We start from the raw sequence: 288,358 nt of genomic DNA on the forward strand, positions 1-288,358 counted from the left end.
ACAGCATTACTCAGTGAAAGCCCATGGCATCTTTCACAAAGACAGTGGAGAATAAACATCTTGACAGAACCCCATATAAATGTTACAGTACAGAGACACAGATTTCTGGTGATCTGACTTAATCCAGAAATAAATATAAAGATCTAGAAGAACATGTATAAAGATACAGAGCATCACTTCCAAGAAAAGTTCCTTAGAGACTACTTTTCTCAGCTGAGTTTTTATTTAGAATTGAGTGTCAATTGCTACCAAATGAGAAACCAGCCTCTGGTCAGGCATTGTTTAGTTGGTATTATTTAGGATCCTCAGACATTGTTTAGGATCCTCAGATCAACCCCTCTCATGGGTATTATTATTCATATTATGTTAATGAGGGAGCTGAGGCTCTGAGAAATTAAATAACTGCTCCAAAGCCTGGCATGCTCCATTGCAGAGTCAGACATGACTGAGCGACTGAACACCACCACAAAGCTACCACAGCTAAAGAGGAAGGTAATAGGAATTTGAAACACGAGGCTTGGTTCCTAATTTATACTTGCTTTTTCTTAAATTATAAAAATCCTCAAACATTCAGAAAGACATAGAGATTAATATAGCAAATAGCCATATACTCACCTGTGATTAGACAGATATTAACGTTCTCCCCTCTGGTCTATACCTCAAATTGCCTCCTCTTAGTGCCTCTTTCAGAGAAGGCAATGGCACCCCACTCCAATACTCTTGCCTGGAAAATCCCATGGATGGAGGAGCCTGGCAGGCTGCAGTCCATGTGTTCGCTAAGAGTCGGACACGACTGAGCGACTTCACTCTCACTTTTCACTTTCATGCATTGGAGAAGGAAATGGCAACCCACTCCAGTGTTCTTGCCTGGAGAATCCCAGGGATGGCGGAGCCTGGTGGGCTGCCGTCTATGGGGTCACACAGAGTCGGACACGACTGAAATGACTTAGCAGCAGCAGCAGCAGCAGTGCCTCTTTGGTATCTAAGAGATGGAAACAGAGTAACCAAATGGACTATAGCTTTTTTCCAATTGCACCAGTAGAGAAATTTTCTTTCTGCCTTCTCTTGTAAATCTCTAGTTGCTCCAAATGGCTTGGGCTGCATTATTTAAAATATATTGTGCCTTTTTTCCTTTGGCTTTCATGAAGACACAGTTGGAAACTAAAACCTTAATACTGCCCTAGAGAAGAAAAAGCTCAGCTGTTGGTTCATCTGCCAACTTCTGATGAGGGTTAGTGCCCATTGCCCCTCCTCCACCCCCAAAGAATCCCTTGCAACTCAAAACAGTGTGTCATTGGCCATTTTTTTCTTCAACTTGGCCAAATGTAAACAAGACATGATGAGAGAACGTTTATTTCAAGGGTGCCATTTTCTGAGGAAGTGAGTCTTTTTATCTAAATCTAATAGTGACAATTTTAATTTAATAAGTTACAGTGAATTCAAGATCTCACAATCATGAGTAAAGTGCTGGTCTGAAACGCATTTCTCATCTTTTTCCACATTTTATTTAGTGTAGACATTCTAGGCAGCCAGAAAAAAAGTAAAATAATTTTTTATACCAAAAATAAATTGAATTTCAAAAGTACAATGAAAAATACTTCACTTGGCCAACCCCTTAACTCAGTTGTTAAAATCATGCTGAGAGGCTAAAGACTGTTCTAGGAAGAGCAGTACCAAACACTGACAGAAATATTCATATGTATAGATCCTCTTCAAATAATTGGTATGAAACTCGACAAAGTGACTTATTTGTTACTTCATTTAAAGTTCTTAAATGGTATCACCATAAAATTTAAAGCTTGTGAACACAATTAAATTTGAGTTGTAGTCCTGAGTTCCAAATTTCCTACTTTTGGCAACCAAAGACTGACAAGAAATATCAACAACAATCTCTCAAAAAAAGTCAGTTTACTCAGCAAGTTATGTGTACCAACTTATCTCAGCAAGTACTTGAAATCTTTTTTTTTTCCTTCTGCCAAATTGTAAAAACTGGCATTTAGCTCAAATTTTTAAAAGATTTTTTCAAAGCTCTCTTAAAGTTTGCTTGTGTGACCTCAAATAATTTTCTTTCAGATCCTTTTTCCTTTCCAGGAAGACAGTAAGTGCTTAGACTTAGCACCTAGGAATGATATACAGTGAGAGCCAGACATAGCATGCCTGAGTGTACTGAACCAGGGACATAAAACAGTTCTGGATCATTTGGACCAAAAAAAGGAAAAAGTCCACAATTTTTGTGTGATCATGTGTTTCCTGAAAGTTTCAATTTGTAGTCATAAATATTGCAATTAGGAAGTCCTGAGTGATCTTAATGATTAATTTTCCTTCATTTTTTGTAGAAATGCACACTGAGGCCAGAAAGTTGAAGTGGTTTGTCTCCAATCACATGATATGGCCATGGCAGTCAGCACTTAAAACAAGCCCCTTGACTGCACATCCCTCCACAAACCCTGCATTGGGTGTCTGAATTTCACAGACAATACTTCTGTTTTGATAGATGGGGAAACAGTGTCATTATTAGAAATAATGTCAGACTTTGTCTTTTTGGGCTCCAAAATCACTGCAGATGGTGATTGCAGCCATGAAATTAAAAGACACTTACTCCTTGGAAGAAAAGTTATGACCAACCTAGATGGCATATTTAAAAGCAGAGACATTACTTTGCCAACAAAGGTCCGTCTAGTCAAGGCTATGGTTTTTCCAGTGGTCATGTATGGATGCGAGAGTTGGACTGTGAAGAAAGCTGAGTGCTGAAGAATTGATGCTTTTGAACTGTGGTGTTGGAGAAGACTCTTGACAGTCCCTTGGACTGCAAGGAGATCCAACCAATCCATTCTAAAGGAGATCAGCCCTGGGTGTTCTTTGGAAGGAATGATGCTAAAGCTGAAACTCCAGTACTTTGGCCACCTGATGTGAAGAGTTGACTCATTGGAAAAGACACTGAAGCTGGGAGGGATTGAGAGCAGGAGGAAAAGGGGATGACAGAGGATGAGATGGCTGGATGGCATCACTGACTCGATGGACGTGAGTTTGAGTGAACTCCGGGAGATGGTGATGGACAGGAAGGCCTGGCGTGCTGCGATTCATGGGGTCGCAAAGACTCGAACACGACTGAGCGACTGAACTGACTCACTGACTGAATGGACTTCTGTTTTCCCCTTCTCCTCCTCTTTTCCTCTTTCTCCTCTTTTTTCTTCTTCTTCTTCTTAAGCTGTGTACTTTACCCTATGTGTGGAGACAGAGATTCAGCTCTGGTTTAACTCACATTGAAAAGACTTTTTTGTAGCTGTTCAGAAAGAATAAATCTATTTGTTTTAAAAGGCAGGTTTATTCCTCCAGTTGTTGCAGAAGCAACCATTGCCCTTCTATCTTTCTTTGACCCAATAAAAAGATGGTATAACCAGGTCAAATATTTTTAATATCTTCCCTCCCCAAAAGTACACACACACACACACATACACAAAACACCCACACTGGAGCAACAAAACTGATCACTGGAAGGCAATACAACAAGAGAGACAGAGAGAGTCTTCTAACAAGGGTAGTAAAAGTTTTATTTCATCAACAAGTTCACACCCTTGAACTTTGGTTGATCCTGCTCTAAAATCCTCCTGTTACCGTTTCTTAGTACCCCAGCTCCAACTGGACATTGGATATGGAGCAGGAATCTGTCCATTAAGGACACTGTGCCTGTAATCAAATACTAAGACAATATTATCTCAGAGAGTACACTGGTATCACTTTCTTGCTCTTCTTAAGTATTCACAGCTAAATGATTTATGGGCACACAAATGGATGTAATGTCCTATAATATATAAGAGGACTAATATTTAATGTGTTTCTTTTTTACTTTGTTTGAATAAAATCTCCCAAAATACTTTTAGCAAATGATCATTAATTATGTGCATTGTCAAATGCTCCTGGGTTCTAATAAGCAGGCCTCAGAATTTACAGTCCCCAGCTCTCTGCTAGAGCCCATAAATCCAATGTGGGTGACAGTACTCAATAAAGCGGTCCCATCACCGGAATAGACGCATCAAATCGTTCACGTTTGGATACACCACAGATTTTTTTTTTTCAGTGCCTATAACCTAAGCAGAAAATACCCTTTCCAGGATGTTATTTCAAGGTAACTCCCGGATTATCTGAGTTATTTTTTTAATAGGACTCTATGACCCACAAGGGCTAAATTTGGCTGTAAGCCTGTGTATTTTATCAACTGCATTTTTGGGATCAATGGACTACCAGGGACAGAAATGAAAACCACAGTGGTTTCTTGGGGAATATTTATCAGCAAATATATTTTCCAAAAAAAATAAAGATTTTAGAGGGAAATGTTTAAATAGAGTTGTGACTTCATAGTTAATTTACTTAGTCTTCAATGTCTTCGTGAATCCATTATGCACTTGGGATGTCAGAGGGGTCTACAAATTACTAAGTTGTTTGAAGTTTGCTGCTTTCTGAAGTGGCTTTGGTCATTTATTTTCGTAGAAATGTTATTTCTTCAACTTGCAAGGTATGTAATAGCAAGGCCTTTTGAGACAGCTGTCTGAAAAGAAAATGATTATCCATGTTTCTAAAGAAAGATGACTTGTTCTTTATGTGAAGTCCTCTATGGAACATTTAGCATTTTAAAAATATGAAAATACCAAACTTCTGTTTTCAAAGTCTGTAAGAGATGTCCAGGCAAAACGAGAGAAGTGCAGAAAAAATAATCAGAAGAATGAATTGTTTTGATCTGAGGTAAGGAAGAAAAAAATGCAATGTACTTATTCTGAAATTCTTTTTTATCTGAAAACCTCCAACTACCTTAGATTTATAAAGAGCAAGGGAAGAAGGTGTTCTTGTCTCACTATTTGAATATCAGGCTGAGTATTAAAGAAATATTTGGACCTTCAGTTTAAGCTTGAATTAATGATTGACTATAGCAAGATAGATATTAGTATTAGAATAAGTGATGAATCATATCAAAGGGTTTTTTTTTTCACTCTGAAAAATCTGTCCTGTAGAGGTTTAAAGTATCCAACTAAGAACAGGAAAAGTCCTACACTTCTCAGCCTTTTAAATGTTGGAAACTGCAGAACAGAACATAAAAGCTGATCCTGGGCACTAGAGATTTCATCTGAAAGATACACGTCTAGTCAACCTCCGACCTGAGCTAACACACAATGCAAAACCACCACAAAAGAGGGAAATGCATGCAATGCTACAAAAGAGAAAGAAAAAATTGGAAATACCACCTGTCCGAAAAGTTCAAAGAAAATGGAATGGAATAGAGTAAGAGAAACAAACGTGAGACATCTAGATCCAAACATAACAATTTGCAGTTGGGGAAATAGCACCCTTGGGGTATGGAACACAGGTTTCTTGATTCTCTGGCCCTTAGACAAGGCTAAATCTTTGTAAAGCTACATTGTACGGCAAACCACAAATTATTTTGGCCCTTAAGTCCTTAAGTCAATTGCTAACCTTTGGCTAGAACCCAGCCTTCCAGTTTCTCTTTACTGAATAACAGGCCTTTCCTGGTTTAATTCGGGTATCATTTTCTATGCTGATATCACCTCCATCCTAAAAGGAGAGACTCCTACCCCTGAAACCAAAGGAGCTCATCTAACAAGCAAGATACTGTTAACACATTTCTGCTTCAAAGACATGAAGAAATCTCCCCAGTGTGACAAAGACAAGCCACTCCTCCCACCCCAGGAAAGCAGTCTGCTCTGGTTCCCGGGATAGACAAACCTCTTTCTTGCAGCAGGCAAGAATGTATTACCATTGCCTCATCTTCATGTCATTTGTCATTATCTGTTTCTCCCATTCTTTTGTTTCTTATTATTCTAGGTAGAGGTCAAAATAAGGAATTCCCTGGTTTCTTGAAATTTCATCTATTGTTTAGCCTTCTCTGGGTCCATTCAGGGATCTTTTAAGGAAGCTGCTTTTAAAGTCTGTGCTAATCTGCCTGCATCACTGTCTTAACAACTTGCTTGGTTTTAGAGGGATTGTGTTAAAGTTATTTGGTACAGTAAGTAAGTCTCAAGGCATAGTCACCATTGTTTTTCAAAAAGTATTTTGTTTCTGTGCTCTTTGATGGTTGAAGTTATTTATTTGGGTTTGAGGGTGTACTTTTAGAATGGGAAGAGGGGTTATAGGGGTCAGATATCCTCATTAAGGAAGGAATTAAACATTAAAAAAGAGCAACAGGGTAGAATTTCTTATTTTCTGAGTGATTCACCCTTCAGGAAGGAAATATTTGCCTCTCTCTAGCAGAGAGAAATTGTTTCACAATGTTCACAATTGAAACTAAGGTAGAAAACAAGATTAAAACTAGACATATCTGAATTTAGACATCTCCGGCAAATTTTTTTCTTTTGATTCATACATTAATGATCAAGAGGTAGGTTTGGAACATGTGATGGGACAGGAAGGCATAAATAACTTCTGTAGAATGGAAAAAAACAAATTGTGAATGTTCAAAAGATACTTTAAAACCAGAGTTTTCTCTACCTTACCTAGGAAGCAGAGAACCCCTTTTGGTATAAATTGTTCAAATAGTGCAATCTGCCTGCAAAACTTGCAAATGTCAATGTGTTTAGAAGGATAAGATCAGAATGATGATTCTACCTCTATCATGTGCTCCCTTAAAGTGGAGACTCACTAACAAAAGCATCTCAATATTTTGGCAAGTTGTCACATCTGGCAATTTCATTAACCGATGAGTGTGTCATTTGGAAATGGATCCAGATGTTTCAGGAGAATTTGTATTGGATCTGAAAGAATCTGAATCCTTTTGGCAAAGTGCTATTTTGTAGACTGATATCAGACCCTCAAGTTCCATCCACATGAAAGGGCTCAGATTTTGCTTCTGTGTGATTTAGATCCATTGGAAAGGTAAAAATTCTTTTGCAATATGTGTGCTCCATCCTGATGGATCTGAAGACTTGTTCTTCTGGCTCCTACAGACCACCCATAAAAAGAAAAAAAGGAACCATCCCTAGACTTTAATGCTAAGTGTAAACTTTTACTACTTTATTAGATACTATGTCCTCACAAAAATTGGCTATTCCCTGCTGAACTTAAACCAAAAGAAGCTTTTATTAATCTGAAAGTCCTAAGAAAGTGCTCTAGCACATCCCCCTACTCATCTTCTGAGCAGATTGTATTACAACAATTCTAACTAATAAAATGTCTAGCACTTTAAAAACTCCCTCCAAAAGCAGATTATGTAATCATTACTATTAATCCAATCTAGTTCTTATAAGCTCTTAATGAAAAGGAAATTGTGTTTATTTGGACTTACTGAGTATTAACAAACTACCCTCCCTATGTTATGGTTTCTGGCTATTCCAAGAAGCAAGGGAAGAATTTACATTACTCACACTCTATGTTTCCTAACCATCAGGCCCATGTGATCCCATGGCCCAAGACATGTGAGTGATTAGTCGCACAGTCGTGTCCGACTCTTTGCGACCCCATGGACTGTAGCCTATCAGGCTCCTCTGTCCATGGGATTTTCCAGGCAATAGTACTGGAGTGGATTGCCATTTCCTTCTCCAGGGGGTCTTCCCGACCCAGGGATCAAACCCAGGTCTCCCGCATTGTAGACAGACGCTTTACCATCTGAGCCACAAGGGAAGTCCAAGACATACCGGTAGAGAAGCTGGTACTGGGTTAATCTAATGCCATTGCCAGCCTAACTGCCCTGCTACTTTTGATAGATCCAGATCGGATTCCCATTTACAAGCTATAAGCATGCACGTGCATGTGTGCTAAGTCGCTTCAGTCATGTCCAACTCTTTGTAGCTCTATGGACTGTAACCCACCAGACTCCTCTGTCCTTGGAATTCTCCAGGTAAGAATACTGGAGTGGGTTGCCCTGCCCTCCTCCAGGGTATCTCCCTGACCCAGGGATCAAACCCACATCCCTTACGTCTCCTGCATTGGCAGGCGGGTTCTTTACCACTAGTGACACCTGGGAAGCCCACATACTGTATGGCTTAGGGCAAACATCATTCATTCAGTTTTTCATCTGGAAGTAGCAATTATAATAGTACATACTCAATGGGATTTTTTTGAAGCAAATGGGATTATTTCTATCAAGTTCTTACCATGGTAAGTGTTCCAAAATTGCCACCTATAATAACATGTGTACTTAAAATTACATCACTTGTTCTTCCTTCATGCTTCACTTTACCTTTATCCACGCTTCATCTATAGCTCATATCTTTCACTCAGACCTTTAAACTCTTGACCACAACACAGAGATTCCTTATATACTCATTTCAGAGCAAATGAAGCAGTCCCAGAATTAAGCCATGGGAAACTTGACATGTCCCTGTACCCAACTACCTGAGGTTAACTTTTTATATTCTGTAGATCTTCCTTAGTTCTTGAAACAAATCTATAAGATGAATAGATATACTCACAGACCTGCAGACAGCTTTACTTTAGATTGCAGATTTCTCAAAAGACTTTCCGGCCTACAGATCACTTTGAGAAACTCAAAAGAAAGTTCATGAGAATCAACTCTACAAAGATGGGCATGATGGTCATGGCCACATCCAGACATGTTTGAAACATTAAAGGTTTTAGATGTGAACTGAATTAATTTTCTCTCCAATTCTTTGATGCTGTAAAGGCACAAAGTCTGTTACTATCTTCCGCACTATATTATCAGAGCCATATATCTTAGAAATAATAAAATAAAATTCACCATTACCGATAGTAATAATTTAGGACCCATCCACTGTTCCCTATAGATAATGCAGCTGGTTTTAAAATCACCTTAAGAAATAGCTGGTGACTGCTTCAACCCTGTCAGATGACTCTAATTTTCTTTTATGACAGTGTCAGACTTGCTATATTGCAGGAAAGTGAGCTACATAATATAGATTCTTGATGCCGCACATATTACCTGATCAGCAAATTTAGCGTGAAAAAAAAAGCAATATCTCGAGTGGGTGCAGAAATAGCAGAAGGGAAGTAGAGTGTAGCTACTACCAAGAGAAACTATGAGAGAAAATTTACAATGTCCTAGGACTGGAGCTGCTTCTGTCTCAGTGGGGAATGGGAGTACATACATCAACATGTACTGGAGTGTTCATTAAATATTCAAATATCTGTGCCCCAGTCCTCGAACCATTGAATCAAATCCCCGTAAGTGATTCTTACACATACTTAAATTGGGAATTACTACTATGGGGCCAGCTACAGTCCATAGGATCGCAAAGAGTCGGACACAACTCAAGCGACTAAGCACAGCACAGCACTATGGGTTTTTTTTCCCTAACGAGGACATTTTAAGAAATGGGAACCTTTCAGCATGTGCTGAGGTTAACATAGAATGTACTTTACTTTTTGATAAAAGGGAGGAAGACATGGGAGACGCCAAGGCTCACTAACCTCTGCCTCATCTCTGCCCCTCTGCCACCTCCTCCTCTGTGGTTTGCCAGTCTCCAAGTTAGTGTGAGGATCAGGATTTTCAGATAAGATTTCAAGACAGTGTAAAGTGATGGGGGAAGCTTTGGGCTCAGAGACGTGGAGTTAGGGTAGAAGTTCTCATTCTTCTCTGTGGCCTTGGATAACTGATGGCCTTCTTATGACCTTCAGTTTTCTCATTTGATGATCTAGAACTAATTACAACGGTTCTTTTTTAAAAAATGAATTTTACTTAAGTATAGTTCATTTACAATGTGTTAATTTCTACTAATCACAGCAAAGTGATTCAGTTATATACATTGTATATATATACATACCTATATATACATTTTCATATTCTTTTCCATTTTGGTTTATCATAGGATATTGAATATAGTTCCCAGTGCTCTACAGTAGGACCTTGTTGTTTACCTGAAAGTGAAAGTGTTAGTGGCTCAGTCATGTCTGACTCCTTGCAGCCCCAAGCACTGTAGCCTGCCAGGCTCCTCTGTTCATGGGATTCTCTAGGCAAGAATACTTGAGTAGGTAGCCATTCCCTTCTCCAGGGGATCTTCCTGACCCAGGGATCGAACCCAGGTCTTTGCATTGATGGTGGATTCTTTACCGTCTGAGCCACCAGGGATCGATCTTGTACGTAGTAGTTAGTATCTTCTAATCTCAAACTTCCAATCCATCTCTCCACGCTGCCCCTTGGCATATATTTATGTTGGTTTATATTCAGCTCACATCCAAAACCCTTAGTGTTCCAAATGTGTCTGTTGCAGCTTTGACATCATGCTTACCTTTCTAGACTTGATTTTCATGAGCTTTCCTTTGAGTTTCTCAAAGTGACCTAGAGGCTCAGAAGTCTTTTGGGCAAACTGCAGTATGATCTAAAGTACAACTCCCTGCAAATCTGTGTGGATTCCTAACTTGGGTGTGTATATTTGTATGTGTGTGTGTTCATAGAAAGCAATAAACAAACAAATAGACAAAAGTTAAAGTGTAATCACAAAAATATCTGGGAAAGTTTTATGAGATTGTTTGCTATGAGAAGTATAGATGGAATACCAACATAACACATAATCACATATATGTGTGTGAGAGATAGAGATACAGATACAGATACAGATTCTAGATCCCAGGTCCATCTAGAAGTAAAGAACCTGCCTGACAATGTAGGAGATATAAGAGACCCGGGTTCAATGCCTGGGTCAAGAAGATCTCCTGGAGGAGGGCATGGCAACCCACTCCAATATTCTTGCCTAGAGAATCCCATGGACAGAGGAGCCTGGTGGGCTACAGTCCATGGGGTCACAAAGAGTTGGACACGTCCAAAGTGACTTAGCACGCATGCATGTAGACATACATATAGATATGCAGGTAAGTGTTCAACTACCTGCATAGTTAGGGAAAAGCACTAGTTCACAATGTTTGCCAACTTCCATGGTGTAAATATTCCCATAAAGGCTGATTTAAAGGTAGCAATGCAACTGAACACACAAAATCTGCTTTCCTGAGCTGGCAGGCTCTAACACACACCTGCTGTATCTACTTCTCTCAATTTTTCTTTGTCAAAGAGAAAGATTTAACTAGCTGACCTCAAAGGTGTTTCAACATTTAACATTATGCTTTCTCTATTTACACACACACTCTATAATTAATTGATATAGCTTGAGTAGGAAAGTAGGTGGTCCACTGTGCCTTTAATCCTACTGAAAGTAAAAAGTTTATCAAAACAGAGATGTAAAAGCCACCACACAAATTTAAGGCTTTGAAATTCATGGCTTCTCCCGAGATTTCTAACCCCTTTTGCTTGCTGAAATGGATCTTCAATTTGCCAATTTATCATTGGAATCACCCCTTCCCGTAGGATCTGCATATTTTTATGAGTTTTTCCATCAAAATGATTTTCTTTGTTTCAGATGTTAAAGTAAGACATTTTATTCCATACCCCACCAAAAAGAAAAGGGGGACAAAAGTTAATTGTATCTGAACCAAAGTATAACTATGGCCCTATTAAAGAGGTGTCGTTATAGGCTATTGATCGCAGCACACAGGAAAAGCTTGTCATGTAAAGTCAAGAGGTTAATGTAATTACAAGAATGGGCAGCAGGATCAGCTGTAGCCAGAAGTGGCGAATAACTAAAAGCTGCTTTAGAGACACATAATATTGTCAAAGCATAAATAATTCATCCTAGCATTCGAGAAGAAATTACTCCTCTGTTCCAGCATATTATTCAGCCATTAAAATCTTGCCTTCTAAAGACTTTTGATGGAGTCATATATCCAGTTCTAAGTCATTCTGAGGCATGCCATCTTCATTAAGGCTCATATTGTGTAGTTTTCAAAGTACTGATATTGAAGAGGATGTGGAATAGACCCACAACTTGTTTAATAACCACAGTGCAGTTAGATACGAGGGAAGAAGCTGGGAGGTTTTAGGCTGCACCTAGGAGCTAAGCAGGGATGAAGATGAAGCACTGTGGAGTGGAATTCTTAATTCTTTAGCTGGGCCAACTTCCATTCATTCTAGGTCCTGGCTGGCTCCAAATTCTTGCTGATTCAATGCCTAAAGCATTTCCCGAACATCAAAGAAATAGAAGAGGCATGAGAAATAGTGATGGGTGATGGGCCCCACACCCTCCTTGTCATATTTATACGTCAGCTTCTCACTGACTCAGATGAAATTACTCTGACAATGTGGTTTGAAGTTGAATATGCTTTTTTGCATGTTTTCTTTCAGTCTGTGCATTTAGAAACGAAGTTTTGCATATCCATGACCACTGGCTACCTGCTGGTCTCTCAAAATCAATAGCCAACTGCTGTCTATCTCAACAGTGATTACACCTGTTATTACTATGTGTGTGCTCAGCATGTGAAAGGGGGCAAATAAAACTGACAGAAGAATGAATATATATCTGAATTCATAGACCCAAAAGTGACCTTGGAGGAACAAACATTAATTTCATCCCCAAATCCATTTTCTACTCTTCTCTGTCTTGCCCTGGGCCCCAGGAGGATAAGGCCTGGATCCTTGAGCCTCTGGCTCCTATTTGAGGATCAGCCAATGAAAGACCCTGTGGATCAAAGAACAGGAAAAGGAAGATTGGAATATTTCTTCCTTGTTTGCTCCCTCCCTACTAGGGTTCACTGTGGAGGTGGCTGTGACCTCTATAGCTTCTTTGTAGGGAACTTTTTTCACATTTCGGGTTCCTTTCAGGTTTGGAAGCCCTTTTGTCATACCTTGCTCCCGCAGACAGTCAAGAGTTTAATACCACTGCAAGTCTTGGGGCATTTCAGCATCATAGGTTGGGTATTTATCAATAGTCCTTGTATTGTGAGTGTTAGTTGCTCAGCTGGGTCCTACTCTTTGCAACCCTGTGGTAGCCCACTAAGGTCCTCTGTCCATGGGACTCTCCAGGCAAGAATACTGGAATGGGTTGCCATTCCCTCCTCCAGGGGACCTTCCCGACCCAGGGATCAAACCCAAGTCTCCTGCATTGCAGGTGGATTCCTTACCATCTGAGTCACCAGTGAAGCCCAGTCCTTTTATTACAAGTCTTGAAAAATTCCAGTGCAATGTGCTGTATATTTTTGTCACAGATCCTGACTGATATATGCAGCTAGGCTAGAGGACACCTCCTTCTTAGTATATTTTCTGGAAGAAATGCCTCATCTACACTTCTTAAAGCGTCATAACAGTGGCTAAAGTCATCATAAAAAAACTTGGAGAAAGTCATGGCAAAACAAGATTTTGAAACACTCAGAGTGAAATTCTAAGAAAATTGTGGTATCTTTTTCAATATTCTAGGTCATACTTTCAAACACTTGATTATCATCTAACCATTCCTGCCATCAGATCAGCTTCCTCTCCAGCCATGTGAGAAATGGACCTCGCTTCTGCTTAAATGCCAAGAAGCCTAAGGTCCCCACCAAGGGAAACAACTGCATATCCCATCACTGGGTGAGCCCCACCAGTGAGACACAACTCATTGTATATTTCAGCTCCTTGTATATGACTCATTGTGTACACTTAGTACTCTTTAATTCTATCATTTGGAGGGTTTTTTATGCTTTTTATGATTGTTCCTGACAAATTTGCAATGAAATAACATAATTTTTATTATAAAGAAAGAATAGAAAGTATTTATTTAAAATGTCCGAGACATTCTCATCCATGAAGCTTGTCAACGGGAGTGCCCTGGGCGATGAATGATGTAACAGTTATATTGAGGGTCACCTCAAATTCTATTCAGCTACTCTCCACAGCACTCACCAATATTTCTACTTAGTATCAAAATAAAGATGTCAGCCTCAATTTCACTTTTTCTCACCTCCATGCCAGATCCATGAGCCTATTGAATCATTTTCATTTGAAACATATATCATAAATTTCTCTATATTTGTATCATCCTTAATATCTGGTGAAACCTACCATCCTCCTTCACTGGGATTAATATTAATGTAATAACCTCACTGCTTCCATTCTTGCCTCCCAACAATCCCCTCTGTACACAAAGTAGCTAATGTGACCTTTCCAAAATGTAGATCAGATGACATCATCTCTATCCATTAAATCCTCCAATGGCTTCCTTGATCTACATGGCATCTATGTAAACTTGCAGTTTCCTTTCCTTGTTCCCCTGACTCGTGACATGCTAGCCTTGTCAGCCTTCTTTCTAAGCTCAAACACAGTTCCTTCCTCCCTTGTAGTCTTTTTGTCCTTCTTCCAAAAACAATCAGACCCAAATCTTTACTGAGCTGCCTAGGTCTTACTATGCAAATCTCAATTTAGATGCCATCACCTTAGGGAGACCTTTGTGAGCACACTGCAGTGCCCCACACTTGAGCTGTGTGTTCCATCACATCAGACTATGTGACTTTCTGCCAGTATTTACCACTATCTGAAATATACCATTTATTTGTACTGTCTTCACACTTAAAGAATGTGAGCTCTGTGAGATCAGTAATTTTGTCTATATTGTTTACTCCTTAGGCCGAACTTCCTAGAATGCCACCAACCTATAGGAAGAACTCAAAAAGTTTTGTTGAAGTTGATTCTCTTGTCTACTGCAGTGGAGTAGAGAGGCAAAATGGTGTTGCTTCACAGTTATTATTTTTTTCCATATATTATCAATTAGTTCTTCACCTTATGCTCACATTATTTTGCCTCCCTACTAGAAAACATCAGCTAATCCTTAACCTGCTCCGTTCAGGGGTAGAAAATGCTAGAACTTGTGCAACAGAAGATTGTTTTCATTTTTAATGAATGTCTCACAAGGGATTTTTAAAATGTTGATTCTTACGTATAATACTAACCTACTTGTCTAGTAAAGAACATGGAATTTAAAAGTACAGAAAAAGGAGCAAAATGAAGGAGATGTGATGAGAACCAAAAACAACACCTGAGATACCAGTACTTCCCAGGATGAACAGATCCACCAGACCAGGGGAGAGGAGGAAGAAGAGTGCTGCCTCTGTCTGAAAACTTCAAAATCAAAGGTTATCATGAAAGGTTGGACATCTTCTGATCTCACTGTCTACTCAGACATGCTTTACTTCAGTGTCCAGTGGGGGAAGTTATCTCTGAATCAGAGATCTATTTATTAGCCCTTGAGCAAGTTATGTCACCTGGCTGAGGCTCATTGTCCTCATCTGAAAATAAAAAGGGTGATAATATTTGCTTCCCTGTACAGGACTGAGGTGAGTCAGATGATCCGGTGTATGCGTATATGCTTTGTGGCAAATCAATCGATGCACAAATGCACACCATTGCAATCACTGCCGCTACAAGAGAGAAAGACGGCTTACAGACACAAGTGGTAGAAACCGACACCAAACATTACAAGGCGCACAAAGGGCGTTCCCTAATGCTGAACATTTATAGAGAAAACAAAGAGGACATACCTTTGCAAAGGAGTGCTTCCCAGGTGGCTCAGTGGTAAAGAATCCACCTACCTGCCAAAGCAGGAGACATAGGAGACACAGGTTCGATCCCTGCATTGGGAAGATGCCCTGGAGAAGGAAATGGCAAGCCACTCCAGTATTCTGGCCTGGAAGATCCCATGGACAGCGGAGCCTGGCAGGCTACAGTCCATGGGGTCGCAGAGAGTCAGACATGACTGAGTGACTGAGCACGCACACGCACATACAGGAGCTAGGAAAGCATGGTCTAGAGGATTTTCAGAGAACGTGGACTTGAAAAACGACCTGAAAAAGGAATGAGTCCTCCTGTGGTATATAGAAAGAGAAAATGATGATTTGAGGGAAGCAACGACTGCCAGAGGTCAGCAAGATTTTAAAAAGTGAAGCAGGAGCAAGTGTTGGTCACATGATTGATTAAGTCAGAGGTATATGTGAACGTCCACTTACCTGAAAGCCAGGCAGATTTGTCTGATAGAAGGACAAAAGCCAACGGTGTAACAAAAGATGACATGAATGAAACTAGAGAGAAACTAAATAGTGGAAGGGCTTAGAGATGCTAAGTAGGTCTGGAGGCAGGCAAGGGCATGATCAAAAGGATCTGGGACCACTGAGAGTGCTGACACCCTTCTGCAGCAAGAGAAGAAGTGGGGCCGGATTAAGGGGGGAGAGCCGTACTGCACTTTGTCAAGTCAGGTCACATCTGGAGAGCTGGGTTTTGTCTCAAGTGCCACATTTTTCAAAGGACATTGACTTGAAAATACCCAGATGGGGCTGGCTGGACTGGAGAGGTGAAGAAAAGTATTCCCTGCAAGAAAGAGTGGAAAGTTCTGGTTATACATAACCCAGAAAAGTCAAGAAATGAGAAGCAACCTTCTTTTCTGTTTGAGTTGATCTCAGCTGATTTCACAAGATCAAGGAAAATTCAAGTCTTAGGAGATGCCACCTGATTGAGAAATCTAAGTTGTGAAGTTCACTTACCTGGCAGCCAGAAGACTTGTATTTAGTTCTAACTTTACCCCAACTTGTGGGTGCATCACTCACTTTTGAATTTCTTAGTTAATTCATGTACTTTTTACAAATCTAAATAGACTAGAAAATCTCTAAAATATTCACCTAGCTGGCTAAAGCAGAGGCAGAAGAATTTGTCTAATCATGCTAAGTCTAGTAGTTCATTCCCAGAAATACTGATTAATCTCCCGATCATCCTCATTTAGACTTACCTAAAAAAATGCAAAACTGAACATCAGAAATGAGAGGAGTTTGTTCTAGTGCAAATTGGGCAAAATAATCAACTCTGCATGGTATGTTGAAGCCCAATTACCCAAGAGATAATCACAGGTGAGAACATCTCTTTGAAAGTGTGGCTTAGAGATAGGGTAGGTGGGAAGCCAGAAAGAAAGATGCTACTTCTGTTTAAACTGTGTTCAACAGAAGCTCTGTGTTCTGGACTAAAAGTTTGCTGCCCCCTCCTTCCCCTTAGTTCATATGCTGAAACTTTACCCCCTAATGATGGTATTTGAAGGTGGGGCCTTTGGGAGACAATTAGATCTAAATGAAGTCATGAGAGTGAAATTAGTGGCCTTAAAAAGAGAGGAAGAGAGACCAGAGCTCTCCTCTCTCTCTTCCAGGTGAGGACATAGTGAGAAGTCAGCCACTTACAAGCCAATAAGAAGGCTCTTTATGTGAACCCAACCATGCTGGAAGCTTGATCTCAGACGTCCAGCCTCCTGAACTGTGAGAAATAATTTTCTGTTGTTTAAAGCCAGCTAGTTTATAGTATTTTGTTAGAGCACCTTGAGCTAAGACATCTAGTGTTTCTGAATGCACCATGTCATTACTTCTCAGAAAAAAAATGAGTAAAAAGAGTTCCATGGTCAAATTAATTTGGGAAGTGATAGATTCCACAAAATAATAGAGATTTCTTTACTGCAGTATTTCTCAGCACCTTTCATTTGTTCAAGGGTCTTGTGACTCAATAAGGACATTGTACAAAGCAGTTTCTTTCTTTTTTCTTTTAAACCACAGAGGGGACCTTCCTTCCCATAATACCCACCACTTCCCCCTTGCAAGCATTTTAGGGGAAGGAGTCTTTATCAAACACCACTTTGCAAAAACCCTGGGGAACTCTGCCCCTGGTTTGGAGTATAAGAGCATTCAACTCTGTGGAAATAGAACAAGAATTCTTAAATCAAACACTGATTAAGCACCTACTGTTTGTCAGTTGCTGTATTGGACATAGACACTAAAACCTACTGTCACTATTCCCAGAGGTTTTCAAGATACTGAGAAAATAAAACTGGCACACATCAAAAGATAAAAACCTGTATAAGACTGTCATTTGCTAAGTGTCAAAAACAGCAGACTGCCATGGACTCTGAGTCCTGCAGGAGTCCAGAAAGCTTTCCATAACTTGGGCAGTCAGTGAGGGGGCTTCTCCAAGAGGGAAGTTTGGTGCCCTTCCTGGAAAGACAAGAACCAGATTGGCTTATAAGAGTCAAACCTTTAGTAGAGAGAGTAGTATGATCAAAGGACCAGGCAAACACCAGGGGTACAGGGGGATATTAAAGAGATGAGTCTGAAGCTGAAAGCTCGGAAACAGAGAGATAATGCAGCGTGATGGGGGGCTGATTAAAAAGAGACTCAAATACTAACTGTAGGATATCCAGCCCCCAACCTACAAGCAATGGCAAGCTGCTGATGTTCTAGAGCAAGCGTGTCACAAGATCAGAACACTCATTCATCTTCAACTTCTCAGAGACAGAAGGTGCCAACTCTTCAGGAGCCCTCATTTTAAGGCAAAGAACTTTCATTTCTGGAGTTAAACATTTGCTTGCTTTCAGAAGGAATTCAGGGAAAGGGTGATGAGTGGGATTCTGTTTTCTCTCTTCTGGCAAATAAACAGTCCTTCTGGCGGAGGGAACCGCTCCGTGTACTATTTTTAGCCTCCTGCCAGTGGCCCCCTGGTGTTAGAAGACATAGCTGTGTTCTAAGAAAAGATTCTGAGATCCTGCACCGCCAGCTCTGCACACTTTTTAAGTAAACATTCTAAAAATAATACAATAAACTTATAGAACCAGAAGAAACAAGCTGTGAATTGCAAGGTGATTTAAAGGGTTTTCTCATTCATTTTGGAGATTTCTTAGAATTTCAGCCAAGAAAAAGCCACCATTGTGTCTAAAGGAAGGAGCTTCAAAAGAAGTTTGGAGAGATCTGCTTCTGAGGTATTTTTATGGGAACTGGATTGCATTTTATGGGAACACTCAGGACCTTTTCCTTGCCCATTGGGAGCTTCCCCTTAGTGAAGAGCAGGGCAGCGTGTCCAGGAGTGGTGTTTCATGGACCCTCCTTGTGCCCATGCTCTGCCTGATCCCTAGAGGGATCTCAGTGACTTGAAGCTGATGATGGGGATGGAAATGGAGCAGAGAGAGAAATGACTGGGAGAATGGCCAGTAGAATGACTGGTCCTGTATTGTCCACTCTCCAGCCTCATCCTGCCCCATCCCCATCGGCCTCACCTGCCACCTGTTCAGTGATACTGTAGGACCATCAAGCAAGTAAGCAAGTAAGCTCTCTCTCCCACAAAAGTTTTCTTAGGTGAGGGAGTCAAGGCATGAGGTCATCTAGGTTGTGATGTAATAGGAAAGATGTTCTGGTCTCTGATCTGAGCCTCTGATTCTAATGTTGTAGCCACGCGTTCTAGAAAACAAACTCACTCAGGACAATGCAGGTAGTGAAGTGCAGTTTATTACACCAGCGGGCCCAAGGCAGCGTCTCCTCTTAGCCAAGGACCCCGACCAGTTTTTGTGAAAACGTTATATACCCTAAGTGTACATGCTCAAATCCACTTCCCCAAATTCTCTGAAACTAGTCTGAACAAAGGAAAAGAAAGGTACAATCAAACTTAACCCGTGATTCGTATGCCTTAGGCCTAAGTAGTTAACAGTGGACAATTATCAACAGGCTTGTGGTCATACCCCAATAAGCATAATAGAATTTATGATTTTATTTGGTTACACAAATAATTAGGGTATTCTTTTAGGTGATGGAGAGTCTAGGTTCGAGCCCTGGGGCCCTTCCATGGGGAGTTTGGTTTTCCAGTTGGCATGTAGTTTCCATAGATACTGGGCATATAGCTCAAAGTCCACAGTCCGGCCCAAGATGGAGTCCTGCTTTGAAGATGGAGTCTGTTCTGTCTGTTTCCTCCTTCACTAACACAGGGTCCCCTTATAATTTCTGGGGTGATTGGAGTGTCTTTTGTCCTAATGACTTGACGCTTAATAGGATCCTAAAGAAGGGCTGGTGATTTGAAAGAAACCATAATTAGAAGCTTGGGATTTTCAGCCCTGATCCTCATTCCTCTGAGAAGGGAAAAGGGTTGAAAATGGTCCATCATACCTACTTGATGAAGCCTCCATAAAATTCTCAATACTATGGGGTTTAGGAGCTTCCTGGTTGGTGAAAACATCCACGTACTGGGAGGGTGATGAACTCCAACTTCATGGGGACAGAAGCTCTTGTGCCCAGAACTCTCCCAGGTGGTTCATCTGGCTGTTTATCTGTATCCTTAATCATGTGTGTGGATGTGTGCACACTAAGTCACTTTAGTCATGTCTGACTCTTTGCAACCCCATGGACTATAACCCACCAGGCTCCTCTGTCTGTGGGATTCTCCAGGCAAGAATACTGGAGTGAGTTGCCATTTCCTACTCCAGGGGATTTTCCTGACCCAGGATTGAACCTGTGTCTCATATCTCCTGCACTGGCAGGTGAGTTCTTTACCACTACGGCCATCTGGGAATCATATCCTTTAATAAATGGGCAAACATAAATAAGTTTCCCTGAGACCTAGGAGCCTCTCTAGTAAATTAATCAAACCTGAGCAGAGGGCATTGGGGAATAGATTTGTAGCCAGTGGACAACAGTTGTGGGTAAACTGGAGGCCTACTGTTCATGATTGGTATCTGAAGTTGGGGGCAGTTTTATAAGACTGCACCCTTAACCTGTGGGATCCAATCCAGATAGATGGTGTCAGAACTGAACTAAGTTGCAGGACACGGTCTTGTTGGCAGGGGAAAGCCTGCACACATCCAGTGACCACAAGTGGTAGAAGTAAAGGGTTCTTTATAAGCAGGAAAGAAAAACACAGGAAGAAAGAACTGGGTTTTTCCCTACATAGTAGGGAAGAACTGGATTTTTCCTGATACAGATGTCAAAGCCTTACTCTTGGGGTGAGACTCTTTGGTTACTAGTTGAAATATATTTACAAGAGTCACTTTAGACATCAGGGTTTTTTGTTTGTTTGTTTTGTTTGTTTTTCCTATGAATATCTCTAAATATTGCTTCCAGATAAAATACCATGTGTCCATATTGTGAAGACTTCTTTTCAATTTATATATATTTTTTATTATGAGATTCTGCAGGCCCTATATACTTTAGTTAACCTAACATTTAGAAGATCTTTCTTCTAGTATGTTTTATCATAAAGAAAAAGAAAAGGGCTGATTTTGCTAGGCAAGTAAAATATCAGACATTCTGAAATTGTTTTCCAGACTCCTCTGCTGATCCCCCAGGAAATCTCCAGTTCCACTGAGTGCTAGTTAAAAACCACTGCTGCCTTCGCTTCTTACTCCTCCTTCTTGCAAATGTCACCAGCCTCCCACCCAGAGAGGAGAGCCATCCTGGCAAGAGCATGTGCTCAGCATCATGAATGAATGAAATCGCATGGAAAATAAGAATGAAATCCATCTAGAACAGAGAACAGACCATTGCCTGGATATTCAGTTGTCACGCCCCTCCTTTTTAAATGAAATGCCATCAACTCTCCCCCTTTGAAGGAAAAGTCTGAAAGTCAAGCGCTTTGGTTTTTTGGGTTATGCTTGCGCTAAATAATGCAATCAATCCAGCCTTGCCCTGGAAGAGAGCATGGGGTGACAATATCCAATCCCATCACCAATCCAGCCAGCTCTATCAAGACAGAGCCTGACGTTCCCCTGAAAGCTCATTTATGGAAAAATACAATCAAGACAGCCTCTGAGGAGCTGCCTCCTGGGGAACTTTTGTGTCATTTACCTTGAGAAGAAAGAAATTCACCTTGAGCTGCAATAAACTGACATTCTCGCCGTGGTGTTATGTGCCTGATTGAATGCAGCAAAAAATAAATCCAAGCTGCCCGCCATCTATCCGCTGATGGCTATGTGGGAGCAAGGAGGCAGGAAAGATGCTGTTATGTTGTTGGGACACGTGGCATTCATCTTCCTAAGATGATGAATCAGGAGACACACTATTCATCCTGTGAGAAACAAGAATCTATGAACCAGGGAAGAAAACCAGTGGCTCATTATCATTTCAAAACCACACACAGAGCAGGGGATTGGACTAGAAAATACAAGAAACTGAGATGCAGCGCAAGAACTCCTGCCCTCTCTGTGAGAGCTTGACAGAGTGCATAAATCTTCCCCATTGAAGACACCAAGCAGTCCCCATGGACAAGGGAGTTGGGGAGTGCATTTGTACTCCCTGAAGTTCCAGAAGCATCTTTAAGGCTATTCATCTGTAGGAAAACCCAGATGAAAGATGGTCTGGTCTGGAGTGGCTTCTGGAAACTGTGTTGAGCCCTCTTCTCCGTGAGTGCACAGGCAGTGTCAGCTGCATGTTGAGTAGGCAGGACAGCAGGTACTGAGCCGCAGGTCCCAACTCTTCACAGTTCTCTCTGAAAGGGGCTGGCCTCTGACCTCACTCAAGAGTGGATTTTCAGGCAGATCATTTGGGAACCTGCCCATCATCTGGGAAAGCTGATGCATTAGAGCACAGAAAGCAAGTCACTGAAATTAAATAAGAAGCAAAGTGGGGAGTGGAGGCTAGAAGACCAGCTACTAGTCACCCAGGACAGTTGGGGAACAGAGTCACCAAGTGATGCAGAGTCCACTCAGGGATAGTCACTATGAATGATGATACAACCGGAGAGAACGGAGACGGCTGAGACTATCAGGAGAGAACATGAGAGTAACTTCATTTTAGCTCTTTTCTCCATGAGGAATGTCTGTGCCTATTTCCTCATTCAACTCTGGAGTCTGGAAAAAGAGAAGTTCTCACTCCAATTGGGCAGAATCTCAGGTCAAGATTAGCCATATAGGAGTGGAAGCTCCTTTGTAAATGGCATGATGCCAAAGGCTCTCCTAACTAAAGACAGAAAGACAATTATTGGATAAGATGGACCTGCATTTGGGTCCAGACTCTGGTACTTATTTAACCTCTTTAAGCTCTACCCTGGACTCTCAGGTGGTGCTAGTGGTAAAGAATGCACCTACCAAAGCAGGAGATGCAAGAGATGTGGGTTCCATCCCTGGGTTGAGATGATCCCCTACAGGGGGGCATGCAGCCCACTCCAGTATTCTTGCCTGGGAAATCCCATGGACAGAGGAGCCTGGTGGGCTACAGTCTATGGGGTCGCAAAGAGTCGGACACAATTGAAGCAACTTAGCACTGACAAGACCCGCCCAGTTTTCTCACATCTGAAATAAGAAGTAGACTTCTATATGAGGTGACTAGGAAGATTCAAGGAGAGAATATAAGCTTATACATATCATTGCAACTCACAGGGAATCAGGAAGTGTTGTGCCATGTATGATTTACCTGTATTTATGTAATTATTTCTTTCAAAGTAAGAGCGCCCAGCACAGAAAATGATTTTCCAAATGTGCTAATTTATTAACTTCTATGATTTTCTTCCCTTTTTCTTTCTTGGCTTACAATTTGCACTATTATAGGAAGCATGAAAAATACAACTGGATCAAGAATATGAAATATCTTCAATATCACTAATTATGAGAGAAAGGCAAATAAAAACTACAATGGACTATCACCTCACACTGGTCAGAATGGCCATCATCAAGCATTCTATAAACAATAAGTGCTAGAGAGAGTGCAGAGAAAAGGGAACCCTCCTACACTGTAGGTGGAATGTGAACCAGTACATCCACTATGGAGAACTGTACAAAAATTCCTTCACAACCTAAAAACAGAGCTACTATATGATCCAACAATCTCATTCCTGAGCATATATTTGGAACAGATAAAAATTCTAAGTTGAAAAGATAAATGTACCCCAATGTTCCTAGCAGCATTATAAATAATAGCCAAGCCATGTAAGCATGGATGCAGAAAGTTATGGTATTTCATTCCTTTTTATGGCTGAGTAGTATTCCATTGTATACACATACATATATACACACATGAAATATTACTCAGCCATAAAAAAGAATGAAATAATGTCATTTGCAGCAACATGGATGGACTTAGAAATTATCACACTAAGTGAAGTCAGTCAGACAGAGAAAGACGAATATCACATGGTATCACTTGTATGTGGAATCTAAAAGAAAATGATACGAATGAACTCATTTATAAAGCAGAAATAGACTCACAGACACAGAAAAGAAACTTCTGGTTACCAAAGAAAAAGGTATTGGGAGGAAGGGATGAATTAGAGTTTTGGATTAGCAGATACTACTATATAGGGAGGAGCCTGGTAGGCTACAGTCCATGGGGTCGCAAAGAGTCAGACACGACTGAGCAACTTTAAATCACTCACTCACTCACTATATACAAAATAGATAAACAGCAAGTTCCTACTATATAGCGCAGGGAACTATATTCATTATCCTGTGGTAAACCATAATGAAAAAGGATCCAAAAAAGAATATATGAATACATGCATATATATATCCTGGACTTCCCAGGTGGCTCAGTGGTAAAGAATCCGCCTGCCAATTCAGGAGATGCAGGAGACACTGGTTCAATCCCTGGACTGGGAAGATTCCCTGGAGTAGGAAATGGAAACCCACTTCGGTATATTTGCCTGGAAAATTCCTAACAGCTTGTCTGGTAGGGATTCAGTAGTTTTTTGACTTCTTTGTGCAGTAGAAAGAAATCCCTTTGGCACTGATTTCTTTTGTAAAAATTGTTCTTAAATTTTAAAGAAAGACTATTTGATATTCTTTTCAGTCTATCTTCCTACCTCTTTATTAAAATTGAATTTATAATTAAATTACAGTAAAATTGTCTTTTTCAGATTCACAGTTCTGTGAATTTTAATACATGTGTAGATTTATGTAAATGTGACAACAATCAGGATACAAAACAGCTCTTGCACACCCAAAAATTCCCACATGCTGTTTCTTTAAAATCAACTCTTCCTCCACCTCTACTCCCTGGCAACCTCTGATCTGTTCTCTGTCACTACACTTTTAACCTTTTGAGACTTTCATATGAAAAGAATCATGCAGTATATAGTCTTTTGAAACTGCTGTCTTATTTCACTCAGTATAGTGACTTTGAGATTCAGCCAAGGTGTTCTATGTGTCAGTAGTCCATTCCTTTTTATTGCTGAGTAGTTTCCCAATATATTGATACATCATAGATTGTTTACTCATGCATTGCAAGATAGTTGGAATTTGTCCATCATTTGGTGATGATGCATAGAACTGCTGTATACACTCATGTTCAGCTCAGTCCAGTTCAGTCACTCAGTCGTGTCCGACTCTTTGCGACCCCATGAACCGCAGCACGCCAGGCCTCCCTGTCCATCACCAACTCCCAGAGTCCACCCAAACCCATGTCCATTGAGTCGGTGATGCCAACCAACCATCTCATCCTCTGTCGTCCCCTTCTCCTCCTGCCTTCAATCTTTCCCAGCATGTACAGGATTCTATATGAATATTAAGTTTTCATTTCACTTGGGTAAATTCCTAAGAATGGGATGGATCCTGAGTTATATGAGAAGTGTATGTTCAACTGAAAAACTGTTTTCGAAATGGTCGTACTATTTCACATCCCCAATGGGCATCCGTGTGTGAGCATTCCAGTTGCTCTACAGCCTCACTGCATCTGCTATTTAGGTATTTATTTTTAGTCATTTGAATTGGTATGTAGTGGTGGCTCATTATCTTTCTTTCAAAAAATTTAATTTTCTTTCTAAGGTTCCATTTTATGCTACTGAAAACCACATCTTCTAACCCCCTAAATTCCTGGACAGAGGAACCTGGCAAACTACAGTGCATAGGGTCACAAAAAGTTGGACACAACTTAGAGACTGAGCACGCACACACGCACATATATAACTGAATCACGTCACTGTACACATGGAACTGAAACAACAATGTGCTGTCCTACAACAACTTAATCTCAACTTTAACAAAAAAAGAATATAATTGGAACCAAATAGAGCTAATATCACTGCCCTAGAGACCTCATGATGAAACTATCTCATAATTAGGCAATAAATACAGGCGAAGTTTTGTGGAGCATGAGATAGGATCAGATCACAGAGTGAATGTGCCTTAGGCAAGACGTTTAGAGAAGGCCTTGCAGAGGAGGTAACACCTCTCCTGACCCAGGCAAGAACTTGGCACATTTCGGGACCCTGAGGGGAAGTGGAAGAGGAGGGAAGAAGAGGAAAGGGACAGAGGGCAAAAGACTACCTCAAGTAAGGCTCCAGCAGTGGATAATAGCCACTGAGGGCCTTGGGTTCCATTCATTCAAATAAACATTTCTGTGTGCCTACTATGTGCTCTTCCAGATTCCAAATGTCTGAATTTAATGGAAGAGTAATGAAAAGCCACTGAAGAGTTTCATGTGGAAGAAACACGATCTAATTACACTTGAAAATATCATTTTGATTGCCCAGTGGAAAATCAGTAGGCAAGCAGAAAAGGAATGTAAGGGAGCAGTTAAGAAGCTCCTGCTGTAATTCAGGAAAGAGTGAAAGGTGGCCTGGACTGGGGCCGTCTTGATAGAACTGCAAAGAAGTGGCTGATTGGTAACATATTTGGAGATGAGCAGTCTATGGTGTCACACAGAGTTGGACACGACTGAAGCGACTTAGCAGCAGCAGCAGCAGCAGCAGCAGCAGCAGATATGACTTGGTGATACTGAATGTGGAGAGAAAGAAAAGTATAAAAAATAATTCTACTCTGAGCCTAGGACCCCTGGATGAATAAAGACTGGGAGAGGGCCAGGTTTGGGAAGAAAATTAAAAGTGCTGTTTGGATATATAAATTTTCAGATATTTGTCAGATAATGAAGGAGATAGCTGAAGTAGGCATATCTGTGTATGGCTGTGAAGCCCAGCAACTTGATGGACATAATTAGGAGTAGTTTGAATACATATGATATGTAAGGACAAGAATAAATGTAACTATATGGAAAACACATAGAAAGAGAAAAGGGCAAAATGTAAAAATATTTATTTCTCCATTCCCTCATTGACCCTAAGAACCATTTTAAAAATAATGTTTGATCTTTGGCAAAAAGAAGACATCTCATTATTAGCATCTTGATTTTTTTAATTACCTGCCTGTGTAAGGTCTTCTCCCATATTTCTTTTTTGATTCATGAATATGCTTTTTATATTGAGGATATATACTTGTATTACTTATGTTGCAAATCTGTTTGTCATTTGTCTTTTAAAATCCTTTTAAAACTGAGTTTGTTTCTACTGTTTTTTCAATAGTATTTTTTTTAATAGAGAAATTTAGGCTTTTTCTTCTGCCTTTGGTACAATGTTTAGCTCATTATGAAGGTTTTAGAATAAAAATATAAAAACATAGAAGTTTAGTTCAACATTGTTTATAATATTTAAAAAAACTAGAATACCTAAGAGTACATAAAAAATTGATTTTCTAAATATGTCACTTTACATAATAAAATGCTTTTCCGATTTTAAAAATAATGTCTGCCTCTATTTACCATTTACCCTACTAAATACTTTGTGGGAAAAAAAGAATATAAAACATCATTGTAGGATGATTCCCTTTTTGGAAAATTTTTTTTGTATTAACCATTTTTATCTATAGCTATTTCTATACTTCTCTGGTGGCTGAAACGGCAAAGCATCTGTCTACAATGCGGGAGACCTGGGTTTAAGCCCTGGGTTGGGAAGAACCCCTGGAGAAGGAAACGGCAATCCACTCCAGTACTATTGCCTGGAAAATCCCATGGACAGAGAAGCCTGGTAGGCTACAGTCTATGGGGTCGCAAAGAGTCGGACACTGAGCAACTTCATTTTTCAAAGAATCTGCTTACAATGTAGGAGACACAGGAGACCTGGGTTCCATCCTTGGGTCAGGAAGATCCCCTAGAGAAGGAAAAGGCAATGCACTCCAGTATTCTAGCCTGGAAAATTCCATGGACAGAGGAGCCTGGTGGGTTAGAGTCCATGGGGTAGGTAGCAAAGAGTCAGAGATGACTGAGCAAACTCACATTTCTTTAAAAATAAAGTAATTATTTTATTTATGTGTATATTTTATTTCCCAATTAGTTCTTGAGCTTATATGTTCTCCTTATGTGTTATGTATTAAAATATTAACTCAAATTTTAAACACATTAATAAGAGATCATTTATGATTTTAAAAACTTTACTACTAATGATGACTAGCCTTTCTTTAGCACATAATACATGCCAGAATTTGGCACACACGTACATCAGTTTAGAAGGATAGAGAACTAGCAACAAATATATCAGTGAACATGGAATGACGTTATCACTGCCTTTCACCTAATTGGCAAGTCAGACATTTTGCTGTTGACTGTCTTTCACAAAACTCTTCCAGCTCTTTTCCTGGAGGCCATCAGGCTGGGAGCTTTTCCTCTCTTTCATGGCCAGGGGCAAACATTTCAAATAATCCTGTATTGACCTTGACAGCCTCCTACCCACCTTTTTTCTCTGCTCCAGACATCTCTAGGTACCCAGAACCAGCAAACTATCCCCAGCCTCAGATTTTATTACCTACAGAGACCTCTTCTACCCTCCCTCCAGACAGAGTTCTCTCTGACAAATTCCCTCCCTACGCTACAGGGGTCTTAGTTCTTTAGCACAACTGCCTTTATCTAGGAATCATACAGAAGGCAATGTGATTCAATTAATTTATTCTGAAGTATTAATAGCTGACAGGCTTTTGATCTTCCAGGAGCTATTTGCATTGAAAATAAAATTAAGATGTAAAAGAGGAGGGAACCCTATAACAAAAATGGCTCTTACTGGTGGAATGCCAATTAAAGTGAAGAAATCCAGGCAGATGCCTGTGGACTGTTCTGTTTTGGCTAAGGGTCTAGCTGGAGGAGAGGACAAGAAAGTGAGTATGTTGGGGGTGGGAGGGGCGGGGTGGGGTGAGGACAATTTCAGGGAGAGGAAGGGAGGGCCACTTTCTTTATGATGCTGTTGATTTTTGCGATGTCTTCCTTGTCAACCTATATATCTTCAAATCTCCACATTTGGTCTTATCATATTTTGGCTTTTTTTGTAGACCTTTTTTCCCACTTCAATGGCAGCGAGATCTCTGGCAACAGAAAGAGACCCAAGAAGGGAAGTGGGATCCTTGTGCCTTTCTACACTCGCCACAGGGAAGGTCAAGGAGACACACAGTGCAAGGAAGCCCCAAACCATTTCATGAATTTGTGCTCTGCTACATCCAACCTCACATTTCCTGTCTCCAAAGAGTCTCACCATATCCTAAGCTGGCCAGGCCTTGAGAAAACTGAGAAACCACACTGTCTTGGTCCAAAGAAATGGAGACATAAGGTTGACATTTTTTTCTTCCATTAACATTCAAGTATTTTAATGAACACCAGATTTTACTATTTGCTCCTAGGGGAGGATACTTGAGTTTTCTGTGGCTTGCTTTATTTTTAATATTTAAAAATCTTTTCCCTCAATGAGGCATAACCATAATTGCATTTGTAAGAAGTAGGTTGTATTTGGTTAGTGGAACTGTTTTATAAATGTGGTGACAAAAATTAACTTCATGTTCCTTTTGTAAAATACTTTTCTCTTTTTTTCCTTTAATTTGTCAAGACCTGAACGTTTTTAAGACAACGCAGATGTGGTAATGTGTGATTACCAATGCATAATAACTTATAAGAACCCATCTAAGCAGGTATATATAAAGGAAAACTCATGTGCAACAGAAAGGGTATTCAAATTGCTCCATCTAACCACAAAGAAAAGGAAATCATTCCCAAAATATAAAGTGGTTTAAAGACAGGGAATTGAAAACTAAATTTGAAGCTGACATCTTGACAGTCTCATGACCTAGTTTCAGGCACAAATCTATACAAGAGTGACAAATGAGGGAAAAGGAGAGGCAGATGGAAGGAGCCAGAAAAAAAAAGAAGAAGAAGAGAAAAGGTGATGCTATAGAGGGAGAAGGAAAAGCATTTTAAAAAAAGAATAAAATACAATATTTTAGATCAACTATACTTCAGCTGGGCTTTGCTGGTGGCACAGACAGTAAAGAATCTGCCTGCAGTTCAGGAGACCCTGGGTTCCATTCCTGGGTCAGGAGGGTCCCTTGGAGAAGAGAATGACTGCCCACTCCAGTATTCTTATCTGGAGAATTTCATGGACAGAGAAGCCTGGCAGGCTACAGTCCATGGGGTCACAGAAAGTCAGATATAACTGATCTTCTAAGCATAGACAATCAGATACAACTGAGCTACTAAGCATCATACTTCAATTTAAAAAAAATGAGATACTATAACACAATATAGCAGACAGATTGCCTTAAAGCAGTTCTTTGGTAAGTGATCAAAACATGAAATTAATGTTACACGTTTCAGTTTAGTTCAGTTCAGTTCAGTTGCTCAATCGTGTCCGACTCTTTGCGACTCTATGAATTGCAGCACACCAGGCCTCCCTGTCCATCACCAACTCCTGGAGTTCACTCAGACTCACATCCATCGAATCAGTGATGCCATCCAGCCATCTCATCCTCTGTCGTCCCCTTCTCCTCCTGCCCTCAAACCCTCCCAGCATCAGAGTCTTTTCCAATGAGTCAACTTTTCGCATGAGGTGGCCAAAGTACTGGAGTTTCAGCTTTAGCATCATTCCTTCCAAAGAAATCCCAGGGCTGATCTCCTTCAGAATGGTCTGGTTGGATCTCCTTGCAGTCCAGGGGACTCTCAAGAGTCTTCTCCAACACCACAGTTCAAAAGCATCAATTCTTCGGCACTCAGCCTTCTTCACAGTCCAACTCTCACATCCATACACGTTTAAATATTTATTACTTTTATTGTTATATTTATGAATATAAATTTACATTTTTCAGTACACTGGTGTCCAATTCTCTGCCTACCAAAACAACAATCCAGTGAAAACTGCAGGAGGTGAGATAAGTTTTAGGCTATTTCTTCCAACTTCTTAACACCAAGTACTGCAAATATATGGAGAGATTTTAATGATATATGATATGTGATATCACAACAAAGGAGATGAACTTCCCAAGACCCTGATTCAGAGTTTATGGTTGCTGCATCTTAAATCTGTGCTTTGCTTTTGACAAGTAGATTGCTTCCAACGTTCTTTTTTATTTTGTTCACTCTCAATTCCTTTGGGTTAGAATACAACATCAGACCACAAAACAATCAGAGAGAAGAAAAAGACTATAGCATTGCTTGGGGTTTGTAGCCGTCTGTATCTCAGCTTTCAGACCAACCCCACATGCCCACTACTTTTAAGTACATAAAGGTTTATTGGAAAATTACTACTCTTAGTCCCGTTTTCTGTGCATCTATGAACCTCCTACTCAGTATCTCTATCCTGAACTGAAGTGAAAGTCGTTCAGTTGTCTCCAGCTGTTTGCATCCCCATGGATTGTAGCCTGCCAGGCTCATCTGTCCATGAAATTTTCCAGGCAAGCATACTAGAGTGGGTAGCTGTTCACTTCTCCAGGGGATCTTTGGCATAAACCAATTGGATAATTGAAACCTGAAGAATGTTCTTTCAGGTGGGTGTTTTTAAAACATTTAGATGTTTGTTGATAGAAGAATCTTAAGAGCTGCTTGGACTGCAGGCAGATCCAACTAGTCAATCCTAAAGGAAATCAGTCCTGAATATTCATCAGAAGGAGTAATGCTGAAGCTGAAACTCCAATACTTTGGCCACCTGATGTGAAGAACTGACTCACTGGAAAAGACCCTGATGCTGGGAAAGATTGAAGGCAAGAGAAGAAGGGGGCAACAAAGGATGAGATGGTTAGGTGGCATCACCAATGTGTTGGACATGAGTTAGAGTAGGCTCTGGGAGTTGGTGATGGACAGGGAAGCCTGTCGCAAAGAGGCAGACACGACTGAGCAACTAAACTGAACTAAACTGATATATACCTGTATCAAGTTTCAATTTAAGATACTCCTTTTGATGGGAATATTGCTAAAAGCAATGTTCCAAGATGTTCAAATTTAGCTATGAACTGATTCCCTGTGGACATAGATTTATAGTAAATTAAAGGATTGATTGAAAAAAATCAGGTATATGTTATAGAATTAATTATATGCAGTTTTCTAGCAAACATGCATGTGTATAAGGAGTTGCTAATAATACATAGATACATCTGCAGTGTACTCTTGCTGTTTACTGCTATAATTTCTCACTAACAAGTTCTTAGGTCCCACCCTGGATTGTTAGGGAACATGATAGTAAGCAGTATTTTTAGAATGCTCAGATGATTCTAGTACAGATGGTTCTGAGAACAAATTTAATTCTAGATTTTCATAATTGTAAAGTAAAAAAGGGACTTATGTAATTTTTTGCCTCTACTACTTAGAGTTCAACAGCATTTTTATTTCACTAATGCTTGAATGGAGAATCTATGGGGCTCAAACATGCTTCCCTGGTGGCTCAGTAGTAAAGAATCTGACTGCAATGCAGAGGACCATCTGCAATGCAAGAGATTTGGGTTTGATCCCTGTGTCAGGAAGATCCCCTGTAGTAGGAAATGGCAACCCACTCCAGTATTCTGGCCTGCAAAATCCCATGGACAGAAGAGGTGGGCAAGCTATAGTCCATAGGGTTGCAAGAGCTGGACATGATTTAGCCACTAAACCACCACCACTGCCTAGAGTGCAACAGTATTTTTACTTCACTCATGCTTGAATGGAGAAGCTATGGTGTTCATACCTGGTGGTCAAAGAACTCAATAACAGCTCCTACCTTAAAGAATCCACTGGAGCTTAAGACTTGCATTTTGATGAGAGTAGAATTGGTTGGATCCCTCCCCCAAGAATCTGCTTGCCTCTAATTAACAAAGATGCAAAGGTCTCAGAGAGTCGGACAAGACTGGGCAACTGAACAACAGCAAAGGCATTCCCCTGGGGGGAACCAAGACTGCATTCTGTTCTTAATAGAGAGTCAAACATGAATTCCTGATTCTTAGAATAAGCCTAACTGAGGCTAGATTACAAGAAAGACAATAAAACTACTGTAGGTGACCTCACCACAAGTTCACACAGCAGCCAGATAATATTAGGCCTAAGGGTCACAGAAGAGAGAAAAAGGATGTCCCTAGTAGGGTGTGCAGGTAGTCCTGGAGCCAGCGTGGAAAGTTACCCAGTAGTGCATGCATCATAGTTATGGAGGAGGATGTATAGGCAGCTATCCTCTTGTAAACAGTAGAGGTGGGTCTCCCAGACATCAGTCATGATACCACAGCAGCAACAAGATGACAGAAGGAAAGTCTTGCCTGAATGAGGCAAGTTCACAACATCATCCAAAGTTTGGGCTGCAGGCAATTGGCACTGGGTATTACAGCTTGTGAGCAGCAATGCCCCGGATTGATGTGTGGACTTTATAAGCAAATCTGGGAAACCAAAGATATTTTAGGGGGATGGAAGACTTAGACTGTATCTCCTGACATCAATCAGATAAGGTTTTGGAACTAATGAAAACTGGGGCTTAATCCACTCTTTACCCTAAATAGACAAGGATGGGTAAACTGGTTCCATCCATATTGTTTTTTGTTTTTTCCTGTTGGCAGAGATCCACTCAACAAAGGAAACCCTAAAGACTTTTAATTCCTGAGTGACAGCTTTAAATGCCCAAAATTCCTTTCATTAATAGTCTCCAATTTATCCTTCTTAGATGGAAGGGTTGTTATTTTAAAAAGATATGCTATGATTTAGGGTGAAAAAAATATGTATGTCTTCCAGGTTAAGTGTTACGTAGCACACTGTTATTACTCAAATGCCCATTATTCTGTTATGCTTTTTCTACTTTTTTTTTAGCGGGGCTAGGGGTAGCAGGGACCTTTGATGTTTCAGGTTTGTGAACACAGCATGTGGATTTCAGCTCTAACACTAACACATTCAGGCTTTGATAAGTAGCATCTCAATGTATCAGTCCAATGCTTAATTTCAAATTCCATTTAATGTCCTCTCAAGGTGTTTCAAAATGAGTGAACTGAGATTTCATTTATATGTAATTTGAACATTTTAAATCATTAAGATAAAATCTGTCATAACAAAAATGAACAACTGGTTAAGATAAATGCCTTGTCTGGGACTCAGTACACTTTTTCTGAAAAGAGCCAGTAAGCAAATATTTGAGGCTTTGTGTGTTATATAGTCTCTCTCACAACTACCCAGATCTACCATTGGAACATGAAATAAACAATGGTAATATACAAATAAATGGGTGTGACTGTGTTCCAATAAAACTTTATTTACAAAAATAGGCAGTCAGCCTACAAGTCAGTTTGCTGACTCCTGTTCTAGCCCTCATATTCTGCCACAGATACTTTTGTTTTGCTTTGCTGTGTTGTGTTTTATAACAACTTTAGACTTGCGTAAAGACAATAGATTTCAGAAGACAGAAGTATAGCCATTATTAGAACTGTGAAATGCCAAGTTCTGTTCAAAAGCATCTGATTGTTAAATGAACAGAAAATTAAGTTAGTTTAGTAATCAAACACTCCCCCATGTTAAGGAAAAAAATCACAAAGGAGAAACATACACCATGGTAAACTCTTGGTATGGAGAACTTACAATAAGGCTCTGATAAACTTATAGCCTAATAATAAAATCACAGCCATGCACACAGTGAAAAGGATGATGCTGTACAAAAATCATAAAGGAACTACCTTGTTATGTGACTTAATGAATATTTGAAATGTGTGTGTGTTAGTTGCTCAGTGGTGTCCAAATCTTTGCGACCCCGTGGACTGTAGCCCACCAGGCTTCTCTGTGCATGGAATTCTCCAGGCATGAATACTGGAGTGGATTGCCATTCCCTTCTCCAGAGAAACTTCCCAACCCAGGAATCGAACCCTGGTCTCCTGCACTGGCAGGCAGACTCTTTACCATTTGAGCTACAGGGAAGTCTACTTAAAGTCACAACAAGCCCAGTAAGCAACAAAGCTGTGTCTCTTGACTGCTGATTAAGCCCATAAATTCTTGGGAATAATAGGTATAAATAGCAAAAGCCAAAGAGTGAAGCCAAAAAAAAAAAAGGAACCCTCTTACTTTGCTCTGGTCTCTTTCCATGGTAAGCACTCTCAAATCCAGGAAAAGGTCGGAAGAGAAACTTGTCTGTTAAAGAAGCCAATGGTTTTTCATTAGCAAATGTCATTTCCAAAGATAATATGTTGATTTAAACTTTCAACTTTCTTCAGGTTATATTTTTTTTACAGGTCTACTTTTGAGTCAAGGCTCTCCTTCAAGCAGTGAATACGCAAATGGGGAGGGAGATGTGGCTGTTCTGTGGTTTCTATAAACATAAATTCCTCTTGTAATTCTGCACTTTGTAGATCAGAAAAGTAGTTTTATTCCAAGTTGAAAAATAAAATGGTGAATTCCTAGCAGCTTCTGCTAGGAATTCAGTAGTTTCTTTGACTTCTTTGTGCAATAGAAAGAAATCCCCTTGGCACCACATTCTTTTGTAAAAATTGTTCTTAAATTTTAAAGAAAGAATGCTTGATATTCTCTTCTGTCCATCTTATCTCTTTATTAAAATTGAGTTTATAATTAATATACAGTAAAATTGTCTCTTTCAGATGCACAGTTTTATGAATTTTAACACATGCATAGATTCCTTTAAAAACATGACATTTAAACACTCCATTTAAAACATGACAATAATCAGGATACAGAACAGCTCTTGCACATTCAAAAATTCCCAAATGCTGTTTCTTTAAAATCAACCCTTCCTCCACCTCTACTCCCTGGCAACCTCTGATCTGTTCTCTGTCACTACACTTTTAACCTTTTGAGATTTTCATGTAAAAAGAATCATGCAATATATAGTCTCCTGAAACTGCTGTCTTATTTCACCCCGTATAGTGACTTTGAGATCCAGCCAAGCTGTTCTATGTGTCAGTAGTCCATTCCTTTTTATTTCTGAGTAGTTTCGCATTATATTGATGAATCATAGATTGTTTACTCATGCACTGCAAGATAGTTGGAATTTGTCCATCATTTGGTGATGATGCATAGAACTGTTGTAAACTTTCATGTACAGGATTCTATATGAATATCAAGTTTTCATTTCACTTGGGTAAATTCCTAAGAATGGTATTCTGAGTTATATGAGAAGTGTATGTTCAACTGAAAAACTGTTTCTAAAATGGTCATACTATTTCACATCCCCAACAGCCATGTATGAGCATTCCAATTGCTCCACAGCCTCACCAGCATTTGCTACTGTAAGCAATTGTTTTCAGTCATTTGAATTGGAATGTAGTAGGTTTCCCATGGATGGAGGAGCCTGGTGGGCTGCAGTCCATGGGGTCGCGAAGAGTCGGACACGACTGAGTGACTTCACTTACACTTTTCACTTTCATGCACTGGAGAAGGAAATGGCAACCCACTCCAGTGTTCTTGTCTGGAGAATCTCAGCGACGGTGGAGCCTGGTGGGCTGCCGTCTATGGCATCGCACAGAGTCAGACACGACTGAAGCGATTTAGCAGCAGCAGCAGCACCAGCAGCAGCAGAGGCAGCAGTGGCTCATTATCTTTCTTTCAAAAAATTTGATTTTCTCTTTCTAGGCTTCTATTTTATACCCTCACTAAAAACCGCATCTGCTAACTTCCTATTTTGTTCCGAGTTCTACAGAATCTATGCCCTAAGGAAGATCGCACTCAATCCTTCAACATTTTTCCTATTCTTGGTTGCTCCACTCTGATTGTAGAAGTGATTCCTATTTTACAAGGAACAAACTCATTTGATTAGGTCGTGCTAGTAAGTTAACAGAGGGTGAATCACCCACTTTGGAGCAACACCCCTATTTGCCAGGAATCAGCCATGTTGATTCAGGTGTGTGTGTGGAGTATTTTAAGAGCAGAACAGCATTGTTCCAGAAAGGTAAGGTACCTACAAATTAAATCAAGGCTTGACATCTAACGCAGATTTCTAACAAATACAATGCATCTCCCTGTATGTTGACAATCCGTATAATAATAGGGTTATGCAAGTAGCTAAACACCAGAAGGATAAACTTGTCTCTGCATATCTAATATTTAGGTAAAGAGTATGTGGAGTAATTAACAATGGTAATAATGAGAGGGTGTAATTTGAGACTTAAGCGCAAGGATTCATCCTGAAAACTGCCAAGACAGAGTTGGTGGAGGGAAGAGTGAAGAGAGATATGATGCTGAGTGACCAGGAAATGACAAAAATCTGGGTTTGGATCCACTTCCTTCAATATTCATTCTTTTGAGGGAGCCTAAAAATGGACATAGAGTAATGGGAAAGAGAAGAGCTTTGCAGAAGTATGAAGGTGAGGTTGGGAAAATCAATGTTATGAGAATACCTATGGGGTGTTGTAAGAAAAGTGTTTGTATTTTACTCATTGGAAGTTTTCAAGATTGTAAGTAATATATAACTTAAAGAAAATAGTTTTAAAGAGGGATAACTTGAAAGCTTAGGATAACTTGGAGAAGGCAAGAGGAAAGAGGGGAAACTTATTGAGAGACTTGAAATAATCTAGACCTAAAATTGTGATTCAGATTCTGCTTTGTCTCTTGTCTGGCCAATCACAAGTGTGCCAAGTCTCTTCAGTCACGTCTGACTCTTTGCAACCCTGTGGATGGTACCCACCAGGTTCCTCTGTCCATGGGATTTTCCAGGCAAAAATACTGGAGTAGGTTGCCATTTCCTACTCCAGGAAATCTTCCTGCCCCAGGGATTGAACCTGAGTCTTTTACGTTTCCTAGGTTGGTAGGCAGGTTCTTTAGCCTTAAAGCCTTCTGGGAAGTCAGTCTCTGCTGCTGCTGCTGCTGCTGCTAAGTCACTTCAGTCGTGTCTGACTCTGTGTGACCCAATAGACGGCAGCCCACCAGGCTTCCCCATGCCTGGGATTCTCCAGGCAAGAACACTGGAGTGGGTTGCCATTTCCTTCTCCAATGCATAAAAGTGAAAGTGAAGTAGCTCGGTCGTGTCCTAACCCCTCTCTATTTTGTCTTTACATTCATATGAGCCCTACTTCAATCAGTACCTTGTTTCTTCACTCTTCAATTACTAATGGTTCCATGTGAGACAGTGAGCTTGCATGCTCAGTTGTGTCTGACTCTTTACAACCCCATGGACTGTAGCCCACCAGGCTTCTCTGTCCATGGAATTTTCCAGGCAAGAATACTGAAGTGGGTTGCTATTTTTGTCTCTTGGAATCTTTCTGACCAAAGGATTGGACCCAAGTCTCTTGTATCTTCTGCATTGGCAGGCAGATTCTTTACCACTGAGCCACCTGGGCAGCCCCTGGTTCCATGATTACTAAACTTTCTCTCCTGCACAATGTATGGAACAAGTATCTCATGAGGACAACATACATATGGATAATATTTAGATGGTGAAGAGCAGAGGCTTAACAGATTTTTATCAAGAATAATTTCAGTGTAAATTTTTTATTTTGCACTTAATTTTCCATTATATGAGAAATTCAAGTTCAATGTGACATGTGTCAGCAGAGCTCCTAAACCACTCTTCACTAAATATATTACAACAGCACCACCCCCGCCCAAAAAAAAAAAACAACCTTAAAATAGACTAAGGACCCTTCTTAAGACTACTTATTCTTGACATAGTGGAAAAGAGGGTGCTGCTAGAATCTGAACATTCCCAGGGTCAGGAGCTAAGAACAACATAAAACTCTATAAAAATGGCCAGACTGAAAATTCAAGGATTTAGCACAGGCCTTGTAAGTCGTAGTTACTTAGAGTGTACTTCCCAAATTGAATTGGATCTTACCATTTTATTTGAGGCTTCCCTCGTGGCTCAGACAGTAAAGCATCTGTCTGCAGTGCGGGAGAACCGGGTTTGATCTCTGAGTTGGGATGATCCCCTAGAGAAGGAAATGGCAATCCACTCCAGTTCTTGCATAGGAACCTGGAATGTTAGGTCCATGAATCAAAGCAAATTGGAAGTAGTCAAACAGAAGATGGCAAGAGTGAACATTGACATTATAGGAATCAGCGAACTAAAATCGACTGGAATGGGTGAATTTAACTTAGATGACCATTATATGTACTACTGTGGGCAGGAATCCCTTAGAAGAAATGGAGTAGCCATCATGGTCAACAAAAAAGTCCATAATGCAGTACTTGGATGCAATCTCAAAAACGACAGAATGAGATTCGTTTCCAAAGCAAACCATTCAATATTACAGTAATCCAAGACTATGATCCAACCAGTAACGCTAAAGAAACTGAAGTTGAACGGTTCTGTGAAGATCTCCAAGACCTTTTACAACTAGCACCGAAAAAAGATGTCCTTTTCATTATAGGGGACTGGAATGCAAAAGTAGGAAGTCAAGAAACACCTGGGGTAACAGGCAAATTTGGCCTTGGAATACAGAATTAAGCAAGGCAAAGGCTAATAGAGTTTTGTCAAGAGAACACATAGGTCATAGCAAAAACTCTCTTCGAATAACATAAGACAAGACTCTACACATGGACATCACCAGATGGTCAAAACTGAAATGAGATTGATTACATTCTTTGCAGCCAAAGATGGAGAAGCTCTATACAATCAGCAAAAACAAGACAGGGAGCTGACTATGGCTCAGATCATGAACTCCTTATTGCCAATTTCAGGCTTAAATTGAAGAAAGTAGGGAAAACCACTAGACCATTCAGGTATAACCTAAATCAAATCCCTTATGATTATACAGAGGAACTGATAAATAGATTTAAGGGACTAGATCTGATAGAGGGAGTGCCTGATGAACTATGGACAAAGGTTCATGACATTGTACAGGAGACAGGGATCAAGATCATCCCCAAGAAAAAGAAATGCAAAAAACAAAATGGCTGTCTGGGGAGGCCTTACAAATAGCTGTGAAAAGAAGAGAAGTGAAAAGCAGAGGAGAAAAAGAAAGATGTAAGCATCTGAATGCAGAGTTCCAAAGAATAGCAAGAAGAGATCAGAAAGCCTTCCTTGGTGATCAATGCAAAGAAATAGAGGAAAACAACAGAATGGGAAATAGTAGAGATCTCTTCAAGAAAATTAGAGATACCAAGGGAATATTTCATGCAAAGATGGTCCCTATAAAGGACAGAAATGGTATGGACCTAACAGAAACAGAAGATATTAAGAAGAGGTGGCAAGAATATACAGAAGAACTATACAAAAAAGATCTTCACAACCAAGATAATCACGATGGTGTGATCACTCACCTAGAGCCATGCATCCTGGAATGTGAAGTCAAGTGGGCCTTTGAAAGCATCACTACGAACAAAGATAGTGGAGGTGCTGGAATTCCAGTTGAGCTATTTCAAATCCTGAAAGATGATGCTGTGAAAGTGCTGCACTCAATATGCCAGCAAATTTGGAAAACTCAGCAGTGGCCACAGACTGGAAAAGGTCAGTTTTCATTCCAATCCCAAAGAAAGGCAAAGCCAAAGAATGCTCAAACTACCGCACAATTGCACTCGTCTCACACTCTAGTAAGGTAATGCTCAAAATTCTCTAAGCCAGGCTTCAGCAATACGTGAACCAAGAACTTCCAGATGTTCAAGCTGCTTTTAGAAAAGGCAGAGGAATCAGAGATCAAGTTGCAAACATCCGCTGGATCATGGAAAAAGCAAGAGAGTTCCAGAAAAACATCTATTTCTGTTTTATTGACTATGCCAAAGCCTTTGACAGTGTGGATCATAATAAACTGTGGAAAATTCTGAAAGAGATGGGAATACCAGACCACCTGACCTGCCTCTTGAGAAATCTGTATGCAGGTCAGGAAGCAACAGTTAGAACTGGACAGGGAACAACAGACTTGTTCCAAATAGGAAAAGGAGAATGTCAAGGCTGTATATTGTCACCCTGCTTATTTAACTTCTATGCAGAGTACATCATGAGAAACGCTGGGCTGGAAGAAGCACAAGCTGGAATCAAGACTGCCGGGAGAAATATTAATAACTTCAGATATGCAGATGACACCACCCTTATGGCAGAAAGTGAAGAGGAACTAAAAAGCCTCTTGATGAAAGTGAAAGAGGAGAGTGAAAAAGTTGGCTTAAAGCTCAACATTCAGAAAACGAAGATCACTGCATCTGGTCCCATCACTTCATGGGAAATAGATGGGGAAACAGTGGAAACAGTGTCAGACTTTATTTTTTGGGGGCTCCAAAATTACTGCAGATGGTGATTGCAGCCATGAAATTAAAAGACACTTACTCCTTGGAAGGAAAGTTATGACCAACCTAGATGGCATATTCAAAAGCAGAGACATTACTTTGCCAACAAAGGTCCATCTGGTCAAGACTATGGTTTTTCCAGTAGTCATGTATGGATGTGAGAGTTGGACTGTGATGAAAGCTGAGCACTGAAGAATTGATGTGTTTGAACTGTGGTGTTGGAGAAGACTCTTGAGAGTCCCTTGGACTGCAAGGAGATCCAACCAGTCTGTTCTAAAGGAGATCAGTCCTCAGTGTTTTTTGGAAGGTCTGATGCTAAAGCTGAAACTCCAATACTTTGAGAACTCCTCATGTGAGGAGTTGACTCATTGGAAAAGACTCTGATGCTGGAAAGGATTGGGGGCAGGAGGAGAAGGGGACAACAGAGGATGAGATGGGTGGATGGAATCACAAACTGCATGGATAACAGTTTGGGTGAACTCTGGGAGTTGTTGATGGACAGGGAGGCCTGGCATGCTGCAATTCATGGGGTCACAAAGAGTCGGACACGACTGAGCAACTGAACTGAACTGAACTGATTTTATTTGATGTAACTTTTTTTTTTTTTTCTGCTCCATTTTCTTCCTCACTTGAACAAGTAAAGATGAGCAGTTAGAGAGAACATGTTTTTGAAGAAGAAAAACACTAACCAAATAGCTGTTGAAATCTTAAATGGCTATAAAACTCTTGGCTTGTGGAGACCCAATTTTCATGGTGTCTTAAGATGAAGCACTGCATTGTATGTGCATAAAACTCTCTGGATGATGAGTTTGATGATACACAATCAACCTTGCCTTTATTTAGAGTTCAGAGGGAAATTTCATCAGAAATTCTTCTGATTGGCTCCCATTATCAGTTTTTTATTCACTCTTATTTTCTACCTCTATCTAAGTAGCTAAAGGCAATACAGAAGGGGATAAAATCCTTGAATCACCTTATCTTCTCTAGACTCTGTTTAATTGTATGCTTTTGACTAACATTTACTAAATAACTAGCAGGAAGTCAGATAAGGTTAATACCACTTTCTAAGCACTTCTTGGCAGTACCACTTTACCCATTTAGTCATTTCATCAATCTGTAACTCAATCATTCTACATTTTCTGAATGAATCTGCCCATATAACTGATTAGAAACAAAGAGACCCAAATTAATGCATCTGATAAGAAGTGTGTTGGCATGATCTTAAAAAAAAAAATCTGAATGAAAACTAATCTCATCAGTTTGGAGGTAAGGATGGCAGAATTAGCTACTTTATATATACATATATATATATATATATATATATATATATATATACATATGCATGTATATAATAGTCTAAGATGAGTGAGTGAGGTACTATGGTAAGGAATACATTATATCCATCTGCAGTTTGTCTCTCCATCTGAAAAGGATATCATGTGCAGGGCTTCCATACGAGATAGCCTAACCAGTACCAGATTGACCTGACCAACCCCCACTGGTAATGATATCTAGTTTTCCTACTTAGTAGGGAGTATGTTTTTAATTGACTACACTTTTAAAAGCTTCTACAGGATCAGTTATATCATTTTCAGTGTTATGGCTATGAAAAAAATTTTTTTAAAAAAGCTCCTTTTTGAAAAATCTTAGCATTTCTTTTTCTGCTTCTATTGTCAGAATCTGAGTTTGACATTTCAGAAGAGTTACAAAAAACTATACCCACCCTGTGCATTTTTCCCTTTTCCTTTTCCCATTTATCTGTATAATCACACATCTGCATATAATCCATCAAAAAGATTATCAAATGTAACCCTGGGAAAAGCCAGAGTAAGCATAATTTCACAAATATTTACAGGCTTTGTCTGAGGCTTTGCATATGGACATTTACCATTTTCATTTGTGCCAAGGTTTAGTTATATCTGGATGATCAGATTCTAAAAGAAGAATGAGAGAAATACAGGTTCTAACAGAGTCTGCTACTCATCTAAGACATGATCTTATACAGAGGACATCTTGAATCCCAGTGGCTACTTCTATAAATGTTGAAGTGAGACAACTATGCCAGGTAATCCTCCAAGCTCCTTTCCTCAGCAGTAGCCTAAGACTCCAAAGATAAATTTATTTTTGCTGTCACCAATCACCATGCAATTATATGCATGTTTAACAAACAAGTCAAGACAGAAGTACAGTTTCATGGCGCCATGTTTTCCCTTGTGCTCCTGGTGTCCCTGTGTAATTTCCAAGTGCAGTTTGTCAACCAGAGAGGGATCCCTAAATGACATCTCACACTTTGCTTTTTGAGGTTCTTGAGTTCATCCTTTTACTTCCCCTCTGCCTCCATTTCATAATCTCTACAATAGCCAGGTGGCCTAGTCTAAATCACGTAGGGTTAATTAGTCACTGTTTATTTGTAAGCCTCAGTCATCTCTGCTTCTAACATCTGCTTCTTGTATTCAGTGTTTAGCATCAATCACTGTTCACTGTTGCCTCTGATGAGGTAGATTGGTCATCAGAGCAAGGTTCAGGCAAATTTTAAGGCAGTTTTCTTCATGTTGGCACACTAAACAAATATTTGACTGAATTTGGTTAGAGAGAATTTAGAGACTCATGTTAAGTCCATGGTTTCTATTAAATTTTGTATTAAATTTTATTTGTTAAAGTTATTTACAATCATTGCATGGATGTAATAGTGGTAAAGAAAGACAGTACCATGTTTTATAGAGTTCTTTTAGTATTAGCTGCAACGAATGATTGCCTAATAGCTGGACCCTAATTTTTGTGTATTAATTTTGTAACCTGCAACTCTACCAGACTCAGTGATAAGCTCTAGCAGTTTTCTGGTAGCATCATTAAAATCTTCTACGTATAGTATCATGTGATCTACAAACAGGAACAGTTTAACTTCTTCTTTTCCAATTTGGATGCCCTTTACCTCTTTTTCTTCTCTGATTGCTATGGCTAGGACTTCCAAAACTACGTTGAATAAAAGTGGTGAGAGTGGACATGCTTGCCTTGTTCCTGATCTTAGAGTAAATGCTTTCAGTTTTGTACCATTGAGAACGGTGTTAGCTGTAGGTTTGTCATGTATGGCCTTTATTATGTGAGGCATGTTCCCTCTATGAGTTGGGCCCTCATTTCTACCTTGGCATCCTATTAGGAAAGAAAACTGTAAGGCTGATCCTGAAGAGATTCTTATCTTGGAAAACAAACAGATCTTACCCCTCTCCAAAGAGCTTTTGGGGGCCTATGAGGCAGCTTGGCTGCACATTGTACAGAGGAGGGTCTTGACCAATTTCCCAAGTGTAGTTTAGTTAAGGTGTCTTCCAAGAGGAGCATGTAAAGATGATCCTCAAGAAGTTTTAGTCCTGTCTATCATAAATATGACTCAGGATGGCAATCCAAAAAGATTTGTGTCTACTCCCAACAATAATGGGGTTGGAGTCCTTCTAAAAGGAGAAATCAGGAGAGAGAATAAATACTAAATGTATTTCTAACACTATGAAGATGGTTTAAATTGATAACAATATCTGCCATTTCAATTGCAGACAATAGCTGAAAATATTTTCAGCTACTCCACCCATTGCTCTTAAGTAAAAGCCATTTTATCAAACACTGATGGACTTATTATTTGTTCTATGTCTTGAGATATTAGAAAGAAGCTTGAATTCCAAAGAATCAGGTCTGAATTAGCAGCTGATAGTGATTCCATGCTGCTTTCCAGAGAGGTTCAGCCACGGCTCAGGAATTCAAACACAAGTGGAAGTAGGAACTCGGCTTGTCTCAACATCAATAAACTTGTCTTTATAATGAAAGACAAGACTTGTTTGCCAGACCTGGAAGAAAAACATATCTGTTTTGTGTATTGCAGAAAACTGGTCCATGGACAGTGTCATGAAATGAAGGCAAAGGCCTTTCATGCCAGAAAGAAAGGTCTAATGAGACCCGAGGTTGCTGGCTGTGTGAGGGTCGCCTGATCTTAGCAAATGCTCTCAGATGCTGCCTTCAAAAGATTAACTGTTTTTTATCCACCACCAATTGTCCCTTTTTAGCTAGTCCTGAAATCTATTTAAATTTTGCCAGTCACATTTCTGGGGTTTGATACCAAATCAAGACAGGCTGATTGATGCTGATTTGGAACTTATACAAAGCAGGAAGAGTGCATACCTTTTCCATGTGATTTTTTTACAGGAAAAAAAAAATCTTAACCTGGCTTTGTTCATTTATAAGTGAAATCTTGAGGTTTATTTATTTATGTTTGTCAGTTCCTTTAAGAGAAAGGAAGAGCAAGGGGAGAGATAGAAGCTGATTGCCTTTGCAGTGTGAGTTTCATTAAACTATTCTAAAATGGAGCAAAATGATTTGTTTCAAAAAACCAAAATGATAATGTCCATAAACTCTCTTGGTAAGCTTGGTTGGCTGGGTATAAGAGAAAATAATTTAATTAGGAAAAGGAACCAGGAAATTGCATTAATTTAGTGATTTAAGTATGAAAATGAAGGTAAAAAAAAAAAACAAAAGTCCATCAGCCAGATGCATTTTTCTATTCATGAAAAACACCATTTTCTTGTTTCTCCTTTTGGCATTCTGAAGCGCTCACATGAGCTGAGTAGGGAGATCTGATCTCATTAGAAGCAAGAACTTGAGCCAGGTAACCACGGTGAGCGTATTCTTTTTCCCCTCTTGTTCAAGACAGTCTCTACTGTAAAATTCAACTACTCTGTGTTTTACCTCTTTCATTAGAAGCATGAAAAACAGACATCAGATCCCCGAACTCAAGAGAGCAATCGCTTGTATGTCCCAGTGAGTGGCGTAAGTTATTTCAGTCGGCTAGGACCACACAGTGTAATGGTTAGAGCACAGGCTTGGGGAGCATAACAAATCCCAAATTAAATTCTGACTCAGTCACTACCCTCTGGTTGAACTTGAGGAAAATGTGTGCAGTCACCTAATGGAAGTAATAAGTCTCATCTCAGAAGGCCATTGGGAGGATTAAATCAAGACCGATTTGGTCACTTGTGAGCTGTTACATGGTACCTGGCACATATGCTAGGCTCCAAGTTTGGTGATGCTAGTGGGATGTGTATTGTTTTATGTCATTTTAGACAGGAGAAAGTCAGAGATGCTATTCTAATCCTTGTTTCCATCTTACCAGCATATAAATTGAATGCTTCTCTTCCAGTCATTGTTTAGAGCAAACAGAGAAGTTTTGCTTCCTTAGTCAAGAAAAAAGAAAAAAAAAAATAGAACTGTTATTAGAGGTGCCCAGGAGAAGTAACAAGAATATAGTAAATGTACTAATGATTGAAATAAGAAGAATCAAAATAGGAATAATCAATTTTTTCCTTTGTCCTAATTTAATGAAAAATAAACACCAGAGGCAGATTTCTCTTGAAGACAAAGATAGCCAAGTTTCTCACTTCCTAAACACTTTCTAAGCAATGTTTACTTTCGGGCTGAATTTTGTTTTTCCTCAGAATCATCAGCTTCGAGTTGCATAAGACCCGGATCCACTCTTGTGAAAGTTGTTTCTAGTTACATTTCCTCATATTCCTTTTGCTCCTCTTCCATTCTAAACTGTTGATTTAAATTTTGAATGTGAAATTTGGAATCTGATGTGCAAAACAAACAAAAGAAAGTGATCATCTGATTAACTGGCAAAACTCTCACACTCCCAAAGCGCTGACATATGTTCACTCAGCAATAGAACAATACATCACATTTGGGCTATTGCTTGCTTAGTTATAAAGTATCATTTTAAAACATTTTAATTGAAAAATAGCATATACATAAAAATGTAGGCAAACCATAAATAAATAGCTCGGTGGATTATTAGGAACTGAAGGCATTCTTGCAACAACCACCCAGGTCTAATTAAATAAACAGCATTACCAACTTCCCAGAAAGCCCTCTTACATTTTGTCATATGCTTATTTCCTCCATTATTTTTTAACCTGGAAAATTCCACCTTCAAAGAAATAAAATAATACAATCAACACAGAACACATTTCACCTAGATTCATCAACCATTAACATGTAGCCATATTCCCTTGTTCCTACAACCTCCTTCCCACCGTCCATCTTGTTTAACCATTTAAGAAGCATTCTTAACCCTAAAAATTTCATTTTTTCCTAAAAGAACATTTTCCTACATAACCACACTACCGTTATCACAATAAGTTAAATATTGATTCAGGGACATCTAATATCTAGTCCCATTCAAATTTCCCAATGTCCCCCAAATTTCCTTTTAAATTTTTTCTCCATCCATGATGGAGTCAGTGTTCCTATATTACTATTCTTCATGTTTATTTGGTCTTTCCCACTCTATAACAATCTCAACACTGTTCCACTCTGGAATATTGAAAACTCAGAATACCTGAGAGAGTGTCTTATAGTGCATTTTCAAAGTGGATCTTCTGACTCTGGGCTTCTCTGATAGCTTACCTGGTAAAGAAAACACCTGCAATGGAGGAGACCCTGGTTCCATTCTTGGGTTGGGAATATCCCCTAGAGAAGCGATAGGCGGCCCACTCCAGTATTGTTGGGCTTCCCTTGCGGCTCAGCTGGTAAAGAATCTGCCTGCAATGAGGGAGACCTGGGTTCGATCCCTGGGTTGGGAAGACCCCCTGGAGAAGGGAAAGGCTAGCTACTCCAGTATTCTGACCTGGAGAACTCCATGGACTGTATAGTCCATGGGGTCACAAAGAGTCGGACAAAATTGAGCAACTTTCACTTTCACTTCACTTCTGACTTTATTGTCATTCGTATGTATTATGTTTACTCCTAAGGGTGGTGACCTCAGATGTCCCAGGTAAGAACAGCTACTTAGTTATGGAAACTGTAAAATCAAAATTCAGGACTTCTTGTTCAAAAAGCAGGGGGAAATGCTGTTTAAGAAAATAAAATATAGACTTCTATCTTTAAAAATATTTTGTTACTATGAATTGTAATAGGGATAGCAGTAATACATAAGAAATAACATAAACTTGTAAATTGTACAAAAAAAAAAAAAAAATGGGGGGACTTCCCTGGTGGTACCCTGGCTGATGCAGAGGATTTGGGTTTGATTTGCTGGTCTGGGAAGATTCCACATGCTGCAGAACATCTAAGCCTGTACAACAACTACGGAGCCCACACTCTAAAACCCACGAGATGCAACTCTGGAGTCCACGTGCTGCAACTACTGAGCTTGTGTGCCACAACTGCTGAAAGCTGCACATCCTAGAGAACACACACTGAAACTCCTGAGCCTACACGTTTGCCGCCTAAGCTCCACGAAAGGAAAAGCTACCGCAGTGTGAAGCCCGTGCACCGCAACAAAAACCCCTGTTCGCTGCAACTAGAGAAAGCCCGCACAAAGCAACAAAGACCCAGCGCAGCCAAAAATAAATAGCATCTAAATAAATACATAAAATGTTTAAAATAAATAAATTTTGGTGTCATATTTTTATATAATAAATAGTAATACTAATAAAGCCAATACTTTGTGGTATCTTGATGGATCATGAAATTTTTCTGGCCTTTTTTTGTCTATTTATTTATTAGATCAAATTTATACTTTTAGCAACATTATTCTCAATCAATAAAATTGAAAGCAACCATTTTTGACAAATAAAATATAGGAGATTTTAAAAATAATTTTTGACTTTGAAAAGGACTTTATGCTGATACAACTATTATTACAGCTGTTAAGAGTACTTTATATGCTTCACAATATTGGGATAAATTTTTGACAAGGTATTTTGAAAGACAAAATTTTAAAATATCTAGATTGATGATTCTTGAGAAACAATTTTTCAAAAAAGATTTAACTCTTCATACACACCCATCCTGTGGATTTGCCTGAATCCTCTTGCCATTTGCCTGAATTTAATTTTAAGTGTAAATTTATACAATGGCATATTAATGTTTGTTCTGACATTTTATGTAACTTGCAGAGCTCATATGCATGCAGGCATTCTCAGTTCCTTCAGTTGTGTCCGACTCTTTGTGACCCTATAGACTGTAGCCCGCAAGACTCCTCTGTCCATGGGATTCTTCAGGCAAGAATACTGGAGTGGGTCGCCAAGCCCTCCTCCAGGGGATCTTCCCGACCCAGGGATCAAACTCACGGCTGTCTGCTTCTCCTGCATTGCAGGTAGATGCTTTACTCACTGAGCCACCTGGGAAGCCCCAAAGGTCATATAAGAAACTAAAAATGGCTTCATGGTGTGTATATAATTCAAAAGTCTATTTTATGCATTATTCTACTGTATTGTTACTTACAGCAAAACATTCATCATAAAATTGTTTTCTTGTTAACAGATGATTCATTTAAAGCTTCATATGAAAATAGCACTCTTTTCTATCCAATGTGATAATTTTTAAATTTAATTTCTAAGTTTCTGAATTTTTGTTTTGCAATGGTGCAGAAGTTTTCAACCACAGAGATTCTAACATTTTTGAAGAATTCTAATAACTCATAATATGTTTTGTTGCAATGTCCATGGATACACTGCTGCTCTGTAGTAATTTACAGACAAAATTTACAGCTTGAGCACCATGAGTTCCTGCCCCAATTGTATGTAGCCAAAAGGATGTTAGTCTCATCACTCCTTTGAGGATCCACAGTACCCTAGACTGCTCTGGGCATGCACGTGGGCACTGGGCACCAAGGTCAATTGCGCAGCATGTAAGCTGCCCATCACCCCTCTGTGTCCAACCACCTGAGCCCATACATACTGCCAACTAGAGTATCTTCTCTGCCCACAAGCATGTTCCGTTGTCCCATCACACTTCATATAAAAAACACAGAATCAAAGATAGAAGGATTAAGAATGTCAAGACAGAACAGCAGAGCACAGAAGGAAACTCAAGACTCTGAGAGTAGGGCCCTGTGACTGCACAGATCACACACCCATGAAGCTGACTGACCCCAGGGACCGGGGAAACTGTTCCTAAGAAGGTCAGACAGGCACACTCATCAGTTCTACAACAGGGTCCACAGCCAGCTGGAACAGCAAAGACCAGCAAGAAAATATCTGCTTCCAAGGAACTCCGTGGACTGCTGCTGTGGGGCAGAGGGTCTCACACTTGGTCTGCACCAGTGTAACCTGGAGGGTGAGTAAGAGACAGGTTGCTGGGCCGAACCCCAGAGCTCCTCACCTAGTAGGTCTGCGAGGGCTGTGAATTTGCACTTCTGGGTTAAGCTGATGTAGCCACTGTGCTTTGAGAACCACTGCACTTTGAGAACCACTGCCATAGGGTATAATGGCTCTGATTTGCTTAATATTCTATTTTTGTTAAGAGAGAGAGAAATCCAGATTTTATGCAAAATATTTCCATTTTTTCACATGCTTTGAATGAAATCTTCCAATTGAAAAAAAAAATTTACTCAAAAGTTTTCAAACACCGAATGAAACATATGTGTAGGTGGAATTTGACCTGAGTCCTCTCAGTTTATCACTCACCTGCCAGAAATTATGTTAAATTAAATGGAAATAACACTCAACATCTTAATGTTGAAAAGTCTATGAGCAAATTGGGTCAGGGATACAATTTCTGAAAAGCCATCGCCAGTGAAAGTAGAATGCATTATTTATTCTTTTAGATAAAACTGCTATTATTATTCCCCTGGACTCTAGCAAAAACACAAAAATTATGAGTAAAGGCATAGATATTTTCAGACTGGTTATTTAAGTAAAAGGAAAACACATTATACAAATTAGGTGATGGATTCCCCACCGCGGGTAGAAGTCACAAGGTGAAATAGAGATGTACTGCCTTTGCCTCATTTTTGTCTGAAATGTTAAGGGCTGTTTCACATGAAGCCATCTGTCTCCAACACTTTCAACTCCCTTTGCTTCCAAGCCCCAAACTTTCCTTTATCACAAATATAGTAAGTCCTCTACATATAAACGAGTTCTGTTCAAGAGTGCCTTTGTAAGTCCAATTTGTTCATAAGTCCAACAAATTTAGCTCAGGTACCCAATTAATACAATCAGCTATATAGTATTGTACTGTATGTAGTCGGTCTATAGTACTTTTCACACAAACAATACATAAAAAAACAAAAAATAAAGAAAAATTTTAATTTTACTGTACAGTACCTTGAAAAGTATCAGCAACATCACTGCTGCTTTTACACCTGCTTCTGAATATCCTGGGTTTGAAATAAAGATACTGTATTACTGAACTCTATACAGAACTGTACTGTATACAGAAGCACAGCCACCTGTGGAAGCACACACATGACAAGGGAAACCAGACATATGACCTAACTTATGTAATTGGATATGAGAACACAAATTTGCATTTTGGAAGTTCGCAACTTGAAGGTTGGTATGTAGGCGACTTACTGTAGCATACAGTTGGCTGCACAAATCCAATATTTAACCACTCTATTTAGGACTGGGGAAAAAGGAATGAAGGCACATTTTTCATGAAGTGAAAAAACTACAGCTGAATTCATTTTACTTAGTAGCAATTAAAACACATTTGTGAATTTATAAATATTTTGTAGCATGGTTCAGCAAGTGTTTCTAATTTGAGCAATGACAGGTGTTTGTTGTTTCAAATAAAAAGTGATCCTGGGGTCTTTTACTTAGGATTCAAAATATGTCACGGTGGAAGTATGAAATTGAATGCAAGCTTCATTTTCTCCAGAAACCAGTTGTGATATGCCCTGTTGAATTAATTCTGCCGTATGTTAGAGTAACATGGGAAAAGTACCTACTATGTGTCAAGATCTAGTTCTCCTACTTGCAGTTAATTTTCGGAGCAATTCTGAGACCTAGATCTTAGTAGTCTCATGTTATGGATGAGGAAGCTGAGGTCAGAAAGGGTAAAATGACTTAGCCAAGGTCATATGGTCAAGAGGAAACAGATGGAATTTGAACACAAAGCCTGGATCTTACGCATCAAATGGTCACATTCATCAACCCTAGCTCAGCTGAAAACTTGCAGGGGCTGTCCCACTAGATCAATGTCAGTCTCATACACAGTGTATGGGGACTGGGGAGCCAAGGGCTTCAAGTGAACAGTGATCCAGGTTCCTTCCTGTGTTTGTTTTTGGGAGTTGATTGCAAAATTAAATCCTGGACTGTGAAGTCAGATTGTATTCAAATCCAGTCTTTGTCACTCAGTAGTTTACAACCTTTGGAAAACTGCCTAGCTGCACAAAGCCTCAGTTTCCCCCCTTGGTAAAATGAGGATGATAACGGCACATATCCCAGGGAATGTACTGAGAATAAAAGGAGATGATGAGTATAAATCACTGGGCAATCTACTTAGCACATTGTGAAAGCTCAATAAATCTCGGTTATTATGATATTCTTTCATTTTAAAGGATCTTTGGGAGCCCCCACATCTCCAAATATCTTATCAACACAAGACCTACATCTGAAGCTGCAACAGCACAAGTTCAGCAGGTCACTGACTCCCACTCTTAAGAGTCAGTTCAGGTGTCATTTCTCCCAGGAAACTTTCTCAAACCTTCCATACACATTTGCCTAGCATTCTACTTATCATACACTATATTAAATTCCTCTCTATTATGATGTTTACTAATGTGACATTTGCTTTACTTAGGCTATGTGTTCTCTGAGAACAGACCTTTTTTCTGTCTTACCCATTTTTGGGTAGATCCAGAAGTACTGGGTCTTGCCCTAACTGGTTGGTCCAAGGCCCTACCTCTGCAAAGCCACCCCTCTACCAGAAAAGCATTTCTGGGAAACCAGCAGTGTTGCTCTGCCTGGCAGGCACAGGGCCCTGCTGAGTTCTGTGAACTCAGCTGCCTCTTCCACTGGATGTCACTTCCCCTTGTCCACCCCGGTCATCACCCACCAGGTTCTTTGGGAACACTCTCAGTAACAAAACTGAGTCTATAAACAAGAGGAAAGAATCTTTGCTGTCTGGATTTTACTTGATTATAGGATTTCCCATGACCACAGTGGAGTAGAACAGCAGAAAAATGGGATTGATTCAGATCTGGCAAAGGCGATACAAGGGGGCATTGCCTGCAGACATTAAAAATAATAAAACCAATTAGAAATCAATCTGCTTTTTAAATTTTTTTTCTTTTTAGACACACTGCACAGCTTGCGGGATCTCAGTTCCCTGACCAAGGATTGAACCCGTGGTTGAACCCAGGCCACTGGCCGTGAAAGCCCTGACTCCTACCACTAAACCACCAGGGAACTACTCAATCTGCTGTATACTATCACTGCTGCTGCTGCTGCTAAGTCACTTCAGTCGTGTCTGACTCTGTGCCACCCCATAGATGGCAGCCCACCAGGCTCCGGCGTCCCTGGGATTCTCCAGGCAAGAACACTGGAGTGGGTTGCCATTTCCTTCTCCAACGCATGAAAGTGAAAAGGGAAAGTGAAGTCTCTCAGTCGTGTCCGACTCTTCGCGACCCCATGGACTGCAGCCTACCAGGCTCCTCCGTCCATGGAATTTTCCAGGCAAGAGCACTGGAGTGGGGTGCCATTGCCTTCTCTGATACTATCACTATGCACTGGCAATTTCAACAGTGCTAAACTACTGCTTCCTGAAAAGCATCTGCAGTTGAGCTAAGTTCTACACAACTGCTGCAGTCATTGTAGAGTTTTAACAATAATAATAAAACAATAACATTAGCAATAATAATAATATAAACTCCAAACTAGCAAGTTCTGTTACTTATCCTTTAATAAACATGGCAGCTACACAAAAGTTAATTCAGAGAACTCCTAGTTTTACAGTCAATCTCCAAACACACAGATTCAACATGTAATTTCATTTGAAGAGTTTGGAAGTGTTTGGAATAGGTCCAGCTCACTAAGACTGTAGCTTGTGTCTTCAATTCCCTGATTGCTACATATTCCTGCATTAAATGATAGGTCCAAAATAATAACAACAAGGTGATTGAACAGACAGAATTTTAATTACTTCAATTTTATCATTATAGGTGACCACTGGAACTTTTTGTGTTTGAAATTTAAAAATAGGATAAAGCACAAATTGTGGATTTTGCCTGGTAGATGCAAATTTTAGTTTATGTACCAAAATCTTTCTGAATTTTAATTTTAGTAATATCATTGCATTGAATATTTTTAACTGTTTTTCTAATGAATGAAGGCAGATCAAGAATGATTATGGTATGAAATTCTAAATTAAAATCTGAAAGTCATAAATTATTATTGAAAACAATTTTATTGAGTTAGGAAGTATTAGTGATCTACTACAGGTGTCAAATATATTAGGAATGCTGTGAAAAGTAGTATTCCCTGGACCCTGATATCTTACAAAGAATGATCTTTCAGATATTACTGAAAACCAGAAATCTATATTATAGACTGTACATACAGAAATCATGTTATTGACTATATGTATATTGCTGAAGTATGTTGTACAAAATATATGATGTTACTAAAATCCAGACCAGAAGCAACAAAGTCTAAGCTGGAGACAGAGATCAAACCCTTATTTTCTGGTCAAGCGTGTCCTGCTCCTCACCCTCTCCATTCCTGTTCCCAGGGTTTCTGGGCTTTGGTGCAAAAATTCCTGAGGAGCCTGCCTCACCGGTTCTCCCACAAGCCACTCACACAGCTTCAGTTCATTCTGGGACCCCTCTGCCTTTGTAACCATTTCAAGTGTAGAGCCCAACAGCGAGTAATATAGCCCCTGTTAAATGGGTAAATGAAAGAAAAAGATAACGTGAAATTAAACCACTCCAACATGATTGTATGTAATCATTTCTATTTTCCTCTAGGGTGGACAGTGAGGAAATTGATGTGAGTGGAAAACAAATAAATTACTTATGGTCACAGGCGCAAATAAAGTCTTGATGAGTGGGTACCAAGTGGTAGCTCAAAGACTCAATATCCTTCCATCTGATGGGTTTAGCATCTTCAGTATATGGATTCCACAACTGGCATTTGTGTCTGCATCAAACCCTGAAAAGGAAAAGAAGGTGGAGAATCAGAATGAGAGTTTTTTTATGGGTCGGTGTTAGGAGTGACATATTATCATTTCTGTTCACATTCCATTGGCTAGAACTCAGCCGTGCGTGCTGTGTCTGACTCGCTGTGTCCGACTCGCTGTGTCCGACTCATTATGTCCCTAGGGACTGTAGCCCGCCAGGTTCCTCTATCCATGGGACTCTCCAGGCAATACTGGAGTGGGTTGCCATGCCCTTCTCCAGGGGAATCTTCCCTACCTAGGGGTCAAACAGGCATCTCTTACATATCCTGCATTGGCAAGGAATTTCTTTACCATAGCACCACTTGGGAAGCCCAGAACTCGGTCAAATGGCCACAGCTACCCTCAAGGAACTTGTAAAATGTAATATAACTGTATATTCAAGAAGAAGAGGAAATAGGCTTGGTAAGAAATTAGCCATCTGCTGCCCACAATCCCCATGCTCATTCTTGTAGTCACCATGATGTGACAATGTCCATATGTGTGTTTTAGTAGGAGAACAATGGCAGACAGGTGAGCAGATAGAACTATGAATAAATAGAAGTTTTTTATCTTTTAAGGTTAAATGGCAAAACCACATGGTATACCTTCAAATTGCTTCCTTGTTTTTTTTTTAAATTGTTTCCTAAAAACACCACTGGACATATCCATTTCATTATCTAAAAACAAGTTGTATACGCCATCCTATACATAAATGTGGTCATGGGCAAAATATGTCCTCTTATCTTCACAATTTGGGTGTAAGACTCATTGGGGCTTTATTTTGTAATTATCTAGTAAGTGGAGTGAATCTCCCAATACATTTATGAAACAATGATCTTCAAAGGAAATAAATACAAATTAATCTGTATAGTTCCCCTGCTTGTTCGGAAGTTGAGCCCCCTTGAAAGTCGCTCTCCCAGGTATTTCTTAGATTCTCCAGGGGTAGTAGCCTCTGGTGTGAACTCAGCAACAAACACACTCCTTGCTTCACTGCTTTAATGTCTTAGCAAGGCACCTGGCCATTGACTATAGTCAAGAGTCCCCTGGAGAAATACTATTCCACCATGTTCATCAATTCTCCACTGGTGGCAGCTCTAAACCCTGGATGCCAAAGCTGTGCAATGGATCATGGCACTGTTTGGATCAACACTCATGACTACTTCATGAACACATATCCTTACTTTCTGGCTTTACCACTTGTGGTACATTATAATATTGTTCAGGAAACATTTATTCACTTACCCCACTCCCTCATGACAGGAGAACATGTCCACATCCATTGACATGGTTTTAAACATGTGGTTTGCTTTGACCTCATGGTGGGTGAATGGACTGTCATACACTTTGCTCTTGAATTCAACCATGTAACTTATTTCTACCATTGAGATATTAGTTTATAAAGCACACATAGAAGTCTGAAATGTGCTTGGCATTTTAAGATAACTTATAAGCAGATTATGAGTTAAGGGCCAGCTTTCATCATCTGCTATGATCTCAAAATCAGTCCTTGAGGCTGAGCCGGAGAGATAGACACCAATCCATCCATTCCATTTTTTCACCTCTTCCTCTGTTTCATTCAGACACCCCAGGACCAAACCAATCAAAATGAAACAAGGACCTGAATCCAGTTTGGGACTTAGCTTTGATCTCTTTGTACATTTAATTAACAGTGACCTGTCCACGTTCTTCACAAGTCAGCTTGTAGAATTTCTTAAAAATGGCATTTTAAAAATAAAACTTTTGAATGACTTTTCACTATCACCTTAAAAATTCAGGCTTAACATTTCCTTTGAAAGAAACATTTACTGGAGTTTTCTCTGATTAAGCTTTCATGAATCATAGGTCTTCCACATAAGCAAACTCTCCCTACAGGGTTAGTCGGGTCTTTGCTGGCAAATATTTTACAAAGAAGGTATTTGTTTCAGAAATAAACATTTAATTTGGATGAATCTTAATAGTCACAGTGCTTGATTCTGATGAAAATGTTTGCTAGCAACATTTCTGCTTTGGAACCATTTGTTTCTATTATTTTGACAGAAATAAAATTTGGTTGGTTGTTGTTTGAGATGTGAAATGGTTTTGTAAGCATTTCAGCCTGATGCCCAGGCAGGCAGTCACAATAATTCTTCTCCAAATAAATGGGAGCCACCATTTTTCTATTCATTATTTCAGTAAGAAAAGTTTAACCAGTGAAAGGATTTGCAAAACATTGCATTGTAAAAACCTTAATGAAAACTGCAACAAAAGTTAGAGCACTGTAAATATTTTTGCAAAGGTTTGGGCAATCTTTTCTTTCCATAAATACTTGTCTGCACAGTAAGAGAAGTTAAAAGCCAAATGAGAAAGATGTGTTGTCTCATGTGTAGTTTTGAACAGCAAATATTGAATTTAGCAGAGGATCTTCCTGTGCCTTTTGTGTCACATGTAAGGTGGAAAAGTAGAGTAAATTTCATGCCAACATATTAGCAACATAAAGGTGACTTCTGTAATTAAATCATTTTTTTAATCATCAAAATTGAAAATAAGAGAAAACAACTTCTGAAGAAGTCCAGGGTCAATCAGCTAAATAAACTAAAGTCATTCAGTCAACTAGCATTGATTGGATTTTAGCAAGATGAAATTGACTTTGCTCCAACTCCACCCACTTCACAAACTAATTAAAAAAGCACATCAGCAACATCTTCAATCAGCTAAGGAAGATAAGTAGGCTTCAAAGCAATCAACTACAAAACTCTGTCAAGAACAGCAATAGATCCTCAAAGAACTTCGGAGAGCTTTCTGAAAGTTACACACATCAATCAAATAAAAAAAAAACAAAACTCAGAGCCATGCACTTGTATTTTGGGGGGACTTTCTTGAACAATGTATTGGCCGACTTATAACTAAAAGAAAACCACACATCAGCAGGGCATATATTAGCATCCAAGATCTCACTCAACTTCAGTCCACCTAAATTCCCATCAGGCAAGAGTAATAACAATGCTTGGATCAGAAGGGCATGAAGGGTCATTGAGCAAATCATTTAAAATGTCTAGAAATGTGCAGCTCCTATAGTCCTTAAATAGAATAGAGGATTATTAGATTACCTTTTGCAAGGAACAGTGACTACAGGTCAGTAAAAGACCTTGCATTGTGAGTGTCTCATTCTTTTTACCATCCAAAACACCACAGACCATTCTGTTCATTTTTTGAATAAAGAAATGAATAAAAGAAGCACTTGAGGTTATTTAATAGCACAAGAAATGTTTTCATCTATGTGTTTTCAGTCTCAAAGTATTGAAAGTCTAATTTTTTTAAATGAAAGGTATCTTCCTATTCAAAACTCTGTGCTGTTGACAAGTCTAGCAAAAAGATTCAGAAAAAGTCTGAAAATATTAAATTCTTTCACTTTTGGATGATGTAAACGGAAGAAAGAAAAAGGAGTTTGGAAAAAAAGAAAGAAGAGACAAAATTACACAGAAGACTATGCATGTCTAATATGGTGTTAAGTTTTCATGTCATTCTTATCGGCATTTAGTGAGAGCCATTGCTTTTCTCTATCTTAAGTGTCTTTTTTAAATGTATGTCCACATACTCTATTCAGAGTTACTGTTACTTTATGCATGCAAAAGTATTTCTAAACCTTTCAAAAAATAAACTTCCATGAAATACCTTGACTCAGTGATTGTGGGACTGCATAAGGGGATAATATGTACAGCTGGGGTAATGTGAGCCACTCAGGGTGCCTCAGAACAGAAGCCATGTGCCAACTAGCATGAAAAGTACTTAAATATACAACTGCTACAGTAATACCAGTGTGTATCTGCTAAATATCAATGCTGCCTTTCTTTTCTGTCGATGTATAAACATTCTGGAATTCAGAAATGCATCCGTAGGAACCCAGAAAGTTAAATTATACATTGAATTTTAGAGCAGAAAGGGATTCAGAAGCACAAATCCTGGTTTTAGAATAAGGAGTCATGAGTGACATACTTGCACTCATAAAGCTCTTTGTGGCAGAATTGGGGCTAGATCAAGTATTGAAACTGTACAATATTCTTTTTCAACAGCTCAAGGAGAGAGTACCTATTACACTAAGTAGATTTTCTATCATACTGGTCAACAGCTGGTGGAAAATCAATTTCAGGCCATCAACCAGAGAATTCAAAGTCTTGAAGAAGTGAAACATTACTGGTTCTTATGAAAATACAAACTTCTCTACATCCCACTCCTCCATCAAACATTCATAGATAATAACGAGAGATAATTCATACCAAAAGAATGGCTGAAACAAATGGAAACAATACTCTTGTGGGTTTGCTTTGTGGAAATGCCACAGGAAATTAACCAGTGAATCACATTTCACTTCTATTTCACTCCTTCAAGAGGCATGATGATCTCATAGAGAGAGCATCATTTTCAGTGGCAGATGGATACAGTGAAAATCTCAGTGTGGCCACTTCATAAATAGCTAAAATTTGAATTTAATTATCAGTATTATAGTTATCTAGCTATAAGATATTGAGAGAAATAATGACACTTGTAACCTGATTGTTGTAGAAATTAAATGAAAAATTTATGTATGACTCATAAGACATCAGCCTTACCTGCCTGTGGCTACAAAATGATGTTGCATTTTCTTTTCATGTCCAGACTGTTAGGATCTGAACTAACTCCTGGCAGATGACCCCCTCAAAGTTTTCTGGGTGTTTCTCAGGATCGTGTCTCCCACGTGCTCCAGAGTAAATCTGTTAGCTTCCTCACCTACATCTGCTCCTGTGCTCTGACAGTCCCCACAATAGCAGTCCTCTTCTGGGCAGCTTTTTTTTTTGTTGTTGTTCACACCACTTGGCATGCTGGATCTTAGTTCTCTGACCAGGATCGAACCCGTGTCCTCTGCAGTGGAAGCGTGGAATCTTAACCACTGGACTTCAAAGGAATTTCCTGGGCAACTATTTTTGACTATAGATCCCCACTGCCATCCCCTTGGTTTTATCATGAGCTTACTGCTCAACCCAACTTCCCGCATTACAATTGGGAAATGATTAGGGATGATGTGATTTACTCCCAGTTTAATTGAGGTTTATGTTTATAGGAAATAACACAACTGCTAGCATCTCACATGCCCCAAATCTTCCTTAGCTCTGCTTCTTAGGTCAACACCCATTCTCTCCCTCAACTTGCCTTCTTGTACAAGGGCTCACTAATTCTCCCCACTGGAAATGCCCCAAATATTCCCATGCCTAGAGTCTGGGACCACCTTCACTTTCCCACCTGGGGACCCATAAAAGAAAAATGTCTTCCTCACCAGTCCAAGGCCAGTTCATATCCAGACCTAGAACTTCCTCCTTACAGGATATCTGACAGCAATTAACCCTTTCTTCAGGGCAAAATGACCACCTAACACGTAAGGTCTGGCCTGATGTCTTAGTTGTGACATACCCTGGAGTCAAGGGGATATTTTCCAAAGCCTTGTATATTCATTCTTAAATAACAACACATGTAGGACAACAGTTACTAAGACATGCCTAGCATTTTTAAAAACACTGTCAAAGTGTTTTTTCCAAAATGAAATACAAAAACACAACAAAGTATGCCTCACTCATGTCATGGTCTGGTCTCACATTCTAATCTCTTGTGAACAAGGCGCAGTCACACACAGGATCTAATGAAAAGAAAAAAAAAAGAAGAAGAAATGGATTTAGAGATAAATCATAGCCTTACCCTAAAATAAGAAACTTCTTACAAACCTATAAATAATAGACTTTCAGCTTTAAAAGACTCTAGTGCCCCTTGGGATATAGTAATATTTGTGGCTATTGTTATTTATGATTATAATTAGTATTCATAGGAAAAGTGGAAACAGTGACAGATTTTATTTTCTTGGGCTCCAAAATTACTGTGGATGGTGACTGCAGCCATGAAATTCAAAGACGCTTGTTCCTTGGAAGGAAAGTAATAACAAGACCAAGCATATTAAAAAATAGACATTATTTTGCCAACAAAGATCCTTGTAGTCAAAGCTATGGTTTTTCCAGGTCATATATGGATGTAAGAGTTGGACCATAAAGAAGGTTGAATGCTGAAGAATTGATGCTTTTGAAATGTGATGCTGGAGAAGACTCTTTAGAGTCCCTTGTACAGCAATGAAATCAAACCAGTCAAACTTAAAGGAAATCAACCTGGAATATTCATCAAAAGGATTAATGCTGAAGCTCCAGTATTTTGACCATCTGATGAGAATAGCCAGCTCATTGGAAAAGACTCTGATGCTGGGAAAGATCAAGGGCAGGAGCAGAAGGTGGCAGCAGAGGATGAGACGGTTAGAGAGCGTCACCACTCAAAGGACATGAGTTTGAATAAACTCTTGGGAGATAGTGAAGGACAGGGAATCCTGGTGTGCTGCAGTCCATGTATTGCAAATAGTCAGACACTACTTAGTGAGTGAACATCAAAGAAATAGGACGCAGTAGTTAGTTTGCAATATCCAAACTAAGTAAACAGAGCTCAGACACCAAATCTTAGGTGATAGTCTCGGGGGCAGGGAGGAAATATATGCATTACGTTACTAAAGTCATGGGCAATAAGATAGAGTTGCTATTTCTTAAGTGTCTATTACCATGCATCTGGCCATTTAACAACTATTTACTTTCATACAGGAACCTTAAATGTTGGACATCAGTCCCGTTTTACATATGAGGAAAGCATACAAGTTGCCTAAGATGACCCAGGTAGTAAATGATGGGGCTAGAATTGATGCCCAGTCTATTTGATACAAAAGCCAATTATCTTTCTAATCTTCTCAACACATGCTTCTACCTGCCTAATACCTAGACAGACAATGCCTGATGATGAGACATGGTGATACTGAACATGAGGAAAATGAAAAAGACCAAGAGTTTTGATAGCTTTCTCGTGATTCTCATATTTAGCATAAGAGTATGTATTCAGGGTAGTGACAGATTTCTTCTTTCCTTGAATTTCAGTGCAGCAAAACACATGACATGGATTCATTGTTTCATTCCCTCGAGTCACTCAGCCAGCATTAGTTAACCAGGTACCTTGTGAGAGCTATGTAGGCATGCAGATATAGACAGTAAAATGAAAAGATTTCTAAGATTCTGTTCATCTTAGAGTCTAGTAGGGGAACCAAGAGGGAAATCAATTAAGTACTTGGCATTGTTAAAAACATTGCCAGCAAGATAGGCTCAAGGTGATGTAGGGTGTCATGTAGCTCAGACTAAGAGGATAAAGAAGACCTCTGTGAGGCACTGACTCAGAAACTTGAAGGATGATAGGCATTAACCAGGTGGACATGGTCTATTAAGAGAATAAACAGCATAGGGGAGGCACTAAGGTGTGAAAACGCTTGGTGCATTTGGAAAACTCTAAGTAGGTCTCTTTGAAACTTCGACAAGTGGTGCTTATAACTTAAGGCTTAGTTTCTTCACATTTGAATCAGAAGTAATAAAAGTACCATTTTATTTTGTAGGAATGGATGTTTAATTTGAGCTAAATTTGGGCTTAGCACACTTCTTGGTCCTTAGCACAGTCTTCATAAATGTTAGCTCTTGTGATCATGGAGAACTTTGCAGGTCAGGTGGATATGACTTTGGTGAGCAGTAACCAAAAACCATCTGGGTCAAACTGACTTACCAATAAAGAGAGACTCTAGACTTCTGATCTGAAAAGCACCGAAGTAAGCCAAGCTTTCAGGCATGATTCAGTTGGAGATACAGCCTAAGGAAAGCTAGTAAGTGCTTAACCACTGGATCTGGAAGTGAGGAGGAGGAGGAAGAAGAGGGAAGAGGAGAAAAAAGGGAAGGAGAAAAAGAATCAGTGGCCTTGATTTTTAGTGTTTGCAAAGTTCCATGGTGTGAATACTTCCACTGTGGCCAGTTTATGTTTTAAGCTACAAACATAATGTTAACCAACTCACAAGATCCCTGAAAATGTAGCAGTTGGCTCTCATGAGCTAGCTGGTATGAACCAGCTCCAGGAAAGCTGGATCCAGCTTGGTTTCTTTGAGATTTGTTTCACCTATGTGTGTCACCATACTGAAGATGACTTTTCTCATGATCTCAGAGTGCCAGAGAACATGGTACTTTTTCTTCATGCGGGGGTGGGGGTGGGTAGGGTTCCAGAAAGATGGCTTCTCTTGCTATGGAAAAGGAGTCTCAAGTTTCACTTTGTTTGGACCTCCCCTGAACCAATCCTTGTGTTAAGCGTTTATTCTGATTCAGATCTTCTGGGGATAGGTCATGGGTCCATCCTTAGCTTCTCAGTCGTGTCCTACTCTTTGTGACCACATGGACTGTAGACAGGAAGACTCCTCTGTCAATGGGATTTCCCAGGCAAGAATGCTGGAGCGGGTTGCCATTTTCTCCTTCAGGGGATCTTCCCAATTTAGGGATTGAACTAGTGTCTCAAATGTCTCCTGCATTGGCAGGCATGTTCTTTACCATTGAACCACCTGGGAAACCCAAGGATGAGTCAATCCCACTCAGATGACATAAAGAGAGGTCATAGACCTCGTGTTAGGTGCTATTAGGAAGAGAACCAAGGGAGAATGAATTCTGGTTGAACTACCAGCAAAAGCCCAGGGAACAGCCGAGGGAGTTTACACTGTATAGCAAGGGTGATGCAAAGATCCTGGGAAGACATATCATTGGAAATGTAGTCTTCCAACATCAGATGCCAATCTTTATTTTAAAAACATATTTAAAAACTATTGTTTCTAGCATCATGGCTGATTACACCAGCTGCTAAGTCGCGTCAGTCGTGTCCAACTCTGTGCGACCCCATAGACGGCAGCCCACCAGGCTCCTCCGTCCCTGGGATTCTCCAGGCAAGAACACTGGAGTGGGTTGCCATTTCCTTCTCTAATGATTACACCAGGGAAAGTGTTTATTATGTTAGCTCAGGTTTTAACTTCAGATATTTTATAAATAGCCAAGACCTAAGTTATAAAAGAGGCAATTTACAAGGATCTTCTCATTTTACAAATGAGAATTTGCTTTGATTCTCCAGGTTTCTGGCCATTTTGAGGTGGAGAAAGATGAACTCAATTAAACTTTAACTGAATAGTAAATGAGGGGGTGATTCTATTATGGCATCCACAAGATAATGCATAATCAAGAAGAACCTATAGGGCAATTAGCCTCCTGAGAGACTCTAATATTTCAATAAGTCACAGAAATAAATTCTGGGGAATTTAAAGAATAAGACTCTATTAATTGCAATGTTCTCTTATCCAAAGCAAAACATGTGCATGTATGTCTTCTTGCCGTTTTTCTATCCAGTTGTTCTTGAACTTCTTTGCAACTTTCCAGCCCCTCACTTTTGCCTCTGGCTGATTTTAAATTATGCTAATTGGAAGAGGGAAAAATGCTAGTAATGGAATAAAATAGAATGCTATTTCTTATAGCATCTGGTGCAATCTGAGCCATTTAAAAGTGCATCTTATGGAATAGAGATCTGAATAAGCAATGCCAGTCTGATTACAAACAACATGGGTCTCATTAGAATATGTCAATCTGATTGCTAGGTAGTGATACACTGCAGATTACTAAGCCATAATTGCCTCTTACACATTATGGGTATAATATATAGTTTCTCTGGGTGCATGTTAAAGTTGCTTTCTCTCATGGCTATCTTTTCCAGCTCTACACAAAGCAATGTCTATGTTTTACTAAGTTAATTTTAACTGGGTCCTTAAGTCCTAATTCTATTTTCTTCTAAGCATTCATGAAGTTTTCTACAGCAGCATTGTAAACAAAGAATTATATCCAAGGAGTTTGCCAGAAACAAGATATGTCAGGGGTCTATTACCCATTCAACTGGGAGCAGTCAATGGCTCAAGGCACTTCCTCCAGAGGGGAAGGGTAAAATCACTGAGGCTAAAGCCCACAACATAGCTACGAGTCTTAATTAGGTTGTTGATTCAAGTGTGTGGGGTATTTTTTCATTGTTAAAATTCATTTGGTTCTTTATTATGACTAGAAGAATTCAGAGATTTAGCCCAGATCATGACTGGCTCACAACGGTCATTTCCTGACTTAAAACCTCCTACATAGGTTCCCAAATCAAGACTCAACTTTCACACTTTCCAATAACACAATCTCTCCAACTTATGCTTCCCCCTCACACAAGAACTGGCTCTACCCCAGCCAGAACTATAGCCCCTAGACCACCAATGAGCAAAAGGCAAACCTCTGTGCAGCTGAAAATCCAGGTAAGTCCCTGGACTCTGTGTTAGGGGGTATGGAGGTAGATGCACCATGAGCTGGGAGTCAAGCTACAAGAATTCAAAGTCGTGCAATGTGGGATGCATCTGTGGTCCTCTCCTTCAGTTTTCTCATCTGAATCCACAGTGAATAGATGTCTAAATTGCGTTTCCAATAATTTTCATTCTATGGAGATACTGTTGTTGTTGTTTAACTGCTAAGTCATGTCAGACTCCTTGGAACCCCATGGACTACAGCACGCCAGCCCTCCCTGTCCCTCACCATTTCCCAGAGTTCATCCAAATTCATGTCCAGGTGGGCCATTGAATCAGTGATGCTATCCAACCATCTTATCAACAAGAAGATATTAAGAGGGTTTTATTTTCAAATGTGTTTGGAAAAAGCTTAAACAGGCAAAATTGGTTTCTTTCCCATGGGATTTCTTAGAGTCTTTAATGTATTAAGTTAAAATGCTTTATGAATCTCCAAAAGGGATTAGTGAAATACATTACTGTTTTCCAATCTTATTTGATCATAGAATTCTTCTGGCACCAAGCTACCATTTATTTAATAATACTCATCAACATTTTATCAACCTAATGATTTATCTAAATACTTATGTACTCTCTATGGTGTCACATTTGGACAACATGTCTCGTTCACATGGTCTGATTGTCTCATGTAAACATCCACAAGAATTTTCTTTAGAACTGATTACACTGAATTCTCACAAGACCCTGACAAAGAAGGGATCACCCTGACAAAGAAGGCTCTCATATTAAAGATGAGTAAACTGAGTTTCAAGGGGGTTAAGGGATTTGTCCAAGGTTACACAGATAGGGTCCACATAAAGTCTGTGCACTTTTTTATTCCATCATGCTCAGTCTCTCCTTTGGTTAATTTTTCTCTCATCTTTGGACTCATCTCTTTTTTTCCTGTTTAGTTAATTACTAGCCTCTTTGTCAGAGGCCATCATCAAAATGAAGAATGGCATTTGCGAAATGTTGTCCATAGCTTTTATAATTAAAGAAAATCACCACTTCCTCCCCCACTATATATCACAGGTGGTATCTTAGCAATAGTAGATTACACTCTGCTTTTAGTGAAAAGGAAACAATGGAAATTAATTATCATGAAACACAATGGCAAACACTGTACTTTAGCGCTTCCCTGGTGGCTCAAATGATAAAGAATCTGCCTGGGATGTGGACCATGTGGGTTCAATCCCTGGGTTGGGAAGATCCCCTGAAGTAGGAAATGACAATCCATTTTAGTACTCTTGCCTGGAGAATTCCATGGACAGAAGACCCTGGTGTATTATAGTCCATGGGGTCTCAGAGTCGGACATGACCAAATGACTAACATTTTCACTTCAGACTTTGGAAATTAATTCTCATGAAACACAGTGTGGAAGGTGAACACTGTTCTTAAGGTATAGTTTGATTCACTAGAGTTTATCAAAAATAATTAACATGACAAATCAGACAAAAGTAAGCCATCTGGCACCAGAATAGGCAAGTGGTGTTTAGGGAAGAATGTACCGACTAACATATCTACTCCCAATGGTGTGTAGCATCATCAAATGGAACACATACACTGGACAAATTGACTAATTAGATAGGAGGGGGCAACCCGGCTTTATCAAAAGGTATGGTGGTGGAATAGAGGCGGCAAGCAATCTCTGGAGTTCAACTACCTGTCTAAATTCCAACCTTTATTAGTGGGGTGGCCTCAGACTAGTGGTCCAATCAACTTATGCCTTAGTGTTTTAATCCATAAAATGGGCCTGAGTGCTTCTGTCTGTCATAAGCTATTATATATAAATAAACAGAGTTCAGTACATGGCTAGCACATGGTTCAAGTGTTTACAATGTTTAAAGGACTGAAACCCTCTAAGACTGCACTTTAGCTCTAATTCTTCAGAAGTCTCAGAACAAGCCTTCAGGGTCTTGTCCTTCTGGGAGACATTAAGGGGTTAAGGGGGTTTTGTGCAATAGTTGTATCTTTATTTGGAGGAAAAAATAACACCTCAAAATTGTTGCTTGGATTAGAGTTTATTCTATGTCCCCCCTTTCTTCCTAGGGAAACTGAGTGGCTAAGGCAATTTAAACTCTAAAAGGCAGGCACTTTTGTGTACAAACAGGAGGTTGTAGGTAGCCAACGTTGTCTAAGTAGAGATCTGTGATGCAGAAAGGAAAATACAATCCTTGAAGCATCTAGGTTGACAAGGGTGAGAATGCAAATGTTGTAACAAGTCTGAACATTGCTTGTGCTTGTCTGCATCTCTGGGAAATGGCTACAGGCACATTTATGGGAGATCAAACAACGCCTTTAGATGCACTTGACTTCTACAGGAAGCTTTCCCTGACCCCCACTAGGTGCATGGGGCTCCTGTACTCGTGATAGAACCTGGCTACCTGCTCAATTGTTTTAGTTCCTCTTCCTATGCATGCTGCCCAGCCTCCAAAGAGATTAGGTCCATGCGATTGGGTTCCGGTCAGTGAAGCAGGAATACAAGCCCTTTCCATATCTGACCATACAGTCTGCAGCACTAGCTTCCACATTCTCTTCCCCTTATGTGGTGGCCTTGGACATCATGTGTGGCAGCCTCACAGGAGAGGAACAGTTTGGATTCCTGAGTCACTGCTTGGAAAGTTGCCAGGAAAGTCCTCTGAATCTTCTCTAGGCTGTGATGTGAGCTGGAAATCAAACTTAAGTGTGTCCAGCACGAAAAATAGGGGTCAGAAGTTAGCATGCATTACCATCAAATAATGTAAGATCCCACATCACACTTACACTGAAATTAATCTTGAAATTATTATGATTGCATGTGGCACTCTACTAGCTCGTTCTAGAAAATGTAAGGGAAAATATTGATGATGTGATGGTTAAGTTTATGTGTCAGACTGACATGCCACAGGGTGCCCAGATTAAACATCATTTCTGGGTGTGTCTGCGAGGTGTCTTCAGTTGAGATTAACATTTGAATCAGTGGACTCAGTATGTCCTCCCCAGTATGGGTGGGTATCATCTAATATGTCAGGATATGGATGGAGGAATCCCCACCTTCCTCTTTTCCCAGCCTCACCCTTTCAGCAGAGACATTTCATCTCATTTTCTCCTGCCCTTGGACATAAATTTACACCATTGGCTCAAATGGTTCTCAGGCCTTTGAGTTTGGGCTGAATTATACCCCTGGCCTTTCTGGATATCCAATTTGCAGACTGTGGAACTTTTCAGTCTCCATAACTTCATGAACCATTTTCTCATAAAATGTCTATTTACCTATATTGTTCTATCTCCATATGCGTATGCAGTCACTCTGTCATGTCCAACTCTTTGCGACCCTTGGTCCATGGATTTTCCAGGCAAGAATACTGGATTGGGTTGCCATTTTCCTCCCCTAGGAAATCTTCTCGACCCAGAGATTGAACCTCATTTCCTGTGTCTCCTGTATTGCTGGCAGATTATTTACCCACTGAGCCGTCAGGGAAGCCCTTGTCTCCATATAGAGAAGACATATCTTCTATTACCAGTTGCTTTTCTATCTTGTTAAATAAGTTGTGGAGGAAATGTCAACCTAGTCTCTTTACAATCACAAATACATTCCCAATTGCTCTACATTTCAATAAAGCTGATTCTAGATCGGTGTTTCAGTAAGAAATAAACACAAAGTAGCCAGACATAGCCCAGATTCTTTTCATTTCAAAGCCCATGTTTTAAAATGTCACTGTTAACACTAAAAGGCACATACACCCCTGCTCTCTGAAGCCAGCTTCACTCAGGATTTTAATTTATTATAAGCCTTTGAGTCTGATTTTCAGTTAACAGAGGCTTAGTCAATGGTAGCTTGCTGAATGAAATAATATCATGAGGAGAACATTCATTCTTAAAACTGTGGCCTTTCATATTCGTATGTTCCACACCAATTTGATGAAATTTATGAACTTTCTCCCCATCATAACACACACATAATCATTAAGCCTGCACCATGTTTTAGGAAAACTTTTGGAAACTTGGAGCTCCAGTGGTGTAACCTCAAGGGTCTATGTGAATGTTGCTCAGTTGTGTCTGACTCTTTGCAACCTCATGGACTATATAGTCCATGGAATTCTCTATGCCAGAACACTAGAGTGGGTAGACATAGACTTTGCCTTCTCCAGAGGATCTTCTCAACCCAGGGATCAAACCCAGGGCTCCTGCATTGCAGGCGGATTCTTTACCAGCTGAGCCACAAGCAAAGTCCAAGAATACTGGAGTGGTAGCCTATCCCTTCTCCAGAGGATCTTCGCAATCCAGGAATTGAACTGGGGTCTACTGCACTGTAGGTGGATTCTTTACCAACCGAGCTATCAGGGAAGCCCCAAGGGTCTGTGGATTCTGGATTAAAGCCCTGTGGTAAGGACACATAGCTGGTCACTTGGATCAGTAGCAATGGTATCAGAGAAGGTGCAGAACTGGGAATTTTAAAGACAATTTCTATCACTAGCACCTCCTCATCACAGTTACTGTTTGTTGAGTTCTAGCTAGATGCTAGACACTGTGCTAACATTTTAATATATTTAGTCTTTATAAAAGCTCTTGGCATTGCAATTGCCATTCCACAAAAAAAAAATAATAATAAAGGCACAGGGAAATTAGGACACATGCCCTAGTATGATGAGTAAAAGGTGCAGCCTGAATTCCTAGCAAAGTTTGGTCTTAATTAAATAGGATATAGGATCTTACGGAATCTAAGTTAGATTTCTAATAAGTTGTTCTCAAGCGCAAGGGCCATTTAGATGTCAAAATGCTTTTTATTTTCTAAATAAGTATGCTTAGAATTGAAGATATTGTGTTCTAACCAAATGACAACCAGGAAGTAAGTAATTTAGAAACATCATGCATGCAGTAAAAATTGTTGAAAAGAGACAACTAGATTCCACGTTTGTATACGGCAACTACTTTATTATTTTCAAATGCAAACTCTTTGCATTTAGTTTGCTATTTTACAATTTACAAACTAGGTATAAAAGACCATAAATAAATGACATAAGTTATGTGTACCTAAAGTTCATGAAGGGAAGAAAAATACCTTGACAAATTAAAACAAAATAGAAAATCTCTATGTCTAACTCAAGAGATTGTTCAAATTTTGGAAAATGTATGAACCAAGCATTGTTCTGTAATTTCTTCTTCAGTATGAACTAAATTATAATATGCCTTATACATTCTAATTTTAACCACAGTCCTTGCATATTCCAACATACTTGGAGTGATACAAAAAAATAAATGCACTCTTCAGTGTGTATCAATGCTTGATGTTGTTTGGAGAATGTTTAAGAAGTGAAAATATTGCTTCTAGAACTTTCCTTTACTTGTCAGAATTTAAGTGTCTTCAGACAAATATTGAGGCTATAAGTGTGTATGGATTAATACACATATCCTTCACAGATTGAATACAAGAGGTCTCAAAAACACACACACCAGCAATGTAGCGAGCATAACCTTTCTTTAAAATAACTTTGTAAAACACACCAAAGCATTTCATTCTTAAGATTGTTAAAAATAATTTGGGGCCAGCAAACACATAAGTGAAGCTACTTAATTTGGTGCAGGGGAACAGCTTAATGCTGCCTAATGATTTAGCGTCTGAGCATGACATAGCATCTGCGTTCACTAGGGCAGCATTCATTCTTGGGGCCAGATACAGCCCCTGAAGTTGGTCTCCTGCCCTGGCCTCTGGGGAAAGAAAACCCGCTCAGATTCAACCTCATTTCTTTATACATATTTTTTCAGGCATCAATGCATAGGCACATCCCTTTAAAAATATATTAAAGTCCCCCAAAAGGGGTGAATTAACTTTGTCACTCTGGCATAGTTATGAGAATACAATGCCATACACCCTGTCAGAATGCAATAAATATTTATTGATGATTTTCTCTACTTATTCAACAACATAGGGTTCAGAATTTTTTCCCCATTTTTCCCTGATTTGATGTTATAGCTTATACAAATGGCCGCAGTTTCTGCAACCATAGCTTAGAATAAGCAAGGCAGCCACTCCGATTATGAAAAATGGCAGTATGTTGGCTGGAGTTTGGTATATGTATCAGACCAAAACTGAAATCTTCACACACTGGACCTCAGATTCCAGGAGGCTGATGCACCTTTGAGGGCCAGAGAAGTTAGCTGTATATTCACAACAGCAGAACTTTCCATGTACACTGGGAACCTGAAGTTGCTTGAGGCCATTTCATCCCAACTATGCTAACCTCAAGAGTCACTGGCATGTATTTTTCTGTGACACTGGGAGACAAAGTATTAATCCAGGACACATTATCTCGAAGCTGACACACACATCTACGTTCATCTCCGAAAGTATATGAATTGCATATATTTGTTCGCATTCAACAAGTCCATTTATGCAAGAAAACAAAGGCTACTTGTATTCCACTGGGGGGTACCAGACAAATTCCATCCCCTTCTCTCCCTCCACCAAGCAACTGGTGATTCAGATGAGGAGTTCAATCAGAATTTGTGATTTCAATGCTGGGTTGTCACCTGCACGGATTTAAATTCTAAAATCACTCCACCACTAAGGTGAAAATGCCTCTGTCCAAAGCTGTAAGATGACTTATTAAGGTTAGGGTGGCTGCTACAAAATACACGTATAGATACAGGACATTTAATGCTTCCTGGCTGTCGTTCTAAGGGGACGGGGCACGGTCTCCAGGCCCACTGTCTCATGTGACTCTTCATCTCAGAACAGGTGGCAAACCAGACCCCTCCATGGGTAGCATTCCACAACATTCACAGGCAGTTCTAAGCATGAGGTTATATACTCATACACACATACACACGCGTACACACAGGCACACCTATGTACACACATCAAAAGAGATAGTCAGCTCATAGTTAGTCTAGGAAAAAAATATATTTATATCACTGTGATGGCACACCCTGGGTATAACGTTACTTCAGCAATGCATATCATAGGCAGCTCATGGGAACTGGCTTTGTTCTGCGTGGTGGCACCTGACCTGGTGTCCATGGTAAGACCTGTAGCCTTCAGTCATTTGCTGCCACACCAATGCAGCAGGGACGTACAGGAATGAGATATGGAGATACATATAAATAAAACCGAAGGAGTTCAGGAACAAGGGCTCTGCAGAGTTGGTGCTGCCAGACAGGACATTCCTCAGTGCAATGGTAGAACAGATGCTGAAGCTTGAATATTTGCTGTTTCTTTCACCAGGAAAGAGAATTTGAAAGTCAGAAACATATTCCTTTCATCAATGAGTATCATTTCATCAGTGTCTTTGCTCCAGAACTGTCATAGTAGAAGCAGAAGAAATACGTTCAGGAGGAATTGAGGAGGGTGTGTTTTGTTTGCTCCTGTGGGCTTTGTAATCAACAGGAAGGGCTGTGAGACCAAGATAGCAGAATCTACTCCCTGTAGAGAAAAGAACAAGACTTCAGACAAAACAGCAACTGATCTTGCCAGCCAATTGTCAGTCCATGTAAGTACAGAAATCACTAGGTAAGAAGTTCAGGAGGGAGGCCATAAATTCTCACTTTCCTCTTCTGACAAATGATAAATAAAATAAAATAACAACAACAAAAAAGTTTATTAACATCTTAATCATTACAACTCTGAGTAAGATACTATTCATTTTCCTACTATATGGATGAGGACATGGAACCACAGAGAAGCTAAACAACCTGCTTGTGCTCATACATTCAGAAGAAGCGGAGCTGGAATTAGAACCTACCCAGTATGAGTCTACAACCAGGCTTTACCCACTATGGGAACGGTTTTTCTTTGCAATAAAAATTCTGACCTGTTATAGTTCATTTGCGCAAGAAGGACTTAGAGTTAGTGAAAGAGTGCACATTGTATTATTCTAAAAAGTCCCAGTCTTTCCAAAGAGGAAACTGGTATATTCTGGGACACATCTGGGAATATCCCAATCCATCAATATTCAACAATATGATTGAAAAAAAAAAGCCAACCATGAAATAAAAAGCATTAGGTATTTTTAATAAAGAGAAAGTGACTTCTAATGAAATATCTGATTAGTAAAGGATCCATGTAATCTGCACATAACAGGTAGAGAAGGAGACCCAGGGCCATGGGTACAGTGAGGGAGGTCTTGAGACTGAAGCCCACCAAGAGCTAATAAGCCACAGCTGCCCTATCGACCTAGGTTCCAATGAGGCTGGCACAATGCAATGGAACCACTCTCCTCTCGGTCGTCAAAGAATTGACTCAAACCAAAAGAAACAATTCCTCTTCTTTTCTTTTGATAACTTTCCAACAAGACTGCTAATTGGACTATAAACACAGTGGTCATGTTAAGCTGTTGCTGGCCTCAAGTGTACAGCAAAATTAAGACCAAAATGCATCTCATGACAGATAATTGCCCTTGTTTTATCAAACCCATTTATCTGCTTGTTTTGTATATGTGCATGTTTACTGTAGGAGGGAGATACATAAAACTGAGTTTCTTGGTGGTAAATGACCATTATTTAAACTTGCAGAAAATACTTTATTTGGAGAAAGAATAACAAAATTTTCTTATAAAATTTTCAGATAGATATTACTTCTTAAAGTTATAAATGTGGGTAAGGGCATAACTGCCAAGCCACTTATCAACATTTATTTATTTTTGACAATTATGAAAAAAAATGAAAGAAGAAGGACCAGATTTATTTTTTGTACTGTTTTTTCCTCTGGAAGCCAGTAACTCTGTCAGACAGATATGTATTTATTTATTTACATGAAGGACAAAGTGGACTCAAATTTGACCTTAAAGACTGTAATGGAGAATAACAAACTCCATAGGGATATGCACATGTTTTTAAGGTGATTTTCTTTTGCTCCTAGAAACCCCACCCATCGAGGAGAGTTGTCTCAAAAACACATTTATCTCCTTTGCGTCTGCCAACTTCCTTCTTCACTAAATACCTAGATGTAAATATATTTGTAATATTAAGTAGGCTATCTGGAAACTCAGTGTGTATATGAAAAGGACAGGATTTGGAAATGAGAAGTGTGGGAATGTGGAGACTTATATCTAGTTGATATCAGAATGAGAGGGAGAAAAATAATCCTTTTCTTCTTTGAATTCAAGCAACCTCTTTATGGTGGAGAATTGCTTGAACAGAGACCAGACAAAGCATGTGGTCTGTGTGGGATCAGGAGCGAAAGATGTGACTTTCATGGTGACTAAATACACAAAAGCATTGTTCCTTTGAGTCATTCATGAAGACATCAAAGTGTCTTTACCAACCAGTTCTTTTCATTGCAGTGGGGTCTTGCCCATTTCACTCTTTCCAATTATAAAATAACGATTTCAAACATTTTAAGGCTGAATAATACAGGAGTGATCTTCCACCTTTTGTATAGATACACACTTACCCCCAAACCCTCATAAACCCACTGAAAGTGAACAAGCTTCACCTGGATGATTCCCTACCACTGAACTTCATTTCACCCTGCTGTGGCCTGTTGCAACAAAACATTTGGCTTCACAAGTGAAAGACAGGTGAATAACACCTGGGACACCTTGGAGGAAGAATACACCTTTCTTCTATGATGTTCAGTGTGTTCTGCATCTGAGCATGACATATATACAACAACACCATGTGTTGGGAAAGGTGTTTCTATTGAAGTGTCATTATCTCTAATTTACAGGTGGAGGAACAGAGTTATAAAGAAACTTCCCAGTGTCAACATCGCGGTTGGCTTTGGAATCTAAGCTGTCTGGATACCAGAATCTGGCTCCACACCCTGAGAAATAATACAAACTCCTATTGTCCTCAATCTCTCTTCCAATGTGGGTAGCTTCCTGGAAGCAGTGGAGTTCCACTTTTACTGTTACTGGATATTATTTTAGCCATTTTGGGGCCCTTCCATTGGCCTGGACTCAAATTCAGACAATGTGTCAAAATTAAGATTCAGAGGGCAACCTTTGAATGAATTTCATATTCTACTTTTCTCTCAATTCCCATCTGAACATTGCCAACATACCTGCTGAGATGTAACAAATCCACTCCAACACAGTATATAACATTAACGTGTTAGGACATTTTAGAATTGGCACACTCTTTTTATTTTTTAAAAATATTCTGCTTTGAAAGAGACTCACAGATTAAGAAAACGAACTTGGTTGGTTGCCAGCAGGGAAGGGATAGTTAGGAGTTTGGGACAGTCATGTACACACTGCTATATCTAAAATGGATAACCAACAAGGTCCTACCGTATAGCACATGGAACTCTACTCAATGTTATGTGGCAGTCTGGATGGGAGGGGGTTTTGCGGGGAGAGTGGATACATGTATATGTATGGCTGAGTCCCTTCACTGTTCACCTGAAATTATCACAACATTGTTAGTCAGTTATACTCCAATACAAAAGAAAAAGTTCAAAAATATAAAATATTCTGTTATGACTATGTTTAGAAAAATACCTCAAGTCTTAAGCTGTTGATTGTAAGAAAGCAAAACTTTTAATTATTCAATGTATGAAAGGTAACGTTCTCTTTTTACTCACAGGATAACACTATAATGCCACCTTATTTGAATTGGACTATGGGAATTGAAAATAAAATACCCCACAGCTTTACAGAAGGAAAGAAGTATACAATTTCCTTTTAAAAAAGCAAGTGATCTCCCTCACATTTGTCAACTCTTAACATGAATATCCAGAACTCCTAAACTTCAGCAAAAGTGGTGATAAAACAAAAATTCTTGGAGTAGTTTAAAAAACAAATTTCACATTCCTTTTGAACAGAAAAGCTTTTACAACTAATGTTGCAAAAAGGTTTTTACTAAACTGTCATGATTTGACAGCATCAAATTTAACATTTCTTGCTCTTTAAGAAACAGCTTTCAGGATAAAACCAAGGGGGGAGAAAGGTCATTAAAATCAACCAAGCTCTTGTTTAAAAGTGATAAAAGGGAAGAGTTTAGAAAGTTAAGATCCGTCCAGTTAAAAAAGTTAGGCTATTTGCTTCTAGGAATGAATATAATCATTTGAATTCACGTGTTTTAAGAAGAAAATTCCTGAATTAAAGCACAGGTACCTAAGGCTACTGGGCTTGATGAGTGAAAAGTCTGATTTTTTAGTTGGTCACTTTCTAATAATGAATCGGTCAAGGTGACTTCCAAGTCTCACTGCTGCCATCTAGACAGGTCTCTCCCAGGTGATCTAGTTTGGTATCAGGGGCACTGGAGCAGGACAGGAACATGGCTGGGCATGTGTTTGGAGAAAACCACACTCCATAAAGAAACATGCACCCCAATGTCCATAGCAGCACTGGTGCCAATAGCTAAGGTGTAGAAGCAACCTAAAGGTCCACTGACAGAGGAATGGATGAATATATACAATGAGACACTATTTGGCCATAAAAATAATGAAATAATGCCATTTGCAGCAACATGGAAGTAAGTCAGACAGAGAAAGAAAAATACCATATGATATCACTTATGTGTGGAATCTAAAATATGACACATATCATATGATATTGCTTATATATATAATCTAAAATTAATGATGTAAATGAACTTATTTACAAAACAGAAGCAGACTCACAGACTTTGTAAACAAGCTCATGGTTACCAAAGGGAAAACGTGGGGAAAGGATAAATTAGGAATTTGGTATTAACATATACACAGTACTATCCAGGTGGCTTAGTGGTAAAGAATCCGCCTGCCAATGCAAGAGACACAGGAGACTCAGGTTTGATCTCTGGGTCAGGAATATCCTCTGGATGAGGAAATGGCAACCCACTCCAGTATTCTTGCCTGGAAAATTCCAGGGACAGAGGAGCCTGGCAGACTGTAGTCCATAAGGTCGCTTAGAATCAGACACGACTGAGTAACTGAGCATGTTCCAAATAGGAAAAGGAGTGCGTCAAGGCTGTATACTGTCACCCTGCTTATTTAACTTCTATGCAGAGTACATCATGAGAAACGCTGGGCTGGAAGAAGCACAAGCTGGAATCAAGATTGCCGGGAGAAATATCAGTCACCTCAGATATGCAGATGACACCACCCTTATGGCAAAAAGTGAAGAGGAACTAAAAAGCCTCTTGATGAAAGTGAAAGAGGAGAGTGAAAAAGTTGGCTTAAAGCTCAACATTCAGAAAACGAAGATCATGACATCTGGTCCCATCACTTCAAGGGAAATAAGACGGGAAAACAGTAGCAGACTTTATTTTTTGGGCTCCAAAATCACTGTAGATGGTGACTGCAGCCATAAAATTAAAAGACGCTTATTACTTGGAAGGAAAGTTATGACCAACCTAGATAGCATATTCAAAAGCAGAGACATTACTTTGCCAACAAAGGTCCTTCTAGTCAAGGCTATGGTTTTTCCAGTGGTCATATATGGATGTGAGAGTTGGACTGTGAAGAAAGCTGAGTGCCGAAGAATTGATGCTTTTGAACTGTGGTGTTGGAGAAGACTCTTGAGAGTCCCTTGGACTGCAAGGAGATCCACCCAGTCCATTCTAAAGGAGATCAGTCCTGGGTGTTCTCTGGAAAGACTGATGCTAAAGCTGAAACTCCAATGCCTTGGCTACCTGACGGGAAGAGTTGACTCACTGGAAAAGACTCTGATGCTGGGAGGGATTGGGGGCAGGAGGAGAAGGGGATGACAGAGGATGAGATGGCTGCATGGCATTACTGACTCAATGGACATGAGTTTGAGTTGGTGATGGACAGGGAGGCCTGGCGTGCTGCAATTCATGGGCTCACAAAGAGTTGGACACGACTGAGTGACTGAACCGAATGGATGCATATATAAAATAGACAACCAACAAAGACCTACTATATAGCACAGGGAACTATATTGATCATCCTGTGATAAACCATAATGGAAAAGCAGGAAAAAAAAGATGGACACATGTATACGTATAACTGAATCATTTTTTGGTATATCTGAAACTAATACAACACTGTAAATCAACTATACTCCAATGTAAAGTTTAAAATAAAAAATTAAATTTTAAAAAGGGTATGTTACATGTTGAATACTCAAAAAAATAAAAATAAAAAACCAGGAAATGAAACCAATGGAAAAGACCTTCCAGAACTCCTCAAATGAAAAAAAATTCTCCAAAGAATGGAACACACGCAGGTCAATAAGGTTAGAGGTTATTACCCAGTACCCAAAAGATGCTCAATAACCATTTGTGGCAGGAATGAAGGGCACCAAAGGGCAAGAGGACCCACACAGTACAAAAGTAAGCACAGCCAGTGGAAGTCTGGATGCTGTCCTGACCTCATATGGTTTCTATTTCACTTCTTCCTGGAAGAACAGGAGAGAAGCCATATTACTTTGGGTCTCCTCCCCCATTGAAATCTCAACCCAAACTACCTGATAGGCATGACAGATATTTACTGCTCAGTGTTTCAAATAAGATAAAGTTAAAAAAACACTTTCACTAGAGAAAGACTCATTGCTGGTTCTTTTGTCTTACCTTGTAGATCTGGGCTTGCTTCTTTAAAGGAGGAAAGTATGAAAGTTCCCTACACAAGATTGTCACAATCCACTATCCATAAGGTAGTTACGATAAGTTTGTAGAGTTCCCAAATAGGACTTATATGGCATAGCCTCGGGCCCAAAGCCCCTGGTTTGCCCAGGAAGGGGGTATGGTGTTTGGGATTTATTATTATTATTATTTTAAAATACACTTTGCTCTTCTCTCCAGCCCCTCATGTTGTCATAATCCACCAAGTGGCTGGAGCACAGGGCAGCAACACTGATGAATCACATGACGTTCACTTAGGTTTTATCCATTGTACGAACCAAGCCTTAGAAGTCACAACTGGGTCCTTTCAAAAAACGGTCCTGGGCACGGTGTTCATTCCAGTGAAAGAAGAATGGACTGTAGTTTATGCCACAAACAAAATACTACGGTTGTAATTCCAAATGAAGAGACAATCGAGGATGTCTCAGAGAAGCTCAGCATCTGGCAGCAAACACGGCATTGAAACTCGGAGGCGGTGGTCTATTTATATAGGTACATGTAATTTACAGATTAATGATGGACGGATGTACTTCTGAGAAACAATTTGTTCCAAGTCTAATTCAAATGACGGTTGTCATTTCTGTAAGCCCCACGGTTTCAGCAATCTGTACACCAAGCAACGCTGCAGATTTTTTTTTTTCCTTTAATTTCAGAGGGCGAAGACGAAGTAAAAAAAGTGCAGTTCTTCAATTAAAGTGCATGGATGAGGTAAACTAATTTCAAGAGTTTTGAGTTTATTTAATACTGGCTCAGACTGGAACCATTCTGCCGTGTATCTGCTGCATTTGGGTTCTCATTGCCTGGACGCTGTTCAAGACCTTATTCTGGTGTGTGACAGCTGTGATGCCAATCCTGGCCAGGTCACTGTAAGTTGAGGGAGAAAAAAAGAGGGAGAGGAAGATATGATGAGGGCCGAGAATCTCTTCCGGGCTTCATGCAGACACACATGTGAATCAGCCACAATTAATACAGCACAACAAGGCAGGTGTATTAAAATGTTTAATTAAGCAATTGAATGCAACAATGTAGGTGCTTTATAGAGGCTGTGCAAAATTATACTCAATCAATCAAAATGAAAGGCATTCCAGTTTTCTTTTAAAAAAAAAAATGAGGATGATGATTATGCAGCTCAAAGCGAAAAAAAAAAAAAAAGGAAAGGAAAATACTATTAAATCTAGATTTACCCTTTGTGTTACATCGCTGAGTACTTACTCCTGGTTCATGTGCACTACAGCCTCTAGCGTGGTATAACCAGCAGCAGTGAAGTTATCCTTATACCGGTCCATTTTAATAGCTTGGAGCCAATCGCCTACTGATACCACGGCGGAGAACTCAGGGGAACTTGGATCCAGCAAGGCAGTGTTAGGTCTGGAAATGGAACGAGAAAGTATAGACAGACAATTTATCAGTGAGATGGCATGACTCAGAAGTCAGATGGTCCAAGACTGGGGAGGGGAACCAAAGTACCAAGAACAGACTTTAGATAGAATCACCAGTGACAAACGTCATCATGTTATTTTTCAACCCTAATTTCATAAAGCTGCAAAAGCATGTCTCAATCACCCTACTTGTTTTGAACTTCATTTCTTGCATTTGTTTTATGTGGACCTCTTAATGCATTAAGGATCAGAACAGGTCTTTTAACAACCTAGCCTGGGGCAAAGGTGGGGGGGGGTGGGAGGTGGGGGCGGCCCTTGTTGCTGAAACTGGCTCAGTCTTTGCAGACAGTCCCTGCCAGGACAGAATATCACAGACTTTAGTTCAGCAGCTATGGAAACCTTAGTGAAGGATAAGTAAGGAAAACTGAGAGCGTGCAACCTGCCAGACTTGATGGAAGCAGAGAGAACACTGAGAGTTCAAGTCCGGCATGTTTCCAGCCAGGTTCGCAGGAAGGCTCAGTTCATTCAAACAAACGGGACAGCAGGGAGTTAATCCCCTCTTTAATCAACCCAGCCTGACCAGCACGTGTGCCAAGACTGGCAGGAAGAATGGCCACTTTGATCACTGTTTGGATTGTGGAATGTGCGTCTCGTCTTCCTTTGCTGGGGCTCCTAAGGAATGATTTCAACAAATTCTAAGCACTTCTTATTAACTTATTTATTAGTTGACGCATTTCTCGGGCCAGGTGTTTTACATTAGATCACCATCAAGAGCAACTAGAGTTCAAGGTAAGTGATCTGTCATCCTTCATGAGATTCATAAACAATAAATAACCTATTCATGGAAAATATTTATTAAGTGAATTATAGTCATCTTGATCATCAACCTACTTAATAAACACAGGATAAACATTAATAGGGTATTTTATACACCTTCACTACAATTTCCTGCATAGCAACCTTGCTACTTATTAAATTCTATTTTCTTAAACATCCTTTCCATAGAAATTATAGAATGTGGTTGCTCTTAACATTTTGATCTGATTTTCATCCTGTTCCTTGTGCTTGAACATGAACATCTAAATCAGAATTATATTATCATCCTGAATTTTCAACCAAAAAAATCCTTTTCTTGTTAAAAAAAAAAAAAAAATCAAGCCTATCTAATGGCCTAACTTTCTACATAGTAGAATTAATCCAATCCATTTTTATTTTAATTTTTCCCTAAGTTGTCTTGATTTGTATTACCTCTATTTTATATATTAACAAAAACTTGTTTTATCAATCAGTTCTGTCCAAATAATGGCTTGTTTATGACCTTTCTCTTTGTCCACTATATTAATTAAATCGAATTTTTCAAGTAATATTCTGCAGATTTTTATGGTAAGAATAATCAAGATTTCATTTTTTCCTCAATTTTGAGCCAGTAACAAATATGGCCACATAGAGTCTGAGACATTAGTGTTGAATGTTTACCAGGAATGTTTGTTAATGGACAAAAAAAATAGTTTGCATTTACTTCTAACTTTAACCAAGAGCAGTAGAAGAGCAACATGGAGGCACTAGGTACCTGACAAGGTTAAAATGACCTTAGAATGAAAATATCCTTACTCAGTATTAATTAATTCTAAGGGTCATTCTTAAGCTTATTCTGGAAGCCTTTGTGCTCTGTGTGGAACACCGTGACATTTGCCTAATTTTGTGCTGAATCACATACCACGCTATACTACATCCCATTATCAGCAAGCAGTAAGAAGTATCAAAGCTCTGTAACTACTATCAATGAGAAAAATTCAGAAGTGAGAAAAGTGTATCCAATAACTCAATTTGTTCTGCCTTTTGGTGCAAAGCACTATACAGAGCTAGCATGCTACCAGGAGAAGCCTCAAGTACCAAAGAGCTGGACTTGGACCTTCAGACAAACTACATGGGATTGGGAGCTGGAGATCTAAAAGTTGGGGGAGGTTTACCTTGGAACAGAAGAAACTAGCTACACCTGGAAAAGAGGTCTTAGCATCATCTATTTTCATCCTCTTGGGGAAGAGAAGAACCAAAAATAGGCCAGAAATGATGGGAGATTTTATTTTAGGTCACTTGCAGTATCGTTATCTTCTCTCTGGACTGAAATGCTTCTTTTTCGCTCTTTCCAATGAAGTGCATATATGTGTGTTAAGTCGCTTTAACCATGTCTGATTTTTTTCCACCCTACGGACTGTAGTCTGCCAGGCTCCTCTCTCCGTGAGACTCTCTAGGCAAGAATAATGGAGTGGGTTGCTATGCCCTTCTCTAGGGAATCTTCCTGACGCAGGGCTTGAACTTGCATCTTGTGTGGCTTCTGCCTTGCAGGTGGATTATTTACCTATGAGTCACCAGGGAGGCCCCTTCCAGTGAAGTAACTATTTTCTCAAATATTCATCTGCATGTTTGTAACTTGATCCTGTTTCCTTCTCCTCTTGAAAGACTCAAAAAAGAGCAATTTTAAGAATGAAAACCAGTGAATCTCTTGCCTCAATTCACATTTTATTAACTCAACTTAGAGCTGTCTTGGAATCCTTATTTTTTGTTCCTATGTTTCTTCCCCTTTCAAAATATAGCATCTAGTAGCCTGCCTATCTTCCAAAAGTTCATTTCATCCCTCTCAAGTTTTCAGTTCCAGTCTCATAAAATAAGCACTTGAGCTTTTCCTTCGTTGTTTTTTTTTAAACATTTGTTTTTCTGACTTTTGTTTGGGGCCTGACAGGTACAAGGCTCTTCAAAATGACGAACAGAAAACTACCTGAAATACTCCACTCGAGGAAGAAGCCACCCAGGTTGCAGACGGCTGTGACGTGGCCTCTGACTAAAAGCCAGAAATTAAAGTGAGTTACCACTTGTGTGCCACCACTGAGGTATTCTTTCATACGTCACTATTAAGAAGCAGGGCTGACCTGGAGCTCTCGGTCCCTGTCCTCTTCAAGCTGTTGGGATTGCGGATGAGTTTGTCCAGCATGTTGACAATCTGCCCAAATTTTGGCCTGTCGCTCCTCTCCTTCTGCCAGCAGTCTAGCATCAGCTGGTGGAGCGCGATGGGACAGTCCATTGGAGGGGGCAGCCGATAGCCTTCCTCGATGGCTTTAATCACCTAGCAAAAAAAAAGAAAACAACCCACAGAATGGTATGTTAGTTTGCCAGGCAATCTGTTGTTAGAGGTTTACCCTCCTGCTCAGCAAGTTGCCTGTCCATTAAGCTGCCAGCAAGCTTGAGCATGGGAATGGCTCCAATTCTTTCACAGAAGCCAGAGCTGGGCCTGAGAATTGCTGGCAGCAGGGCAGGGAAGCCAGCCATTGCTATGAGGGCAGGCAATGCCCATCAGGAACTCCAAAGTGAAGATGCATCAGGGTTCCAAGGTGGTTAGAACCCAATCAGGCCAACCACATGGTGTTGGCATGGCCCCCAGAGACCCAAGGGCAATGACCTTCTCTGTTCTTCTATCAGCTAAATGCTCTTAGCAAAAGGGATTCTAGCTGAGTTAAAGGCTTTAAAGACATTCCTTAGGATGCCTCCAAAATGCAAGTCCTTTTGAATCACTTTAAGCCTGTGTCCTCTTTTATTTTTTATTTTTTTTGGCCACACTGCGTAAGAGGCAGAATTTTAGTTCCCTGCCCGGGGATGGAACCCACACCCCTTGAAGCATATCTTAAACACTGGACCATGAGGGAAGTCTCATGTCTGTGTCCTCTTGCTCAGACAGCTGATGGGTCAATATCAGAGCCCATCTTCCAGTTCAGAAGACACTACTTCTCTGAATTAGCACATTCTTCAGCCCCTCCAGATGCCCCACCATTTTTACTTTGGGAAGACCAAAATACATAATTTATCAATTCTGTGTCTCTTTCTTGGTCTCAGCTGATCCTGCTAAAGGTGCTAATAGCTAGATTAAAAAATATAAAAATAATAATTTAAAAACCTTTTTGGGGGGATTTATATTTTAAGGGGACCCTGACACATCTAAGGAAGGCAGTTATAATGGTATGTGACAATTGCCACCCATAATTCTGACTTTTCTAATTATCTTCACAGATATTACAATATTTTTCTCATTGACTTTTCTCTAAACCCCTGTTCTTCAGGGTGTGATTCCCAGTAACAATTATGGTAAGCCTCCTGCCAAAGTTAAAGAGGGGAATTATTTCTTAATTTCTTGGCTACTCATAAGCTTTGTTTATTAGTATTCTATATGATTCTGGAGGTACTTTTGTTTGAGGATGTTTAAAAGTTTTATTTGTTTTTAAATCAGTCCTCCCCCGCTCTCCCAAAATGATAGTTCCTAGTGAAACTGGCTCTGGCTGCAGCCATGAGTTCCCCTGTGGTGCGTCGATTACTGCTCAATGATCAGCCTTCAACAGAAAATAATCAATTCCGTTGGGTCCAGTTTCTATACAGCAGTATTCTGTGGCTCTTTTTAACCAGGATACTGTTTCCATGTAACAATTATCTTCTGATTTATTAAGCCCTCTGAATCCTTTTCTCCCACGTATTTTTGCCAACCTTCTACCATATTAATCTTAATTTACTCCTTCTAAAGCAGACTTCTATATGCTAATTTACTGAACATGCTTCTATTTATTTCTGGCAATGATATTAGGTCAGTTTGATCCTTTGACTTTCTTTTATCTTTCCAGGTGCATGGTGTTGACTCTAGACTTGATGAAAACATTTTACATTGAATTGATGGGAATGTGAGCAACACTGGGCTGACGCCAGGTGAACACAATTTGTTATAAACCCTCAGACTACTTAGTATTCTTTCACTAGCTTCCTATCCACTGCCAGCTTGGAAGATGGCTTGTGGGTGAACAAAGCATATTTTCTCAGTTTACTGCTAAACGTTTGGGGCTGGGGGCTGGGGGGAGAGAGATGATTAAAACAAATTTGATGAAAAACTTGATAAATTTAACATATTTTTAACAGCTACTTTGACTCCATTCACCATATGCCAAATGAATTCTCCCATGAAAGTAATTCTTCAGTTACATTTCCTATTGATTGCTGTTCTACACAGACTCCAACACAGAGAGAAATACATGTGAATAATAGATCAATAATATTTGTGCGGGTGAATCGGCTTCAGATGCTTTTACATGGATAAAGGCAGACAACTAAAAGTTTAAAACAATGAAATTGTTTTAATATAATATAGAAACTGTCAAAACTAAGTTTTAAAATATTTATTTAGGGTGGGAAAAATGACATCTTTAGATATTCTGCTTTTATGAGCACTTGGCTGCTGCTCTCAACGCAATAAACACAAGCGTAAAACATACAATAATTAAATAAGTAAATACAGACACTATTCCCTCTTTGAGGGCTTCTCTGGTGGCTCAGTAGCAAAGAATCCAGCCGCCAATGCAGGAGATGCAGGTTAGTTCCCTGGGTTGGGACGATCCCCTTGAGAAGGAAATTGCAACCTACTCTAGTATTCTTGCCTGGGACATCCCATAGACAGAGGAGCCTGGTGGGCTACGATCCATGGGGTTGCAAAACAGTCAGACACAACTTAGTGACTAAACAACAACAAACCCCTTCTTCTAGGTTGTTGGCCTTTGTTTCTCTGCATGTCTCTTACTCAAAGCCAAATGCTACTACAAGAAAGGTAGTTGAAGGTGTCTTCATAATCACATCAACCAGTAGATCACACACTGCTCACTTTCGTAGTCTGTCTCTGTGAGAGGTGGACTATAAAGAAAGCTGAGAGGCCACGAACTGATGCTTTTGAACTGTGGTGTTGGAGAAGACTCTTCAGAGTTCCTTGGACTGCAAGATCAAATCATTCAATCCTAAAGGAAATCAGTCCTGATTATTCACTGGAAGGACTGATGCTGAAGCTGAAGCTCCGATACTCTGGCCACCTGATGTGAAGAACTGACTCACTAGAAAAGACCCTGATGCTGGGAAAGATTGAAGGCAGGAGGAGAAGGGGACGACAGAGGATGAGATGGTTGGATGGCATCACCGACTCGATGCACATGAATTTGAGCAAGCTCTGGCAGGTGGTGATGGACAGGGAGGGCTGGCATGCTGCAGTTCATGGGGTCTCAATGAGTCAGACACAACTGAGTGACTGAACTGAACTGAACTGAGTCTGTCTCCAATCTGTAATTATCTATCAGTTATGCTAGCTGTTGTCTTTCTTCCTATTTGTTATGAACCTTCCTTTATAATTTATAGGTACTACAGTGTCAACACTACCATTCCTCTTAATCTGGTCAGAGAATTCTTTTTGCCCCATTGGACACAGAGTACATTAGCTTCTGTATTGCTCTAAACATTCTACTGATTAAGCAACCAGCATCCTACTTCTTGAGTGCACCTGGTTTTTCACTTAATTGCCAAGGTTTTGCAACATCCTGTTGTTTCAAGACAAGGCAAATGGTCAGGTAACATTCCACTTCAGAGAAAATTAAAAAAAAAAAAAAAACACCCTTTCTAAAATAGCTTTTATTAATGAATTGAGTATCACCCCTTTGTAAACACACTAGATGCTAATATTTCACCTCACCCAAAATTATTTGGAAAGTTTTAAAAATGACCGTTTTATTTTGTTCTGATTTCCAACCCTTCTAGAACTAATACTTTCCTAGAAATAGCCAGTAAGTGTCCTAAGAAGACCCCCCTGGTCTAGGTTTTTGTTTTTGTTTTTTCTTCTTTCTCACTGGAGATGTTTGTAATTAAATTCTATTACTCTGGAATCTTATTAGTGTCATTATTGAATGCTTTTCTAAAATTGCAGGCACTGTGGATACTCCCATACGAAGTAGTCCAGATGGTACATTTAAAGGGATGTGCATAATTTACAAAGGGTCATTTAGTGAAGCTTTATTTTAGAGTCCTCAAGGGGCAAGCTCTAATTACAATTTTGCCAGCTTTAAAATATTCACTAGTTTTCTTCCAATAAAACTTTCATGTCAATTTCACTGACTATGAAAAATGTGTTTTTCATATATCCCTGCATTTTCTTAACACTCAAAGTTTAATTTTGTTTCAGTATGAACTTGAAAGCTAACCAAGTAAAAATACTGTCCCATATCACTAATCAGTTGAGCTATGCATCTATCTGTCTATCCGTCTATCTCCCACACTATACTATTTAGGCTTTGTAGTTTTGGTCCTTGAAATCAATGGCCATAAGTTTTAGCTAGATTACTAGACACATTTGTATTAAGACCCTGGAGTTTAATGTATCAGGTCACACTCAACACTTACTCCATCATGTGGTAACATGAAAGTGAAAGTGAAATTGAAGTCACTCAGTCGTGTCTGACTCTTTGCGATCCCATGGACTGTAGTCTACCAGGCTTCTCTGTCCATGGGATTTTCCAGGCAAGAGTACTGGAGTGGGTTGCCATTTCCTTCTCCAGGGGATCTTCCTGACACAGGGATTGAACCCAGGTCTCCTGCATTGCAGGCAGACGCTTTACCCTCTGAGCCACCAGGGAAGCCCATTAATATGAAACTTCCTGCATCTCAAAAAACATATCTTTCAGAACATAAAGACTCACATCTTGATTGGACATGTCCCAATAAGGTCTCTCTCCATAGGACATCACTTCCCACATAACGATCCCGTAGCTCCATACATCACTTGCAGATGTGAATTTACGATAGGCAATTGCTTCTGGTGCAGTCCACCGGATAGGAATCTTGCCACCCTGTGAACATCCAAGCTCTAGATTATTCCCCAAGTACACTGATGTGCCCTTTCAGTTTCTGAATGTTATTACTGCGTGCCAAGCAGGACAACAGCATTCCTGAGATAGCTTTCCAAACAATCAAAAGATACTTACTTGTTTATTCTAAATAAAATGTTCCAGATTGAGACAGTTCTCATATGTTTTCTTAAGTTATGGGGAAGTAAACAACTAATCTCCTTAATTATTTTTTTTAAAAGCCAACTTATTATCTGGGCTCTGCTTAAGGCAATACTATAGTGGAAAGGATATTTTAAGTTTTATAAAATACACATTATCTGTGGTGTATACCAATGAATGTGCAGCTGACAGTAATTTTGACTTCTTGTTGGATTCTGTTACCCAGCAGCACAAAACCAATACTTAGTACTGCTTCAGAAATTATGAACTAAGGAATTTAAATATGAATATTTCTATATACTCCATTGTCATCCAATTCTGACAGAACATAAGAAACATGCCTAACTTAGCTAGAAGATAGTTTGTTGAACAGGCTCTTAGAGGAAGTCAGATAGTACCAGATGCTAGAGCCATTACTGATTTTAATGGAGGGAGGGCAGGATTTTGATTATTTAATTTTCTAAAAAGACACCTGCAAAAATGGTAAAGCAATTAAATATCACCCCCCCAAAAGTTTAAAGGTCTCAAATGTCTCTTCTTGATTATGCTTATGTGCAAGGTATTTTTAATGGAGTTTCACATTTCTTAGGGTTCCATCTGGGGAAATTAATTCAACTTTAATTCAGACCCTTAAACTGTTCAAGAGGACATCATTTAAAAGTCTTCTTTGCTTCATTAGGGCTACGAAAGAGGGCAATAAACTGTACCATAAATTTCATTGATTCGCTATACTTTACACTGTTATTACATTTATGCTTGTTCCATGCAGTGAGACACTTGTGCTGCCTTCCTTAAATATTTTGGCTATATAAATGTATCATTCAAGAAGCTTCTTTGTACTTTCCTTTCTCCAACTACTGGGCACGGCGGGGGGTGGGGGGCCGCGCGGGGATGGGGGGGCCGGGGAATAAAAAGTCTTTAGCATTGACAAAGGTGTATTCTTTCCTGAATGAATGGACTTAGAATTTTCAAGAAGGTATGTGTAAGAATCAAAACTACAGCCATAGAAATGGAACACTAGCAGGAAACATGCACACACACACACACCAAACTATACCAAAAAAAACCCTAATGCTTACTATTACAGATGCAAAATGGTTAGCATTAACGGAGGAAAATGGCTGGTCTGCTTCATGTTGATTTTACCAGTGTCAGCCCTAATGGCCAATAACTTTTATGATTCTGTGTTTATTCCATTAGTATCTTATATTCAGATTGTCCAGCTAAGATAGCAAAGCCATTAACTGTATACTGATAACTCTTCACCATGCCTTAATCCCAGCTTATCTACTAGTAGTAAAATGCAGGCCATTAGATACTGGGAAACCTTGTGTAGTGTAAATGTTTTATAAATCCTGTATATACATTCTCAGATTCGGTAGGCAGCTGACTAGAAACATTGTTCTGTCTTGTTTAAAATAAGATTTAAAAAAAAAAAAAAAAAACAAAGAAAAGGAACCACATATAAAATCTAAAACAAACTAACTGGAAGAAAGGAAGGAAGCAAAGTAGATTAAGTGTGAAAAAATACAACAATGTGATGCTCTAAATTGTGATCATACATCTAGAGCGTATTTCAAAATTTCTCTTCGAAACATGGTTTTAAAAGGGATGCATGGCTATGAAGAGGCTCTGAAGGATGAAGTAACTTATAAATATCATAGAGGGCTTAAACATCAAGTGAGAGGAACAGTTTCATTAGAGTCAAAGCTCAGAGGTCACAAATCCTTCTTACCCTGGTGGTATATGCTGCTTCCGGATCGTCCTCTAGCACTCGGGACATGCCAAAATCAGACACTTTGCAGACCAGGTTGCTATTGACCAGAATATTCCGTGCGGCCAGGTCTCGATGGACATAGCTCATATCAGATAAATACTTCATCCCAGACCCAATGCCACGAAGCATGCCCACCAGCTGAATGACCGTAAATCTGCCATCATTCTTCTGCAGAGGAAAGGAATGGTACAATCTCATTAACATTAAGCCTAATTAATTTTCATGAAGCATTTATTACTTGGATCTTTTTTGATATCTGTATCCGCTGTGCAGTGAAATTCAATACGATTTCCGGGCCTTTTGGACCAAAGTCACTAATTCATGAGTAGAGTGTGAGCAAGGAGCTGGGTTTGCTTCCTGTGATGGATGGAAATTATCCAACAGTAATGAATCTATGGCTCCAACAGCCCACAATACAAAAATAAATCAAATGCTACCCTCCTTGAACATGGACTAGTAAAGAGCCTTTAAAAATCACATCATTCTCTCTTTCTCCTCTTCTTCCTCTGCCCCATTAAAAAAGGTCTGTGTACAACCAAACAGAACACACATTCAGAGTGTGTTAGAGTTTTCTAAATACCAACATTCTTGGGTTTAATATAAAGTAGTTACATACCCTGAGGAATGCATCCAAGGAGCCATTCTCCATGTACTCTGTTATGATCATTACTGGTTTACCTAGAGTTTCCAGAAAGAAAAACACAAAACCCTTGATGAGCACTGCAGTTAATGAGATAAAAATGGGCTGTGCACAATTTTCCTGCCAAGACACCTGTCTTGTGCGATCTAATTTAATTAAAACAAGCCAAGCTTATGCCTCAGCTGTGGGGAGCTAGGAATGAAATATTAAAAGGACGAGTAGGTTTAAATTCCATCTGGAACATTAACCCTTTGGGTAGCTTGTTGACAAGGTCTTTAACTAAAGTGGCCTCCAGTACCCAGGGGCATGTGATGAGTATTTGCTCTCTCAACCAAATAGAGAAGAAGATAAATGATCCATTTAAAGGAAAAAAAAATCTTTAGGATAATTAATTAATTTTGTCCCCAGAAGAGACAACTGTGCAATGCTGAAGGAATCAATGAACAGAGAAAGGCTGTTTTTTGTTTTTTGTTTTACTTATTTAGAGAAACCCAAGTTTCCAGGAGCAGTAGCTATGCTGAATACTTCACTACCTGGAACTCATCTTAAAGCTCAAGCATGTACAATCTTAGCTTTCCCCCCTGCCTCACTCAGGTCAGGGACTATAGCCTTTCTTTTCCCTTTTCCTATCTATCAATACACTGTCTATCTGCTTCTTTAAGATGCCAACCTCAGCAGCAGCAACAACATCACAGGAAAGGGTCAATAAATGGTTTCATCTTAGCAACATCCCAGTCCCCTTTGTAAGCAAAGAAATCAAAATGATTTTAAGGTTTGGAGATGTGGGGACACACTTTCATTTCTCTGTCGTTTTCTTTCTGAGGACCTTAGGAAATAAGGATGGTTCTTTAGTTTCTTAATCCCTGGCAATGGACTCAAGGTCTGAAGTTCCTTCTTCCTAAAGTTATTTGTAGGGTCACAAAGACTCAGACATGACTAAGTGAATTTCACTTTCACTTTTTCTTTTATGGGAGTGAAGAGCGAATCGAAAGTAAATCTTTGATATTTTACTAAGGCTGGGGTAAAGCTGGAGAAGGCAATGGCACCCCACTCCAGTACTCTTGCCTGGAAAATCCCATGGACGGAGGAGCCTGGTAGGCTGCAGTCCATGGTGTAGCTAGGAGTCAGACATGACTGAGCGATTTCGCTTTCACTTTTCACTTTCATGCATTGGAGAAGGAAATGGCAACCCACTCCAGTGTTCTTGCCTGGAGAATCCCAGGGACGGGGGAGCCTGGTAGGCTGCCGTTTATGGGGTCGCACAGAGTCAGACACGACTGAAGCGACTTAGCAACAGCAGCAGCAGCAGCAGGGGTAAAGCAAAGAGAATAAAAGAGAGTCCCTGGGAGGAAAATAAAATATTAGTTTGATAAATGAAACTAATTTTTGACTTATCAAAAACACTCATTGTTGTCCTTGTGGTTATGACTTAATCATGGAAACTGGACTGGGATGTGTCATTGCCAGAAAGTCCCCAGAATTATTCTAAACGGATACATTTTCACCCTAACCCTATCAAATCAGACTCTCTACTGGCATAAGGAAAGGGTATATGTCTTCATTTCAAAGGCCAAATTTTAGAAGGGCAGAAGTTTTTAATATCAGTGAAGCCCTATTTATCAATTTGTTTTTTGGATATGCATTGGGTGTTGTGCCGAAGAAATCTTTCTAAGGCAAATATGTTGAATTAGGAAACAATACCTTGGACATTTTATTTACAAGGGATGAAGGAAACCGGACAGAAGAAGCAGGAATCTCGGTGTAAAGGATGAATAAAACCACTTCTAATCTATTTTCCCTTGGCTGCTGGGAGAGGTCCCTAACTGCCTTGCCATCCTCCATCATATAAATAGGAAGCCCTGAGTCCTTAGACTCACTGACCCTCTATATCCATGACCACACACAACAAATGCATCTCAATGAGTTTTAATGAACCTGCCTCAGTCAAATGCTACTTTGTCAACTCATGAGAAAGGGTGATCCCCCTGGAGGTACATTAACACCTACTTCCTTTTCACCAGGCCCCTCTGGAAATGTGGGGAAGAGAGCACCAGGTTCTAAAGAGAGGCGGGTAGTGGTGAGAATTTATAGTCTCTGACCATTTACAAAGTTACTCAAGGAACTCAGACTCTCACTTCGCCTTTTCACCCTTACACCTCCCTAATCTGACAGTTGGCATCATCTTTACAATTTTTCTACATTCCTTTTCCTGTTTATTGCAAGTATCCATTTGTCAGAATCTATGAGTACTACAAGACAAATAAAGATGAGTGTCTGCATCGGCACAGAGGGGCTTATACAATGGTTCCTGGTTGGACTCCTGGGTGGAGGCATACCCATCCCCAGAACAGGCAGGGATGCTGTAGGGAGGGGAGAGGTGGGAGGGGAGGAGTGGGGGAAGGGGATAGCTCCTCTGGTGGAAATTTTAACTCATTTTAATTCATTGACAACTGCATTATGCAAATGCATCCAGTCATTTATAACAGTTACAGCTGTAATAGCTACGGGTTTTAGAGAGGCGCGGTGGGATTTTAGCACAAAGATCCCCTGTTTCTTCTCTCTTCTGCAGAGTTGCTACAAAAATCACTGTCTGCCCCAGCAAAAACACCCCAAGCTGAACAGAGCCTCCTTGTGAGAAAATGGACCTGCAGAAGTATTTAAAGGGAATGTTATCTTTTAATTAAAGGGGTGAAGGGCTCCGGGCAAGCCCAGAGGCCATAGGCTACAAAAAAAAAAAAAAAAAGTCCTGTCTGTAAAACTAATCTTAAAAAGCAAATAGAGCTATTCTATGCTAATTATAGCCTTCACCTTAGGTGGAAAATTATATACTCTTAGCACCAAGGTTCCTTTTTTAAAGGATTCCAAAGCTGGGGGAAAGATGTACTTCTTAAGACATAACAGTACCAGTTAACACTTGTGTGTGTGTGTGTTTTTTTTTAAATTGGCTATATAAGCATTATGCCATACACCCTAAATATTTCATTCAAAATAACCGTATAATGCAAGTTCTATTTTTGTCCCTATTTTACAGATGAGGAAACTGAGAGCTTGACCAACCAGTCAAGACCTCACAATTTACTAGCAGAAGATGGTGTGCAAATCTTTGGTCACTAGGCCAAAGAGACTCAAAGGGTGGTTCCAGGGACTATAGCGTGGCTGACCTTGAGCTCTTTAGATCGTGAGCTCATGGGCCCCTAACCACTGAATCAAACCTCTGAGGATGACGTCCAGGAAAGTGTTTTAGTGAGTTTTCCTGAAATCTGATGGATGAAGTATGAGGACCTTTAAATGAATGTATATTTGCCGTGACTTTCTAGTAATTTCCTTATTTTCCGTGCCTAAAGATTGTGTACCCTTGCACGTTATTGATCTCTTTGCCCCAGACCTAATGTCCAATATTTATACTCTTTAAATCGCCCCCACTTCACCCAGTGCAGCCACCACTCTGCACCAGTTGATGGAGGACGTTTTTCCCAGGCACCTGGAATTAAATGGTACACTGGCTTCCTGGAGACATAGCCCCAGGCTTACACGATCCTTGACTTGTAGTAACTGTAGTAGGTACTAAGACTTCTGGAATATAGCCATTTTCAATAGGAACCATTTCACCTGCCTTGTTCATGTGGTGCTTAATAAGTGGGTCTTAGCCAGCCTTACAGATGTATTCACAAAATGCATCTGTTGAGCTGTGTCGTATTTTAACTGAAGCGTGGTTCATGGGCTCAGCGAATGCTAATGGACTAAAAAAAGGAAGGTTCAACCAGGTGTTACTGGAAATAGGTGCTGAACTGCAACTGCCATAAATCAGGCCGAGCAGACAAGCAAATCCCCCAATATAACAGATTTCCAGGATGCACTCCTCGCATCTGGAACCAAAGCTTCGAGCACAAGGTGTGGCGAAGTTCTCTAGTGTTTTATAGGAAAAGTACTTAAAATTTATTTTGCTTACCATCTGCTTGTGCCTACCCTGTGACAATCAGTTTGGTCTAGCAAACATTTGAAAGATGGCGAGGCATACTAAAAATCTGCAATATTAATTTTGCTAAAATCTCACACAAGCTGCTTTGGAAATAGACTATCAGCCTACAGCACAGACCCATTTAGAACTGACTACAAGATTAATGACTTGTCCTGCACTGATTTCCTCCTATTAGCAATCAGTGGGTCTGTTCCATCTGTCATTTCCCTGGAAAGAAAATGTGTGTTTAATTTGCCAGTAACTTCTAACTTGGCTTTGTAAAGGGAGCGACCCACGTACATTTGGTGACAACTCCTTCCAAGTGAATGATATTCGGGTGATCAAACTGTCCCATGATGCTGGCCTCACTTAAGAAGTCCCTTCTCTGCTTGTCTGTATATCCAGCTTTCAGTGTCTTGATAGCCACATAGATTTCTCTTTTGCCAGGCACTTTGAGACGCCCACTGCATACTTCACCAAATTCACCTTTGAGAGAGAAAAAGCATTGACTCTGAACCAGAAACACATTAAAAGTAAAAGAATAATAGCTAGCATTTGTGAAGTGTTTATTACACACTGAGCACTGTGCTGGTATTTTATGTAGATTAAGGAAATTTCAGGTACACAGCTATTTACATATATAGACACACACAGCATATTCATAAGCCTTTATATAATCCACATATATCTATATTTAATATTTACGAAGAAAACAGGCTTATAGATACAGACTTACCCACTCCTATGACTTTTTCAATCTTAATGCAGGATGCGTCGATTTCTTTGGCAAATTCTCGAACTGCTTGGTTGGGATCTTCATACGTAAAGGGATCCACGTAGGTTCTAACACCTGAGTAACAGACATGCAAAGGATTGGCAAAACACTTCTGTGAGTACATGCTAAGTTGCTTTAGTCATGTCTGACTCTTTGTGATGCTACAGACTGTAGCCAGCCAGGCTCCTCTGTCTATGGGATTCTCCAAGCAAAAATACTGGAGTGGGTTACCATACCCTCCTCCAGGGGATCTTCCTGATCCAGGGATCGAACCTGCGTCTCTTACATCTTTTGCATTAGCAGGTGGGTTCTTTACCACTAGCGCCACCTGGGAAGCCCGAACACTTTTCAGGAACCACTGATAAACTGAAATTCTCTGGATCTAAAAATACTCGGCACAGGAAAAGTTTTCTTAGCATGAAAAAAATAGCATAGGAAAATGTTTAAAGTCTCGCTCTATGTTTTGTTAGCAGGTAAACAAGAATTGTTTGCTACGGAAAAGGCTGTAGCTCTACAGAGTTCCTGGAATGCCTTCACACTTCAAGGATGACATTTTAAAAACCACCTATCCCGCGGAGGGAAAGAGGGTCTCCGTAAGGGAATTTGGAATGTGTTAGCTAAACATTGTTGTCCTGGGGACTTCCCTGGTGGTCCAGCGGTTAGGCCTCCACGCTTCCAGCGCAGGGGGTGAGAGTTTGATCTCTGGTTGGAGAACTAAGACTTCCTCAAGCCACGTGGCACAGCCAATAAATAAATAATTGAAAGCAACAAAAATGACTTAAAAAATATATTGTCCCAATCAGCTGCTCAAGTCCTATGCACCATCTCCAGCTTTCTTCCCTTAGGAAGATTCAGAAACTGTTTTAAACGGTTGGGCTACAAGGTGTCACATTTTGCCCCATATCCACCAACAATTGATAACAGTAAACAAAATAAGCCTAGGTTAAATGGACAAGAGGGATAATTAATCTCCTAGTGGATTTGAAAATGCAAACTCTATATTGGAGTTCCACTTTTATTCAGTTTTGGAAAGAAGGTGCTGTAAGTAAAGACACTGAATTTCACCTGGACACTTCCGTTGAAGAGAATACTGTAGCTGAATCATGAATGCTTTGAATACCAGGAAGGGTAATTCAGCCACACCCTACAGTCACTTGTAAGCTGAATTCAGAATGTGAGCACCTAGGCAGCCAGAAATGTCTGGGACAAGATGCATTAGAAATTAGTGGGGACTTTCCACTGGCATTCACACCTTGCCTTTCCCTTCTGGAGCTCCTGGAGCTTTGGGGCACTGAGAGGTATAGGATACAGGTTGGCCCAATCCCCTTGATTTCCCAAGACTGTCAGTTTTGTCCTCATCTCAAAAAAAAAAAAAAAATTATATCATTTTTGTTATTAAAACTATATACTACATGCAAATGAGAAAGTGTGCTTTTAGCAAAGGAACAAGATGAACAAAGGGAAAATTACCGGATATTCCATGACCCTTCATCACTTGGTATGCTCTAGCCAAAAAAATCTTTCTCAAGATTATTCTTCCTGCCTTGCCCCCTGCTAACAAGGTGGCTATTAACCACTTGGTACTAGTTAAATGAAAATTAGTTAAACTTAAATGAAATTAAAAATTTACTTCCTCATTCACGACTAGCTAATTTTTAAGTATCCTACAGTGTGTGGTCACTGGCTAATGAATTGGATGGTGCAGATAAAGACCTACCATCACATCAGCAAGTTCTAGTGGATGGTACTCCTGAAGAGTCACTAACCACTGTCCATTTCATAGTCTTCTATCTTCCTCAAGTCATTCAATTCTTTGGATTTATTCTTTGGAGCCACTTGGAACATCAAAATAACTAAAGTCTACTAAAGAAATATTGACAGTATCGATTTCCATAGCACAAATTCTGCTGTGTGTGTTCAATTCCTTATTGTATTTGTCCCCAAAATTTTTACTTCAGAAAAATTGTTACCTGTTAAATCTTGCCACCAAGCTACAAACTGACCCAGCTACCAAAACTTTTTCAGGGTGGAGGGTAAAATAAGGGGAAAAAACATTTAAGGAAATCCCCCAATCTCCATCTTTAATCTCACCTTAAACAAACACCAATCACCTATTTTAGTTAGATATGCTGAAGTATATTATTTGGATAATTCCATGAACAGAAAATAATATTAATAGCCAAATGAATATTATTTAGACATTTCTAAACTGAAAACACAAGAAATGCTCTAAAAATAAAATTACTTTTATCCCAATTTTCTGTACCTTGGTTCAAATGTTTCTCTTCGTCTGCTTCTTGCTTTGCTTTACTGTATTTACTCCGTCTATTAAAAGATAAAAATATATATATATTTTCAGAAGCTGTAAACCACAAGTTCTTTGCTACCATAAGTCAGGTAGTATACACATTTCACAGATGAGAAAACTGAGGTTTATGGGAGGTAAAATAATAGGGTGAATAACTTGTCACCTTGATATTAATAGTAAACAATGGTTTCAAATACAAGCAGAGTCCAGAGTCTCTACTCTTAACCACAGTATTAAACTGAGGTGATAAAGCAAAGATCTTATAATATAATTAGAATTTTAAATCTTCAGGAGAAATTTATTGTATTGAAGATAGATTATAATTTACTGGCTAATTCCCCCACATATAATCTCCCTACTTAGTTTCTCTAAGTTTGGTATTGACATGTAAATAGTGCTACATTGAAAATGGCTAACTAACAAGGTCCTACTGTATAGCACAGGGAATTCTGCTCAGTATTATGTGGCAGCCTGGATCAGAGGGGAGTTTGGGGGAGAGTGAAACATATATATGCCTGAGTCCCTTTGCTGTCCACCTGAAGCTGTCCCAACATGGTTAATCGGCTACACTACAAAACAAAATAAAAAGTTAAATAAAAAATAAGTTTCCCTTGGTGAATTCTGCACAAGGCAATAATGGTCATTATCTGATAAGCAACAGTAAGCCCTGTTGCTTTCACCACAATAACCACTTACACACACACATACACACACACACACACACACAACCTCATTATCTCATTATCATGTTATATGATATCCTTAAAACAATAGTTTTGTGGTTATTGGCTTCAATTGCTGCATACAAATTCCTAAATTATTAATGACAATTTAAGAGGTAAATATTTGCTTCATACTGGATTATATTCCTTAAGAGTTTGTAGACAATACTGCAAGAGTAAAAATAAGTTTCCATTTGTAGCTAATTCTTTTTTCTAGAAAACAGTGTATGGTCTTACAGTTGGCATTCTACTCTCAATGTCCCATAGGAGTGATGTCTGACTTGGTTATAAAAAGTCTTGGGAAAAGGAAACGTTGAGTATATATAAAGCTTTAATCAGTAATCTTGATATATTATACACGTACACATGTGTCCGTGTGTGCATGCTAAGTTGTCTTAGTCCTGTCCAACTCTTTGCAACCCTATGGATTGCAGCCCATTAGGCTCCTCTGTCCATGGGATTTTCCAGGCAAGAATACTGGAATGGGTTGCCATGCCCTCTTCCAAAGGATCTTCTCGACCCAGGGATCGAACCCGCATCTCTTAGGTCTCCTGCATTGGTAGGTGGGTCCTCTACCACTAGCGCCACCTGGGAAGCCCCATGTCTACAGGTAAATATATTAAATAAACTGGAAAATCAACTCAGTTGATGTTAGAGCTCTCTAAAGTTGGGAAATGAGACCACATTAGTGAATAAAATATGTGCATTTATGTTTCAGCCAAAAATGTCAAGTTTACATTGCAGTTTATAATCATCTTGTAATTTTCTTAGCTCTTTAAAAATGAGGTCAGTCAAGACTCTTACATATGTGGAAACTGAAGCTCTGTGGTGACAAAGGATTCCCTGATGGCCCAGGAGGGTCGAAGCAGTGTGGTCCTGTCTGAATCCGATAACCTGAACCCCTGCACCTTGAACAAGCTGAGAAGGGCGGGATGATCATGGAAGAAAGGGGGCCACACAGACCAGAGAACAGCCCCATCACAGTCACATATCCCAGCTCCTCGCCCACATTCCTCTCCAAATTATCAGCAATGCAGGAACCAGCTCTGCAATCAGACCCTCGGAGCCTACAGATGTTTCTCTGCGTGCATAATTCCCTTGCAAATAATAATACCTTGCCTTTTTACACTGCATTTAACTTTTCAAAGTGCTCTCATTACACATATTATCTCCTCCCCTAACTGTTTGCAAAGCAGGGACCAGCTTAGTAAACACAGACCTCAGACCTCTAGAAGTTACTAGAGTTCACTTCGAAGGCAAGTTGTTCAGTCTTAAATAAGAGCTTGCATTTTCACTTTGCATTTAACCTTTAAAAGAACCTTCACATCTATTATCTCATTGCATCTTCTCAACAATCCTATGAAAGCAGTCCGGCAGACAGACACATGCTCAGTCCCACTGTACAGATGAGAACGATGGAGGCAGAGGGGCAAGCATTACCCATGACTCTCCAGCAAATATAGGAGTGTATCTGCCACATCCAGCTCACTGCCTCTCACAGTGGAAATGAAGTTACATGATGATATCTGGCGAGAGTTAATTATAAGTAATAGCACATTTCATATCAGTAAATCCACTTAAATTGGATTCCACTTGCTCTCAAAAGCCATCATTTCATCAAAGAAGCTAAACAGGTTTAAACAACCTGAAATCAGACGCTTGTATGAAAGATGTAGTTCCCTCCAAGCCTCCCCCCTTTCCTCTCCTTTTAAAGGAAATACAAGCGTGTTAGGTCAGGGTCTTTGAAAACATTTTATGTCAGGGAAACGCGTGGCTAGGTCCCAAGGGTGTGATAGGGCCCTGCCAGCCCGGGAGATTGTATCTTATCAGAGCTCCTAAAAGCATTATCTAAAATTACAAGTATATCTTTTAAACCACTTTACATCCAGAATACTGATCTGAATTTCTTTCCTTTAAAGAAAAAGAAAAAAAAAATGCATTGTGCAAGGAAGCTTTTCTCCCAACTTTAAATTGTCAGTGAGTTCGTCAAAAACCCTGATAGATACCAGAAGAAAGAACAGTCTCAAGAAGCCTAGGAATGCTGATTTCCATCAACACTTTCATGAAATCTGTGCAAAGCCAGAGGAAACGCAGAACGGCAAGAATCATTCATTACAAGGTTGACCTGCCTGTCCCTTCCTCATACTTCTAAACACAGAAAGAGGAAGTAAATTAGAAGAGAAGGTGTATTTTTAAAGAAACTTTACTTGGAGTGTTACTTGGAAAAGTCTCTAGTGGAGTACAAGGAATGCTGACAAAGAAACACAAGGATTACTGTTCAAAGGCTAATTGTAGCCTATTAGCTACTTAATAATACCTTGAAAACTAAAAAGCCTGAGTCCTGCTCTCCCTTTGTCACCTGATGACCCTTTCTCCTTTGGTTCAGGGTAGGACAATGCATCCGTTATTTTCCAGAGAAAGAAAGCCCACTGGAGCTTATCACTGGGTCAGCCAGCCCACAGGAAACCACACCATCTAAAAGGGTGTGAAACTAACATCTGAGGCAGATCACCTGAATGACAGAAGGGAACCTTTGTGGAAGATTTTCTAATTATTGAGATGTGGGCAAGCTGATTAAACAAACAAACAAACAAAAAATTGGTAAAGAGGGGAGTGGTTTGTGAGTGAATGCTCCAGAAGGAAATACACCACCTTTCAACTAAGTTAAAGGGATTTGTCTGCAGGTGAAACTTTGAAAGCTGTGAATAAGCCCACTGGAATTGGGGTATTAACAGACAATGTCCAGGAACAGTAGGAGGCCCTGGTGCTGCCCCCACAACCAACATGTTGCTCCTGGCTCCTTGACTATCCCATAAAACCAACAAAATAGTGGAGGGAAGTGTGGCAGGGCCCAATATACAGCCCACTTTTATGAAAATACTAACTTCCCTGATCAAGTCAACAGATTTGATTGATGGGGTTCACTGTTCCAAAACTAATTAGCAAAAGGTAAGTAATTTATTCAGCTAAAGTGCAAATTAAAGAAGATAAAGCAATGTAATAACTAGCATGGCTCCAGGAGGACCCTTTCCAGCATTTAATGGCATCACCCACGAAGATTCATCGAAGTCATCCTTCTTTTTCCCCTTCCTTAAGCTGTCATTGTTCCTGCACCAAATGATGGCTAAATGCTCTTCACAAGCAACATTTTGAAATGGGTGGAAGTGAACCGTACGATTGCACACAAATTGTTTAGAAATGTTCCCGCAGTACCATCTGCCCCCTAATTGTAGAAATTTACATGACTTCATCAGAGCCAATTTAGGCTAACATTTAAGTGTATTCATTCTTATGTGATCATAATATTCCAATTAGGACACCAGGAGAGATAGAGACTGAATGATAACTATTTTAGCATTATGAAAAGAGTTTCAGCTCCAAAGTGGAAAACTGTAACCTTCAGAATACAACACCAACTTGCAAAGTCTGACTTCTTAATAGCATGCATTAGAAACACATCAAATCACAGAACACAAATGTACCAACATCACATCATGGAGAAGACTCCTGAAGCTCTGGTTCGCTACAACTGTCAATGTTAGCATTTGATGTAGGTCTATTTTCCAGTTCAAAAGACATTAACATAATCTATCTAGATGCAATATTGGAAGTCAGGAGGGATGGACTCCTGTTCTGATCAAGCAACTAACTAGCTGTGTGACCTTCTGTAGTTAACTGTTTAACCTCTTCTCCAGGCCTCAAATTCTTAATATACAAGATGCCAGCAATTTCGTACCCTGAACCACCTGTGTCCCTCCTTTACAAATTGTGCCACAGCCATTTCATTTTTTTCTTAACATCAATTCATTACTGAACTTCCTTGGTGGTACATAGGATAAGAATCTGCCTGCCAATGCAGGGGACCCGGATTCTGTCCCTGGTCCGGGAAGATCTCAGATGCCTGGGAGCAATTAAGCCCATGCCCCACAACTACTGAGCCCACGTCCTGCAACCACTGAAGGCCCTGTGCCTAGAGCCCATGTGCTGTAACAAGGGAAGCCAGCGCAATGAGAAGCCCGAGCAATGCAACCAAAGAGTGGCCCCACTCTGTGTAACTAGAGCAAGTCTGTGCACAGCAACGAAGACCCAGGGCAACCAAAAAAAAAAAAAAAATCAATTCACTATTTTTCTTTAATTCAGGTAAGAGGGGTACTTTATAACCCTAACATAGCTAGAAACCCAGCAGCACTAGCAATGATCAGAAGATCAGTATAAAAGCCACCTGTGGCTGGTTATCAGGCAATACTTGTGTCTGATCACCAAACTGTCTTTTAGAAGAGAAGGGCTCGTCTTGCATTCTAGTCCTTTCTTAAAAGTGTTTCTCATACATACTAAACAAACAAACAAAAATACCATTTGGGGGAGACACACTAACCTAAAGCAACCTGAATTAAGACTATTCAGGACACCTCTGGAGGTAAACTGATGAAGTCATTAACAGAAAAGGGTGGGGGGAGTTGTCAAAGGAATTTAACATGGTCAGTCACTAGGATCATTAGTCCTGAGGTTATGACCTTACCACTGCATTTTATGATGTCATTGCTAACAGTCAAAAATCAATTTTAAAAGCAATAAAGTAGTTACACTGTGGCAACCACAAATGCACACCTACAGGAGTATAAAGAAATGGTGCCATGTTGCCAATGGAATGTACATATGTGGTCTAGGAGAAGATTTCTAGGAACAACATCACATAAATATAAGAAATGCTGCACCTCTAACAACCCCAGATGGTAGATATAATTACATGCTCTGAAAAGCTGACAGAATCCTTAAATTATAACTTATATGATAAGTGACACAGGAAGACACTGATCAAAGATGCTTATAAAAAATGTAAGTTAATTTCCTCAACATAATGTGGATGGTAAAAACATATAATAGGTCTAAGTCAATGTATTCCATATATCATTTTAAATAAATAAAATTTATAAACTTTGAACTCTGATGCTTTCACTGAGATCCCCAAATTTTACATTTCCAAGTTGGTCAAAAGAAGAAAGTGGATCTTCTCATTGGAGAAATCAGAGATTAACTCTGATTTGCCTAAAGCTCAGGCTTCTCAGTATAAAGTAAACACAGTGAAATAAAAAACAATTGTTATATATTTAAAAAAAAAATCTAGCAGGATGCTGGCTATAAGCCTGAGGACATTTTTTTTTTTTAATGACAAAAACTAGCATTTTTCTTTGAGCTAATCATGAGGACTAAAGTTTTTGTCACTGTGTGGGTCTCTGCTCATTCACATCTTTAACCTCCCCTGTCATCATAGGAGACACAGAGGTATAGGGAGTCACCGTATCAGCAGTAACATCTCTTGCATTCAAATTGCTATCAACCATCCAGGGCTTCCCTGGTGGCTCAGGTAGTAAAGAATCTGTCCACAACGCAGGAGACCCAGGTTCGATCCCTGGGTTGGGAAGATCCCTTGGAGAAGGGAATGGCCACCCGCTCCAGTGTTCTTGCCTGGCGAATTCCATGAACAGAGTAGTCTGCCAAGTGACAGTCTGTGGGATCACAAAGTGTCAGATCAACTGACCCCTTCTCTTTGCACCCGTGGCTGTAGGAGGCAACAAGCAGCCCCATCCTTTCCCAGGCAAGGATGTTTTATCTGTTCCTTTCCCATATGGCTGACTGCAGCGTGGGTTTTAGGCATACCATTTACCATCTTTCATTTGTACTCTCACTAAAAGCATGGACCAGATTTTGGTCTGCACTATACCTGTCTCCTCTCTCCTCACCTGATCTTATTCCATTCAAACATCTACGGTCGTCATGACAGAGCACACAGCCTGCACGCGGAAAAAAATCAGCTGAGTGTGCACCCGCCACTGCAAAGCCTGTCAGCTACCTGGCTCCAGGCAGCCTTTCCTTGACAGCTTTATGTCTGACACTAAAGAAGAATCAATAGGAGGCCAAAGGGTTGACATTTCATTTTCTAAAAAGTGATCCATTGAGGACCAATCACCAAGCAGTGTTTATCAGCCTTGGAAAGTGACTTATTTTTTTTAAATGGGGAAGAAGGTACAGGAATCATGGCTGGGTAACTTGACAGGCTCAATTCTCTAAGGTGGGGACTCATAATTGGAAATTCGATCAATCCTGCCTTAAATAATAAAGTGTTCAATAAAAGCAGAAAGGAAATTAAGTCATCAAGCTTGTGATGCTATTTTCTGTAGTTACAGATTTTAATAAACTTGTCTTCCTGCATTACATTTTCATCTGCTTTTCCTTTTCTTTTTTTTTTTGTTTTGTCAAAGAAGAACATGGGGAAAAAAACACACTTATAACGAGGCAAACTATTTCTAATTACTCCTATCAGACTGCTGTATTTAGGGCAACTTAAAATGCAAAAAACAAACAAAGAAAGTCATGCTAAAGGAAGTCTAGACTACAACCAGAGAATTCTCCCAACCAAAATCTTGGTTAAGACTCAAGATGAGATCTGTTGCTGTTCAGTTGCCCAGTCATGTGTGACTCTTTGCCACCCCATGGACTGCAGTACGCCAGGCTTCCCTGTCCTTCACCATCTCCTGGAATTTGCTCAAACTCATGTCCATTGATTTGGTGATGCCGTCCGACCATCTCATCCTCTGTCGTTCCCTTTCTACTTTCTATAAGCAAGTGTTATCTCCAATGGTTCTGAGCATTCTGGGGAGTTGAATTTCAGTTAAGTATTTTTTTGAGGTGGCAGTAATGAATGATTTTATTCCTCTTTTAGACTTTTAAATGTCTTTATTTTCCAACGACACAAGTAGTTTATATACAATGTAAAAACTTCAAATATAGAAATATGTAATGAAAGTAAAAGGGCTTCCCTGGTGGCTCAAACAGTAAAGAATCTGCCTGCAATGTTGGAGACCCAGATTCAATCCCTGGGTCAGGAAGATTCCCTGGAGAAGGGAGTGGCAACCCATTCAACATCTTTATTTTCCAATGACAGAAGTTTTTATACACACTGTAAAAATTTCAAATGCACCAAAAGCAAATGCTGATGTACTTTCAATATACTCCTCATCCTGCTCTATCAGGCCTGCTGTCAGACAGATAGAGATTAAGGTGTGGAATTTTCATGTGTTTATGAGCCCGACATGTGTATATGCACAAAGTCAAATGGCAATGGACAAGAAAGAGGTCCATCTTGAATCACTTACAAAACCAAAAGCATGGGGGAGGAAAGAACTCTGGGAATTCAGATTCTGCTCAGGCCAAGGTGAAGTTTCCAAAGTCTAAGGTGTACTGTTATACAGAGGGCAATGGGCATGTCTAGATGTAGGTCTGTATGTGTGTAGGGTGTGACAGCGATAGGACTGAATGTGGTGGATTTAACTTCTTCAAGACAAAATTCAGTGCTGTAGTCCAACAGACTTTGCATCAGAAAGAACAGTCATAATGACAAACGCAGGTGCCCACACTCAATAAGGAGCTTTTCTATACTATGTGAGTGTGATGATGCTTGAGCTCTATATTCCAGGAGATTCTAGAGAGTGAGAATAGATACACGATATTAATAAATACGTATGACAACTCAAACCACCCAGGCAAGTGAAGATATATGGTCATCGTCCTAATTATAATGTATCATAAAGTGAGAGAAAATCATGGTGGCTGGCCCAGCCCAGTGGAAATAGCCAGGGGCAGTGTTCTGATACCAATGAGCTGGCCAACCAAAGAGGCAGAAAGAGACAGTGCCGACAGACAGTGGCCTGAGGCCAAGCACGGCGGTGGTGGTCCAGGGACAGATCTACTGCTAAAGCAACAGGGTGGTTCTGGACAAGGACTACAGTTTTCTGAGTATCAGTTTCCTCTTCTGTAACATGGAAAGATTTATAATTAAGATGATCATTTTGACATCCTGGGTTCTACGTTTTTTCTTAAAAGCCCCACCTTATAAAACAGTTGATGGCATAGGGAGGGTGAAGGTTGGAGAAGGGGAAGGTTCCCACATGTGAGACAAAGAACGCCTAGATGTGGACACACACTGAAGACGGGCTGCTGCTGCTGCTGCTGCTACTGCTAAGTCGCATCAGTCGTGTCTGACTCTGTGCGAAGCCATAGACGGCAGCCCACCAGGCTCCGCCATCCCTGGGATTCTCCAGGCAAGAACACTGGAGTGGGTTGCCATTTCCTTCTCCAGTGCATGAAAGTGAAAAGTGAAAGTGAAGTCGCTCAGTTCTGTCCGACTCTTAGCAACCCCATGGACTGCAGCCTACCAGGCTCCTCCGTCCATGGGATTTTCCAGGCAAGAGTACTGGAGTGGGTTGCCCCCAGACCCCTCCCATTCTTCTGGAGGCTCCAGGCAGTGTTGAAAGTAGGTGGAGACGATGACAAGGTAAGAAAAACTGGGTCAAAAAACAATATGCTGTCAAACTCATTCTAGTTCTCTTTTCTAGATTGTTTCTCAAGTACCAAGTTAGACTGCAAAAAGTTAGACTGCAAACTCTCATAGAGTAAGTAATTGCTGTTTTGGATCCTTTTCCAAGAACAATGCCATGCCCACAAAGCACTCAAAGGGTACTCTCTGGAAAAGTCTCTGGCTTTCCCTAAGGGAAGATGGAGCATAGTACCTCCTTTCTTGCTTTGGTTACTGTTATTATGAACCAGTATCTTGTTAAACCAGCACTTGTGTGCTGGATTATCTATTTTGCCTATCAAAACTCTCCTGTCAATAGCTCTTAGAGACAGGTATTTTATTACCCTATTTCACAAAAAGGAAACAAAGCCTCAGAGAGGTGAAATAACACAGGTGACAGGTGGCAGAACTCAAAGTTGAGGTCCAAGTCTTCTGGGTTTTTTTGGCCTTTGGCCATCAGTCCAGGCTTAAGAGAGGTATAAATATAACACCTTTCAGCCTAGAGAATCTAGAAAGCTCCCAATGGCCTGCTTTCAGTTTGGTTCCCTGGAATTAGCTGCGTCTTTCTAGGATTCTCTGCAGTGAGGGCTGCCACCAAGGCCCACAGCTCCAGCAGGGGTGTAGGGAGATCAAAGCAAAGAGGAGCGAGTTGGTGATGCAAATGCTGGGTTTATGATGCTAATCAAAAGACTCAGCTTTGTGTGGAGGAGACAAAAAGCTCCCTCAGAAAAACTGGGAAGAGGGTGGGGGCAGTGAGTGGCTTTAGTGCTTACCTCCTGCTGATGACAAAAGCTGCAATGAGAATAACCACCAGCACCACGCTGCCCGAGACGGAGACGAGCAGGACTGTGGAGTTGGCCCCGTCTCCGATGATCCTGGAAGGCACTGGCAAAGAGAGTTACACAACCGTCACCTTGGTGAGGTTCTAAGAGTTAGAACTTCTGACTGTCACAAGTGTTGACTCTCTGAAACCATTTGAAAGGCTCACGGCCTACTCTGCTCTTCATGAAGTATTCAGGCAACAGCATTTTCTTTCTAAGACATCCTTAATGAGACAAAAATACTCTTTTTATAATTGCATGAAAAACTTCAACCAGAAAACTCTATGAAGGCCTATCATAAATATTTCCACTCATTGCCTTTTCTTCTTTTCCTTTCTACTCTCAACCTAAACTCAAACTCAAGGATCTGATGAATTCCTTAGTGAGAAAGACATTTGGAAATTTCTAAAAGGACGAGTATTTTTGAATGATCCTCTCTCCCCCTACCCACATCCTAACTAGTAAAAACCCTGCCTATTATTGCCCATCTCAAAAGCCACTTCCTCCTTGAAGCCTTCTAGGATAATCTCAAAGGATGTCAAACCTCTTCAGATTTAATTCTGAATTTTCTCCTTTTTTTTCTTATTTTATTTAATAATTTGTGAATAAAATCATTTTCTAGAACTGGCGTAGCGAATTCTGTCCCAGTAGCTTCTTATCTACTAGGCTCAGTTTTTGTTTGTTAATTATGAAGGGGAGTTATGTAAATTGCTTATTCATAGGTATGCCCTCTATTAACATTTTGATTTAATCATCCAGTTGGTACAACTCATAATGTTGAAAGATTGATGTAGTTGTCTAGAGGGCCTTAAAAAAATAATTTAAAAAATGATCTGACTTGTTTTGAACAGATTCCTAGAAATAAACAGGAGAGAAAAAAAAACCCAACTTGGTGCCTTCTCTCATCCTCCCAGGGAGAAAACTCCCCAGCTTAATGTAAGATAGTTATGCAACTGTCAATTAGTCAGTCTGACAATCCTGTTTTTCACAGTTTATAAAAGGCTTAGCACAAGAGAAAAAGAAGATATTTCTCAATCATGTGAAAAAACAGATCAGATACCGGTATGAAAAATGGTCTTTTCCAAATACCAAGAGGTGTTCTATGTTACAGATATTGGGTATCTAATTTTAAGCAATAGCCTCTGAAACACACTCTTTGCCTAACCAAAAATCTCGTATAGTCTCAGATTTCAACAGAATAGGATTTGCCCTGGATCGTACAAAGAATCTCAGAACTCATTACCTGTGTTGGTTGTGACTTCCAGGGGCTCGCTGAAATCTCCATAGCCAGCTGCTGTCCTGGCTCGGACATGGAAAACATAGGAAGTCAGAGGGTTCAGGCCTTTGATATCTGTGTTCCTGGCAGCCGTCCTGACGATCCGATAGCTTCGTTCATTCTGATCCTACATTACAAGAGGATAAGATGAAGGAAGGTGGCAAAATAAATCCTCCACTTACTCTAGACACAATATTAAAGCAGCTGAGCCAGTCCACTCAGAGGCTGAAAGTAAATGGAGATTGATGAACTCTAAACACTATATTCGGTTCAATGTTAGAAGTACTATTGTGACTTAGATGTTAAAAGAAATGTGAAGTTCAGGTATGATCGCTATTGACATTGACCATATCCAGATCTTTTTTTTGAAAAGAACATTAGATGATGGTTGGTGGCTTTACTCACTCCACACCCAGCAATTTAACAGAAATAACACCTGTAAGGAGGTCCCTTTTCTGTTTTCTATTTTCCATCTAGAAAATGTCAAAAATGTTATAATCTGGTTTCAATGGGAAAAAAAAAGCTTGTCCTTTTCCTGCTTTTATTAAGGAAACCAATAAGTGATTATCTTTAAAATGGAAAGAGAAGACAATTGTTCATTTTCTCGACAACCTTGAATGCAGACAGCTCTCTTCAGAATTCTATCCTTTAAGAGGTGAGTTATTTGCAAAAATAATGTCTTTCTATAACTTTAAGAGGCTGCAGAATGTAATTTTCTTTCCCCGATTTTCTATTAAAAGTCATCAAAATCCACACCTTGATTCTGAATAGCAGTCATCTACTTAAACAGATCATTATTTCAACTTTTATGAGTCATTCTCCCTGATAGAAGGTTTATAGATTAGACCTTGTTAGGTATCTTGACTTTCATGACTAGTAAGAAAAAATACAGTTATATTAGAACATAATGTATTTTTTCTATTTTTTAAGACTAGCAACTTAATGCATAAAATTCACAATTGGACTTGACTGGAAAGCCAAATACATTTGGCTTTGAGATTTAATAGTATTCCAGAATCTGTAACTGGCCAAAGCTATAGAGAAAAAGAGAAGAAGGAAGGAAGGAAGAGGGAAGGAGGGTAAAAAGGAGGAGGGGTAGCAGGGAGAAAGGAGAAGAACCTTGTTCATTCAAGTAATACCTTCTCATAATACTTGACTTCATACTCCAAGATCACCCCGTTGGGCCGATCTGGTTCCAGCCAAGCCAGAGCGACACTGTATCTTGTAACTTCTTTAGCCTGGACCAAAGCAATGGATGAGGGTGCTATTGGGACCAAAAAAAAAAGAGAAGATAATATCTTACATTAGTGGGAAAAAACTGGTGACAGCGGTCAATAATATCATCTTATCTTAGAAAACTGTGAAATATTGACTTACCTTCCTCCAGATCCCTATTTTCCTCATCCCCAGTTCAAACACATCCCATTTTATGGTTCTCTCTAGCATCTTGGGGGCATATGATCTGTCTTAGAAAGACAATCTCTAAAGTAAAGTCTAGTAAGTCCACAGTCCTACAGGGTCACCTCTACAGCTACTGTAGCCATTCCTCAGAAAGGCTATAGTGTAGAGGATGCTGGGGCTTCCCTAGTGGCTCAGCAGAAAAGAATTTGCCTGCAATGCTGGAGACGTAGGTTGGATCCCTGGGTAAGGAACAGCCCCTGGAGAAGGAAACAGCAACCCACTCCAGTATTGTTGCCTGGGAAATCCCACTGAAAAAGGAGCCTGGTGGGCTACAGTCCATGGGGTCACAAAGAGTGGGACACGACTGAGCAACTAAACAACAACAATAGAGAATGCTATCTGCTTGTTTTCTTGGTGGCTCAGATGGTAAAGAATCTGCCTGCAATGTAGGAGACCCGGGTGTGAATCCTGTGTCGGGAAAATTCCTTCGTAGCTACCCACTCCAGTATTCTTGCCTGAAGAACTCCATGGACAGAGGAGCGTGGCAGGCTACCAACAATCCACAGGACTGCAAAGAGTCAGATTCAGCTGAGCCCCTAACAGGATACTATACTGTATCTGCTTGTTTATTTTTTTGCAAGCCATAAAAGCTTTTGGAAAATCTCCTCTTAAGCTCAGAGGAACTACATCTCATCCCATCTCCAAAGTATCAAGTGTTGTCTTACTGATCTTTAATTTTTTTTTTTTATATATACAAGGAAGAGACAGTGTAACTCTTCCAAGGGTACTGCAGGGAATGCCAGAAGGCAAATAATTTACATACTTTCCAATATAAATAAAAGTACCACTTAATTATAGTAAAGAGTTTCCAGTTTGAACATAACCATACAAATGAAGCCACAATAGTCTCAGTACATGGATGGCATTCTCCAACTATTTTACAAGAGTTGAAATACTGCTTTTGCCTGTTGAGTAGAAAACCTTTCCACCAAGAAGGACAAAAAAACTGTCCTCCACTGGGTGTTTTATCATAATTGGGGAGAAAACACAGCTTTGAGATTTATCAACCCATGCTGACTAACCCCTTGCTTCAGCACTGTAGTTGTCACATCTCCAGCCAGTTGTCATGAAGCTCTGCATGACTGACAATGGCACAAATGTGCCATCTCCAGGGAAAAGAGGCAGCATTCACGAAATGCACAATCTTTTCTAACAAAGCTGGTCTGCAGAACCAGAGATTAGGGGTCGTCCTAAATCAAACGTATATTTTTCATTCATTCCTGAATTTTGAATATATATGAAAACAAGCTGCACATGAACTTGAACAAACTCTGGGAGATGGTAAGGGATAGGGAAGCCTGGCATCCTACAGTCCATGGGGTTGCGAAGAATCAGACACCACTTGGTGACGGAACAGCAACAACAACAACATGAAAACAAACGTCCAAAAATGAGCACTGAGGAACCACAGAGCTGTGCTGGGTCATCTTCCTGCCCTTCACCAATACATACAACTTCCAAATCCTAACTCAGAGGGGAAAAAAGAGAAAAAGTAAAATAAATGATCTGCAAGTGGAATGGAGCTGGCTGCAAACCCACCTGACCATATCTGACAGGTTTGCCGGTGGCAAGGGACACAACCAGACCCACCAGAGTCACATGTCACACAAGGGAATCTTCCTGCTAAAGCTCATTCAGCAGAGTACCTCTTGGAAGCGGCCATCTAACAGCCTGGCATCTCTTTTAGAGGTGCCTGGAGATGGTAGACACACACACACACACACACACACACACACACGCTTCCCTATTTTTTCTTCTCCCTCAACACACACACACACACACACACACACACACACACACACACACACGCTTCCCTATTTCTTCTTCTCCCTCAATCCATTCCCAAAGCTATTCCAGATTGGATCTCAGGCATAAATGCAAGTGAAGCTTCAATACAGTGAACACACATGTCCTCCATCAAAGGCAACCCAAGGTTAGTAATACCAAACTGAGTGAACAGAGTTGCATGCAGCAGACACATGGAAACCACCGAACATCTGAAGAAAATGAAAACCGGAAATGTGCTCATTAACTGTATTAAGGTTCCCTGCCCCAACAGACACACACACGCACACACACTTTCTCTCTCTCTTCCTTTACTGGGTGACACAGAGCCATTGTCTAGCGCAATGCAAGGAGTGATTTTCTTAAATGTAGAGGCAGCAAGGAGTTTAGGACAGTTGCCTGGCTGTGAAAAGCCATTTCACTGCAGGTAATAAATATATTGCCTAACAGAGCACTTTAGCATTCACTCCATAAAAAGGGGCTCTTTCAACTCCGATAGTCAGGATGGGGAAATGAAATAGAAAAGCGAGGCTGTTAGAAAGAAAGCAGGAGGGAGGAAAATCATGAAGTTATAATGTGAACTTATGCTCAGAAATGTTCTGGGTCAGAGCCTGATAATCGACAGATTTCTCGGGAAAGAACTGCCTGGCTGCCCTTGGAGTGAGTGCACTGATTAACTAAGATGGTTTCTCTCTGGCTGGGTTATCCCTGAACTACTTACTGTATGTGGGAAATGAACCTGATTTCCAATTCGGGAGTTGGAGTGGCAGAGTTTCTGTGCCCATTCAAAGGGAATATGAGCTTCACCAGAGCACTCACAAAATCTCAGGCAGGCTGTTAACAATATCATCGTGTTAACTAATAGAATAACCCTAATGCAACTCCACTTGGAGAATTCATAGGCACAAATGTGAAAGGAAACCAGGAGAGTGCCTGCTGACTCAGCTGTTGTAATAATGGAGGAAGATGAGATTAAAGAGGAAAGAAGAATAAATCGTGGTAATTGACAAAAAATATGATGTTGTGTGGCTGTAAAGTCTGAATTCTTTCTGAACAGATGTTTTTCAGAAGAGCATTTTTATCTCGCCATGGTGACAAAAGCAACCCATGACCAACTGAGATTGAGAATCAGTCCTAAAACGGGAAAGCGTACGGTAATAGTAAATAGGGCAGCCATTCCTCTCCCTGGGAGAGAGCTTCTCCAGCAAGAAGAACATCAGTTTGGGAAAAACTGGGGTTTGTCACACTGCCACTTTGGAGAGAAGAGGCAACTTGGATGTCCTCCATGTTACAAGCCACATAAGGGTTCTTTCCTCGCCTGGCCTAGCCTGCTTCCAATAGAGCCTCCAACGTTACATCTGGAAGCCATCATCATGCCTTGTGTGCCTGCCTGCGGCTCATTTCCCTGGAGGAGGCATTCGGCAATGGCATTTCTCAATCATTTCCCTTCCCCAGTGGTTCTCAAGCACCAGTCTTCTCATGCCACCCATGTAATTGCTGCCACATCCCTCCCTCTGCAACTTGGACTATGATTTAAGCAACATTTTTCTTAAAATGATACACTTTATCTCTCAAAAGACAACTTTTCACCACAGTTATCACTTGCAATTAATGGCAGGTAACCACAGAAATATAAATAATGCATCCATAACAATATGCAATAATAGTGTAATTAACACAATATTAAAAAAAAAAAAAAACAACTAAATGCTCTTGCATCTCTATGCTTTGCCAAAGAAAAAGAGATTAGCCAGTGTTAGAGAAGTATTAAGGGTAATCCTGACACCAATTTGGGATTTTGATCTTGGGGAAATCAGAAGAACTGAGAGAGAACTGAAAATTTTCACACAGGGAAACTCAGAACTACATAACATTCAGTCTAGGTTTTCCCCAAAATTCATCTCTGATGCCACCATTGGTTGATGTCCACAAGCTGGTAAACACAGCCAGACTCTACTCAGTTTAGAAGTGTTTCAGATTCTGAGTCCTAAAACCTCAGAGTTCTTCCCTTAGCTGACAGAATTAAAAGAGGAGATAAAAAAGTAATAAAATAATAGCTTGAACGTTCATCCCAAATACCTCGTTAAATAGCAGCTTTGACAAATCAACGCCTTAGTTCAAAAGAAGGCTTCCAATCACACTGTGAATTTTGGTCAACATAAAAAGACCATGCAGAAAAAAGGTCCTGCTTGCCTCCCAGTGGGCCAGTTTACATTTCCAAACCTAAGGAAGGCAGGCAGACTTGGCTCTTCCTCCATATTGACTCATCCACCAAGCACAAACTTCAGGAGCACCAATGAAACAAGGCCAAGATGGAAAAGGGCAAACAAAGCTAAATTAAATACAATCTTTGGTATCCAATTAAGTGCTATCTTATCCGTTAGCTTCTTAACTGAAAAAAAAAAAAAAAATTGATGGAGAATTTTTTTAATAGTCTTACAGAGAAGACAGGCTTCTCCAGTGGCTCAGCTATAAAGAATATGCCTGCAATGCAGGAGATGCAGGTTCGATCCCTGGGTCAGGAAGATCCCCTGGAGGAGGAAATGCCAATTGACTCCAGTATTGTTGCCTGGGAAATCCCATGGACAGAGGACCCTGGTGGACTACAGTCACAAAGAGCTGGATATGACTGAGCAAATGAACATGCACACGCACTCACACAGAAGGCACTCTTTATTGCCAACCTAGAGAGTCCGTTTCCTAGAACTGAAGAAACAGTTCCTGCTAACATTCTTATCCAAGTTTCCTCATGGCAATGGGGAGAACCAAGAGGTGGGGACTTCCTCCTCATACTGTGTCCTCCAACGCACCGTACGCCTACAGAAGAGTAAGAAGCTGGGAGGAAGCTGAGGATTGATGTAAGCAGGCTCATTAAAAGGAAAAGGCACATCTTAGACTGAAAGGCATTCCTCTCTACCCACAGACTTCCTTCATAAAAGAGATGTTTGCTTTAAGGAAACTCTTGTGCCCCTGGACATAAGCAGGCTTCCTTTAATGGCTAATATTTTGACATAGCACACAACCAGAAGAGCTGGTCATGCTAGTTGACAGTATAGTTAGAGAATGATGACAGATGGAGGCAAAAATCACAAAGGCAAGAACTCCTAAAGAGTATTTTTTAAAGAAAGATTTGTGACCTAATTTAATGAAGCCCTTAATTTTTAAATTTTTGAGGCAGAATTTTCAATGTCCATTTTCCTGTCTTGAGATGAAAGTGTCTGAGACCACCTTTCCCTAGCACTCTCAAGGGGATTTCAGTAGTTTTGAATCCAAAACATGGCATCCATTCCTTCTTCTTTTACTTACAAATCATGCGGATACAACCATTCAATCCTCGTGAAGTCATTCTACACAAGTCCTGTAAGTCTTTGCTTGTGGAACTTAATTTAAAGTGGACCTGAATTGGCATTTATGTTTAAAAACTTTAAACACTTGGCTAGGCAGTAAGTGGGATAAGAAGCCAGAATGTGGAGGGCTGCATTGTGGATTACAGAGAACCACAGAGGATTTCGATTTAGGCTCAGGAATTGTGGTCAAGATTGATTTGTTGGGCAACAGAGCTGTACACGTGACTGGGGAATTCAGGAAATCAGCAGCACCTTGGCTCTGCAGGGGCTCATCTAAGGACATGTGAAATGAGGTGAAGAAGAAAAAGCCTTCTGATCCAGATGAAGTCTTCATTTTACTAATTTGGTGGTGGTGGTGGGGGGTGGGAATCAATGAACTGAAAAAGAATTTTGGATAAAATTCCAGGTTTGAAATTTACTAGCTGCCACCTTGGACAAGTTACTTAAATTTCCTCACCTCTGTTCACCCATTTGTAAAACCCCTTCTTCCCAGATGCAGGCATGTCAGTTTTTAGAAAGTATGCCCTATGCACACAAGGCTTATCTTTATATGTCCACTATTCAAGATCTTATCTGGCATACAGTGGTGCTCAATAAATTTGTCAAAGGAATAAAAGTGAACTAAATGTTGAAACACATCTTAAAAAAACAACAACAACAACAAAACCTCTTTGTAGCCAGCAAAATATTTTCTAGATATAATGTATCCAAAGTAAGTCATCCTTAAAACAACTTAATATCTGCACCTGTTTCAGATGACCTTTCCCGGGTTCAGTTTTGCTATTTAGGTTAACAAAGATATTGACAATTACGAGTGAGACAAACTACAATTCTAATTTTAAATGGAGCCTCTGTTTCCTAAGGGGTTTACAACGCTGCTGAACTTTTTTTGAACATACAGGCTGTAAAATGTCATTCAAAAGTAAGTTAACATGAAAACTAGTTTGCGCTACACCTGTTACAGACGGCATTTTAAGAAACTGCTCTTTCCCTGGATGAGGATGTTGACAATCTGCTCGATATTTCTCCTCTGTATCTGGAGGGCATGTGTAAATAGTTTTCCAGACTTCTCATCTACAAAGGTGAGTGGTGTTAAATTCCCTTCAAGTTAGAAACCTAAATCCAGAAAGAGCCCCAACAGCCCTCTAGTTTGACAAGACCAGAGTTATCTCCAAAGAGACAGTGTTTGTAGTTCAGTCCTAAGTCCTGTCTGACTGTTTACAACCCCAAGGACTGCAGCATGCCAGGCTCCTCTGTCCTTCACTATCTCCCAGAGTTTGCTCAAATTCATGACCATTGAGTTGGTGATGCTATTTAACCATCTCATATTCTGCTGTCCCCTTCCCTCTTTGCCTTCAGTCTTTTCCAGTATCACGGCCTTTTCCAAGACACACTAGTGTAAGCAAAGTCCCTGCCAGGGGCTGCCCTTAGTACTGTATCTATCCTTGAAACCACAGGGAAAGAACATCTTTGTTGAAGTCAAGGGAACAGAGTAGGGAGCCCTCTGCAGTTAGGGTGGAGGCAGCAAGATTACGTGTGCGAAAGAGACTGGAAACAAGTAAAATGGTAGGAAAACATCACTTTTTTAAAGCTGGAGCAACAACCCAAGAGGATCAAAGGAAACTTTCACTGAAGCTTGAGTTTGAATGGTCTGAGCTTTCCACTAGGAAGCCATGATAAATTCTCTCCCCCTCAAACAAAATTTCACATACCCCTGAGAAACCGCAAATGCTTTTGGCATAGAATCCGCCTGGGCTATGTACCTGTGATTACATTTGGTTTGGGAGCAGACCACAGCGCATCTGGGAGGTACAGGTGGGTTTTATCTCTGTGTGTGTTTTGGATAAACAGACACAGCATAGATTCCGGGCTCCATCACGACTTTCTAACAGTGGTGCGTCTCACAATGAAGAATTACAGGAGGTGCTTTGATGTCAAACAGAGGTTGCTTCTTTTAGGAAAATGGTAAATTTAACCTTCTTTGGTTCAAAGCTCAGCAGTTCTTCCTGCACCCCACTGGTGTGAATGCTGCAATTTTCTTTTATTCACTTCCTCAATGACTTGCCATCAAACACCTACAAGTCATTTTACAGCAGCAGTTTGGTCCTTGTGACACCCAAATAGGATGGAGGAGAGAAAAAGAGACATGGGGAAGAGAAAGAGAGGAGGGAGTCAGCCTTCACTTGTGGGGCTCCGCATCACAAGCATTGAATTAAAAACAGTTTGGGGGACCTTGGGTAGGAGAATAGCTGAAACAGACACACTGCATTTCACTACTGGCTCTAATTAGGGCGGGGGAGGAAGGAGTAAGGCAGGAAATAAACAGAAGCAACAAAAAGATTCCAGCCTGTGTACAAAGAAGACTGGAAACAGCCCTTTATGGACCTTAGGAAACCTAAAGTAAAGGATGACAGTGGTTCTCAAAGCCCATGTTTTGGAGGGAGATAACGTCTTAACCTCAGCAGGGTTTTGTTTCCCTCCCCAGGATCTGAATTTAAAGAGGAGATGTTTACTTAAGGAGGTCTTTTCCTGATAAGAAAAATAAACCCACAGCTTATACATATCTCTGCTTAATACAAATAGCATATTCAAAATGAATTACTTGGAGCTTAAGGTGGTTTTTGTTCCCTCTTTCTTTCTCATTTTAACGCCTCAGCTCTGATTTGCTCTTTATCAAAGGTTGGTGCATTTTAAAATGCTGTCAAGCATCAAAATTAAATGCTTCACAGTACTAATGATATCCTTGTGATTAAGGGCTTTGCCGTCACAGAGATGCTAAGAACTCAGGTGCTGATATTAATTGCTGTCTTCCACATCTCACTAAGGGAAGGAAAGGATCCCTCCTCTGAGTTTTGCACTATAGCTACGTACGGTACCAAACACCACTGAGCAGGTTTCATTTTTTTACATTATACTGTAGTAGTTTACAGTGCTCAACAGTGCACAGAGTGCTTTCCTAGACACATTATCTTGTTTGAGCTACATTCAGTCAATCAGCTGGGTTAGTTAGCCCTCTGCTAATCCTTAGGTAAAAATCATTAATGACTGAATCCCTATCCACCTTCCCTTGAACATCAGTGATGTTGTTAAGAAGTCAGTTTTGGACCCCATAGCTTATAGCTGCTGTATCATTAATAACCACCTAGGCACATTTTCTTATAGTCAAGAATTGAAAAACAAACAAACAGACAAAAGGTATGGAAAAACTTGATTATGCCAAAATTGTTACAGAATTATTTTCCTATTCAACAAGAGACATCGAGCCAAATTCTCAATTAAAGTCTTCAGAAGACTGAATTAAAAGAAGTTCATTTACATTTAAATATGGAAATATTAATATTAATTAAGCTTATACTTAAAATGTATGAGGGATGCCCTTTTCTCACATAAAATGATTTGCAAGGTCAGTACACACAGATCCTATTTTAAACAAATAAAATAAAGCAGAGTATAGTAACATTCACCTAAGGATATAACACACTCGTACTTCCAGGGATGGTCAGGATCTGATTTGGGGAACACTAATGGCACTTTAACTAAGTGATTTAAGAGCAAGACTTTACAAAGTGTTTAACTCAGACTCTACTTATTTCTGTAGAGAAATGAGTCACAGATTGTCTCAGACAAATTTTTTATAGAGAGCTATTATCCAAATTTTAAATAATGGAATGTGATACAATTCTTAGCTCCACGTTAAGTGTTTGCACACAGAAGTTGGAACCTCTCAGGTGGTGCTAGTCGTAAAGAACCTGCCTGCTAATGCAGGTGACAAAAGAGGCAAGGGTTCGATCCCTGGGTTGGGAAGATCCCCTGGAGGGGGACATGGCAACCCACTCTAGCATTCTGGCCTGGGAAATCCCATGGACAGAAGAGCCTGGTGGACTACAGTCCAAAGAGTCGAAGAGAGTTGGACATGACTGAAGTGACAGTTGTGCGGATGCACACACACACACACACACACATACAGAAGCTGAAGGTCTTCAGATTGGCCTCTGGCCAACTGCACAAACATGGGAGCTCCCCCAATAAATAACTGTGTCTGGGATGGGAGCTGCTAAGACAAGGACTACATTTCTTAGACTTCTTCATGTGTAGGATGGTTCATATGTCTGAATTCTGGGCAATGGAGTGTGGGTTGAAGTGGTGACTCCCCTTGGGACCCTCCATCCTCTCTGACCCACCATCTGCCAGCTCCATGTTGGTGCCCGAGTCCATCTCAGAAGTGCCCCATCGACTGTTCCCCTCTTTACCACCAACTGCATATGACCTGAATAGGAAATAATTTTCTATTGTGTTAACCTGCTACCTGACATCTGGGATGACAACAGCCCATTCTGTTAAAGTGGAGCCATTCAGGAAAAACAGGGGGCATTTTCAAATACAGATGGCCTGAGATTTATGATAGTTCTGGTTTGATTTATAATTTTTTGACTTTATGATGCTGTGAAAATGATGTGCATTCTGTTGAAACCATACTTTGAATTCTGGATTTTGTTCTTTCCCTGGGCTGGTAGATGAACTCAAAGAACAGTCCTGTTTTTCACTTTCAGTATTCAATATAATTACATGAGTCAATCAACACTTTATTATAAAACAGGCCTTGTGTTAGATGATTTTGCCCAATACAAGTGTTCTGAGAACATTTATGATCAGTAAGGCTGAACTATGATGTTTGGTATGTTAGGTGTATTTTCAGCTTACACTGGGTTAACTGGGGAGAAACCCCACTGTAAGTCGAGAAAGAGCTATAATAACATTATATAATAACTACCTAAAATAAAGTATAGGAGTATCATGGCCGACAGAAGATGGAGCTGCAGTTGAAAGCTGCCTGAATGGCCTCCCTCTTGGAAACTCCAGCTCCTGGGCACTAACAGTGATAAGAGAGTCACTCATTTGTGCGACACTGGCTGAGTGCTGCATGGCATCAGCAATGCCAGGAAAAGACTGCAGCTTTGCAGAAATGCAAGACGTAAGCACAGCCCCCGGTCTCCGAACAGACTAAAGTCTGTAGAATCACGAAATGCTAGGCTAAAAGATTCACCTGAGCTTGCTTTAATATGAAATGGGAAAAGACAGCAGAGTTCTCAAAATGGCTTGGTTTAGTTTTCCTTTTAGAAAAAAAGTGTAGTCTTCATTGCATAGTTGACAGCTCACACAAGTAAAGATTTGGGCCATGTGAATCAGAGTTAAACAGAGAAGAATGGGCACATGAGCAAAAAGATGTTTTTGGCCTCCTCTGCAAGGCACTTTCGGAGAAGGCAACGGTACCCCACTCTAGTACTCTTGCCTGGAAAATCCCACGGATGGAGGAGCCTGGTAGGCTGCAATCCATAGGGTCGCTAAGAGTCAGACACGACTGAGCGACTTCACTTTCATTTTTCACCTTCATGCATTGGAGAAGGAAATGGCAACCCACTCCAGTGTTCTTGCCTGGAGAATCCCGGGGATGGGGGAGCCTGGTGAGCTGCCGTCTATGGGGTCGCACGGAGTCGGACACGACTGAAGCGACTTAGCAGCAGCAGCAGCAGCAGCGAGGCACTTTGACATACTCAACATCATTTAATCTTTGCAACTCTCTGAAATCCATAGTTATCATCATCAGCACCTTTGATTTTCTATTTGGAAACTCCTGGAGCACAAAGTAATGAAATGATGCACCAAAGCTATAAACTGAGATTTTTAAACCCAAGTCTGCCTGACTCAAAAGTTTTGTAATCCTCTCTCCCTATCACATGTCTGTAAAAACATACACACAGAACCAGTATTTATGGTGCAACTATTTAATACTATGTGCCAAGCATTGTTTTAAATCTCTTGAATGGATTAATTCATATATCTCACAAATACCCTCTGAGGCAAGTACCACTATTATTCCCATTTTACAGGTTAGAAAAATAAGGTAAAGAGAGTTTGAACAACTTGTTACAAGTTATAGCTTATGTGGTGAATTCAAAAGTCAGGTTCTAGGAGCCAGTTTCACCCACTGATCTATAAAATCCTCTAGTTCTAGTCTCTCCCCTCCTTTCACTGATAAGAAATTAGGGATTCGATGGCTAAATGCCATCTTCTTCCACAGCATCTGCTGCATCAGTAACAGGGCAAATCTTAGGTCTGGTATATGTTAGGTTCAGGGCCATCTATGTACACAGCTGGATGCTAGAAATCCAGAGATAAATTAGGTATATGACATTTGTTAATAGACAAAGTATAAAGCTTTGGGCGATTAATCCCCTCATATTAGAACTACCTACAGAGCTAAGAAGAGAATCAGCTGACACTGAAAATTTAATTACAAAATGAAATAACAGTATTTGAAGTCAGGGAAGAAGTAGAAGCAAAAGGGAAACAGATTTCAAGAAGGTTGGTGGTGGTCTATTCTTTGACCTGCTTACTGGCCACATAGGTATTTGCTTTGTGATAATTTATTGATGATACATTTGTCTTGTCTATTTTTCTATATGCATATATATTTCACAATAAAAAGGTTAAAAAACAAATAAAAGTGCTGGCTGAGAGTATAAAAGTTGGAATATTAAAATTAATAACAGATCCATTCACAATTTGTAGTTAACACGTTGGGGTTAAAAAAGAAAAAACTAAAAGTTTCATAAAAGATTCAAGTTTTTGCAAAGTAGGGCTTTTATAACTTTTTAATCACTATGTTGAATACCTGAGCCATACAACAACAACTGTCCTTGAAAGTAAAGGGACTTCCTTGGTGGCTGGTAAGTGGTAAAAAAATATATATATGCCTTCAATGCAGGGGACCCAGGTTCGATCCCTGGCTCAGGAAGATCTCCTGGAGAAGGTATTGACTTACTCACTCCAGTATTCTTGCCTAGAGAATTCCATGGATAGAGGAGCCTGGCAGGCTACCATCCTTGGGGTCGCAAAGAGTCGGACATGACTGAGAAACTAACACTTTCACAGTGAAGTAAATGCGTTCTTTAAAGGCCTATTTTCCTTTTTAAAATAACTATCTTGAATTAGCATTCCTACATGGAGAGTCATATGATCAGCTGTAGAATTACAAGTGAGGGATGTCTCAATGTGAAACCAAAGCCACATCCCCAGAATTGACTGGAGATGACTTCGGAGGAATCCAAGTGTCTCTTATGTAGCACGTGTGTCTTCTGTTTGGTCTGAGAGCTGCTTGTTTTACTTTCTGTTTGCTTACTAAGAAATTTGTTGGCAGGTTCTGTCAAGGATAGTCCAACACTTGCCAACAGAAACATAGCAGGATTCAGTGCATATTTCCTGTTAAGTTAGAATGCCAGTTTGAGGCAAACAGGAAAACAAGTCTTTCCACTGGAAGGTGATGTATAAGAATTTGCCTGAGCAAGACACCATTTTAAGATAAGAGAATGGTGTAAAGCTAGAAGCAACAGAAAAAATTAAATAAATACTTTTTTTTTCTCTCAACACCTCTAGGAAGAAGAACCTTCTCATTGCATCTCAGTATGCTGGAAAGTGTCTGTTATAAACTCTTGTTGAAATTATTTTATAGATTTCTTGCTTAGATAAAACAAAGAGCCCTAGGCAATATATTCCTCTCTATGACTGACAATGCCCTCCAAAATTAATCTGGAATCCGAAGGATGGTGTCTCCTATTGAGCAGAAGCGCAGCATAGAGAGTGGAAAAGGATTATCTGCTGTGAACCAAGGCTTCTGTTCCTTTAGCTGTCAAGCCCACTGGAGAGCTTCAGGCATCCCAAATCTGGAAAATAAAAGCTGTGCTGTGGGCTTCAGGTTCTTTTGTTACTCAGACAGCTGCTAATCGTCCTGCTGTGTTAGGAACCAATGAGACAATGCTGTAACATTAAGCTTTCTGACATCCAAGGCATCTAGATCCGTCCCCAATTAAAGATGTATTAATCACAAGGACTCTAAAAGCCAGGATGATAGATGCACCCAGTAAATCTTTGCTCTTGCCTTTTACTTTCACACTCAGGTTTCTACATTTACAGGCAGAAATGCTTAAAAGCCTACTCCAGACACTGACCAATAACAAGCCTTGTTCATTACTCTCTATCAGATAGACGCTTGACGATTTCCCACGTATGCCTGAAAAGCCTTTCAGAAGGAGGTAAGACATTGATCATTCTGCTAAGAGTCTGTCTGCTGCAATAAATAGACCCACTGTGGCTGTTGTCATCTTGACTTTTTAAGTGTGATAACTAATTCAGGAGGGTGGCTTTGCCACTTGCTACAGGGACATTCAAATCATCTGTGTAGTTAAAAACAACAACAACAAAATGCCCTTAGATAAACCTAGGAAACCTAGTATTAATAATACTAACGACGGGCTTCTCAGGTGGCGCTAGTGGTAAAGAAGACATGTGGGTTGGAGCCCTGGGTCAGGAAGATCTCCTGGAGAGGAAAATGGCAACCCACTCCAGTATTCTTGCCTGGAGAATTCAATGGACAGAGGAGATTTGAGAGCTACTGTCCACAGGGTTGCAAAGAGTCAGACAGAATTAATGTGACTTCACACGTACAATACTAATGATACTAATAATCTCCCTAGGTCATGGCCCCAGTGAGAGTGAATAAATTATGACACAGATACCTGGAACAACAGAAAAGGGTATGGATTGGATGAAGCCCCTTGAATTTTGTGCTTTGAAATTTATGTTAATAAAAGCCTCAAGTTACTTTTTCACATTGGTTTCCATTTCACAAGGGCACTGAAGATAGCCTTATTAAATTCTCCATCAAAGGGCATCATCCATATCATTTGTTATGAATAAGTAAGCTGGTAATCAACCACAAAACAAAGAAAAAATAGCAAAATAAAAGCAGAGAGCCTAACTGCTTTATCATAGAAGCTAAGAATCCAATTTCTCTCTCTCTCTTTTTTTTTTTGGTCTTTACATATAATTTTCATAGAAGGCATCTAATTACTATAATACAAAATAAAGAGAAAAAGCATCAACACATGAGGCTCATGTAACCTCAAAAAAGCAGTGTTCACCATTCTGAGTTAATGCAAATCTTTTCAAATTAGATTCCTATTTTTTTTTTTCTGAGGTTAATGAAACTCGAAAGAGACAAGTATAATATTTGCAAGGTGCCAGGTTGGTGCCAGCTCAAGGAACTGAAGTCCTTGGCTTTCAATGGAGCCTGAATATATCATGAATAACTCCTTCCCCATCACTGTCTCAGTGATGGTCCACTGTCTTCCCAGTCGAAAGATAGGAAGTCAATTAGTGTCACTTATGATGTGAACACCTGTCGACTAAGACCTGGACTGAGACCAATTCCATTACCACAGCCACTCAATGACTGCCAGATGACCAGGCCTTGGACCACTTATGATATAGTCCAGAGAGAGGAAGGTGACCTAAAGACAGAAAGGTCCAGAGTCCCATTAGTCATCTCCTGAGCCATCACCCAATTCCCCATCACATATACAGTTGGAACAAGATATCTATTTTTCCTAATAGTTACTTTAAAAGACCACATGAGCTGTTCAAAAAAGAAAAAGTCATGATGGCGCTAAATTGATGAGATAAACTCCATAGATGGTAAGCATTTTCCGCAGTCATTGTTATTTTTATCTTTGAAATTACTTTTTTAATAACTCATCTTTCTTTCTGTTATTACATTTTGAAACACATAGGCAGAAAAGAGAAAGAAACAAATGAAAACTATCTGACAAAGAATAAAGCGGAGCATGAAATTATAGGCTATAGCTGATCAGTGACAGGCTGAGACAGGCAGAGGAAACATTGCAATACGACTCTGGTTGCAAATCTAGCTCCAAATGTGGCTTGGTTGAAAGAACAACAACTAAATATTGAGTAGTGATGGTCACGGACCATTCTCCTTGTACAGTAGATTGCAGTTACGAGTGGAACGAGAGAGAGACAGAGAAAAACAGAAAGAAGACCAATCAGGTGAAGACCTGAGCCTCTCCATCTTATTTTCAGTCTGGTTTCATTATATGGATCATGGTATGGAAGTCAGGGAAGGTTCTGAACGCAGAGAATCAAAACTCGGGGAACAAGATCCATGAACCACAGCATGCTGAGGAATTGGGGTTTAGTACTACCTAAGGCGAGCAACTGAGAGGAGATACCCCATGTCCAAGGTCACAGAAACCCCAGTAAGATTGTAGGCACTGAGAGAGGGCATCAGAGGACAGACAGACTGAAACCACAATCACAGACAACTAACCAATCTAATCACATGGACCACAGCCTTGTCTAACTCAATGAAACTAGGAGCTATGTTGTGTAGGGCCACCCGAGACAGACGGGTCATGGCAGAGAGTTCTGAAAAAATGTGGTCCACTGGAGAAGGGAATGGCAAACCATTCCAGTATTCTTGCCTTGAGAACCCCATGAACAGTATGCTGCTGCTGCTGCTGCTAAGTCGCTTCGGTCGTGTCCAACTCTGTGCAACTCCATAGATGGAAGCCCACCAGGCTCCACCGTCCCTGGGATTCTCTAGGCAAGAACACTGGAGTGGGTTGCCATTTCCTTCTCCAATGCATCAAAGTGAAACGTGAAAGTGAAGTCACTCAGTCGTGTCCGACTCTTCACAACCCCATGGTCTGCAGCCTACCAAGCTCCTCCATCCATGGGATTTTCCAGTCAAGAGTACTGGAGTGGGTTGCCATTGCCTTCTCTAATGAACATTATAAAAAGGCAAAAAGATAGGACACTGAAAGATGAACTACCCAGATCGGTAGGTGCCCCATAGGCTACTGGAGATCAGTGAAGAAATAACTCCAGAAAGAATGAAGAGACAGAGCCAATGCAAAAACAATACCCAGCTATGGACATGTCTGGTGATAAAAGCAAGGTCTGATGCTGTAAAGAGCAATATTGCATAGGAACCTGGAATGTTAGATCCATGAATCAAGGCAAATTGGAAGTGGTCAAACAGGAGATGGCAAGAGTAAATGTCATCAGTTTAAGAATCAGCAAACTAAAATGGACTGGAATGGGTGAATTTAACTCAGATGACCATTATATTTACTACTCTGGGCAAGAATCCCTTAGAAGAAATGGAGTAGCCATCATAGTCAACAAAAGAGTCTGAAATGCAGTACTTGTATGCAATCTCAAAAATGACAGAATGATCTCTCTTGGTTTCCAAGGCAAACCGTTCAATATCATGGTAATCCAAGTCTATGCCCCAACCAGTAATGCTGAAGAAGCTTATGTTGAACGGTTCTATGAAGACCTACAAGACCTTCTAGAACTAACACCCAAAAAAGATGTTCTTTTCATTATAGGGGACTAGAATGCAAAAGTAAGAAGTCAAGAAACATTTGGAGTAACCGACAAATTTGGCCTTGGAGTACAGAATGAAGCAGGACAAAGGCTAATAGAGTTCTGCAAAGAGAACACACTGGTCATAGCAAACACAGTCTTGCAACAACACAAGAGAAGATTCTACACATGGATATCACCAAAATCAGAGTGACTATATTCTTTGTAGCCAAATAATGGAGAAGCTCTATACAGTCAGCAAAAACAAGACTGGGAGCTGACTGTGGTTCAGATCCTGAACTCCTTACTGTCAAATTCAGACTTAAACTGAAGAAAGTAGGGAAAACCACTAGACCATTCATGTATGACCTAAATCAAATCCTTTAGGATTATACAGTGGAACTGAGAAATAGATTCCAGGGATTAGATCTGATAGACAAAGTGCCTGAAGAACTATGGACAGAGGTTTGTGACACTGTACAGGAGACAGGGATCAAGACCATCCCCAAGAAAAAGAAATGCAGAAAAGGAAAATGGCTGTCTGAGGAGGCCATACAAATAGCTGTGATAAGAAGAAAAGCAAAAAGCAAAGAAGAAAAGGAAAGATATACTCATTTGAATGCAGAGTTTCAAAGAATAGAAAGGAGAGAGAAGAAAGCCTTCCTCAGTGATTAGTGCAAATAAATAGAGGAAAAGAATAGAATGGGAAAGAGTAGAGATCTCTTCAAGAGAATTAAAGATACCAAGGAAACATTTCAAGCAAAGATGGGCTCAATAAAGGACAGAAATGGTATGGACCTAACAGAAGCAGAAGATATTAAGAAGAGGTGGCAAGAACACACAAAAAATCTATACAAAAAAGATCTTCACAACCCAGATAATCATGACGGTGTGATCACTCACCTAGAGCCAGACATCCTGCAATGTGAAGTCATGTGGGCCTTAGGAAGCATCACTAGGAACAAAGCTAGCAGGGGTGATGGAATTCCAGTTGAGTTCCTTCAAATCATAAAAGATGATGCTCTGAAAGTGCTGCATTCAATAAGCCAGCAAATTTAAAAAACTCAGCAGTGGCCACAGGACTGGAAAAGGTCAGTTTTCATTCCAATCCCAAAGAAAAGCAATGCCAAAAAATGCTCAAACTACCACACAATTGCACTCATCTCACACGCTAGTAAAGTAATGATCAAAATTCTCCAAGCCAGGCTTCAGCAATACGTGAACCATGAACTTCCAGGAATTCAATCTGGTTTTAGAAAAAGCAGAGGAACCAGATATCAAATTGCCAACATCCATTGGATCATTGAAAAAGCAAGAGCGTTCCAGAAAAACATCTATTTTTGCTTTATTGACTATGCCAAAGCCTTTGACTTTATGGATCACAATAAACTGTGGACAATTCTGAAAGAGATGGGAATACCAGACCCCCTGACCTGCCTCTTGAGAAATCTGTATGCAGGTCAGGAAGCAACAGTTAGAACTGGACATGGAACAACAGACTGGTTCCAAATAGGAAAAGGAGTAAGTCAAGGCTGTACATTGTCACCCTGCTTATTTAACTCATATGCAGAGCACATCATGAGAAACACTGGGCTGGATGAAGCACAGGCTGGAATCAAGATTGCCGGGAGAAATATCAATAACTTCAGATATGCAGATGATACCACTCTTATGGCAGAAAGTGAAGAAGAAATAAAGAGCCTCTTGATGAAAGTGAAAGAGGAGAGTGAACATTCAGAAAACGAAGATCATGGCACATGGTCCCAGCACTTCATGGCAAATAGATGGGGAAACAGTGGAAACAGTGGCTGACTTTATTTTTGGGGCTCCAAAATCACTGCAGATGGTGATTGCAGCCATGAAATTAAAAGACGCTTACTCCTTGGGAGGAAAGTTATGACCAATCTAGACAGCATATTAAAAAGCAGAGACATTACTTTGCCAACAAAGATCCATCTAGTCAAGGCCATAGTTTTTCCAGTAGTCATGTACGGATGTGGGAGTTGGATTATATAGCAAGCTGAGCACCAAAGAATTGATGCTTTTGAACTGTGGTGTTGGAGAAGACTCTTGAGAGTCCGTTGGACTGCAAGGAGATCCAACCAGTCCATCCTAAAGGAGATCAGTCCTGGGTGTTCATTGGAAGGACTGATGCTGAAGTTGAAACTCCAATAATTTGGCCACCTCATGTGAAGAGTTGACTTATTTAAAAAGATCCTGATATTTGGAAAGATTGAAGGTAGGAGAAGAGGGAGACAACAGAGGATGAGATGGTTGGATAGCATCACTGACTCAATGGACATGAGTTTGATTAAACTCTGGGAGTTGTTGATGAACAGGGAGGCCTGGCGTGCTGCAGTCCATGGGGTTGCAAAGAGTGGGACGCAACTGAGTGACTGTACTAAACTGAAGGAAGCCTACATTTTATTTACAGTAAAATCATTCTTACCCAGTTTCTTGATGGCCATGTAGACAAGCACAAAGAAGTGACTGGTAAGGGGAGAGTAGCGATACAGACACTTTGGGTTAAATTACAGTGAGTACCATGTGAAAATGCTTCCTATACAAATGGTCACCACATGCTGTGTTCTCAAAAAACGTAGCCATGACATGATATTCTTGCAGGCCTCATATCTGAAACTCTCTCTCTTTTGGCCTTTCTTTTCAAAGCTATGATAGAGGTTAGAAAAAGGAGCATAATTTATGAATAGGGATTTTAAGCTTGGGAATTGGCAACTATAAAATTATTTTTTTTAATTTTGGGGTATCAGCCAGAAACCAAACTGTATGTGCCAGAGTTTAAATTCCTATAGGCATTATAAGACTGAGGCTGAGAACAACTGAGATGTGAGACTTTAAAATGTTATTAAGTCCAATGGATGTCTCCAGCTGGATTTGTGCTTGAGAATCCAAGATGACTTTTGTAGTCATAAAGAATAACAAAGAACGTATTAGGAAAGTTATAACTGTTTTAAGACCTGATTTTTTTTTTTTTTTTAGCTAGAAGGTTCACAGCATCTCATTGGGGCCTTTCTAACAGAACTTGCTAACGTGTAAATTTCAATATTACTAGCTCCACCCAGGAGTCAATCTATAAATACCAAAAAGACCTTATTAGAATAACATCTCACCCAGAAATAGTCCCACGGCAGGGTCTCTAAGAAAGATATTGGAACAGGGCTCCAGTACACTAGGGGCTGTTTTACGGATTTTATTTTATGTGTGTTCTAAAATCAGAAGGGAGAAAGAAAAGAGAAAGAGAGAGACAAGAAAGAGTGAAAGCCAGCATTCAAAGAACCCACACAGTTAAGGTTATACCCTTGAAAAGTTAACAGTGAGATGCTTCCCATTTATCAAGCTCCCCAAACAATACATTTTTACATTATATCAAGATTCCTTAAATATATTACCAGTCTCAGAGTCACACCTTAATGGGTCAACTAACCAGCAATGATGTATACAAGGAGGGCTGTGAGCACAACTGACGTGTTTTAAAACCTATGACCACTGTTCTGGTTACAAAATGACACTCAGTGTTCATAAGGCAAGATTCTGCTATACTTGTACTTTTTGCTTTCAGTGAAAAACAAAGCAATAAAAATCCTGATTACATAGTGTAATGGCCATCCTACTCCTGTTTTAAATGGGAAGAAATGAGATATTGTTAGCAATAAGAACTCCCAAGTCTCCAAAATCACCCTCCTAGAAAGTTTCCTAAAATCTTGCCCTCTAGAATCAAGATCAGTTTCAGCAGGTTTCAGTGCAGACAAGGGCTCCTGCAGCAACCGTTAGGATCACCTGCAACCTTCATATGAAAAAAAAAAATGAAGTCTTTGATTATCTCAATGGAAGGCACATTCGATTAAGCTTTCAGCTCGTTGCATCTTCAAAATCACAGGCCTGTTTATATGTTTGCCCTGGCTTTGATAAAAGGACATGGAGGAAGCGGTGCTCTCATCCACTTTCACACTTTATGCTCAAAATACACACTTACTATGCTAAAAAAGGGGGGAGGGTGGTTCAGGAGGCAGATTTATGGCTTGCAGTACGTTATCTAGACAACAGCAACTCTCCAGGGAGCCATTGTGAGCTTGCCCCTTTCAGTGTTTGTTCTAATGGATGGATGTTATCCAACCCTGTTACATACAGCAAACCTGTTAGAGACAGGTCCCTATTTAGCACCCACTGTAAAGTGGAAGCTACACATTTAAGTGTTGTCTGCACAAAAGTGGAAGCAGTGACAGATTTTATTTTCTTGGGCTCCAAAAATCACTGTGGACAGTGACCACAGCCATGAAATTAAAAGAAGTCTGTTCCTTGGAAGAAAAGCTATGGCAAACTAGACAGCGTATTAAGAAACACAGACATCACTTTGCCAACAAAGGTCCATATAGTCAAAACCATGGTTTTTTCAGTAGTCATGTACGGATTTAAGAGTTGGACTGTAAAGAATTGATGCTTTCGAATTATGGTACTGGAGGAGACTCTTGAGAGTCCCTTGGACTGAAAGGAGATCAAACCAGTCATTCCTAAAGGAAATCAACCTGAATATCCATGGAAAGAACCAATACTGAAGCTGAAGCTTCAATACTTTGGCCACCTGATGTGAAGAGCTGATTCACTGGAAAAGACCCTGATGCTGGGAAAGATTGAGGACAAAAGGCGAAGGGGATGGCAGAGGAAGAGATGGTTAGACAGCATCACCAACTAAATGGACATGAGTTTGAGCAAACTCCAGAAGATATGGAGGACAGAGGAGATGCTGTCCGTAAGGTCATCAGGAGTCAGACACAACATAGCCACTGAACAACATGTGCACATGACACGGACAAAAGGTCCCAGATAAGAAACTTTACAAACACCAACTCCACAGCCTTTGTCAAAGAGTCTTTTTGACCAAACTGCCTGAGAAATTCATGTGCATAGATGCTCAGTAGGAAGATGCCAGGCAAAAAGGAGTGGCCCACCCTTCCTCGTGTTCCCTCCCTTCCTCATGTTCCCTCCCTTCCCTTCCCTTCCAAGGTATGTGTGCTAGTTGCTGTCGTGTCCAACGTTTTGTAACTCGATGGACCATAGCTACCAGGCTCTTCTGTCGGCTGGGAATTCCCCAGGCAAGAACACAGGAGTGGGTTGCCATGCCTTCCTCCAGGGGATCTTCGAAACCCAGGGACTGAACCCAGGTCTCCGGCATTGCAGTTGGATTCTTTACCAGCTGAGCTACCTGGGAAGCCATTCCAAGAGTGATAGTAAATTCCTATCATTTTTCCCTATAAGATATCTTAGATAGATTCTGTTTTAGAAAGTAGCTTCCACGTTTTGTCATAAAGCACCTAAAGCACAGGAGGGCCACTATCAAGCTCCTCGAGCATAGGCAGACCAATCTATCAGAATAGGGAAAGAAGGAATTTAATGTCAGAGCTGTTTTTTCAGCTATGAGTCTATATTGGCAGCCATTCTGTTGAATGTTCAGAGGTTCCAGCACTCTGGGTACTAACCTCCACGTGTGGGATACATCATTAGTGACGTTTCCCAGTGAAAGCCATGGCTTCATGAGACAAATGATGTCTGGGATCAACTCTCTTTTCCTGTCACTGCAGTTTTGGGACAACCTATGGAAATGTTTGGGGCTTCCCAGGTGGCATTACTAGTAAAGTACCTGCCTCCCAATGCAGAAGACGTAGGAGACGCAAATTTGATCCCTGGGTCGGGAAGATCCCCTGGAGGAGGGCATGGCAACCCACTCCAGTATTCTTGCCTAGAGAATGCCCATGAATAGAGGAACCTGGCGGGCTACAGTTCATAGGTTCACAAAAAGTTGGACACGACTAAATCAACTTAGCATGCATGCATGGAAACATTTTGTATTTTAGGCTCAAGCTAAGGAGGAAAACAAATGTTTGTTGGTGTGTGTGCACATATGCACCTGTGTATGTGTTGGGGGTGAGAAGAAGAAAGAGAGGGATTTTTAATACTTACAGAAATAGCTAGGTAAGGTTTGCCTATCTCGACAGATTAAAGTATAAAGAAAAAAACAAAACCCTCATGAATCTAACTGAAGACAACACACAAAACGCCCTCTTACTGTATACCAGCCTGAAAACAGCACCCGGACACTGAGTTTCAGAGAAGGCTCTATACGGCGGGGTGACAGAGACAGGTGTTTTAATTAGTCCCTGAAGATTTAAGGTGTCGCCATGCAGGATTAGTTCTGCAGCACAGCTCTTGGTTTTCCCAATGTTTAAAGAAAAAAAAAAAAAAAACCTCTTTAAAGACATCAGTATGGGGTTAATGGAAGCCTTGATAAAAGTTTCTCTGGATCTCTTTATTGATGCTTAATTGCAAGCTGGATGCTAGAGAGTCTCTTCTGGCTCCTCTGAGGAGACATTCATTCAGCCAGTGGGAGTCACAACTAGATAATTTAGAAGCCTGTCCAAAACCTTTGCTCGCCCTGTGCTTTTTATTTCTCATCTCAGTAGGGTGCTTATTTCCAAATCTCTTGATGGTTTCTCCATAGGGTGTAAAAGTTGGCTGTACTGTCCGAAGCAACGAGCATATAGCACTGAAGAATGAAAAACCCATCAGCATTAAGACTGTCGAGTGCTTAGTGAATGCTGGTGAAAGGATTTTCGTTCTCACAAATGAACATGTGTGTATGCTTAGGCAGGACAGAAGGGGAAAAGAAAATCAGGAAAAATAATGTTCTCAGTTCTGGATATATAAATAAAACTTTCATTTTCTTAGAGTGAAATATTCATCTCTTTAAAAATGCAACCCAATTTTTACTTATATGCAGTAATTACCTCTCAACTGTATAGACATACTGTTTGTCTGTTCTGTTCAGTCAACCTTGAAGCTGGATAATTTAGGAGGTTCCTTTGGAAGGCTTCTATTTTTTTCTCCTCACCAAGACTTGTGGCTTCCACCTTGAATACAAATTCATGGACTCTCATGCCACATGCAAGAAGCTGTAACACTGTCTACCCTATTAGTTTATGTTATTCTTCATTATGATCATAATTAGTGAGCTTGCTTGTGGCAAACAATATTCCACAGACATGAAATTATTTTATGTGTAAAGTTAGAATCAAGAGATTGTTCCCTTAAAAAAAAAACTGTATTGCGTGTTTTAAAAATGTACATTTCCTAGGCATTATGAACTAAACCAGAAGCCCTTGGTTGGATCAGAAATGTTAATGAGAAAACCACAGCCAGGCTTCTCTGAAGCCCACTGTGTACTTGTTTAGGGCTACAAGGACCCTGGTACAGAAAGGACTCCCCAGCCAGCTTCCACCTTAGAGGTCCTATGGATTGCGTACCAACCACTGAGGATGTATAACCAATTTTTCAGCAAAAGTTCTCAATAAAATTGATTTATAATTTGTTTGAAAAATTTTGAAATGTGCCTTTAGGAAGATTTCTGACTTATAGATTTCACTAGTTTCATCAAGTGATTTTTTCCTTTACATTTCTTAGGAGTAAGAAAAAGAAAAAACATCATTGACTTGAGATCAAAGACAAACAAGATGTCATCTCAGTGAGGGAGCAACCTTAAAAAGCAGCAAAGATGATTATTTTTTAAAAATGCTGCCAGCATCTAGGAACCATACAACAGTGCCAAGAATGCATGTTTTCAAGAAAACCGGAACACTGCCTTCTCAGAATAGTCCACCATGGGCCACGTTCTATATTTAAACCTGAGTGTCAGTGGGGAAAGATTTGTGGTACAAGAAAGCAAAGGCCTGTTTGAAATCCTAACTGTTTTTGTGAATTCTTATTCATAGAGTCAAAACCTCTAGAAAAGAGGTTGTCCTGCTAAATATCATAGTTGTTCAAATGTGAGATGAACCTAAATGTTAATCCACCTCATCCTTTGCCAGAGATGTTTCTGACAAATGACACCAGTATTTCAGTATCTCACTGGTCCTTTTCAACTACAGCAGAGGGGTAGAGATTTGAATTAAGATTTCCAAATAATGATTTTAAACTTCTTTTAAGGCAAAATTAATTGGATATCTGCTAGAAGCTGGGCGTGTGATTTCACATTTAGTCTTCACCATAAACATGTGAGGATAAAACAAGATGATATGATGTGGATAATGGTTAAGAATATGGATGCTGGGACTTCCCTGGTGGTCTAGTGGTTAAGAATCTGCCTTTGTTTGGGATGAATATGTATATACTGTTATATTTAAAATGGATAACCAACAAGGTTCTACTGTACAGCACATGGAACTCTGCTCAATGTTATGTGGCAGCCTGGATGGAGTAGAGTTTGGGGGAGAATGGATACATGTATGGACTTCCCAGGTGCGGCTAGCAGTAAAGAACCTGTCTGCCAATGCAGGTTCAAAGAAAGAAACACAGGAGGGCATGGCAACCCACTCCGGTACTCTTGCCTGGAGAGTCCAATGGACAGAGGAGCCTGGCAGGCTACAGTCCATAGGGTTGCACAGTCAGACATGACTGAAGGGACTTGGCACAATGCACATGCAGATACGTGTATATGTATATGTATGGCTGAATTCCTTCTCTATTCACCTGAAACTATCACAACATTGTTAAGGGGCTATACCCCAATACAAAATAAAAAGTTAAACAAAAAAGAATCTGTCTTTCAGTGCAGGGAACCTAGGTTCAATCCCTGGTGAGGGAATTAAGATCCCACATGCCATGGGGCAAGTAAGTCTGCTCACCACAGCTAGAGAAAGCCCATATGCCACAGTGAAGACCCAGCACAGCCAAAAAGATAAAGAAGTAAAGAGTAGAATGTGGACTCAAAAAGTCAATTACCTTCCAATGCAAGGATTGGCTCTGGCCCACTGCTTGACATTGTAAATTAAGTTCTGGGGGGGACACAGCCACACCCATTCATTTACATATTGTTTGTGGCTGCTTTTCCTTTACAATGCAGAGTTGTATGCTTGCAATGTCCTATCCTCTTGATTTAGTCCTCCAGAGCAGGGATCAACAGACTTTTTCTGGAAAGATCTAGATGGCAAATATGTTCACAGGCATCTCTGCCAAGGGACCTCCACTCTGTTGTGGTTCTGGAAAAGCAGCCTTAGGCAGCACACACACAAGGCAGTGTACCTTTGTTTCAAAAAAATTTCTTTATGGACACTCACATTTGAATGTTATATAGTTTCCAAATTTCACAAAACATTATTATGATTATTTATTATTCTCAGCCCTTGAAAAAAAAGATTCTTAAGGGGTTTCAAAGTGAGGGATCAAGATTTGGGCTCTGGTTTGCCAAACCCTGCTCTAGAACACTAACTCCAGGAGATAATGAAGGACAGGGAAGCCTGGTGTGTAGCAGTTCATGCCGTCACAAAGAGTTGGACATGACTCAGCAACTGAACAACAACAACAGCCATTCCCACAATCACCAGGACTGTGTTTTCTGCTTGTTAATTTGATCTTAAACCACATATGAGGCCCACCCAGAACTGTCCCCCACCCCGAACAACAGGCCAGAACCACTCCAGTATGACACGCTTCATCACCTTACCTATTAGTCCTTTCTGAAATCTCTACTTTCTTCCTGTTTGTTTGCATGTCTAGGCATACTTACACAAGAGCCCCTTTATCAGACAACTGCATGCATCTAAGAGGCAGGATTTTATATACTGAAATTAAGAAAGCTTGCAAGGGCTCTTTCCAAAGCTCTTCTTCATTTGATATGCACAACTCTGTAGATTCTTCCCCTGAAATCACACAAAAATTGTCTAGGCTTCAGACTCTACAAAACCTGTTCCACTCTACCACGCCTGGAGCACACTGCCTCACACAATTGCTCTAAGATGTTTCCCTTTCTTCCACCATCTCCTTAAAGCTGAGCTCTCACTATCTGTAAGACAGGTAGCAATTATACCCAGTGGGGATGAGAATTCCCACTGCTCCCCATTATCTCACTCAAATAACATAATATGTCTAATTAAAAGACGGCCAAGAAACAGAATGGGAACAGAGAAGTTGAGTAATAAGAGACAGTAGGCCTTTCGTAGTTGGTTATTTTCTTTTCTCTACTCATTATTTTTGTTTTATTAACTTTATCACTACTTGACAAAAGAGGGTTCACTGGTTGTTTTTACTGTAAATAAATGTGTTAATCAACAGATGGGTGCTGAATATCTGTGCTGTGCACTCGTATGGGTGCTGTGCACTGGCATTATAATAAGGTTCCTGCCACTTTATCACCGATGTGGTGTTTTCTTACAGTTTTCGTAACAGTCCATCCTAGAGAACAAGGCCAGTCTGACAAGCAGCACCAATTCATCTGATGGCAAAGCCCCTAGGATTCTTTACAGGAGGCCCCCAAAGGGCCTTTTATAACAGTCTATCCTCTGACAACAGCGCTGAGAGCCCTGCATTCCCAGCAGAGTGATGGAACCCAGCAAAGACAGGTCGGCGATGGAATGCCGAAAGGTGGACCTTGCTATGAAGTCATGAAATCTGTTTCTCAAATATACCACTAGACCAGAGTTTCTCAGTGTGGGCACCATGGACTGTTCAGACCAGATATTTCTTTGTTGGGGGGAGGGCAGTATCATTTGCATTACAGGATGTTTAGTAGCATCCCTGGACTTAATGTTGCAGATGCAATAAGCCTCTCCCCGCTCCTAGCTTTGACAACTGAAAAATGTCTCCTGACGTTTGCCAAATGTCTGGAACACCTATACCTGCGGCACAGACAGCTTGGAAGGACTGAGGAGAGGCAACATTGAGATGCATCCTGACAATTCAGCTGAAGCAGTTTTGGAATGCGTTCCCTCTCTTGGAATGGCCTTAAGAGCCAGTTTTGAAACATCATTGGGAAACTAAACTTTCTTTCTTCAAGCCCATTGCTTCTGGCTACAATTTTTGGAATCACAGAATTTTAGAATTAGAAAGCATCTTAGAGATTAGCTAGGTTCAAATGATTACGCAATCTACTGAGTATCGGAATTCATCCAAATCCAGTGTTAAGAGATGTTTCGCCACCAGGACAGGGCAGTTGCGCCTTAGAGAGGTTATCAGATGTATTTCCTTGTAAAGGGCATCTAGAACAGCAGCATATGCAAGGTAAAAGTCAAAAGTATAGGTGTCCTGGATACACTGTGGGGTTAGTAGAGAATAAGAGCCACAGAGCTTCACTAGAACTTAAACAAAACAACCTAGAGCATAGTCCAGCCCCAGAGCTGGGAGACTGGTGGGGGTTTAAGGGGTGCAGAGTGGAAACTGATTTGGTGCTAATATTCAGGTCTACTGCTGGCTGCCATCATGGAATTTTTAGCATAAACATCCACATTTCTGTTGCTTGGTCAGGAAAACCTTGTTTCATTTATACAGCATTTCTGTCTCCTAGGGACACATTCTGTATTCATTTCCCTCAGATGGTCCACTTAAGTAAAAGTAAACTGAAGGAAAGTCATCTAGAAAATAAATCACCCAGCAGTCAGACTATGCATTTTTCATAAGCATCAAAACCATCTCTTCCTAAACAAAAGATGGAACAGTTACCAGAGGATGCAAGATGGAGGAAGGAAAACATGAGTTTTCAAGGGAAATCTCATCTTGTTCCTTTTGGACTGAAATGGAGTGTAGGGAGGGAGAATGTCCATTTTCTTGTGTGATCTTTACCTACGGGACCACTTCAGCGGCAGCCACATTCCCGCTCCTCTTCTCAACTTTCCTTCATCTTCTCGGCATGAGGCAGGGGGTGGGGTAATGGAGGAAGAGAATTTGGTAGAAGTCATCCCCTGCTGCTCTCTGATCTGCCTCCTGGCAGAGCATCCATTTGGGTGACCTGAGCAGAGCAGGCTTTGTCCTGGCAGGGAGCCGGCAGTCAGCCAGCTGGGCTACCCTGTCCCTGGGTGACACAGGGTAAGTGTCACCAGAGTCAGTCCGTTTGGCCACAGATACAAAGCTCACATCCTTTCATCAGCTCATCAGCAATAAAGCTGGCACTTTTGAGTTCCCTTTGTCTTGTCCTGCCTTTTATTTCAATTGGGTTTGAACTCAGGAGGGGAGGAAAAGGGTGCTATTAGCCCCTTAAGACACCAACTGTAAGACTGGGGTTAGGATGGCTTAAATAACCACATGAGAACACCGATCCATTCACACTCTATATCCCAGCTACTCTCACAACTACACCACATTCACAACTACAAGATCAAAGCCCAATTAGACCACCATCTCTAGGCTCAGATACTCAGAATCTGGTCTCACAGAAGCCAGTTATCTATCAATTTTAAAGAAAGCAACTTTTTCCTTTTGGAAGCATGATTCTCCCTGGGTTCAAGCGCTGGCTCTGACACGACCTTAGGTGAATTTCACCTTCACAGTGCTGTTCAACTGTGACAGTCTCAGTGACGGTGATGATAAAACCAGGAATTCTAGGTTTTATGTGTGTTTGTTTCTAAATATCTTACCAGTGAGAGAAAGAACCCTGTGAAAACAGGACAAATTGCAGAATCCATGAAACTTGGTGGACTCCAGGTGGTTAAAGCTAACATTCATTTATTCTATGTATTCCTTATAGAGTGAGACATCACTGCCTATAGAGGTCCCTAAGGAATTTAATTTAATGAAATGATCAGAATGACAGCAATTAGAATATAATTGTGAGTAAGTAAATATGCATAGGGGAACTTTGATAGAGTTTATGGCTGCTACATTCACCCGGAATTTTTGCCCTACATTATTAATCTGCACTACTATGAAGAAAGGGTTTGTTAATCAAAGATAAACCATCCCAATGATTCTGAATTAGTAAACACCAAAATGGCATTTGTGCCTCGTGGCAGCATAATGAGGCAATGCTGTGCACACAGACAACTCTCTGCTAAGTGGAAGCTCTCTGGCCGGCCACATAGGAGGTCTCTCCTTACCGAAAAGTTTCTTTTTAATTTTGAACCTCTTCCCACCATTACCCTTCACGAAAATTAAAATAAGGAGCTAGAATTTTGTCCTATTCAGCAAACCGTCTGGCAGGACTGCTTGCCGTGGCAGAGAAAATCTCATTGTGTCAGAGGAATTTCCTGTTCACCTTTTTCCTAGATCTAAAAGAATTACACGTACATTTTTAATAAAACTTAGACTTTGTTTCCTTCCCTCGCATAACATTTCTGCACATTTTCCTCTTTTGGAGGATTTTTGGCTGGTCTTCCTTCTGTGCTTTGTGCCTCCTGGCTTGGTAGGGGTTGACATAATCCCTTGGCTTGAATCCTTAGGTACACAGAGAAGTCTCCCCACAAAATCTGTGGGAGCCAAGCCTGTGCTCAGCACATCTCCTAGAGGCTGCCCTCCACCAAACAGAATGATTTCACCTTGTATAGCTGAGGCTTCAAAAGGTTCCTTCCTAGTATTAATCCTGTTAAGAACACAAAGTAAGTGAAGTCGCTCAGTCGTGTCCGACTCTTTGCGACCCCATGGACTGTAGCTTACCAGGCTCCTCTGTCCATGGGATTTTCCAGGCAATAGTACTGGAGTGGATTGCCATTTCCTTCTGCAGCGGATCTTCCCGACCCAGGGATCGCACCCAGGTCTCCCGCATTGTAGACAGACGCTTTACCGTCTGAGCCACCAGGGACGTTCTAGAGTCGAGATGTACTGGTGGGAAGCCAGAAGGGTATGGGGGGCAGAACATACTGACTGAATCATAAAACAGATTCCCCAGGGGTTCGCAGACCACGTTCCCAGCTCCCTGGATCTCAGACATTAGACATCCTAGGTTTCTGAGGATCTATGGGCAATGTTTCCATTGCCTTCTTCCAAAAGCCAACTAACAAAAGGCTGCCATTCAGAGTTCTTGTGACGCTATCAAAACCTCCTAAATCATACTACCCATTGTGAAGAAATAAAACTGGTGACCGTACAGTGCTCACATCCTCAAAGTGCAGAAATAAAAGGCAAACACATAACCAGAGGACCTGTTCACACCACATATATTAAAAGACTGGTCACATCTGTGTAACTGAAACTGCCTTCCGGGAAGGTCTGCCATTCCAGAGCCAGTTCAAAATCCCGTTCCCTCCTGCCTGCCCTATTCTTAACTTTTTATTTATTCTAGAGAGTTCAGGGGAAAGTGAGAAAAGAATGGCTTGGGATTGGAATACTGGAATAGTTCTCACTATAGAATCAATTAGTACAGATATATTTTACTTAACTATTGAGTGCACTTACTGAAACATTCATTTTAGAGAGAAGTGGAGCAAAAGGCAATAGGGTTGTTAGCAATTTATAATCCTTTCCCAGTGAAGTGTGTTGTTCTTAATAGCTTCACAAAAGAATAAACCATGGTCCTTTCTTCCTCCACCCCTTTAAATCCCCAAAAATAAATAACAGGGAGCTGGCGATGTGAAACATGTGGTAGAAATCCAGAATGGAAAATTAGTATGATAAAGTGTGGAGACTGCTTTGTGGGAAGAATGGGAGTAACTGGGTCAGGAGCAGAGCCTAGAAATCTAGATTCCCATTCACACTTTGGAAAATCTGATATTCAGGACTGGATAACAGTTCTGAAATGAACTCAGCAGAAATACCCCAGGAACAGAATCTGTTTTCTAGTCATCTGGTTTAGAAGAGAAAGTGTGCAGGAAATGAGGCAAATTAACTCTCCTCTCCCACCTGTCCGGTGTGAATGTAACTATGAAAGCGGCTCCAAATGCAGGATGTGTTTGAAGGAAAATTTTGTCAACCACCCAGATCAAGCTCCCCATTAAACCATTCATTGTTCACAGGCTTATAGGGCAATTCTAACAAAGACCTATGTCAATATTAAAAAAAAAAAAAAATCAAAACTACAGCTGCTAATGTTTTTGTTGGAAAATACAACAAAGTGTAGCACTCTGCCTTGCTAAAAATCAATTTTGTATTCCTAAATAATCTGTAAATGCAGTGATATCCAACCATGACTTTGTGATTAAAATGGCCAAGACACATCCCTTACATGAGAAGTCCAGCACAGAGTGACCCAATTCACCGTCATCTGTTTTCAACCAGTGTCCTAGACTTCATTTACTCTCCACCACCTAGTACAATGCATGCTATACAGTTGGTACCCAAAAAAATATCTGCTGAATGAATAAACATCCTTCTAAGTATTGTTTGTATTATAATATAACTCACACATTTATGATTAGATCCCTGTAGTTCTTCTTCAAGGGCAGAACTTAAGCAACAAGCACAGATATCAACATAAGCTCTTTCTCTATACACATTTAGATCCTACAATAAAGTGGATGTGATTCCTACCTGCTTGGTTCGTGGTCACAGTGACGGACACGGATTGGTCTGGGCTAGGGTTATACTTGGACACACCATTCACTGCCCAGATTTCAAACGTGTAGTTGGTATGAGCCAGGAGGTCAGTGATGGAGACCTTGGTGGTCTTCAGGCCGTTCTGCTGTGGGGTGTAGTGGACCCCACTTCCACAGGGTCGGCACTTGCTGGAGTCACCTGCTCCACACTTTTTGCACACAACATTGTAGGAAATGTCCTGGCGGCCACCTGTGTTCTGAGGACTGCTCCATTCCAAGTTCACAGAAGTCTCATTGACATTTGAAATCAAGTTGAGAGGAGCAGATGGTGGGCCTGGAGGAAAAAAAAAAAAAAAAAACAAAAAAACATACTATCAAACCAAGAACTGAAACGAGCCTTTTGGAATCTCTCAGAACTTATATTCTTTCCTGCAGCTATAAGAAATAAGATGAGCCCATTTAGCAAAGAAAGCCAAAAGCAAATTAAGCCAGCAAAAATCATTTAAAAGAGCAATATGGCAGAAGGCTGTCTGTGTGAGTGTCATTCTCTTTTCTGTACAAACAAATGCAGCAGTGACCAGAGATGTGAACTGACTCTATATCAAATAGGCTCCAAATGGCTTTCTCTCTGAAGTGACCTGGCTATTTTTCTCATAACTTGTCTAGCCTTACTCTTATCATTTGAAAGATATGTACACAATTGTGTTTCTAGTTCCCAGGGCTGCTGTGGGACTCTGGTAAACTACTAGTTATATACCACTTTTGAAGATAAATGATGATTCCTAAGTACAGTGTGTTATCAATATGGAATAAAATTAACTGAATGGCATAGATATCCCTCTTCCGTCCGAAACAGCTGTTGAGAGTTAAACTATTTGTGGGTAATTAGTAGCAACTGGTTTAGCCTGGATGCAGAGAAGTCAAAGGTACAGTTGTTGAGAAATCTCAACTCCACAGCAGGATTGTGCAAAGGTGCCCAAATCTCCATGGCCTGATCTTCAGCTGACCAGGGCTGCACCAGGCCCTTCTCATTTCTACTGACATCAAAGGTTTCCAAAATATATCTGGTGGTCACGATTCTTTTGAAACAGAACTGATTGCAAACAATATAGTACTTAGTTTAAAAATAGTAACAATAAATAAGAGCACAGAACCCTCTCGATTCTTACTGTAGTTTAGTCTCTAGGCCAAGATGTTATGAAACAAGCTGCCTTCAGGGAGAAGAATCAGGATGGGAGAGAAAAGAGGGGATTTTCCTGATCTGACCTGATTCTAAAGGTCTAAAAGATGCCTGCCACACTCTAATGAAAAATATTGATTCACTGCAACAACTGGGAAGTTCTCTTTCTGCTTCCCTCTTTCCCATTTTGGTCTTCAAAGAAAAGAACCGAAGTAAGTATCAATGAAAAATTGAGACTTCTTGCTTATTGTTTCTATTCTGCTGCTAATTTACTTGTAATCATTGCTTTCAGGGAAATCTGTCCTTGTTACTCAGGAAAAGAAAGTTAAAAGGAAGTAACTGGAAGGCTTCCTTATCTAGTCAATCATAATGGACTATACTGTCCCAGACTAGCCATTGCCAGAGAATTGGATGAGGTAACTTTATGAAGGAGGAGTAATACCCAGTATTACTGAGTTCACAGTGATGAATGGCTAAAGGATTTTGGTAGTAATATTGAACAAAATAATTCATCTCCTTTTCTTCTCATACAACTTAATTGAAGACTGTAACAGGGTAGGCAGGACCTCCCAATTTCCCTTGGAGACTAATTACTGACAACCTCTCTCTCTTAGTGTTAAGACTTGATCCCCATCCAAAGAACCTTAAAGGAAAAACAGTGCTGAAAAATTTGTGTTAAAGGACAAGACTGCCCCCACAGAAGTCTTCAGAAAAAAATGCACAAATTTCTTTCTCATTTAGATTTTAAATTTATCTCTTTGGTCCTTAGTAGAGTGAGCGTTAATGTTTTTTTTTTTTTTTTTTTAATAACATGATTAGAGCTATTTGAAATAACAGACACTTAGGGCCAGATAAGATGTTAAAGATCATTTGGCTGAATAGTTTCATTTTATAGATGAGGAAATTGAGAGCCAGAAAGTGGAGCTGATAATACTGAAAGTTCATGCAATCTAATTAGTAACAGAGTTCGACTAAAATCCCAAAGTACTAGCTCCCACACAGTGGGGTTATTTCCACATTAAAGATAAAATAACAACAAAATCAGGAGCTTCCACCAAAGTTTGAAAGGCAAAGACAGGAAAAAGGACCAAGTATCTTCAATTTTGTTCAAATTCTGAGATGTTTCTTGCCATCCTAGTGAAACTGATTGCTAGTCTGCTGCTAAAGTTGACCACAGCTTGGTTCATAAAATGGGTCAAGCCACTGGTTCTTATTTGGCTGTGACTTTCAGGGTTAAATAAGAGTGACTCTTAAATCCATTAACCTCCTTGCCAAGGTTCCTAGTCCACTTTCACATGGGAAAATGTGACACAATGAATCAAGCACTGCAGAAGCAAAAAGTCAGTAATTAGTATGTAGGACGGGACATGGCAGTGTCTAAACAGAGAAGAAATGGAGCAGAAAACTAAATGGTCACAGGACTCAGAGATATAACACTGCCACGTGAAAAAAAAAAAAAGATGTTGCAGGGTTTCAACATGGAGGGCTGGCATGAAAACAAGACACAGTCCGGAACAGCCTTCTTTCTTTGGGCAGTGATTCTTAAAGAATCTACCCTGGAGCAGGTGCTCAAAGGAGGACAGAACTAATAAGCAAGCTCAGAAGTTCAACGCTGCCTCCATGAATGGTTTGGCGAATTTGTACTGCATTTGTTTCATGTTTTGTTGCCACAAGGAGTGATGGCTCCATGGTGGTACAGTCACAGAAATTTGAAAATTGGACTATAACTGGAGATTTAAGGTGGGGGGAATGAAATAAAAGAAATGTGTACCCAATATGATTGTTGGCCTACATAAGCTTGGGGAAAGACACCTGGAAAAGGAATTTTATAAATTAAACTCATTATGGTGGTTGTATTGTATCCGTGTTTTCCCTTTTTTTTGAAAATTCTTGCCAACTATAAGATGGTAAATACATCATGTGTGTTTTTATATATAGGGAAAGATCATCTCTTCCTCAGAAAAGAAGGCACATTATTCTCAAGAAAATGAGAAAAAAGCATGGACTTTAATACAGCCAAAAGTCAGTCTGGGCCAAACAGTCATCCTTAACAGCAGCTTCTTAAAATAATTACCTATAGAGATGACTGAAGAGTTAAAAATAAGCATCCTTAGCAACATGAATAGTTCTCAATAAACACAAGGCATCCAGAAGGGAAAAAAAAACTTACATTTTTACATACTTAAAGTTTACATTATCTTTTTTTTCTATAAGTACTAAAACCGAGCAGGAACTATGAACAGATCCCTGTGGCCCCAGCATGCAGTTTATAGGAAAGTTTTAGCCAGCCTCCTGAGCCTTCCTCAAGTTCCAAACAGCAAATCTAATCAGAGAAGAGAGAACGCACAGAAACAAAGGAAAACAGTCAAGCAAGAAAAAATAATAATCATTTGGCCACAAAAAAAAGTCAAGGACGTTTAGTTCCTCCTCAGTTCAGTTCAGTCACTGAGTCGTGTCTGACTCTTTGCGACCCCCATGGACTGCAGCACACCAGGCCTCCCTGTCCATCACCAACTCCCAGAGTTTACTTAAACTCATGTCCACTGAGCCGGTGATGCCATCCAGCCATCTCATCTTCTGTCATCCCATTTTCCTCCCACCTTCAATCTTTCCCAGCATCATCATCTTTTCAAATGAGTCAGTTCTTCACATCAGATGGCCAAATTATTGGAGTTTTAGCTTCAGCATCAGTCTTTCCAATGAATAGTCAGGGATGATTTTCTTTAGAATGGACTGGTTTGATCTCTTTGTAGTCCAAGGGACTCTCAAAAGTCTTGTCCAACACCACAGTTCAAAAGCATCAATTCTTCGGCACTCAACTTTCTTTATGGTATGACTTTCACATGTCACGTGATGTGATGGATCATGAAAAAAGCCATAATGGAAAAGCCATAGCTTTGACTGGATGGACCTTTGGTGGCAAAATAATGTCTCTGCTTTTTAATATGTTGTCTAGGTTAGTCATAACTTTTCTTCCAAGAAGCAAGTGTCTTTTAATTTCATGGCTGCAGTCACCATCTGCAGTGATTTTGGAGCCCCCCAAAATAAAGTCTGTCACTGTTTTCCCATCTATTTGTGATGAAGTGATGGGACCAGATCCCATGATTTCAGTTTTCTCAATGTTGAGTTTTAAGCCAACTTTTTCACTCTCCTCTTTCACTTCCATCAAGAGGCTCTTCAATTCTTCTTCACTTTCTGCCATAAGGGTGGTGTCATCTGCATATCTGAGGTGATTGATATTTCTCCTGGTAATCTTGATGCCAGCTTGTGCTTCTTCCAGCCCAGAGTTTCTCATGATGTACTCTGCATATATGTTAAATAAGCAGAGTGACAAAATACAGCCTTGACGTACTCCTTTTCCTATTTGGAAACAGTCTGTTGTTCCATGTCCAGTTCTAATTGTGTTTCCTGACCTCCACACAGATTTCTCAGGAGTCAGGTCAGGTGGTCTGGTACTCAAATATTTTGAAGAATTTTCCACAGTTTGTTGTGATCCACATAGTCAAAGGTTTTGGCATAGTCAATAAAGCAGAAATATTTTGGAACATCTCTTGCTTTTTTCAATGATTCAACAGATGCTGGCAATTTGATCTCTGGTTCCTCTGCCTTTTATAAATACAGCGTGAACATCTGGAAGTTCACAGATCACGTACTGTTGAAGCCTGGCTGGGAGAATTTTGAGCATTACTTTGCTAGTGTGTGAAAGTGTAAGTGAAGTCGCTCAGTCGTGTCCAACTCTTTGCGACCCCATGGACTGTAGCCTACCAAGCTCCTCTATCCATGGGATTTTCCAGGCAAGAGTACTGGAGTGGGTTGCCATTTCCTTCTTCAGGGGATCTTCCCAACCCAGGGATTGAACCCAGGTCTTCCACAGTGTATGCAGATGCTTTTACTGTCTAAGCCACCAATAATGGTCAATAGCGTGTGAGGTGAATGCAATTGTGTGGTAGTTTGAGCATTCTTTGGCATTGCCTTTCTTTGGGATTGGAATGAAAACTGACCTTTTCCAGTTCTGTGCCCTGATGAGTTTTCCAAATTTGCTGAAATATTGAGTGCAGCACTTTCATAGCATCATCCTTTAGGATCTGAAATGGCTCAACTGGAATTCCATCACCTCTACTAGCTTTGTTCGTAGTGATGCTTCCTAAGGCCCACTTAACTTTGCATTCCACGATGTCTGGCTCTAGGTGAGTGATCACACCATTGTGATTATCTGGGTTGTGAAGATCTTTTTTGTATAGCTCTTCTGTGTGTTCTTGCCACCTCTTCTTAATATCTTCTGTTTCTGTTATGTCCATAATATTTCTGTCCTTTATTGTGCCCATCTTTTCATGAAATGTTCCCTTGGTATCTCTAATTTTCTTGAAGAGATCTCTAGTCTTTCCCATTCTATTGATTTCCTCTAGGTCTTTGGATTGGTCACTGGGGAAGGCTTACTTATCTCTCCTTGCTATTCTTTGGAACTCTGCATTCAAATGGGTATATCTTTCCTTTTCTCCTTTGCCTTTTGCTTCTCTTCTTTTCACAGCTATTTGTAAGGCCTCCTCAGACAACCATTGTGCCTTTTTGCATTTTTTTTTCTTGGGGATGGTCTTGATCCCGGCCTCCTGCACAATATCACAAACCTTAGTCCATAGTTCTAAAAGGCACTCTATCAGATCTAATCCCTGGAATCTATTTCTCACTTCTAATGCATAATCATAACAGATTTTGATTTAGGTCATACATGAATGGTCTAGTGGCTGTCCCTACCTTCTTCAATTTAAGTCTGAATTTGACAATAAGGATCTCATGATCTGAGCCACAGTCAGTTCCCAGTCTTGTTTTTGCTGACTGTATAGACCTTCTCCATTATTTGGCTGCAAAGAATATAATCAATCTGATTTTGGTATTGACCATCTGGTGATATCCATGTGTAGAGTCTTCTCTTGTGTTGTTGGAAGAGGGTGTTTGCTATGACCAGTGTGTTCTCTTGGCAGAACTCTATTAGCCTTTGCCCTGCTTCATTTTGTACTTGAAGGCCAAATTTGCCTGTTACTCCAGGTATTTCTTGACTTCTGACTTTTGCATTCTAGTCCCCTATAATGAAAAGGACATCTTTTTTGGGTGTTAGTGCTAGAAGGTCTTGTAGGTCTTCATAGAACCATTCAACTTCAGCTTCTTCGATGTTACTGGTTGGGGCATAGACTTGGATTACTGTGATACTGAATGGTTTGTCTTGGAAACAAACAGATCATTCTGTCATTTTTGAGACTGCATCCAAGTACTGCATTTCAGACTCTTTTGTTGACTATAATGGCTACTCCATTTCTTCTAAGGGATTCTTGCCCATAGTAGATATAATGGTCATCTGAATTAAATTCATCCATTCCAGTCCATTTTAGTTCAGTTCAGTTCATTTCAGTCACTCAGTTGTGTCTGACTCTTTGCGACCCCATGAATCGCAGCACGCCAGGCCTCCCTGTCCATCACCAACTCCTGGAGTTTACTCAAATTCATGTCCACCGAGTCAGTGATGCCATCCAGCCATCTTATCCTCTGTTGTCCCCTTCTCCTCCTGCCCCCAATCCCTCACAGCATCAGAGTCTTTTCCAATGAGTCAACTCTTTGCATGAGATGGCCAAAGTACTGGAGTTTCAGCTTTAGCATTCCTTCCAAAGAACACCCAGGGCTAATCTCCTTTAGAATCAACTGGCTGGATCTCCCTGCAGTCCAAGGGACTCTCAAGAGTCTTCTCCAACACCACAGTTCAAAAGCATCAATTCTTTGGCGCTTAGCTTTCTGCACAGTCCAACTCTCACATCCATATTTTAGTTCACTGATTCCTAAAATGTCAATGTTCACTCTTGCCATCTCCTGTTTGACCACTTCCAATTTCCCTTGATTTATGGACCTAATGCTCCAGGTTCCTATGCAGTATTGCTCTTTAAAACATTGGACTTTACTTCCATCACTAGTCATATCCACAACTGGGTGTTGTGGTTGCTTTGGCTCCGTATCTTCATTCCACATCTTCATGTGTTCCTCCTCAAAAATGGAATACTTTCCTAAACCATAACCTTGAGTTCTGCAGATACAAACCCTCATCAGGTAGAAGAAGTTGACTGCATGGAGACCATAAGCACTAGACCTCAGACCAATTTGAATCAGAAGATCGATGACTGAGATTCTGCATATGTTACCCTGTTACCTCACCATCAACCAGTCAGAGAACTGAGCATGAGCTGATCACATACCCCAAGACCCTCTCCCTTACACTGTCTTGAGAAACTCTTCCCTCAGTGTTTTTGAGTGTTAGCTCTCCATTCTGCTCACTTGGTGCCTGATTATAAATGCTGTACTTTCTTTCACCACAACTTTGGGTCAGTAGATTTGCTTTGCTGTGGGTCAGGCAAGCAGGCACATGTTTGGTTTGCTAAGAGCATATCTAGATATTGAAGAATAATTGAATTTCTGACAAATGATTGCCTTTCTCATCAGAAATATGCCCACCTCTTAATGTCTCCAATTACATATATGAGATTTATAATTAAGAGAGATAATCATACTATTTAATTTTCTAGTCTCTATATTGATGTCATATCTAAACACACACCAATATCAGGGAGCTGTAGGTCATTGTGAATTATAATGTTTTATGTCTTCCCAAACTGCCCCACTACTGGCCTGAATGTAGGACTGGCAGTTATCCTCCTTATATTATTTCCTATTTCAGGGCAGCTATCAATATTTCTGGTTCTCTTTGAACATGAAAGGATAAAAAGGTCTTGCTCAAGCTGGTTTTAGAAAAGGCAAAGGAACCAGAGATCAAATTGCCAACATCCGCTGGATCATGGAAAAAGCAAGAGAGTTCCAGAAAAACATCTATTTCTGCTTTATTGATTATGCCAAATCCTTTGACTGTGTGGATCACAATAAACTGTGGAAAATTCTGAAAGAGATGGGAATACCAGACCACCTGACCTGCCTCTTGAGAAATCTGTATGCAGGGCAGGAAGCAACATTTAGAACTGGACATGGAACAACAGACTGGTTCCTAATAGGAAAAGGAGTATTTCAAGGCTGTATATTGTCATCCTGCTTATTTAACTTATATGCAGAGTACATCATGAGAAATTCTGGGCTGGAAGAAGCACAGGCTGGAATCAAGATTGCCAGGAGAAATATCAATAACCTCAGAAATGCAGAGAGCTCCCCTGGTGGCTCAGAGTTTGAAGCGTCTGCCTGCAATGCAGGAGACCTGGGTTCGATCTCTGGGTCGGGAAGATCCCCTGGAGAAGGAAAAGGCAGTATTCTTGCCTGGAGAATCCCATGGATGAAGGAGCCTGGTGAGCTATAGTCCACAGGGTTGCAAAGAGTTGGACATGACTGAGCAACTTCACTTTCACTTTCTGAAATGCAGATGACACCACCCTTATGGCAGAAAATAAAGAAGAACTACAGAGCCTCTCGATGGAAGTGAAGAGGAGAGTGAAAAAGTTGGCTTAAAACTCAACATTCAGAAAACTAAGGTCATGGCCTCTGGTCCCATCACTTCATGGCAAATAGATGGGGAAACAGTGGAAACTGTGGCAGACTTTATTTTTCTGGGCTCCAAAATCACTGCAGATGGTGATTGCAGAAATGAAATTAAAAGACACTTACTCCTTGGAAGGAAAATTATGACCAACCTAGGGAGCATATTGAAAAGCAGAGACATTACTTTGTCAACAAAGGTCCGTCTAGTCAAGCCTATGGTTTTTCCAGTGGTCATGTATGGATGTGAGAGTTGGACTATAAAGAAAGCTGAGCACCGAAGAATTGATGTTTTTGAACTGTGGTGTTGGAGAAGACTCTTGAGAGTCCCTTGGACTGCAAGGAGATCAAACTAGTCCATCCTAAAGGAGATCAGTCCTGGGTGTTCATTGGAAGGACTGATGTTGAAGCTGAAACTCCAATACTTTGGCCCTAATGCAAAGAGCTGACTCATTTGAAAAGCCCCTGATGCTGGGAAAGATTGAGGGTAGGAGGAGAAGGGGATGACAGAGGATGAGATAGTTGGATGGCATCACCAACTCAATGGACATGAGTTTGAGTGGACTCTGGAAGTTGGTGATGCACAGGGAGGCCTGGCATGGTGCAGTTCTTGGAACCACAAAGAGTTGGACACAACTGAATGACTGAACTGAACCAAACATACATTTGATATCTGTTTCTATTACAGTTTGTATGATAGCAGAATTGATATCTTCATCATTTCCTGGTGTTTCCTATTATCCCTAGTTCATAGCAAGCTCAATAGCTGTTTGAGGAGTCATGAATGACTGGCTGGAAATAAGGTCCTCTAATGCATCTTCTATCCCTCCACCTACAATGCTATTTTAAGCCTGTGAATTAATACAGGCTTTTCTGGGCTAAGCCTGTATTAGCCAGCTTTTCACATACAGATTCATTACCATTAAGCCCTGTAATGGAGCATCTCAATGTAGCTAGTTTAATTCAAGTTTCTCTTTGCTACAATTTAAAAACACTCTGAACAAGTAGGAAGGGCTATGCATCATCTAGAGGTGGTGACATCTGTTGGGAAGGATTGTGGAGCCACACAATTATTCAAGAAATACCTATTGTGTCCAGTTTTACTTACCTGCTCTAGAAGAAGGAAGAAAAAGAAATATTCTGATTCATTGTGATACCTCCCTGGATAGGGAGGGGAAGGGACATGAAATTAAAGAGGGAAGGAAGAGACTAAAGAAAGTTAAATATGGATAATGTGAGCCTCAGGAGAATGGAAATGTAAGCATCCTGCCCTCTTCTTGTTTTTATAGCTCCATAACCAGCCAGTATAACTGGAAATTTAAAATGTGGGCTCTGTCTAAGCTTTGTTAATTTGACAATGTTTTTTATGACCTTTCTTTTTCCATCTTGATTTCAGGTGATGATTTCTTCAAGCAAGGAACTATGGCAAACTTTATCTCTGAAGCAAGTTAATTTCATGGGCCTTTTCCTTATTAGCTTTTATAGAATTATGTTTTTTTTTTTTCTTTCAACTTTACTTTTACAAGCAAAATTAAGACAATTTTAAATACATATCAATCAAGTACTGAACCATATTTAAAGGGATAATAAATGTCCTCCCTTTACATTTTTGGCTCTTTTTGTAAAACCTGCTTAATATTCATATATAAGCCTAAGGTTCTATCTTTCTTCATCAAAGAATGGGTCTGGCATGCTTAGCTATTTCAAAGTTCTCATGTTTAGAATGCCTTTCACATTTTAAAAATAATTTAGTGACATGGGTAATAGGTGAACTAACAGAAAGAAGCAAAAGTCAAATGCAATAATCCTTAACTTACTAACCCTTGATAACTGTTCAGCAAGCTTCTCTGTAAAGGGTCAGATAGATAGTCAATATTTTAGGCTTTATGGGCTATATGGTCTCCCTGGCAGATGTACAACTCTGCATGACTCTTGAGAGCAACCACAGACAACACCTAAAAAATGGGTATCACTGTGTCCAGGAAAATTTGATTTGCAAAAACAAGGGCAGTTGAATTTGATTTTCAAGCCATAGTTTACCAAGCCCTGCTACAGAGAATTTGATGGGAACAAATATCCTCTTCCTAGAAAGATTATCACCAATGATTCTGCATAGAATTCTAGGGACTTCAAGCATACTCTGAACTAATCTAAGGAGACTGCACTCATGATTTACACACTTATACAAGGCCTCTCAGATCTTGGTAGTGGTAACGAACCTGCCTGCCAATGCAAGAGGCGTAAGAGACTTGAGCTTGATGCCTGGGTCAAGAAGAGGAGGAGGAGAGGAGGTCGAGAAGACAATGGCAACTCTCGCCAGTATTCTTGCCTGTAGAATCCCATGGACAGAGGAGCCTGGTGGGCTATAGTTCATGGGGTCGCAAAGAATCAGACACAACTGAACAATTGAGCTCATATGCAGGCACAGGTCAGATAACAACTATGGCTTCTAAAGTCCAAATTACACTTACATTTTATGACTAACAAAGGAATAAAATGCAGTATGTCTTATGGTTTATGTTTCCGTTTTCTCATTGCTCTAAAAGCAATGGCCCCTGTATTTCTTGCCACTGTGGATAGATTTAACGAACATCCATTTGCTTCGCTGGTGTGAAATACTTTCTGTATCACACAGCAGGTACTGGTGGAAGGTGCTACAGTGGGTAATTATCATTTTCTAGTGGGATGTCAACTTGCATTCAGCTGACAGGAGTTTGACAGCGTGAAGTTCCCAGGAAACCAAAGCCAAATTACAGCAGAAGCAAGGAACTACTGCGCCATATCATGTTACATCATAAAAGAAATTCTGATCTTCCTTAACCTACCACATACTTTCCTCTGGGAAAAGACAAGCTTTCACACTATCTAGAGGAATTAAGCGAATGTGACATTTAAGAAGGGCAATATTCCAAGCATCAAAGAAAATTCTAGTAATTCCACAAAACATAATTCTTCCCTCTTGTGGATTAGAAATTCCTGAGTAGTTCAGAAAATATGCTTGATGGCTTATGCCAGGATTTAAAGTAGGCCGTTTAGGCATTCACGTGAAGTCTACAGGAACCTTAATAAAGTCATTCAAAAAGGTCAGCCAACACTAAACCCAAAGCCAAAAAATGCCTCCAGTGTGAACTAGGCGTTTGGTGTAAACCATCCCATGGAAAGTCTAGGCCAGAGTAAGTGCCACTGGGCACCTTACATAAAGTAAAACTCACTTCTTTGTTCTGAAATTTCACTTCAGAAAACTGAAATTTCAGCAAAAGATGGACACCTGCTTTGAGAAATGCATTTAAAAGTATGTTCTGCCAGGAACCTCTCTGGCCTGGCAGTTCAATGGTTAAGACGTTGCCTTCCAACGCAGGGCATGCAGGTTTGATTCCTGGTTGGGGAGCTAGGATCCCACATGCCTCGTGAACCAAAAAAAACAAAAAACAAAAACATAACATAAAAACAGAAGCAATATTGCAACAAATTCAATAAAGACTTGAGAAAATGGTCTACATCAAAAATCTTAAAGAAAAAAAAAAACAAAAAAAGTAGGTCCTGCCAAAGTATTTAAATCTATATGGACACATGGTGTAATGTGCCACAAAAACCTGAAATTTCTGTTTCTTACAACAACTGAAATTAAAATGCCAACAGACTCCAGGACCAAGAGGTTTAAAATAAGTCATTTTAAAACTCACATTGTAAAAAAAAAAAACAAACAAAAAAAAACAACTCACATTGTTAACAAAATTTTAAACACGCAACTCAAATTCTTTAGACTTGGTAGCTGTACCTGGAATTCTCTCCCCTGGCTTCTTCCTTGCCCCCTGGGTCTCAACTCAAATCTCAGCTCCTCAGTCCTGACCACTCCCTGCAAAGTGAAATCCTTCCCTTTCCTCTGTTTTACCCTATGATTTGCTCTTTTTTTCCCCTCTTTCTTGTAAGAATTTTACATTATCTTGTGTATCATTTATATTCCCATTAGAACAGAAGCTCCATGAGAACAATAATCTTTTTTTCTGATTTGTGAGAGTCCCCCAGCCCTTAGAAAGAAGTCAAAGGTGTACTAGGTGCTTATGGAGAATCTGCTAAACAAATAAATGAATGAATGAAGATTCCTTAAGCCCAGTGCAGCTCACTCCTCAGAAGTGTCATCACCATGGCACTCTGGTATATCACATCACAAAAGTTGATGACGAAAAAAAGGTAATCACGTGCTAAAAGGCTTTTTTTTTTAAAAAAGCCCACAACCAGGGCTGGCAGATAGCTGATACGACATCAAAGGAGCCAGGCTCTTGTATAAAGCAATTTCCAAATCTATCATAGACTTTTCATACTGAACTGATTTTTAATCACCATTTTAAAGTTCAGTGTTGTTCAGTCACTCAGTCGTGTGTGTCTGACTCTTTGCGACCCCATGCACCGCAGCATTCCAGAGCTCCCTGTCCCTCACTATTTCCCAAAGTTTGCTCAAACTCTTGCCTCTTGAGTCAGTGATGGCATCTAACCATCTCATTCTCTGTTGCTCTCTTCTTCATCTGCATTCAATCTTGCCCAGCATCAGAGTTTTTTCCAATAAGCCAGCTCTTTGCATCAGATGGCCAAAGTATTGGAGCCTCAGCTTCAGCGTCAGTCCTTCCAATGAATATTCAGGACTGATTTCCTTTAGGATGGACCGGTTTGATCTCCTTGCAATCCAAGGGAGTCTCAAGAGTCTTCTCCAACACCACAGTTAGCAAGCATCAATTCTTCGGTGCTCAGCCACAATCACAAAAAGATAACCAAAATGATAACATGGATCACAGCTTTGTGTAATTCAGTGAAGCTATGAGCCATGCCATGTAGGGCCACCCAAGACTGTGGAGGTTATGGTGGAGAGTTCTGACAAAATATGGTCCACTGGATAAGAGAATGGCAAACCACTTCAGTATTCTTGCTTGAAGAACCCCATGAAGAGTATGCAAATTCAGTGCCTGGGTCATGAAATTAATTCTGGATATGGAAAGAAACATTCTTCCAGAGCACAGACAGAAATGCAATTCGTAAGTGATCAGTTTCTTGAAGCGCTCCTGTCACCCTTCTGATACACCGAGGCAACCAGCGCAAGACAGAGCTTCTGAGGAAGAGGCGCCTTGGGTCTTCAGTCCCATAAGGCTTCATTAATCATGGACAACTTTTTGACGGTCCATGAGACTTCAGTGCCTTAGCTGTAAAACCCTCTAACCCTTCAGATCAGCCTTTGTTAATCTCTCTCCAGCTGCAAGACAGGTTATAAGGCAGAATAAACAGTTGGGGTGTATAAGTTGTGACTCAAACAAAGTCGTGCATCCTCCCTGACAGCTGTATATGCTGTCACTGCTAATTGCCTTCTCTCAGCCTTTTCTGCTGTGGGTAAGTTTACATGCAGACGGCTGCTGGGACACCTCTTCTGAAATGTAGGCACAGGGCATAACCTTTTATCACAGCAGTTTATGCATTTAACAACGGCTACAGCCAAAGCAGGACAGCCCATTATTAAAAATCTGAGTCTTGCAAACACATCAATCCTTTATTGCTGTCCCCCAAAAACCTTGGGGTCCCAGCCGAGGTCACTCCTTACTGAAATTTTGCTACCACTTATTTTTCAGTATATCTAGTATTTTTTTTTTTTTTTTTCATTCTACACCCGGGAACCGTTTGCTTTTTCTTTACCAAGTTAACTGTGGTTGAATTTTCTCTAAGATGACTAGTTTATGGCTGAAGTGCTCTATGCAGTCAACTCTCAGTTATCCAGAAAGAAGTCACAATAAGGAAGCCCATGAAAAGTAATTTAAAAAAAAAAAGCATGAACATTTTCCTTTAGAATTAGCTAGTGTGTGAATTCATCTCTTGCAAAGTTCTTTCTCATCCTTAATCTCCTTTGCGCCCCATAATCACATCTGGTAGAAAAGTATGTGTTACCTGAAGCAATCTGATGAGCAAAAACTAAGATAGGAGAAGTGAAGCAACTCACCCAAATTCACCCAGTCAATAATGTGCGATGATAGGATCAGAAAGCCTGATTCAAAGGCTAAAAGGATCCCATTCCCCGAGATATGCACAATCCAAAGGAAAAAAATAAAGTGTATCTACGCATTCTCTGTGGACCCAGCTGGGACCTCTCACATTTCTCCTGGCTGTTTTGCCTTTCAGGCTGATGTTTGCTGGCATTACTTCCTGTCAGGTGCTCTGGTCTTAGCTAAGATGTGCTGTTTGCCTAGTTTCTACATTCCAGTCCAGAGCAGGGGTTTTTATTAAAGGCTGTTTCCTGGGTGGAAGGTCAAAGGAGGGTGGGGGGCAATTCTACGCATGCAACAGGGCTCTCCCCTCGGTCCATCTTCTGCCAAGCTATAGATGGCTTGTAGAACAAGAGTTCGCTATGACGGCAAAATCAAAATGCTGATAGCAGAGAAGGTATTCACTTCTCACCCCAGGGGATCTCAGGAAAGTGTCTGATTGACCTTGTTTCACAGAAGCATGCTGTGCACAGCCAGGGTATGACTTCCATGAGTAGTGTCAAAAATGCTACCCAGAAATGACAGGGCCTGGGTGATAACAAACCATTCTTAATTATTCATGGTGATGGAAAAATTTTAATAACCTGGCTAAATGATACTGGCAGTTGAGTCAAGTTTTTCACTTGGGCTCACAATCCTGCCCCTCAAACATCTGCATTTCCCAGCTGAATCTACAATGTACTATTAATCCTGATAAAATGTCCACAATGGACTATTTATCTGTATATAACCAGAAGTAGGTTGGAGGATAAGATGGAGGCTAAAAGAGCATTGTCAAAAGATAATTCAATAAGATGATATCTGATCTTCCTTAAATAACCTAGAACTTTTAAGATTTTACCAAATGGCAAGTGATCAGCCTGCAGTCCATCTAGTGCTTTTCATTAAGAACACTTGGTGCTTCTCCTCCCCACCACCATCCACCCCATATCCTTGTATTTAGACAAGAGTTATGCACTTAATTTCTTTACAGGTAATTTTTCCTATTCACAGTCAAAATGCTACACGGTAACCCAAAAGGAAGAAACAAAGATGTGCTTTACTCACTAACTGATATCAGACCTTGAACTAAAGCTCTAACTAAAAAAATCAGTCTAGAAATAGAATGGATAGAAGGTTGCATCTCAATCATGAAAATGTCTTTGGTTGCTTTGACCAGCTTTTATGGTCCAGAGGACAGACACATTGTTGGCCTATCAACTGGCTTAACAGGCAGTGGACCATACGTTCTACCTGGAAAACCATGTCTCATGACTTGGCAATGGAGGGGGGAGGGAATTGATGTCTCAATTTGCGTTTTTGTCCTATGACAAATGAAATGTAGCATGAAACTGCACTCTAATATTGCAAATTTGATAAATGACATAAAATAACCAAATCTTAGATACAAGAATTTTCATAAAAATATGTTCTTAAAAAAAATGATTACCTGGATAATAAAATGTGAAATGGTTAGGGATTAACCAATGGATCTTCTGAAACACTTTCATGGACAAAACTTTAGGAATATTTGGCCTTTATTCTCACTCTGCTACTAACTGATCTGTCACCAGAACTAACTGCACTCTCATTTATCAATTTCACATAAATGTCCTTCCTCCAATCATTATATTATTTAGTTACTTGTAGTTCTAAAGCAAAAAGAAATATGCTTTGGGGTGGGGGAAAATGTACTTTACTTGAAACCAAAGGCTACCTTTTATCCTATGGTTTATAACATCAAAGCTTTGTGTTAGACACCCCTCCACACATCCCTTAGCCGATGTGAGCACGTAAATCTTTGGAGGTAGAGAACTGAACTGAACATCAGTGGAACCTTCAAGGGCTTGCTTGAAAATGGATATGAGATTTCCAAAATTAAAGCACTTAAAAAAATCTCTCTCTTCTCCTGACCTTGGAAACAAGTAAGGACGATGTTATTTTAATTTGCATTCAAATGTTAACAGCACAGTCACACAGCACCACTGGGATCCACACTGGGTTTCCACTGAAGATTGCTCATCATTTCATTACGGTTCATTATGTTGATAACTGTCAGAAAGCATTAGAAGTGAGGGGCTTTGACTAATAGAACTGGAATGGTAATTTTAAAACAATACACTTTCTGGAGGAAATACAGTGGTGCAATAAATTCAATTAGAAAAGGCAAATGTAAAGACAGAGTAAGCGGTGTTTTGCTGTTTGGAGCTGGACTGTTTCAATTTCTTGATAACCTATACCTACAGAAAGCTTTCTCAAATCAAGACCTTTCCTCATAGATGTTGGTAAATTTGCCCTCATTAGCACTAAGCTCCTCCAGTACAAATTGTCTTAAAAGCTGTAATTTTGGAATATTTTAGGCCATATCAAAGTATCAATCAATCGCTCTTTGTTTGTTTGGCATAGCTGATTGAATTATTCAAGGGTGTTCACTTACAGACAGATTCGCGAAGGCCCTTTGTGTTGGCAATCTAAAATAAGTGAAGCCGCTCAGTCGTGTCCGACTCTTTGCGACCCCATGGACTGTTGCCTACCAGGCTCCTCCATCCATGGGATTTTCCAGGTAAGAGTCATGGAGTGGGTTTGCCCCCAATCACGAGGCCCTAATAAGGTTCATCAAACAAGTTAAATAAAGACCCCACAACACAACAACTGATTTCCAATTGAAAAGGATGGAAAACCACTCTGGTAATGGTGCTCAGAAGTCAAAGGGGCAAAATAACAAATTAGTTATTTTGTTCTAGATATACAAAGCCAATCTGCTTCTGCTATAAGGCATTTTTTCAAAACCTTTTGAAACACAAGAAAGAATCAGAAAGTTACCTTAAATCTAACACTGGTTTGGTCTCCCAAAGAGGGAAAAGAAGACTCATTAGAATCACTGAACAAGCAACTGAATGACTAATCAAGGTCCTGCACTGGTCTCCTAGCATTGCTAATCACCAGACTGCATTCCCGACTGCAAGGAAAGGTACAGAGAGAGGGAAAGAGATCTGGAAGGGAGGGGTTGCTGATCAGCAGAGTTAAAGGACATTAATCTCATTAACAGAAATCACACTTATTGGTCAGAATGGCCATCATTAAAACATCTACAAATAATAAATACTGGAGAGGGTGTGGAGAAAAGGGAATCCTCTTGCACTGTTGGTGGGAATGTTCATTGGTGAAGCCGCTATGGAGAATAGTATGGAGGTTCCTTAAAAAACTAAAAATAGAGTTATCACATGATCCAGCAATCCCACTTCTGGGCATATTTCCAGAAAAGATGAAACCTCTTAAGTTGAAAAGTTATAATACATGTACCCCAATGTTCCTAGCAGCACTGTTTACAATAGCCAGGATAAGAAAACAGACGAACGGATAAAGATATGTGTTTGTGTATATGTGTGTGTATATATACATAGACATATTTAAATGGAATATTAGCCATAAAAAAGAATGAAATGCCATTTGCAGCAACACGGATAGGCCTAGAGATTATCATACTAAATGAAATAAGTCAGAGAGAGACAAATATGTAACACCATTTATATGTGGATCTTAAAAAAGGATACAAATGTACTTATTTACAAAATGGAAATAGAGTCACAGACATAGAAATCAAATTTATGGTTACCAAAGGGGAAAGAATGGAGGGAAGAATAAATTGTGAATTTGGGATTAACAGATACACACGACTATACATAAAATAGATAAACAAGAGGGGTCTACAGTGTAGCACTGGGAATTATATTCAGTATCTTGTAAAAACTCACAATGGAAAGGAATCTGAAAAGAAATATAGATATAGATATAGAACCAAGTCACTTTGCTGTACACCTAAAACACTGTAAATCAACTATACTTCAATTTTTAAAAATCACATTGAAATTTTTCTAAGAAATGATTCATGAAATCAAAACCCCTTCATCAGCTTAGATGGCATCCTTGTATTATGGAGGTCTGTCTTGCTGGCAAAGTCACCAAAAACCCTGTCGACTTTTTAACTGATACGTGTGTCTGAGAAGACTGACATTTCCACTCTTTGGCTGTAACCTAGTAACCTGTGGAGACTACAGTGCCCGTGTTTGATTATGCAACTCCAAACCAGGAGATTTTCTTCGTCTGAGGGACAAAGGAAGTACTCAGTTTCCATTAAGGGAGAATGTTCATAACCTTTGAAATATCTCCACTAGAGCTACCACTGAACTAAAGAAATGGCCTGTAAGTGACAGGCATTGAAGAGCACATCTCCCATCATGTGCCATCCATCAGGGAGGCTCTAAATTCCTACTGCCTAAAGATGGTCCAGGCTCCCCAGGTGGCTTAACGGTAAAGAATCTGTCTGTCATTGCAGGAAACTTGGGTTCTATCTTTGGGTCAGGAAGATCCCCTGGAGAAGGAAACGGCAACCCACTCCAGTATTCTTGCCTGGAGAATTCCATGGACAGAGAAGCCCGGCAGGTTACAGTCCACGGGGTCACCAAGAGTTGGACATGACTTAGTGACTAAACAATAAAACAAAGACAGTCCACCGCAACAGCAGCATCCGGGGACTTGCGAGAGATGCAGAAAGTCAGACTTGACCTCTCCAACCAATCCTTAGGTGACTTCACGTGATTTCTATGCACATTCACCTTTAAGAAGCATTGTTAAAACTCTATTCTAATGGCATGGACTAGAATCCCATGGATTGGATGGATGGGAATGGATTATTTTCTTGAATTATGTGATGTGCCCACTGAAACCCTGCCTATCTCACTCATAGCCATTTATGTCCACCTAACCAGAGGCTCCAGTCAAAAAGTCCTCCAAGAGATCAAGTTTATTCGCCATTAAATTCTCTGAAGTTTTCCAGCAATGCTGATGGTGTGAAGAACGTCTTAGGCGTTTCCTTCTAAATTAGCCAATACGACTTGTATTCACCTGGTCTAATCATTCGCCAAGTGAACAGAAACCTGATTTTACAAGCCAGTGGAGCAGTCTCTTTCTTTGGCTAGAAGAATGATTCTCAGAGAGAGTGTTTTATTTCTTCATTAGTGTGCCGTCACAGTGAGCGCTCACTAAACGCAGGGCTGCATAAGAATGTTGGGGTTAAAGACAGCATAATGAACAAAAGAAGGTCCCTGATTACCACGGCTGTCAGCGCAAGGGAACTGGGTTTGTCACCTGGCTTAACCAACTGGGAAGAGCTGATTAGAGGCTGAAATCACGTTTAAAGGATCCTTGATGTTTATGGTCCTTTCCATCCCCACGTCTTGTCAAGAGAAGCCAATAAACCTGGGGGTGGGGCAAAGGGGAAGGGCTTCATTTTACGGGTTATTTGAACAAAAGATTCTCTGAGAAACTCCCACTGTCTTCTCTATTGAAAAATCTGCTACCATACTGTCTGTCCACTGGAACTTTCTGTGATGGCAGAAATATTTTCTAGCAGTGCCATTCAGTATGCTCACAACATGTAGCTATGGAGTCTTTGCAATGTGCCAATTAAAATAGGCCCAGTGGCTAATATGCTGGACAATGCAGGTCTACTATTCACCAGGATGGGAGAAATTTAGAAGAGGAACAGGTCAGAATGGATTCTAATTCTGCTGGTTAATTCACTAGTCTATCCATTAGCAAAATATGGTCACCTCACAGATCAGCCATATCTCAAAGAGTCTTAAGAGTCTTTCGTGTAGTTAATATTTATCAAATTAGAAAAAAATTAAAATTTTAACTTCACAGAGGAATGATCTCAACCTTGTCTGTATAGTAGAATGAGGAGGGCAACTTTTGAAAATACTGATGTCTGAGTTCTACCCCCCAGGGCTTCTGGAGTACTGTACAGCCATTGGTAGCTTAATACTGTAGTCAAGTGAGAAATTCTCTTTAGAGGGGCAATGAGATGCATGGACCATCTGCTGTGGAGGTAGTTTGGAGAAGGGAGTGACCAGCTTGGAATAAAAGAAAAGAAAACAATAATTAGATCCCTATTTTGTGCCAGACTTTTCCAAATATCTTCTTGTTTAATTTTTAAAATGACTCCACAGGTAGCTAGTAAAGAATCCCATTTTACAGATGAGTAAACTGGGGCTATCATTCTGTCTGCCCTCTGACGCTGGATTGAAACTTAACATTCAAAAACTAAGATCATGGCATCCGGTCCCATCATTTCATGGCAAATGGGAAAACAATGGAGAAACAATGGAAACAGTGACAGACTTTATTTTCTTGGGCCCCAAAAATCACTGCAGATGGTGACTGCAGCCATGAAATTAAAAGATACTTGTGCCTTGGAAGAAAAGTTATGACCAATCTAGACAGTATATTAAAAAGCAGAGACATCACTTTGCCAACAAAGGTCCATCCAGTCAAAGCTATGGCTTTTCCAGTATGGCTTTTTCCATGACCCATCACATCATGTATGGATGTGAGAGTCGTACCATAAAGAAAGCTGAGCACCAAAGAATAGACGCTTTTGAACTGCGGTGTTGGAGAAGACTCTTGAGAGTCCCTTGGACTGCAAGGAGATCAAACCAGTCCATCTGAAAGGAAATTAGCCCTGAATATTCACTGGAAGGACTGATGCTGAAGCTGAAACTCCAATACTTCGGCCACCTGATGCAAAGAATTGACTCACTGAAAAAGACCCTGACGCTGGGAAAGATTGAAGGTGGGAGAAGGGGACTACAGAGGATGAGATAGTTAGATGACATCACCAACTCAATGGACATGAATTTGAGCAAGCTCCAGGAGTTGGTGATGGGCAGGGAAGCCTGGTGTGCTACAGTCCATGGGGTCACATAGAGTCTGACATGACTGAGCAACTGAACTCAACTGAAACTGGGGCTTGAAGAGATTAAATAGCCTCGCAAGTGTGCGGTGTTAACATCAGTACCATGTTTCCTCTTAACTCAGAGTCAGAGATGAAATAAACGCAAGGATCCCATTAGGAAAATGTCAGAGACTCACATATTGCTTTGGTACTTTCATAGGTCTCTTATCAATGACCAAAAAAAAGCCATTTTTCTTTCATTGATGAAACCAGTCTCTGAAAAATGCATAAGTTACTTTAGTGTTAAAACTTTCAGATCTACCCACAGGCTAAAATCAATATTTTCCTTTTCTTATTTGCATAGTTAAGGTAAAGCTGACAATGTAATTCCTATAAAAACATAAAATTTCAAGGGTTCAGAAACCACTTGTACACATATGGCAAATGTGCCAGTAACTTAGGCATGTACCAACTTTTAGGGTCTCCCTAAACTCCCACATGGCAAGCTGCAGGAATTAAGTGATCAGCCCATGGTCCCCTAGGATGTAGACAACAGATCAGAATCATAAGACTAAAAGCACCTGGGAGAAAAAGCCAGGTTGTCTTGCCATCAGAGGAGACTTTTATGAGGTTCATGACACAGTCAAGCCCTGGCCTAGAGAAAGACTTTATCTGTTTGAAAAGTAGGAGTTGGGCTGCATGATGCAAAATGAGGCCAATTAGCACACTGTTGTCCCACAGAGTTTCCCTTTGAGTTTGCCACTATGACCTAAAATCACAACTGGAGAATCATTGGAGAATCAGCTGGAGACAGAGGAGAATTTATTATTAAGCTAATCTCACACAATGGAACATTAGAGAAGGATATGTAGATTGGAAAAGAAAAAGGCTGGGACTGGAGCACGTCAAATCGACCTGGCATCCAGGGAAGCAGGTAGTCTATGGAAGGAACAAAGAAAAATGAGAAAATCTTTGCCCCGTTGTGCTCACACCTAAGGCTGGCCCTAATAACCTTCCTTCTGGAAGTTTGAGCTTGAGCTAGGGAAGGGGTAAGAGTGCCTCCAAAGAAATAGAAACTCTGCAAGAGTCTTCTGGTCTTGCAGAGCCATCACTCAGCTCGGGTGGATGCTGGGGCTGGCAGTTACTCTCTAAAATGAAGATAATATCTATCTCATATATTTGTTATCTTGTGAGCCCTATGATAAGGTTAATGGAAAGTGTCTAATACATTACCTGGATGTGATGATAAAAAGGTTGCTGTTATCATGATTATAATTACTATCATCTCTGGTTATGAAAGGAGCTCCTGCTGCTGCTGCTGCTGCTGTTGCTGCTAGGTAGCTTCAGTCGTGTCCGACTCTGTGTGACCCCATAGACGGCCTCGCACCAGGCTCCCCCGTCCCTGGGATTCTCCAGGCAAGAACACTGGAGTGGGTTGCCATTTCCTTCTCCAATGTATCAAAGTGAAAAGCGAAAGTGAAGTCGCTCAGTCGTGTCCGACTCTTAGCGACCTCATGGGCTGCGGCCCACCAGGCTCCTCCATCCATGGGATTTTCCAGGCAAGAGTATTGGAGTGGGGTGCCATTGCCTTCTCTAAGGAACTCCTGAGGGTAGGGCAATTTCAGCACAAATTTGGGACTGCCCTGAAGTTTCTCTACCTGCTCCTTTTAAATGTGTTCCTTGACTGGGCAAGAAAATGCCCCCACCACTGACCCAAATACCTCCAAATCAGAAAATACTCCTGTCTGCAGTGTTATTTTCAGGCCAGCCAAGGTAGACTATACGGTAGTTAAGAAACAAAATAATGGAAGTCTTAGTGATAGTAAAAGCTAAAATCTATCAAGTGGCATGATTTTATTCATTATGCAAGTATATAAACAATGTGAAGGTGTTGAGTAGGAACAACCGTGAAGGAGGTACTATTATTACTCCATTTGACAGATGAGGAGACTGAGACTTAAAAGGCTCCAACAGTCACCTGGGTACTAAACAGTGGGCTGGGAAACAAAGCCAAAACCTGTGCAAAGCCTCTGTGCCTGGCCACTCGATTCTGACCCTCCAAACACAGACTTGGCCAATGAGAACACAAGGGCACCCAGGCCCATCACTCCCTCTTCTGGTCAAGGTCATAGCCATTGCAGTATTTATGAATCCCAGAGTATGAATGAAAGCAATAGTAACCTTTAGGACCACTGTCCATAGAAAGTGTGAGAAAGAGCTCTCTGTTCCCTTGCATCCCAAGGTGCGAACCCCATTCATTCCTTATCCCAGCGTGTATTCAGTGCCCATCATTCAACAAGCATTCACGAGGATCCAGGCCTAAATGTTATGAACACAAAACTATGAGGAAAGAAGAAAAGTAGTGAAGGGAAATGACATCGCAAGCCATGAGGTCAGCACACAGAACTGAAACCACCTGCCCACACGTGATCCCATCCTTTACTGTTTTCCCCTGCAGCTGTCAAACTTCCCAAGAGTCCGTGATGACATGTTAAAACCGTTTATAAATTCCCATCTCAGCTCTAATTACACTGTCTCACAACCCCTGAACATACCATCTCTGCTACAAAAACTAGTCTGTTGGCAGCTGTGCACTCTGAAGGCAACAAACTCAGTGAGAACGAGCCATTCTTTTCCTAAGCATTTCTCCTGCTCTGAGTGAGAAAAGATGCACGTTTGATTTCATTTGCTCCCCTGCACCCTTATCCTGGGAGAAGGGCTGACAAGTGCCCCAATGATGGTAATGGAAGCTGCTGGCATCTAAGACATGGGAGATGAGTGTATAACTTACGGGTGCAGGGCATGGAGGCGGCATCGTTGTCCGCTCTGAAGAAGCCTCGGTCACAGGTACACGACGTGGCGCCTTCCCAGACAGAGTAGCTGTGTGGTGGGCACTTAGCACAGGCGGCATCCGTGGAGAGGGCCTTGTAATATCCAATTTTGCAAGCTAAAGGGAAGCAGAAAAAACAAACCGATATAAACCCCTGGTTAACAAAGCAAAGCAAGATGTCACTTTCTTGATTCAGGAGATATTTTTTGCTAATCTCACTGACTCAATGGACATGAGTTTGAGCAAGCTCTAGGAGATGATGAAGGACAGGGAAGCCTGGCGTGCTGTAGTGCATGGGATCGCAAAGAGTCGGACACGGCTGAGTGACTGAACTGCTCACGGCTGAGTGAGCATCTGGCTGGAGATGCAGGTAAAACAACCCAAAATATCCGTTGATAACAACCACTCTTTAACAGTCTTTAACATGATTGGTCAGGTGGCAAAGCCCTATGAAAAAAATTTTCTTAAAACCAGTTGTATCAATAAAATCACACCTAAAGTTTACCCAAGTGCTTCCTACATGCTTATATGCACAACATTGTTTGATCTTTACAGCTCTCCATTTCCACAGGCACTGTTATTAACCTTACCTTAGAAATGAGGAATACCAGCTTTGAGCAGTAAATTGTCAGCACCAGACCACGCATCTGGTAAATGTCAGAGACCAGCTTTGACTGCAAGTGTTCAGGCCCCAAAGCCTATACTTTTGGCCCCATGCTATGGAATCTAAGAGCATGGTCTTGAACCAACCAGTTGGAAGTGTAGCTCAGTGCCAACCAAAAATTGGTAGGTGATTATTTCTTAATTATATCCAAAGTGAAAGACCAACATAAGCAACCAAACATAGAAGAGTTGGTAAGACGTAGATCATGATTTCAGGGGAAAGTAATATAAACTACCCACAGAACATTTTGGAATATAATATGTTAAGGTTTTTTTAAGATCAGCAGATACTCTGTGTTTATTTTCAACTTCATAAAACCCTCCTGTTCTCCCCTTCCTCCATTTTTCAACACCTCCCTCCCTCTGCACACACAGCCCAAGTGACTGGTGGGGAGAACATGGACCGTATAGTTCCTCATGCACCTGACACGCTTTCCATGACTTCATCTTTATAAACATCATGCTGACACTGAGGACTGCTTTGACTAATGTGGAAAACCTCAATAATTCTGGGAAACCTCACAATAAAAAATAATTAATAGGGTCTTACTCTCCCTTTTTCTCTCCCCTATGCCCTTCAAGATCACCTCCCAAATCAGTCTCAACCTAACATAAAAATTGACCCACACCATCCGTATTAAACCCACAGTGACAAGGCCATTAAAAAATACAGTCATTTTATAAGACCAGAGGTACCATTAAAAATGTGACAGTTACTCACAATCTTTCCAGTATGATTCACTCTCAATTTTTTTTTTTTCCATTTCTCACATACTTTGGGTATTTCCATACTATCAAAAAAATCATCTGGGAGAAGTTCCATCAGTGTGACCACCGCAAGAGACCAATCGTGCCAGCAGTCAGCAGATTTTGCTCAAACCAGAAGAAAAAAAGATGCACAGAACTGTGTGATTCGCTGAGAGATATGGCCACATTCCCCATCCCGTTACTCATCCATCAAGCATCCGTATGGCTTCCAGTTGAAGTCTGTTCCACCCTCCAGCACATCCTGTTGGTATTTTCTTAATCATGCTCTGCTAACAGGCAAGCGGAAAGGGAGTTGAGCAGAAGCTCCAGAAAGGTCCACAGTGACTTCACCATTATTAACTAATGTTGTTTATGGAACTTCCCTTAACGAGCCAAAACTTTATGATGTGTGTAGCGCCGACAATAAAAGCGCTCGGAGATCAATCTCTCCCTTATTTGCTTTTGTCTTTCACTGGACCGGAGCATCTTAGAAAAACAAGTTGCCCCAGTGGCTGAGATTTATGCTGTCTCAAGTTTATACACATCATATCATTAGATAAGGTTCAACATGCAAGTACTTTCTGGTCACGCTTAAAGATGACACTGCATTTTCGATTAAAATAAAAAAAAACTCCAGCTTTGGCAGGAAGAAGCACTGAGGGTTCAACTTGACCTTCCCACTTCAAACACAATGGTTCCTTGAACTTGACACAAACTCCCTGGGTCACATGTCACTCAGTCAGTCACAGCCCACAAAGGCAACTTGTGGAAATTGGTCGCTCCGGGCTGGGACTGGCCAAAGCGATAAATTGCTTTTATTTGTTCACATCTGGATATTGGAGGAAAGCTTTCCACGTTCCTGACTGATCCTTGTGAACATTCTTTCATCAGGCATCAAATGTAAAAACTTAAAATGGGAGTGGAATGTTGAAAACAAAAAATTGGTCTATGACTGGTTCACTGCCATGTGAAAACAGAACACACTTAAGAACTTAAGGAAAAAAAGCATTGCTGCTTCCGCAATGTCTATTCTGATAAGAATACTTTCAGTTAGAAAATTAAATTCCTAGTTAACAAAAATAAAATTGAAGGATGTCCTGAATTTCTTAAAGTTCAAAAATTAGTTGTATATATATGCATGTTCATTTAAGGAAGAAAGGAGTTTTTAATTTTATACTTCTTTTCTGTTTCCTTGAAGCTAGTATATTAATGTTACCAAGAGTAAGTATTTGTGAATTCATCTGAGGAATACTGAATTTTATATCTACTGGGGATATTGAAAGCTGCTGTTCTTTAAACACACTGACTATTTTTACTCTTTTCCTCTTGCTTTTATAAGCAAGAGTAGAAACACAAAATTGTCATTGTGCAACACTCAGCAACCCTTGCTACCCTTAACACATTCCTTTGTCTTCAACTACATTAAGACCATGTTATTAATATTTCAGGATTCTTAGAAAGGATCTCTCAAAATATAGTAGTAGTTTTTCATGCACACAGCCATTTCACTGCCTACACTCAAAATGACCTTCTAAATTGATGGCTGAGTACATTTCTTTGCTCTGTGTGGTTCATAGCCTTGCAGCATTTGGTGCATGAATGTGTAAGTACATCCCATGTTTATTCACCACTTATTTGCATTTTAAAATCTATACTACATCTTCCATTCTAAACAAAATCTCCATGAAACGTGTATAGCAAGCATTGACATGTGCTATGCTTTTCCATCATTCTCTTTTAGGTGGAAACTATTCCACTACAGTTTTGAAGGATACTGACTTGGTAAGTGTGTTTGGAGAGAGCACACCCAAGAGATGCTTTCCTTCTTCTGCCCTCTTGCTGGTGAGGATTCACTAGATGGGGTGCGGTAGAAGGAGTGCTTTACTGGACAGTTCATATATGCCACTGTGGGAAAATGAGTTCACATATGCCATGCAAAGCTTTCTTTTCCTTTAGCTTTGCCTTAATAATTTTTTTCTGCTGTCTTTAAATAAAAGAAGATATTAATAAATGAGAATGCAGAAGAGAAACAAAAACTTTTCTATCATTGACTCACCCAGTACCATGCAGTAGCAGGATAATCTGTACACGTTTCCTTGTGGAATATAGCATTTACATAAAACTACTTTTGTTTAAAAACAGTACCAAAATAGTTCTTAAGGCAAGGTAGTATCTGCAGGATTTCTTAGTGTATAGAGGAGGTATGGATTTCCCTGATGGCTCAGATGATAAAGAATATGCCTTCAATGCAGGAGACTTGGGTTGGATCCCTGGGTCAGGAAGATTCCCTGGAGAAGAGAATGGCTACCCACTCCAGTGTTCTTGCCTGGAGAATTCCATGGACAGAAGAGCCTGGCAGGCTACAGTCCATGGGGTCACAAAGAGTCAGACATGACTAAAGGACTAACACACACACACACACACACACACACACACACACACACACACAGTGTACTACTCAATTTAAGGAACTAGTCATTACATATAAATATTTAGTCATTTTTCTCCTTTTTAGAGAAATGCAGAAAGATTTATAGTACCTGATTACCTTTATAGTTCATCTTTAAAGTTATCTTAAAAAAACTTGCTAATGATCATACCAATTGTGATGATATACCAAGCATTCATTGAACATTTATAATGTTTACATGCATTCTTTCATTTAATCTTCACAACAGTCCTGCAAGATTGAAGCTTTTCATTTTCTATTTGGCAAAGGAAACAATGGAGGGTTTGGGGTAATGGTCCAAGGTCACACAGTTAAGTGGTGGGGTCAACATCAGGTTCTTCTAAAAATTTTCATGTAGTTATACAAAGTTATGACTGATTTCAAGCAAAAATGTGACACTGATATAATTGAGTGCTGGGGAAACAGAGGTGGTACTATCTTCTATTTGTTCACCCCTAGGCCATCCGGTTGCTACCTTCACCAGTCACATAACTGTGACTCACTTTCCAGATCCACATCCTTCAAAGCTGCCCTGTTTAATAAGGTAACGACTGGCCAGAGGTGGCCCCGGGGCACTTGAAATGTGGCTGGTCTGAATAAATGTGAAATACACACAAGATTTCAAAGGCAAGAGATAAGGGTTTGATCCCCAGGTCAGGAAGATTGCCTGGAGAAGGAAATGGCAACCCACTCCAGTATTCTTGCCTGGGAAATCCCATGGACAGAGGAGCCTGGTGGGCTAGTTCATTGGGGTCACAAAGAGTCAGATAGGACTCAGCGCGCACACACACACACACACACACACACACACAAACACACACACACACACAATTCAAAGCTTTAGTACTCAAAAAGGAGAAATAACAATAATTTTTATATTGATTATATATTGAAGCAATATTCTGGATATGCTAAGTTAAATAAAATACCATTAAGTTTAATTTAACCTTTTAAATTTCACATTTTTGACTTTGGCTACTAAACCCCATACACTCTATTTCTATTGGGCAATGTTATGCTAGAGTCTGGACTATGAAGTCTCATGTGTGTGTGTATGTGTGTGTGTGTGCACGTGCGCAAGTGAGAGTGCATGACTCTCTTGCAAATGATGGGGTCTGACTGTGGTGGGGGATTTAACACCATCACCCAAGGACTTTTATTCAAACTGACCCTAAGCCCACCTCTGGGAGGCTGATTCACTTCTATTTAAGCACTGCTCTTAGGCAGCTGGCTAATTTGAAAAAAACCTAATTTGTGCTAAAGTACTAACAAATAAACATTAATGTGTTAAAAATTACCTTCCTAGGTAACGAATTTGCATTTTAATTTGGAGTCTCCAGAAGGTCAAAGCTGAAATTCCAACAGTGGCTCCCTTGGGGAAATCTGAGCCCTTTATACAAACTGACTCTGGGGGAACATTTCACTCTGGGAGGCGTGCGGGTCCCTCTAACTGCATCGTGTGGGTGGGACATTAGGCACACACCTCCAGACCTGTGGGCTTCCCTGATAGCTCAGTTGGTAAAGAATCTGCCTGCAATGTAGGAGACCACAGACAGATTTCTGGGTCTGGAAGATCTGCTGGAGAAGGGAGAGGCTATGACTGAATCGACAGAGCGTGCATGCATGGAGACCTGTACTACAGGAAGTTCTGCCTTTTGTGTACTGAATATACAGTAGCTTCCATATGCTTAAGAATTTGTTTTAAATATATCAAAGTTAAGTAATGGCCATTACCAAGTTGAAAGTGAAAGCGTTAGTCACTCAGATGTGTCCGAATCTTTGCGACCCCATGGACTGTAGCCCACCAGGCTTCACTGTCCATGGGATTCTCCGGGCAAGAATCCTGGAGTGGGTAGCTATTCCCTTCTGCAGGGGACCTTTCTGACTCGGGATTGAATCCGAGTCTCCTGCACTGTGGGCAGATTCTTTACCCCCTGAGCCACCAGGGAAGCTATTGTTACCAGGTTAGTTTCAGATTAATTGATTCACTTGTTAAACTGTATATTATATGACTAAGAGGATTTCTCAAGAGGAAAGAAATCTGTCATAGAAAGTTTCTGGGGACTTCCTTGGCGGTCTAGTGGTTAAGACTGTGTGCTCCCAACGCCCGGGACAAAGGGTTCAGTGCCTGGTCAGGGAACTAAGATCCTGCATGCCACACAGCACAGCCAAAGGAAAAGAAAAATATATACAAAAATAAAAGTTTAAAAACATGAAAACAAAAATAAAATGAGGTCTCTAAAGAGGGTTTCTGGGCTTCCCAGGTGGTGCTATGGTAAAGAACCTGCCTGCCAATGCTGCTGCACGAGACATAAGAGACATGCCTTCGATCCCTGGGTTGGGAAGATTGTCTGGAGAAGGAAATGGCAACCCACGCCAGTATTCTTGCCTGGAAAATCTCATGGACAGAGGAGCCTGGAAGGCTATAGTCCTTGGGGGTCACAAAGAGGTGGACGCAGCTGAAGTGACTTAGTAGGAAGTCAAGAAACACCTGGAGTAACAGGCAAATTTGGCCTTGGAATGTGGAATGAAGCAGGACAAACACTAATAGAATTTTGCCAAGAAAATGCACTGGTCATAGCAAACACCCTCTTCCAACAACACAAGAGAAGACTCTACACATGGACATCGCCAGATGGCAACATCGAAATCAGACTGATATATTCTCTGCAGACAAAGATGGAGAAGCTCTATACAGTCAACAAAAACAAGACCAGGAGCTGACTGTGGCTCAGATCATGAACTCCTTATTACCAAATTCAAACTCAAATTGAAGAAAGTAGGGAAAACCGTTAGACCATTCAGGTATGACTTAAATCAAATCCCTTATGATTATACAGTGGAAGTGAGAAATTGATTTAAGGGCCTAGATCTGATAGATAGAGTGCCTGATGAACTATGGAATGATGTTTGTGACACTGTACTGGAGACAGGGATCAAGACCATCCCCATGGAAAAGAAATGCAAAAAAGCAAAATGGCTGTCTGGGGAGGCCTTACAAATAGCTGTGAAAAGAAGAGAGGCAAAAAGCAAAGGAGAAAAGGAAAGATACAAGCACCTGAATGCAGAGTTCCAAAGAATAGCAAGAAGAGATAAGAAAGCCTTCATCAGCAATCAATGCAAAGAAATAGAGGAAAACAACAGAATGGGAAAGACTAGAGATCTCTTCAAGAAAATTAGAGACACCAAGGGAACATTTCATGCAAAGATGGGCTCGATAAAGGACAGAAATGGTCTGGACCTAACAGAAGCAGAAGATATTAAGAAGAGGTGGCAAGAATACACGGAAGAACTGTACAAAAAAGACCTTCACGACCCAGATAATCATGATGGTGTGATCACTCACCTAGAGCCAGACATCCTGGAATGTGAAGTCAAGTGGTCCTTGGAAAGCATCACTACGAACAAAGCTAGTGGACGTGATGGAATTCCAGTTGAGCTGTTTCAAATCCTGAAAGATGATGCTGTGAAAGCGCTGCACTCAATATGCCAGCAAATTTGGAAAACTCAAGAGTGGCCACAGGACTGGAAAAGGTCAGTTTTCATTCCAATTCCCAAGAAAGGCAATGCCAAAGAATGCTCAAACTACCGCACAATTGCACTCATCTCATATGCTAGTAAAGGAATGCTCAAAATTCTCCAAGCCAGGCTTCAGCAATAACTGAACCGTGAACTCCCTGATGTTCAAGCTGGTTTTAGGAAAGGCAGAGGAACCAGAGATCAAATTGCCAACATCCGCTGGATCATGGACAAAGCAAGAGAGTTCCAGAAAAACATCTATTTCTGCTTTATTGACTATGCCAAAGCCTTTGACTGTGTGGATCACAATAAACTGTGGACAATTCTGAAAGAGATGGGAATACCAGACCACCTGACCTGCCTCTTGAGAAATCCGTATGCAGGTCAGGAAGCAACAGTTAGAACTGGACATAGAACAGACTGGTTCCAAATTGGAAAAGGAGTACGTCAAGGCTGTATATTGTCACCCTGCTTATTTAACTTATATGTAGAGTACATCATGAGAAGCGCTGGACTGGAAGAAACACAAGCTGAAATCAAGATTGCTGGGAGAAATATCAATAACCTCAGATAGGCAGATGACACCACCCTTATGGCAGAAAGTGAAGAGGAACTAAAAAGCCTCTTGATGAAAGTGAAAGAGGAGAGTGAAAAAGTTGGCTTAAAGCTCAACGTTCAGAAAATGAAGATCATGGCATCCAGTCCCATCACTTCACGGGAAATAGATGGGGAAACAGTAGAAACAGTATCAGACTTTATTTTTTGGGGCTCCAAAATCACTGCAGATGGTGACTGCAGCCATGAAATTAAAAGACGCTTACTCCTTGGAAGAAAAGTTATGACCAACCTAGATAGTATATTCACAAGCAGAGACATTACTTTGCCGACTAAGGTCCATCTAGTCAAGGCTATGGTTTTTCCAGTGGTCATGTATGGATGTGAGAGTTGGACTGTGAAGAAGGCTGAGCGCTGAAGAATTGATGCTTTTGAACTGTGGTGTTGGAGAAGACTCTTGAGAGTCCCTTGGACTTCAAGGAGATCCAACCAGTCCATTCTGAAGGAGATCAACCCTGGGATTTCTTTGGAAGGAATGATGCTAAAGCTGAAACTCCAGTACTTTGGCCACCTCCTGCAAAGAGTTGACTCATTGGAAAAACTCTGATGCTGGGGGGGATTGGGGGCAGGAGGAGAAGGGGACGATCGAGGACGAGATGGCTGGATGGCATCACGGACTCGATGGACGTGAGTCTGAGTGAACTCCGGGAGATGGTGATGGACAGGGAGGCCTGGCGTGCTGTGATTCATGGGGTCACAAAGAGTCGGACACGACTGAGCGACTGAACTGAACTGAAGTGACTTAGTAGTGGATAGCAGTGGGAAAGAAGGTTTCTGCTTTCAGATTTTTGCTAAACTGTGCAATCTCCAGCCATCTTTGGGGAAGCTGTGAACATTAACAGATCCCCCCACAGTACAGATGGGAAAACTGAGGCAGAGAGGTTAAAGATGTGCCCAAGGCAAGGTTGCTTTTCTAACCTTGGCAGTGTAGTTGAACCTATAAATCAGGCATAGAAATCTCTTCTCATGCTTTTGAAAGCTACAGGTAAAGATGCAGTTGTTACAGGGAAATGGGGCTATGCTTTGGGACCACCTGACTCTATTTCATTCAAAAATAGCAAAACAGTGGCAAAACCACACCGTCCAGTCATCTGCCTTCCACAACTGGTTTTCCTGGTACATCTGTGAACTGACTATTTTAAGAAAATTTCCTGACCATCTAGTCCAGGAGTAGGCAAACATCTCTGTATAGAGCTCTCCTGCGTGCTCAGTCGCATTTGATTCTTTGCGAAACCATGGCTGCCCTGCCCATAGGATTCTCTGGGCAAGAATACTGGCATGGGTTGCCATTTCCTCCTCCAGGGGATCTTCCCAACCCAGGGATCGAGCCTGAGTCTCCTGCGTCTCCTGCAATGGCAGGCAGATTCTTTACACGGAACCAGCGGGGAAGGCCTGTAAAGAGCTAGACAGTAAATAATTCAGGCTTTGCAGGCCAAGGGGAAGACCAAGAATATTAAGAAGGCACTCATATAACAAGATAAAATTCTGAGAAATTTTTACAAGTTTTTACTGATAGAATTCAAAATATAATAGTAACAATTAAGTGCTATTTGCTCATGAGAATGGAATTCCTAACTGGAGGGATATTTTTCACAATTGGGGTTCAAAGAAAGTGTTCGTTATTATTAAATCAATTGCAAATGCCATCTATAAAAATCATTCTTAGCTCTTAGATCATAAAAACAGGTGTCAGATCTGGGGTCACACTTTGTCAACATTAAATGTAGTGCACCATGTTCATTTTTGAGATGAATGACTTGACCACCCCACTCCTTCTGCCGCATGCCAGGATCAAGCCTGGAATCCAAGGTTCCTAGACCTCTGTTGTCCTGCAGTGTCTCCTGGAGTTCCAAGCAGCTACTAATCTGAGACATGATAGAATGCAGAGGCAAAGGGAAGGCAACTGAGCAAAATTACTTGAACAATAGTTCAGAGATAAGACAGAGCCCAGGTTCCTCCTCCAGGGCTATACAGGACAATTGGATAGACATCTCTGAGTTCTTTAGGAACTCAGGTCCCCACCCAGATGGAAAACAGGAACTCCAGAGACCCCAGCCTGATTGGAATCAGAAAGTTAATAATTATGATTCCTGGAACACTACCTCACCACTAACCAATCAGAAGAAAGTCATACACCCTGCAGCAGTCATCCCACACATTGCCTTTCAAAAACCTTCCTGGAAAACCAAATTAAAAGTAAATGTCCTTAATCTAGTACTGAGTCAAATTAGTCAAATTACCCTACCGGGAGGTAAGATAATTAATAGAAAGTTTATTCTTTTGTACCAATGGTTTAAGAAAGGGATGCAGCCTGATTTGAGGGTTGATGTGCTGATTAAGTGAGATAATAAATATGAAGTAAAGCACAGTGTCCAGTGTGTATTAACTGCTCATTAAAAGGGTAACTTATACTAAAGTAGGATGTAACAGGCTGCAAAGGTGCAGACAATCCATACATTTAAGAACATATAATAAATTTATCAAACTCTAGTTTTTGTCTCTTTTTTAATAGAACTGGATATAATTTCAAAACCATTGTGAGATAACATGTTCAGTGTTTTATTTCCCTTGTTAACATGACATGGAAAACCTTGGATTGAATTCTGGCTCATAGCATTGGCAGCTTATTTGGACAAGATCATTTTATTTTAAAAATATGTAAACACATTTTTAAATTAAGTAAATCACTGAATTGGGTTTTGAGGTTTCTTTTTTCTGTCAATAGTTGATGAGGCAGATGATCTCCTACAGCAAACCACAGTTCCGTCCTATTTTATACCTTCTATTTCCTTCCATTGTTTCCACTCCTACCTTGGAGTTAGCTTTCATAAAAATAGACAAAGAGGGGAAAAAAAGACAGAAAAATCTACACCAAAAATTGACTTGCTCTTTTGAGAACAGAATGCAGTATAATCCCATAAATAGGTAGGTAATTCTAAAATGTCAGTCGTAGACGGTTTTCACATAAGACGCAATAAATCCTCTAGAAGCAAGTTCACATAAAGCCTGCTAAATTTAAATTAACTCCATAAAAATTATTGAACACAAGCAAAAAGAATGCAATAGAGAAATGACTTATTATTTTCCCTGCCTGCCTCAAAAACAGACAGTCTAATTACTTGAGGAGCTATTTCTCTTCGGTGAATTTGCTGGGATTCAGTGTGAACAGCAAAAGTCCCAAAGAAGACAAAGTGGAAGTTCCAAAGAAGACAAACACGGAGGAGAAGAAAATTAATTAGTAGACTCAGCATAAGGCATAATTCCACTACCAGAAACTGCTTAGAAGAAGCCCTCCTCTGAATACCTGTAAAGGAACTGACTCAGATGAAGGCTGCTAGCTCTAATCTTTGGTGGTATCAGTTTGGGATTCTCTCTCAGGGGAGACTTGTTAAGGGCTCCAACAAAGGCAGTTAGGCTTCCAAATTTAGATGTAAGTGACTTGACTGGTAGGACAAATGAAGGGCTTCAGTATTTTTGAAAGAGACTAAAGCCCAGAGGTTACTACCAGAATTGATCACATTGAAGCTAGAAACTTTAGCTTGACCTTTACAATTTTCTAAGATGTGAGTTATTAATATGTATTTATAATAAATCAGAGCAGAGAACTGCTAGACACAAATAAGTTATTTCAACTTTACAGGGGACAACAATGTTAAAATAGAGGCAGCATGCAAACTATGCAAATCACTACATACATATTTAATATGTGGTTTGTCAAATAAAGATTCTTTATTCTCACCTCTATCCTTTGTTCTTATGCTCCCCCTTAAGGCACTGAACATTTGCTATGTTTAAAAAAAAAAAATCATAGATTTCAATATTGCCTTCAAAAACAATTAGACTGTTTCAAGGAAACAATCTAATCCCCAGAGCTCTACAAATTTTGTGGATATTTTCTTTTTATTTCAAACTAAATTTCACATATCAACAACTGTGACTTTCTTTGGTAAAATTTGAGATTAAAGATTGATTTCTTTTCAATTTATTGTTCCAAATTTATTGAAGATATACATATGAGTGTATTGAGCATAACTTGAAAGATTTATTTTGATAAGTCTTTCTTATTTCTTACTTTTCTAATATATAAGTTTCTATTGGGGCTTCCCAGGTGGCTCAGTGGTAAAGAATTTGCCTGTGAATGCAGAAGATGCCGGAGATGTGAGTTCAATCCCTGGGTTGGGAAGATCCCCTGGAGGAGGAAATGGCAACCCACTCCAGTATTCTTGGCTGGAAAATTCCATGGACAGAGTCTGGCGGGCTAGCACCCATGGGTTTGTAAAGAGTCGGACATGACTGAGCAACTGAGAACACGAGCACAAAAGTTTAAGAAAGGAAACACGTGTAAGGTAAAAACCATCCATAATATAAAGAAAAAATATCAAGAAAACCAAATACTGAAGATAAACTAAATGTAGAAAGGGTGTAGTTAGGTTTTTACTTTTTATTATTATCATTAAGTTGTCATTGTTTAGTCGCAGTCATGCCCAACTACTTGCAACGCCATGGACTATAACCAGCCAGGATCTTCTGTCCATGGGATTTCCCAGGCAAGAATACTGGAGCAATTTGCCATTTCCTTCTCCAAGGATCTTCCTGACCTAGGGATAGAACCCGAGTCTCTTGCAATGGCATGCGGATTCTTTACTGCTGAGCATGCAGCTTGTGGGATCTTAGTTCTCCAACCAGGGACTGAACCTGAGCCCTAACAGTGAAAAAGCTTAGTCCTAACCACTGGATGCCAGGGAATTCTCTAACTGTGTTTTTAAAAACACGTAATCCCTGCCTTGAACTTGAATATAAAATTACTGAAAATATATGGGTTTATAGAGCAGCAATAAATGCTACTATATAATGCTCCATGCTCACCACTGATCATACATTAATCACAATCATGACATGCGACTCTGAAGCCATTAACACTGAACTTGATTACCCCTGGCATTTCAAAGAAGGACCACCTTTTCAACGAGTTGTGCTATTGCCTTCTTTGCCCCTTGATATTTGGGGTACATAAAGACTAGTGGTTCATTACACATCCACTGATTTCAAACACAAGGTCAGAGCACTGAATAAAGGAAGCAGCTATGTTTTCTTGCACTCCTCACACTACAGCGTCTGAATTTAATACTTGAATCATTACGTAAAAAAGTCATCCATTAGTAGGTATGCACATTCATTTGACCATTCATGTTCAAACAAACATTTATTAATTATTATTATAATACTTTTGTTAAGCCTTTACAATAACAGTATTAGTAACATGATAGCAAGTATTCGTTGAGCATACACTAAGTGCAACAGGGTTGGGAAATGTGAAGCTGTTGCCTTCAGGAAGGGAGCAGACCATGGCTCACACTCCCGTCTCAATGATGCTTCCTGGTAGAGGGCATCCTTTACGGGGGCCTTTCCTATGCACCTAACCCAAGACTATCTGCTTATAGAAGGAACTTGAGTAGAAAGACGGCGTCTATAAGAACGGGTGACCCTTTAAGCAGAGTGTTCCTGAAGGAAAAAGAGTTTGGTCACAAAGTTGGTTCTACCCAGAAGAAAATAAAACAAGACTTAGTGACTGCTAGCCAGGGATAGATCATGGTGGTGGGCACTCTGTTTTTATCCGACTGATTTAGACAAGTCCCCTCTTTTTAGGGGGATCACAGCCCAGTTAGGGATTCTCTCATTAACCCAATGTACATCCCACACTTGCTGTTTCTCCATTTAGAAGCAAAGGTTATAAGGGAACAAATGAAATATGTTCCAAAGCCAAGGCCAGACCAAGAGAAACACATGTTAAATAATCATTTGATTAATTCCGACAGCATCGCCAGTCATTGTCATCCAAACGACTTGCCAGCCTGAATTGTCACAAATCATGATTTATGTGGCTGAAATGACTACAGTAATAACTGCTCAATGCCCCCTCATCTTTTTTGTTATGCTGACGGGGCCGGAGGAGCTCAGAAGAAGAGGAAGAAAAAGAAGCTTTACAAGATTCACCATTGCAGTTATTACCAACGCATTACAATTCTCTGCTGAGGTTTTTGATTGTGGGTCTCTTCACATTTACTTGAATATTATTGTATTGTATTGAATATTTTTTGAGGGAGTTTTAAAATTCTGAGTACTCATGACTAAAAAGGGATTTATACAGAATGGATATGATTGGGTTAAACAGTTGTTTTGTTTTTGGTATTGCATGTAGTAGATCAATGATTTTATTTAACTATCTGTCAGAATTGAATATTATAAATGTCTATTTCAACATTGCTCACAGCTGAGGAGAACAAAAACAAGATCCCAAGGAACTCCTTCCAGAGGCCTAGTCTAGACTAAGTGAAATTTATGGGGCATGTGCACCATCTGTTTTTGGTGCGGTATACAAACAATATGTACCGCACCAAAAAAAACAAACATACAAACAATATGGGACTTCCCTGGTGGCTCAGACGGTAAAGCGTCTGTCTACAATGCGGGAGGCCCGGGTTCGATCCCTGGGTTGGGAAGATCCCCTGGAGAAGGAAATGGCAATCCACTCCAGGACTACTGCCTGGAAAATCCCATGGACAGAGGAGCCTGGTAGTCTACAGCCCATGGGGTCGCAAAGAGTCGGACATGACTGAGCGACTTCACTTCACTTCACTTCATTTCATGAACAATATGAGAGATCAGAGCAAGAACCATGACTTCACTATTATACAGAATAGTGCAAAAAACAAATATCGCAGATTAACATATACATGTAGAATTTAGAAAAATAGCACGGATGAAATTATTTGGAGAGCAGAAACAGAGACCCAGACATAGAGAACAAACATGGATACCAAGGGGGAAAGAGAGGTACGATGAATTGGGAGGCTGGGACTGGCATATATACACTACTACCTATAAAATACATAACCAATGAGAACTGACTATATAGCCCAGGGAGGTCTACTCAATGCTCCGTGGTGACCTAAATGGGAAGGAAATCCAAGGAAGACGGGGTATACATATACGTGTGGTGGTTCACTTTGCTGAACAGTAGAAACTAACACAACATCGTATAGCAACGAGAGTCCCACGGATAAAACAGTGTCCTAGCACTATACTTTCTAATCGGGTAGTGTCCCACTGACTCAGTTACACAAGCTGCAGGGCGGGGGATGGGGTGGGTCTGATCACTTCTCTAATGGTTTTTGAACACACCAGGTTGACAGATCAGGGTCCCAAGAAATCAGTTTGAGTTTCTAGCAGGAATACGTAACTTAATAGGGAGAGCCCACGTGCATCCACCTGGGCAACGAAGACCTAACAACTGGCCTGGGCTCACCTCTGGGTTTTCCACAGGACCACTTGGACAAAAGGGAAGCAGCAAAGCTGCATGTTCACAGATCTGAGCTCCACAGCACTGGGACAATCTCTTTGCTTTCATCAGATCTCCTCTAGTTAAAGCACAAAGAGCAGATCTCCCTTACAGTATGTGCCCCTTACAGTATGGCAGGTGGGGCTGGTAAGGGCCAATCTCCAGGTCCTCCTTACAGTGTGACAGGTCAGGAAGGCCCCACCCTCAGGGGCTCTGGGAGGTTCTTTGGCTGAAAGTGTTTTGGCAGACTCAGCTTTCTCTGTCATCAGTTTGAATTCATGGGAAAGGGCAAGACGCCAAAAGTGCTTGCAGGTGAATTCTTTGTCCCTTTCAAGTGCATCTGACTTACACAGATGACTTATATGGGTGTTTATCTTATGTTGGGAAGGATTATCAGTTAGGTCAGTAAATCTCTTCCAGGTATAAATTATAAATCACCAGCAAGAATGCCAGGGGAAATAGAAGTCATAATCTGTTTGTATCTCATCCCAAATATCAAACACAAGTAATCACGATGAAAACTGATGCTAATAAAAACAAAAACAAGACTATGATGCTGACAAGTTCCCACAGTGTTGGGTCATGAGGAAAGAGTGGGACAACTCTTGTATGTAACATACAGATGGGGTGACAGTGAGAATTAACCCATTTAAAGCCAGGAACAGAACAAATCAGGTTTACTGACAAATACAAAAGAACCGAATTTTACCAACATAACCTAAATTCATTTCAGACAGACAAAAGTCCTTATTGATCTAAAACAAATTTCTGGAGTAACTTTTAAAAATGATTATAAGCAGCATGGGAAACAAAACCTTTTGTTAGGATTCTATAGGTATTTATAAGACTGGAGCCAACCTGGATTTGGGGAAATAGTTTAATTTCCTTACTAATTACAGTTTCTTTCTGTACATCACAAAACCATTAAAATCATTAAAAGTCCCTCGGAACAGCTGTCAAAAGTAGATCAGTTTTGTGTCTGGAAAGCTGAGACCAGGAGAAAAGCTGTATTTTATTTATTAGAATAGAAAACTTTTTCCTAGCCCTGAGGAAGGATCATTCTGAATGAGGTCCAGATTTGAAGACGTTAAAAAAAAAAAAAAAAATGAAGTCATAAATCCTCCTCCCAGAAGAGAAAAAAAGGAAAGCATTAAAAAAGTTCAGCAGGTGGGTGATCATCTCCATGAACAAAATGAATCTTTCTTCCTCACGGCTATGCCAAGGTTACACTTGGTATGTCAGAAACACGACCGGGAATTCATTCCTAGCATATGTAGAAGCGCATGAAGTGAGTCCAAAGGCCAGGCTGTGGGGGGACCAGACCTGGGTTCCAGTCACAGCATTCACCAACTAAAGGTCTCTGGGCCTCCATTTCCTCTGAGAACACCAGACTACATAATTTATAAAGTCTCTTTTTAAACTTCTAAAGTTCTACGTCTATATTCCTCCTGTGATCTGATAGACACAATGATTCTGACTGCCAAGCACCTGGCTCCTCTGCCCACGGGATTCTCCTGGCAAGAATATTGGAGTGGGTAGCCACTCCATTCCCCAGGGTATCCTCCCAACCCAGGGATTGAGTCCATATCCCAAGCACTGCAGGAGGACTCTTTACCATCTGAGCCACCAGGGAAGCCCTGTTTTAATACACACTAAAGTAATTTACAATTTGGTTCAAAGGCTGTTCAGCAGATGAGTTCAGAATATTTACCTTCCTTTCCAGGTTTGATGAGGGCTCTGCCACTGAACTCAGTACCTGAGCTCGGCCACTTACCAACCATGAGAACATGAGTGAGAGGCTGTTTTATGGGCTTATCTAAACAACTTCTCCCCATAAGTTCATAACTTTAGGCTCTTTTTTTAAAGATTTTTTTGATGTGGATAATTTTTAAAGTCTTTACTGAATTTGTTACAATATGGTTTCTGTTTTATGTCTTGGGTTTTCGGGGGGTTGTTTTGGCCTAGAGACATGTAAGATCTTTATTTTAGCACCCTGACCAGGAACTGAACCCACACTCCCTGCATTTGAAGCTAAGTCCCAACCACTCCACCAGGGAAGTCCCCATAACTTTAAACTGTTTACTGAATTTTCTCTTACCTCTCCTAGCACAGATTTCTGAGTATCCCTGTGTGCTTTTTTGCACTTACTTAAATCAGAAAAGAGAATGAAGAAAAGAAAGCTTGTGGGTCAATGTTACTTACTCCACATGTACAGTTGAGCAGCTACATATGCCTGGCACAGGAAGGGGAGGACGGATGGTGGGTATGTACTGTGAAAAAGCACCCACTCCAGTGGTGCCCATATTAACATAATTACAGGGGAACAAAACGGTGAAGTACAACGGATGGGCGGTAGCGGTGAAGAGGCTTAGAGCTGGTGTATTTAGGGCTTCCCAGTGGCTCAGTGGTAAAGAACCCACCAGTCAATGCAGGAGACATAAGAGACATGGGTTCAATCTCTGGGCCAGGAAGATCCCTTGGAGGAGGAAATGGCAACCTACTCCAGTATTCTTGCCTGGAAAATCCCATGGATGGAGGAGCCTGGAGGGCTGCAGTCCATGGGGTCGCTGAGGGTCGGACACGACTGAGTGACTTCACTTTCACTTTTCACTTTCATGCATTGGAGAAGGAAATGGCAACCCACTCCAGTGTTCTTGCCTGGAGACTCCCAGGGACGGGGGAGCCTGGTGAGCTGCCATCTATGGGGGCGCACAAAGTCGGACACGACTGAAGTGACTTAGCAGCAGCAGCATGCACACATGGGAGGTGGGAGGTAGGAAGCACCAGTATAAGCAGGGTCACCAGTAAGGAGGCTGTTGAGGGAGACCAGGAAGAGATGATGGTGACCTGGACCGGGGTGGGGGCAGAGGAGCTGGGATCAGTGCTTGGGTTCCAAGTGAGTGACATAAAGGACTCACTGTTTTCTTCACTGTGGTCACAAAATATTCCTGGGTGTGAACTTAAGATACCAAACAAGTGACATAGGAGCAAATCTTGGTTTCCCCCTTGTCTCTGTCCTTCTACATGAGTCATGTCTAGAACCACCTGAGCAGACTGGGCCATGGCTCCCGGCGCAGATGACACAATACCGCCTGGGAACACAATGGTCTCTTTGGGGATGGTAATCAGGTCCAGGGTTCTGACCACTTAGAGGCGCCACACCTTGAGAGCAACTGCTTGATGACGCTCACTTACTCTAAGGAACCTGCCTAGGGGCCAGATTCCCGAGCAAGACAAATTGCAACTAGGAATGCAACCGACAAGACATTATCAACAGCAGCAGAAGGAAAGGAAGAGCTCTTAGGTTTTCAGTTGACAGTAAGCAGCTGTTGGTGTGGGCAGGTTCTGTAGGTTTCCAAGTGAGGTCTTTAATTTCCTGTTTCTGCACAGAGCTGATGCTGACCTAATTGGGAGACTGCAGACAGCTAGCTGGTTTCCAGGAAAACTGAAAAGATGAGAGTAGAATTTTCAGATCTGGTACCTTTTTTCCTGATAGTTTTTGTGGTCGTATAGCCTAGTCCTTAGCCCACAGTGCAAAACAGTCATCTGCAGCTTATAAGGAGATGTCTTGGTTGCTGATACCAGCCACAAGAAAAGCCTTTCCCTTACAAGCTGCCTTCTCACCCCCACCTTCTGCACAACTATCATTCAGTAATAAACTGTGTGTTTAGAGGTTCCTTGCCCATCTCCCCCTGTAGAATGCATCCTCTGATCAACAGCAGTGGTAAATGTGCCTGTTCTGTTTGCAATGGTATCTCTAGCACTGAGTATACCATCTTATATTGGTAGCTGTTCAGGACATATTGGCACACTGGATAAATGAACAGCTGAATTGCCTTTAGCATCTAAACCTTGATGATCAGCCCTAGAAGGCTAAACACATGACCAGACCACCCATGACTCTATGAACCAAGGTTTGTGTGTTAGTCACTCAATCAGTCTGACAGTTTGTGACCCAATGGACTGCAGCCCACCAGGTTCCCCTGTCCATGGACTTCTCCAGGCAAGAATACTGGAATGGGTTGCCATTCCCTTCTCCAGGGGATCTTCCTGACCCAGGGATGCAACCTGGGCCTCCGGCACTGCAAGCAGATTCTCCACCATCCGAGTCAGCAGGGAACTAAAGCTTTATAAAGATCATTTGGGGCTCCTTTTCCTGTTCTATGTTTATTGGTCACTGGGACTCAGATTTCCCTTCAAATAGCCTAGCAACATTACAGCTTCTGCTGAAAGTTGCCAAAAGGGAAGCAAGACAATCCCAACCCAGGCAGGCAGAAAGGTTTGCTGATAAAACTTTGGTGGGGGGGTGTGGGGAGGCAAAATTTGAATGTTCTGCTTTGAGTACTTGGTACTCAAAGCAATAGGAAACTCATGGTTCAGGTCACCCACCAGAAAATGAATCCAGAGAGCTGATTCGTTTTGAAAAGTTAAAATGTTTAGATATAAAAATGGGGAGAAAAAAGTAATAAATGTTGGAAGGGGCGGGGCTGGTGAGGGGAGAGTAAGTCATATCAAAGGCAGCCTTGAGGCCTCGGGCAGATAGAAGAGATAAGTCTCTTGGCTAAGTTAGTCACACCCACCTACACACAATTCTCTTGGCAAAGGTTCCTTTACTAACAAAGCAGGCACATGTTTTAAACAAAACAGTGCAGTGTAACAGCTAGGATGCCTATAAATGTAGTTTTAAATAAAAAAAAAAAAAAGAAGAAGAAAGAAAGAAAACATCAAAGGGGGCAAAATATAATAAAACATGACCCATGGTTTGAGAATACAAGAATACTGAGAATATTAGAGTCCTATGGCCGCAAAGAAAACTCAAATTTCCTCAAAGTATTTTAAATGATGTAGTTTTTAATAAAGGGTGTTTGGACCTTGAGTCACAGACTGCAAAGCTGACATTCACTCCAAATGCACTGTGAGGTGGGAAACACATGGTGATTCAGAGCAAGAATCAGAGGGAAAGAGAGAGAGAGAGAATAGGAAGGGACATTGGGAAAACTCATTTGCTTTTCTTCAGCTCTTCAGGCTAATCCAATGGAACAACTTTCTTGTGACCTGCTATAAAGACATCCCACTTAGGAGACTGGTCTTGGAAGGTGTTAATGCTGCTGGCATTGCCACTCAAAGTTTATACAACTAACCAACCCCTAGGAAAGGAGCCTCTCAGGGTTTAAGAACAAAAGAAAATGAAAAGATTTCGGCATAGTGGTAGACAAACAAACTGACTTTTCAAATGCAAGGCAAAGATAGCATTCTAAACTCCCAGACCAAGTAAACAAAAGCAGGCTACCTCCAACACAACCTAGAGTTCCAACCATATTTTTTCTACCTTCTCAACCAACATCTTTTTACTTCCACTATAATTTCTCAGGTTTTCTGCCTCTCTCCTTTTAATATCTACTTTATGCTTCCACTTCTTTCATTGGTAGTCATCTAGATTTCAAGCTAATTTTTAAATACCCGTTTTGGATAATAAATAAAATACAGTGTCACACTGATCATCTCATGGCTGTTTAAAATCTTTCGAGATGTCCCACTACGTACTCCATCAAATTCCAACAGAAGAGTCAAGATACTCAAAAACCTCATATCCAGCCCCAATTTGTCCCTCAGATATCCTACACTTCAATCATATCAGATTGTGTAGCATTTGTTCTCACTTGAATGCTTTACACATTCTCCATCACTTTCAAATAATAAAATCTTAACCTCTCTTCTGCAGAACAAAAACGTGTTGTCTACAATTTCAATAGACAAGGGATGTTGCCCACTATCAAGCAATCAGCCATCAATGACAGTGTACCCTGTGGGGAAGTCAGGATGTTGAGAAACATGATACTAACCCTAAAACAGTTAAGATATATATCTAAGGAAGAGTTTTGATGAGCCCACACTCTTGCATCTTCTCATACATAGACAAGCACTAAACTGTTAAGATGTCTATTTTTTTGTGGTCAGCAATAACCTCTTGCTGTTCAACTATGTAGTTTTCGGGTCTTTGTTGTTGTTGTTGCTGTTGTTGTTGTTTTCATTTGTTCTTTTCAACAGAAACTCTTAGACACACACACATACACAAAACCTATCTTGGTGAAAACAGATGAGAGTTCTAAATTTACTAGTCAAGTGTTTTGAGATTTTCAATTCTGATTTCTCTTCCCCAAAATCTAATTTTTGAAAGCTCATATAATCTCTGACTTTTCTTCTTCCTACGCATTTGTGACTCTGAACAAGTGAAAAATCAATAATCCTTGAAATCCATGTTTTATAATATGACATCATAACATTTGATGAAACCTCCAAACACTTGCACCTTCAATAGGAATTATTTCAAGTTATACAATGACAAAAGGCTACTACACATTCAATAACTCTTTAAAAAAACATTTCCATTTTATTAACTATAGTAGCACCTGCATATATTTGAAAGCTAGATTGTGAGAGACTCCATATAGAACAAGGTTTGGCCTCATCCATACAGCATTAACCAGGCACATTTTGCAGTAATTCCTAGCCTATTCTCAACTCCACAGACTCTGTGGTATACTACTGTGAATGCCAATCAAGTAGCCATTGCTTGGCCAAACTTCAAGCAGGCAACTTTACTTCTAAACTTGTCCTTGAATGAGGAAAAGAAGAAAGCTCTATCCAGGAGCAAACCAACAGTTCTGATGAGATGTTGCAGGATATAGAAAAAGTGGAATTGAAAGTAGTACTAAGGTTTCTAGACCAAATACCTAAGAGAAAAGATGCCATAACCAGAATAGGGACTAGAGGAAGAGGAGCTGGTTTTGCAAGGAAGGGCATGAGGTCACTAGGTGGTCACTGGATCTGAGATGTTTGAATTGAGATGTTCAGGAAGCAATTGGAAATACAGGTCTGGAGGTCAGCCAATTAGAGGTGGAGATTTAGAAAACATCTGCAAAGAGAAAAAGAATCACAGGAGTGGAGACATTGTGGATTCAGAAAAAGTTTAGGAAAGAATCTTGAAAATATCTTTCAAAGACAATTGGAAAAAAATATTGAATTAAAAAGGCAAGACAGATAACAGAAAGGGAACTGGCATTTATTGGCCACTACCAGGGACTAGGCCAGGCACTTAAATATGTGATCATATTTAACCCCCACAATTTGCTCTTGTTGCCAGTTATGCCCATTGTGTGTGCAAGCACCTGAAAATTTCAGTGTCCACTGCCACAGATCAAATGCTACATTCACTGTGGAAGAAACAGGATGGTGCACGAGGAAAGCTAAAGGAGATCAGAATTTCAAACAGCCAAGGAGATTATTGAGGAGGAAAAGGCACAGGGAGAGGCTTGGATTGTCACCATGTCTGTATTCTTTGAGCAGAGTCTCTGGTGAGTGATGGAGGAGCAGCTAAATTGTAAGATTGGTCCCGTTGATAAAATACAATGAGTCAAAGAGTTAGTAACAATTCTTATGCAATGACCAATCTAGAAATTACATTAAGGCAGTAGGTTAACTGTTAACAAGTAAGCCCCCTATTACAGGGATTTAAGCCCAATCAACATACCCAATAAACACCCACTCCAAAACATGGCTCTAGCTGGGTCTACCACACTTGACTGACTCATATTCCATTTTTAGTTTTATCTTCTGAAAGCTCAATCATATGCTTAATTTCTTAAAACCCAATATCCCCTGCCATAAATTGAAGGTGACAGTACAAATAAAATTCCGTTACATTATTTTAAAACTCTGCATCACCACCTAAAACTTGAGAACCTCAATGTCATCAATAGGCCTCCCAAAAGATATATTTCAATTGAGAAAAATGAAGTGCCCAAACAAGGCTTGACTGAGAGAGGCAATAAAATATTTATTAAGTGGTGGATGGGAGATCAGATGCAGAGAGAATGGCTCCAGAGCCAAGACTCTCATCTCTCCTACATGCTGCCTCCTGCCAGGTGCCCCCCTCCCTCCTCAGCACCAGAACTCCACAAAATTTAAGTAGTAAACCCACCAGATTCTGCCTGAGTGTACTTTAATGCCAGGCTGCTGGGTGGAAGAAAGAAACATGAAACTTGAGAAAGTGTAATCATGTGTAGTTAATAAGGTAAGTGGTAAGTTAAATGATCATTTCTCCAGTGTTTGCCTTTCTTTGCAGGTGTTTTTGCTAAAACGAGAATGAGAATATAGCTGTACGTCATCATGACCCACTGAGTTAGACTTACAACTAGTCTTACATGAGAATGATTGTTACCTGGGAAGTACAACTGTCACTTCTGAATGAAGGCAATATCAAATGAAAAGGCAAACTAGAAAAGGTAAGGCAATGCAGTCCTAGAGAGTGACCTTTCAGAATTTCCCCAATGCTTCACCATCTACATAAAATTTAAATACATCTTAATGGCTTTACTTAAGCTAGAAAGACACAACATATAAGAAATTTGTACTTGGACTTCTCAATACTTACAACAGCTCAGGGTCCATTCAGATTACTAAACACAACCTGAATCCATTGCCACATAAAAAATCTTTCTTAGCATTTCAAGCATTTGATTTGATCACATTTTAATGGCTATTGCCAGTGAATTACTACTACAAACAGGCTCATATCTGAGATACACATTTCCCCAATTCAGAGATTTAAAACAAAGTTTTTTGAATAATGATTATGATTTTATAACTCTTTAAATCTCCCAAACTGCCCTATCTATTGTCTGATTCACGTGAGATAAATGGCAAAGGAGAGAGGAAAAACAAGGGAAATTTCATAAGTCTATAAATATGTAATTTTACAGCTTTCTGAAAGAGCTTACTATTTATTTTCAATACTCACCAAATTACATGCCCATGATAGAAATTTCTATTTCATAAAAGAATGTGATAAAAATTGATGATGTAAACTAGACCCATCTGTCAAGTAACGTGGCATTCACAATGGCCTCAGGGCAAAGCAGCTGCAAGACGTGCATCCCCTCTAACGTGTACACATAGAGGACATTCATTAAGCTGCATGAAACCTACCATTGAGATGAATGAAAACTGGCGCTAGACTGCATAAACGACACATATATTAAGTTAAAAGGTAAATTTTCTGACTCGTGGTCTGGATATTAGAGCCGTGGAGGAAAACGAGCTATCATATGCCTCTTAAATTACCTTGCAGTGAAACAAGATAAGGAGGTGACCAAGGGATGTGTCCTCTACTTAGCGCCATTAGTTCCCGTGGTGGGAATGCCCATGCTCCTGGCTTCCCCTGTGTTTCCTCAGCGGCAGTAGGACAACTCAGGGGTTAAGCACACAAGTCAGACAGACTCAAAGGATGGAGCTGATGCTCGACAATGAGATGTGAGACTTAACCCTCAGCTGCCATTTCCTCAGTGAAACTGGGACAACATTGCGTGAGGAATACTGGAAAACTGCCCAACAAGTATTTGGCAGGGCACTCAGAACACACTGCTACCAGGCTGCCCTGAGGGCCTCGGCAGGAAACATAAACGGGGAGCCTATATCCTCTATACAGAAGTGTGTCTTCCTGAGAGTGACATTTCCTGAAAACACGTTGCCAAGGAAAGTGGCTAGGAGTGAGGAAGGAAAAAAACCTATGGAGTGCTTTTAGATGTGCGTCCCCCAAAATGCTCTTTACAACTTGGAATTAGATACCATTTTCCCCATTTTATTTTCTAGATGAGAAAAGAGAGTTTCAAACAAAGGTTCCAGTTAGTTAAAAACGGCCAACGCGTAAGTCAAATTGAGGATTGCCACATTCTAAAAATAACTATAACTACTATTTATTGAATGACCATGGTTCAGAATCTTGCATGTATAATCTTGCAAAGTACTTGAGACAACCTGATGAATAAGAAAATGTTATGACCTCTATTTTAGACTACGGAAACTGAGGCATGTAGAGTTAAGCAAGTGCTGGAGTGTGGGTAATAAATTTTAGTGTCAGTATTTGAACCAAGGAAATATAATTCCAGAACTATGCATGTCTCAAAAGCTTCTCTTTCCCCTGTGTGCTCAGTAAATAATAGGTTCCAGAGTCAAGAAAAATTCACACATACCTCCCCACACCCACACCCACCCACACTCACTTTATACACACACATATATCATATATGCACACACATATACCACATATACCTAATAGACACACACACACGCCCACATTTAAAATGGGAAACACTTTTAAAAAGTTAAAAGTCCTAGTCTACTAATCTGCTTTGGAATAGCATAAGGAAAAAAATCTAGAATGGTGTGGAAACTACGGTAAACTCAGCAAGCCCCCATCTTTTCTTGGTTCAGAGGATTCTTATTAAAAACATGTTCAACTCTTCAATAAGTGTCTTTGGTTAACATCCATATGTGCAGAGCCACCAGCCCAGTTTCTCCTTGAAAAATGTGAAGAGAAAGGGAACAGGAAAGGAGAAATACTTAACCTTGATGCGGGGAAGAGGCAGCTGAAATGATCGAATGTATTATCCAGGTGACCCTAGCGGTAAAGAACCTGTGTGCCAGCGCAGGAGACACAAGAGCCATGAACGTGATCGCCGGGTCCGGAAGATGCCCTGGAGGAGGGCATGGCAACTCATTCCAGTATTCTTGCCCGGAGAATCCCTTGGACAGAGGAGCCTGGCGGGCTACAGTCCATGGGGTCACAGAGATTCAGACATGACTGAAGTGACTTAGCACACATGCATTCCTCAAAAGATTCCCTGGACAGATCTTGATAATGTCCAGATTTAGGACAAGACCCAGCCCCACAGTTCGGAGGGGTCACTGCTCAAGATGTAGCCCTGACCCTCCACCCTCCTTCCTGCCTAGAAGTGTACTGCCAGGTTGGGCCGTCCCCTGCACAAGGGAGGCCCACAGGGGTCTGTGCCCCACTCGTGTGTGCTCAGAGTCAGACCCTGGAAGCCCATACTGCCTCGAGACCATTCCTCAAATCCTTCCAGAGCAGTCAAGGCAAAGCTGGCAAGAGGTGGTCCCGAAGATATATCAACGGCATACTTATCCCACAGTAGCCCTAGGCGTTGGATACTATGGTTATCACCATTTACCAAAGAGGAAACTGATGCACATAAAGATGAAGTAACTTGCCTGTCACAGAGCTAAGCTCTGGATGGGACAGCGTGTATAGACTGAGGCAATCTGACTCCACAGCTCTCGAGTGAAAGCATTAGTCCCTCATGTCTGACACTTGGCGACTCCATGGACTGCAGCCCACCAGGCTCCTCTGTCCATGGAATTCTCCAGGTAAGAATACTGGAGAATTTCCTCCTTAGGGCGTCATCTGGACCCAGGGATCGAACCCGGGTCTCCTGTATTGCAGGCAGATTCTTTATCATCTGAAGCGCCAGGGAGCTCTTGAGGCTGCCCTGCAAACCCCTTCTTTCCATATTCCTTCCATTTCTGAAGCTCAGAAGCAGAGACAGGGAAATTTTTTTCACATATTAAAGGTGTTTAGACACCTTTCCCAGGCCCTACCCCCACACAATTACTCCCTCTTCCCTCTCTCCTCTTCCTACACACACAACACAAACCTTATCGGTTGTTTAAAACACAGAGCTCTGCCTGTCCAGCTCACCCTTGTGTAAATGCAGGGAGATTTCCGATATGGAGGCCTGTAATCCCTCAGCAAAACTCTGATATGGGTCTCTTAGGTGAAAGAGCAAACATATTAGCTTTACAGGAGAATGTACTTATTGAGTTAAAAATACACAGACGAGAAAAGGAGGAGTGACCAGAATGGAATAGCAAAGAAAATCAACCTACTTGCAGGCCAGATAACCACCTCCACAGAAAGTCCACATTAACCATTAAATGTATTAACAACAACAAAATCAAACCCAACAGTTAAACCTCTTATCTGCTCACTTGCCTAAAACTCCCAGTCACCTCCTTTGGTCACTTTATTCTTATTCCCTTTGAATCACCAGGGCCAGCCCGAACACCTTTTTTATTATGATGCTATTATTATTATCTGATTCTTGCAGTGCCTGCTTACAAATCACTTGCACAAACAGTACCTCATATAATAAACTGAATCATCGGTACAACCCAGAAAAGCTGGAGTTCTCCCATTTCCCAGATTAGGAAATAGAGCTTTAGGGAGGTTACCCAGCCCAGAGAGCAGGAAGCTGATCTCCAGATTCTATAATAAATACACTGCTGTTCCCATTTCACCACTTTTGGTCCTTTTGATGGCCACCTCCACACTCTTCTTCCTGCATCCCAGCCTTCTGGTCCTATGTTCTTCTGTGTCATCCCCAAATTGCTACATCCCAGAATTTCCAACAGTGTTTACTCACTCATACAACTAAAGGCATGATCTTAGCCTGGATCAGATATGCCACTCTGAAACAACCAGATCAAGAATCAAATTAGCTCGTGCAGTCTCAAATAAATTAAAAGCAGAGAGCATTAAAAACCATCTCCATATGCTCCTCCACGCTCACCCCTCCCTGCCGAAAAGGGAGAAAATATACTTCAAGAATATACACAATCTAGTACTAGTGGGTCTCACTGAGTGATGGGATTGTAATTTTCTTCATCACTATACTTTATACTTGTCTAAATTTTCTATAATTAATATATATCACATACTGACACTGGAGGGAAAAATCACTTTTTAAAATGTTAAGCCATGAAAACATTGAGGTGTCATGTCTCTTGAGGAAGGAAGGAAAGAGACTTATCTTGCTGGGTCATGTGGGGGCTGTGGAGGCGGGGGTGAAGCTGGCACCCAGCATCCCCAGAGCACGTGGTGGGGCAGGGAAACTGAGTGGACAGCGCCTTCTCTCCACTAGAGGCTCTGACTTCTGGGAACCAGCTGCCCCTCCCTAAGGGCTGCCAACCCTTTCCACATCTAAACGCTCTGACTTGTACCAACAGAGAATGCCTATCCTTTAAAACAAGTTTAAAGACTGTTTGGATCTGGGCAGAGACGGGGTTGATTATCCCTTAGGCAGAGCTAATTATTTTGACCTAATGCTTCGAGATCCCCCTGGTATCAGATCTGACTCAAAAGCATCTCAGAGGTCATCATACCTGGTCTTGAAGCCCAGACTTAAAAGCAACATTTGAGATGCTGCCAAAGGGCATAACCTCTCCAACTCTCAGTGGCTCCACAGTCACAGCACTGAAGGTGGCAGAAATTTCAGTCGCCAGCTATGACACACGGAGCTTTTAGACGCCAATCCAACAACTGGGCAAACCCACAGATATGGTTTCTCAGTCTGAAGACAGAGCACCAGAAACGGAAAATGTGTTTTAACCTGAGTGTTACATTCACAGGAGGAAGTCTGACCTCCCACAAACCCACTCATGAAAAGGGAGAAAAACAGATTCAGAAAGAGAAAGCATTTCAAGTGTGATATTAACTGAATGTCAAAATAATAAACACGCAAAGCAGACAGGCCAGCAGGAGCAGGTAATAAATCAAAACACTTGTGGGAATCGGACCTCATTAGGTTTGAAAAAAGGACACTGTTTCACAAACTGGCTATTAGCACAGGGCTCTCTCTCCCTCCCTGCTATTTTTTTTTCCCTCTTTCAAAAAAAAAAAAAAAAAATTGGGACGCAGCCCAAATCTTTAATACGTAATTTCTTTCCTTATTGTACATGTCTCAGCAAGTCGCCATCAGCTGTTATTTGTTATTAACGATCTGTGTAAACATAAAGCCAGGAGACTGACTCATGCAGCAGAACAGGAAGAGAAAGGATTTGATCACACTGTTACTTTCAACTGCCTTCATGTTCAGCAGCATCCATTAGGGAGAAGATGGCAGTTCACAGTGAAGCATTTGAGCGCAGTTGGAAGCCAGTTCTATAATGAAACAACACAGCAGCAGGTAACCACAGGTGCTTGGAAGGACTTAGGGATGGGTGACGATCTGAGCCTGGCATGGGACAGGAGGTGACTCACACAGTAGAATCCTACAGGGGAACAGGGACTCGGGGGGCCCACGGCATCCTTCTCAGAAGGAGAACAGCTGCTAGGAAAACCTGCTGGGCTCAGCATCCTTAAACACGTGGGCCGAGGGCTTGATGTTTATGATTTGGGAATGAGGGACAGGAGAAAGCCTGTTTTCCAGCTCCACTGGGTACTCCGCAGCTCTGGGGGAGCCAGGAAGGGAAGAATTATAGCAGGACATTTGCAGTCACCAGGAAAACATTTTTTTTTTTTTAGTCCAGAAAGTAGTACATCCTACCCTCAGCCCAGATTCCACTACTCCACTGTGTTATGGGTAAATGCAATTCTCTGAGCACCTGCCTCCATTCCTGGGTACCCTGGAAGTCCTTCAAACGCCAGTTGTAAGCGGCTGAAGACAGAACTGACACCTCCAAGGCCTGGGAACTAACTTAAAAATGTTAATTTGGAGTCACATGATCATCCCTGTTGTACCCAGCTACAATCAAGTTAAGAAAAGAATGAGTTAAGATACAACTGCTTCAATTGCAGCAAGTATGTTCTAAGACAACTCAGGGTTTCCCTGGTGGCTCAGACAGTAAAGAATCTGCCCACAGTGCAGAAGACCGGGGTTCGATCCCTGGGTTGGGAAGATCCTCTGGAGAAGGAAATGGCAACCCACTCTAGTACTCTTGCCTGAGATAATCCCATGGGCAGAGGAGCCTGGCAGGCTACAGTCCATGAGTAGCAAAGAGTTGGACATGACCGGACAACTTTCACTTCACTTCAAGACAACTCAGGAAATGTAAGAGACGCAGGTTCAATCCCTGGGTTGGAAAGATCCTCTGAAGAAGGGTGTGGCAACCCACGCTAAGTCCCTTCAAGGACATGACTGAAGCAACTTAGCACATACACGCAAGACAACTCAAGAAAGCAAGGTCAAGAAAAAATAACTACTAGAAAAGTCCAGTGTGGCCTATCCATGTGCATATGCGTGCTCAGTCGCTCTTGACTCTTTGCAACCCCATGGGCTGTAGCCCGCCAGGCTCCTCTGTCATGGGATTTCCCCAGGCAAGAATACTGGAGGGCGTAACCATTCCCTTCTCCAGGAGATCTTTCCAACTCAGGGATCAAACTTGCTTCTGAATTTCCTGCATTGGCGGGCAGACTCTTTACCACTGAGCCACCTGGGAAGCCCCCTTCTAACCAAACTTTGGATCAAAAACTGCAAAATTAGAAAATTAACATTCAACTCTCTATTACATAAGACTACAACACCAAAATCTAGTTAGAAAGTGTTCACACTGGGATTTATTACCCTAGTATAGAGCAAATTAACCAGTTCAATGTCTCTGAAACACTAATCATTTCTTACATTCTTCAAAGCATTAGACTTGTTTCTGTTTGCAAATGCCATGTGTACTTTTTAAAGTTAAAGAGCCAAGATGGTTGGGACTCAGAATCCTCTTTCAAAGAAGTCTGCATTGTATTCTTTTGATAAGATTTTTGGCAGTCCTCAGGCAGGAATTTCATAGTAATCACAAAAAGAAAAAAAAGATATTCTAATTCAAGATTGAACCATGATAGAAATGAAAAATATAAAAATATATTTCTGGTACAAATAAGTACATTTGTCTTGCAACTCAGGGCAGGTTTTTAATGATACTCTTTTCCTTCATTGATGAATATGAAAAACTTTTATTCTTTTTTTAAAGAACAAAAAGCAATCACAGTTATACCCATTTAGTTGTAACATACCTATATCTGATCTAAACAATTTTTATGTATCTAGATATAGACAAAAACACTTCATCTAGACGTGTATTTTATTTTTACTTTTTACACTGCAGCTATTCAATAATGTGAAAGTCGCTCAGTCATGTCCAATTCTCTGTGACCCCATGGACTACAATATAGTTCATGGATTTCTCCAGGCCAGAATACTGGAGTGGGTAGTCATTCCCTTCTCCAGGGAATCTTCCCAACCCGAGGATCAAACCCAGGTCTCCCACACTGTAGGCAGATTCTTTACCAGCTGCTGCTGCTGCTGCTGCTGCTGCTGCTGCTAAGTCGCTTCAGTTGTGCTGAGCCACCAGCTATTCAAACCCAAAGAGAATTCTGTATTTGAACAAAGGCCGTGGTCCTGTCAGCAAAGTAGAGACTGAAGGACAAATGTCTGCTTAATGAAGGGATGGATGAATGAGAGACTGCATGCAGAATTTCCCAGTGAAAATGTGTCAGAGGAATTTCCTGGTGGTCCAATGGTTAGGGAGCTTCCCAGGTGGCTCAGTGATAAAGAACCCACCTACCAATGCAGGAGACATGAGTTCGAGCCCCGGGTCAGGAAGATCCCCTGGAGAAGGAAATGGCAACCCAGGCCCGCATTCTTGCATTGGAAATTCCATGTACAGAGGAACCTAGAGAGTTACAACTCACGGGGGCTGCAAACAGTCAGACATGACTGAGCAACTGAGCATGCACGAGGGGTGAGGGCTCCCAGCTTCCACTGCACTGGGCCCAGGTTTAATCACTGGTCGGGGAACTAAGATTCCACAAGCCATGTGGAACAGCCGAAAAACAAATAAAAGGAAAGGGAGTCAGAAGCAAGAAGCTCTAGCTGCCATCACTGACCCTTTTCCTTTTTCAAAGTGCAGCCAGTGCTCTTTCAGAGAGGAAACATTGAGACAAACCAACAGTATTACAGTGTTTGCAAGGGAAATTTGAAACAACCATGGACTGTCACCAAGATAGTTAAATGTATCCTATTAAAAGATCAGAAAAATGGATCAGTTGAGATTCCACAATCAATTCTGCTTGTTGGCCACCTGTAATTTCCTAAGTAGGCACATGCTTTAACCAAATCCCTTCTCATTCTAAGGGCAGGTTATTAACTTCCAGTTCCTGCTTAAGGAATCAACAATTTGAGCCAATTTATGAGCTTCCAGGAGATCAGTGTAAAAATAAGGCAGTCTGCTACGTTTCATTTGAGCCAAGCAAAAGGCCTTGGTATGGAAACTAAGAGGAAGTTCCGTTTAACAACGGATATACCTTATAGTAAGCTCAATGGCTCAGTGGTAAAGAATCTGCCTGCAATGCAGGAGACAAGGGTTCGATCCCTGGGTTGGAAGATCCCCTGGAGAAGGGAATGGCAACCCACTCCAGTATTCTTGCCTGGAAAATCTTCTGGTCAGAGAAGCCTGGCGGGCTACAGCACATGGGGGCCGTAAAGTCGGACATGACTGAGCACATAGTAAATTCATTATTTATCCTATCATCTGGCAGCCCTACTTCTCTAAACACTGGCATTTTTTGTTCCAAATATGTAAACAAATCATAAGGCCTTATTGGTTTCTCGTTCTGTTTGTGGCCCTTCGCTGAATGTTTGAATGGAGACAGTAGCAGTCACCACCCCTTACCCCTGCCTCCCTCACATATCAATAAAGCACACAGACATGTACTTGATTAAGGGGGTTGATGACTCTTAGAGAAGAAAGCTGTTGTGCTCAAAGCAAATGTGTGAGAAGGGTTATAAGTCTTCTAGTCTAAGACACATGAAAATCTCCTAAGGGATACAGATCAAAAGCTGAAAGAAAAACAATCATGACAAATCAACAGAACCTTTTTTTTTTTTTGGTTTTCATACAACTGATTTGTCATTTTCTCCTTTTGCTTAAATAAAGCAAATCCACCTTTAAATATAACCTCCAGGTCAACTTTACTGGGAGACTTTATCTTTTTTCTTCATGCCTTAATGGTAGAACAGAGGTTTGAGTAAACATCACAAATCTTCGTATCAACGAAACATTCCCTTTAGCTGAAGGAAATATCTAGAGTCTTCTATGCTCAGTCAGTGGTTCTCAATGGCTAGAAGGGAGCAGGCAATCAAGGACTATATACTGAATGAGCAAGAGAAGAAACCAAATCCTTCCTCCACTCTTCAAATTCTTCCAAAAATCTAGTGTCCTCAGGCCCAGGCGTGATAGTTAATTCCCTATTCTTAGCTCAAGAGGTGTTCATTTCTCTCCTACCACCTTTATTATCTCACTTTTATCAAGTTCCTCTTCTCCCTGAAAACCTTTCCAGATAACTTGTCAACTTTCCCTACCCCCTCACCCCGATCTCCATAGAACCAGCATTTAATACCTTATCAAACATTTTAACAACAAAGAGCTAAAAGGCATCCTGTAAAACACTTATTCCAGCTAATTATTTTCTACATGTGGGAAAGTTAAGAAACTTGCCCATGATCAGATAACTGCATACTTTCAAACAGAGATTTGAAGCTCACTGTTACCACCCTAAAGTACTCCTCAAGAAGACTGCAGACTTTTCGGGGAGCTTGGGCTTTAGATGAGAAATTACTTTAAATAAATGTACTGGTGGTTTACCCTTTCATTGAAAGCTAACCATTATGTTCCTTGAATAAAGTTGCTCTGCAGTAGACCCTCGACCTTTATTTCCCCAAACCCCATTAGTTCCTAAATTAGAAAATCCCTATCAGATATGCAGATGACACCACCCTTATGGCAGAAAGCAAAGAATTAAAAAGCTTCTTGATGAAAGTGAAAGAGGAGACAAAAAATTGGCTTAAAATTCGACATTCAGAAACTAAGATCATGGCATCAGGTCCCATCACTTCATGGCAAATAGATGGGGAAACAGTGGAAACAGTGTCAGACTTTATTTTCTTGGGCTCTAAAATCACTGCAGATGGTGACTGCAGCCATGAAATTAATAGACACTTACTCTTTGGAAGAAAAACTATGACCAACATAGACAGCATACTAAAAAGCAGAGACATTGCTTTGCCAATAGAGGTCCATCTAGTCAAAGCTGTGGTTTTTCCAGTCTTCATGAATGGATGTGAGAGCCGGACCATAAAGAAAGCTGAGCACTGAAGAATTGATGCTTTTGAACTGTGGTGTTGGAGAAGACTCTTGAGAGTCCCGTGGACTGCAAGGAGATCAAACCAGACAATCCTAAAGGAAATTAATCCTAAATATTCATTGGAAGGACTAATGCTGAAACTGGAAGCTCCAATATTTTGGCTACCTGATGTGAAGAACTGACTCATTTGAAAAGACCCTGATGCTAGGAAAGATTGAAGACAGGAGGAGAAGGGGAGGACAGAGGATGAGATGATTGGATGGCATCACCAATTTGCTGGACATGAGTTTGAGTAAGCTCTAGGCATTGGTGATGGACAGGGAAGCCTGGCATGCTGCAGTCCATGGGGTCGCAAAGAGTTGGACATGACTGAGTGACTGAACTGAACTGATTATAAAATATAATTTGGTCAAATCTTTCAATTTGACTATATCAAACTTCTGAAAAGGATTTCTATAATCCCAATTTAGGATGATTCAAAGTATAATGTGAGAACATGTATCCAACCAGAAAAACAAAGACACATTGAAAGAAAGCATAGCACCATGGTTTAGAGTGTAAATCAATAGCCAGACTTCTCAGGTTGAGTCCAGACTCCACATTTACTAGCTGTGTGGCTTTGGGTAAGTTGCTTTGTTTTTCTGGGCCTTACTTTCCTTATCTATGAAAAAAGGAATAATGATAGTCACTACTTCAACCAAGTTGTAAAGCTACAAAGAAATAAAGCAAGAAAAGAGATTACCATAGATCCAGATTCTCAACAAGTGTGCATGGTGACCTTAACAAAAATGATTTAAAGCAATGGCAGAAAGTTTAAAAAAATAAATAAATAAAATAAACAAGACAAACTGCTATCTGTCCAAGGGCCTATGAGTGCATTTGTGAACCGCTGTTAACATTCATTCATGCAAGTTTCCATTCACTCACTCATTCATTTCAACAGCAAGTACATACCAGGCTCAGTTCTAGGATTCTGAGGATTCAAGAGGGAATTAACTAGACCTGATCTCATAGAGGTTACACTGTGATTGATTGATAGCTAAAGCCAAGAATGCTGGACTACACCCTTATTCCACTAATTTAACCATGGCTGCAAACACTTCTTTTGAAGCTGTATTCATAGTAGGATTACTCATGAAAATAATTTGTTACAATGCAATCACTCATTGTTCTTGAATTAACAAATACATATAACATAGCATGATTGATCTCACCTACCACAATCCTGTCTATAAATTATTTGATTTCCAAAAATGAAATCCATCTTAAAGCACACAATTATCCAGTACTAAGCACATCTGAAAAGAAGGCAGGGATTTTTAAAAAGGCAATCCCCAAATTTTCAAGTCATAGCAGCAATATATTAATTCTATAACACGGTCAAGGTGACCACTTTCAAGGATCCATTTGCATAAAAGTCTCTGTATGGGCACTCTGAAATAAAATCATGCTGTACTTGAGAGGTACACAGACTTTTGTGTAAGTACACTGCTCAGCAAAACTGAGTGTCTAGCGTACAGCAAGCACGAAATGAGTAATTTATTGAATTGAACTAAGAGTCTAAAACATACTGGAATGAAATAGACGTGTGAAAAGGGTTATAAGTCTTCTATTCTAAAACACAAATGAAAATCTCCTTAGGGATACAGCTCTACCTGTAATTTATTTCTACATTATTCTTGTGTGTAATATTATTTTTGGCATGTTAATGTATTGTCAAAGAATTCCAATCTAGTGACATGACAAAAGCTGTATTTCATTCTGGAATGTAAAAAGTGTGAAAATCAATTGAATTATATATCAATGACAGGCAATAAGGATAACCAGTATATTCTGGGTAATGTCAACTTTTCCAAAATGATTAGCAGCCTAGAGCTATTAGATTAATTACTAGAATTTTATTCTTACTCTTATAATCATTTGGATTTGCTGAAGGGAGATAAAGACTCAAAGCCCTTTTTACTCCCCTCCCCTAAAAGAAAAAAAGTGATTTGCCAGATTCCACATAATTCAGATGATTAACTTCTTTTCTTGGCACTTGACTAAACCCCTGAGTTTATGCCGGCAAATAAAATAAGTGCTGAAAGTTGAAGTCACTCTTTGATCTAGTAAATAAACCCACAGAAAATTTACCCTCAATTACACTCTTTAAATTTATGACATATCTAGTACTGTAACAAGATGGTGACAAATAGTGATTTCCTACTGAAAAGACATGATGCACTCTGTAAGTGTGCTTTAAAAATCAATAGTCCTCTTACAAACAAACAAAACTGCAGTGACATTTTTCTTTTTACATTGTTTATTCATTCATCTCAGTGATCATATATGGAGTACCAGGACAGAATAGAACTCTGTGTACTATATTTTAGGGACTAGAAAAGATGCAAAGATAGATAAATGGAAAATACACTCAGGCCTGGAAGAACATAGATTCTGACTGAACTGTCATGTACAGTTGTATAGGTTGTTCACTGAACAAAGGCATCAAACTGAAGGGGAAACTGAAAGGAAAGTAGAGTCTGAAATGCAGCCAAAATGCTGCTTACCACGCTCTGGGCCTTGAAACAAGACTGTAACAACTAGTAGTAGTAGTACTAAGAGCTTATTTTTACTGAGTAGTTACTATGTTCCAGACATGGTTCAGGTGCTTTGCAAGTACTTACACGTCTAACCCATACAACCACCTGTGGAGGAGGCACTACTACTATCTGCATTTAATATATAAGTAAATCAAGCACAGAGAAGTAAACTGATTTGCTGAAAAGTCAAACAGGTAATAAGCAGTAGGGAGTTGACTCACTAACTAATACACTGTACCGTGAAAAGTAAGAATATGTTAATAGAAAGTATAAGCAACATTAAGAAGCACAATCAAAACTCTCAGGAGAGTTCAAAGGGAAAGGTGCTGCTTGAGAGGGCCTTGAAGGATGTGTCTAACAGTGACAGGCAGGGAAGCCTGCTGGGCAGTGGAACCCTATGGACAGAGCCCCTGAGGGTGCTTCTTACAGCACTGAAGCATTAAAGAGAGAAAACATGAAAGACTCTGGACCACCTTGCCCTGCAGGGTCAGAGGTAAAAGTCAAGGGTGATTTCAGAGTGGGAGGGTCACATGATCAACACTCAGGGTTGGGAAGATGAATAATCCCAGCCTATATGTTTCCCATCATAATTATATAATCCAGCCTACATCATAAAGGCTGGATGGGTCTGGAGGACCAGAGAGAAGAGGGAACAGACCTGTCATCACGCCTAAATACCACTTCATTTATTAGCACTTGTCCATTTTTATGAGATACTTTTCTTAATTAATAAATTCCATAAATACTCTCTATTCATAGCAAAATATCCAACCACTGCTCTTGAGATGACTCAAGTTTCCACGTGCAAAGCAAAACAAATACACATCCAACTGGTGATAAATTGTAGCCAGTGAATCAAACCTCCCTTAGTCTTGATATCTGATAGAAGTAAATAGGGTCAATACATATTTTAAATATTTTGGCCATGACAATTTAAATTACCAAATAGTCACACTTCTGATTAACACATTGCTTTTTCCTCCTTTTGTAGAATATGACGTTTTTAAAATGTGATTTTACATTCAATGGGAATTCAGCAAGCCTTCTAAACCAATCTGTGTTCTCATCATAGGATCAGAAAAATAAACAAGAGAATTTTTACTGAATCTGTGACTGGGAGAGGCAATTACTGTTGAATTATAATCATCTTAAAATTATAAGGGATCAGAGTAGTTATTCCGGTCCTTCTCTCCAGTGTGGGATACTTGCTGAGGCTTCTCTTACCAAAGACTCTCTCTAGTTTCTACTTAAACATTTTCCATGGCATAGAGCCGCTTATCTTTGATGGGTTGGCTGTTCAGACACGTAAAACTTCACTGACACAGGCAGCAGAGGGAGATGACTCCCAGGAGACTAGATCTAAAGAAAGTGACCAAATTCTTCCAAAATCTCATGAAGAACCAAGTCTTGATTGGGGACAACATCAAACTCACAGAACTCCCAGCTAGAAGCAGCTAGAGAGAACGTCCTCAGAAGGTACCACCCTGGCAGTTGGGTAGGCGACCCACATTCAAGTTCCTGATGATTCAGAACAAGATTCTGTGGGATTGAGAAATAGGGCGCAACCTTCTACGGGAAGGGATCAGCAAGCGCATTCACAGAGGATTTTGGGGTTCCAGCCAAAGGTGCTGGTCCCATTGGGGAACTGGAATGCAGAGCTGGAAAGAGAAAGGAGTAGCTGGAAGCTGCAACACCACAGACGTGAAGATGCCAAAAATTACTCCAAGCAGGACAGGAATGCAGCCTACAACAGCAAAACCAATCACCTACCCAGGAAGTAGGTGATTCTAATGAAGCACTTTCTTGTCTTGCACTGGCAGGAGAAAGGAAAAGCCAAGTCCCACCAGGCAAACAGAGAAACATCATTCTGCATTGAGGCAAGGACAGCAAGAGGCCAGAGGATGGGTACAGGGGTGATGCCAAACGTGACTTCTGGTTTTCTTTGTGTGTATTTCCTTCTCTCATTTTCCAGATGCTCTATAATGAACAGAATTTGTTTCATAAATAAAATGTGATAATTCACTTAACAGGGGAAAATCCATCAAAACTAACATGCTTTTATTTTTTCACATCACTAAGAGATGAGTTGATGAAAGAAGAATGAATGTTACAGGTTTGAGGAAATGCATGCAAGGTTTCACTGTCCTTGGAGACACTATTTCCAAATGACAGGATCTCCCAGTTTAAAGCCAATGTGTGCAGGAACGCTTCACTGAGAAAGACAGAGGCAAAAGGAATTGATGAAGGTGGGAAAGAAAGGATGCAATGTTTTTCTATATCCCATCCATGCAACTGGAGAAATAACTTGCAATGTTTACCTTAAAACTAAACTGCATAATTAATATCCCATGGTGAGCAAGTCGGTCCTAGGAGATAAGTGCAGGGAATGCTCATATAGGCATTTGGATGGCCCAGTTTAAGGGTGTTAAATCTCTGGAGTGTGACAAGGAGAATTTTAAGGCCACAGAAACAATTGATTACACAGCAATCAGTGAATCAGGGCATTTAACTCATAAAGAGGGAGAATTAGCCAACCCTACAGGTATTTGAAAAGCTGGTTTCTGAGAGTGGACATGCTTTAAAGCTCACACATAGTCCATGACGTCATTTTCCTTTCCAATTGCTGAAGCCCTGAAGGCATACTGTAAAACTATAAGAAAACAGTATCTAGGGGATTATATGAAGCAATCAGCCTCATCAAGCTCACTTTCACAATGCCTTTATGAAAGGCAGTGATTCTCTGAGTTTCAAAAGCAATTATGTTCGTTAGATAGTAGGAGAGAAAATTTAAAGGAGATTTAGAGGCAATAATGTACTTCAGGTGACTATACTATATAATCATTTATATCACAGAGGATCCTTTATATTGGGCTTCCCAGGTGGCACAATGGTAAAGAATCCACCTGCCAATGCAGGAGGTACAAGAAATGTGAGTTCGATCCCTAGGTAGGAAGATCCCCTAGAGGAGGAAATGGCTCCAGTATTCTTGCCTGGAAAATTCCATGGGCAGAGGAGTCTGTAGGCTACACTCTGTTATGTAACGAAAGAGTCAGATGTGACTGAACACACACACACACTGAACACACACAAACACATACATCCTTCATATTAAAGGGTAGTTACAAACAGCTATCACAGATAGCCAATGAGTCCTATCTTTGTTTAAAATAAGCTTAAAAGTTAACTGCTTTTTTTTTTAGGATGAAAAGAAAGCATCTGTAGGCAAAAGCCTTAAAAGAAGTTTTATCACATGCAAGTGCTAATGAGTAAAACTACCTCCACTTTGGAGTTCACTTCATTAATGAGGATTGTATGGAAATTATCACATGATCTCACTGAAGGTATGCTGTTTCTCATTGTTTTGAGCTTAGGTAAGCATGTTATCTCAAAACTGTGTCTTTTTCAACAATATCAAAGCCTCTAAAACTGCACATTTTTCAAACTAACAGTTATTAGAAAATAATTAAGCCTATATTTGAAGATGTTGCTTAAGGATATTCACAATGTTACTACACCACACCAAAAGCAACCTAAAAGCCCAACAATAGAGGATAGGTGAAGAAAGTGTGCCTTATCCAGGTAACAGAAATCTCTGTAGCCCTTAAAAGTCATGTTATAAAGTTGTATTTTATCATCATTCCTTATGATCAGTAACTCAGTGAGCATGCGTGCCTGGGCATACACCAAAACCTGGAAGCACAGAAACCAAAACAGTAAGTATGACTCATTATGTGGTGACATTATAGATGATTTGGCCAGTCTTTTTTACTTGCCTATGGTATTACCATATTTTTCTACAAAAAGCATGAATTTCTCATGATTTTTTTTCTTTTCTGATCACAATAACTTGGTGATTCATCAGTTCCTTTCAACATGGTTTTAAACCACCAATAAGTAGAACGCCCCATGGTACACAGCAGCTATGAAGGTGAAAGCGGAAGTGTTAGTCACTCAGTCGTGTCCGACTCTTTGACTGTAGGCTTCTCTGTCAATGGGGATTCTCCAGGCAAGTGGGTTGCCATGCCCTTCTCCAGGGGATCTTCCCAACCCAGGAATCGAACCCAGGTCTCCCACATTGTGGGCAGATTCTTTGCTGTCTGAGCCACCAGGGAAGCCCTGTTTGAAGTATAATCGACTTAAACCATTACATTAGATCCTGGTGTACAACACAAGGATATTTCTATACATCACAAAATGATCACCATGATAAATCTAGTTACCATCTGTCACCATGCAAAGATATTACATTATTATTGACAATACTCCCTCCCTAGTACATTTTATTTCTGTGACTCATTTATTTTGTAACTGAAGTTTGTACCTCTTTATTAATTTATTATATACTTTATTAATCTGAGCCTCAGTTTCCTCATCTGGAAAATGAAAAGCATGAATTAAATAAAGGATTTCCTTCCAGTTTGAATATTCTTTAGCTCTAAGAAGAAAGACATCCCACTTCACCAAGGCACAATATGGAAGAGGGTTTCTGTCAGCAACAGAACCAAACCAAACTAGTCTATCTTGCCATCAGGCTAAGAAGGGAGCGCAGCAGTTGCTCGGTCGTGTTTGACTCTTTGTAACCCCATGGCCTGTCCATGGAATTTCTAGGCAAGAATACTGGAGTGGGTTGCCATTCCCTTCTCCAGGGTGTCTTCCTGACCCAGAGATCAAACCAGGGTCTCTGGCATTGCAGGCAGATTCTTTCCTGTCTGAGCCACCTAATATATTTCCTATGTGAAGATTTGTGTATAGAAAACTGGTTTCATGTTAAATTAATGACCTCCTTTATCAATTAGCATTGTGTTGCAAGCAACAGAAAACCTAGTTCTAAATGATTTAGGAGTCCCTCAGAAAAAAAAAAAAAGAATTCTTGAGACTTGCAGAAAAGAACAATTCAAGATACAGCTGGTGTTAGGTGTTGAAAGGTGAGCCATTTCCACTGAAGCCACAAGGTAGCAACACGAGGGAAGGAGGGTGAATAGCTGTGTAGGTACTGAAGGAACCACGTATGCCACCATTTGCAATGCTGACCCTACCTTTCTTCTCCTTGCACCCAATTGCAGAAATGAATTGCGTTACAAATGTTTCCGTTGCCATTTTTTTCCTGCATATTTGCAAATAATACGCTACCTGAACCAGCATAAAAGCACAAATCCAACATTTAGATGATTAAAAGTACATCCTCTTTTTAGATTGATTTTCCAGGTCAATAGCCCTTGGATTTATTGTACTGCCTTTGAGAAATTAAAAAAGTTATTCGGTTCAGCTATCCTCCAGTTAAGAGGAGATGATGTTCTATCTTATGTAGACTTGGGTCTATGCTTATAACCTCCCTCTGTGCTGTGATTCAGAGTCATAAGAATAATTTGCTCAGTAACATATTCCATGACAAGGTCTTCAGCTTTAATAATTGCAAAGTCACATTTTGCTCTTTGCCAGGCCATCTGAAATAATACAAAGGCCACCCATTGACAGAGGAGTATTTGACAAATCTTGGAGTAAATACAGAACACTGTTTACATAAGTTTATAACTCAGGCATTTAAAATATTTTTCTTACCTTGTAAGAATGCAAAGCAGATTCCATATTGTTAAGTTAACTTAGGAGGATGTTTCTTGATTTCTAACAGTTCTTACCCAGGAAAAGTATGGCACAGAGTTGGCAACTTGGAGGCTGGAGCCAGTCTACCTGGTTTCAAATCATTTTGAGTAGCGGTACAGAACCTTGGGCATCCTTCCGTGACTCAGCCTTCCCAACTGTAAAATGGGGATAATAACACTCTACCTGCCTGATAAAGCTGTTTTAGGACTAAGTAAGTTAGTAGAGAATTTGGTGGATGGTCATCATTACAGATGCTTTTATAAAATGTGAGTAATTTCTTCCAGAAGACATCCCCATCTCCTCCTATACTTGGTGCCTAGTGGGGAAACAGATGAATCTGACTTTGTGATGCTGTGGTGTACATCTGCATGCATGCGAGCTCAGTTGCTCAGTCATGTCTGACTCTGCAACCCTATGAACTATAGCTCACCAGGCTCCTCTCTCCATGGAATTCTCTAGGCAAGAATATTGCAGTGGGTTGCCATTTCCTTCTCCAGGGGATCTCCCCATCCAGGGATCAAACCCACAACTCCTGCTTGGCAGGCGGATTCTTTACCACTGAGCCACCTGGGAAGCCCCATGGTGTACACTTAGGTTTAAGGAAAATGAAAACAGAGAAATTGATATCTAGGACTGTTTGAAGAGCTTTTCCATCTTTCCTACAACTGCAGGATCCTACACCTGGACTACCTACCCTATAGGAAATATGCAACCTTTGTAATAAGGACTATCCTACTATCTTGGAATCTGGAGCTGCAAATTATCTTACAGTTTGCCTAGTCCAGAAGTTTGCCATTGAGATCAGTATCCACATCTGAGGCAACTGAACAAGTGAAGGGAAGATCTAGCCTGTCACAGTGATAAGAGGATGCCACTAGTATTTACTACCCAGGGACTCCTCAGGACACCAAATGCCTTGCAAAGTGCATACCCACCATGCACAGGATGGATTCACAAGCCTTGATAAATATTGCACTCAGGGAAGAATCGTCCTGGCCAAAATGACAATGGTGCCCCTTTTCAGAAACAAGGATCAGACTTCCCCAGTGACACGATAGAAGGGGGAAAAAAAGAAATGAAAGTGTGATTTGCTCAGTTATGCCCGACCCTTTTTGACCCCACCAGTCTCCTCTGTCCACGGAATTCTCCAGACAAGAATCCTGGAGTGGGTAGCCATTCCCTTCTTCAAGGGATCTTCCTGTCCCAGGGATTGAACCCAGGCCTCCCACATAGCAGGCAGGGAATCCTCCTGCAAACGCAGGGGACATAGGTTCAAGCCCTGGTCTGGAGAGATTCCACGTGCCACAGAGCAACTAAGCCCATGTGACACCACTACTGAGCCCATGCTCTAGGGCCTGCGAGCTGCAACTACTGAGCCAGTGAACTCCAACTACTGAGCCCCACGTGTGGAGAGCCTGTGCTCCCCAACTAGTGATGCCACCACAATGAGAAGCCCACATGCAGCAATGAAAAGCAGCCCCTGCTTGCTGCAACCAGAGAAAGCCTGCACATAGTAAAGACGACTCAGGGCAACCAAAAAATAAAATGAATAAATAAATTTAAAAGATAAAAAAAACAACAAAAAAAAAAACCACAATATCTCCAATCTCTTACGGCAAGGATATACACTTAAATGCCCTAGGGTCATCCAGCTAGTGTGATCACCCACTCTAAAAGAGAACACATCTTCTCAAAAGTCATCACATCCACTTGGGTCCAGTTCAAAATATCAGATGGGTCTTTCCTTATACTGAGGCAGTACCTGTCCTCTGGTCCTCGTTTTGTTTCCATGTGGCCCACAGAATAATTTGAAATGAACAAAATGAAACTTACCCATCCTCCAAACCAATATAAAATATTTACACATTATGATGTCAAAGTCATGGCTCTAAGGAACACCAGATGTTTCTAGAACAGTGAATCTGTCATTTCACATTTTTTCTCCCTCAGTTAAAAAAAAAAGCAAAGCATCACAACTCAGAGGTGCTGCAGTGAAACGCAGCTTTTCCTAATGAGATTAATAATAAATATGGTCTCAACTAGATCCTTATTAACAAGCAGGATCCCAATTTATGCCTAGCCCAACCATGCCTGTGCACTGACTCCAGGCTGAATATCCCGTTGCCTTTAACTTCTATGTTTAAGATATACACAAGTAATGAGAAAGCTCAATAGTGTAATTATGGAGGAAAGCAACGTGGCATCTGCGCTTTCCACCCAGCAGAGACAGGGAACAGCCCAAATTCAGAGAACACATCCACTATGGATTGGAGAGTCATTTATGTGACTGGGAATGCAATGGAATGAAGTTTCAGAGTCAATTTCCTCGTGGCTGTTGCTTTTTTTTTTTTTTCCCGAAGTCTAGCAAATATACAGAAAAGAATTGTCCAAATCCTAAGTGAACAATCTAGAGCCAGTTTTAATGGTGAAACCGTTCAAACTTGCAGAGTAAAGCTAAAGTCTCTGCACACTTTCTGCAATGCTAATAAAAGATGGAAAACTATCTTAACTTTATGTATCAATTATAATCCTAAAATCTGCTAAGAATAAGAGGAAAGAGAGAAAGAGATATAGTCAGAAAGAAAGGGGAAAAGAGAATATAGGCTAATATCAATCGGTTATTTGTTAAAAATTCAAAATAAAAATAATACAAATTTCTGTTTACTCTTAAATTTCTCATATCTATTTACTCAAATTTCTATTTGCTCTATTTTACTGAGCACTGAATAGATGTCACTTCTAGCAAGACTTGCATTGTCTTATTTAATCCTAAGGATACCTACGGGGTGAGTGAAAGTCGCTCAGTCATGTCCAACTCTTTGCAACCCCAATTCTCCAGGCCAGAATACTGAAGTGGGTAGCCTTTCCCTTCTCCAGAGGATCTTCCAAACCCAGAGATCAAACCCAGGTCTCCCGCATTGCAGGCCAATTCTTAACCAGCTGAGCAACAAGGGAAGACCAAGAATACTGGAATGGGTAGTCTATCCTTTAGCCAGTGGACCTTCCTGACCCAGGAATCAAACCAGAGTCTCCTACACTACAGTCAGATTCTTTACCAACTGAGCTATCAGGGAAGCCCTACCTATGGGGTAGTTGTCATTATTCTCCTATTACAGAGGAGAAAAAAATAATAGAGCACTTACGTTAAGTACCTAGAGCTGGTAGTCACCACTGTAAATGACAAAGCTGAGTTTAAAATTAAATTCTTATTCCAAGGCCCTGCCTCTTCATCACCACAATTAACACATAGTTGTAAGAAACTTTTAGCCAAAATTTACTGCTACCTGATAGGGTTTTTTTCACAGATGCAAAGAGAGTTTATGGAATATTTTTTTAAATCTACAAATATATTCAATATTCATAATACTGAATAAACGCTCATAACACACATCAGAAAGATCACATATCTGAAAGAGATATTTGAAGTAATCTAACAAAATTCAAAATCCCTTCTCTTAGAAATGTTTAAAAATATCTCATAGCATGCTTAAATTATGTCCACTAAAGCTGGCATAAAATAAAGATGCTTACAATCAACATTATTATTTTTCTCTGGCCTAAAAATTCTGATCAATGTTGAAAGATAAAAATCATAAATAAGAGGTCTAGTTTTTAAAAAGAAGGAAAAATATATAATTGCTTGCACCTAAAAATATTGGTTCTCCAGAAAGTCTAGAGAATTAACTGAAAACCTCTTAGTATTCACAAGACAGTTCAATAAAAAGATTGGATGCAAGATAAACATACAAAAATCAATAGCTTTCCTGTAGATCACTGATAACCAGCCAGAAGATATAATGGAAAATACTGGGAAAACTCAATAGGTTTCTGTATCTCAATCATTATCCATAGTAGAAGTCAATGATCCTTTTGTGGGGCTTAGGGTTCTTTTTAGTATGTCTATTTTTTGAAGTTGCAATAATAGTTGTGATTTTTTACAAGGTCAGACATTACTTCTCTTTAATAAATGACTTTGTTTCTCTAATAGAAAAGGAAAGATTCAACAATGGTTCAGTACAATTGCTGAAATCACAGTGCAAAATTCTTGCCGTATCAAGGACACATTTAAGAATTAGTGAAATAGTACAGCAACAACATTCTGTAAATAAGGACCCCAGAATCATTCCTGAAGGTTAGAATAAATGATGTAATGGGGTCTGTTTAGCTTAGTACAGTAGCTGTCCTAAAGGAAGACCATGTGAGACCCTCAGGTGGTGTGTTTCAAACTTTTTTCAAAGCTTTCTAATCTCGCAATGATAACGTTCTCATTTTACCATCAACATGAGTTTCCTAGTGCAAAAATACCACACTTTTATAATGTTTTACTGTAGCCCTGCGTTAGGCTAATTGAAAACTCTAGGATAAACACAGAAGCAGTTCCTAAAGAAACTGCTTTAAAAGAAACCTGAATGTTCAAATATTACTTTCAGCTGCATTTCTTTGCTGGCACCTCGTTAGAGAACCAAGTAATGAAATCTCAATTTCTCCCATTAGTTAATTAGCACCTTTGCATCTTAAGTACTGAAAGTGTTACACTGTTAATTACCTACGAGTCTGCTCTCAAAAATCAGTGGCTGCTTATTTTTTTTTTATTTTTTCTTATGCGTGGGTTTACACAATCCTAAAAAAAAAAAAAAAAAAAACCTATATTCTTCCATGTGCATTGGCTAAATGTTACAAAATGTAGTGTTTAACAGCTAAAGGTGAGTTCAAGTCAACTAGTGCCCCTGTATTGATCTCTTATTTCTCCCAACACTTTTCTTCTAATCCTCTCCATAATTACATGAACTGCAAGAGCTTTCCTGACACTGTCAATTCCTCCTGCATCCATTTTCAAATGGCTAGCAGAGAAGCCGTTGGGCACTAGATCAAATTGTCAATGTTCACCACTTGGGGCAATTGACAGTCCTCTTGAAGTCTCCTGGCACATCTGTCAAGAGCCTCCCAGGGTTCTTCCAAACTCTTTCCCCTAGGAAGAGAGCAAGGAGGGTGAAGGAGGCATAAAGGTATTGATCCATTCTTTTAACATGCTAATTGGCCCGGGGGCTGCTTCAGTCATTGCCAAACTGGGCACTTCAAAAGGAAACTGTTTTTCAAAGTGGAGATGTCTTTTTCAAACACTTAAAACTGAAAACAAAGGAATCTGAGCATCAAGTTCATGGTACAATGTGAAGGAGGTTGGACAAATAGAAATGCGGAGAGTGATCTAAGCAAAAGTAGCCTTTTCATTCATTAGTTGATGGTAACAATAAGTTTAAAAGTTTGAAAGACACTTTAAACATCTAGAGCCTGTGTGTCCCCCATGAACAATCAGGATATAACCTACTATGTAGCTTATAACATTCCTTGGGAGAAGAATAAACACTGATATGATTAAACTGACACAAAATGGTAAGAGCATTGATGTTGATGAATGCTTAGACATCTCCATAATGGTGAAAATGGAATAAAACTGTTTGTTTAATTATAGGTCTAACTAGCAACACACCGTGATGGCTAGATGGAAAAAAAAAGTAGGGTGGGTAAGAGCACCATTATTAAAGGAACTTTGTCTACCGCCTTTGCTATCAGTTTATTATTTCATCAATGAAACACACAGTACAGATAAGACTGCAAGACATAATTAAGTGCGTAAGGTTGCAAGTATTGTTAACACTTGTAAAATTAATTCATCAAACATGATGATTTGCTCAGTTTTCAGGTCATGTATTTCTGGGGATATATTGTTATCTGTGAATGGTTATTAACAGAGAAAGCCATAGAAAAGAGAGATGGCAGCTTTGGTAACGAAGAAGCCCCCGTGGAAGGCAAGAGCTGGGAAACTCAGCCTCTCAAATCAGGGAAGTTCTTAAGGACAAAAGCCCATGAGAAAAGCATTCCTTACTGAGCTGCGTCTTAACTGATCATGAGGTTGGCCCATATTTACCTGCCATGGTATTATGGAGGAAATCAGTATTCTGTTAACCCCTGACCCCTCGGATTTGCAGCAGACAAAGGACCAATCTGGAGGCCTGGGAGAACCCCGCCAAATGTCAAACAGCAGGGAAGCGATTGTTACGGAAACAGTTGGCTTGGGCACAGCCAGCTTCATTGGGGCAAACTGCTATTCACAGAAACAAGCCATGAGGAGATAACACCATAAAATATGAACCAAATGGAACCTTTTTTGCCTTACTTCTAAATTGTTGGCTTTATGGGACTTCATGCTGAACAGTATGAAAAAAATCCAATTTGCTTTGAAGCGCATTACTCTAACATCCTAATTATTGTTTACATTGCCATTTGCCTTCTATTAAGAATTGAATAATTACCCAGCACTTCATAGTTTAAAAATACAAGCAAACAGGATTATCTGGGTAATTAAGAAACTGTACCGTAGCTTTGTACCAATGTGGAAAATATCTGTACATGGAGGGGGAAATGATAATTATCAATCAACTTACTTCAAATGGTATTTTCAGGATTCTGAGCAATTGGAGATCTGTAACTTATTAAGAAGAGGTTAGTAAGATCACCTTTGAGAAGTGTGAGTCTGTTTAAATCCATCCTTAGAAACAAGAGCCAGATAAGCAGCTGAATTTTCTCATCCACTAATGACACGACAGAACATACCAAGTACAGAGCCTTCTGCTGTTCTTTAATCCTAATAATCCATCCCAAATGGACTTTGAACAGCAGCATCATCAAATTTTGTCAGGCCATGTGGAGCTAAACCAAAGCTCTTCCACATTTAGATGTTGTTTTAGCTGACCCTGCCTACACTTAATTACACTGCAAAGTCTGGATCTGCCCGTTTGCTGCCCTGTGAAATTAGTTCGAAGTCAAAACTAATTGAACTTCAAAAACATTTCATGCCAAGTCCTCTTCTTTTAGTCTATAGAATACATACAATCAGGGCCTTCTGAAGACAGCACTATTTTCAAGATGAGAGTGAAGTTTGTAGGGTTAAATATGTATTGTACTGGCATTTTCATTCTGAGGGAATAAAGCAAAGGTTAAGTAAATTTGGAGACACTGGTGGGATGGGAAAACAGGAATTCAAAAGGCAACATTCAACCCAAAGCGAATACACATACAGAATAAGGAACAGAATTAGCGTCAATACAACTTTGAAAGAAACGTATGTGGCACAGGAGTGAAAATAAGGGATTTTAATCATGATTTGAGGTATGCAGCTGGTTGTCTTCATTCATGGATGTATGACACTAACATGCTGAAAATACCAGTGATTTGTGCAATCTACAGTTTCAGGATCTATTTGTTGAAGGGGTGAATAGGTTCCAGCCTACAAGTGACCTAACACCTATATTTTCAGAACTTTCTGAGATCTGACAGTTCTTTCTCCAAGAATTTTATCTTTTAACTTGACAATTTTTGAAAGCCCTTTGTTGGGCCACTTCTAAGCATTCCTAGAATAATCTGCACAGTGCTATCTCCTCCCTCCTCAGAAAAAAAAACAGGGAGATTCCTGCTGAAATTGTCAGGAAACAGACAAGCCAAGGGATTCACCAAGACTAGATTCCTCCCCAAAGGTCCAAATAAAATGAGCAGCAGGAGCTCGGGTTGTTTCACATGGGGCAAGGGGCCCCGGGAGTAACAACCAGCCACACTGGGGGAGGGCTGGCAGTGGCAGGGGAGGGGGGGCGGGGTGCACAAAAGGGGCCCTGTGCAAACACCCCACTCTCTGCCTTCCACCCCCAATCTCTGGAAGCATTCAAATCAAAACCGAATTAATTTGCATGGTGTCTAAATCATTGGGTTCTGCATAAACAGAAGGAGATTTTGGCTGGAGTTTCCAAAGGAAGCTCTCTAGCCTTTGTGAAAGGGGGAAATGGGTGTGCTGTTTTGCATGAGGGCGCATACAGAATATGCAAACGAGGGATCTGCTGCCGGCAAAAAAGCAACCCTAGGCCGACAGCTGACGACCCGCATTCACCCAGAAATCGCTCTGGGTCTCCAAAGGGAGTTGTCAGCAGCACCAACCTGATTGTTTCCCCAGAAGCCCAAATAGACCCTGAATATTCATAAAATGTCCATTTAGTCATGGGACTATTAATTACCCTCCAGATCCTGGGATCCAGTGACCTCACCTGCTCCCACCCCCCACCGCAAATGGCCCAGAGGTACCAGCTGTAAGGGAGAAAGGTTTTATGCCCTCAGTGAAAAAGATACAGTCTCTCAGGGTCCCATGGGCCAGCTGAGGCTTTCCTTAATCATTCCTTCTCGAAAGCACAGTAAAACTAAAGAGAGCACAGAGGCATGTTATTGGACGCAGATAAACCATTTTTAAAAAGCTAAGAGCTACAAATTGCTGCCTGATTTTATAGAAACATCTAAAGGGTAGAATAAATGTCATCCTTCCAAGCTACCTAAATCTCCGAGATTCTGAAAGTTTCCAGAGCTTCCGGATCTATTTTGATTCTAAAAGTGTCTGCAGATGACCCAGGTACACTTTCTGTACCTGCAGGAGAAACAAAAAGCTGACACTTTTTGTGCAGCACTTCTCAAACTTCTGGGTCTCAGGACCCCTTTACACACTATTTAAAAAGACTGAGGATGCCAAAGTGCTTTTGAGTATGTGAGTTAAAGATACCAATACTTACCATTAGCAACTGGAACTCAGATGAATTTATTTTAAACTATTGATAATTAAACTCATTACATGTCAACACAAATAACACATTTTAATGGAAAAAGAACCAAATTTTCTAAAACTAAATTAGGGACAGGAGTGACATTGTCAACGTCTGGCTTAATTGAGGATGGCGGGATTCTCATATTTGCTTCTCTATTTAATTTGATGAGATATCACAAATCAGGTAGCCTCTGGAAAACTCCATTCATGAGAAAAGGGGAGGGAAAAGGCAAATAGCATATTAAAGTTTTGACCTGTAGACCACAGGATAGGGTCTTGGGGGAACCCACCTGCAGTAAGGGCCACTGCAGTAAGCTGAGGAACAGAGGACCTGACCGATAGAGACAAGACCAGTCATTTCATATTGCTCCCTACACTTGGATTTTTCACCACTGCCCTCACCTCTCCACGCAAAAAAAAACTGCTTCAAAACTTAAACCAGTTTCCATTGTTGGACAATGACCAAATAGCCTATAGTGTCACCATATTTCTACTGAACAACAAAAATAACAATAACATTTTCCACTTCTTAGGCACTTAACGATTCTAGGCACAGTGCTAGAACCTGTATACATACATGTGTGTGTGCGACAAGTCACTTCAGTCGTGTCTGACTTTTTGTGACCCCCCTGGACTGTAGCCTGCCAGGCTCCTCTACCCATAGGATTCTCTAGGCAAGGGTATTGGAGTGGGTTGCCATGCCCTCATCCTTATATGTGTGTCTCATACATAACAACATATTGTCACCAATTTGCAAATAAAGACTTGAAGTTAGGGAGGTTAAGTTAGTGACCATGATCATCCACCTAGTTAAGTAGCACACCTACAAACTAAACTCAGGGCTCAAACTCCAAAGGCAGATCTTAGCCATTTCATACTAATAATTACGTTAGCGCGTAGACTAAAGAGATTTTTGAACATCCAGGTGTAGAGATGGTTCATAAATACAATGAAAATAGCTAAGACCCAATTGAAGTAGGAATTCTAAATAAGGAGTTCATTAATACACGTCACATACAAAGATCCTGATATATCATGTTGACTCCCTGAAATGTTACTCCACCAAATAAATGTTTAATATGAAACAGGCCACAATTCCTTCTGCATTTATTTATTCATTCATTCAATGAACATTTAATGAGACACAACTATGCTCCTTAATTGTCAGCAGTGTTACTTGTCTGGTTGTCCTGGACTGAACTCCTTCGGTATATATGCTCATGGTCAAGAAGGTTTATTAAAATTATATGTCCATGAAAAAGCCAGAAAAATAACAAAACAAGGTTACCCAGTCAATTTTTTTTAAGTATATGTATGATTTACAAGTTAAGCTGTTGGTTTAAAAATATTACTAGAAAAAACCAAGATCCCGAACTATCCATCAACAAAGAAAAAATTAAATAAAGTATGATATATTCACACTACAGAATATTAATTATCAATTATGAAGAATGGAGAAAAGTTATATTCTCTAATATGGAATAAGAAGACTCCGTTTCAGTTATTTTTTAAAATATACTGTATAGATATATTTGGGTTGTCTACTAAATCATAAAGACTGGTAAATCAGAAATAAGCTGGAGTAAGAGATTGAAGCATACAATTCTTTTGTAATGTTAAATTCATTAATTAAATGAAAAAAAAAAATGCCCCCAAAACCTAAGTATTAAAATTCAATGAAAGTCAAATATATATCATGACCACCCCTGCTTTGCACAGTAGCAGCTGAAAAGCCATTTAATCGGTCTTTCTCCCAAAGACTCAAGTCTTAACAGAATAATTATGTCTTAATTCATTTTTGAAAAGTACAAGGAAGCTCAGTTAGATTAAAATAAGTCATCAAATCTTAAATACCAGATTCAAAAATCCCTAACTGAGATAATTCCTACGTGATGCTTTAGTGAATCCAAAATAGACCATTGCCTGATTCACTCACAAAAGAAGCCTGGTCACATGTAGAAGGGAAAATAAAAAAGTATAACAGAAAAAGGACAATAATTAAACCCTGCTCTTCTCGGATATAAAGAATTGCGTCTTTCAGTGATCACAGCCATGCTTCAAAGTCAGAGATAAAAGCAACCATGTGACTTAAGCAATTGATTCTTAAAGACATGATTCAAAGGTGGAAGAAAAATTTCAAAAGTGGAAAGAATATAACAGCATCTCTCTGAACTATATTTTAAATGCATCCTGTCTGGTACTTCTTTCTCCTAAGGTTCTTGTATAATATATTAGGAAAACAAAGTAGCCATTTTTTTAAACACAGACCTCTCTCTTTTTTCAGAGCATGAATATGAAATATTTCTATTTTATAGCCATCAAAGCATTTCCATCTGGTTTGTTCTCAAAAGAGCTTTTAATAAGAAACTTTTACTGATATGACGGCATCATATATGTAATGATCCATAATAGAGGTCCCTAACTATATAGGACCACAAACAATTTACAGCAAAATTATATATCTAAGCAAGGTTTGATTCCTACCCAGCTTAGTTTTGTCACAGTTGTGATTATTTGTCCTTAAGTGACTTCATAAGACTGTTTTCTTTTTATTAGTATTATTTTTATACATGCTCTCTGAAAATGCTGCTTATTACTGTTTCACAGAGTAAATCTGTAACTTCCCTTTCATTTTTCAGATTTTTTATTAAGCAAAAAATAAGGTAATAAAGAATCTTTTTGTCTCTTCCTCCAGCTTAATATTTTTGAAGTAATAAAAATAATCCTGTAAAACATCTGGAACATTCCCTCACGGAGGGGCAGGGTTCGTACTAGGGGAGAGGGAGACATGTCTGAGGTGGATTTTTTTTCCTTTCTCTGACTAACTGGAACAGTTTCTTACCCTCTGCAGCCCATCACTAGGCAAGTTCAAACTACTGCTAATGCCAGCCAGACATTCTCCTGCAGGAGACAAATGAGTGGCTTCCACTCTTTTTTTGTCCTGCTGAGACTGAGCCAAATCATTTCAGAAAATGTTTTTCTAGGGGAGGGTGAACTTGCAGCTGCTGCAGAGGGCAAGCCCGCCATCGCCCTGCCACTCCTGACACTTTTGACGGGGCTCCTCGCCCTCCGTCTGCATTTGCATGTACTGCTTGGAGGTAAGAACTCCAAGAGGAAGTGTCCTTCTGGCTTCAAGGTCTCTGGAGGATTCTGGCAGATGATCAGGGTTAGATTCAAACAACAGCATACCCCAGGCCCCCACCCGCCCTGGCCATTTTTGCCCAGGGATCTTTTGTCAAACATTTAAGATCTTAATCAATCTTCACTCTGACCTCCCAGACCCCAAGGAAGATGGATGAGGAAGTAGGTGACCTTTCACCTGTCCTTCTATTTGTCCTGCCACAGAAGACCCATTGAAAAGACAATTGGGGAGGGGTCTGCTGCCAGAGTTCTGAAGACTTGCCCATTCTCTTTTATATCCTTTCTTAAGCTTCCTTTACACCCTGGTCTTTCTTGTTCTGCTCCCAAATCACTTTTCTTTCACTCAAAGGAAAAGTTCTCTTTCCTGTAGCAGAGGAAAAAAAAAAAAAAGACACTCTCCAAATATCATTTTCAAATGATCCTTACTCATTGTTAGGGCAAAGGCAATGCTTCCTATCTTTGTCCTTGACTTCTAAGAGTGGCTTGAAGATGGACTTCCCTTTTACCATTTCAACTCAACACCCTTAAAAGTCAACAGCTATGACCTTGGTAAGAGTGATAAAAGAAGCTAGCATTAACATCAGTTTAATGCTTTATGATTTAAACAGTGGAGTTTTTTTTTTACCAATTTTACATCACTGTGTCCTCTAAGTCTCTAAGCTAAGTACAATTATTATCAACCCATTTTATAGATTAACAAACAAAGGCACAGAGGGTTTAAGAAACATGCTCAAGGTCATGCAGCTAAAGTGACCAAACTGAGACATATTTCCTTATGTGGATGTTTTTCTGCTCTACCTAGATAATCCTGATACCCCAGTAATGATGGCACATGCCTGTGTGCATGCGTGCAAAGTTGCTTCACTCGTGTCCAACTCTTTGCGACCCCATGGACTGCAGCCCTCCAGGTTCCTCTGTCCATGGGATTCTCCAGGCAAGAATACTGGAGTATGTTGCCATTTCCTTCTCCAGGGGACCTTGCCAACCCAGGCATTGAACCCACATCTCTTATGTATCCTGCATTGGTAGGCAGGTTCTTTACCACTAGTACTACCTGGGAAGCCAAATGGTGGCACAGATGGAACCAACAATTTCTTATTACTCTTAAGATGTTTACAGACTTGACTTATCTCTTTAAAAAAAAATCTCACTCAAGTTTGGGATTTAAGAATTCTTGTGATTCAAGTTTTTTCTTCCTCCCTAAATTTACCAGAGATTCTTACCTGATAGTGTTTAAAAACAAGCAGTGCAAGGTTTTGTGCAAAAAGTGTCTTCTTAAAAGATTTAATCTTTCTACAAGTAGCAAAGAAAGTACATGGGTAGCACGAGAGAGTGCAAAGAATGAAGATTCTCAACAATAGCTTAATCAAATGTCCACTTCCATTAAATATCTAGTCTTGTGTTAGGAGCAGTTTGCTCAGAAATGTACTGAACCTAAGCCATGCAGCCTCAACCTTTCTATGAATCACGTGATGATGAACTGTATTTCTAAGATTATTTCCATAAAGCCTTCCACTACCATGTTCAATTGCCTTTGCATTCACTCCCTCCTCCATCTTTTTCTCTTTTCCTTCTAATTCGGGTTGTAAAGATGTCAAGGAGTTTCAAAGTGCAGCAATGTATGAGTTACTGAGCTGTGTGACAATCGAAAATCAATGACATTAGTTACAGAGAGATGTAGTAATGCCAGCAACCTGAACATCTGAGCAAAAAATGGAAGACAATGTGTTTTTTAAGAAACATATATGTAAGAATCTTGACATGTTAAGACGTGCAAGTTTGTCTTACAAAAATCAAGAAGGAAGAACAATTTACTCTAAGATGCGAAGCAGTATTATTACCCTATTCATTTCACTCTTCCTGCTATGATGATTATAATTTAGGTGCCAACAATGCACTCATATTTTTCTAACATTAACACTGGAATATACTTCAGGGTTTCCATTTGGTACAGCTTACCTAGTAGTTGCTAAGCAAGAAATTAACATTTGTTAAAAAAAAAAAAAAACCTTGAAATTCAAACGTCTAAATTTTCAACTTTACCTTTTGACTCAAAGTCAACAGAAAAGGTTGCCAGTCTTTATCCTGTTTTATATTTTCAATGCATTTAAAAGACATTCATTGTTAGCTACTTCTAGAAATAACTATAGCACATCAAGAAGAACACTTATGATCTCTGACAGGAGAAATATATAACCTCTCTCTATGACACCAAACTACCCTAAATGCAACTTTCTTTAGGTTATAACTGTTGATTTCCAACTGGTCAAGTGGATTGCTCTATAGTCAATCCCACCCTGTCATTAAGATGGTTGAAATGCCAGACAAATTGTTTGGCAGTCAGTTATTTCGGACTCTTTAATCACCAAATCAGATGAACCATGTGGTAGTGTAGTCTCCAGCTCAACAATCACCCTGAGAAGAGATTAATCTGATCTGTTCCAGAGATGGGACCCAAAGTTACACGCTTGAGTAGTAACTGTAACAAGACTGGCAGCAGCAGACTATTGATAACCACTGAAGAGAAATACCAAGCAAAAATACAAGTCTTGAGATAACTGATTTTTGCAAGCCTTAATTCACACGTGATATGAGCAATCCATATACATATGGAATACTCCCAGCCTTTACTCAAAAACAAAGCTACTATAAGAAGTCTGCAAATTCTCCCCAAAAGGGGAAATAAGGGAAGAGGGAATTGCAGACAGGGTTAAATGAGAGGAAAAGAAGTCACCTTAGTAATATGATAAATAGTCATTAACGTGACCAAAAAAACCCCAAACAAACCTGGATTTCTTCAAAAACTCAATAATCAAAATGGATCACAATTTACTACTGCCTCTGACCACAGATCCAATAAGAAGACTCTTACTAGCTCTTTGTCACCTCCTCAGGGAAATCAAGAGGTCTTCCATCAAGATTCAGTTCACTCAGAGACCCCATCATGGGAGCGCAAGGGAACAGAAGGCACGTGAAACGCTGCCACTCCACTTTGCTGACCCATGTCTACACTGCTCCACAAGGCAGGAAAAACTGGACTTTCCTCACACAGTTCAATTTTAATCAGCAGGAGGAAACTGGAACAACAAACCCTAATTTGACATTGAAATCATTCAGGGACATATCCACAGGAGGAGAGATGTTTACCAACAGGAGAACCAGGGTTCGAAAATGTGTGGGTCCTCTTGAAGCAAGGATCAATCAGGGCCCTTTCTTCAGCTTGTTCATTTACATTTCAGAGGGCACATCAAGCCGGTTCACATCTGAGTGCCTGTTAGCAAATGTGTTTGGCCTTCTGCTGATTACAGCAGCATTATTTATTTTGTCAGTATTAGAATCGTCTTAGCTTTGCCACCTGGAGCTGTAGCACTTACTCATTAGACCCCTCTGTCCCACCACATCCCACAGGGGCTGCTAATTACTGGCTTTACTCCATTTAGTCTCATCTCTGATTTAATTACGTGCACTAAGCCCTAATGAAAAGTACAATATGGCTCTCCTTACCTTGGCATTCTCCATTCCGCTCTTCATGCCCGGCATTGCATAGGCAGTTGCCAATGGGTACCAGCCATTCACCATCTGCCCCGCAGTACATTTTTGGCACATCCTTCTCTTCTGAGTTGTTGACACAGGAGCCTCGAACTTCCACCAGGGAAGAAGTATCAGCGCCCGTGACGGTGTCCGGAAACTGGGCCAGATTGCGAACCGTGAGCGGACACTTCTTGTAGAACACGCGGACCGATACCAAGGCGATGCAGGCCCCCACATCCTGAAAAGCCAGATAGAACCCCTTTTTGCTCAACGGCCCCACATCCCGGATCTCCGTGTTTAGCTTCATGATTCGGTCGCCAATGTCTACTTGGGTGAAGCTCTCGTCGGCTGCGATGGTGTCAATTTTGGCAAACTGGCTCTCTCGGATAAAACGCTCTTTGTCGTTGTCTGATTCATAGTAGTACAGGTTAAACGTCTCCTTGCAAGTGCCCATGACACCCGGAAGACTGTTGCAGTCCCTCAGGGTGAACTTGATCTCGATGTACACCCTCTGAGCCCCTTCTCGAGTGATCCAATCAGTTCGCAGCCAGTTATTCTGGCTGGGCTCCATCACGTTGCAGACTTGGTAGGTTCGGATTGGTGTATTTTTTTCATCCATAATACTCACTTCCTCCCACTGCAAAGAGCCAAAGGAAATGCATCAGTTGCAAACATTTCATCATACAGTGATTTACCAGTTCTGTTCTCCCTTCATAGGACAGTGATGATTTTTGTTTCAATAAGAAAGAAAACTACGGAGCACCAATTCCTCATCAAGATGGTACTGTACTGGGGAGCTATTTTCTTGTCACTGTTTCACTCTTTTGCCTAAAATTACTAGATTGATTGCTTCTGAGTTCTCAGGCAGTTCCTGGTGGTGGTCTAACAACCTCAAATTCACCTATTACAACAGCTGCAATTTCAAGTGGCAACAGTTCAAATTTACTCATAAATGAAAAACCAGGGATGTGCATTGTTCCAACAACTGAGCAGAGACCTGCAAATTAAGAGCAGGAAGAGCAGAGTTTGCCAAAGGAAGACAATTATCAGTTAATTAGTGGTGCTCCTGTCAGAACTTTGCTCTCTAATACCTAAAAAAAATGGCAGTCAATTTTGTTTTTTCTTTTCTTTTTGGCATTGTCATTACTCTTTAAAGGGGTAAAGAAAATCTCACTATTCTAGTTTCGGTAATCCTGGAAAGATAAGATGGTAAACTTTATGGTTGGATTTCTCAAATACACTGTCATTTAAAATGGTAGGACACTTTTCAAGAGCATGTATTCAGTCCAAAAGTTTGTATACTGTTCTTATTTTTAAAAGAAAGCCGCATTAACTAAACATGAATGTACAAATGCATTGCTTCTAAATAGTCTGTGGATATTGAGAAAAAAATATACTAAGTGGTATTTATGATGGAAAGCCCAAGAAACTTAAAGTATGGTAGGGTTTTCTTTCAATCTACTTTGTAACATAAAGATTCTCACAGTGGGATAATCTGAGTTAAAATTCACTGTGACTAGCATTCTAGTTTCATTTTTGCTGTGCTTTTAAAACAATCCTAAAAGCAGCATGATAATTTGGGGGCTCCTACCAGACTAGTAGGCAGCCTCCTATTCTTCATTAACGTCTACAGTAATGGCTTTATATAGAGCTGGTATAAATCAGCTTAAATATCTAACACATGAATATAATTAGAAGAAAAAAAGATAGTTTTAAAAAATCGTATTCTATAATAGCTCCACTTAAAGCTCCATTCAATCCAATGAAGTACATAGAATCATAATGTATCTTTTAACAGGTTTCCCATCTGTGCATTGGAAAACTATTAATGGATGGAAATGTTACTATGTGAAGGGCTATAATACATAAAATTCTGCATCCCTTTCATCTGCCACCATTATGAAAGTTGGAACTGAAAGAGATAAGTGCCCTGTGGTGATTAAAATTTATTTTTATCCACTAAGCAATAAATCACCAGTAATTTACTTATTTGGGGAAATTCATGTAAATCCAAAAATAGATCCCCACCTTCAAAAAAACCTACTCAGCATGCTTCTCATCTCAGAACAAAGGAAATACGGAAAAACACATTTATCAATGTAAATGAAAGCACGTAGGGACATCTCCACAGTTCATACAGATAATTCAGATCTAATTCAGATTTTCCAGCCAAACTTAATTGTCTAAACACATTGATCAATTCACCAGAACAATGACAAATCTCCCCTTAGTTTTGCATTTTACAATCAGTGTCAGAAACTCAATATTCTCCTTTAAATGAATACTGCCAAGAAATTAGGTTTTTGCTACAATGTTGCCATCAGGAGTCATCACTTCCCATTATTTTCATGTTCTGCTTAGCTGTTCTAATGGAAAAATGAAACCATAACTCATTTTTGACCTAGTGGTATTGTCAAATAAGGTTTCTTTTTAAAGATAACAATAACAACAAACAAATGTATGTCATTATTGGTCAAAATTATAATTTCAAATTTCCAACCAAGGTGTGAACTGTTCTAAGGATAAGTAGAGATTTCAGAATAATAAAAAAAAAAACCTCAAATATGCTTTTACACTAAAGAAAGAACTTTTAAAAGCCAATCCATCTCCTACTTGGTAGATATCCAATTTATCCCTTCATTCTAAGTCTGCAAATGTCTTCTTTATTACAAAAGCTAGAAATTAATTAAACTTTATAATTTGGCACATAATTTTTCAAAGGCTACTATATATTTTAGAAGGACTAATTTTCTTACAGACAAGTTCATTTCTTACCTTTCATAATAATACTTAAAACATTACACATACATGGCATTTCAGGAAAGGGAAAGAGAACATTCTATATTCAGAAGTCCACATTCTGCCCATAAAAAGTTCTGGGTTGTGTATAATCAGCTATGCACAGTATTTTTTTTAAGGGACATCAAGACAACGAAAAGAAGTTTTGTGTCTAGAAAAAGTGATCAGATGGTCTTTCAACAGTTCTCAGGAGTTGGGGTGTGGGGAAGGAGATGTCTATGGCATGTTAAATTACAATAAAAGCTTTCCAAAAACAAGACAGACCATGAACTACACACTTAAAAAATGTGCTACTCCTTGCTTTTAAATAGATCGCATGTACATTGAGTATAACAGGTCAGGTCCAAAATCATGCCAGATATGTCCTCTCTTTAAACTTGGGAACAATCAGTAAGAAAAATAAAGCTCATTATATTTTTTTAATGCAAATACTGATAACTTCATTCTCAGTTTTGCCAGCAGTTCTAACACTTTCAACCTACAGAGCAATACCCCTGGTGTAGCATGGGAAAGCCTCCTTGAATCAGTGACCTTTCCAGGGTATAGGATTAACAAGAGTCTGACTCTCACAAGATAAAGCTGTACCTTTCTTCGCATTCAAAGGATGAGGGCAATTGCCTGCAATCAGCGGTGAATACAGCCTGTCTACACTGCCAGAGACCTGCCAATCACTCTCCCTCCCATTAAAAAAAAAATAAAAATGGTTTTGAGGGCAGACTAGAATTTTTCAGCAGAGACCAAACCAACTGCAGTCAAGTTCAGGCTGAAAAACAGGAAGGCAGGGCAATCTCCCTTTTATTTCAAATGGATGACAAGACTGGCTTTGGAAAAAACCAGCCTAAAATTCTCCTTTTTCATGTCCGCTTTCTTGCCTTATTTGTGACACCTATCTTCCAAAAGTTTCTATGAATCTTTGTTTTTTTTTTTTCAATCCTTTATTGTTTATTCAATGGTCAGGTGTGAAGCGCCACACTGTGCGCTGGCATTGCAATTTTTGCCTGATAAGAACTCCTAATCTTTCACCCCTCCCACTGCTTTTAATCAAATGACTGAGTCATAGACTATCAAGCATGTAAAGGTAGGATGATATGCTTAATTCTTAAAACATTTGAGAGTTATTTCAATTTGGCAGAAGCCAGAGTTACACGTTGTACTGATTTCTTTCCAAAGCTGATTCATTCTGACCTCTTATTAAGGTGTTGAGGACAAGGGGATAGGGTAGGAGAATGTGACTATCGACCTAATTCTATTCTCAGAATCTTCTGATATAGGCAGTGATGGCAAATTCAAGAAGAAATGAACAGTGATGCACCCTCTCATACTTTAAGAATCCAGTCTCCCTGAACCCCAAAGATCCAAGATTCCAAATACTTTAACTGTCACATTTAGTATCAACAATGCACAAACATGGGGCTTTTTTTTTTTTCTTTCTGCATAGACGTTGCCCCTGGTGCAACACCTATGCAGGTTCATAAGGCTTTCTCTCAGTGTGCAAGTGAACAGCAGCTGATTTAAGGTCCTCATAGTAAGTTACAGAGCCCCCCACTGCTCACACACAGAACTAAACCTGCTTCTGGTACAATTGGAAATGTTTTCTCTCTGGTATCTTTATTTATTCATTTTCCTCATCTGGAACATAACAATTGCTTTAAAATTAACCCTGTCAAGATTTCACAGCTATCACAGGAATAGGCATAAATTCTAATTTGGTCCCCAGATCATGTTTCTTGTCGGTGTTTTAGTTTTAAATGGGCATCTAAGGCAATGCCTCCACCAGTCTCCTAGTTTTGAAACCCCTTTCTGCCCTTTTGGATTCCAGTTCTGCCATGACAGAGCTATCCAAAGGGAGTATAGGATTTCTCCAACAAAGCGTAATTCACTTCATAGGCCATGGTGGAAATCTGACCCCCTGGCCACAATCAACAAGAATCAAGCCATTAGGACTCTAAGAAAGTGGCTAATCACTCCTTTTTACCCTGTGGATCAGAGAGCAATTCGAAAAACTTACCCCTCCTTCCAGAGGGCTGGCTATCCACCCAAGTTCTCCCTGAACAGATCTGGAATCCAATAAGGTAACTGCAAAAAAAAAAAAAGAAAGAAAGAAAACCAAAGAAAAATAGATTAATTTCCAATTGCAAAAAGCCAATACTACAAAAAACCATTTGCCTGAGCGTTTCCATATGTGCCGAGGGTGTGCATATCCAGCTCTGATCAAAACCTAAACTCGGTCTCACTTATGTAAATAATCATTACTCACTTGATCTTCTCCCCTCTTTAAATCTGCAGGTTCTTATTTATTTAACTTGCTTAGCATTTAAAATTCCATCCTGGGACTCAGTTGATTCATTTTCTAAAAAGGATGAATAGAGAATCTCAAGTACAATTCAAAAAATAAATATATCTATGTAAGGCAGTTACACTCCAGAGCAAAATCTGCATTCATCTCTGTCTGGTATCTACTAGAGTTATTTGTTTTTGCAAGTTTCAGATGACCGCATAACTCATCATCATGGTGACAGAGCCACAAGTGAATTCTATCAGAGAGTACTCAAAGGGTCATGAAAAGGCTCTCTCTCTTACCATTTTTTTTCCCCCTCCACCACCAAATAAATAGGCTCTGGATGTGGTATCCGCTGTTTTTTCAAATATCAAAGTTTCAGAAGAGAGGGATGGCAGACGTGTGGACTTAGGATGCAAATTCACTTTAAGTATTCGCTTTCCCAGGTCTTTTTGAGGACAATTGGAGACTACTCCTTTGGAAGGAAGGATTTCCTCCAGGAGGAAATCACTGGTTTAAATTTGAGATGTGGAGGAGAGCTGCCGAAAAGATTTACTGTGCTTGTGGTACACCTATGAGCATGCATCCAAGCTTAGGACGACCCGGAGGTCGACTACACAGCCGTCGCACCCCGCCCAAGCTGGAACAGTCCTAGGCACGGAGGGCATTGAAAAGGACGCCATGAATTCCTGAACTCTCCACATTCTCTTTCCCACCGAGAGCTGCAGGCCTGGGGTCGAAAGGCCTATCTCAAAGAAACCACTTGGTTATTAATTTGATCAGCGAAGATAGCTCTTTGGTCTGGGGGAGGGGTGGGAATGCGAACCCTTCATTCTTGCTCCAGCTCACCCCAACTCTGTCTTGCCCCCCGGCTCCTGAATTCTGCCCACCTCCCTATTCATTTCACCCCGACGTCAAAGTAGTTAAACCGAGCCTCTTTCTCCTGATTTTCTCGAGAAGTCTGAATTCCTAGGGTCTCTTAATTATTTTAAAATGTAGAGCTTTCCCTGGTTTGCTCCAGCCCGGAGTTGCGCCCCCCTCCTTTCTCTCCTCTCGGTCCCTAGAGAAAAGCCCGCTACATCCATTTGGATTTATGTAAGGTGGATTAGGGACACAAAGGGAACAATAAGACCCAATTTACAAAAAAAGGGAGGGAGTAGAAAGGGAGGGTAAAAGGGAGAAAAGAAAACGTGATGGGAATAAAAAGCAACAAAATGAATTAATTTTTAAGGGGGAGGAGGGGTCGGAGAGGGGGTGACCCCCCCTTTCGACAGCAGCCTACAGCTTCATCAGCGCCTTTTTTGTCTAGGTTTCCCAAGTTTTCCTTCCCAAAGAAAAAGCAAGGCGGGGGTGGGTGGGTGGGTGGGGGGGTAGGAAATCTCTACGTTTGGTGCAGAAAGGTCTTGAGGGACGTCCTAACAAGAGTGCGAAGTAGTCAGGAGAACGCGGGATCCAGGATTCGGCTCAGAGGAACGCCTCTGGGGACCGAGGGGGCAGGAGCGACCGAGACGGCCCTTCTGAGGGAGGGAGGAGACCAGGAGGGTAAGAGAGCGCCCCTTTCCTCCCAAGTCGAGCCGTGTCTGCCGGCAGGTGTGTAAATCTCTGGGAGCCTCCGTCTGGCGAGCTCTGGGTACCGGCTGCCCAGATGAAGCTAAGTTGGTTTTTGGCTCCCTCCTTCGGAACAGGGAAAACGATAGATCGTACGGGAACCGATGGACGGATCCTGGAGAGACAGACAGACTGACGGATGGACGGATGGGTGGATGGGGGAGGGTGGGGAGGTGGAGGAGTAGACGAGACGGATGCGCGCAGGCTCGAGGGCGAGCATCACCAGAACACACGCGCGCCCAATCGGGGCACTCGAGCTCAGGCACACAATTGTCCGCGTCCACGCGGGCACCCGCGCACCCACATCCACGCATATGCGCCCGCGCGCAAACACACACGCGCACGCAACTCGCCTTTCTCTGAGATCATTGGAAACTAAATGATCAACCCCCACCTCCACGATACAGGCACACACACAGTCCTCCCAGCAGGTCCAAACCGACGCGCAGAAAACTGAGCACCCGCACGGAACCAGTCGGTCCCGCACGTTCCCTCCAAACTAACCCGGGGTACAGTTCTTGGGGCCAAAAGCTAAAACTAGAGTACATTCAACTTGCCAGCGGGTTCCCCAGGTCTGGGGATGACTTAAGTAGCTTGGGGCCCCCTCGGCCGACAATCGCACCCCCCAGGCGCGGGGCCTCACTGGGGAGAAAGGTGTTTAACGCCGGGTGCTAGAAATCAGGTCACCGGCGCCCGCCGAGCGGCGCCACGACCGCTGTGCGGCGGAGGCTCGGAAGCCGAGTCCCGGGAAGCGCAGGGCTTGGGAAACTTTGCAGAAACCAGAGCTCGTAAGGCTTTCGCAAGAACCCGAGAGCACCACGATACCCTCAAGGAGCTCTTTCCCCCTCGACCTGAGCGCAGTTGGGAAGTGGTAGTAGGAATAGGTCCACAAATTTTATTTATTTATTTATCTTGGCGTTGTCTCCTGTGCGTCCCCTCGGGGCGCATCCACGGGCTGCCCTCGCCTGTGGATGCCGATAAACTTCGTCCTTTCGCTACAAACTTGGGCAACCCCTTCACACGCATGGGTCACCGCCCCGCAGCAGGCTGCCCGGCCGCTTCCCGCGGTCCCTTGGCGGTTCCCCCTCGTTCCAGCTCCCTTCTCCAGAGTCAGGGCGCACTGCTCGCTCCGGGATCCCCCCGCACCCTCCGGCCTCGCACTCCCGGGGGCCAGTCAACCGCCGATCGTCGCTTCTCTGTCCCAAACCGCAGAAAGGTCGCCCCGCTCTTACCTTCATTCACGGGATACACTCTGGAACCGGTGACAGCGTCGCAAATCCCAAAGAGAAACGAAAAGAGGACAAAATAAAAAATCCCAGCCATGGTTCGTCGATGCCAACGCTGCTCCAGCCGCTTCTATCCCAGTGGAATAAATGCTTAACTTAGGAGTGCAGCAGGCTGAAGACATTGCCAAGGGGGTGGGCCCGACCCGTGACGTGCACCCGCCAGTCCGGGGTTCTCGGCCAATGGTAGCGCAGACGGCGCTACCTGGCCCCGCCCCTGATGAGCAGAGCCTGTCCCGGAGCCCCGCCCCCTCTGGGCTCGGCGCGGCGTTCGGTCTCCCGGACTGAGGGGGAGAGTTTTGCCGCGTTCCTCCCCCGCTGGACATAAGAAGCGGGGTCCCCTGGTCGCCTCTCAGGGTTCCAGCCCCTGAGCGGCGGAAGGAGCTTTGAGAGACTCTGAATTGGTTGTGGGGGGGAGGTCCGAAGAAAGGTTGGGCACCCGGTGTCCCTCCTCGGGCGGTTTGAGATGGAGGAAAACGCTCTTTTATTGCCATTAAAAAAAAGTATCAAGTTGACCTGCCTCTTTACTGTTGCTTTTTTCTGAGGGTTGAAGTGTTCGCGTCCCGCGCGCCCCGACTAGGACTGCACAGTCACTCCCGTGCGCGGCCACCCCCGCCACTCTGCTACCTTGCCCCGTTTCGTGCCGTTGGGGAGCATCTCCATAAGAAATGCTCTTTGGCGAGAGTTTTGGTACTGGGTTATTCCTTTATCCCAGGCTCCTAGTTGCCTGGAGAGCTGGACCTAATCAGTCCCCAACGTCGAGTGCGGCGCTCGGCCAGAAGCAAGGCTCTGTCCCTGTCTCCGGGGGCTGAACGAAAGACTTCGTAGCAACGGAGAAATCCCTTGGGGAAGCATCTCCGCACTCAGCCGTAGAGGTTCCCCCCTACCCCCGCCCCGGCTCCGGACAGGACTCCCCACCCCGGCAAGACGCCCGGAGGTGGCCTTTACTGCCGGGAACCGACTGCGTGCTTCCCGGTGGGGAGTCCCTGGAGCCGGGCCTAGCAAGTCTGGGGCGCAAGGGGTTGAAGCGAAGAGCTGATGAGGGAGTGCAGGGACCAACTGTAGTGCAGACGGGCCGCCCACCCGAGCTCAGGAGCTGGCCCCGGCTGCGGCTCGGCGCTCGGGGTCGCTTCCCCTGCGCTGGTCCGGACACTTCTCGCCGCCGCCAGGAAGACGGTGTGGGCGACAGGACTCGCAGAAATCCGCGCAGCCGCCCCTGCTGGAGTGCTCGAGTGTCCCTGTGGCCCTTCTAGGGGAGCCGGCAGCACTGGGCCCAGGTTTGTCCCCCGATGCCCCGGCCGCGGGCTCAGAAAACCGAGCGCTGCCCAGAGACCGCAACGCAGCAGGCGGCCTGGTGCCCGGCCCCCGACGCAACTCTCCGGACGTTGGAAGACGCCCCGACTCCTGACGACTTCTCCCCTCTTCCTTCCTCCCAACTGCCCCTCCTCTGACTCTCCTTGGGGTGAGGCCGGGTTTTCCTCCCGAGCCTGGGTCCCAGCGGGAGGGTGACCGCCGGGGGGTGGAAGCGCCTTTCCCCTCTCGGGTGGCCGCTGATCGTGAACCAACCGCGCCACCTGCCGGCCACTAAAGGAAATGCGCGGCAGCCCCCCTACTCCCGCCCCCGGAAGGGCAAGCGGACAAAGACAGCACCACGCAGCCCGCCGAGAGTAGGTATGTCGGTGGGCTATCTTTTCACCCACCCTTCCCTGTCCCGAGCCCCCAGGCCACACTTGTGGAGCTGTGACGGGAGGCCGTGGAAAGGACCCGGGAATCCTGTCGCACTTCTCGCCAGCTGGATGGCAGAAGACGAAATCAGAAAGCGTTTCAAGGAGAAACTCGTCGTCAGTATCCCAGGGGTAACCTGAATAGCTGCTATCCCTGAAAAATCATAGATAAAGCGGGAAGGGTGTAAGGCAAGGTGCAGGAGAGAGGAGATCTCGTCCACGGTTTCAGATCATCAGCTTCTGGAGCACATCGTGTCTCCTCCCCTTGTGAAAATTTAGACCCGGAATAATATGAGCAACTTTTACTTGAGCGCTGCTGGGTGAGGCGCTGGGCAGTGGCTGTGTGAGCCCGGTGGCTTGCAGGGACAGCTCGTGAGGCTGCAGAGGTTTTGATTTCTCCGTGAAAGACCTGCTGAAATGTCACAGTCTGAGGAAGTGGATTTCAGTCTTTGTAGCTACTGATTTTACACAAGTAAAAGGGGGCAAAGAAATGCACACTTGGGATATACGTGTGTGTATGTATAAATTATTTAACAACTATACGAAGCCCTTTAAAGGAATGCATTTCTAGGTTCTTTCAGGCCCTGAGTTTCTAGGAAAAGGAGATGAATATTGATCCCTGTCATTCTATACACAGATGCAGCAGATAAAAGGAGCAATCTGAATTCTTTTTAAAACGTTTTTGAAACAATAGTTGCTAGTTGCCTCTCTGCAAGATTTGATTTTTGCATATATGGGTAGTTGAAATGGGAAATTGACTGCCTGCCTTCTTAAAAACAGTAACATTTCTAAGACTTGAACCAACCCTTCCCCCCTACCCTATATGCACAATGAATTTTAAAATGTTTCTGGCTACAGCTGCCTGAAAGCAAGGCTTCATTTGCTAGAGGACATTCAGTGACTTCAGTCCCCTTTTTTCTTCCCATTTCCCTTTTCAAGACCCAAAGCAGCCCAATAATCTGGAAACCCAAGAGACAGGAAATGCTAACTGGGAAAAACTGAACTATAACTTTCTCTTTAAAACATTTCTGGGCTGAAGATCAGAAATGAGCTGTTGCATACTGAAGTATTTAGGATAAAAGTATATGATAGCTTGGCTTTCTCTAGAAACATTCCAATTAAAAAAAATGGAAAAGAAAGAAAAGGTATAAGGGAATAAACAGATAAAACAGTATTGGAAAATTTGGTGTATTTTTAAGTGCTGAATAACGGGACTTGTGAAGTCATAACACTATCCTTTCTATGCTTATGTTTATTCAGTGTTTTCCATTAAAAAGTTGTAGTAGAATTTAAAAAAAAAAGGAAAAAGAAATGTTAGTCACTCTGTTGTGTCTTATTCTTTGGGACCACATGGACTACAGTAGCCCACCAGGCTCCTCTGTCCATGGAATTCTCCAGATAGGAATACTGAAGTGGGTAGCCATTTCCTTCTCCAGGAGATCTTCCAAATTACTCTTGTGACAACCTAAAGGAAAATTGTCCTAATCTAATAGACACCATTCTTCCTTAAAAAAAAACAAAACAAAACAGGGCAACAGTGAAAAATGATAGGGTCTTAGTCCATCAATGGACCAAATGGTGTTGGTCCATCCACCTTCTATGCAAACCCTCTACTTTATTAGAAAACACCTTGGAGTTTTCAGACACTTGAGAGTACTTAAAATAAATCACTCAATGGAGTCACAAGCATACAATAGAATACTACATCAAAAGCACCTAGAATCACCTGCTTTTAATATAAATTGGCTTGCCTAGAGTACAACTAGCCTCCTAACTGCTGTAAGAAGTTGAGAATACTTTGAATCCACTAAGAAATATGTCAAAATATATAGTCTTATAAGCTTAATGAAAATAATAATTCAATAATTTGAATTTTTGATAAAATTTCTCTTTTTTTATTGCCTAGCATAGAAATTTGAGGTACAAAGTACATTTTAAACGCTTATTTGAATGAAGGTTGAATTTCAAAAGTATCTTTAATGTGTAAAGACATTTTAAAATAATACCAGGTCTCTTAGAATATCTATCTTTAAGTGTATGGCCAGTTTTACCAAAGTAACAAGACCTTTGGACAAATGAGCAACAAGAAAGAAAGTGCGTGGAAGGCTAGAGAAAAGGTCAGAATGAGAATAGAAATACACTCTGCCTTTTACTAGATGCTCGGCCAGAGTATCTAGCTAATGTAGCTGGACTTCCCTGGACTTCAGTCCGTTTACTATAACATGGAGCTTCCAACAGTGCTCCAGTGACTTCCTGTCATTGCCAGAACCAGGATTTTCAAGACTGAAATCCCTACTTTGGCATTCTAACAGCTCTTTTACTAGCTGTGTGTCTCTGGGTAAGTTACTTTAACCTCTCTGAGATATGGTTTTCTTATCTGTGAACTGGAGATAGTTACATGATGCTTCTGAAAATTGAAAAAATTTTGTAGAGCAGATTGTATAGTATTCAGCTAGTGGTCAGTAACTATTATTACTTTCAAATAATATCTCATTAGTAAGGATTAATATTTATTAAATGAGCAATCATCTGTTCAGCTTGAACCTTCTTTTCCACAAGGAAACCAAACTCTGTGATTTATCTTTTGCTCCCCATGAGGGGAGGAGGCTTTATTTCACCAACTCCTGGAGTAGGTATGGAAACAAATTCTAAGTGTTTCCTTTTCTTTCACTGTTGATTTATTACAGCTCACACTTGACTGCTGTGCTTAGTCACTCAGTTGTGTCCAACTCTTTGAAACCCCTTGGACTGTAGCCTGCAAGGCTCCTCTGTCCATAGGGATTCTCCAGAATACTGGAGTGGGTTGCCATCCCCTCCTCCAGGGGACCTTCCCAACTCAGGGATCAAACCCAGGTCTTCTGCATTGTGGGACAGATTCTTGACTGTCTGAGCCACCAGCGAAGCCCATGAATACTGGAGTGGGTAGCCTATCCCTTCTCTAGAGGATCTTCTCAACCCAGGAATAGAAGTGGGGTCTCCTGCATTACAGTTAGACTCTTTACTAGCTGAGCTACCAGGGAAGCCCCTTAACTCTTGTATCCCTACATGATTTAACGAGATTTGAATCTAGGGATTGTAGCTGTCTTTAGAGGTAATATTTCAAAAATAATTAAATGAAACAAGGTGTAAGGAATCAAAAATGCTACCACCAAGTCAAGAAGTTGGTGATATTAAATAACCTAAGCTCTAATGAAATATCCACTTTCATCAGAAAAAAATGCTCCAAACTTCACTATCACCTGAAATATAGTGACCTGAAACACCAGTCGATGGGCTTCCTAAAGGTCCCAGGAAACTTTGTTGGAGATTTCATCTTTAGATGTCAAGGCTTTGATACTATTTCTTGCTAGCCCTTGACACCTGATGGGGAAAGTGAGCCACAGAGCTCAGGTCTTGACTGTTCAGAAAGGGTGAGAAACCAAGACACAGGAAAAGACCTTCAGAATCGCTGAGGCAGAAAAAGACAAGAAAGATAGGACGGGGATTATTACTCAGCCATTAAAAGAATGAAATAATGCCATTTGCAGCAACATGGATGGACCTAGAGATTGTCATACTGACTGAAGAAAGTCAAACGGAGAAGGAGAAATACCATATGGCAGCCTTTACTGCAGAATCTAAATAGAAACGATACAAATGAACTTATTTACAAAACAGAAACAGACTCCTAGATTTGGAGAAGAACTTATGGTTGCCAGGGGGAACGATAGGGAGAAGTGTCAGTTAGGGAGTTTGAGATTGACATGTACACACTGCTGTATTTAAAATGGGAAACCAACAAGGTTCTACTGTATAGTACAGTGAGCTCCACTCAATGTTATGTGGCAACCTGGATGGGAGGGAAGTTTGGGAGAGAATGGATACAGGTATATGTATAGCTGGGGACTGGAATGCAAAAGTAGGAAGTCAAGAAACACCTGGAGTAACAGGCAAATTTGGCCTTGGAAAGTGGAATGAAGCAGGGCAAAGACTAATAGAGTTTTGCCAAGAAAATGCGCTGGTCATAGCAAACACCCTCTTCCAATAATACAAGACAAGACTCTACACATGGACATCACCACATGGTCAACACTGAAATCAGATTGATTATATTCTTTGCAGCCAAAGATGGAGAAGCTCTATACAGTCAACAAAAACAAGACCAGGAGCTGACTGTGGCTCAGATCATGAACTCCGTATTGCCAAATTCAGACTTAAATTGAAGAAAGTAGGGAAAACCGCTAGACCATTCAGGTATGACTTAAATCAAATCCCTTATGATTATACAGTGGAAGTGAGAAATAGATTTAAGGGCCTAGATCTGATAGATAGAGTGCCTGATGAACTATGGAATGAAGTTCATGACATTGTACAGAAGACAGGAATCAAGACCATCCCCATGGAAAAGAAATGCAAAAAAAGCAAAATGGTTGTCTGGGGAGGCCTTACAAATAGCTGTGAAAAGAAAAGAGGTGAAAAGCAAAGGAGAAAAGGAAAGATATAAGCATCTGAATGCAGAGTTCCAAAGAATAGCAAGGAGAGATAAGAAAGCCTTCTTCAGCGATCAATGCAAAGAAATAGAGGAAAACAACAGAATGGGAAAGACTAGAGATCTCTTCAAGAAAATCAGAGATACCAAGGGAACATTTCATGCAAAGATGGGCTCGATAAAGGACAGAAATGGTCTGGACCTAACAGAAGCAGAAGATATTAAGAAGAGGTGGCAAGAATACACAGAAGAACTGTACAAAAAAGATCCTCATGACCCAGATAATCATGATGATGTGATCACTAATCTAGAGCCAGACATCTTCGAATGTGAAGTCAAGTGGGCCTTCGAAAGCATCACTACGAACAAAGCTAGTGGAGGTGATGGAATTCCAGTTGAGCTGTTTCAAATCCTGAAAGATGATGCTGTGAAAGTGCTGCGCTCAATATGCCAGGAAATTTGGAAAGCTCAGGAGTGGCCACAGGACTGGAAAAGGTCAGTTTTCATTCCAATTCCAAAGAAAGGCAATGCCAAAGAATGCTCAAACTACTACACAATTGCATTCATCTCACATGCTAGTAAAGTAATGATCAAAATTCTCCAAGCCAGGCTTCAGCAATATATGAACCGTGAATTCCCTGATGTTCAAGCTGGTTTTAGAAAAGGCAGAGGAAACAGAGATCAAATTGCCAACATCCGCTGGATCATGGACAAAGCAAGAGAGTTCCAGAAAAACATCTATTTCTGTTTTATTGACTATGCCAAATCCTTTGATTGTGTGGATCACAACAAACTGTGGAAAATTCTGAAAGAGATGGGAATACCAGAGCACCTGACCTGCCTCTTGAGAAATCTGTATGCAGGTCAGGAAGCAACAGTTAGAACTGGACGTGGAACAACAGACTGGTTCCAAATCGGAAAAGGAGTACATCAAGGCTGTATATTGTCACCCTGCTTATTCAACTTCTATGCAGAGTACATCATGAGAAGTGCTGGACTGGAAGAAACACAAGCTGGAATCAAGATTGCTGGGAGAAATATCAATAACCTCAGATATGCAGATGACACCACCCTTATGGCAGAAAGTGAAGAGGAACTAAAAAGCCTCTTGATGAAAGTGAAAGAGGAGAGTGAAAAAATTGGCTTAAAGCTCAACATTCAGAAAATGAAGATCATGGCATCTGGTCCCATCACTTCACGGGAAATAGATGGGGAAACAGTAGAAACAGTGTCAGACTTTATTTTGGGGGGCTCCAAAATCACTGCAGATGGTGACTGCAGCCATGAAATTAAAAGATGCTTACTCCTTGGAAGAAAAGTTAGTTAGACCAACCTAGATAGTATATTCAAAAGCAGAGACATTACTTTGCCAACTAAGGTCCGCCTAGTCAAGGCTATGGTTTTTCCTGTGGTCATGTATGGATGTGAGAGTTGGACTATGAAGAAGGCTGAGCGCCGAAGAATTGATGCTTTTGAACTGTGGTGTTGGAGAAGACTCTTGAGAGTCCCTTGGACTTCAAGGAGATCCAACCAGTCCATTCTGAAGGAGATCAACCCTGGGATTTGTTTGGAAGAAATGATGCTAAAGCTGAAGCTCCCGTACTTTGGCCACCTCATGCGAAGGGTTGACACATTGGAAAAGACTCTGATGCTGGGAGGGATTGGGGGCAGGAGGAGAAGGGGATGATCGAGGATGAGATGGCTGGATGGCATCACGGACTCGATGGACGTGAGTCTGAGTGAACTCCGGGAGTTGGTGATGGACAGGGAGGCCTGGCGTGCTGCAATTCATGGGGTCGCAAAGAGTCAGACACGACTGAGCGACTAAACTGAACTGAACTGAATTGAGTCCTTTTTCTGTCCACTTGAAACTATCTCAACATTATTAAATGGCTATATGCCAATACAAAGTAAATAGTTTTTAAAAAAGAGAGAAAGGATGGGAGTTTTGAGTTCAGTTCAGTTCAGGAGCTCAGCTGTGTCTGACTCTTTGCCACCCCATGAACTGCAGCACATCAGGCCTTCCTGTCCATCACTAGCTCCCAGAGTTTACCCAAACTCATGTCCATTGAGTCGGTGACGCCATCCAACTATCTCATTCTCTGCTGTCCCCTTCTCCTCCTGCACTCAATCTTTCCCAGCATCAGCGTCATTTCAAATGAGTCAGCTTTTCGAATCAGGTGGCCAAAGTATTGGAGTTTAAGCTTCAACATCAGCCCTTCCAGTGAACACCCCAGGACTGATTTCCTTTCGGATGGACTGGTTGGATCTCCTTGCAGTCCAAGGGACTCTCAAGAGTCTTCTCCAACATCACAGTTCAAAAGCATCAATTCTTCTGCACTTAGCTTTCTTTATAGTCCAACTCTCACATCCATACATGACCACTGGAAAAACCATAGCCTTGACTAGATGAACCTTTGTTGGCAAAGTAATGTCTCTGCTTTTTAATATGCTGTGTAGGTTGGTCATAACTTTCCTTCCAAGGAGTAAGCATCTTTTAATTTCATGGCTGCAATCACCATCTGCAGTGATTTTGGAGCCCAGAAAAATAAAGTCAGCCTCTGTTTCCACTGTTTCCCCATCTATTTGCCATGAAGTGATGGGACCAGATGCCATGATCTTCGTTTTCTGAATGTTGAGCTTTAAGCCAACATGTTTGCTCTCCTCTTTCACTTTCATCAAGAGGCTTTTTAATTCTTCTTCACTTTCTGCCATAAAGGTGGTGTCATCTGCATATCTGAGGTGATTGATATTTCTCCCGGCAATCTTGATTCCAGCTTGTGCTTCCTCCAGTCCAGCGTTTCTCATGATGTACTCTGCATAGAAGTTAAACAAGTAGGGTGACAATATACAGCCTTGATGTACTCCTTTTTCTATTTGGAACCAGTCTGTTGTTCCATGTCCAGTTCTAACTGTTGCTTCCTGACCTCCATATCGGTTTCCCAAGAGGCAGTCAGGTGGTCTGGTATTCCCATCTCTTTCAGAATTTTCCACAGTTTATTGTGATCCACACAGTCAAAGGCTTTGGCATAGTCAATAAAGCAGAAATAGATGTTTTCTGGAATTCTCTTGCTTTTCCAATGATCCAGTGGATGTTGGCAATTTGATCTCCAGTTCTTCTGCCTTTTCTAAAAGCAGCTTGAATTTCTGGAAGTTCACAGTTTGCGTATGCTGAAGCCTGGCTTGGAGAATTTTGATCATTACTTTACTAGCGTGTGAGATAGGTGCAGTTGTGAGGTAATTTGAGCATTCTTTGGCATTGCCTTTCTTTGGGATTGGAATGAAAACTGACCTTTTCCAGTCCTGTGGCCACTGTTGAGTTTTCCAAATGTGCTGGCATATTGAATGCAGCATTTTCACAGCATCATCTTTCAGGATTTGAAATAGCTCAACTGGAATTCCATCACCTCCACTAGCTTTGTTTGTAGTGATGCTTCCTAAGGCCCACTTGACTTCACATTCCAGGATGTCTGGCTCTAGGTGAGGGATCACACCATTGTGATTATCTGGATCATGAAGATCTTTTTTGTTCAGTTCTTCTGTGTATTCTTGCCACCTCTTCTTAATATCTTCTGCTTCTGTTAGGTCCAGACCATTTCTGTCCTTTATTGAGCCCATTTTGCATGAAATGTTCCCTTGGTATGTCTAATTTTCTTGAAGAGACCTCTAGTCTTTCCCATTCTATTGTTTTCCGCTGTTTCTTTGCAATGATCACTGAAGAAGGCTTTCTTATCTCTCCTTGCTATTGTTTGGAACTCTGCATTCAAGGGTCAAGACTTTTCTGAAACTCTGTCTGGTGCTGTATCTGAATTTGTGTTCAACTCTAATGAACACTTCTCAATTGCCAAAGATCATATGTTTAAGATGTAAAGTTGTCTTTTCAGCCCAGAGCAGGCATAGCACCCACTCGTGGGGATGGGGTGACCCAGTTGGAACCCAGTAGAAACCATCAGGTAACTTTTGTTCTCCTGGGAGCTGCAGAGAGTGAGGTGGAGAGAGGGGAAGACACCCAGTTCAGTTCCACAGTGACTCTAGAGGCCAAGACCAAAACATTTTTCAGAGACAATTCACCTCTCTTCAGAATAATGCAGAGCAGATCATTTACATCGTTTTTGGCTGTGCTGGGAACATAAGTCAAACATCAAAACTATTTTATTTTTCAGGCATCAAAGCCATGCCCTGGAAGAAATGGAAATGCTTTTTACTTGGACCCCTTTGATAAAATACCTTGGAAATGGTGTTCACTCATTTTTACTCAAAATGCCAATGTAAAGCTTCAAGTTACAATCACTAAATATTTTAGCTATCAAATATTGTAATGTTAATAACCATGTTGATTTGTGATTATTAAAAGAGCCTTTGGAATTAAAAGTGTTTCATGATTAAAAACTTTTAATAATATATAGGGTCTCCCACATTGCAGGCAGAGCCATTACTGGCTGAGCCACCAGGGAAGCCCCAGTATATATAGGACTATCCTCCAATTAAAAATAAATTTAAATAATATTGAGTTAGCATAAACTGGAACTTTTTGAAAGCTTTTTTAAAAGAGAAGCAATTTTCTGGTTAAAGAACCAATTTTCTGAAAGTACAGCAACAGCCATTCCTCCCCCTGCCTTTTTTAAAAAAAATTTATTTCTGAAAAACTATGTGTAATTGCAGTGAAATGCTGCATGTAAGAAAAATAGTAGGATCATAAATATAATATATGATTTAGTGTATAATGAGAATGCAAGTTTGGAAACCTAAATCTCGTTTCCTCCATCATCGTGTAAAGCATTTGTATAATGCTGGTACTCCAAATATTTATTTTGTAATTTCAAAAGATCTCTGAATATTCTAAAGATGTCTAAAATGTCAGCTATATACGGTGAACAAAACACTGTTGGCTGCCAATTCAGTAAAAAATGAACGTCATTGGCCATTGAGTCATCAGCCACAAAGCCACCTCCAAGGGCACACCCTGTGGGGGATTTAGGATAGAAAAAAGCAGGAGGGCAGTCTTAAGATGGCAGAGGAATAGGATGGGGAGACCACTTTCTCCCCCACAAATTCATCAAAAGAACATTTGAATGCTGAGTAAATTCCACAAACCAACTTCTGAATGCTGGCAGAGGACATCAGGCACCCAGAAAAGCAGCCCATTGTCTTCGAAAGGAGGTAGGAAAAAATATAAAAGATAAAAAGAGAGACAAAAGAGGTAGGGATGGAGATCTGTCCTGGGAAGGGAGTCTTTAAAAAGATAGAAGTTTCCAAACACCAGGAAACACTCTCACTGGCGAGTCTGTGGCGAGCCTTGGAACCTCAGAGGGCAACATAACTGGGAGGAAAAATGAATAAATAATTAAAACCCACAGAATACGTGCCCAATGGTAACTCCCAACAGAGAAGCAGTGCAGAGGCCCGCATCCGCCGCTAGTAAGTGGGGGCTGGGCAGGGAGGCGCGGGCTGCATTGCTTAGAGTAAGGACCAGGCCTGAATGCCCTGGGGGCAATCTGAGGGAACTAACTGGAGACAGCAAACCAGACTGTGGGATAGCTATCCCAGGAAAACCCTTCACCTAAGACACCGCCAGGCCCGCTCACAGAACAAAGGACTGAGCAGAGCTAGCCGGCTGTGGACTGGCCTATCGCCTGCCAGAGACAGGCAGGTGAGGGCAGCTAGAGCTGGAAGGGGGCAGTCACGGCCCCAGAGAGGCATCGTCTACCAAACTGCAAGCAGGCTTTGTTGCTAACCAAGACTTCTTGGGATTCTGGACGGTCAACATCCACTGGGAGGGTCACAGCCAGAGATCAGCTCCCCAGAAGAGACACACAGCACCCCTGAGAAGGTGCACCAGTTGTACACCCAGAAAACCGAGTGGTAGGGACAGGGGAGGCGATAAGTTGCAGCGACCACGCTTGCCAAGCACCTGGTCACTTGAGCTGCTCGGACCTAGGAAGGGGACAAAACGCAGGCCCAACCGAGTCTGCACCTTTGTGGAGTACCTGAGTACCTGAACCTGAGTGACTCAGACCTGGGAAGTGAATACAACCCAGGGCCAACTTCAAACAGTTCCCGGAAGAGAAACCTAGAGCCTAAGCAGTGTAGACAGGGAAAGCACACACGCCGTGAGCAGGGGCAAACCCAGTGTGGCCGAGATACTGCAAGCACACGCCAGTGTTATTTGTTTGCAGTGTTCCTCCCTCCCCACAGCACGACTGAACAAGTGAGCCTAAAAAAGTGCCCACCACCGCCCCCTTGTGTCAGGGCAGAAATTAGACACTGAAGAGACCAGCAAACAGAAGAAGCTAAAACAAACACAGGGGACCACCTTGGAAGTGACAGGTGCAATTGATTAAAACCCTGTAGTTAGCACTGACTACATAGGAAGGGGCCTATAGATCTTGAGAAGTGTAAGCCAGATCAAGGAACTATCTGAAAATGAACTGACCTCACACTGTCCACAACAACACCAGAGAAAGTCCGAGATATATTTTTACTACTATCATTTTTTAAATTAAAAAAAATTTTTTTATTTTAAGTCCTCTATTATTCCTTTAATTTTCATTTTTATAACCTACTATTACTTTGCAAAGAAAAAGACCCTACTTTTTAAAGCAAACTTCATATATATATATTTTATAATTTTTGTGTTTGTTTTTTCCTTTATTATTGTATTTTTGAGAATCCAACCTCTACTCTAGATTTTTAATCTTTGTTTTTTGGTATTTGTTATCAATTTTGTACCTTTAAGAATCCAATCTTCGGTACCCATTTTTACTTGGGAGTGAGATTACTGGCTTGACTGCTCTCTCCCCCTTTGGACTCTCCTTTTTCTCCACCAGATCACCTCTATCTCCTCCCTCTCCCTTCTCTTCTCTACCCAAATCTGCGAATCTCTTTGTGTGTTCTGGACTGTGGAGAACACTTAGGGAACTGATTGCTGGCTGGATCTGTCTCTCTACTTTTGATTCCCCCGTTTATCCTCCTGGCCACCTCTGTCTCCTTCCTCCCTCTTCTCCTCTGTGTAACTCCGTGAACATCTCTGAGTGGTCCAGACTGTGGAGAGTACATAAGGAAGTGATTACTGGCTAGCTTGCTCTCTCCTCTTTTGATTTCCCCCTCCTCTCCTCCTGGTCAACTCTATATCCCTCTTCTCTTCTCCATGTAACTCTGTGAACCTCTCTGGGTGTCCCTCACTGTGAAGAAACTTTTCATCTTTAATCTAGACATTTTATCATCAGTTCTGTATGGATGGAGAAGTCTTGAGGCTACTGTAAGAATAAGACTGAAAACCAGAGGCAGGAGGCTTAAGTCCAAATCCTGAGAACACCAGAGAACTCCTAACTCCAGGGAACATTAGTCAACAGGAGCTCATCAAACACCTCCATACCTACACTGAAACCAAGGACCACCGAAGGGCCAACAAGTTCCAGAGCAAGACATACCATGCAAATTCTCCAGCAACACAGGAATATAGCCCTGAGCTTCAACACACAGGCTGCCCAAAGTCACACCAAACCCACTGACATCTCATAACCCACTACTGAACACTTCATTGCACTCTAGAGAGAAGAAATCCAGCTCCACCCACCAGAACACCGACACAAGCTTCCCTAACCAGGAAACCTTGACAAGCCAACCATACAACCCCACCCACAGCAAGGAAACTCCACAATAAAGGGAACTCCACAAACTGCCAGAATGCAGAAAGGCCACCCCAAACACAGCAATATAAACAAGATGGAAAGGCAGAGAAATACCCAGCAGGTAATGGAACAGGATAAATGCCCACCAAACCAAACAAAAGAGGAAGAGATAGGGAATCTACCTGATAAAGAATTCCAAATAATGATAGTGAAAATGATCCAAAATCTTGAAAACAAAATGGAATCACAGATAAATAGCCTGGAGACAAGGATTGAGAGGATGCAAGGAAGGTTTAACAAGGACCTAGAAGAAATGAAAAAGAGTCAATATATAATGAATAGTGCAATAAATGAGATCAAAAGCACTCTGGAGGGAACCAACAGTAGAATAACGGAGGCAGAAGATAGGATTGGTGAGGTAGAAGATAGAATGGTAGAAATAAATGAATCAGAGAGGAAAAAAGAAAACAGAATTAAAATAAATGAGGACAATCTCAGAGACCTCTGGAACACTGTTAAATGTCCCAGCATTTGAATCATAGGAGTCCCAGAAGAAGAAGACAAAAAGAAAGACCATGAGAAAATACTTGAGGAGATAATAGTTGAAAACTTCCCTAAAATGGGGAAGGAAATAATCACCCAAGTCCAAGAAACTGAGAGTCCCAAACAGGATAAACCCAAGGCAAAACACCCCAAGACACTTATTAATCAAATTAACAAAGATCAAACACAAAGAACAAATATTAAAAGCAGCAAGGGAAAAACAACAAATAACACACACAGGGATTCCCATAAGGATAACAGCTGATCTTTCAATAGAAACTCTTCAGGCCAGGAGGGAATGGCAGGACATACTTAAAGTGATGAAAGAAAATAACCTATAGCCCAGATTACTGTACCCAGCAAGGATCTCATTCAAATATGAAGGAGAAATCAAAAGCTTTATAGACAAGCAAAAGCTGAGAGAATTCAGCACCACCAAACCAGCTCTCCAACAAATGCTAAAGGATCTTCTCTAGACAGGGAACACAGAAAGGGTGTATAAACTCGAACCCAAAACAATAAAGGAAATGGCAACAGGATCATACTTATCAATAATTACCTTAAATGTAAATGGGTTGAATGCCCCAACCAAAAGACAAAGACTGGCTGAATGGATACAAAAACAAGACCCCTATATATGTTGTCTGCAAGAGACTCACCTCGAAACAAGGGACACATACAGACTGAAAGTGAAGGGCTGAAAGAAGATATTCCACGCAAATAGAGACCAAAAGAAAGCAGGAGTAGCAATACTCATATCAGATAAAATAGACTTTAAAACAAAGGCTGTGAAAAGACACAAAGAAAGGCACTACCTAATGATCAAAGGATCAATCCAAGAAGAGATATAACAATTACAAATATATATGCACCCAACGTAGGAGCACAGCAATATGTAAGACAAATGCTAACATGTATGAAAGAGGAAATTAACAATAACACAATAATAGTGGGAGACTTTAATACCCCACTCACACCTGTGGATAGATCAACTAAACAGAAAATTACCAAGGAAACACAAACTTTAAATGATACAATAGACCAATTAGACCTAGTTGATATCTATAGGACATTTCACCCCAAAACAATGAATTTCACCTTTTTCTCAGCACATACAGAACCTTCTCCAGGATAGATCACATCCTGGGCCATAAATAGAGCCTTGGTAAATGCAAAAAAATTGAAATCACTCCAAGAATCTTTTCTGACGACAATGCAGTAACATTAGATCTCAGTTAGAAGAGGAAAAACTATTAAAAATTCCAACATATGGAGGCTGAACAACAGGCTGCTGAATAATCAACAAATCACAGAAGAAATAAAAAAGGAAATCAAAATATGTATAGAAACGAATGAAAATCAGAACACAATAATCCAAAACCTGCAGGACACTGTAAAAGCAGTGCTAAGGGGAAGGTTCAGAGCAATACAGGCACACCTCAAGAAACAAGAAAAAAGTCAAATAAATAACCTAACTCTACACCTAAAGCAACTAGAAAAGGAAGAAATAAAGAACCTCAGGGTTAGTAGCAGGAAAGAAATCTTAAAAATTAGGGCAGAAATAAATGCAAAAGAAACAAAAGAGACCATAGCAAAAATCAACAAAGCCAAAAGCTGGTTCTTTGAGAAGATAAATAAAATTGACAAACCATTAGCCTGACACATCAAGAAACAAAGGGAGAAAAATCAAATCAATAAAATTAGAAATGAAAATGGAGAGATCACAACAGACAACCCAGAAATACAAAGGATCATAAGAGACTACTATCAGCAACAATATGCCAATAAAATGGATAACTTGGAAGAAATGGACAAATTCTTAGAAAAGTACATCTTTCCAAATGGAACCAGGAAGAAATAGAAAATCTTAACAGACCCATCACAAGCACGGAAATTGGAACTGTAATCAGAAATCTTCCAGCAAACAAAAGCCCAGGTCCAGATGGCTTCACAGCTGAATTCTACCAAAAATTTAGAGAAGATCTAACACTTATTTAACTTATATGCAGAGTACATCATGAGAAACGCTGGGCTGGATGAAGCGCAAGCTGGAATCAAGATTACTGGGAGAAATATCAATAACCTCAGATATGCAGATAACACCATCCTTACGGCAGAAAGTGAAGAGGAACTAAAAAGCCTCTTGATGAAAGTGAAAGAGGAGAGTGAAAAAGTTGGCTGAAAGCTCAACATTCAGAAAACAAAGATTATGGTATCTGGTCCCATCACTTCATGGGAAATAGATGGGGAAACAGTGGAAACAGTGTCAGACTTTATTTGGGGGGACCCCAAAATCACTGCAGATGGTGATTGCAGCCATGAAATTAAAAGATGCTTACTCCTTGGAAGAAAAGTTAGTTAGAGCAACCTAGATAGTATATTCAAAAGCAGAGACATTACTTTGCCAACAAAGGTCCATCTAGTCAAGGCTATGTTTTTTCCAGTGGTCATGTATGGATGTGAGAGTTGGACTGTGAAGAAAGCTGAGCACAAAAGAATTGATGCTTTTGAACTGTGGTGTTGGAGAAGACTCTTGAGAGTCCCTTGCACTGCAAGGAGATCCAACCAGTCCATTCTAAAGGAGATCAGCCCTGGGTGGGTGTTCTTTGGAAGGAATGATGCTAAAGCTGAAGCTCCAGTACTTTGGCCACCTCATGTGAAGAGTTGACTCATTGGAAAAGACTCTGATGCTGGGAGGGATTCGGGGCAGGAGGAGAAGGGGACGACAGAGGATGAGATGGCTGGATGGCATCATCAACTTGATGGACATGAGTTTGAGTGAACTCCAGGAGTTGGTGATGGACAGGGAGGCCTGGTGTGCTGCGATTCATGGGGTCACAAAGACTCGGACACGACTGAGCGATGGAAATGAACTGAACTGAACACCTATCCCACTCAAACTCTTCCAGAAAATTACGGAGGAAGGTAAACTTCCAAACTCATTCTATGAGGCCATCATCACCCTAATACCAAAACCTGACAAAAATGCCACAAAAAGAGAAAACTACAGGCCAGTGTTACTGATGAACATGGATGCAAAAATCCTTAACAAAATCTAGCAATCAGAATCCAACAACACATTAAAAAGATCATACACCATGACCAAGTGGGCTTTATCCCAGGGATGCAAGGATTCTTCAAAATCCACAGATCAATCAATGTAATACACCACATTAACAAATTAAAAAGTAAAAGCCATATGATTATCTCAATAGATGCAGAGAAAGCCTTTGACAAAATCCAACATCGATTTATGATAAAAACTCTCCAGAAACCAGGAATAGAAGGAACATACTTCAACATAATAAAAGCTATATATGACAAACCCACAGCAAACATTATCCTCAATGGTGAAAAATTGAAAGCATTTCCCCTAAAGTCAGGAACAAGACAAGGGTGCCCAGTTTCACCGCTACTATTCAACATAGTTTTGGAAGTTTTGGCCATAGCAATCAGAGCAGGAAAAGAAATAAAAGGAATCCAAATTGGAAAAGAAGAAGTAAAACTCACTGTTTTCAGATGATATGATCCTCTACATAGAAAACCCTAAAGACTCCACCAGAAAATTACTAGAGCTAATCAATGAATAGAGTAAAGTTGCAGGATATAAAATCAACACACAGAAATCCCTTGCATTCCTATACACTAATAATGAGAAAATAGAAAGAGTAATTAAGGAAACAATTCTATTCACCATTGCAACGAAAAGAATAAAATACTTAGGAATATATCTACCTAAAGAAACTAAAGACCTATATACAGAAAACTATAAAGCACTGGTGAAAGAAATCAAAGAGGACACTAATAGATGGAGAAATATACTGTGTTCGTGGATCAGAAGAATCAATATAGTGAAAACGAGTATACTCCCCAAAGCAATCTATAGATTCAATGCAATCCCTATCAAGCTACCAATGGTACTTTTCACAGAGCTAGAACAAATAATTTCACAATTTGTATAGAAATACAAAAAAACTCAAATAGCCAAAGCAATCTTGAAAAAGAAGAATGGAACTGGAGGAATCAATCTGCCTGACTTCAGGCTCTACTACAAAGCCACAGTCATCAACACAGCATGGTACTGGAACAAAGACAGAAATATAGATCAATGGAACAAAATAGAAAGCCCAGAGATAAATCCATGCACCTATGGACACCTTATCTTTGACAAAGGAGTCAAGAATATACAATGGAGTAAAGACAACCTCTTTAACAAGTGGTGCTGGGAAAACTGGTCAACCACTTGTCAAAGAATGAAACTAGAACACTTTTTAACACCATACACAAAAATAAACTCAAAATGGATTAAAGATCTAAATGTAAGACCAGAAACTATAAAACTCCTAGAGGAGAACACAGGCAAAACACTCTCCGACATAAATCACAGCAGGATCCTCTATGACCCACCTCCTGGAATATTGGAAATAAAAGCAAAAGTAAACAAATGATACCTAATTAAAATTAAATCTTCTGCACGACAAAGGAAACTCTAAGCAAGGTGAAAAGACACCCTTCAGAATGGGAGAAAATAATAGCAAATGAAGCAACTGACAAAGAATTAATCTCAAAAATATACAAGCAACTTCTGCAGCTCAATTCCAGAAAAATAAATGACCCAATCAAAAAATGGGTCGAAGAACTAAACAGAAATTTCTCCAAAGAAGAAATACAAATGGCTAACAAACGCATGAAAAGATGCTCAACATCACTCGTTATCAGAGAAATGCATATCAAAACCACAGTGAGGTACCATTTCACACCAGTCAGAATGGCTGCTATCCAAAAGTCTACAAACAATAAATGCTGGAGAGGGTGTGGAGAAAAGGGAACCCTCTTACACTGTTGGTGGGAATACAAACTAATACAGCCACTATGGAGAACAGTGTGGAGATTCCCTAAAAAATGAAATAGAACTGCCATATGACCCAACAATCCCACTGGGCATACACACCGAGGAAACCAGAACTGAAAGAGACACATGTGCCCTAATGTTCATCACAGTACTGTTTATAATAGCCAGCACGTGGAAGCAACCTAGATGTCGCTTTGATGAATGGATAAGAAAGCTGTGGTACATATACACAATGAAGTATTATTCAGCCATTAAAAAGAATACATTTGAATCAGTTCTAATGAGGTAGATGAAACTGGAGCCTATTATACAGAATGAAGTAAGCCAGAATACAAAAACACCAATACAGTATAATAACACATATATATGGAATTTAGAAAGATGGTAATGATAACCCTGTATGCGAGACAGCAAGAGACACAGATGTATAGAACAGTTTTGGACTCTGTGGGAGAGGGAGAGGGTGGGATGATTTGGGAGAATGGCATTGAAACATGTACATTATCATATGTGAAATGATTCGCCAATCCAGGTTCAATGCATGATACAGGATGCTCGGGGCTTGTGCGCTGGGATGACCCAGAGGAATGGGATGGGAGGGAGGTGGGAAGGGGATTCAGGATGGGGAACACATGTACCCCCGTGGAGGATTCTTGTTGATGTATGGCAAAACCAATACAATATTGTAAAGTAATTAGCCTCCAGTTAAAATAAATAAATATACATTAAAAAAAAGAGTCTTGCACAGAGTGAAAAAAAAGAAAAGAAAAGAAAAGAAAAAACAGGAGACTGGCCCTAGGTAGTTCAGATGCACATCAAAGGAATAATTTCAACTTGCACAGGATCTTGCATCTTTCCATATATAGAAAAGCACTAAAGCACTAAAATAAAATTATTAACTCAAGATGTCTGGGTTTTGTGATTAGCAGTAGTCTTTTGATGTTGGACAAAATGGTTTTTTTTTTTTTTTTTTTGCTTTTTTGTTTGTTTCAAGAAAAACCTATATATTCTGGCTCTTCCCTTACCTCTTTGTAACATTTCCTCAGAGCTTTCTGAGAAGGTCGCTTTCCCAGCCTATAGTTCTCAGTAATTCCCCAAATAAAACAAATTATCGACTTTTATGTTGTGTGTGTGTGTATGTGTTTTAGTTGACACTGTTTATTTAATTAATGGAATTTTATAAGCATATTTTTAAAGGAAATTTTGCTTCTGAAATTATGTTTATATTTTATCTGTTTAACCTAATCATTTATTTTAATTAATAAATATGGAAAACCTTTTCCCTAAAGATTATGCCTCTTAGCTATTTATTCAAAAGGACTAAAGGGGAAACTCAGTAAAAACTCCAAGAAACAGTATGTGCCTTTTTTCCCCTGAATTATTTGAGGCCTAATGTAAATCATTAAAACCGTATTAAAATCAATTGTATGCTAGTAAACTTCCTATTTTGGGCTTCCCAGGTGGCTCAGTGGTAAAAAATAATAATAATAATTATTATCCTGTCATTTCAGGAGACACAAGAGACTTGTGTTTGATCCCTGAGTCAGGAAGATCCCCTGGAGGAGGAAATGGCAACCCACCCCAGGATTCCTGCCTGGAAAATCCCAAGGACACAAAGAGTTCGACATGACTTAACAACTAAACTATCATAATCACCACCACCACCACCAAATTCCCTATGTAAAGAATCATAGAATATTTACAAAATATAATACAGAAGTGAGATTCATAAACATGATTTAATTATAATTGGCATTATTTGGACATAGAATATTTAAAAACAATGAAAAATTCATATGAAATAAATGCTAATTCAGGAGTCTATGCACAAACCTATATCATATCATATACAACTTTAAAATATATTAAGCAGTCCTCATCCACTTAGTTATATGTGGAATCACTTTTTCTTAGATCATGTTTGTATCTGCACAAATAAACCAGCTGAAATTCAGGCTAACAATGAGTTATTGAAGTAGGGAGGTGAAAAGAAATTCAGTTATTAACAGATCATTTGACTCAAAATTATATTTAAAGTATATCAATTGGACCATTTGTTTTTCTTCTTATTCAATTCTATATGTACATATCCAGGTTTTCTTTCAGTGGTGCAATCAGAAAAAAATTAAAAATTAGGCATTACCACACAGAGAATGGTAGTCCCATGCCATTTCTTGTTTAAATTTTTGCCTTTTAGACTTTAAACTTTTTATTTTGTGTTGGGGAATAGCCGCAGATTAACAATGTCATGGTAGCTTTAGGTGAACTGTGAAGGGACTCAGCCATACATATATATGTATCCATTTTGGAAGAACATCCTTAAGCATCTCTAGCTGGATTGGAGACTAAGTCGTTCCAGTGTGGGATAAATCTTTCTTCTATATAGAATATTTGTACTTGATAAATAGTACAGGATTTATCTCCTGAGGCTTGATGCTCCACTCTTGACATTCAGGATTAACATGTGGGTTAAAATATATGACCTGACTTTTCAGTCTTTATCTCTTGTAGCTCTGAATTAAATTTGAACCAAAACATGCACAGGTGATTATGAGAGGTGTTCTAATATGCATGAACTTTGAGAGTGAGGTCCCACTGCAGCAGCTTTAACCTACCTATTTATATGACATTAGGTACCTAGGTAATTGATCATTGGCAGGAAATTATTCAAGTCCCTTACATAAAATAGTCAGTTGACTACAGCTCAGTAAAGTTGGGCCCCATTTCCTCCATGTGTCTCACTATATTCTCATCTGAAATTTTATAGTTTTCAATCAGATTATCTTTTAAAATACTTTGATAAATGCCTAGTTGTATCTATACTGCTTAGCAGGTCACCCTGGTTAAGTGACTCTGAGAACTATATTTACAATGCAGAAACAACTGTACAGATTGAACAACTAAGGCAATGAGGAAATTCAAGATGCTTTGGGCCTTGCCATTTATAGTTTTCTTTAGCAAAACAGTTCTTGTGCCACCTTATAATATGTATTTTTATGTTATAGATATCCATCTATTTATAAACTTGGGTACTTGTTTTAAAACCTGACTTTGATTAAAAATAAAACTAGCTGGCTTTAAAGCTTCTCATGGTTGCTAAGCCTGGAAGGGTGTGATTTAGAACCTTCCTCTTTGGAGAAGGAAATGGCAACCCACTCCAGTACTCTTGCTTGGAAAATCCCATGGAAGGAGGAGCCTGGTAGGATACAGTCCATGGGGTCGCAAAGAGTCAGACACGACTGAGCAACTTCACTTCACTTCACTTTTATTAACCTATACATTTTTATCTGCCTCTAGAAGATCAAGCAGGTATTCACAAGAAGAATTTATGAGAAGGCTGAGATGAGAAATCTATGTTCCTATTTGCCATCATGCAGTGCTTCCTTTTCCTTATTTGTGTCCATGTTAAGAGATGGCCAATGAAATGGAGAAGCTGACACCATAGGATGGTGAACACTGAGTCATCACCTGAGTCCAGTTCTGAAACAGCTTTCCAGTAGCATAACAGTGAAGACTGCCTTGAAACCTCGTTTCAGAACCCATAATGAGGCCATGAATGCCCAGACAAATAGGCAGGATTTGTTAGACAAAAGAATTGTTTCTGTTTTAGTGATGTCACTGTGATGCATAAGGGCTTCCTACGTGGTAAACAACCTGATTCCCTAATGAAGGAGACAAGAGCTCCATCCCTGGCTCAGAAAGATCCCCTGGGGAGGGGCATGGCAACCCACTCCAGTATTCTTGCTGGAAGAATCTCATGGACAGAGGAGCCCGGCGGGCTACACAGTCTACAGGGTCACACAGAGTCGGACACAACTGAAGCAACTTAGAATGCATGCACACACACGTGATGCATCAAATGAAAGACTGAGAAAGCAAAGGACATATGGTGGAGGCATGAGAACACTAACATTTTGGGGTAGTCATGTATGGATGTGAGAGTTGGACTGTGAAGAAGTCTGAGCGCCAAAGAATTGATGCTTTTGAACTGTGGTGTTGGAGAAGACTCTTGACAGTCCCTTGGACTGCAAGGAGATCCAACCAGTCCATTCTGAAGGAGATCAGCCCTGGGATTCCTTTGGAAGGGATGATGCTAAAGCTGAAACTCCAGTAATTTGGCCACCTCATGCGAAGAGTTGACTCATTGGAAAAGACTTTGATGCTGGGAGGGATTGGGGGCAGGAGGAGAAGGGGACAACTGAGGATGAGATGGCTGGATGGCATCACTGACTCGATGGACGTGAGTCTGAGTGAACTCCGGGAGTTGGTGATGGACATAGAGGCCTGGCATGCTGCGATTCATGGGATCGCAAAGAGTCAGACACGACTGAGTGACTGAACTGAACTGATGTACCCACAAAGATGGACTCTTTAATCTTTCAGTCAGTTTTTAAAAATCAGTACAAGTAAATGAGTAACAAACGTGATTGATTCTATATTGATTCAGTTCAATTTGACAGACATTTAATTGTGTAATTATTATATGCTTATCCCTGCAATAGGTATAGACTGTGACATGGTCCCAGATATTGAAGTGTTTACAATCTTGAAAGGTGAGAGTTTTATAAGAAAAACATGCAAAGGAAATCTGGTGGTGGTTTAGTTGCTAAGTCATGTCCGATACTAATTCAAATAATAATTAGTATATGAATATGTATATGTTAACATGAATGTATACACATGAATGAGTACATGCATATAAAATTTCAGGTGAAAATTAAGAATGGTAACAAGTATATGGGTAATGGCCATAGGAGGTAGTTATTCTAGCTGCGTTAGTCAGAAAAGGATTCTCTGAGGAGGTAACATATACAAAAGTTGTAAATAAAGGGAGGGGGTAAGCCGTTTGAAGAGGTAGTGGAATAGTGTTGCAGGCAGGAGATTGGCAGGTCGCTGAGGTGAAAACAAGCTTGGTGTGCTCAGGAAACCATGAGATGGCCTGTGTGGCTGCCACGCTGATTAGTGTTTTCAATTGTCTTTATTTGGAATTATTAAAATTGAGCAATGCTAAAAAAAAAAAAAAAAAATAGAACCTTCCTCTTGCAGTATTCTGAATGAATCTGCTCAGTTCTTCTGTTTTTTCCATGTCCACCTACACACAGCTGTCCATCTCCCGGCAACCTTTTTGCCGTCAGTCAAGTGACAGCCTTGGATGGAAGCTTTGTGTGCTAAGGCCTCCTGAGACACAGAACTACATTTAGATAGAAAAGGGTGGTGGTGGTGGTGTCAGGGGGAGTGTGGGGGAGACGTAACTAATTCTTCTTTAAAAGTTAGTGATGAGAGACTACCAGAGGGAGGGTTTGGTCCACAGTTCTACAGAAACTGCTTTCTCAAACACAGGCAAAAATGCAAGCACATACATACACCAAACTGCCACATCTGTAGCCCAGCATCCAATGTGATGTCAAACACTTTGGGAAGGCAAACATTCCAAGGGTTGTTGATGCAAAGAATAAAGCTCCTTTGCTGAATTTTATCGGGGGTTGGTGCAATAGTTTCTCTCTTAGTATGAATGATCAGAGGGTCTAGCTTTTCCTTTCTTGGATTGACTGAGTCTTAGCTGACCTGTAAGTACTGATATCTCTTCATAAAATTACTCGGGAACACTTGTTTTTGCTAACTGGAAAGTAGCTGAAGGAATCTTATGCTTGTGACTTTGCACGGACTATATCTTGTATAATGTAACATCTTAATATTGGAAGGAGGTTGCATTCTACAATATGAAGTCCTGCCATTGAGATGTTTCCGTTTATACATTAGATTACTTCTCTGAAAAGTTAGATATGTTATTAGCACAAATTACAATTTCAGTCTCTAGAAAGAATGCCTGGGTTAAGATGTCTTACTTTAATTACTTTGCTTCTATTTGGGGCCATCTGCATTCTGATTATAAGAGTCTAAAATTTAGCATCATATTTCCTGATCAACTAAAGTTGCAGGATCTTTAAACAAAATGCTTCAAGTTTACAATAACATTGCTAGGAAACCTGATAATCTCTAAAAATAAGCAGATTAATTTTCACCTTATCACACAAATGAAGTATATTTGTCTGTGTTTCAATTAAGAAAATATTTAACATTTTAAATACTTAATAAATTATAGTACTAAATATAAATATAAAATACATGGTAATTTATTATAGTTTACTTTTGCATTAGTTATACTCAAGTTTTACTTTTACTATGTGTCTATTTTTAGCTTTTGTTTTCTGGGAGAAAAGAAGATGTAAAAGTAAAAAGCATGGAAGGTATAGATTTGAATATTATGGCTTATCATCATGTATAAATTATCTATTTTGTTGTGGTTCTCAGAACACAGTCACTTGTAACAACTGGGTTTCTGGTCTACCAGGAAAAGGCAGGCAGTAGTTTTTCAGGGGGCAAGAGTGTAACCAATAAACCTGAGCAAATAATTTTATAACCCTGGAGCTTATTTGGGATGTTAACACAGATGGTTGGCAAATCCATGGGGAATGTTTGAGTAAATGTTTGATTCACCAATGCCTTAAACCTGTTGAGTGCAAAGCTAATAATTACCAAGAAAATAATTTTGTGATTCTTTTTTCTGAACACAGCTAATCTTCAAAAACAGTGCTTCTTTTGGTACTCAGTATAAAAAGAAAAACTAATCTAACTGTAAAGATTTCTGGTAAAATATGCATACACATAACTAGGAGTTCCAAAAGTAGGAAAGTCTTTAACTTTTGAATTAAAGTCATATTATTGATTATTCTCAGTTTATACACATCCTCATTCAAAGATAATTTACCTATTTATAATTCTGTAATATGTTTTGCTTTTCATGTTCTGATGAAATACACATGCATAATTTAAATCTAATATCACTTAGAGTTGAACTTTTTTGACAGTTGATTAATTTTCAAATTGATTTAATTGGTGAGAACAAATGAAGTAGTACTTAGAATTAATATTTTAACGCTCTTGGAAACCTGCAACAAATTACACTTGCTTGTGAATAGAAATAGGCTTTTAGTAAATTGTCTTCTTAGTAAGATAATACCAAGAATAATATTGGTCTTTAGAATTCAATTTGGGTTGGTTTGGTGTATTTTAATACAAAGTGTACTTGGAGATTATCTGTACAAATATCACACACACATATGCACACACATAGGCACAAACTCACAGAAACCCAGAAATACTCTTGGCAAGCCATTAGATTCATTATCTCTAAAGAATATGCTTTCAAGTAATACCATCTTTCCTTCTAACTCAGAATAAAAGCAATTTATGTAAAGAGAGGGAAGGATGGTTGATTGTTAAAGAAAAAATATATACTCCCTAAAAATTGACATCTGTATAAAATTGCCTCTTGAAACTTCAAAATAAGTTATTGATTTTCTCTTTCAGCTTCATATTATTGAATTTCTCCTTAATTCTTTCTTCATCATGGAAAACTTACATTTTCCATTTATGTTTAAGGTATTTAATTTGGGAAATAATAACCATAAAAATGAATTTCAGTACACAGTCATATTGTGCATAGAGTGGTGTTTTCCTATATATATATATTCATCAGTGAATCAGGTTATAATTAACCTATGCCATAAAATGCAACTAGCTGATGGTAAAAAATTTTCCCCAAATTTTAGAGGTTTACTTCTTTTCTCTGACAACATAGGATTTACACTGACTTTCCTTATATGTCTCATTAATAATAGCCATTTGGGGAATAAATGCAGTTTTTTTTTACACAATTACTTGCTTCCTGCCAAACCAAAATGAATGGTCTTTGACCAAATTGGACAAATGTGCACACTTTTGTAAACAGAGAATCTAATCACATTCCCCGTTATCTCTGTAGTCTACTTTTGATTTCAAGAGCTTGAAGCCTGTCTCCAAATGCTACCAAAACTAACTTCTCCTTTCAGATGATTATTTGACTGCCCCCAACATAGAAAGGAATAAAACCCAAAACAAACACAAATAGCTTAGCTATTAGCAAATGTACTTAAAATTTGGATGGTTTAAAACATTTAAATTTGTGATTAAAATGAGGTTCAAGGAAACTAATGCTTTTACACATTTTCCCTGTTCTCAGTTTTTGTCAGGAATCAAAGAAAATTTAGAATTTTTTGACCTTTGAAAAATACTGTCAGAATTAAACATTGTATAAAAATCTATTTCTTCATGGATGTAGCATAATAGACTTATAGAAAGATTTAACATTGAAATGTTTGACCATTTCAGAGTAACCGTGACTGCCCATGATGTGATTTGTAACTTTACTGAGACCCAAATTCAACTTATGCATCGGTGGCTGAAGCAAGAGAGTCATTTAGTAAAGAGACTCTAACTGTGCATCAATATTCAACTTCATCTCAACTCTCATGTTTTCTCTTCTTCAAGTCACATACAGTAACTCTACATTTATCACATTCTAGGGGGAAATGGCTGCTCCAGTGAAAGCCTCAGTTTCTTCATCTGTAAAATGGAACTAATAATATTGCCCACTTCAGGATTGTTATAGGGATTCAGGGAGATGCTCTATACTCAGTCATAAGCAGAATACTTTATGCATGCACATAAGAATACCTTATGCACGCAGGCACGCACACACACACACACACACACACACAAACTGCTTCTTTGCCTTTGGAGTCAAGACTTCTTTCCTATGTCTGAAATTTACATGGAAGTAAAGATATAATTCAAAATTTCTCTCTCCCAAACACAGATAACAAAATCTTAACTAATGGAATGAAGAGACTGGTTATAATTTAACAAAGGAGAGCAAAAATTAAATAATTTAACTCAGGGTACTACCATTGAAAACTACCATTGAAAACCATCAGTGAAAGAAATGCCATATTAAAAAAGCAAGAATCTCAGACTCTGGATTTTTGGATATTGGACAAATAACCACATCTCTTGATGCCTCAGTTTTTTTCTCATTGGTTCCTTTCAATGCTAAAATAATATAATCCTAGTTGTACCAATTTTCACACTTCTTCCTTGAGGAAGACTAAATCTTCATATTCAATCACTTCAAAGTAATTATCTACTGTTCATAAACAAAGCAAACATCGAATGGGTCATATGCAACTTGATGCTTTTGTTTGTAAATCCTAATTTCTATAAAAATTCCATAAGGAGAATTGTTAAAACCTGTTTTGCATTTTATTTAAAAAAGCTCTATTTTCCAAAATTACATGTTTAAAAATTCAAACCTATTAAAGAAATATATGTAACACTCTGTATATTTAACTTTTGTTTTAATGCTAACCTTTATTGTGTTGATGAATGCAAGCTTATGAATTCATAACTCTTCACAGTTAAGGGTCTTCATAAATAAAACAACCCACTTAAATCTGCATTTTTTAAATAGCAAGGCAACAAGCAAACCAACAGATGGATGCATTTTTAATTAGTCAATCTATTGCTATCTTTTAGTTAGAAAATTTTCTTGTAGATTGTAACAAAATCTTTTATTGGGAGCAAAAATAAGGACAATCTCAGAATGACAGGTTTCCTAAAAGAATTATATTTCAATACTTTGATAACCTATTCACATTTTCTATGGTGATAAATTAAACTAAATTATTGGTGGAAAAACAAATCAAACAAAATAACTTGAGGTTATTGTAAATCTGAGAATGAATAAAATTACCATCAGAATCTAGTTTCTTTCATGTTTATAGATTTTAACTGTGTTAAGTAAGCCTGTATGATCTAGTTCAATTCAAGGCTGTTTTTGCAATATTGTAAAGAATAATTTACAATATTATGCTTCAAATTTTCATTTGCATTATACTAACAAACAACTTGAGAAAAAAGATGCTTTGTTTTTGAAAAATTGCTGTAAAAATGAGAAGATAATATTCATCAAAAGAAGCCAGATGAAAAATTGTGAAAGGTTTTTAGAGATTATATTGGGTGGTTCCCAATTTTAAAAGCTGTCTTTTTATAATAAGAAAAAAACAGTCTATCAGATTATCTCTTCATATGCACAGGATAACGGCAATGGAGAAGTGAAGTAATTATTTCCATAATTTAGGCACTTAAAACTTTCTTCTGAAATATCCTAATGATTGATATGATAATTTTGACTGAATTAGTCAAATTACTCTTTCACAGTTTGCCTTCTTATTACATGACTACATACAATCTAAGTGTGGATGTAACATTTATAAATTCAGAACACTAAACTCATAGCTTACAGCACCTTTCAAGATTCATCCAATTTTATATAATCACTTACTTTTTGGCAACATAGATAGTAATAATTTGTCATTCTTTTTTTCGAAAGCACCTATTTAGAACTTTTTCTCAGGGACCGTGCAGCACAGCTATACAAAAGATTTCAATGTGCAACGTTAGACCATTATAACCATACAACTGTTGCCAGCCTCTGTGGCACATAAATACATGAAATATAGTTAATGCAAAAATTGGCCTAGGAATTGAATGAATAATGAGTTAAGCAATATTTTATCAGCCCATTTAATAATGTCAGGATAATGCATGCTTCAGCAGAAGCTACCAAAAAAAAAAAAAAAAAATCAGTTCTAACTTAGAAATTCAATGGAATTTTTCCATAACAAGTCTGGTGATAATTTGTGTAATTTTTCATTTTAATTGATGATATTTTTACATCTTTGTCAGTTAAAAATGTAGTATAAAATGGAAGAACAAGTATACAAATCTCCAAATGATCTACTAGTAAATTCAGGTTCAGAAACTGAGAAAGACTTCTGCAATCTAACCTCATTATTTTGATGAAAGTTATATATAAAATGAGTTTTACCTTTGGAAAATAAATAAAGAACATATTTGTTGATAATGCCTGGGAAAATGCTTTAATATTAATATTAAAAGAAAGAAAGCAGAAGACCTGTTGAGCTTAGTTTTCCTTCTTTTTCACTGAGATGAAGAGATAACTTTCAAACTGGAAAAGGAAGGAAAAAAGATTGAACATCTAATTAGTCTCTATAATAGGTTCCAGGCTACCATGATAACTAAGGCATATACAATTTTCCCAGGATGAGGGAAAGAAAGAAGAACTATAGATAATTATAAATCTCCAAGTACAGTTCAATTCTTCTGCTGGAAAATAAAATAACTCACAGGTATGATTGTAGTATAATGACTGATAGCCTTCAAGACACCTTGAGGATGGATGGGATATGAAAAAAGTGGCAAGCTGCAAATGATGTCTTGGTATTTGAAAAGTTAAAAGGTTGAACAGAAATTATAAACTAGTAAGACCAATAATGAACTCTGAAAAAATGTTCTAATATAGTCCTAAAAGGTTGTTAAAAACATAGCTTGGGAAAGTGTAGAGAAAGAAGAGGTGATCACTAGGCCTCAGAACTGTTTCGCTGAATTCAGATCATACCTCAATGCCTAGAAGATATCTGGCTATTGTAGGCACACAATAAATAGTTATTGACTGCTATTCTTTTCTGGTAGAATAGTTTGATCAGATAACGCCATAGTGCACAGTGCATCTTGATTTTAGAAAGACAGTTGACAAAGTCTCTTTATTAATGGACACGATGGCTCTGTCTAGTTCAACACATTTATCAGTAGTAAGATGGCATTAAAAGCAGGTTTATCATGCCTCTGACTGGCACACAACTGAGAAGCATGGCTAATGTACTGAGTGAGTACCAGGGAAAATTACCTTGGAATACAGCACACAAGCAAAATTTTACAGATATAGACATAAAGCCTTGGGTTTTTGATTTTTAAAAGATCAGTTATAGAAGCCTGAGATAAAGAAGCTATGACTTCTTAACAGTTTATGTGAAAAAAGATCTATTAGGTTGAGTGGATGAGAAATTCAATATATGTGAACAACGGGAAAGAGAAGGTAATGACAGAAGCAAAGAAGTAGTGTGAAGAAACCAAACTCTTGTGTCTGGATGAAGAGGTGCAAGAGGCTTACTGTCTCTACACAGTGCGCACCAAGTTTGGAGTTGGAGGTTCTTTTCTGGATTCCTCATTTTTGCAGAGACATTGACAAATGACGAAAGTCTGGAGGAGGGCGGCAAGGATGGTTGAGCCTTGAGGCCATGACTTATGAGAAATTGTTGAGGGGGGTGGGTAATGTTTAACAAAGAAGCTTAGCTTAGCAGACCATGACAGCTGTCTTCAAGTAAATGGAAAGCTATCATGTGGAAGACAACGACCCTTACTTTACTTTTTTTCCAAGGGCAGCACTAAGATTAGTGAATAGATTCTATGAAGGCAGCTGACTTCTTGCCAATGTAAGGAAAAGCAGTTTTATAATTTGAGTTTGTCTTTATCTGATGTTCTGTAAAGCAGGGCCCCCAAGGAAAGACTTGAGCAGAACCTGGTTAATCCTCCATCAGCATTGTTTTAAGAGGGAATTCCTGTGTTGACGGGAAAATCAAATTCTTTCTTCTTAACTCTGAAGAGTATTTACGAAATGATGGCTAAAACAAGCAAATTGCTAGGCAATCCAGAAAGAATTAGGTATGGAAATTCTGTGTGGATGCCAGTTATTGTAAATGTCTGTAAAGATTAAGAATGCAGTACTGATCAGAGAGGAGATTTAGAAGAGAAATCTATCATCTAGAACAGTGTTGTCCATAAAAATATAATATGGAACACACATATGAGCCACATATGTAATTTTAAATGTTTTAGTATACAGTTTATAAAAGAGCTAATAATAAATTTTATTTGATCCCAGATATCTGAAATATTACTATTTCAATAAAGCATCCAAATTTTACAATTAACTGAAATAATTAACTCTTATATTCATGCAACATCTTTGAAGACCCTTGCATATATTACAGCTTCTTATGGCACATCTCAGTTTCAACTACTCTTGTTTTAAGGGCTCAAAAGCCATATGTAGCAATTGGGAGCTAAAATCCCTAAGCATGGCTAGTTAAAGTAAAATAAGTTTTTAGTAAAATCAGGAAGCACTGTACAGGTTACCAAGACATTCCAGAAACACGGCCAAAATGAAGGTAAAACTGCAGGATGTTTTCTTCTGGCAACCACAAGAGGTATAAGAGCCAGGAATACAGGTGGAGGTTGACCAAACAACCATTTGAGGCTGAACTGCACCTGCCCCACTCCTGGTTGCTTTGGAAACCAGACTCCCTCCCCATGCTAATGACATTATAATGAGAACATCCACATGCAAATGAATTAAGCAGTAATTACAGGCAGATCCTTGCTTGTTCTACTAGCTCCGCTTAAGGGGGTGGTGGTTGAGAGAGTGTTTGGGGAGAGTTTGATACCACACTGAGGAGATGTCAACAGAAAAAGATTTGACTTATGAAATAAAATGGTCATCTGGAGCCTGTACATCAGGCAACAAAGTCATGTAGCCACATATCTGTGTTGTCCCATATTTTCTGCTTTTCCTGATGTTACCATCACTTAGGGAGAGACAGACCACCCAGGGGAAAGAGGACAAAGAAAAAGGAGACAGCAGCAACTTCACAAGAAGGCCAGGTTTAGGGAGAAATGATGACCCCTTTTTCTACCCCTCACCAACTTCAGAATAAATTGCTTATTAACTGCTCCACCTTTCAACCCACCCATGGGGAGCTACATTGAAAAATATTGAAACTCTGGGAAAAGATAAAATGGAGAAAGAAAGCCTGTCGTTTTCTTGGGTCTGGTTTGCTCTTAATTGCTTTTTACCATTTCCCCAAGTAGATCAGAATCGTGTATTAATTAATAGTGAACCAGTTGAATGCTAAACTTTAGAAACTTGATAATCCTGAAAACAAGAAGAACTTGGTTGGTGTAGGAACAGTGAATATACTGAGGCTTTGCATCTTGTAGGAATTTTTAGGTTTCCAGAATCTTTTAAGGTCTCTCAGAAAAAAAAAATTATATATATATATGCATATTTATATATATATCGAGTTGCTATTTTCAGAAAATATTCAGCAACTGATAAAGCAATTAGACATGTATGAAAGGGCGTATAACTTTGACTACCATACCAATAAGTACAATAATATTAACAGTGTACATCAGTAATAGCTGCAAATACAGGTTTATAGAAGTGAAGTGAAGTTGCTCAGTCATGTCCGACTCTTTGCAACCTCATGAACTGTAGCCTACCAGGCTCCTCAGTCCATGGAATTTTCCAGGCAAGAATACTGGAGTGGGTTGCCATTTCCTTCTCCAGGGGATCTTCCCAACCCAGGGATTGAACCCCGGTCTTCCACATTGTAGGCAGATGCTTTACCATCTGAGCCACCAGGGAAGCAAAGGAATAATATATCACTCTTTTCTTTTGAAATAGTAGAGAAGATTATAGTGCTTATAGTGCATATAGTGCTTTACTACATGCTAGGGACTGTTCTAAGCTACGCAGCAACTCTATAAGGTAACCATTATTATTAGCCCATTTTACAGATGGGGAAATAAAGTAACTTACTTAAGTTCATAAGTGGTGGAGACAAGAACTAATTCCAGTTAGCTTGGCTCCAGAATTCTCCAATATGTTACAAAGTATCTAAGATAGAATCTTCAAAGAGGTAGACCAATTTTTGTTAATGATTAACAGATCAACTTTTTCTTTTTCTGTCTATTCAATAGAACTACTAATTAATCCAGTAGAATTATTTAATCAGTTACAGTATTTAGAGGAGACAATGGAATACAGACTAGGCCAATTTGGCAGAGTGGGGAGTTCACATAGAGCCTTAAAGGAAGATGGTGGTAAGGACTCAATTGTTAAGGAATCTTAAGACAAAGAGGCTCTAGAAAATCATCTTTGAACATCTTTGATGTGGAAGTATTTGAGGAAATTTAATTTAGCAGCAGAGTGTCAAACCAAGAGGGGAAAGAGATTTGAATGTTGAGAACAGTGAAACTAAGTGCTTTCATGCAAATAAATACTGTGGTGACAGAAATAAAGAAAATAGTCAGTGAACAGAAATTTTCGAGGAAAAGAACGCAAGTGAAACTCTGGATAGTGGATGAAGTGGGAAACCTGAGGAAAATAGAAAAGAAATAACTCAGGGTTAAAAAAGAAATATATATATATACACATATACACTTTTGTGGCATTCTTTCAAAAAAGAGAATCCTAGAATGACATTAGGCACAACTTGAAAGACACTTTATCTGTGGATATGGGATTGTACAAAAATTGGGCTTTTACCAGTTGTCTAGGGGCTTCCCAAGGGCACAATGGTAAAGAATTTGTCTGCCAATACAGGAGACCCAGGAAATGCGGGTTCCATCCCTGGGTTGGGAAGATGCCCTGGAGGAGAGCATGGCAACCCACTCCATTATTCTTGCCTGGAAAATCTCATGGACAGAGGAGCCTGGTGGATGACAATCCGTAGGGTTGCAAAGAGTTGGACATGACTGAGCATGCATGCATGTTGTTTGGATGCTGAAGTTAGACAAACATAGTGTCAGAAGTAAGTGTGTTAAAGGGGAGTACCTCTTATAATTGGGAAGAAAAGGAGATTTTTAAGTTTTTGGAATCATCTACTTTTTTGTTTTACTTTATTCAAAGTATAATCCTAAATTCCCCATAAGACTTTTTAACAAATGAAATCACTCATTATGGAAATTTACCTTCTGCTTTTATCAACATTTTCATATATCTATACATTTAGAGCTAACTAGAATTAGAGGTATTTACTACATAAAAATGCTAAGATTGTTTTAATTTAGTGTAAGTTTTTCTAAAATTATGCACACTCACTGAAACTTTTAAAATAGTGTATTTGCAAGAAAATCTCCCCATTCATCACTGAAGTTGCTTACCCACAGCAAATCTAATGTAGACATTAATAATGCATCCTTTTTGGCAAATGTTAACATTATATAAAATTCAGGAATCTAAGTATTGACTACAACATGCTGAACTTGGTTTCATTTAATTGATTTTAAGGACCTTTATTTCTTGAGTCATGGAATAATACCTTGAGGATTTCAGAAATTTTAATCATAAAGCTTTATTATGTGTTATCTATAACCTTCTTTCAAACTCTCTTTTCAGCCACTCTATGGAAAAGTATTTATTGAAAATGAGTTACTGAAAAAGATTATTTGTGCAATGCATACTAAGATACTCTGTGTAAAGCACTTAATTTGAATGAAATATTTTACATTACAACTGACGATAGAAGATCATAATTACACACATGAAAAGTCTTCTTGGTGTTCTTTTATCTGTTTTCAAAAGAACATGTGGATTTCATATACATTTGCACTTTTTTTTTTCTTTGAGTCTCAGGCACTATGTGAAGCAGTAAGAATACTGTAGGGACCAAGTATCAAAGTCCCTGTCCCCTTAGAGGCCACTTTTAGTGGGGGAGAGGGACAATAAAGTGAATGAACAAATCCCATCATGCAATAAGTGATAAAGGCAATGGCAGCTGAAGGTGGAGCCAAATTATTGTTACAAAGATAAGATGTCAGAGAAGTCAGCTCAGGAGGTAGTATATCCATATACGAGCTGTTTTCTCTAGTATATCCTCAGTGTCCACATATGCAATGTATAAATTACATTTTCATACTCTTTATGCTGAGTTAAACCCTTACTCAACAAAGTTAAAATGTCAGTCTCCTAGTGCCTTGCCAAAAAGGAAGAAATATTTAAAATGTTGATTAATTTATTTTAGCATAACCTCTTACTTGCATTTGATCTAATTATTTAAATTATAGTTTAATTCTAACAAGAAAACGTGGTTTATAGAAAACATGTATTGAATCTATTTTTTTGTCCTTAGGTTCATATTTTTTTGACTTATATTTTAAGAACTGGGTTATATACACTATTTTTGTAACTTGAATAACATCAATATGTTCTTAATACTTACTAATAATCATGTGTTTCATTTTGCTTTGCTCCTTTTTCCAACCTACATTTTGGTCCACAATTCATAAATGAGCACTAAATCAGAATTTTCCAACAAGCAGAGTAAGAACTTGTCATTTCCACTGGGTAGTCTCTACCATTAACATCCATGATAAATATAAAATATTTTTATTGAATCAATGCCCCCAGACAAGAGTTGTTTCAGGATGCAATACAATACTAACATTGTACCAACTCTGGGAACTCAAGCTAGAGAATATATTTAGAAATGGATACAATAACTTGACTGCAATATAAATTAACTCTTTGTATGTGTGTGGAAAATGAAAGAAGAAACCAGAATAGCTAAAACCTAGGAAGAAAGAGATTAATATGGACATATTTAAAAAATGTGAGAATGGAGATGAAAACACTGAACTATGCAATTGCATATTTTCCCAGGTAAACTCGAAGTGTCAGCTTCAGTATAGGGTTGGTATTTTCATAGGATTGTTTCCCAACACTACATTATATTCAGTCAGTCAGAGTCCCAATTATTTTGCATTCAAACAAGTTATTGCTTTGGAGAACTGTCCTTTATTCGTAATTTAATGGATTCCTATGATTTAGTAACAAATACACCTAGATGTACCGCAAATGGGCTATTTATACTATGGTATAAACAAGCCTGGGCTTCCCTGGTGGCTCAGTGGTAAAGAATCCAGGAGTCTGCCAGTGCAGGAGACACCAAAGACTCAGGTTCAATCCCTGGAGAAGGAAATGGCAACCCACGCCAGTATTCTTGCTTGGGATATTCCATGGACGGAGGGACCTGGCGGGATATAGTACATGGGTTCACAAAAAGTCAAACACCATTCAGCAATTAAACAACAACATATATAAGCCTACAATATGAAGTGTCAGCACAGCTTTCAGAGTGTTAACCTGCAAAATCATTCTCAACAAGCATAGGACTTTCAGGCTACTGATACCCTTAATTTAAGTGATAAAATTGAACTGCTTAGCTTTATATTTTTTTGATACGAGCTATTTGATAATTTCCAACCTTGTTTTTTCACTCTGCATGTTGTCTTCAATTTTCTTATACAGTCTTAGGAAATATTAAAAACAAATAAAAGTAAAAGCTTTTAATAGGTTATTAAGCAACTCACATTTTAATATTGAATTAGGCCCTGTGAGGGCCAAAAAGGCACGAGTACCCATGGCTCTGCACTTGGAGAGTTTGTAATTTTGTTGGTAACATGAGATAAAAACAAACTGTTTACAGAAGTTAAACAACAAGAGAAGATCATAGAAATTTAATTATAACTAATTCTAATGTTAAATGTGTGTGTGTGTCTTCAGGCCATGTGGTACTTTTAAATTAAATGAAAAAGCACTTTGATGTACATGACAGGTTGCCATCATACAAGTGATGTGAAACCATAGCTTATTTACTTTTCTTGCTCCTCTTAACCCAATCCATATTTTATATATTTGAGATGATTACTTTAGAGAGTAGAGGAAGTAAACCTGGACTTATTCTGTGTCTCTGAGCAGCTGTCCCCATGAGCTCTTCTGAGCACCCATGGGTCCTTGCCTGGGCCCTGTTACTCTGAACTCCTGGAAAAGCATGGTCGCGCTAACCCAATTTATGAGATGCGACAACATCTGGTGGCATTGGCATTCTTGTTCAGCTCTGATTGTCACTCTCTGTCACCAGATGAATTGTCCCGAGTGGTTGTTGTGATGTGTGATAATAAAGACGGCATTAGCAAACGTTGGGGTGGGGTGGGCAGAGGCATTCTTGAACCTCCCTGGGCAGGACAGCAAGAAAGGGGAAGTGGCAGGATGCACAAAAGTGCTGATGCCAGAAGGCCTGACACGCTGCAGGCGGTACGTGACATCTTGTGGCTTTTGGCTGTTGTTGGGTGTAAGGTATGTCAGAGTCATGATGGATGACTTTCAGCTCTTTCCCATTATATCATATCTGTAAGAAATCCCCTCTTCCTCAAATGTCTTTTTGTTCCCTTACCCTGAGCTGCAGATGGCATCTACCCACGCATCCCCATTGTGGGAAGCCTACAGAGGACTCCACCATTCTTCTGGGGATCCTGCTCACGGTTGAATTGCTAGCATTCAATTAAGACTCGAAATTATGGCTTTGGGCAGTTTAACCTCTTTTAACACAGAGTAATGGTAGTTTAGGAATTTCCAGACTTGCCACTGATGCATTTCATTACAATCTGAAAGGAGAGTATCAGTGGGTAAAATCAAAGTGATTGTTTTTTCTATTCACTTCAGAATGAAATTATTCTTTAGTAAGAAAAAAAATTATCTTTGTGAATAAATCCATTTGTATACATACCTAAATTCCTCACAACATGTGAAGGGATCTTTCTATTATAAATTCCAGCCCAGGAATATCGATATTAGATGCAAAGATTAAACGTACATGAGCTGAAGCAAAGCTGCTTCTTTCTTTTTTTCTTTAGCTCTGTGGAATAGATTTTACATGTCTGATTTATGTAGCAAATACTTTTACTTAGGAAAAATTGCAATAATGAGTAATATGGAAAGGGACAGACTGATTATATACAGCTTTTCCTATTTCTTGCTTATGATTTTACCAAGAATTATATAAAAGAGAATGTAAGCTGTAGTTATGGATAAATCAGTGAATGAGTGCAAGGATTTCTTCTGAATTAGAGAAAAAAATCAATATGTCTTCTGGGTTGCTCCCAAGTTCAACATAACCTCTATGTCATGTACATGGTGTGGGCTCAGACAGCTCAAATGGAACATTCCAAACTAATGTACAAATATTTGTGGATTGTGGTGACATTAGTTCAAGAGGGTGAGACCCACAGATCCTAGGAAAGCTCAAGGTACAGGTAAATTGGGTTTAGAGGGTAAGATCAAGGTACACACCTTGATGGTTATCAATGGAATGTTAGAATTCCCAGGAAGCATTCCTTGTCTGCACAGATAAAGAATTAAATGACTCTTGGAAAAGTCAGTATCAGGAGGAACACTTCAGTTAAAAGGAGAGATAAGAAAGCAATCAAAATAGGAGAGTTAATGAAAACAAGACAGGAATTTGTCAAATACTTGAGGAAAAAGAAGAGTCATGGATGCAGTTAAGCACAAGGCTCTGGGTCACTAACTGAGAAGACTAATGATTTTTGAAGGCTGACCTTGTGAAATGATAATCCTTATCTATACCAGGGACGATGGGAAAATTATAATATTTAACACTTTCGTGCTTACTATGTGCCAGAAACTCTTCTAAATGCTCCGCATGTATCCAACAACCTTTTGAAAGATAGGTATCAAGTCTATTAATAATTTAATATGATATCTTTCATAGCCTCCCACGTATGTGCATTCTCTTAAGGCACGGTTTCCAAAATTACCAAATTGTATGATTCCCTGTTGTTCGTTTGCTCTGTTGTGTCCAACTCTTTGTGACCCCATGGACTGCAGCAGACCAGGCTTCCCTGTCCTTCACCATCTCCCAGAGTTTGCTCAAACTCATGTCTGTTGAGTGGATGATTCCATATAACCATCTCATCCTCTGTCATCCCCTTCTTCTCCCTTCAATCTTTTCCAGTATCAGAGTTTTTTTCAATGAGTCAATTCTGGGTGCTATTTAAAAATATAGATTCCTAGGGCCCTCCCACAAAGGTCTTATTTGGGCTAAGAGCCTTTACTTTTAACAGGTAGCCCAGATAATTTTTTTATGCTCAGAAGATTTTGGAAAACACTGACTTTAAAAGTTTTTTAGATTTCTTACATCAGAAGTCTAGCAAAAATTTATACTTCAGATATATTTTAAGCATTGAACATTCAATACACATCTTTGCATGATTGTATGAGCACTTTGGATTATAGAATATTACTAAAGAAATGTAGCCTAAAGTTCAAGGGTAACTTGACAATGGATAAAAGGATTTTCAGGTAAAAGTCTTGCCTGATGGGTTTTATTAAAGTTCTTAGAAATAAATTATAATGAGTATAGTGCTCATTATGAAATGGCCTCATGACGTATTGTAAGTGAGTCTTGTCACAGTGTGGCAATCAAAGCTGGCTTCTGAGACCATAATAATGACCAGGGCATCTTTCTTATTGAACTAGGAAGTATCTAAAAGAGGATTTTGTGTTCTATTGAAATGTCACACTACACTGTTCAGGCAAGCTCAAAATCTTCTCTATCACCTCTACAGCGAATAGAATTCTGACTTGATTTAGCAGGATTTTATGAGTCAAAAGGACTAGAAAAGAGGAGTTTTTTTTTTTTTTTTTCCTTAAATTCTGACCATAGCAATTCTCCTATTCAAATCAGTTATTTGAGCATCCAGAGAAAATCACGAGATGTCTGTCTTAGTTTTACAGGAGAAAATGGAGGTATAAAGGTGGTTGAAAATCACTTCTTCTTTTGTAAAGGCCATAATTTATAAAAATCAACTAAGTTCCAAGGTAAAAATGTTATCAGTAAAGTGCTGGGCTCTCAGAAAATCCACACACAAAGGAAAATGTAGCTGTGTGGGTTCATAGAGCTGCCAAGCCATTTCTGGGCATCAGATCCCTAATCACAAGAGGGATGCAAGAGTGAAATAACCATGCGGGGTACCATTTCATTCTAACAAAAGGTTTGGGCTAAAGCCCAGTCACTAAATAATGAATCCGAAAAATCAAGCTGAATATTTATGAAACTTTAAATTTTCAATTCATGAATTTGAAGTGTCATTATTGTCAATGGATTATGAATATCTGATTGTCACCCAAGAAAATTTGTGATTTGATTAAAGAAATTTGTGATTATATTAAAGAAAATATAAGCTTTATCGCTTAGTAAAAATGTGTTCATGAAACCAAAGGACAAGTGGAGAAAAAATGGGGGGACCATATAATACACTGTCTCTCAACTTCTGCATTGTTGGCATTTTAGGTTGAGCTCTTCTTGTTTGATGAGGATTCTGACTTGTGTGTTGAGGACATTGAGCAGCATCTCTGGTTTCTACTTACTAGACCCCTGGAGCACTCCCCACCCTCCTGGGCAATCAAAAATATCTCCCAACATTGCTGCATGTGCCTGGGTAGGGGGAAGCAGGTAGGGTTATTCTTAGTTAGGAACTGCTACTGTTGTATAAGCACCCCTCAGAGGAATGCTATTCCATTTTACCAAACTGCTGTATTAGTTTCTCAAGAAAATAGTCCCAAGAGTATTTGTGATCAATGGTAGTATAACACTGTTCTTTTTGGCTAGGATACCGTGTCTTGCCTCCCCCCCCCCCCCCACCCCCCCACCCCTTAACCTAACATTTCTAAAATCCCTGAAAATGGATTCAATAGAAGCCTCCAAAGCATTCTGTCCATAGCAAAGCTAATATAAATGCATGGATGGAGGAAAGAGATTTTCCTTAGAAAATCCAGATGCTGCAGGAAGTGGACTTACTCTTTAGTTGTTGTTTAGTCGTGAAGTCATATCCAACTAGTTTACCATCTTATGGACTGTGGCCCACCAGGCTGCTCTGTCCATGGGATTTCCAGGGAAGAACACTTGAGTGGGTTGCCATTTCCTACTCTGGGGTATCTTCCCAACTCAGCAGTCAGACCCAAGTCTCCCACATCTCCTGCATTGCAGGTAGATTCTTTACTGCTGATTCAGTGCTGTGCTGTGCTTAGTTGCTCAGTTGTGTTCGGCTCTTCCTGACCCCATGGACTGTAGCCCACCAGGCTCCTCTGTCCACAGGGATTCTCCAGGCAAGAATACTGGAGTGGGTTACCATGCCCTCCCCAAGGGGATCTTCCCAACCTAGGGATCGAACCCAGGTTTCCCACATTGCAGGCAGATTGTTTTTTTTATTAGTTTTCTCTTCTGGGTCAACTAGTGAAGAATCCACCTGCAATGTGGAAGACCTGGGTTCGATCCCTGGGTTGGGAAGATCCCCTGGAGAAGGGAAAGTCTACCCACTCCAGTGTTCTGGCCTGGAGAATTTCATAGACTCCATAGTCCATGAGTTGGACCCCAATTGAGCGACTTTCAGTTTCTTTACCTTCTGAGCCACCAGGGATGCCCAGGGAAGCTGATTCAGTAGACCATACTTATCCTTCCAACAAATAGTATAGGATTATTTGCTACTGGGAAACACATTTTTATTTTGCTTGTTTTACCATACTTAGAGCTAAGAAGACATAGGCCTCAGTGTCTTTATAGGTTTATTTATAATGTCTTGTATTCCCTTCTTAAATATAGCCCCTTGTATATTCCACTCAACACTAGTTTTCTTCTACTTCAGACTGCAATTGAAACCTCTGTGGCAAGGAATCTCATGTCCTTGAATAGTGCTTTGTTTTATGTAGGTGCAGGCTGCGTTTTGCTTGCAGGTGAAGGAAGCACAGAAAACTAGCCTATTAAACGTGTAAAGAGCCTTGGTCAGAATAAAAGTCAGATAATACTCAGGATCTAGAATGATAGGAAAATGCTGCTCTTCATAATAACTTTAAAATATTAGGAACAGCCTCAAAATGAATGCTGGTACATTTAATTTGTTAAGGACATTAGCCTCATAGAAGTAGATTGTACAAAATTCATATTATTTTTCAAAAAAGTATTTTCAATTATTATATCCATATTCTAAGAGTAAAAAGTGCATATCTGTTAATGAATATATTTATAAGTCAGTATCATTAGTAAGGCTTCCCTGGTGGCTCAGCAGTAAAGAATCCACCTGCAATGCAGGAGACACAGGTGTCAAGGGTTTGATCCCTGGGGCTGGAAAATTCCCTGGAAAAGGAAATGGCAGCCCACTCCATTATTCTTGTATGGAAAATCCCATGGATAGAGGAGTTTGGTGGGCTACAGTCCAAAGAGTCATACACAATTTAACAATTAAATAACAACAAAATCATTAGAAATGCAATGTTTCCTAAGTGTTTCTTTTCTTTTTTTTTTTTGCTACAGAGAATCAAGTAAGCACTTTCAAAACTAAGCTATCTGAGCAAACTACCTTGAATCATACATTTGTCTTTGTCCTGGTAGGCTGAATAGAATCATGGATTATTAATTTGCTATGTCTCCTCTTTCTGCAGCTATGAGCTTGCATTTCTGATAGCCATCTGCTCTCACGTGTTCCCTGTCCCACTCTGTGTCACACGCCCTCTCCCCCACCCTCTCCCCTACACCCTCTTGATGTAGAATGGTAGAAAAGAGTTGAGTTCATTGGCTTGAATGAGATGAAAGCTCTTTAAGGTCAGAGGCAGAGACACATTTTTAAAAGACTGAATTACTTAAAATTACATGCATGCAGTAAGACTCTCTAAAAGAGCAGTGTCTAAGAGTCCCAAGAACTTTCTCCCCCCCCAAGAAATCAGCAGTTGTTATTTAGTGTACAGTACTACTTAATATTCACTTCAATCAATGTCCCATCTCTAATGATTGCTTCTCTGAGTGGCATCCACCCAGGGCTCCAGCAATAAATATTTAATAAAGGGAACTCCTTCTACTTTTTCTTTCTTTTTCCCTTATGCATTAAATGAATTACATGATTTTAACAAGCAGAGCTGCTCTCTCAAATTCTACTATGTCAATATTTCACACTCCTGAAAACTCTCTCTGTGCTGGGTTGATTTACAGTGAAACATTTAGAAAGGCTGAAGTTTTGGGGGTGGATTTGGACAAGGGGGATAAAAACACCCGTAAAATTTAGACACTTAGCTCACAAAGTAGAAAGGTTCTTCACCATTGGTGGGCATTGCTCCATATTTGGTCATTTCAATGGTAGGGCATAGAAATTTCGCTTACTGCAGAGGGGAAAATAAAGATATTTTACTGGCTTTGTGGAGGGCTTGATTTCCTAGAGACCTTTTTTTTTTTTTCCCTCCTTTTCTTCTTTTTCTTTTTTTGGTAGAATTCTCTGTGTGCTGAAGACATTCTGTTCTGGTGAGCTCTGCACTTCTTATTCATGGCAATTATGTTCACATCTTTGATCTTGGATGAGATCTCTTGTGCATATTTTGTTCTATTTATGTCTTTGATCTGGTTTCTTGTGATATTTTTTAAGGTTGTGTTTTTACTCGAAAGACATTCAGCCTATGATATCTAAAAAGGAAAAAGAGGTGAAATTTATTTTATCCATATGACACTGTCTTTTTAGGCATATGGATAAATTAGACTATGTACCTCTCAATGCCTTCTTCCAATATGCTGATAATTTGTGTTTTTTCAGCTGTCATAACAGTGAAAAGCTCAACAATCAGATGGATTGCAGCACAGTGGATCAAATTCAGCTCAACAATTTTGCAATCTTGCTATTGCATTTGTCATAAAAGAATCAAATCGATCTTCCAATGATAGGGACTGTGATATAGCTAGAGAATAGTAATGGAATAAATTCATAGAGTTCTTGCTTATGGATAGCTTAAGGAGTCTTATTTATGTGTTATCACCATGATCACTTTATTTAATATGAATTTATTTTCTTGTTTATGTAACATCAGTTCTATTCAGGTTTCGAGAATTCACCCAGGTAGCTTCAGGGTGACATGTATTACTAAGGGGAGATTAGGTAATCAGATAACAGCTAGCGGTCGCTGTAGTGATGGCAAAGTGCTATGAATAAGGGGGCTGCGCGGGACCTAGGAATGTACATGACAAAAATTGGTCACCATGGCAACATCTGAGCAGTGGGAGACAGGAGCTGAACTGAGCAACACAGAGCTGCAGTGGCCTGATTGAAAAGAACTGCCTATAATTTAGCTTGACTGACTTGTTATGTAATATGTTTTTTGTACTATGCAAATGACTATAGAAATGTAAGAATCCAAAACAGTCTATAAATTTAGACTGCAATAAAAAAATACACCTTTCTTTGAAAACAAGGTTAGGAATTCCAATTTGTAGCAAGCAAGCCAGCAGGTTTTTTGTTCCTAATGATCTTAGACTGTAAGCATTATCACAGGTATTTCTCTATAAAGCCATGTCAGTAAACAGGATTTCCATATTTTAGAAGCTTATTTATGCAAATGTTAAATATCATTTTATAAAAGCAAGTAAAACCAGAATTAGAAGGCAAAGAAAAGTGGCACAAATATAAGAAATTGTAAGCTGAATAGCTCCATGGTGAGCTTCATCATAGAAAATATAATTCAATACAATTTTTCTTTTAATTTCTTTCTAGCGAGTGTTTGCTTCTTGAATTAGTTGGATAATTGTCCTTATTTTCCTTTTCAATTGGTTTGTGCGGCACAGAGTTACACAGATATAAGGGACCTCAAACATCCATGTGATCTAGCAAACAAAAGCTGACTAGTGTTTTTCAGTTTTATGCGTAGGCTAAGGGAACTGGAATATATGTGGATTAAGGACAACATGAATACAACCTATTAAAAGTGTTTTAGAAACAATGATACCTCAGTCAATATATCTTCTAAGCATGGAATCCCTTCTTGAGACTCAGTAGTATTAAGAAAACAAGCACTTTATATATCATTTAAGCAGAATGATGAAGAATCATATAGTTTAATGGCCATATCTCTGCTAAACTGTGCATGTGTTAATGATAATATACTTATTAGTAGCTATAGAAATAGATCTTGAATTTACTGAGCATTTTGTATGTGCCAGGTGGTTTGTTGCCTTGTCTAATCCTCCTAAAAGTGTTGCAAGGTAGAAACAAACATTCCCCAGTTTTGCAGGTAGAGGCTTAGGGAGGTTAAGTAATTTGCCCAAATTACACAGATGGTAAAATTTATCTGATTAGAACCTAGGGCCAGGAACCTAGTGATGGCAAAGTGCTATGAATAAGGGGGAACCCATCTGGTTCCAAAGCCTTGTTTTCTAAGCATCGTTCCTTATTACCACATATTCAGATTACTTCTTAATAAGGTCTTTCTTCTCTATTCCTATTACTAACACTTTTCTCTGCCCAGATCATGCCATATCAATTTATTGCAGCCCTTCCTTGATGAATCCCAGTTTCCAGTCCTACACCCAGACACTGGGAACTTAACCTCTTTGTTTTATAATCTGAAACTCACAAACTTGCCTCTTATAAATTTTCTAAAGTTTTCTTCCCTTATGATAATGTGTCACTTAGACTTTCCTGCTATTTTATTTGGCCAAACTAGATTAGCAAGAAGAATTTGTCTTTGTTTAAGTCTTGAATGTCCTCATTCAAGTAATGTTTGTGTATAGATACCATGAAGGGATCAGGAAGTGAAAATGAAGAACTGGCTGGGATTGAATAGAATTCAAAACTGACCTAGGCTGGAAGCAATGAGTCAGAGGGTTTCTCTCTTCTTGTCTCTGGTTCCTGTCACTCACATCATATTTGTGATTATTCTTCCATGTTGCTTTGTGTAGCAGTAGTTTGTTATGTGTCATTTCTGCACAGTATTCCACTGTCTGATCATTCTGCAATTCATTTATCTTGGTTGTTTTTAGTTTGGGACTAATATGAATTGCTAGCATATGAAAAATATATGCTCACATTTCTTTAGGTGCTGTAGTTGGTGGTCCATGGGAAAGGCATCTAATCAACTCTTGGGAGTAAACACTGCCTCGGAATTTTCAAACACCATTATACCACTGGCTTTCCCACCAGCAAACAACACAGGAAAATTCCATTTGTTTCACATCTCAACAACAGTTGGTGTGGTCAACTGTTTTAATTTTAACCATTCAGAGGTTGAGAGGTGGTACTGTTTTTGATCACTATTGAGACTAAGCATTCTTTCACATGTATGTGGTCCGTACATACATCTTCTTTTATAAGGTACCTTTTCAGGTATCTTATTCAGTTTTTCTATTTGGCAATCTGTCTTTCCCTTATTGATTTTTTAAAGTGTTCATTTTAAGTCATAAACCAATGCATTGACAAATTATTTACATAGGAAACTATTCACTCTTTCTCTCTTTTTACCTTCTTTCAAGATCTTTATCTGTTTTCTTCTTTTATGGAATTTGGGTACTAGTTAAGCTACAATCTAGTCGATGATAATAAAAATTCCAGAATGCAGTGGCTTAAATATGGTAGAAATGATATCTTTCTCATTTATCCATCTGAATAGCCCAGGATGTTGAGAAACTTGACTGTGTCAGGGATCAAGTCTCAGTTGATGTATCTGAAATCTTGAAAGTGTTGCTTTTGTCCTGAAGGTAGTTTCATCACCACTTTCAACCTCAAAGTGAAAAGTAAAAGTGTTAGTTGCTCAGTAGTGCCTGACTTTGCAGCCCCTGGACTGTAGCCCATCAAGCTCCTCTGTCCATGGAATTCTTCAGGCAAGAATACTGGAGTGGATAGCCATTCCTTTCTCCAAGGGATCTTCTTGACTGAAGGATCAAACCTGGGTCTCCTGCATTGCAGGCAGATTCTTTATCATCTGAGCTGCCAGGGAAGCACTTTCAACCTCACACTCAAGGGTAAAAAGAAGAGAGGTATATACCTTCTCCTTTATGGGTAAGGCTCAAAGGTTACATACCTCAACTCACATCCCATTAGCCAGATTCTAGCTTTATGGCCAAACTTCTCTACTAGGATAAAGGCTGGGAAATATACACTTAATGTGATGCTGGCTTTACTTATCTAAAGCCCCTGTTTTATGGAATAAGGGAAGAAAGAATATTTTTGATCTTTGCCATTGCTTGAACTGCCAAATCTCTAATTTCTGAATTTAAAGATTAGGAAGATTTATTTAGTAGGTATCTCCAGTATATTTCATCAGTTTATAAGACTGGAATCTGAGAAGTACTTGATATCCCTTGCAGGTAGCAGTCTCCAAAGGGATAGCATCTCAAAAGTGTTCTAGTGTATTAAGAGTTTGCTTAAAAATTTCACCTGGAAATAAAAGTCAGATATATTTAGATTGTCAATTAGGGTCACATCATTTATAAACTTGGAGGAGGTCATGGCAACCCACTCAGGTATTCTTGCCTGGAGAATCCTATGGACAGAGGAGCCTGGCAGGCTATAATCCATGGGGTCACAAAGAGTCAGACATGATTAACACACTGGGTGACCTTATTTAACTGAATTACCTCTTTAAAACTCTATCTCTAAATGCAACCACATTTTGAGGTACAAGAGGTTAGGATTTTCATAAATGAATTTGGAAAGGGACACAATTCGGCACATAACAGGTATAGAAATTATACTAGTTGACTATGGTGGTGTTAGTCCCTACACAAATAAATATCTGTTGTTGTTCAATCGCTCAGTCATGTCTGACTCTTTGTGACCCCATGGACTGCACCATGCTAGGCTTCCTTGTCTTTCAGTGTCTCCAGGAGTTTACTCAAGCTCGTGTCCATTCAGTCAGTGATGCCATCCAACCAGCTCATCCTCTGTTGTCCCCTTCTCCTCCAGACTTTTATCTTTCCCAGCATTAGGGTCTTTTCCAATGAGTTAGCTCTTCCCATTGGGTGGCCAAAGTATTGGAGCTTCAGCTTCAGCATCAGTCCTTCCAATGAATATTCAGGGTTGATTCCCTTTAGGATTGACTGGTTTTATCTGCTTGTTGTCTAAGGGACTCCCAAGAGTCCTGTCCAGCACCACAGTTCAAAAGCATCAATTATTCCATGCTCAGCTTTCTTTATAGTCCAACTCTCACACCCATACATGACTACTGGAAAAATCATAGCTTTGACTATACGGACTTTTGTAGGCAAAGTAATGTCTCTGCATTTTAATACACTGTCTGCTTGTCATGGCTTTTCTTCCAAGGAGCAAATATCTTTTAATTTCAAGGCTGCAGTCACCATTCACAGTGATTTGGGAGTCCAAGAAAACAAAGTCTGTCTCCATTTCCATTGTTTCCCCATCTATTTGCTATGAAGTGATGGGACTGGATGTCATGATCTTCAGTTTTTGAATGTTGAGTGTTAAGCCAGCTTTTTCACTCTCTTCTATCACCTTCATCAAAAGGTTCTTTAGTTCCTTTTTGCTTTCTGCTGTAAGGGTGAAATCATCTGTATATCTGAGATTATTGATATTTCTCCCTACAATCTAGATTGCAGCTTGTGCTTCATCCAGCCCATCATTTTCCATATTGCATTCTGCACATAAGTTAAGTAAGCAGGGTGACAATATACAGCCTGTACTTCTTTCCCAATTTTGAACCAGTCCATTGTTCCATGTCCAGTTCTAACTGTTGCTTCTTGACCTGCATAGAGATTTTGCAAATAAATATTGACCAAAGACAATATTATCACAAATAAATATTAACCAAAGAAAAAGAAAGGTTTACAAGATAGTCCAGTCCAACAGTTTTCAATCAGGTTATACAAAGTCTATATAACTTCAGAAACAATTTCTAAAATTTTCAGAGAGTGACATCAAGATGACCAAATAAGACATTCCTTACTTATATCTTCCACCCAAATAATTTGGCATCCATCCAGGGACAAAGGTGCTTTTGTGGGAGCTGAGGGCTCCAGATGGGGAGTGAAACATTTAGTCCATGAATGAAAAGAGAAACTTTGAGAAGACATCTGAACTGCCAATTGTGATCCCAGCTGTACACCTGAAAACAGCTCTCTGCCTCTGAGGGCTCAGTTACAGACATTTTTGGCTTTATTTCTGTCACCAGCACCATAAACCCAGGACCCAGAAGGAATCTCCACCCATCTATGTGTCAGGTAACAAGCTTGCAGACTTTGGTCTTGGCAGTGGACCCAGAAGTGTCTCATGAACTGGCTCCAGCCCTTCTCTCCTCTGGGAGCCCATGGAGAACACTCTCAGAGTTATCCTTGAATGAGAAAGCTCTTGTGAAGTTCCAGAAGTCCAGTGAGAAATTCTAGCACTGTGACGGGGGAGAAAAAGCAGGAAGGGATGCCTTAGAGAGGGTAAGAAAAACAATCTCACTTAATTTAAATCAAACAATTTGACTTAATCTAAATTGCACCTTCCCCAAGGTGGCACAGCTCTGTACCAAGAGAGTCTTTTTTTGGCTTATGATTTCTCCTGTAGGGGAAAGTGAGTGAGCACCTGGCTTCCCCAGCTTTGCTAGTCACTGCCTAAAAGGCCTATTTTCCTCTTGTCACATCCATAGTACTGTGTTGCATTCCTGAGGGCATAAGTAGCTGGCAGAACAGCAGCCAGGGCTTAGAACACAACGTATAAAGTGGTAGTGGATCCCCCTAACCACAACAGAGACTCAATGAGAAGACCTGCCCATGAGCCACTGTGAATACTTTGCCTACGGATCCCCCAAGTTGATCCATAGGCATCTCCAACACTCCTTATGCTTCACTCACACACCTCTGTACTGTGCCTAACTTCTTGTATATATTCTGCTGCGAAGTCACTTCAGTCATGTCCGACTCTGTGTGACCATAGACAGCAGCCCACCAGGCTCCCCCATCCCTGGGATTCTCCAGGCAAGAACACTGGAGATGTTCTAGATGGTGGCAAAAGCAAGATTTTACAGATAGCTAATAACAGAGCATGCCCAAATATGCAGGCCTGGAAGAGACCATTCTTGGGAAAGCAAAAGAGAGTTCTCAGCACATGGCCTGGCTCTAAAGGATCTGTTGTTGTCATTCATTGCTAAGTAATGTCTAATCCTTTGTGACACCGTGGACTGCAGTGCTCCATACTTTTCTGTCCACTAGCTCCTACTGTTTGCTCGAATTCATATCCACTGGGTCAGCGATGCTATCCAACCATCTTGTCCTCTGCCACAAGAGGGAGGGAGCAAGAAGTGTAGAATAAGTATATCTACAGAATGTCTGAGAAAGTTTCAGAATACCTACCAGAGATGATGGAAGGTATTTCTCTCCTAAAATCAGTCAGTAGAGACTGGAGAATGTGACGGCTACTTTAAATGTGAAGACAACAATGCAAACCTTTAATGAACATGAAAAATCAAGGAAACACCATGAGTAAATATAATAATTTCTAGTAACTTACCTTAAAGACATGGAGATCTGTGTTTTACCCCACAAAAAATTCAGAATAGTTGTTTAAGGAAGCTCAATGAGTTACTAGAAAATATAGCGAGACAATTCACTGAAACAAGAAAAACAATACACATTTTTTTTTAAAAGTTTAGCAAAGAGATAGAAACTGTAGAAAATATCCAAACATTCTTCTGAAGCTGAAGAATACAATGAATGAAATGAAAATGAGTAAAACAGAGAGCATCAATGTTAGAATGGATCAAGCAGAAGAAAGAATATGCGAATTGGAAAACAGTATACTTAAAATTATCCACTCAGAAGAGAAGAAAGAAAAAAGATTGAAAAAGAATGAATAAAGCCTACCTGATCTATGGGATATCACTGTTAGAAGAAACCTGAGGTTGATGGAGCCCAAAAGAAGTGAGGAAGAAGGCAGCAAAAAACTTAAAGAAATAATGGCTGAGAATTCCCCAAATCTGGGAAGAGATTTAAACATTCAAGTTTGTGTAGGTCATAGATTCCCAAGCAAATTCAATTTAAAGATGGTCTCTCCAAGACACTTATAATATAATAAAATACAGTAAAGTAAAACTGCAAGAAACATAATAATAATAATAATAAAAAAATACCAAAGAGACAACCTTAAAAGCAGCAAGAAAATAGAAGCTTTCAATTTATAAGGGAACCCCCATAAAGCTATCAGTTATTTTCTCAGCAGAAACCTGACAGGCCAAGAAGGAGAGGGATGATATATTCAAAGTGCTGAAAAAAAAAAAATAAATTTGCCAACCCCAAATATTCTATGCAACAAAGTTGTCCTTCTGAAATGAAGAAGAGAAAGACTCTCCCAGACAAACAAAAGCTGAGGGAGCTCATGACTGCTAGATTTGATTTATAAAAAATGCTGCTTTTCCCAGGTGGCTCTAGTGGTAAAGTACCTTCTTGCCAATGCAGGAGATGTAAGGGATGTGGGTTTGATCCCTGGGTGGGGAAGATCCTCTGGAGAAGGGCATGCAACCCACTCCAGTGTTCTTGCCTGGAGAATCCCATGGACAGAGGAGCCTGGTGGGCTATGGTCCATAGGGTCACAAAGAGTCAGACATGACTAAAGTGACTTCAGAAATAAAGAAACAAATGAACAAAATCATTCTCAAAGGAATCTTCAAACTGATATTAAAGGATAGTAATTAGTAACATGAAAACATACAACACAGTGGTAAATATATTGTCAAATTCAGAATACATTAATATGTGATGTGTTAACTACTTCTAGTACAAATGTTAAAGAACAAAATTATTAAACGTAACTGTAGCTACCATATTTTTAAATAAATATATAATATTAAAAAAGCAAATTATGTCATTAAATATATGAAAGAGGAGATTAAAAGTATAAAATGTTTTTTATGATAAAAGTTGTTATTAGCATAAAATAAATAGTTATATCTATAGGATGTTTTAAGCCCCGTGGTAACCACCAGACAAAATCCTGCAGTAGGTACACAAAGATAAAATGAAGGAAATCAAAGCACACTCCTATTGAAAATTATCACCTCATGAAGGAAGACAGACAGATTAGAGACTAAAAGAAAGGAATATGGGCCAGAAAAAAATAAGATTAAGATTAAAATTTGTAAGCCCTTACCTATTAATAACTACTCTAATGTAAATGGATTAAGTTCTCCAATCAAATGGCAAAGAACAGCTGAGTGGGGAATAAAAAAAAAAATATGAGACCTTACTATACATTGCCCACAGGAGACTCACTTTAGCTTCGAGGACATTTACAGGCTCAAAGTGAAGAGATATAAGGAGATACTATGTGCAAGTGGAAACCAAAAGGCAACAAAGTAAGTATGCTGTTAGCAAATAAAATGGGATTTAACTCAAAAGCTGTAACAAGAGGTAAAAAGGGCCATTATATAATAATAAAGGTGTCCATTCATCAAGAGAAGAGAACAGTCATAACTAGATATGCACTGAACATGGGAGAACTCCAAAACATTTTAAACAAATACCAACAGGTCTGAAGGGGAAAATAGACAAAAATGCAATAACAGTAGGGGACTCTAATATGCTACTTCGCTAATAGATAAATCACCCAGGCAGAAAAATCAATAAAGAAAGGGAAGATTTGAACTGTACTTTAGACCAAATGGATTTAACAGATATATGGAGAACATTAAATCCAAGAGCAGCAGATCACTTATTCTTCTAAAGTACAAATGGAGCATTCTCCAGGATAGGTCACATATGAGGTCACAAAACAAGTATCAGCAAATTTAAGAAGATTTAAAACATGCCAAGTATCTTTTATGACCACAGTGGTATGGAAGTAGAAATCAATAAGGTGAAGAAAACTAAATATTTAATAATATGTGAGAATTAAACAATACAGTCCTGAACAACCAATGAGTTAAAGAAGACATCAAAAGGAAAATAACAAAAAAAGGAAATTTTTAAAAATCTCCAAACAAAAATGAAAAAAATGATATGCCAAAACTTATGAGACACAGCAAAAACAGTTCTAAGAGGAAAGTTCTTATAAACACCTACGTTATAAACACATGTTCTTATAAACACCTATAGTTATAAACACCTGCGTTAAGAATTTTATTCAAGCATAAAAAAGAAGGAAATTCTGCCATTTATGACAACAGAAAAAGACAAATGCTCTGTGATTTCATTTATGTGTGATCTAAGAAAGCTAAACTCAAAACAGAAAGTAGAATGGTGGCTGTCAGGGCTGGGGGAGGGGTGAGGGAAAAGTGAAGCTGTGGGTCAAAGTGTTCAAACTTTTAATTATAAGATGAATAGGTTCTGAGAATCTAATGTACAGCATAGTGATAATAGTTAACAATACTATGTTATATACTTGAAAATTGCTGAGAGTAAATTGTAAATATTCTTGCTATACACACATGCACAAAGTAATTACATGAGGTGAAGGAGGTGTTAACTAACCCTATTGTGGTAATAATTTTGCAATAGATACATTCATGAAATCATCACATGTACATCTTAAAGTTACACAATGTTATATATAAAGTATGTCTCAATAAAGCTGGTAATTTTTGTCCAGCATTTGCAAGTTTCCTTTCTTCCCTTGTGAACTTGGATATGAATGTTTGTAGGGGTTATCCCTTCTTCCCCTATTCTTACTTAATTACAGATGTTCTTTGTGTGTTACTGAAGATTCCAATCACCAACCATTACTACATTCCTGTGCAAAAGTGCATTGCTACAGCCAAGAACACACCTACACTTAACCTCAGGCTTAGGAGTGAGTGCAGAGGTTTCTTCTCATATCCGTCAACTAGGCTGTGTTGGTTGTAGACTTGAAGGTACTGATAGGGGTTCCTATGGCCAGACAAAGAAGACCTGGGGCTTGTAATAAGAATTTTTTATGCTGTGAGTTTAGAAACCAGAATATGAACTCTGAATTAAAATGAGGATAGAAACCAGAACTCTGAAATGAGGTAACTAATATGAGGGGAACACTGAGATCCTAGGACAGATGCAATGAAAATAACAGTGGAGTGGGTACTGAGGATGAGGAGAAATGACAGTGGTGGACAGGGAGAGCTGGGATGGAGAGAGTGGATCTTAGCCGTGATGATGTAAACAGGGCAGATGGTGATCCTTTTTTGTCTTTGTCATTCTGCCTCACCTCTCGCCATCACTGACAAGTAGAGAAGAAGGGTGTTTGGAAGAGTGGAAGGTATACACGGCTGGGAAGGAAAGAGAAATGTAGGATATACAGTAGCTGGAAGAAAGAGGGGCTGATCTAGAAGTGGAAAGAATAGAGAGATTTTGCAGCAATGTAGCTTAAGTTTTCATCCTTGTTGTCACTATTATTCAGCGACTCAGCTGTGTCCAACTCTTTGTGACACCATGGACTGCAGCACGCCAGGCTTTCCTGTCCACCACCATGTCCTGGAGCTTGCTCAAATGCATGTACATTGAGTCAGTGATGCCATCCAACCATCTCATCCTCTGTTGTCTCCTTGTCCTCCTGCCTTCAATCTTTCCCAGCATCAGGGTCTTTTCCAATGAGTCAGTTCTTCGCATCAGGTGGCCAAAGCATGGGAGTTTCAGCTTCAACATCAGTCCTTCCAAAGAACATTCAGGACTGATTTTCTTTGGGATGGACTGGTTTGATCTCCTTGCAGTCCAAGGGAGTCTCAAGAGTCTTCTCCAATACCACAGTTCAAAAGCATCAGTTCTTCAACACTCAGCCTTCTTTATGGTTGTCATCCTAGACAAACCTAAATGTAACTTTTAGTTCCCATCTCATCATAGTAAACCTACATAATCTTTTAATCATTTATACTTTTCTGTTTTTTTTTTTTTTAACCAGTACCATGGTGATAGGGCTTTCGAGCCCTAACTTAAGGTAATGTCAGTTAAAGAACCTGCTTACCAATGCAGGAGACGTAAGAGAGGGAATTTTGATCCCTGTGTCAGGAAGATCCCCTGGAAAAGGGAATGGCAACCCACTCCAGTATTCTTGCCTATAAAGTCCCATCAACAGAAGAGCCTGGCAGGCTGAAGTCCATGGGGTCGCAAATAGTCAGATACAACTGAAGCAATTTAACACGCATGGTAATGTGCTCATTCTTTCAAAAAAAGAAAAGTAACATCACAAATAAGGGCAGAATTACTTTAATTAAATTTAAATTTATTTAGAAGTTATGAGGCTCAAAGCCCCTTTGGGAAATTCTATGTCTTATATTTAATTCTGAAAAAGCACATACTTTAATTTGATATAACATTGAAAAATTATAGAAATGGATGAATTCGTTTTCTTTGACTATTTTTCCTCACTAGATATTACAAGAAAAGAGCATGAAGTCATTCAGATATAAAAGTATTTGAGTTCTCTCCATGCATCTATATTTTTTTCATTTGCATCTCTCTATATACTTAGTGCATCAGTGTCAAAGAAGCTCATTCCATGCACAGGGCCATATTCTCACGGGAGCCATTACCTACATATGGAAAAGATATAATTCTAAACAAATAACTAAGCCATCACCTAATTTTTCTTTTGTTTCCTCACTCTATTGCCTGTTTGTATCTCTACACTGAATGCTTCCTGGAAGAAAACCACCATGCTAGCTAGCAATGATGAGGTTTGTCTGAAGAAATGCTCTTTGCCCTTCAGCAATTTAGGAAGTAAGTGGGGTGACAGCCATCCCAATTCCCAACCCATATGTCAGGGGAGAGGACTGTCATATGGCTACATAATAATGATCACTCTGTAGAGGTTCTTTCCTCTGTAGGCACAGAACTCTGTGGCCTGCTCAGACTCGTCATATATTAGATTTGCTGTCTGGAAGATCTGTGCCATCTGGGACCTGGTGGAATGGGCCGAGAGGATGACACAGGGTATAGTTTCTGTGTTTTTGTTCAGGCAGCTGAGCAGCAATGCTGCATGGGTTTATAGGAGTCTCCTGTAACAAGGGTCTTAATACACGTGGAATTGGAGATGAGAGGAGTTCTCTTTCCTCTGAATAGACCTTAAAGGGAAGGTGAGGTGAAGTCCCTGGAATAGAAGATACAAAGTGGGGGGGACAGAAAGGAACACAGTTTTATAAATTAGCTATTGTTTGTACATATTTACAATGCAGTCAAGGTCACAGGCTTTGGAATAATTCATTCAGAAAAGACTTTTTAAAAAAGAAAAGACTTATAGCTGGCAGAGTGCCTGGTGTGTACCAAGTACTGTCCTACATTCTGGGTGAACATCAATGAAGAAAACAAAGAAATCCTCTGCTTTTGTGGAGTCTATGTTTTAATGGAGAGAGCTGCAAAGCAAGAGAAATATATAAGTGTGTTATATATTGTCTTAGAAGGTGACAAGTGCTGTGGGAAAAAAAAGAAGTTGGCTTATAGGATGGAAGGTCACAGGAAAGAATGACATTTGAGCAGAGACTTGAAAGAAATGAGGGTGGTAAGCCATGGATATAATGGGACAGAAGAAACAAGAAGCATAAATGCCCTGGGGTGGCAGCAAGGATAACTAAGAAGAAGGCCCAGAGCAGAATGAACAGAGGGAGGGCAAAGTGCTGACATTCAGAAGGGAAATGGAAGCCAGACTATGTTGGTGCTACTTGGACTCTTTGACTTTTACTCTGGGTTAAGAGGCAAGGCTCTGGGGCATTTTGAGAAGCAAAATATGCTCATGCATCCAAATATTTGATAAGCTTATGTTTCAGATTTCGTTCCCAGTGTGTTGGGGAATTTTGTCCCTGGTGCCACCTAATGAAGGGCCATGGCAGGCTGGGAGCAGAGAAAGGATTTAGTTGGCACAGAGTCTTAGATGTGAGGAGTACCTTGATCAAA

General features: G+C 40.1%; 1 protein-coding gene across 1 annotated transcript; it reads right to left on the bottom strand.

Moving 5' to 3' along the window:
• Positions 1–79,123: 79,123 nt before the first annotated feature.
• Positions 79,124–231,147, bottom strand: EPHA4 (EPH receptor A4). Its single transcript, XM_052636146.1, has 17 exons — positions 231,057–231,147; positions 227,947–228,014; positions 223,113–223,776; positions 165,513–165,668; positions 141,287–141,625; positions 109,370–109,494; positions 108,198–108,357; positions 106,907–107,018; positions 97,017–97,075; positions 94,712–94,825; positions 94,276–94,461; positions 89,994–90,055; positions 89,336–89,545; positions 87,292–87,441; positions 82,681–82,874; positions 79,587–79,742; positions 79,124–79,238 (listed from the first exon to the last, which is right to left on the bottom strand). The coding sequence occupies exons 1-17, from the start codon at positions 231,145–231,147 to the stop codon at positions 79,124–79,126; spliced, it is 2,961 nt and encodes a 986-aa protein (XP_052492106.1).
• Between the last annotated feature and the right edge of the window lie 57,211 nt (positions 231,148–288,358).

The sequence above is a fragment of the Budorcas taxicolor genome, chromosome 2, assembly GCF_023091745.1.
Source record: "Budorcas taxicolor isolate Tak-1 chromosome 2, Takin1.1, whole genome shotgun sequence".
NCBI lineage: Eukaryota > Metazoa > Chordata > Mammalia > Artiodactyla > Bovidae > Budorcas > Budorcas taxicolor.

Coding starts and splice junctions, on each gene's coding strand:
- EPHA4 (XM_052636146.1), bottom strand. CDS start 231,147: ATGGCTGGGATTTTTTATTTTGTCCTCTTTTCGTTTCTCTTTGGGATT. Junction 108,358..109,369: donor AAGTCAAGTATTATGAGAAG/GTATTACTTGAA, acceptor CTTGTAATGTAG/GATCAGAATGAACGAAGCTA. Junction 94,826..97,016: donor AGAGAAACATTTGAACCAAG/GTACAGAAAATT, acceptor TCTGTTACTCAG/GTGTTAGAACCTACGTGGAT.